Raw genomic sequence first — 225,366 nt, forward strand, 5'->3', positions numbered from 1 at the left:
AAGATCCTAATTTGAAGTTTCACTCCCCCCAGTTCCTATCCATGTACATATGTTAAAAACATCTTACTGGGCTTAGTTTCTTAAGTCAGTCTCAATTCAGCAGAACCTGATTGAAAACACAGTAAAATGTAAACTAAACCCACGATAATACAGATCCCTGATCTTCTGACAAGGCAGGGGAACAGCAACGGGGAGGAATTAGAAGTCAAGGCTCCTGCACCACATTTCCAAGCTCCCCTCTGCTTCAGCTCTTCCTCCCAACTGTTTGAACATAATAAGGCATTGGATAATGCACACACAAAGCAAGGACTCCTATGGCAGGCAAAATTTTGCACAATCTTACGTGCAAAATACACCACTCCAAAGGCTGAGATCTCCAGCTCCATTTCAGTATCTGTTATGAAAACCAAATCATATGGCAGCCACTTCCAAGTGTCTGCTCAGCTTATAAGATTTCGTTCAGGTTAAGGGGTCTCAGAGCAATTTAATAAGATGTATAACTTGCATAGTTTTAATAACTGGAAGAAAATACACAGGAGCAACTGCCTCTGTTAGTGTTCCAAAATGGGTTTGACTGAATTGCCATCTCACTGTGACACAACAGGGGACAAAAATGCCTGGGTACCCAAGAGATGCTTTGTTACAGAAAAAACCCAATCAAACTGTTCCACAGTTTCAACAGAAGGAATCCAAAGGCAGCAATGTGTCAGTAAGTGCCCAGCACTTTGCTGCTGCTGCTGTTTGTCCGAAGGAAATGCAGCACAAACACGGCAGAATTCAGTGCGAGAGCGAACGCTGGTGTTTGGGCACCTGTGAGACCCCAGAGGGACTGCACAGCCCTGGACAGATCGATTTCAGACACTCTCCAGAAGAACACTGCACCCTCCCTCTAGATCTTACAAATTAGAGCAAAAAAATATCATTTAGAGGACCTCCTAAGGCCTTCAAATACTTCGAGAAGCATCCTGAGGCAAAAAAGAATGAGCTTATTTTCAAGGTGTGCCGTGACTGTCACAGCCACTGGATGGGTTCAGCACATCCACAGAGAGAATCTAATTTGCTGTCTGATCAGCAAACAGCTGGAAAAATCGTGTAGCCGTTGAAACAGTTCCACATGGAAGAGATTTACAGAACTGTAACTTCCCAAATGATTTTGAGAGCAGCAATCTTGGATATTGAATGAGACACGAGAGAAAAAAAATTATCGTTCGGTCCTTTAAGGATTTGCTAAACCTGCACCACAAACACAGCTCCTGGACAGGTGCAGGGGTAAACAGCAGATTCAAGACAGACTTTATGGCAAATCCAATAATCTCCTAAATAACCAGTATTGCTCTAACATCTTGTCAAGTTTTTTGTTCTTGGAGGTTTCCTATCTAAGCACCAACCAGACTAATTCTCTTCAGCTTGCAAAATCGGACAAGATCACAGCCTGGAGGGGAAAGGCTGCCATGATAAATATTTCATGGGCTACATCAATAAAATTTATTTTGCCAAGGAGAATGGAAGGAGAGGAAAAGCAGAGAAATAATTCATTAAAAGAACTTCAGCTTAGCAATGCTGGGGGAAAAAAAAAAAAAAAAGCCATGCTAGGAAAAAAGGAATTAAACACAGAGGTTTTAAATAGGTCGGAAGCTTAAGTACTCTTAGCACATGGCAAAGTGACAAAGAGCTGAGCTTTTCAGAATGAGAGTACAGCAATGTGTGTACTTAAAATAATTCATCCCATTCCAAAGAAATATCCCCAGACATACCAGTAACAGTTTCAGTTTCTTGCATGTCATCCAACTTTTAAGACCTGATGAGTTCACTGAAGTGCCACTGCTCAAAACCCACTGTAGACTGCAACAAATACCTTGAGCTTTCCTTTATTTCTCAGAGCAAAACTCTTCCCCGTGTTCTACTGGATGGGGCAATGAGTTTTGTTTTCCAGAAGACAAAAAGGCAACAGCGAGAATTAAGGTACTTAAAACAAAGCTTAAACATTCTTGTACTGCAGTAACTCAGCAGATCTTAAAATTTGCATCTTACATCATAGAATTTGCAAAAAATAAATGTTTAATCTCTCCTTCCTTCCACTGTTGGAAGTAATTTGCAGTGATGAAAGAGTACATAGCACCTCAGTTTTATGACACCTTTTCCATTTACTCCCCTGCTCCATCCAATCTGGACCTCTCACAACCAGGATCAGCAGGATGGGCAAGGAAAAACAGCAAAATTGTGTTGAGGCAAACTAAACAAGACCAGGACCCAGTAATTCCCAAATTCTAATCCCAGATCTGCCAATGACTTGCTAAAGGGCTTTGAATCACTGGATTAGGGATTACTTTTTTTTTAAATGGGTAAATTAGAGAAAGACATACAAGGGACAAAGAGATGAAATGGCATTAAACCCCTTCACAGCTACTTCAGTGAGATCTGGTAACAGGTTACATATTCCAGAATTTACCTCTTCAGAAATCTTTAATTTAAAATGATTTAATAATTTTGTGGATGAAGTCACACTACTTAAACCTGGTAAAATAAAGAGATTATGAGAAAAGCTGAATTATGTTACCAACCAAAACCAAATCCTCTCTTATCAGCAGAGCTGCCATGTGACAAACTGTTTAATAACATCCAGAAGCCAAATTCTCCCAACAGCAATGTTGGGCTGCCCTCTAGTGAAGTCAGAAACCACTTCCAGCACCTGGATTTCTGAAACTCAACAGTCTCAGTCCCAGCTAGATTTTAGACAAATTTGTTTGTAACAGAAGAATCATATAGCAAGCAACTTAATAAAGTGTGCTTCTGATTTAATTTTACTCTTCCATCCTAGGGTTTTTTGTTTAGGTTTAGCACTGCAATAAGATTAAACACTGTATTCGACTTAACACCTCCACAGCATATTCTGCTTTTCTCAAGATTTGTGAATTCAAGTTCTCATCTTACAATGAATCACTTGCATATCAAAAATCCATTACATCAGAAAACACACTATTTTGCTTTTTAAAACAGCATGACAAGAATGTAACGATAGGCTCATGTATTTAAAATTTTTGACATGGTTCTAGAATTTAATTTTTCTCATGTTCAGAGTGCATTTTCTGTGATGCCACTTTCAGTGAAGGCTTAATGATTTCACTGCTGGTTACTGGGGCACCTTGGCTCTTGCTGTTATTGCCCCAAAAGTCACAGTTTATTCTCAAAGCAGGGTTTGCATTGTAGCACATTCCTAGTCAACTTTTTGTTCATGTATTTAGGAAGAAAGAAGCGGCCACTTCAGGAAGAGAGTGATCAGAGGTGCAGGATTTGGCAGCAGATGAAGAACCAGCAACACAGTCCCTGCTGAGTGACCCTGATGGCATCAGAATTTCACAAATGATTTTAAGAAAATCAAGTAATACTCGGGATTCTTTGCTTTCACAGAAAAAAATGATTGGGGTCTTCCTTAAGAATTAAAACCATGTTACATACAGTTGTTTTTGGGACAGGAAGCACAACATGGGGTGGGTTTTCTTCACCTCTTGGTTTAGGCCATCTTTAAGCTACAGCTGGCCCAGGAAGTTGGGCTGAACTTCAACACCTGCATCACCAGGGTTGAGGGTTAATGTGCTCCTCCAGGACAGCAAAAGGCTGTTTCCAACCCAGCCTCAAATGAACCAGGCTGATGGAAAAGCTCATGAGAAAAGCATGAGGAGCAAAGGCCAGTTTACACAAAACTAATGCTTTCTCCTTCAGCATTAGAGTATTTCACAAGCCCATAACAACTAAAGACACTGAAGCATTTCTGCAAATCACCAGCTTGGGTGCCAAGCAATAAAATCTTAGTTGTGAGCATAACAAAAAGCACTGGAAAAAGTTGAAACGAGGTTTCCTGGCAACTTAATAGGTATCTTTATTAAAAAACCCCAACATTCAAAAATACAGATGTTCTATTAGTATTTTGCAGCTTCCATATAAATAAGACTTGTTTGATTTTGTCAGCATACTCGTATCTGCAGGTTACAACACCTGGGGAAAGACCAGCACGGAGAATTTTGTTAATATTTTCCAAACACTGAGCCATCACAAAATTCTATGCAAGCTTAACATGCAGCAGTCAGACCTGCTTCCAGTCTGAACAAGTTCAGCTTCCCCTCATTAACACATTTCTTGTCAAACACAACTACTGTATTACTGCCAAGGCTACAGGTCTTTCCAGTTTCCCAAGAAGACGTTTAAGTGTTCAATAAAATCATATCTGCACACAAACTGTGTGCTTCAAACTTCTGTCATGTTTGTAATCTGAATTTGAAGTGATGCAGACTCCTGTGGGCTCACTTACACGACTCCATAACAGGATCAAGCCAAACATCTGTCAGTTCAACAACACTGCTGAGATTGATTAAAATATAATCAATTACACTATCAATTAACTTCTGCTCAGTCCTGTTGACAGCAGTTTTTAGTTGAACCATCAACTTGCTCTAAGAGTATTATTAGAAGAGCTGGGATTGACAAGGCAAGCCCTACTCCAGCCCATCCTTCTACATGAGTGATCCAGACCAGTTTCAGATCGGGCAGTGCTACGAATTTCTTCCTGCCATCTATAAAGAGGTGGAGGTAGCAAAATGAAAATAAGGTTCATCAAGTCAATGTTGTCAACAGTTCACCTCAGCTACTGGTCCATTTTCTCCTGTATCTTCTTTTAAAAAGATGAATAATGCTTCAGCCTAAAGAAAAAAAAAATTGAGACAGATTTAAAATTTCTCAGTAATCTGTTGAGTGAACAAGAAAAAGAAATAACTCTTCAGTAGTGTCACTAAGTATTCTTAGCCTGAAACACAGGTGTAGTTAAAGGTAGCAACCATTCACATGCTAGAGTTACTTGAAGTGCCTTTATAATATGCAGTTCAAGTAAAGGACAAATGGATTTATTTCCATTTTTGGACTTATTTAGGAGTCTTTCTGTGAGTTCTCCCTGTCAAAACCTCCTCCTAAAAAGTTTTTCAAGTATCACGAAGTTGTGAGTTTAAAAAAAGAAATATTCCTGCTTGGAGTTATCACTGCTCCTGACCACACCAGCAGGGGGGGAAAAAATGCCAATGACAGCTTTGACAGGGCCATCTGCAACAACGTGTATTTCACAATCAGACAATAAACAAGGCTCATTCTCCAGAAGGGAAAACCAGCTCCACACTCCATGAACTCATCGGGTGAAATTCCTATCACAAAGTCAAACCTTATCACTCACCAGTCATCTGCCCCACCTCACAGAACATAAACGTGTTACCTGGGATTAATGAGAGCAACTTAGCACCTACCTAAATAACAAGGCTTTGCCTTTGTTATTTGCCACAGAGAAATAGCCACTTCTGGGAGAGAAGTCCATAGACTGAGCAAGATAAATCTGTTTTCTTCTGAACACCGGGAAGTTTGAGAACACGGTATATGAAGGAATGTGCACCTATTGAGAAATAGGTCAGAAGCTACAATGAGGAAAAAGCCACCAAAAATAAAACTGAAGTACAAATTTGAAATTGAAGGTCAATGTTAAGCTCAAATGTTTAGTTCTACTCCTACCCTACATGAGTCTATACATAGAACTCTACTGGAGAAAAGAGGCAGGGAACACATTATGAAGCCAGTTATTGCAATTCTTTTCTTTCTAAGCAATTACATGTAAGCAATAAAAACAGGCCTCCAAACCCTCAGATTATTTCAATAGTTCCACTGCTGGCCAGAATTCTGACATGGCTGGTAAAATTTTGAATGAGCTAGGAAAAAAAAAACCCCACAGTGAGATGGTTACAGTTACCAGCTGCTGGAAATTCACATTTGTTGCTGAGTTGTATTTACAGAACTGAAACAGAATCACAGAACGGTTTGGGTTGGAAGGAACCTTAGAGTTCATCTGGTTCCAACTGAGCAGGGACACCTTCCACTTGACCAGGCTGCTCAGAGGCCCCATCCAGCCTGGCTTTGAACAGTTCCTGGCATTTTAAAGGGCATTTTAAAAATGGAAAAAGGAAAATTAGACCGTAAGATGTTATTTTCAGAACAACTACACTAAAGAAAATAAACTTATATCCTTATAAATCTCTATTATCTTGTACATGTCCTGACCTGGTTGGTCCAGCACATTTTACAGTACTTATATTTGCTTAATATGAGTTTTATTATGTCACCAGCAATATTTTATTAAGATTAAAAAAACGCTTGCAATAAATGAAGCTGAACATACCAATTTCACAGCCTCATCAGCATCACGGGAAGCCACTGCCAAAATTTCCGTGGTGGGGTTGAAGGTCACACAGGTGGCAGAAGTAACAAGGTTCATTACGGCTTTAACTGGCTTAGGACGGTGTTCCTTGAGGCAGACATCAGTGGTGTATAAATTTACAACCCCTGAAGATGAACTAAAGAAAGAAACAACAAAGATTACATGAAAAAGTAACGTTTCAGTGCATGTTACCTCGTTATCTCTAGCCACCATGCACCTCAAAATGCAATTTACAATTCTTTACTGAACTTTGTAATAGTATTTGGTTTGGAGCTTGATTTTCCTTTGGACTTTATAACAGTATTTAGTGGAGGGGTTTAGGATTTTGTTGGTTTGAGGACGTTTTTTTACTTGCATATGAAGAGACCCACTTAACTGTGGAGAGCCTTGATGAGGTCATCTCTTACCAGAATGAATTCAAAGCAATAACAGCTTGGTAACAAAACATTCTGAAATAATTTCAAGCTTTCAGTTGTGGGGTTTTTTTATACCTGTAGAATAAGTTCACTTACAAATCCTCTTCTAGAGTGGGCTAAGGAAATATGTACTGTTCTTCAGTATTTATGTGGTAGTTTCATTTAAAAGAATCAATAAACTGGCTGAAGTTGCAGCTCATTAAATATACTCAGAGAAACACTTTCAGCTTGTGGCTTTCAGCTGAGGCACCTTTTCAAAGTCTAATGTGCTATCCCTGCAGGAGCCAAATTCAGAGGAGAGGAAAGAAAACTAGAAAAGGGGGAAGACCCTGAATCAACATCCATATTGCAGAATTTGTGATTTCAAAATAAACTGAACCCATACGTGGCAACAGTAAAACAGGAGCAGTGATGCTGGTGTGAGGTGTACCATGGCATTTTATATTTATACAGAAAAAATTAAATTATCATCATAAAACAGGCAATATTCATCTACTCAGATCTACTCTAAGCTTATCAGAACCATGTTCCTACACTCACCAGCCACCAATAAGTTCACTGAAGAGCTTCAAAATGAGATCAGAAGAACCTGCCAAACACCAGTCAGTCACTTACCCACATGCCACATACTGGTTGTTTTTTGAAAGAGCAATGCACGTTCCTTCCAAAGAACCTTCATCTTCAAATTTGTGTAGACACTTCCTGCTTCTCACATCCCAAATGAAAACTTCACCTTCCTCTGGTTGCAGAAACAAGTAGATTATAGAAACCATATACACACAAGACTGCCTATTTTGTTAAGATACATTTCATTAGATGACAACTAATAGCTCATTTAAACTGTCAAATGTATCACCATTATCACATTTTTAAAAAACAAAACAACTAAAGGCATACTAGAATAGTTAACTCCATTCTTTCATTATTTATCTTTTGGTTGTATTTTCAGGTCAGATACTGACACAGTTTTTAAACAATCTTTGTAAAACACTAAGTGACTTCTAGAAACTTATGCAATTTGAAGGGAATTAGGATTAGTGCTGTTGGAATACTCACTTGAATAGCTGTATATTTTACTGCTGTCTGGAGTGAAAGCAGATGCAGTGCACCTTCCATTTACCTTCATAGTGCTGATCAGTTCCTTTGTCTGTAGGATGAAGAACAATGGTGACAGTGATCCTACCAAAAATCTGTAGGAAAGTGGTTTCCTGTCCCACAAAAATCTTTATTTAGCTACCTTGGCATTCAAAGAACAAGCTCCTGAGTCCAACAACAGCTGGTCCAACAAACACTCATTTGCTCCCTCACTGAAGGGTCTGAGTTATACAACAGAACTGAACTTTCTTCTTCAAACTCTTCCCTTGTAAGAGTTTAAAACAAACCCAGCTGCCATCATATGGCATTTTAAAATTCAACTGCAGAAATTCACTGTGCGTTATGAATCACAGTATCTGGCATGATTCATGAACACAGTGCAGCAGCAAGCACTAGCACGATTCCCAAAAAAGCAGTCCCATCTCTCTCCCACCCCCAGATGCCTGTCTCCATGCTGAGGCCATGCCTTTTGCCAGCACAAAGCTGAAGTTCAACACTGACACAAGACTTTTTCCCAACTCTGCCCTGAGCCCCAGCGGCCCCAAAGAGCTGCAGAGCAGAACGAATTCTCAGGCACCCCAAAATAATTCTCTAAAGCTGCAGTGAGTTGAGTCAGCAGCACATTTTTGAAGGCTGTCACAGTATGCGTCATGCCTTTGTTTCAACTGAAAGCTAGATTGCTTTGCAGATGGAATAGGGAAAGGGAAAAATACCAAGAAAGTGAAGCTACATGAACCATGAGGAGAAATTACCTTCATCGACAGCAAGTGAAGGTAACCCGAGGTTCCAATTAGCAGCATAAGTGATCCATCTGGAGAAAGCTCGAAGTTTCTGAGAAATCTTTCCTCCACACCTTTAAAAAGAGATTCAAAACTTGAAATAGGCATAATTTATTCTTTTGCCTCAACAGTCAGAGGTGTGATGAATATGAGTAGGGCCTGACTCCACTTCAGCTTTTCACTGCTGTAATTTGCTGTCACAGCAGAGCTAAACTCAACTTGGCTTGTGTGTGACAATTAATGTTTAATATCCCAGAAAAACTAAAACTAAAGGAACTTGTTCCCTGAAGACAAGTTAAAAACATGACCTCCAACAATTCACTGCACTTCCTTCTAAAGCAAATTCATGTGCCATCTCTATTTGGGAAGAGTTTCAACTACACCCAGGCACTTACAGTACTGTAAAACCTACCTCGTACTTTGGGTATGGGGATAATATTTCCAGCCATCATGTCATACACGAAGAACATGCTGTGGTGAGTACCAGTGGCTATAACTTGTTCTCCATCAACACTGAAACGAGCCTTGTAAATTGGAAAACTCTCCAAATAGATGCTCTGTATTTTTGGATTCCTTATACCATCCACCTTCAAAAAAGCAAATAATGAACCAGGTTATCATATTGAAGAACATGCCAAATATTTTTAAATAGAAAAAAACATATCAAGCAGCCAGTACAAGTAAGAGGTAAACCACCTTGAAGCATTAAACTCTTCCTCTCTTCCACAAATAACCTGTCCCTTGGCTCCTCACAACAGGCACTCCCAGCCTTCCTGGATGCACTTCACACCTCTTGCCCTTCCCTGTCTTGCCCATGTTCAAATCATCACTACTGTTGTGCTTTTTCTAAATGGAAACATTTGCTTTGAATTGTTCTTCTTTTCTTTTTCCTGCAGCCTTGTGGGACTATCAAATTCCACTTGTGCCTGACCATTTCACTGATACTTGGCCATGATGAAAGTTGCTAAAGAGAGTTATGATCTGAGATTTCAGAGGAGCAGGGCAGTGTCCCAGGATGAGCCCCCTTCCTGCTGCAGTCCAGCCTCTCCATTCCCAGCATGATTCCACAGCAATATTAAGAGTTTTAAATGCAAGTGGACTGCTCCCTACACTACAGGTTTAAGAACAGAAAACCTCATTAGTCCAAATCACTGCAAACCTTAAACCCAAATGTTTTTGAGAAACAAATCTTCAACTAAAAACTCTAATACAACTCAGTTTGCCTGTACTCTGTACATGTTTGATAAGCAGTCACAGAAGGAAATGTCTTCCAAGGTGCCTTTAACCAAAGGATTTCCATTTTAACCACAGACAAGAGGAAGAGGAAAAACAAAGTCTGTCAGTCCAGCCTATTTCAGATACACTCATTAAAAAAAAAAAGGGTTCTGTACTAGTGCCCATTTGCACAGAATAGGCTGGAATTCTTCACCTGGAAGAGTGACACAGACCGATCATGTCCTGCAGTCATGACCACTTGAGCTGAAGGATGGAACTGCACCGTCACCAGTTTTCCATTGGCAAAGCGTTCCTGGTTTGCAGGCAGGCAGGTGCTCATCTACAACACAGATCAAACAGGTTAAAAAATCCCCAAACACTTACGCTGATAAAAAGCTCCCAATTCAATTAAAATCCCAAATTAAAGTTTAAATCCTAAATTAAAATCCTGTTATGAGATGCTACTTCAGGGTACATAAAAGTAATACTTCAAAAAATACACCTCAATTTACTGCTTCATGCTTTCACGTGAAATATTCAATTTGTCCAACACCTACCACTAAGAGCTTCTAGTTACAGAAACAAGAAATTCACATTATCACTGATTTTACACAGCAACAACCATCAAAATGGGGATCAAAGTGGAAAGATAAGGCTTATCTTTACCTTCAAAATTCCTCTTGGCAGGGACTCTGAGCTCGATATGAAATTGCCTGTCCTGCGTAGCAGATCATCATCTTCATCACTCTCACCTCATGAAACCAAAGCACGTGAACAGTCAATTGCAAAAATATCCACAGCAAAACCTACAAATTCCTTACCAAAACAATTTCAATCAAAGCACACCAAAGGAAGGAATAAAAGGTGACTTATCCAGCATAGTATTACACTACTGAAACTGAGAAAACATCAGAAATAATCATTTTCTTAAGAAGCTGATCAAAGAATCACAGAAACACTTATCAAAATAGGAATGGAATTATTTACTATCGCTTGAAGTCCTTTTGGATTTCTTCCTGTTTTCTAGATTAGCCCAGGCAGGAACTCCTCCCATGGCTTGCTGAAACCTTGCAAGAGAAGGGGAAGAGAGAAAAAAATAACTCTTGTGAGAAAGTAATTTCCCTCTATGAGTTAAGTAATTAGAAGATACACCATCACAATTTCACAGGAACAGTTGTGTTTAGAACACTATGCAAGTTTTTTTAGATTTTTTTAAGATTTCACAGTTTCTGGCATAACTCCCCAGGAAAAACAAATTAATTTCTGCAGTTTGACTAAAACAGGTATTAAACAAATTAGTCCAGACAATGCTAATGCACATTTACATAAATGTCACACAAATGTACTTTATTTCACAGAATCCCAGAATAGTTTGGGTTTGAAGGGACCGCTGGAGATCATCCAGTCCAACCCCCTGTCAGGACAGGGTCACCTGGAGCAGGTGACACAGGAATGCATCCAGGTGGGTTTGGAATGTCTCCAGAGGGGGAGACTCCACACCCTCCCTGGGCAGCTGTTCCAGTGCTCTGCCACCTTCCATGGAAACAAGATCTTCCTCATGTTGAGATGGAACTTCTTCTGTTTTAGTTTATGGCCATTGCTTCTTGTCCTGTCACTGAGCACCACTGGAGAGTCTGGCACCATACTCTGACACCCACCTTGGAGATATTTATCTGCATTCATGAGATCAGTGATTTCACCTCAATAAAGTCAACCACAAAAACATTAAAGAAACTCACTGTTCCTCAAGTCTTCTTTTCAGTTTTTTCTTAGTAAGTGTCTTCTCAGCATCGCTTTTCATGAAATCCTTCCTGTATTTATGGGTCATGTCAACACTAGAAGGGGGGAAACACAGAGAACACGAAGATCATTCAAATCAAAGCCAGTTACAGTCAAGTTCCCAAGTTTGATACGCAGCTTCCACTGGCAAACCCGAACTCACTTTTCCTCGGCTTCATCATCCTCATCCACCCAGGCCGGCTGTTTGGGCAACAAGTCGCCTTTCGCTTCATTTTCTACCTCTGAGTCGCTGGAGTCTGCTTGGAGACTTTTCCCCTCCGTGGCAGCAACCTGAAAACAACCGAACGGGGCCGAGTGAGCCCGGGCAGGAGGGCAGGGAGGGGGCACTGACTCGCCCCGGGTCGGGGCAGGGCCGGGCCGTACCCTCGGGGGCCCGCCCAGGCGCCGCAGCAGCTCGTCCTCCTCCACTCTGAGGCTGTCGCCGAACACCAGCTCCTCCAGCTCCCGCTCGGCGCCCGCCGCGCCGCTCACAGCCCTCAGGTGCCGGGCGCGCCGCTCCGCCTCCGCCTCCTCCTCCGCCCGCTTCGGAGCCTTCGCTTTCGCCATTTTCGGCGCCTCGCCCGCTCGAGGCGGCTTCCTCGCTTTTTTCGCCGCCTTTATTTCGGGCGTTTTCTTCATTCTCGTGCCCCTCCGCTCCGTCCGCGCCGCCGGTCCCCGCATCGCTCCCCACACCCGGAACCGGAACACGTGTGCTCCCGTCACGTGCCTCCCGCGTGGCCCCGCCCCCCGCCCGCGATAGGCTGATCCGCTGCCCCGCCCATCTACGTATGCAAGCACCGCCCCTTCCCCCGCGAGCCGCGGTCACGTGACCTCCTTTCTTTGCCTTCCATTCCCCTCTCACCCCCCCGCCCACCCCGCGCTCCACGTGACGCGGCCGCGGCCGGGCCGCTCCATTGCGCGCCCGCGGGGGGGGGGGACGAAAATTCCCCAACGCACAACACCCCCCCAAGCACACGCTCTTCAGCGAGCTCTCGCTGACCTCGCCAAGCCATCCCCTCGCCCGCTTTCCTCCCCACCAGCGGGCGCTACCGCTCTTAACGCCCCACCTCGCCCCCTATGTTGCGAATGGTTCTGCCCGCAGGGAAGCCGGGGGAGGGGGGCACGGCCCTGGTCCCGCCCCTCGCTGCCCGAGCCCGTGGGGGGGGCGTGTCCGCGCCTGCGCAGCCGCGCGCTCGTGTTGTTGATGTCCCGGCGGCCGCCGCCGGTCCCGGTCGGTCCGCGGCGCTCGGAGCGGCCGAACCGCCCGGGCCGCCCCCGCCCCGCCCAGCCCCGCCGGGCACGGCCCCCGCCGCGGGCCGCCCCAGCCGCACCGCCCCCGCGGGGGGCAGCGGGCACGGCCAGCGGGCGGCTCCTGCCCGTGAGGGCCTGATGGAAAGCACAAAGGAGCTGCTGGTGAGTGCGGCGGGAGCGGCCCCCGCGGGACCCCCCGCGCCTGAGGGAGGCTGAGGGGGGAGCGGCCTGAGGGGGAGTGATCCCCGCTGTTCGCGCTGAGGGGGCGGCCCCGCGGGGCGGGGGAGGGAGCCGGGGGCTGCTCGGGGGCGGCCCCCGGGGCCGGGGGGATGTGCCCGCCCCGGAGCTCCCCGGGGCGCTGCTCGGGGCCGGCAGCCCCGGGCGGAGGGTCCCGGGGGGCAGCGGGAGGGCCTGGCCGGGGCACGTGGGGGCGGCTCGGCGAGACCCCTTTGTTGTGGCCGGGTTTTTGTCCTTTCCCCCTCCTCTCCCTCCTCCTGCCGCGGAGAAAAGTTCCAGCCCTCTCCTGCTCCGCAACTTCCTCGGGTGCTCCCAGCCTAATTGAGAGTTTAGTTTTCCAGGCTCGTTTTAAACGCTGTGCACTTTTCTTTAATATCAGCGCTTCAAAAGTTTTGGATTCTTTGTAGCCACTTCCTCGCTCCCTGCGATTTTTATGACCGCTGATGCTGTGACTTTGTTCCCTTTGTGAGCAGCAGTAAACCCGTGAAACCAGTTTCGCTTTCAGGCTGTTGCTGGAAATGTTTTAAATGTTTAAAATTTAGCAATTTCTCAGTTTCTGCCCAAGCGTGGCTTTAAAATTTAAAAGTCCTACTGCAAAAAGTGTGCTGATAGTGCTAAAAATTCCTGTGCGTGAAAAAGTAATTTGTTTTAAAATAGCTATTAAAATGTGAGGGGCAGCTGTTGTGATTTTTCACATCTAACCCCAGTTAAAACTAAAAGCTGCAGGGCAAGCTCCTGTGTTTTAAATTAAAATTATTTTACAAGTTGGAGAATCTGCATTTACTTTTTTTTTGTATTTAACAGTTTGATTTTGACTTGTAAGGAATGGAATAAAAGCGCTATGAGAGAGTCTAATCTGGAACATTAAATGGGGGAACTAAAGCAATATATTCCTTTTATGGCCTTTAGAAAGGCAATAAAATTTGATAGATTAATTGCCTTTATTCATTACCTCTGTTTAGGGATAGTTTTGAGGAAGAGTGGCGTGCAGGCTGTAGGGAACCATGCAGAGGTATATCCTCTCCTGTGTGGAAGTTACTCTTTATGCCACAGGAGCAGTTTAGGAGTTGTTCTTGAGAAGATGTGTGGGCTTGTGCACGTGCAGAAGGATTTCAGGCTGGAAGTCAGAATTCTCTTCATTGCTCCCCAAAGAGCGAGGTGCCTCTGGCGGATTGAAAAGCAGAACAGGAGCTCCCTCTCATTGGCTTTTCTTTCTCTTACCTTCTAAAATTTGATTTAATTCTGCAAGGCTTTTGGTACCTTCTGCAAAACCTCTACTGCGTTCCTGCACTTCCCAGGTAAGTGGGTACACCCTGGGCATGGGGGATCGTTTGCTCAGTCTGGCTCTGAGCACGTCCAATGAACTCAGGTGTTGAAGACTTTGTTTTTTGGGTTGGTGGTGGGGTTTTTTTGGGGGAGTTACATTTAAATTAGTTGTTTTGTTTGTTGTTCTGTTTTTTAATGGTAACACGGTGTTTAAAGTGAAGTATTTGCCTCTTCCAGATATTCCTGTAAGGGTTTTGTAGAAACATAATGGAGTTTGTAACAGATTTTCAGTTTTCTCAAAACTCAGATATTTCACATATTAATCATCACACCCCCCTCCAAAATCCCCTGCTAATTTGATATATTTTTTTATGAAAGAGTCTCCCCTCTTGTGTGAAACCCCCTGGGGAAGAGGCTATGGACAAAACCATTGGCAAACAGCAGAAACTGGCTTCAGACAAAATGCTGTCATACATAGCAAATGAAGAGACAGGAAAAAACATTTCTGTAATTTTCCAGCAGAGATTTTACTTATAATAAGAGTGGAAGGCACATTTCCAGATAGAGGTGAGTTGCTTATATAAAAAAAGTAAGTTTGGTTGGTTCTGATTTCCAGGAATCCCAAGATGTTTAGCTTTGGGGGTTTTGGTTTGTTTGTTTTTAATGAAAGCTGAAAGTGTGTTTTCTTTAAATTGGTACCATGTTTGAATTTTCTTTTTTTGTCATGTTCTGAGGCACAATTAGGCTTCAGTTCCACAGGGACAAGCTGGGATTCTACTGTTAATTATTTTGGCCAGCTTATTTCCAGAAGAGTTGTAATAAATTAGTTCCATCGTCTCGTTTCTTTAATGCCAACATCCAAAACTGAGCTTGTAGCATAAAACATCAATGGACTTTTGAAAACAAAAGCTGTGCATCAGTTTTAAGGCTAACTTGGAAATACATTTGGATCTGTTAAGGATATATGATTGAAGGGAATCTGTCTTATCACAGCCCCTTGGCTTGAAGGTTGTGGTGACCTCAGTGCTGACCTTGGCCTCAGATTGTCCATACTTCTGTCATGTTTTGGGGCTTTGGAGCTGAAATACAGGCAGTGATCCCTCTGTTTAGGTGCTGCTGGGCCTTTATTAACCTACAGCTCTTGTACTCGGAGCTCCAAATTGCTGCCATTCTGAATTGGTGCCCCAGATTGGTACAATAGTAACAACAACCACGTGGAGTGGTGTGAAACCTTCTGTGGCTGTTTGGGATCCTCCTCCCATGGCCAGGTACACTTACCTGGGGGCAAGAGGTTTGGTTACATAATAACTGGGTATTTTTGTTGCAAGTTTTCCCCCTCAAAATGCTTTCTCATAAATTTTGACGATAATTGGGCAAATAGTCTTCATCAAGTCATTAAAGCCATTTCCTGAGTAAGTGTTTGATGTCTAATTAACATTAAATAGTTGTATTTTGTGTTTTGGCCATGCATTGTTTACCCTTTGTGACCAGTTTTTTATGCTGTAAGAGTAGTTATTATACTCAAAGAACATATACTGTAATGTGCTGATCAGATTTAATGTGTGTGTGTATATATATGTGTAAAGAGTATGTGCTAAGAGTGAGAAACTAGTTATTTTCATTTTTGTTTAGAGTTGCCTTCCTGCTTTTAGGGAAACCGGTTTCCTTAACTATATTCTTTTATCATACCATTTGCCTTATGTAATGGTTAATTAAGAGTATTTCTTAAAAATACTCTGTTGCCAAGTATTCACAGGGAGGAGAGGAAGAACAGGAAAATGGGAAGTTGGGCAGAATAAGAAAGCAGTTCTTGAGAGCTCCTTTCTCCACCCCTCCCTTCAATAAAGAAAAGAATGCAAGAAACCCCCCGAGCAAATAGTGCTGCTCACCCTGGATTTGGTGTTGCTCTGACTGAAACCCTTCCCTGTTGAGGAGCCAGTAATCTTATTAGGAAAATCAGCCTTAGCCAGGGTGCTTCAAAGTTTGGCTTGTTCTTTTCTTTGTGCCTTGCTTCTGCTTAATGTACAGCTCGACTCTGCTAGTGGTGGAGTTTCTGCAGCTACTCCTCTTTTGGCATTAACCCGCCACAAGGCTCTGCTTTATAGCAAGCCAAGCTCCTGCTCCAAGCAGTTCCTGTGGATAGGCAGGAAAATGTTCCCTCATTTGTTCAAAGGTGAACAACACTGACCCGACTCTGTTTTGAGGAGAAGAAACCTCTCCAAATCCTGATTTTTAGTCCCAAGTCCAGTTTTGAAGAGTAGAAAACTGGCTTGTTGTTGATTTTTTGGGTGGTTTTTGTTTGCATACCTGTGTTTTGAAGCTGCAGCTGCCGTGGTGAGGTGCTGCTTCAGACAGAGAAGAACTCAGCCAGAGTTACTTGTCCTTCATGTGCCTAGAAATGACTTCCAGCATTGCCTGTTCCATCATCTTCCAAGCACTGAGATGAGGCCCCTTGGCCTGTCGTTTCCTGGGTCCTCCTTTTGCCCTTTTTGAAGATAGGAGGGATAACAGAGCAAAGGAACAGAGAGTGTCTACATGAGATAGATGGTTCTAAGTTCTTGATATCTGCTGAAGTTCACCACAGTATATTTAGAGACCACCAGCACTTGAGGAACTGTCATCAGGAATGGGCAAATTTTGTACTTAATATTCAAAAGAGAAAGATGGAACCAACCAACAAGAACTCAGCAGGAATCTTGGTTATAATTCTGCTTGAGGCATAAATTGTCTTTTTTTTTTTTTTTTTAATTTTTTTTTTTTTTAAGGATGTGGTTTTGACCTGTGGATTCAGAGCTATACCCCAACTCTTTTAAGTTTCAGGTGTCAGAGCTCCTATTCTTTTACGGGCTCCATGCCAGTTCTGCAGGAAGGGTTATAGAACCTTCCACATCTTGTTCACTTATTTCTACAAATGCTGTGTTTCAACATGGGTTAAAAAAGAATCTTGGTGGTGTTTATTATCAAAATAGAAATGTTTTGATCTTGTCTAGGAAAATTCCAGCATAGGTATTTGCATACCATCTTCCCTAACTTCCACCTAATTTTGGTGCACAAAATACTTGGTATTTTTTTTCCTGCAAACTTTATCTTTTCTGAGTCTCATGAAACGTATTTTGAGTGGTTTCTCCAGAACTGCAATCCAGACAATAACTATAAATTAACATTAAGAATGTCCTACATAAATCATCTGGCAAACACGGTCATCTTCTGGCAGAAGCTTAGATAGAAATGTTTTATAGTCAAGTACAGTATTATTTTAAAACCATAAGCAAAGCTGCTTTTTTGAGTTGTAAATCTGAGTTACAAAAATTTTGAATTGGAACTACTTGACCAAATATTAAGAAAATGGAAAGGTGATGTGAGACTTGTTTTGGCAGTCTAGTTAAACTGAAAAACTTGATGATTGCTACTTAGGAACTTGTATAATGCTAAAGAATGATTTTCTTAGTACAGGGCCCAACTTTCCATTTAGACAGAGAAAATGTTTTCCTTCTCATCTGTGGATTTTTTGGCAAAGAGGGCTTAGCAGTAACATTGAGGTTCTAAATGGATGTGATGCAAAAGAAGAACAAAAAGAGCCAAGTGCCATTGTGGTGTCTGTGATTGTCATGTTGGCCCTGCCTTCAGCCTGGTTCTGGTCCTTCACCTCACCCTCAGCTTCCCAGCCCTTCTTCCCCCTTCCCTTGCAGTGGGAGCAGAGCTGGCTGTAGAGGGTCTCTACTGTAACATTGGGAGTTGGAGGGACTGGGAATGGGCTGCACTTTAATTCCCTCTGAGCTGAGAGAGCATTTCAGACCTCTGCCAGCAAAGCAGCTGCCCTGTGGGCCCAGGGTTCTCCAGTCTGGAATGGGAAAAGGATGTCCCTGAGACTGCCTTGTACTGCAGCCTCCCATAAAGGGCTGAAGCCATAGAATTACCTTGATGTGGGATGAGGCCCTAATCTAGTGAAATGAGATCAGCTGACTTGGGGAGGATGAGGGAACGAAGGAGGAGATCCTTCACTGTGCTCTGAAACACCACTGGCATCGCTCCATAAAACCTTCTGGGCATCCTGGTGTTCTGGTAGTGCTGTTGGGAGTGGTTCATATGGAATGACATTTTATTAGCAGAGGCTGCGGTCAGGGGACCTTAAATATTGAGAGATATTCAGGAGTTCATGAAACCTCGAGGAAGATGACTAGTTTTCATCTTCTGATCTGAACATTCCTGGCAGCGTTCACAGGATCCTGTATCCATGGCAACGTTGTGCTCAACTCCTGCCTTGAGCTGCACACACGTGCACTCACAAACAAGTCACTGGTGGTGCATGTTGGTGGCTGGTGGCACAGGGGAGATGGCACAGGTGACACTGCTGCCAGGGCAGGTCAGGGCTGGGCTTTGCCAGCCATGGCTCAGTGTTTCCTCTAACAAAGCCCAGGGGTACCATGGCCACTGCCTCCAGGGAGCTGTCAGGTTATACCCTACCCTAAGCTTTGATTGCTTTTAATATTAATTTGAGGAATATGTGCATAACTAACATCACACTGACTTTTTTAGTTGTTTTGTTTCAGAGCTATTTAAGTGTGTTAAATGTGTTTGCCTTATTGCATAACTGGGTTGGGGGGGAATTTTTTTTTTTAATAATTGAGTGCTAGCATTGGGTCAGTGTGGAAATCAGTTTTCCCTTTTAACTATTAGGAAGTCCTTTCGTAATAGGATTTATTCAGATTGCAAAGGAGAATAGAGAGCATTATAATAAAGGGATAGCAGGGCAGAAAAAGGCTCGGATGAGATCCAACAATAAAGATGTTCAGCATATACTCTCTAGGAAAGGGATTTGGGGAATTACTGTGATGAGATCTTAAAGCTATGAACCCAAATGCAATTTAAGAAGGAAAAGCCCAATCACATTATTATTTTTCTGTCTACATTGACTCTTAAATAAAATTAGATCTTAGAAGAGAAAGTAGAGGCAAAGGCTTTCTTAATTTTTCTTGTTTTCTTGGCTGCACTTCATTCTCCTAACTTGTGCTTCTCTTGTAGAATTTTGCTTTGTTTTCTCTTTATGTGTTATTTCCTTTCAAACTTAGTAGATACTATTAAGGATTATGGAAATACATTGAAATTTTAAAAATATTTTTCTCAGCTTAAGGAGGGGAGTTTGTGTAGCAGTAGCCTTGTTTCAGTAGAGCTGTGTAAGATATTAATAAAGTGAAAATTGTCACTATTAAAATGCATGTGTTGGATGTGCCTCAGAAAAAATACACCAATTAATCTGTTTCTTCTTTAGTGTCTTTGGAAATTGCTTAACTGTCATGCTTTCATCAAGAATTTATGTTTTTATCTGACTTCAGATTTTTTTGTTATAGAAAAAACTATTATGTAACAAGTTTTTTGTATATGACAGTGGCAAATTAGTCACCTTTCTATCTTTCAGCATTTGTACAGACCCCATTGCCATAGTAACTGAGCTCTTCATAACCGTTAATGTATTAATCCCCAGAACATCCCTGTGAGGTGCAGAGGTGTTCCTGCTCCACACGGGAGACACAGTGATTTATGGATAACCCCCAAGCCAATGAGAGCAGAGATCCCCTCATTCCTGGTCCTGTGGTTTAAGTGCCCTCTTGGCTGAACTGCCTTTTCTCTGCCCAGCTTTCTCAAATGAATGAGTTGTAGTGGGATTGGCTGCAGCCATCTGGAATGTGCTCATTTGCATATAAGACCCGTGTGGCTGTCAGTATGCAGCACATCAGGTTTAATGAACTCTGAAGATACCAAGGAAAAGAAATGTATGGATGGCTACTGTGTGTTCTCAGTGGCTTGGGAGATAGATTTTCCTTCCTGTATATCACAGTAGCAGAACCTGGCCAGTTCAGATTATACCAGTGCTCATTTAATTGGCAATACGTGTCTGTGCTGATAGAGCCGTTCCTTGAACATCTGCTTTTAAAGACTGACCTTTGCAACACTTTAAGCTTGACTTTGAAACGTTTGCATTCAGAATGTCCTGCTATTCTGTGGTGGTTTTGTTGTGTGGTTGTTTTTAATTTCCAGACAGAACATACTTCGCGAGTGGAGAGGAAACGCCGAGACTCGTTCGGGATGTTTGACGGTTATGATAGTTGTAGTGAGGACACCAGCAGCAGCTCCAGTTCAGATGAGAGTGAGGAGGAGGTTGCTCCTTTGCCATCCAGTCTCCCAATTATCAAGAACAATGGGCAAGTTTATACTTATCCAGATGGCAAATCTGGCATGGGTGAGTAAGTGGTGCGTGAGTACGAAGAGTTACATAGTGATGTTTTGTAGACTGCAGTGTGAGTTGTGAGGGTCCAGTCAAAAATATGGGTCCCAACTGAAAAGAGACTGAAACAGCTGAAAGGGTTGGGCTTTATTAGTTTTGGTGGTGGGAATCATTTGGGTTTTGCTGAAATAAGATAGGTTTTGAATCCTGTTGACTGGAAAAAAAAAGTATGGGAACATCTGACCTCCCATCAAATGTGTGTTCTCATGTGTATTGTTTTTATTCTTTGAGCTTTGAGGAAAGTCAGTGTGTTTTCTCCTACCAGGGCATACCTTCTCTCTGCCCTTTATATTGTATATACACAAAATATTAAATATATTGTATATATTAATTGTATATACACTATATTAAATATATTTCTCTCTGTAGTAGGAAATTTCATTATTGCTACTGTATAAAGCCTGTTAGTTTATATGTATTCCCTCTAGCTGTGAGCTAGATTATCCTGTGAAAATAAATCTAAAAGGAGAGGTTTCTTTTATTATTGGGAAAAAATATTTTATCCAGAATCATCACTGATTAGTAGAACTCTCTAGATTAGTAGAGTTTTGGTGTTGTCTCACTAGCATGAGTTGGTCTCAGTTTTATTCATCATGGAACAACTGGGTGGGCCACAGCTGTCCACTTCTGAAGCATGTGTTTCCAGCCAGAAGAGAACATTGGTGGGCTGGGATACTTTGAATATACTAATTTGTGAATCAAAAAAAGAGATCTGGTTTTATTTCATGTTGGACATATTAAATATTTAGAGGAAATGAAGCTTGACAGGCCCAGATTCAAAGCAGATGTTTCCTTGAGAACCATGAAAACACAGAAAGCTGCTTTAGCTGATTTAGCTGGGCCATTCACTCTTACCAGGGTAAAATTAATAGGGAACAGAAGAGAGGCACCATTTCACCAGTCAACCTGAGGTTCTGGTTGTTTCACTGACACGAGTGGTGGTGGTTTAAATTATAAGCTCTTTTTCTGTGCAATTCCCTTCAGGGCCAAACCCTCAGAAACTGTTCAGTTGTGCCACCATCAGAACCTTCATTCTGTCGCCTTTGCTCTGAATTTTTGCTGAGGTTTTAATTCCCCTCTTAACACCAGTTTTTTTTCTCTCCTGATCAGCCACATGTGAGATGTGTGGGATGGTTGGTGTCCGTGACGCTTTTTACTCTAAAACAAAGCGCTTCTGCAGCGTGTCCTGCTCCAGAAGCTACTCCTCCAACTCCAAGAAGGCCAGCATTCTGGCCAGGCTTCAGGTAGCGGTACAGACCCCGTTTTCTTTACATCCTTACTGTAGTCTGTGCTTGTGAAATGGGTGTGTTTGTAGAGCTTGCTGCACGTTTGAAGATAAGTTTCCTAAACGATTCAAATTTTCATGTAAGTTAAAGCCACAGTTTTAGGCTACAGCTGTGTGAGTAACGAGCACATCGCTTTGCTCAGCAGTGTTGTTTCATGAAAATTGGCTTTATCAAAATGAATTAAAAAATTACAGAGAATAGTCACTCTTTAATTTCTCCTCAAGTAGTTCTTCTGCAAGAGAAAGTTCAGGAGGAACTTCAGTCTGCATATGTAGTGACTTGGAATTCCATGCATCTCATACCCAAAATGGAACAGGCTCCCCAGAGAAGTGGTCACAGCACCAAGCCTGACAGAGCTCAAGAGGTGTTTAGACAATACTCTGGGACACATGGTGTGACTCTTGGGGATGGTCCTGTGCAGGGCCAGGAGTTGGACTCGATGATCCTTATGGGTCCCTTCCAACTCAGCTTATTCTGTGATTCTATGAGAATATTTTCTTGCTTTAGAGAGCATAAAGTGGTTTTTTTAGCATTGTTTGTGTTTCTGTTTTAAGGGGTTTCTTAACTATATAGATCTGCAAAATTGGGTTTTGTCTGTTCACTTAAAATATTAATCATCAAGGCATATTTGTAACATTCAAGAAAAGATACAGAAATGTCAGGAAGTATCATTGTATCCTATCTCAAATTCATTGCAACAAATGGCAAGAAATTGCATCGGTATAAGTTAGATTAAAAGTTCTTCCTTTTGACCTGCTTTTAAAAGATATTTTTTTTTCAGGTAAACAACCATGAATCTATAAGGCTGTTCAAGTTGGAATGCTAGTACAAAAGTCATCTTTTGGACATTCTTTGCTACTGGTTTTTAAATTTATTTTATATTATGTGTAGTTTTTGTGTTACTTAGTCAACTTCTATTCTATGTTGTTCTGATTTTTAGTTAAATCTACCAGAGATATGCTACAGACCTGTGGAAATTTCCTGATGGGAGTTTAGAAAGACGATATTTACTTAGCTTTTTTTGTTGTTTTAGGGTAAACCTCCAACAAAGAAGGCTAAAGTTCTACAAAAACAGCCCTTGGTGGCTAAATTAGCAGCATATGCCCAGTACCAGGCAACTCTGCAAAACCAGGCAAAGACGAAAGCAGGTAACAGCAAATAAACAGAGCTGAGGCAAAAATAATAAAAGATTTGTGACTCATTGGCAGCTTCCTAAATAAAAGAACTTTCTCTCAGCAGCTGTCCCCGTGGAAGGTTTCAGCTGGGGTAACTACATCAATAGCAATAGCTTTACAGCAGCTCCTGTTACCTGCTTTAAACACGTGAGTATTTCTCAATATGTGCTTTCCTTGTGTGTGTGTTGCATGAGAGAGGGAGTCCAGGGGACTCCTTGGATTCATTTTTGCAAGATGTCCACATCCAAATATGTTTCGTGATCTTAGAAACCTGTATTGTAAACTGTGTTAGTGTTGACTGTTTTCTAGATAGATAAATATTTTTATCTGCCCTTTAAAACCATTCTGAACCCTATCAGTTATATATATATCATCATATATACTCTCATAAACAAAAAGGAGGGCTTTTAAACACTTGTGGAGTTATTTTTCTCACGTTCAAGGCACAAAGAGTACAACAACCCAACCAAGTCATGCTGTACTAGAAAAAGTTAACAAAAGGCTTTTTAGATTAAGTCAGGCCTGCTCCATTGTGTTGGACTGATCTTTTGGTGACATATTTAGATTTGGGATGGTTTTTTTTCTTAGTTTTTAATCAGATTCTCCCTCTCACTTGTGCTTCCAGATAGGGTAGAAATATAAGAAAATGAAGGCTTTTTAGAAATCTGAAATTAAAAAGGTTGTTTTTCTTTGTATTAGAGTTACAATGATTCCAAACAAAATTACATTCTGTAATGACTGAGGATATTAGGGGATGAGGAAGATATTTAGCACCATCTGTCTTTAATGTGTTTGTTAAATTCCAGTAATTAGACCTTGTTTAAAATATTGTCAGTACTTTCTGTCTCTGAAGTAAAAACTTTCTGACAGAAAGTGTTTTCTCAGCATATTTTTTTTTTTATTTGGGAAGTTGAAGTCTTCCAGCTTACAAAATTTTTGTTTTGCTCAAAATTATATGATGAAAGCTGCAATCAAAACAAACATTTTATTTCATGGAAGTTGTCCATGAGAGAGGAGAGAGACAGATTTTTCTGTCCAGCTCTGGAATTCATGCTGAGCCCTGTCAGCTCATAAATCAGTAGGAGTTGAGGGCTCCTGGCAGTTGGCACTTTGTGAATAGCACCCTTTATGCTCACAGGCCTTAACTATTACCCAGAACAGAGCCTTGCCTTAGTATAACTTTGGGAATTGGTATCAAATTCCAAGTGCTCCAGTCAGCATGTTTGCATTTTGCTTCCACAGTTATGTACATGTTGAAGTGATTTCATAAGTCTGTGTCCATTGATAACGTGAGCTCTGCTTTTGGCACCCTTCAGTAGCTACCACAATCAGGTCACTTGTGAATTATGCTACAACATTCTGTATTCAAAGGAGTTTTATCTCCATTTCTTCCTTCATGAAGCTTAATGATGAACCAATAGCATAAACCAATACCACACTAATGTTCAAATTTTACCTTCGAATTTTTCACAAACATGGTGGCAACAGTGCCACTAAACCTGAAGGTTGTTTCTTTTCTGTCCCCATTTTCCTTTTTTATACAAAATAAAATGCAAATCCTGCAATTTGCTTTGGAGATTTCCACTTCTTTGGTGGACATGAGTTAGTGTTACAAGGGTGTGATTTGCATTTAAATTTACTGTAATTATTTCTTTGAAATATAACAGTCAGAATCTGAAAATACATTTGTGTTCTCTTGGTAGATCCTTCTCTCTATCCCACTTTCCACTGATAGTTAAACAATGCTCTTTTTGTCTCTCTGGAAAGATTATTGCTGTTTTCTGTGTACTGTTGCTTTGATTTGTAAAAGTTTGCACTATTTGTTTGTTTACCATCCATACTATGGATTCCACACAGATGTTGTGTGTATGTGATGGAATATACAAAGCTTATTCTGTTCAAAACCAAAGATTTGAGTTGACAGTTAAATCATGACATATCTACCCTTACATTTGTTATTCAATAAAATATATTTAATTTACTAGGTTATAATAACATCGATACTTTGGTTTGTTTTTTTTCCCTGGGGGATTGTTTCCTCATCAAGTTAGAACATTTACATTTTATAATTCAAACATCTATATCTTGGAAGTTCTCTCTAACTCTTTTTCTTCATGAGAATAATTAATTTCTAAGTTTTGATGTGCATTTTATGCTTCCCTGTTACCTTTATTCCAGACATCAGTGTTGAGTAACACTGATGAAATTCAGAGTATGACCATGCCAACCTCATAGTTCAGTAAACTGAAGTAGAGAACTGCTTTGTTTTGTCATGTAGGAAACTTGTGACAAAGCCACAATTGCCACTTGTGCACCTTGCAGCTACTTTTTAGTCAAATTGCCTTAATCAGTCACTCAGCAGTAGCTGATGCAAGGAGAAAAACTCTTAATATTTTTAATCTTGTGTTATAGCTTAGTCACATGTTACAGGCTCATTGCTGACCTGCATTCCAGTTTCTTTCTCTAAACACTTTTTTTTTTTACCTTTTTCTATATTTGCTTTTATTAGCTCAAACCATTCCTAGAACTGAAAGCAAATACAGTGCTTTGAGTTCTTTTTCAGTACTACTTAATGTACAACTTAATGCACAATTAAGAGTAATTATTTTCTCCACTCTGTTGCTAGTGAGAGGCACCTTTCCTGGAGTTCTTTCTTCCAGGTGAATTTTATTCTGAGCCAAAAGATTTTCATTCTCTTGGTTTCTCGTGTTATTCTGATAAATCCAGTGTAAGGGAGCATTTCCAGGATGCTGCACTGGGTGGCAGTGCTTTGCTTTGAACTTTGTGTTTTAAGCCCTTTTGCACATTGTCTCCTCTGGCACTGCCTGTTGTTGGGGTACTGCTCACACACCAGGTTTCAGCATTCCTTTCACTTGTGGAATGGTAGCATCCCTTGAAATTAAATCAGGATTTTAATGGCCTAGTCTGCAATCACGGCAATGTTGGTGCCATCCATAATCTTTAGAAGCCACTTATTTAACCCGGGAGATCTTTGCTCAGCTGGGCATGTGGGGATATTTGGCCTTTAGGTGCTCCTGTCCAACAGGCCCTCCCTGACTGCACCTTACCTTGCAGAGAAGGCACCTGCTGCTCACAGAGAGGCCCTCCCAGGTCATCTCCCGGAGCAGGAGGCCATGAACAACATCTTCCTTGTCTGGGAGTGACATGAAGTGGATCTCTTCATCATGAGTCTGAAAGGTAAATTTGTTCTTACCTGTAAATGATGGTTCTGCTAGTTCACACTATGCCAATCCAGACTGCAGAGTCACCTTCCAGCCAGCAGAAAAATAAGAGTTAACACTTCTACAGTGCTTTTTGAGTTTGGAAAAGCACTGTGCAAACCTTGATTGATTAATGAGATGAGACAGAGGAGAGATGAAGGAAGATGGCTGTCACAGCCCTGGTTTATCCAGTCTTCCTCCTTTAAGAACATTCATAATGAGTGAAAAAAGCCAAGATGGTGCAGTGTGTAAACCATCCCTCAGGACAGTGAGGTTGTCTGGCATTTCAGTAGTGATGCTGCACAGGATGGCTTCCTTCTTTACAAGGCTGAGCCATATGGATTGGTGTAGGAGAACTAGCAGAACCAATATTTTCACAGACAAGGACAAATTTAACTTTCTGCTATTTCCCTCTATACCAATCCACGTTCTAGAAATAAAAATTTGTCACATTCCCATTTATGGGTTGATGTCAGGAGAAGTGCTGTGATATACTTCTCTCTCTGAATCAACTGAATAGATGAACAGGCAGTAAAATATATTTCAATTGAGTGCAGCTGGATTATTAAATTATTCAGCACTGCTATTTTTGATTGTTTGGCCTCATCTGTATGTCTATACAAGGCAACAAAATTTGCTAAAACATGCGGTTTGAAAAGTTTATTTCCCCAATTGAATTCAAAAACCTACACATGTTAGCTTAGAGATGATAGTGAATATGGGATTCATATTGATTAAGAAGATGTATCTGCATATTTTGTGAGTGAAAATAAACCACCTTTTGAGTTAGATTTTTCTCTGTCTGCCAATTGGCAGAAGAGCTGTGTGGTCCAGACTGGTGTAGATGGGACATAGCAGAACATGAAGAGACCAGGCAAGACTAAAAATTGACATACTTGTAACAACTTACATTTCCTTTAATAGTTAAAATTATTTTTAGTTTTGCATGCCTAGCCTCAATACTAATGATGGGTTTCCCTTGTTAAGATAACTTTGGCTTTTAGTGCTGCTAGTTGCTATTGCTGATTGCCAGCAAAATTCCAGAACTTGATTTCCAATCATTCAGGATTAAGCCAGACTTCTTCACCTGTGGCTCTCAACAAAAATTCTGTGCAGTTGGAGGCTGTTCCCACAGAGTGGTTGGTCAAGTTCTCTGGGTGTGCAGAGAGCTTTGTAAATGAGACACAGTGTAGAACACTGCTCACTGTCTGCAGAGCCAGAGCATCCCTTCAGCCGTCCCTGTAATCGCTGGATAATCTTTGAACTGATAACAATTTATGTTTCTCAGAACACCTTAGAATTTATAACTTGTTCTAAAGTACCCCAAATGTGAATCTTTCTATTGGTGGTCTCAAGTTTAATGCAGATGGAGTCACTTTCTAGCTTGTTACAAATATAACTTCAGTTGAGTAACTGTTCAGGTTTTAGATTTTTCAGCACTGTGCATTTCTGATATCTTTGCAATACCATCTTCAGCTGTCTTTTCATGATGCCCTGTTCAACAAAACATTCTTCTTGAGATAGCAACCTAAATGTAATTTCTATCACCGGTTTCTACAAATCCTTAGGAGTTGATCAAACTTACATGTCTTTTTGTTACTAATACATTCCTCACACAGGACTGTGAGGGGTCTTGCTGTTTCCTTCTGGTGTTCATTAAAAAGGTGTCACTCAGAGCCTTCTGTTCTTTTTGCTTGCTCGATGGAGTGCTCACTTGCAGGTGGTGTGAAAGCCTGTTCCTCTGAGAGGATGTGAACCAGTGGGTGATAAACCCCACCCTAATAAATCATCAGAATAGACCCAAGAAATAACTTCTAGACACATTTTTTCAGCAACATTGCTGATTTACAGAATTTAAAGATTTTTCATGTCTGTGCTATAGGTATGAATTTAAAGTACCATAATTTTGTTGCAAGCAGAACTGCAGAGGAATTTTACCATTCTCACTAAAATTGGTAGTTTGTACCTCGTTGAAACATAGTAGAATAAAGCTGACTTGTATGCAGATATTTAAACTTGGAATTGTACAGGGTGTTTTCAGTAAATACCCAGTAATAATTGGATACAATTATAATATTACTCATAAGCTTCAAGTCAAAACCAAAGTAGGTTCTCATAGAGTGTTTCCTAAACATATGTTTGTCATTTGTATATTGATTGTTTTGTCTTTTTAAGTCACTCATAAAACAGTGATACAACAAAAAATAATTATTTTCCTGTGGTGAACTGGTGACTTTTTAAACCCAACCTTAAATGACAGGCACCTATGGGGACGTGCTGGGGTGATATTGCAGAAGGAGTGCGAGTGGAGGTTCCAAACACTGACTGCAGCCTACCTACCAAAGTCTTCTGGATAGCTGGAATTGTGAAATTAGCAGGTAAATACATTTTAGTTGAAATTATTAAAATAATCAGAAGAACTGTGTGAAGGGAGCTAATAACTTAGTGATCACCTGTGTGACATTGACACTGGTCAGGTTGTCAGAGCTGTGTCAATAGGTTGTATTTTGCAGTGCTGTCACTGTTACAGTGGCTGCAGTGATGCTTGAGAATTTCTGTTCTTGGTTTGGGTTTGGGTTTTTTATAATATTGCCTCAGAGCACAGTAAGATCAGTGCAGAGAAGATAGGAGATTGTATAACAGCTGGCAAGTAGCCTCGTTATACAAGTCACTTGTCTTGGTAAAAAGTTTAAAATTCAAGGTCGCAGATCTAAGATACGAAAAAGCAGATATTGTGGGTAGTTAGTTTTGTCCCCCTACATATGACTTCTAAAGGTTTATAGTTCAAGAATTCTAATTAAAATTGACTTACATGATATCCCATGCACATTTATCAAAGTAATCCAATTTTGCTTTAATAACATGCAGAATGTGCCATAGAAAAATGGCCTATGAAAAGTTGTAATCTAGAAAACCAGTGTAATATTCATCATGATTTGTAGAGAAATATTAATGCATACTTTATGGTCTTGTTTAATTTTTGTATCTTCTTAAGTGGGATTGCTTTCTTTTCAGGCTACAATGCCCTGCTGAGATACGAAGGCTTTGAAAATGATTCAAGTCTTGACTTTTGGTGCAACGTTTGTGGGTCTGACATCCACCCAGTTGGTTGGTGTGCAACCAGTGGGAAGCCCCTAGTTCCTCCTCGAAGTATGTAAATTGTAGCCTTATTGATTGATACCAAAGTCTCTTTATTAAACTAAATTTGCTCATGGTCCAGATATCAAAGTATTCTTTTAACATAACTCCTTCGACAGTTATGAATAAATAATTTTAAGTTTTGGACTTGACTGATGTTGAAAGTGTTTCTTGGAGTAGCCCTTCTGATGCAACTTAGGTTTTAGGATCAGGGTGGAAGCAGTTCACTAATCAGTGATGGGAACATGCACTGATTTTATTGGTATTTTGTTAATAAATTCTTTTCCCTGACCCATACAATTAATCTTGGGTAGCATTCATTCTCTAAAGAGGTTTTTTGTCATTATTGTCATCCAGGCCTTTTAACAGTCATCTGGGATTTCTTCTTTACATATTCCAGACTCTAATACTGTCTCTAATGGACACAATTAAAAATCAGTGGCTTATTTTTTCCCCTTCATTTGCAACAGCCATCCAACACAAATACACAAACTGGAAAGCTTTTCTAGTGAAACGACTTACTGGTGCCAAAACACTTCCTCCTGACTTTTCTCAGAAGGTAAGGCTGATGCAATATCAATGATGTTCTATAAAAGAAATTGCAGCACAGTTGTGAAGAACTGAAATATTTTACAATGGCACATTAGCTCTTCTTATAATAAGGGTGATACAGTAGTTTCTTCCCTTAGATACGGTTTTCCTTGGAATCTCTTCTCCAGTTATGTCCACACGTGTCAGTATGTGTTTGGAAAACTGTTTTCTCTAGAAAATAATTATTTTTCTTTAAAAACTAGTTAGTCTACTTTAATTTTAAAATACCACATTAAAAAAAAGAAAAACAAAAACACAGAAAACCCAGAAGTGCTCAAGAGCTACCCTGTGATATGTAAGAAAAATGAAAATTTTTTTCTAATTCAGGAATTGCTTTTATCATAGACTATTTCAAGAAACTAAACAAAATGTGTTAACGTAGCATGGATCTAGATGCAATGAAGTACATACTTTTAAATGTTAATATTTTTCATCTGCTCTGGACTATTTTTTTTTCTGGTTTTAAGTCATCTTCAACTGTGGCAGCTGCTGTATAGTGTGCTGTATGTTTACTTACTAATCTTCTGAGATGATGGTGCATATAGTTCTTAGTAGGAATATGAGAGTTAATTTGTTGTTTTACACTGCATCTAATGTTTAAAAAATAACCACACAAAAAACCTTGCTGCAGTTGTTAATTTTTATTTAAAAATTGGCTCAGTTAGAAGCCAGATTAATTTGGCAAGATCTCAATACTTTGGGGAGTTCATAATGCAAATGGCAAGTGACAGATACTGATTTTTAACACAATCTATTGTCACAAAGCAGGTTAACATCTATTTCCATTCTCTTCATTTCTTCTGCTATGTTACAAAGAAATATGTGAGCAGCCAGTTTGAATTACGTTGAAGATTTGTTTTCCATGCCTTTTATAATGAAGTATTTGAATCCCGTTTTTAAAATGCTTTATTTAGAGTGGATGGCCAAGCAAGAAAAAAAAATCTTGAGTTGTTTATTGTTAAAATTGTGTCTCAAGGTAACTTTATCCATTGTTATCAACTGAACAAACTTTCATTATGTCAATGGAAACTTCCTGTAACCTATGTGAGAATTATATTAGGGGATGAACTTGATACAGTTAAAACATTGTAGGGTCTGTTTTCTGAGACATTTAATTGCTCCCCACGTACAATGAAATAGAGGAGAAATAATCTGTGTCATTTCTGCAGGTTGATTAACAAGTATTTGAATTAAATGACAAGTGCATCAATACTGTGCTTTAATAGGCAGACAAACATGGAAAACTTGAATATATTCTTACAGAATGGGGCTTTTTTCTGTCACTTTAAGGTGTCTGAGAGTATGCAGTACCCGTTCAAAACTTCCATGAGGGTAGAAGTTGTTGACAAAACGCACCTTTGCCGAACAAGGGTGGCAGTGGTTGAGAGCGTCATTGGGGGCCGGCTGAGGTTGGTGTATGAAGAAAGTGAAGACAAAACTGATGACTTCTGGTGCCATATGTACAGTCCACTCATCCATCACATTGGCTGGTCTCGAAGCATAGGACACAGATTCAAAAGATCTGGTAAGAACGTTGTGTTTTGAGGTGTTTTGCGGTGTTGGCTGCAAAAAGTCTGACTCAAGCAGTTCTGTCACTTCATACAGCTCATAAAACTAGCTTGAATAATGATATTTAAAAATGTGTGTACTGTGGCCCAGGGGTTTAACCAGTTATATTACATTCAGGAGCTTAAGTTAAAATTATAATTAGTGTATTGTACAACATTGGAAAAGGCAAAGTAACTTTTAGGTTGATTTATAATACATCAGTATCTAGAAGATTTAATGATAAATAGTGGTTGACAAACTGTTAGCATACATACTGTTTGCTCTGTTAGCAAAATTTCTGAATAATGTTATAATACTGATATTTCTTGTAGATATTACAAAGAAACAGGATGGACATTTTGATGCACCCCCACACTTATTTATGAAGGTGAGTTTGGTAGCAAGAACACTGTTTGCTCAGAGTTGATTGAGGACCTTTAGTTGCTGTTGTGTGTAAAAACACACCTGAAATTCTGCTATGCCCTGGAAATGTGCCCAGCATAAGTATTTCTGCTTTTATGACCCAATTTGACCTCCTTGCCATAAGCAGAGATGACAGAACAGGTATTTCAGTCTGTTGCTTTGGCAGTGTGGGGATTATGTTTTGTTCCAGACTCATTAAATTCTTTGCTTCTGGTGCTGCTCTGTGATTCTTCAGGTAAAAGAGGTTGATGCAGCTGGAGAATGGTTTAAAGAAGGAATGAAATTGGAAGCTATAGACCCCTTAAACCTTTCGGCAATATGTGTGGCAACCATTAGGAAGGTAAGAAAACAAGTGTGTTTTTTGGTAGGCAGATGACAATCTTTTTTCACTCACTCACCTTTATTCAGGCTTGAAACAAAAAGCTCAAAACTAAAATCAATGCAGTTTGTTCACACAGTGAATGTTTATGGGATGTGTCCATAAATTATATACAACTGCTGTGAAAAATGTACTCGTGTAAATTTGTTTTACATTAATCTCTGGAAATTCAGTCTTACCTTTAATTAGAATATGCTTGTGAGATTAATTTGCAGGGCAATCTTCTGCTAATTTACCAAGTGTTTTGCAACTGTTCAAAACCAAACCTCATCTTGCTGACTTGCAGCAGTCTGTGAGACATTCTGAGGATGTCCTTGATTGAAAGGGAGCCAATCCATGTGAGATCTGTTTCAAAAAAGAAAGAAAATATAAAAAGTAGTTTAGCAGAATTGTACAACCTTACCAGTGAGGAGTTATGATTTTGAGTCTTTTATCTTATTAATGGTGTTCTGAATATCCTTGCAAGCTCAAGAGTAGACTGAGTTATAAAGCTTTAGGAGTAGAGCTGGTGCTCCCAAGAAAAAGTAGAGATCAGAAAAAGGAAATGTTCGTCTCATAACTTTGCAGTTATCAAAGGTACGTGTGACAGTTGTACACAGTCCTCGAGACAGGTATGATTTGGGTTTTTTTTTTTTTTTGTTAAAATTGAATGTCCTTCTAAGTGTTCTTCCATTATTACCGAGTTACTTTCACTCTTTTGCAACATGGCATGCTTGCTTTCTAGCCTGGTCACGCCATTCAAGGTACTTAATGTCAAATTTTGTTTTTCTTTACAAAGGTGTTAGCAGATGGCTATCTTATGATTGGGATTGATGGCTCAGAAGCAGCAGATGGGTCTGATTGGTTTTGTTACCATGCCACTTCCCCTTCTATTTTCCCTGTTGGTTTCTGTGAAATTAACATGATTGAACTAACTCCACCCAGAGGTACATATAGCCTTCTGACCACGTTTATTTTGAATATTTCTCCGTGATATTGTATGTGCCATGTGCTTTGTTACTCAACTCAGTCTGCAGAATTTGTGTCGCTTTTTAGGGCTTTCTCAAGTCTGAAACAAATACAACAGTGTTGCATCAAAGTAGTCTAAAACAGATATAACTAACTTTTCATTTAGAAAAAGTCTAACTGAACATCTGACCGATTCTCTGGCTGAAATAATTTGCTTTAGCTTCAAGAAACTGAGGATTCTTTTAGTGAATAGGAATTACAGGAGTCACGAAAAGCCCTGTTCAAAATGTGCCTTTGCTTGGGAAGCCCTGGTCTTCAACAGGATTAATGAACATTGTAAAGAATCTCAGGCTTAGGCTGATGAACCAACAATACCAGTTAATTTTTTGGAAGAATATGCACAAACCTGAGCTTTGAGGAAGCAGCCATTAGGGCTGTGCACTCCCTTCTGTGAGGAAAGCCTGTCTGCCCACTGGCACAGGTGCCTGTGGAAGACTTTGCCTTCCTTTTCCCATTTTATTGTCTTGGTCTGACAATTGATAAAGAGGATTGTAACCAGCTGTGTAACAACAAGTGACAGTTGCTTTCCATGGATTCCTCTTGCAGGCTTCTACTTGTATTTATTGAATTATTTTTCCGGGTAATAACTACAGAGACGATGTAATGCAACATGAAGAAAGTAATTTCATATCAGTTTCGTTGTTGTACAGTAATGACTCTGTCACCTTTGAGTAAGTGGGAAGTGCACAGATTTGGACAGATTAATTTACTGCCTGGAAATAAATCAGCATCCCTCCAAAAAAATGTGGTGCAAGAGGACTTTTGCAGTAGAAGTATTTGTAGGAGGAAAATGCTTGTATATCAATACATATCAGTCAATTTAGAAATAAAGACATGGAACTGAAGACACAGAATAGCACAACAACTTCCCTTCTTTAATGAGACTTGACCTTTTCACTCTTCAAACATTACTTAACAATAGTATGTGGATTTTGTTGTTAGCACATTTATGATACTTGTGTGTTTCTTGTGTCCTGCAGCCTTATCTTTTATCCACATGTACATTTTCCCTGTTTCTGAAGTGTTTCATAACAGCCCTATGCCATCAGTGAGAGGAGATTATAAATCACACGTGCAATAATCTAAAAGTCATTTGAAAGAGGAATTAACAGCAGTAAAATACAGACCATAATGCGCATTAACATTTAAATAGGATCAAAGTGATCAAAGCTCCTTAGCTCTTTTGAGAGGGGTATTTTGCTGTCCAAATTATGGGCTGGAAAATGGACAGTTTCCTAATTCTGACTGCTCTGACAAAGCCCACGTGTACATGTCTCATGTGTGATGAACAGTTAAAGGACTTAAATACAAATATATTGGTCTAGCAGAGAAGTGTTGCATTGAGAAGAGCATTAACATGCAGAACTGATTCATTATTACCCTTATTAATTGTTAGCTCTCCAGCTGCATCTGTTCATGCAGATACTCCATACCCCATTTGAACACTTACCCAATTTGCATTTAGCATTGTGGATAACTGAAGTTGCTGTGAAATCATTGGACTTTATAAGCTCATTCCTTTCAAACATCTTCATCTTCTACTGAAATCAGTGAAAGATGAAGATGCTTATGCACTTTGAAGAGAGGGATTGAATTTTGGGCTGTGAATGCTGAGTCTGGCCCTTCAGTGCTGAGCTGGGATTCAGTGGGAGCTCTCTGCCTATACATAGGTGAGATGCAGCTCCCCCATCTCCCACACTATTCCCACTGCACTGCAATCTTTTCAGGATGTCCATCACTACGTATTACTAAAGAGAAACCTTCCAAGCTGCTATTGCTCCAGCTAGAATTGAGCAATGTTGAACTAAAGCAGTTGTAGAAGTTGCCCAAAGTAAAAAACGTTCCTGCATGTTTTATGCACATTCAGTAGAAGCGACATAGATTTGAGATATTGTTTTCTTTCCTTTATAATAGCTTTGTAAAAAATCCTCTGATCTTCCATATTACTGTTTTTACCCTTACTTAACTTTTAAAATGTCCATGTTTGTTCTTACCATTACGTTCCTAACAATTCAAGTGGTTCAGTAGTGGAGCTCTTTCCCCACAGGAAAGACACTGGATGTGCTTAATGCAATGATCTGCTCTGGGTCATTTATATGGGGCATTTGTACAGATCCAGAATCTACATGAGCAAAGACTTCCAATATAAATCATTAATCTTAACATTAAATGATACCTTCTGGATTGCCCAGAAATTCCTTCATCCTGTTTGTTGCAAATGGGCAATGTCCAGGTGCCTCTTTGTCCCTTAGACCAAAGCTCAGAGAATGAAAGTTTCTGATGTTAATGTTTTACTTCTTTGTTGTCATTTTAGCCATAACACAGTGCCAATGTGCTATTTTTGTTGTTATTCTTATGCACAAAGTTTGCAGTTGATGAATGATGATGATGTTTAAAATTCACAGGTTATGCAAAACTCCCTTTTAAATGGTTTGACTACCTCAGGGAAACTGACTCAATAGCAGCACCTGTAAAGCTCTTCAATAAGGTAATAAAATTATACATATTTACATGTATAAATAGTAATTAGCAACATGTAATTAGTATTTTCCTTAAATTTCTGCATTGTGCGTGGGACACACCCATTTCATTAAATACAATTTTGAAAAACTAAGACACAGAGACTTTTGGAAATAAGAACCATTTTGAGTGTATGAAGCTTGAATATCTCCAAACTGTTAAATTAGTGCAGGGTACTTGAGGCATCATCAATGATATTTGGGGTTTTTCTGTAACAGGTTGAGATATTTGTTTCAACACTGTGCTTGAACTACTAATTACCATGTTTATTTACTGATGTTTGCCTTGCTCATGTTTGCTTTTCCAGGAAGTTCCAAACCACGGGTTTCACGTTGGAATGAAACTGGAGGCTGTTGATCTGATGGAGCCTCGCCTGGTGTGTGTGGCCACAGTCACCCGCATCATCCATCGGCTCCTGAGGATACACTTTGATGGGTGGGAAGATGAGTATGATCAGTGGGTGGATTGTGAGTCCCCAGACCTGTATCCCGTGGGATGGTGTCAGCTCACTGGGTACCAGCTCCAGCCTCCAGCACCGCAGTGTAAGTTCCTGCTTTGTGGATAATGGAAATAAAGTTCATGGATGCTGATTTTTCTACCCTCATCCTTGCAATTTAGGTCTTCATGCATAAGAAAAATAGAGTAAATTCTTGCTAACACTTGAAAGTTGTAATTCACAGTTCTAATCCATCCCACCTTCTAACGTACTTCTGAGTGTTTCTGTGGCTACTTGAAATTTTTAAATGCCAGATGATGTTCATTTGATGCAGGAGAAAAACCCTGTTACTTCTCAGTTCTGGCTGATATCAGTGCGAATTTATATTGCTTTAAGACTGCCAATATATCTGCTTTACCTACTGAATTTGGTGGAAATCAGCATGTCCAGAGCTGTTCATGTGCAGAAGCATTTATATGGGGAGGCTGTATTTTATTTATTGCATCCAGACTTGTCCTGTCAAGTCAACTGATAATAATTGATAACTGTATTTCAAGAACTGTTAGTTGGTTTAGTTGTTTAATGAGAGGGTAATAATACTTAGCAGTTTTATGCAAATTATTTTTCAAAAAAAATAATAATAAAGGTATTCGGCCTTTGTTCAGTCACTAAGGAAAAAATTCTGTAACTGTGTAGCAGCTTTGACACGTTCTAAAATGTTTTTCCAAAATACTAAACATCAATTTCGAATTCTTAATTTTTTTGCAGCATCAAGAGATAGCCAGTCAAGTTCATCCAAACAGAAGAAAAAAGCTAAATCGCAACAGTACAAAGGACATAAGAAAAGTGGGTGACAAAGTAGTGTTTGCACTTTTCCTGTCCTTTTGAAGTTTGTGGTCTCTCCCTAAGTCCCTGTTCTATTTGGAAATGTTTGTGTCTAAACAGGTGTTATGCTTAAAGGTGCAGTATGCCATAAAAGGAACTTTTTCATTGAGAATAACCATTTTTATAACTTGTGGTGGGGTAGATGTTGCTAATGATAATAATAATAATAGTAATAATCTATGAATTGTAGGTGGACAACTGTTAGAATATGTAACTGTTTCAGTTCAGTAATAGACTGTGTAGTTGTACTGCTTGTACAAAATACTCAGATAACCACACAGTTTTACCTCTGCTCTTTGTAACTCAAGTGGAGGCATAAAAACCAAGTTGGGAGATGAGAAAGAATGAGGCGGAGAAAATTTAAATTATCATCCAACTGGTTCCTTTTTGAAACGAAAGAGTGACTTAACTCACCACATTTTTTATATGAAGCATCTATGTAAATAAAGCTTTTATATTATTACTTTCAGAAACAATAAACAGCATTGCTGGATGTGACTGTTCTTGTCACAGTAAAACATAATAAGGACATTTTTAAGAATTCGAAGTTTTCAAGTTCTTTCCACAGAGACTGAATCCCTTGGAATCAAATTATCTTGATTTATTTAGACTTGTTTCCAGAGTGGTTTTTTGTTGTGTAGAGCTAATGTGAGGAATTAAAGCCTCATCTTCCTGGTAAATTTGTGAATGGATCTGTTAAAGCCAATTGGAACCTTCTTCACTAGTCATTGGGAAAACAACCTTTGCTTTGTTGATCTTAGGACATGAAAGAAAGTTGAGCAGTGAGTGCCACAGATAAAGCAGGTGTCTGGGAAGTTCTTTCAACCTCTTGTTGGGTGCCTCAACCATTGCACTGTTTTTCCTTTCCACTGTTGGAGGAAATAACAGTAAAATCCAGATCAGATCCTTCTGAGAATCCTGCAGCAGTATTTTTTAAATAGAATTCAGGTACTGAAAAAAATCCTGGTTTGAGAATATCCAAGGAAAGCTGTGAGTGCTGTTGCCTTAAGGTAGGGAAACATGGCTCTATCATTAATTAGCTTTGTGTAGGATGTGTTTTGGAATAATTTTGGACTGTCTGAGCACATTTTGTTCAGCAAGGTATGCTAGACCATCCTGCTCCTTACCTCATCCCTCTCCTTCCACCTAATACCTCTGGGAGTTTCCTCCCATCTCTTAGAGTGTGACACAAGCACTAGAAAGTGAACTCCTCTTATCCAGTGCCACAGGAAGGAGACTTATTCTAGTGGAATTTGTTCTTCATTTCTCACTAACCTAAAGTAAATGTTGGCTATGGAAGCAAGGGAGAGCTTCTGGTAGTTTTTTGTACTGATTATTCAATACTAAGAAATCCTCTTAATCATCAGAAGATGAGAGAACAAGGTCATGAGCAGTTAGTTGGCTGCCTCCTGCGTGGGGATTTTCTAAGTAGGTTATGGCAACGAAAGTGCTGAGTCACAGGAAATAATACTAAAAAATTGTCTTCTGTGGCTTTTTCTTATTCAGCACTTGTAAAAAAAAAAAAATCATTATTTTTTAAAGGATTTCAGTTATAAAGCCGTATAACCTGCAGTGGTGCTTTTGTGGTAACATGTCGAGTAACCGCAGGTGATTAACGAGAAACTGTGCATGTCCTAAATCAGATTATTTTTAGCAAAGAGGGGTTATCTCCACACATTTCTCATGTACTCACAGAACAGCCCAGGATGTCACTGAGTCATTCTGCTGTGTATAATGTTGCAGATTTTTACTGCAGTGTGTCCCCTGCTTGCTGAGAGCAGGGGGAGAGAGTAGCATGTGTTCAGTGGGAAGGGGGACTGATTGCATTGTGAATGTTTTGTGGATGCTTTTGGGAATGCTTGGGAATGGCTCCCAATTCTGTTTCCAGTCAGTGTTTATTTCAGTGGGTAAGGTTTTGTACCCTATACCTGCTGCTCAGAAAAGAAAAATTCACTTGCTGCTGTGCAGGTGAATTCTTGAAGGGTAATTCTTGTGAGTTTGCTTAGACAATTAATTAATAATGAAGGGTGCAGTATCTCCTCGGATGGTCAGCTTTCTCATAGGTGTGTATATCAGAATAAGGTTACTGAAATGATAATTTGACCTTGATATTTCTGCCTAATCAAGCTCTGTAAAAGGCTCATCCTGAAGTTGTCTTGTAAGAAGAATATTTAGGCATGGTGGTATCTGTAGCATATATATAATCCATTTACTTTTTCAGGGCTAGGCTTTTGGTTGTTGTTGTCTGACAAGACTGAAGCATGAGCAGCCATAGTTTTGATACAGCTGAAAGCAGTGATGTTGTGTTACAGAGCTTGCATCCCTGATATCATAGAGAAATTGCCTCGGGCACAGAATGGGAATATCTTAGTGATAAAGGAGGAATGTGATAATAATTTGTATGGGAAATGCTTTTGCAACATTTTTTCATGAATGCAGTGTGTAATTATTCAAAGGCATTTTAGAAATTACTTTTTCTGTACAATTAAATGCTCATTTGTGTTTGTAAGGCACTGTAAAAATGGGAAACACCATTTTAAGGGAATTAAGAGCATGTCTTTTTACACTAGGATTTTGGAGGTGGTAAACTTTCTTTGGAGAGGATTATTTCCCCAGAATCATCCCTTTGTCTTTTAGTCAGAGACACTGAAACAACTGCAGTTTCAAACTGAGCCAGGATGTCTTTGAGTGCCCAGCCAGAGCACTGGGTGTGACCATGCAGTGTAGCTGCAGCAGAAGCAATTTTACAGCATTTATATGTCATTGATAGAGTTTGAAATAAGCGGGTCACGGTGTTAAACAATGCCCTTGAAGTCCTACCAGCCAGTCTCTAGGAATCAGGGACTAAACTGTGGCTGTTGAGAATAATATTCCCAATAATAACTGAACAGTGCCATGTACAGACCCTTGTTTTCCAGAAGGGGGGAACAGGAATCAGAGCCATTTCTTCGTGGGAGCTTCGCGTGGTCCGGCCTGTCATGTGCTGACTCATCAAATCTTTCTTTTTGCCTTATTTTTTTTCCTTTAAATTTTGTTTTATTTTCTGTTAGAGAGCTTCTCATTCTCACTGATGCACCATGTTACTGAGTTAATCATAGGAAAGGGTTTAGAACAGAGCTCCTCCTTTATAGGAAGGAGGCCGTGTTACTGTAGGTTGCTGAGAACCACAGAATCCCAGAGGAGCTCTGCAGGGTTTTAAAATGCAAAAAGTGCACTCTGTAAAACTGAATGGCAGCGTGGATTTGGGAAGATTTGTTGCAAGCAGGACATTAGTGTGGATTATCTTTTACTGAGATAAATAAGTAACTATAGACAGTGAATAAGGATTTTTGCCTTTGTATTAGAAAAGGCAGATACTGGGGAAAATATCTTCAGAATCTGTGTTACTTGAAATGTTGTGGGTTACCAAGATAGAAGATATATTTTAAAGTGTGTAATTGTGCATCTGTGTGAGGGAGCAGGGAAAAACTCTAAAATTCATTTCTCAGTAATAATGGGGAAGTAGCTTAAAATTTTGATCTCTTTTAAGGACACTTCATGCAATGTAAACAATCTTCAGTTATAGAAGTTCACTGCAAGGATTTGGCAGTTTTTTCTCTTCCCTTTTCTTAATGTCTATGGCAACATAATGTAGCTGGTAAACAAATTATTGTTACAATTATGTTGTAGCAATACAATCTGTCAGACAAACTGGATGATGCTCTCCCTGCACCACAGTTGCCAGGTTGATAGATTTAGCTTCAAATTTGCTTGATTACTCTCTTAAACTTACCTTAGACTGTGTAGGCTGCCGTATCAGCACTTTTCATTGCCAGTGGAATACATCCAGAAAGGTTTCTCTTGTCCATGTGTTATCCATTAACAGACTGGGACAGGGGAACCTACCTGCCACCTTTAGACCCTCAGGACAAATCTTTACTCTCTTCTGCAGATCTTTCAGCACTTCTCAAGGACTCCTTTAGTTTCACTTCAGCTTCCTCTTGGTCTGTATATGCCTTTTTGTTTAACAGTCTTTGATGCAAAGGAGGAGCCTTGTTTGGGAGTGTTCTAAGGTGTTTGCTTCTGCACAGCTGTTCTTCTCTTACTGCAGATCTACACCTGAATTGCATTTGTGTGGTGCAAAGACATGCCCAGTCTGAATTTCTGTGTCAGTAGATCTCAGAATTCCTATGGAGCTCCTGTGTTCTTTGGTTTCTGATACTCAGTGCTTTTCTGTGATCATCTGGGGGAATTTTCAGCATTCTGAGTTTTGGTGAGGTTGGACAAAGTCAGTTTTGTTGTGATGTAGCCTTGTCATTGCCCAAAGCTGTTTGTGTTTAAATTGAAACCAGCAAGACCACACACCTTTTCAGTCCAGGGAGGAGGAGAACATAACCCTGATACCGTCTAGTAAGTTCAGAACATGTTTGAGGTTGGCCAGAACAGATTAATTACATGCATATTCCTCAGCACCATCCACTGCCTCACGTTCCAGTAGCTGTAGGACGGATGTAGGCACAGCACAGGGGGTCTTTATATGGCTTGGAATGGAAGCAGTGTAAGATTAGTAACAAAACAGGCATCTGCTCTGAAACTGCTTGTCCATGGGAGATCTCAGTAAGGCTCAAAATCAATTCTTTCCCCTATTGTACTGTCATTAACACAGGAGACAGAAGGTTTCAGCACTTCATGTTGTTTGTGTGAAGTGGTTTTGCTCTCTGTCCAAGTCATGGTGCTGCTTCAGTGTCCACCAGTACGTGGCATTTTTCAGTCATTTGAAACGATCTTTCAATCACTGAAGTTCAACTGTTGGGCAGCTTCACTTTAAAAAAGAGCCTAAAGCCAACCTGGCAGAGGAGGAGACTGTTCCCAGGGACTCACCTGACCTCTGGACCATGTTGCTCCATTCTGCCTTGATATCTGGGGGCGTTGAATGTCGTGGCATCAGACACAGTCTGTTGTTTCTCCAGGGAAATCACTGAGACAATTTAAAAAGGGAGTACCTTGCCCATCTGCATCCCTTCTCCTTCAGTCAGGTGACTTCCATTAGTGCTCTCTATTCTTCTTTTCAATAACTTGGTGTGTAGCTTTCATAAGCTTTTCTTCTTTCTTTTAGTAGTTAAAAGCTGTATAACAGGGACAAATGAAGCACAGGATCGTTAAATACCTGAATGTCAGGGCTTAGGTTCAAGTTAGCCAGAGACAATCCAAGTCATGATGCAAGTCCTGTACCTGCAGGAGCTTCCTGCTGAGGGGAGGAGGAGGAGGATGTGCCTGGTGGCTTTCAGCTCTGTGTAGCCTTTGCTGAAGGTGTGAGCAGCACATCCAAGGAACCAGTTGTGTGTCTTATCACTTAGGCAGCACTTTGTTGTCCTCCACAGATCAGGAATCTTGATCAGAGCTGGGCATAATACAGGGAAAAGTATTTGAGGAGGAAAAAATGTAAGGAAGGGATCGTGAGCTGTGTAGGTGGGAGGAGGCATCAATTAAAGAAAGAAATGAGGAGATCTTGTTGGCATCTTTTACTACCTTACATTTTCAAATTTTATTTTTGTTTAGCAAAAGAGTTTGTTTCAACATAGAAGATGACATAGAACATTTATAAAGGAACAATCAAATGGCTTGTAAGTTATTGCAGCGCTACCAGTAGCAGCAGGTTTATGGGTTGGGTTTTTTTCTTTCTTTGCATATTTCTGCATTTCAGGGTACATTAACAATGTGTACAAGCTTTATATTCAGTAGTTATAAGCTTTAATACTCTTCGCATTCATTTGGTCATAGAGAATCATTTATTTTTGTATAATCAACCCTTTAACATGGGTACTGCACCTTTAATGAAAGTTTACACGTTTTGTTTTCAGTGTTCTTTTCATTGTGCTCATATTTTGGTAATTGTCACTATTCATTAATGAAACTGGAAAAGTAATTGTGGCATTATTGCTATTCATAACGTCTTTTTTTGTCTTAGATCTCATTTCAATTTTCTTTTGACAAAAGAAGAGAGAAGATGAAAACTGCAAAAAAAATGTTTTGCTTGAATGAAACACCTTCTGGGATGTTAAAATTTTAATGATGGATTGAGAAATCTTTGTTGATATTTTTTCTTGTCTTACATAGACTGTTTACAGTAACTGTGTTATTTAGTGTGAATTGTAGGTTGGAAATGGCCAACAGTTAATCTCATTTTTACTTTCATAAAAACTGAATAGGAAGTCAAGACTGAAGTAAGTGTTGTTCTGAGCAACAGTCAATACTGCTTTTAACCTGTTGTTACCTTCCTAAACCAGGGGTTTAAAATAATTAATTCTTGAGAAAACCCTGTAGAGAATCTAGTATTGTAAGTGATCTGTTGAAATTAGGGCACAACTTAAAGTTCAGTTTCTGATCAGAAAGGATCTGCTTTCTGTGGGATCCTGAGTGTTAAAGAATGGCTAAAAGGCAGAATATAAGAAAATGAGAAATCTGGGGTCTGTCCACAATTTCAGTAATACTAAGTAAATTTAAGGAAGAGTTGCACTTAATATTTTACACATCCTTAATGTTAATTTTTTATTTGTAGTGACTTCATTGCAGCTGAAGGAGGAGTTGCTGGATGGAGAAGAGTACAGCTTCCTTCAGGGAGCGTCCGACCAGGAAAGCAACGGATCTGCCAGTTACTACATCAAACAGGAACCATGAGGCAGCCTGGAAGAGTGAGAGGCAGAGGATTGGTGATAGGAAAAGAGCCTTTCTCCAAGTCTGACTGATGTTGTTCCCACTTGGATGGTGCAGTTCGGGTGACTGTGCCTGGGGCACTTTGCTGACTGTAGATGAGTTAGACTCAGTTCAGAATTTTTTGGAAGGGCGGGGAAACTATTTTAGTGAAAAAGATTTTTCAATTTATTAAAAACAAAAAAAAATGGACACTTTTGTGTTGTATTTGAAGCTTTTGAAAGAATTTTGTAATATTTTCAAGTTCAGATTTATTGTGCATTGTTAACAAGAACTGAAATTCTAATTTTTTGGTAAGATTAAAGTTTAATTAGCATGGTTGTGGGAAGTGGTTGGAGGAAGATATAGTTGCAAATACAAATGAACTGTCATAACAAATGAACCTTTTTGGTACAAGTTGGGAGACTTTTAAGACTCTTGTGAACTGCACTGGTCACGCCTCTGTTTTTCATTGTGAAAATAAGGCGTTTAAGCCCTAATTTAGAGGCATAAAATGTATGTGGAAGATAGTCCTGTAAAGCTCTACTCAGTGAGTAGCCCCAAGTGCAACGGAGCCATCACCTGAGGAGGATTTTAACTTTTCAAGATGTTTTTATTTAGTTTAAAATACCTTTTTTTTTTAATATAAGGTTCTGGTTTTTAATGTTCCTTAGGGTCCGATTCAGTGCCCATTAATATGAGTAGCCTTGTCGTCGACTGCAGTGGGCGCTGGATTGGATCTGCAAAGCTCTTGTCTGTACATGAATGTCTGTACTCTTGGAATGCTTCAGCACATGTTTACAGAGCCCTATGCCAAACTGGAACTTGAGAAAATTCCCTCATTTGGAAGATTAGTTTTAGCTCTGAATTTCGACTGAAGAAGCAGCTTAGATGGACAGTAACTAAGGACTCCCTTGGTGGAGGGAAGGAGCTTGTGAGTATTCTTCTGACTATCTTTTTCCATTCAGAAAGCCCTAGATGTTTCCTTACCATCTTAAATATTTATCTGTGGACATTCAGAACTGATGTTCCACGTGGTTTCAGGTGAGCTGAAAGGAGCCGTAATGTTATGGATTACAAAATTACTTCAGCCCTGCATAGCCTGCAATGTTCATGTCTTGCTGCAGTAGTGTAATGTGGGAGTTGAGACTTGAGAACAATATAAAATCATATATTTTCAGTATATAATTCACAAACTGGATTTGCTTATTGCCTGGAATTCTTGTCTCACATCAAGCGTTCCATAAGCCCCACGTGTTCAACTGTCCTGACTTTTACGAGGTCATATAAAAGGGTGAAAATGATGACCAGTAAAACACAAGGTGTTTTTGCAGGAGCTCTTAATAATTTGGATTTTCTTTCCATATTTTTAACCTTTCACCATCTTTGCAAATGATCTCATTGGTGGAGTTGACGAGTGAAGTGGTTAAACAGCCCTGCAGAGCTGTGACTAGAAAAATGTGCATCAAGAGCTTTAGCTTTTACCAGTAAGGTTCATTAACTTAACTCTCAGGAATTAACTGCATATGTTCTGTAAGTGCTTCTGGGTCTTCGCAGGTCCCCTTCAGAGCAGTACAATGATATCTGACTCTAGACCATAAATTAGGGCTTAAAAAAAAAAAAAAAAGAAATCCATCAAAGTTTTAAACATCTGTGTTCCTACAGCCTAAGAAATGCTTTAAGGATATCAACCCACAGAGCCCCAGGAGACCGTTTTTGTATATTGTTGTTTGAGCTTAAAAAAAAAAAAAAAAGTGCATAGAAAGTTGAAAACCAGCAATTTGATTATTTTCTAAAATATTGCTCTAACTTTGGGTACATAGTATTGGTGATATGCACAGGTTTACCTCATTCTATGCAAGAGGGGTTAATTATGTAAAGTTTTGTATTTACTACTGGAAGTAAAACGTCCTGTATAGTGTAGGAATGTCTGGAATTCTTTTCTCCCTTACTGGTAAAATTTCTTAAATAGCGACCCCTTTTTAACAGCAGCTTCTTCTACTGACAGAATCTGGTAATCAGATTAGAAGTATCTATAACTTCAGGTGGTAAAGACATTATAGCTCTCCAAAATAGCCATGAAAAGGACTTTGTTGGGCCTGGTAGACTTCAAATACCTTATTTCAGATTCTGACCTGCCTGTGATGTTTCCTTTGAACAGCCTGGATTGGAGAAGTAGGATTAGAGACCATAGTAATGACACTTTGAGCCTTGATTATGGTTTGTTCCCCCCACACCCCGTGTTCTCAAATTATTCCAGCTCTGCAAGCATTGATTTGGTTTGGTAAGTACAGCACTGTTGATTTATTCATTTTTGTTTTTTAAATGCAGCAACTTGCAGATTGTCCCAGTCAGCTGGAACAAGGTTCTCACAGTCTTGATTTCTTCTCTCACCAGCAGCTTCTGACTTCAGTAGAAAAACTTGCATCCATTTGTGTTTCATAATGGGGAAGGTCAGGCTGGAGTGAGGGAGGTGTATTGCCAGGTCACTACACCTTGGGTTCCTGAGTATTGCCCAGGCTCACCCCTGATTTCAGAGTTACAGTTGTCAAATGTCAAGAGGGAAAATTAGTCCTTAACACTTCCTGTGTTGAAGAAATGTGAGAATCTGTTTTGAAGTCTGTCAGTCTTTATAATATTCTTTTATTCATCAAACACTAAAGTCTGTGAGGTGACGTGTGTTCTTGGGTACCTGTGTGACTTCAGGAGTTGGTGAAATGTCTTTTGTGTTTCTGAATTCAAAATATGCCTGAACTGTGTAATTCTCAAGTACAGTGACACCTGCCCTAAGCAAACCGCGCAAGGAGCTGCCTGAAGTCCCTTGCTCAGAGAGGCTCAAGGAAGACCTGAGCGAAGTTGTGGAGGGGTCTCGGCAGTGCCCGTGGGCCGGGGGTGTCCGTGTGGCAGCTCCCTGGGTTTGCAAAGCACTCCCGTGGCTCTGGGCACTTTTACCTTGGCTTTAAGCTGTGGTGCTTGGCTAAGAGAGCAGCAAGTGCTGGACACCTGAAACCTTCAACGGGGTCGGACTGGTTTCTGCATTTGGCACAGCAGGTTTTTATGACCGTGAGGGTGGCACAAGTCCTGTCCCTTTACTTGGCTGCTGCCCCCTTTTCAATTGCTCCCAAATCTCTCTGCTGATCTTTGATTTTTATGTTATTTTACACACAACTCTAACCTGTTCCTTGCTGCGTCTGAGGAAAGCTACAGCAGTTTTTGATTCCTTGTTCTACGGATACTAACACGGGTTTCAGTGTTTGTTTGGTTTTTTTATTGTTGTTTTATGTGATGTGAATACCCTCCCGTCAATATTTGTACGATGGTGCTAATATATTTGGTAACAATCCTTTATTGGGAAGGGATTTTAAAAAAACTGTGATTTCAGCTGAATTTTTTTCTTCCTTTTGATTTTTGTTTTTCATATTTAAAACGAAAAGCCACAGCCATTTATACAAAAAAAAGGCATCAGCTTTGGCCCCTGGGAAAATGTTGGGGCGGGAATCAAGATTAAACAAATGGGGTTTTTACATCATTTCTGTATGTATTTGATATATAGATCAATATCTGTACAAATTTAATCTTTTATTTTCTTGGTAATTTGTGTGGTCAATGAGAGAGTATTTAAAGCTTTCTCATGCAATGTACATAACTCAGTGAAGAAAATGCTTTTGGAGAAATTAATGTTACTTTCATTTTTACGAGACTGCAGATTTTCAGCATGGATGTGAAAAGCATTAAAATTATAACTTTGTGTACAAGATGAAAATAATTCACTAAATTTGCCTTTTTTTACACAAAATAAAAATTATAAAAAGTCTTTTTCTGAATAGTGATTGTTTTGTTTAAAAGGCACTATTTGGCATATACATAAATGCACTCCAGCTTCTTTCTCTCAACAGAATGCAGATTAAAAAAATACTTAAAATATTTATCTTTTACAAATCGTAACTGGATATGTTGGTCTGACCACAAATGAACCATGTGAGATGCTGACCACAAGCTAAGGGTTTTAACATGAGATGGTGGCATTATATAAGCATTTAATAGATAGCAAGCTTTGCACTTGGCTCTCATTTTATTTGGTATTTATAGTTTAAGAAGGGAAACTGTGCAGTATCGATCTTTTTTTCCCTTAGCTCAGTTCAGCTGTGTTGGAAGCAGCTCCAGCCTCCTGTCAGCTCTCTGCAAACTGGCTTTGCCACTGCCGTGATTCCAGGAGCCTTCAAAGCAACTGCACAGGGCCACAACTCCCTGGATTTTTATTCTGATGTGTCTATACATGGCATTTCTGATTAAACTGCTCCTTCTAGGAGGGAAACACTGCATGTCTAAAATGACTTGTATGAATATCTGAGCGCGGGGTCTGTTGGAAGTGAATGCACCACAAGGAGTCAGTTCACACCCATTTATTGGACAGTCACTGTCAGCACTAAGATAACCGTGGTTGCTCCCAGGTCAGCAGCTGGAATGAGATGGTGCGTTAGAAGGCACAGATCCCTGCGGGAACTCGTCACTCGTAGATCCAGTCGTGGGCACAGGGCTTGAAGTCGATGAGCTCTGCGGGTTTGAACCACAGGTTGATCTCCTTCTGCGCGCTCTCCACGGAGTCGCTGCCGTGGATGATGTTTCTGTGGAAGGAGACAAACATTGCTCCCTGTAAAAACACACTTCGAGCAACGTCGTCATTCTCCACACGCAAAAACTGGGATGAAGCATCTAGAGAGCTGCGAGACTATTGCTTTTATTTCGGGGCCAGCGTTCCACCAGCCTCACTCTGAGAGCTAATTAGGCCTAGCAGGGTCATTAGGGCGACTGTTCTACACCAGCCCCTGCCTGAGCTTACGTGCTGCTCTGAGGAGGAGCTGGATTTCAAACAGAGTCACTTTTGTACCATTTTCTTAAGTAGCAGTTATGGATTGTGACCTGCAAATGAAATACCATCAGATGAGGGTATCTACCACTAATTCTGGCTTTCCAGATATAAAAGACTACCAACAGATTTCATGTTGGCAGTTAAACATTGAGTAGTAGTTGGTTTTGATCTCAATTAATGAACTGAGTACAAACCTTCCCACTTGAATGCAGAAGTCACCACGGATGGTACCAGGCTTTGAGTCTGCAGGGTTTGTTTCCCCCAGCATTACTCTCCCAGTTTTAACCACATTGAGTCCTTCCCATACCTTAAGGCAAAAAGACAAAACCAGTCCTGTTAATCCATGCTTATACAAAATATCAACGATTAATCTTTGCTAATAACATGCTCTCCAAAGAAACAGGGGCTCTACCACTAAAAAAAAAAATAAACCTTGCCTAGATCCTCTCTTAGGCCTGTAGGGGTGACTAGGGAAAAAAACAATATGAACTGGAAGTGTTTGTAAAAAGGATCATCAACATTGTTACTCCAGTCAAGATACTTTACCAAGCCTCAGACTTAAATAACGCACAAGGCCAACTCCAATGCCTTCTGTTTTGGTAGGATAAGGACATCCTGATGAGCTGTAGGTGCTCCTAGTTAGGTAGAGTCAAACCAGGAGCTGCTACTGGAGCAAGTACATTGTTTTCAGAGTACTGAAAGAAAGAATGACACAGAAGATGGGTTTCTGTGTCAGAGAGCCTCACCCTTTTTTGCCTAAACCAGAAGATTTTTGATGCAGAAGATCTGCTCTCAGGAATTTTGCTTAATACATGTTAAGCATTTTAATACACATTTTACATGTGCACTTTTCTTCTTGTTAATATATAGTAATTTCTTGACTGTCTTAATTTTTTGTTTCTTTTGCCACTCTCAGAACTGGGTGATTTGAAAAACTGTTTCTGTAACAGTATCTCTGAATAGTTTAAAAAATGTACAGAGCAAGACAAATTTATTCAAGCAAGTCATCTTTAACTAAAATCAAGCCACTTACCATGGCCACAATAGGTCCAGAGTTCATGTATTTAACCAAACCAGGGAAGAAGGGTCGGTCTTTCAGGTCAATGTAATGTTGTTTGAGGAGGTCTTCAGAGGCCTTTAAAAGGGCAGATGTAACATTAAATATCAGCATCTGAATATCGTATCCCAAGAGGTGTTACTGCTGTAAGACTATGGCACTGGTGACTGGGGAGTCATTAATGTTATCAACAGGGCTGCAGTGCTGTTGTGGGTATCCATGCGAGCTCCTAATGTAAAATTAAAGGAGTGCACGGCCCCTTTGTCCTTTGTGGCAGTGTCACCGTTGCGAGCTGTCAACATTATTTCTTTGCATTGCAGTGACCCTCAGCGATAAGCAGAGCACGGGCTGCCTGGGTGCTGTTACCCAACACAACCTTTCAGTCAAGGTCGGTCCAGCTCTCAATCGGGCTGCACCAAACCCTCTGGGCAAAACGTGCTTCCTTTGGACAGGGGGGAGATCCTGTGCTGGGCAGGAAGCTCGGCCTGAGGCACGTCCGCTATCGGATTGCCATTCTGATGCACAAAGAGCCGCAAAGGAAGATAATCTGTGAGTGCCCAAGGCAATCTGTGTGTACCCAAGACGATCTCTGTGTGCGCCCAAGCCCCTCTCCGGCAGGCAAGGGAAGGCGTTTGGGGGAATGCGGGGACTCACATGCACGAACTTCATGGCCACGAGCCGGAACCCTTTCTGCTCGAAGCGCTTGATGATCTCCCCGACCAGCCCGCGCTGGACGCCGTCGGGCTTGATGGCGATGAAGGTGCGCTCGGCGTTCCCAGCCATGGCCCTGCGGGCACAGTGGGGCGACCATCGGCCTCAAGGTCGCCCGCCATGGCCGCGCCGCCCCGCCCGCCGCGCCCACGTGGCACGGCGGCGATGGATGAGCCCCCCCGGCACCGCTGTGTGCCCCCGGCACCGCTGTGTGCCCCCGGCATCGCTGTGTGCCCCCCGCCCCGGCACCGACACCGGCACCGGCACCGGCACCGACACCGACCCGCCCGCCGCCCCCGCGGGCCCCCCGAGCGCGGGGCCCGGCCCGGCCTCACCGCTCCGGAGCTCCCGCAGCCGCTGCCGCCCAAGGAAGAGGAGGAGAAGAAGGAGGAGGAGGAGGAGGAGGGAGGGCGGCGGATCCCCCGCCCCGCGCAGAGGAGGAGCCGCCGGGCGAGCGGCGCTTCGGGGCGGGCCCGGCGGGGCGCGGGGAGCGCTTGGGAGCGCGCCCGGGAGCGCGCCCGGGATCCCGCCCGCCCGCGGCCGCCAGCGCGGACAGGGACGGGACGGGACGGGACGCGGTGGGGTGGGATGGGATGGGATGGGGTGGGATGGGACAGCGGGTCCTGGTGCCAATGGTGCCGTGCCCAGCGCTGCGCAACCTCGGCCGAGCCGGGGAGGGCTCTTGGCCGGGCTGTCCCCACCGCACCTGTCGCCTTCGCCTCCTCGAAAGCCGCCCGAGGGTTATTAATTTACAGCTGCAGCAGCGGGGGCTTTAAGCCTTCAAGGCACTGAAGCGATTGCGGATGTTTAACTAAATAATTTTTTTTTACTTATTGGTGCTGGCGCTGCCTTTTTCCTTTTTCAGGTGTTCCTGCGGTCTGGTGGCGGATGGTGCAGCCAGCCCAGCACGCCTGGAAAGCATATTTCTCACGGGAAAGTGGTGTGGGATCTGTTACCCAGGGAAGTTATCAGTGATTCTGCTGGGATTCAGGAAGATGAAGCTGAAAAACACAGATGTAAAACGACACGGTCCCTGTACGGTGTCTTAAGAAGAAGCGGGAAGGGTTGCTACTTTTTGTTATTAAACATTATGGTAATTTGCCCTTTACTAGTTTACAAAACACCTTTTCACTTCCTGAGCGAATTATAATCATACACAACCACTGCAGATGGGATATTAATGAAAAGCCCTTTGCAGTCCTTGTGCAGTCTCTAATTGATGGGACACTGACACTGCACCTGCTTGGGCACCTCAGCCATGCAGGAATGTTGCATTTCCCTGAGAGATGCTGACCTCCACCTCCTCCCAGCCTCATCACATAAAAAATACTAATCAGCAGCTTTCTGACAACCCCCACATCCCTCGATAACCTACATTTCTCTATTTTGTAGTAATCAAATCAAGAAAAAGAAATCTCAAGTAACCTTTCAAGCAAAAATGGAACTAGACACTATTCATCTCATGCCCAGGTTTGTCATGTACTCCCTTTCCTCCAACATTTAACTTCAGTATTTATCTTCTATAACAGTGAATATTTTCAGAAGAGAAGCTCACAGCCTCACCTACATACTTAGGGAATTTGTTTCATCTCCATATACTCATTGATAGAAGACAATGTAATTAAAATATCTTTTTATTTCACTTAAGAAACAGCAGATGTTTCGTTTTGTACCATCTCTTTTTTAGTCCAACATACATTGCACAGTTCATTATTTGAAACTCACCACAGGGAAAAAAATCATGGGATTCGAACAACTAATTCCATGAAACACTTGCTCTTAGTGAATATAATGTTGCAGGTAAATAAATACATAATATCAATTCCAACTCCTCCTCATCCAGTACAACCTCTGTTGTTAAAAGTTCTGCAAGAGGACGACGTTTTTCTCTGATAGAAGCAGACACCTCTACTGAAATACTTTCAGCATTATTATGACTGTGCTTCTTTACATCATTAAATTAATTCAAAACAATATTGCCAAAGTCACTTCTGAGACATTTCATCCAAGGACAGTTTGCTTTGTAGTTCCAACTACTACGGAAAGGACACGAATGAGAACAAACCTAAATTATCAGACCCTAAATTATCAGCTGTTCAGCCAGCAAAGCAAACATCACTTATTGCTCTGTGCAGTGCCAGGGGGCTGCTGCAGTGAAGGGGTTGAAGGTAGATCTCCCTCATCCATCCTCACATTAATCTTCTTTTTACATAAAAGGGCATTTCATAAACCCTGGCTGGTTAATCTTTCCTTAAAATGCTAAATAAATCCCATGTGGGGGGGGTGTGGGGTGGAAAAAGCAAGTTAAAACAGCGTTAGTGTGGAGGACAGTTGTTATGTTAATCAGAGCTGAGCTCTGTGTATGGGCACAGAGCGTTTTGGGGGGAGAAACAGGTTTTTTTTTCTGCAGCTGTTTTGGGTATGGGGCACACACGATATCAAATTCAGTCCTCAGCATCTGGACATGTTAGCAATATACTCACATACTACCAGCTGTCCTTTAACATTTAAATAAAGTTAACTGCTAACACCAAGCCATTTACATGTTGAATTATTGGATAATTTTTTAACAAAAAAAAATTTTTTTTTCTATTTACCAAAATACTCTCTATGGCTATAAAGTGTTCCAGGAAAATATATCTTTTTCATATGCTCTGTGTTTTAATCTCATATCTCTCAACCCCAGAAGCAGCTTCTTTTAAAAGTACAATTCCATCTATAACTTCACAGCTTTTAAATCAAAGCAGCAGTAAACACTGACTCTACTTAACGTTCACAACAACAGAGCAATCTCACAGATTTCTGAGGTTTCTACCAGGGCTTTGGAATAGCTAAAGGCTGGCAGCTGCTCAGGGGCTGTAGGGATATCAGAGGATGCAGGCTCAGTCATAGATCCACTCATGAGCGCAGCTTCGGTAATCAACCAGTTCTTCAGGAGTGAACCATAAATTGATCTCCGTCTCAGCACTTTCCACAGAATCACTTCCGTGAATGATGTTCCTGGGAAAATAAAAGGTGGATAAAAGAGTAAGAGAACCCTCAAACTCAAAACAGAGCAAGCCTCTTGTTTAGAAGTGGTTTGCATTAGGGAGAGGAGCTTTAAGCATCTGTACAGCTGGAGCAGGCACAGCACAGGCAGTCCCAGCTTTGCTCCTTATTTTTGTCAATGGGGACAACCACGACTCAATTTCCATCCTTGGAGCATAACATTACTTGGGCCCAGGGAATGGCAGCTCCATGGGTAAGACAGAGAAGGATGGAGCACAGTTCCTCCATATATCATAACAGAACACTTGACATTTATTGTCTTTGGATGATATCAAGAGTTTTAAAGCATACCTTCCAACTTGAACACAGAAGTCACCACGAATAGTGCCAGGCTTGGAATCGAATGGATTAGTTTCTCCCAGCATCACCCTTCCTGTCTTAATCACGTTAAGACCTTCCCACACCTTAGAAGGAAAAAAAAAAAAATCCATTGAGATTATTAAACCTTAGCAGCAGATGCTTTCCTCAAGAACACAGGGCTGCCCATCATGGCAAAAGTTACCATCTGAATATTTGTTTTAGTGAGACATATTTTATCTCCAATTTTTCTCTCAGATTCATGACATTCATGCTGATATTCTCCTCTAACAGCACATCTTCTTAATTATGGTATTTGAATCTAGGTTTTTAGGTCCTTTCAAAAGAAAGCCAGAATTCAATAGGTACCAGAACCTCACTGCAGGTAAGACAAGCAGTGTTTTTGTGAGCTGAGCTTCACTGTCAGGGACTCACCATGGCCACAACAGGTCCCGAGTGCATGTACTGCACCAGCCCATCATAGAAGGGCCGGTCCTTGAGGTCGATGTAGTGTTCTCTCAGAAGGTCTTCAGAGGCCTGCGTTAAAAACCAGCCAGACAAACAAAAAAAGCTCACTGTAAGAACTTAAGAGCATAGTGAAATCACAGAGATTAAGCACAGAGCGCTGGTAATCCGGAAACTTGCACGCACTTCAAATTTCCGAATTTCTAGCATCTTCCTTGGAGCAACTTCTGGCCTATATGAATTTGAACTGTTTGCTTTAACCACAGCTGAGCTTAGAAAAGTGTCTTCTGCCAGTACAGATGGTTTATGTGACCTGGGATTTGTGGAAGATATTCAGAGATATTTATTAGGCATGGGATGCACCTGAAATATTCTCTTCAGGCTAAGGACATCAGGTTACTAAAATTAGCATGCTTAGCATGCCTAAAGCATTTAGCCAGAGCTGGGAACTGGAACTTTTCCAGAAACACCCAAAACAAGGCTTCTCAAAATTTCAGGTTTAAATATTCTGCAGGCTACATTTGTTGGTCCAGCATGCTGCTGCTTTATTTGAAGGCTTCAGGTGATATGAAACAAAGGGGAGACATACCAGCTAAGGAGAGCTTACATGTATTAATTTCATGGCCACTAGTTTGAATCCTTTCTGCTCGAAGCGCTTGATGATCTCCCCGATCAGCCCCCTCTGGACGCCGTCGGGCTTGATGGCGATGAAGGTGCGCTCCTCGATGGAAGCCATCGTCCTGAGGAGGGAGAGAGGGAAGGGAAGTCGTTATCCCAGTCGTTATCCCAGGAAGGGCAATCCCTGCCCCGTGTCTCCCGTAACATCGGCTGCATCTTAGGGGCAGTAACCCACGGTCCCCGCCGGTCGCTGCACACAGGTTTTCACAAGTGCTGCGGCAGCGAGTTTAAAGCAATTTTCCCAGTACAGAAACAATTAGCCAACATTAGACTCAGTAAAGCTCTGAATGGAGTAGAAGCTGAAGACCGTCACGGATCCACCTCCCAGCGCCGTGCAATAAATAAATCCACACAGGCGGTGTTTTCAGCGGGAGGAACCCGCGCGGCCGGAGGGCTCCGCGCCCCTGCGCGGGTGAGGAGCGCGGACACACCGCGCGGGGGACTGCGGGGATGCTCCGCGGGGATGGGGGGTTGGGGACACCCTCCCGCTGCCCCCTCCCCATCTCACCCGCTGGCGGTCCCGGCGGCTCCCGCAGCCCGTGTCACCCGCTGGTGGCTTTGCCACCGCTTTGTCTGCGCGGGGACCAGCCCGGCTTAGCCCCGAGTTCCCCCCCCGCCCCCGCGGTTGCCATGGGGACAGCGCGGCCTCCCGCCTGCAGAGGACGCTGCTCCCCCCCCTCCATCGCCCCCACCCGCGTCGGGCCCGCCCCGCACCCGCCCAGGGCTTTTGGGGTCTCCTGTTCCCTGCCCGCCCCGGCCGGGTCACACCGGCACCCACCGAGTGTCTGATTTCCCCAAGCCGGGGATGTCAGGCTGAGCCCTTCCAGCTTTTCATCCCCTTTTTTGATCCCGTTTTTTATATAACGGAAGGCATATAATATTACCTCAATAAAAATCTCATTATCATACTGTTCTGCCCTAAGCTTCTGCTTTAAAGAAGGCCATTAGTTTTATTGTTGTTGTTGTTGTTTTGCTGGTTATACTACATCATTATACCGAATAGTATTATATTTGATACTGTATTAGCTCTCTGAGTCAAAAGACCTTTCATCAATTTGACAACTGAACTGTTTTGCCTTTAGCGTTTTGCTGCTTTTTGGAGAACTGAGGATAAAGCATCTGGACGGAAATCCGTGCTTGTCCTGCTTTTGTTTCCCAAACTGGGATGAACTTCCTTGGCTTCACTCCCTGGCTCTTCTTGAGAGCAAAATTTCCCTTCCCTCTGGGTAGGACTTTGCTGCTGTTTAACAGGGAGAAGTTCAGCTTTTTGATAGCATGGATTTCCTTATTCAGGATTCCCTTTCTTTGCCACATTCCATGACACATCCATGCGTTACTTTTAGTTCTGGTGGGAGACTCCAGATCTGACATAAGTACCTATTCAAACAACCTGTTTACTAAGATTCAGGGGTCTTTTTCCCAAGTATGATCATAGTATGATGGACTCATTTTTCCAAGATGTCTGATTTAATAAATGATGTTTTAAAAACATTGTTTATTTTAACAAGTCCCCCTTGAAGTTATTTTGGACTTAGAATTTCTGATTATTCTCCTGACAGTGTCAATCCACTATACACATAGTTTCAATACACGTTTATTTGAGATGTTTTATACTACTAAAACTAATGCTCTAATCCTCACTATGGCAAAATAATACTTAAACATAAAAAAAAGGTCTCTAGAAACAGGATGTTTGGAAAAATATGAACTTAAAAGCAGCAACAGGACATCTATTTACAGCCTTGTTAAATCTATGTCATTTAATGATTAAAGCTTAGGACTTGCCCTAAGGTGGGCAAGCACTATTTCCAGCTTTACCATAGGTCTGCTCTGTGATCTTCGCCAAGTCTTTTAACCTCATTAAATAAGGGTCATCTTTGTCACTTTTGAGATTAATCCATGATTAACAGAGCAAGATGTGCATCATGTGGTACATGAAACACCACAGAACTTAGGCTTCCTTGTTATTTTTACTGTATAAATGAGCAGATTTATTGCTGGCTGAAAGTTCTACCAGATCACAAAATTACATTGACATTTACATGTTTATATGAAATGTGAAGAAGCAGAGTCCACACAAAGAATTTCCTAAAAACAGGCTGATCATGGGAGAGAAGTAAACCCCTGTAAAGTCCTCAGTGAGTGAACAAAGTGTAATTGCTGAGCTCAAACCATTTACATGTTACTTAAAACTAGCAGAGTTTTTTTTTAAAACAGGTTCGAAGAAAAAGATTGACTGTGAATGTCTCCAGACTTCAGAAGAATTTAAACATAATTCCTAAACTTGGGTGGTTTTGTCCCAGCTGTGCAATGATCTCAGCTCACAGCCTCTGTCTGTACCACATTTGGGTGTTCTCATTTTGTGCTGTGCCCCTCCTGCTCCTTGTAACCAGACTCCTCAGTCTGACATGTTTTGTTGCTCAAGGCTTTACTACTCTTCTTTTAGCTGAAGCTTTTACCAAAATTTCTTCCTCTGTGTGAAGTGCCAGGTAACCTCTTCTCACCCCAGACTGATCCAAGGGCTTATTTTCTTCCCTGGTAAATTGCAAATCAATTTACTTTCAAATTAACTGTTATTTCTAGGGATAGGTAATGTGATTTTTTTTTCTATTATCCAGAAAACTTATTTATTTGTCAGTCAGTTCTTGCTACGAGAATGTGGTGGCATTTTACTCTGCTAGTTACAACATGCAACCACCACTTTCAAGCTACAAAGACAGTTCTACCAGATTTCTTTGTGCTATTTCATATGCTTGATTCATTTGCTAAATTGGCAGGTCATCAAGGTTCCTTAATCTCCTGGAAAGAAACTAGAATATCGTTCCATACCACCTTCAATTTTTAATTCATCCCTGAGTTTCTGATCTCACACTGACTGCAAGGTGCACATCATAAAACGTGATCACTGTGGTAAGACTGTCAATAAGATACATTTTTACACCACTTAAACTCCCAGGTGACTTTTCTGCTCTCCATCTTTTTAAATACTTCATTATCCCACACTAGAGAACCCCCATATGACTAGAAAAAAACCCCAAATGGCCCCTTTACCTGTGCTCGTCAGTCTGACTGCAACTGAAGTGGCAACAGCAGCCTGTTCAGTGATGCACCTGCTCTGTCTGGGAAAGAAAACCACATCCATACATTTTGCTGATAGAGACAGGATAAAAATAGCATATCCTCAGAGACCCCTTTGCTAAAGGCTGTCAGCAGACACCTTGACCCACTTCTGCCGTCTGTCAGAACACACGTCTTTGAGACAACGTATTTGTGCCTTTTGCCAAGCAGGATGTCAGTGGCTATAAACCCTGCACAGACAAAAGGATCTCTGCAAGATTCCAGGGGATTGGTGCTTTTATCCTCACAATAATCTGCAGTTGTTTAGAGCTGTCCTCACGTTGGGCAGAGTTACACAGGAACAACGTGGTGAGGTGCAGGTTAAGAGTTCACGGCACAATTAGCTGTGGCCTGCCCGGGGGGGGGCAGGATGGAGTTCCCTCTCCACCTGGGCTGTTTGCAGCCTTCCTGCAGGATTTATTCAGGCTCAGGAAAGAAAAAACACTAGTCAGTAACTGCTACCCCAAGGGCTCTCAGTGCCTCCTACAACACAAACCACCGAGGTGAACGAGAACTATGCATGACCCACAGGGAGGGAGAAATCCCGAGGGATGGCTTCCCACAGCACTCCTGCAGCTTTAATCTGTGGCAAACAGCAGGAAAACATGGAGGAGTTGCAGTTTTTCCTCAGTGGACAACTGCTAAAGAGAAATAGGGAAAGAGTAATATCTTCATAGGAATCTTTTCCAATAATTTAAATGAAAGTTTCACTCGAGGAGATGTATGAAAGCACACATTGTCTTTTTAGAATTATTTTTTAGCTAAAATTATGTAAATTTTTGGTCAGAATTGAAAGACAAACAGCTTTACTTTTGTTGTGATTATAAATAAATTTGTATTTTAACTGGCTGCAGCATGTGAAAATATTAGCTTAGGAGGATGATGTCTAAACAGAACTCAGAAGAAATCAAAAATATGGGGCTGAAGTATTTTCTTCTTTGTCATTCCTGCGCAGACTCACTAGCTGAGTACATAAAAGAGATCACAGCACATGATTTAAAGCACAGTTTCTGTCTTAAAACCATCCCAAATGATAGAAAACACAGTGCAAACCTCTGCTGCTCTCCAGTGGAACTGAATGCAATCACCACACTTGAGAGTTCCATCACTTCTCGAGCTTTGGCACTTTTTAAAACACTCATTTCTTTGTTCCAGGGCTGCTGCCTGGCCAGTGGATTCCTCAGCTCCCTGTACATGGAATATCACTTAATGAAAAACAAGGATTTCCCCACATTTGAATTGTATGATAGAAATTGTGCCAGAGGGGGGTTAGGTTGGATATTAGGAAATGTTTGTTCACTGAGAGTGTGGTCACTGGCACAGCTGCCCAGGGCAGTGGTGGAGTCACCACCCCTGGAGGGATCTGAAAGACGTGCAGATGTGGCACTTGGGGACATGGTTTAGTGGTGGCCTTGGCAGTGCTGGGTTAATGGTTGGAGCTGATGACCTTTGGGATCTTTTTCAACCTAAATTGGATGGTGCTGTGTAAAATGAGGGATGTGAAGCAACTCTGAAACTTTTCAGTCTCAGTACTTTGAAATTTAACCTGAATGTCTAGAACAGCTCACGCTGTTCCTCGACAGAACACATGATCCAGAATGGAATTCACTGTTCCAAATCCTAGGAAAATCAATCTCTCTTAGCAAGTGCAAGGTGTCTTCTAATCTCTGTTACTGCTAAGAAAACAGGATTTCTGATATTGATTTATCCGGAGACCTTATTAGAACTGAAAGTCCTTTTTGCAGTCAGGACCAGCCAATACAGAACTTCCAAGCATGGCTTGCGAGCTGCAGAGCCCCAAAATCCGGGGCCTAAAATCCTATCTCTGCCAGTCATCCCCCGGTGAATCACTTGATCTATTTATGCCTCCGTGGGCGCGATAAACAAATACCACCGCTGCCATGGGAGCCGCCAGACGGCACCGCCTGGCATCTCCCACCCCAGCTGGGAGCTCTGCCCACGGGCAGGGCTGCTCTCTCCGGTGACCTGGAGCATCCTGGCCTGCATCAGGAATATCAGGAACAGTGTAGCCAGCAGGAGCAGGGCAGTGATTGCCCCCCTGTACTCGGCACTGGTGCTGCGTTCAGTTGTGAGCTCCTCACTTCCCAAAGGACACTGAGGTGGTGGAGCGTGTCCAGAGAGGGACAACACGGCTTGTGAAGACAGCAGAAAACATGAGGAGCGGCTGAGGGAGCTGGGGTTGTTTGGTTTTCAGAAGAGGAAGCTCAGGGGAAACCTCATCGCGCTCCACAACCACCTGGAAGGTTGCAGTGATGTGGGACCTGGTTTCGTCTGCCGTGAGAGGACAAGGGGAAATGGCCTTAAGCTGAGACAGGGGAGGTTCAGATTAGATATCGGAAAAAAACGTTCCCACTGTCCGTCTGTTCTGACATCGGAACGGGCTGGTGGTGGAGCCACCATGGGAGGCGTTCAGGAGGTGATGGGTTTGGTGGTTTGGGGGTTACAGCGGCAGTGCTGGGTTGATGGCTGGACTGGACGACCTTAAAGACCTTTTCCAACCTTCATAGTCCCGTCACCCCGTGCCCCCCGATGTGCCCCGACAGGAGGGGATGGCCCAGCCCTGCTCGGCTCCAGGCGGGCCCCTCCCCCGTGACGTCACCGCACAGCACCGCCCGCTCGATGACATCACCGCTCATCCCCCGCCCCGCGTGACGTCACGCCCAGCACAGCCCCCGCCCCCTCGTGACGTCACGGCGCGGCCCCGCCCGGCGCGGCGGGTGAGGTCAGAGGCGCGCGCCGCTGCCGCCCCGGCCGAGGCTCCGCAGGAGGGGCCGGAGCGAGCCCGGAGCGATCCCGGAGCCGCCGCCGCCGGGCCCCGCCAGGGCCCCGCGCTTCCCCCGCCGCGGCCATGGAGCTGGCGGACGGCGTGGTGTACCAGGAGGACCCCGGCGGGCCCGGCCCCGCCATGATGTCGGAGCGGGTGTCGGGGCTGGCGGGCTCCATCTACCGCGAGTTCGAGCGGCTCATCGGGCGCTACGACGAGGAGGTGGTGGCCGAGCTGATGCCGCTGGTGGTGGCCGTGCTGGAGAACCTGGACTCGGTGTGCGCGCACAGCCAGGAGACCAGCGTGGAGCTGGAGCTGCTGCGGGACGACAACGAGCAGCTGCTCACGCAGTACGAGCGGGAGAAGGCGCTGCGCAAACAGGCCGAGGAGGTGAGCGCGGGGCGCGGGGGCGGCGGTGCTGCCCGATCGGAGGGCGAGGGAGAACCGGGGCCCGGCGAGGGAGAACCGGGGCCCGGGAAGCCCCATCCGGGGCTGGGCGAGGGGCCGGTGCCGCCGGTGACGAGTTGAGGTCGCGACGCCGCTCCGGGAGGAGGAGAAGGAGGAGGAGGAGGAGGGAGCGCCCCGTCCCTGCCCGGTCCGAGCGGCTCGGCCTCCAGCGGGACTCGGGCACGGCCCTGCCCGCTGTGCCCTCGGTGTTCGCACCGTGTGCTCCCGGAGGGGTCCCGGATAGCCCCTCCGGAGCGTTCCCCGGGCACAGCAAACAGGGACCCGTGCGCTCGCTGCGCTGTCGCGGCCCCTCCGGGTGCGCTCCGTGCCGGGAGCTGGATGTCGAGACCAATGGGTGTGAATACCGTTTAGAGGGTATTTACAAAAAAATAGTGGGGATGCACTCCAAAAACCGCAGAGGTACGCCGTGTCTAGGCTGAAGCTCTTCGGAGCCGGTGCATCAAACCGCAGGCAGCAACAGGTGGTGGTGGACTGTTCAATGACATGGGCTCTGGCTTGAGACAGAGTCGCTATTAGATGGGTTTATTTCAATTTTTGTACTAAGAATCACTTTGGCATAAATAAACTCACAAAGCGTTGTCTCCTGTGTGAGATTATAAGACAGTGCAATAGAAAGCAGCTGTGCAGGATTACTTCCTCCAGCTCTATTGTCTTGCCAAACTCCTGAAGGAAATTGGATTGACAGCATTATCTGTAATAGAACAAGCCATCTTACAAGTCTATTTCCAGACTTCTTGTCCCGTGCTTATCTCCCTTGTTGTGCTTACCTTCTAAATTTTCCAAAAATCAGAGGAATAGTGATATGGAGGGTGAAGACAACGTTGACAATGGAAGCTTAATTTGAAAAACATTAACCATGTACAAACATTCATTTATGTTTAGGTTATGAATGAGTGCAAAATGTTGTCTGCTTATTATTATTATTCTGGGTCTTAGTTATGAAGTGCTGTGGTATGGATGATGCCCCCCCAGCTCTTGGTCTGAGTGACCATTCATCCTCCTTGTGAAACATGTAGTTGTTTTATGTTGCCTTATGGACTTCAGTCAGGGGACTGTTGGCATAAAGACTTAATCACTAGTTTTGACACAAGCTGCATGTACAAGGCTTTTTAAGAAAACATGTTTCTGTTGGGAGGAATAGGAAGGGACTGATAAATACTTTCTGAACTAATTCACGTGAAAATCCATCAGGCTTGAAACACAAGCAGCATTTGCCAGATTGAAAAAAGCAGGCCTTGGGCAGTGGAACAAAAACTGTACCAACATGATGAAAGAGAATATGGGGTTAATTATGTTGCTGTGGTTCTTCAGGAGCTGTAGTGCCTGTGTTGGTAGTGCCATCTCCATTTCTGGGTGTCATGATAAATTAACTTAAGGGGACAAGCATTATCCAGTCTAACAACCAGCACTCATGCTGCAAGACAGCTTCCTGATGCTATCCAAAGTGCAGTTAGACCACAGATCATATTCTCATTTTAAGCACAAAGGTTGTTTTTGTGATGTGCTGAGGTCATTGGGCTGTACAGGTGTGAACGTGTCTGTCAGGTACAGCGTGGCATGTTCAGCAGAGGTACGTGCTGTAGTCAGGCATGATTGTTACAGCTATTTTTGTGATGCTGGAGTAGCCTGATGGGTGCAGCATGGTTGAAATACAAGGAGGGAACAGGAATACAACACTATTTTTCTCGGACAGGAAGTTGCTGGCTTAGTGTGTTTCTTTTCTTTCATTGTGGAGGTTGCTTATGCAGGGTGATGGCAAAATGGAGAATTTTGAGATACTAAGTTCAGTTTTTCATATCATCTATTCACAGAATGATTTGGCTTGGAAGGGACCTTAAAGCTCATCTCATTCCATGGGCAGGGACACCTTCCACTATCCCAGGTTGCTCCAAGCCCCGCCCAACCTGGCCTTGGACACTTCCAGGATGGGGCAGCCACAGCTTCTCTGGCAACCTGTGTCATCTGCTGTGACTGTCCTGAGGAATTAACATACCTTCTTTTACTTTCTACTTGGTGCTGTAGGAAATTTTATGTGTAGCACTGTCTTAATGAACATTAATAGTTTACTATTTGCATAGGAATCTCTTTACCCCATTGTCCTAATTCGCCTTCTTTATTTGCTGTGCTTAAAAAGTGTTACTACAGAAACATCGTGAAAGTTGTTACCTGTAGACTACTGGAATAATTTTTTTTTTTTAAAGTCACTTTAATGGAAATTCTGGGCCTGTTTCTCAGTCCTGTGGGTAACAGTCCCAATCTTTGTAGTTGCTGTGAAGTGCTTTGTTTGACTGTTAATGGGGTAGGTTTTGTGATAGCGCTGAAGGAATGGAGGAACCAGCTGTTCTGCTTCCAGTTCTGCATAACTTACCTTCCCACTTGGTGACTGGGAGGCACCACGTCCTGCCACAAAGATGTGGGAGAGGAACCAGCACTTGGGGTTCTTTTATACACCCTAAGTGTTCCTTCTGTAGCCGTGACCTGCTTCAGTCCTGGGGGTATGGCTGGCAGGTGTTCTGTGTAGACTTGGCAACGGGATAAAATCTACTTTTAGCCATGTCAAGTTAATGCATCTTTTAGCTTTTCTGCTGCTGGTGGGATTAAGCTGTTTTTGAAATATTTTGCAACCATGAAAAAGGATTTCCCACCACAAAAATTGGTTTAAGTGATAGCGTGAATTTGATGTCTGCCTTTTCTTACTGTTCCCAAAGTTAGCTTTCTTCTTTAGGATTGTATGTTAAGTAAACACTCTGCAGTAAGAGTTTAAGTATTTTTCATTTGAGAGAACAAAACTGAGATCCAGTTTACAGAAAGGTGCAAAATAATGTGGAAGTTACCAGGTTGTTTTCAGTTATATGTATTTTTCTCTGCCCCAAGTTCAGCTGAGCTGGCTGTATAGTTGATTTTTTTTCTCCCTGCTCCGGGAGGAACATACCAGTGGCTGGGAATCTGGCATCATCGCAGTGCAAGTTACTGAAGGACATGTCACAGGGTAATAAAGATTGCCAAGTGGGTGGGAACCTGACATCGGATACGCTCAGTATTGCACCTGGGTCGTGTGACAGGAAAACAAGTCTGAACATAAAGAGACAGAAGATGACACAAATATAGGAAAAAATGTTTCATTTGGCCAGTAACGTGCTGCTGAGTGATTCAGTGGTTGAGAGAGGGCTCCAAATGTGTGTGATGTGCCATTGTGGGGTCTGGGTTCGTATTTATTTGCAGTTATCGCTGTAAACTTTAAAGTAGTTTTGAAACTGATGACATAAAGGCTTCTGAGTCTGATTTGTGAAGGACTTTTCACACTTTTATTGGAGGTCTTTAAGAACAGGTTGGACAAAGGTCTGTCTGAAATGACATGGTTGATCCTGCCTGGAGAAAATGGGACGGATTAAGTGGGAGTTGCCAAACATAGTTGCTGGAGGTATCACAGGCTTGGGTTTCAGCAGCAGGCACATGCAAGGGGAGGTGTGCATCACATCCTGTGCTTCCACCTCATCATAACCTAATCAAAATTAACACTGAACATCAGAGCCTTGAAACAAGATGACCTTTTAAGGATCATTCTAGCTGTATCTTCTGTAATCTTGTGTAATTTGGTCTGATTGTTTTAAAGACGAGTTTGTGTCCTTCAGCTTGTTCTTGGGGAAAAAAACCCATCAAAAAAATCTCACTTCTCATTAGAGTTGTAAGATACATCATTGTGGCCCAGACAGGACGTCACTTAAAATGAGGAAAACCTAGATTTTTGTCTGTCTCAGTATTTTGTATAACCAGTGGCTGGGATTGAAATAAGAGGATGTCTAATATCTATATATAAAGTGCTTAATATGCTGCTGGATTTACATTAAACAATGCAGATGATGTGCAGTATTTGAGTATATTGTCAATGTAAATAAAAAAAAAAAGTCTCTTAATTTGGGTGCTCAGCCTGTCCTTGGCTGCTGTGGTGGTTTATCTGACTAGTCCTTCCATCATACTCATGCAGGCTTAGTCAGGGTGGGATGATCAATCTACTGGGGCTGTGATAATACTATCACTGAAAGGAGAAATGAAACCAAATAGAAACATTCAAAGTCTAAAGTCCTCAGTCCTTGATTTGATCAGATCAGGTCTGGTTTTCAGCAAGGGTAAAAAAAAAATACCCAGCTATAATTACAAAAATACTTTGAAGAATTAGTAACATAAATTCAAACTTTAAGCAAATGAAGGCAAACTAGTGGAAGGTAACAAAACTGTTGTAGACAAAACCAGTTTTCCTACTTGCAGTTGAAGAACTTGAGAGGAAATACAAAATGATACTTGTCTTTAGTTTCATGAGTAACAATGACATTGACGGCTCTGAATGGCTGTTTATTCATAAGTATAATTGTCACTGGCCTTTTGCAAGCTAGGAGACGTGTCTGACTTGGGAAATCATCAGAGAAACAACTAAACAAAGATGTTACAGTTTTATAATTCTTCTTTCATGTTTTCCCATGTTTAGGGTAACAAACTGTGTTGGTCTTTAGCCCCAGTGCCAAACTTGCGTCAAACTTTGAAGCCCTTTTTGAAAAGGGAGTCTGCTAAGAATAGGCCAGACATGACTGGAATCTTTAATGTAAAAGGAGCAAAAGTCTGGTACCAGTTACTACAAAGGAGGCGTGAAACAAACCTAAAGGTTGAGTTTTTCAACATTACATCAACAAATGAATATTCCCAAACTTTGTGTTGAGGAGGCAGGAGGACTTCTGCACAGCTGAGGATTTTCAGTGTGATTTAACCCCACAGCAGGGCTACCTGGGCTGCTGTCAGCTGTTCCCCAATTGTTTTGTGATGTAGCTTCAAGCACAGTCATATGAACACCATGCCTAGTCCTGTGATAGCTGCTGTGAGAGCTTGTCTGAAAGGAACTCTTGTTCCACTTCATAGATCTTTGCTGCATTTCTACATCTGAAGTACTTTTTAAGCAGGGCTTCCTCTGATGGCCCTGCTAAACTGAAGCTCTTTTCATAGGGTTAAGAGTTTCTGCTTTTGTAAAAGCTCTAAATCACATCGGCTAAAATGTAGTAGGAGCTCGTTAATAGTTGATGTGTGAGCATTTGAAGTATTTTCCTTACTCATTTTTCCTAGTAATAAATAGGAAAAAAATATTCAAATCACAATACTGTTTTGAAGTTGCTGCTTCCACCGTCTCTTTGCTTCCACTTAGTGCCCAACTGCAGCTTTCTTTCTGACCCTTGGATGTTTGGAGTTTTTCTCCAGAGGCTTCTGATCCAGTTTTCCTCCTTGTTCCACGAGCCTGATGCATAACTTGTGTTGGTGGCCTTGCCTTCTCCTTGCAGTGCAGAGCACAGAGTGCTGCATGACCTAAGACATCTCTGGCTGTTAGAAATATTCTTTGTGCTGCCAATACACACTGAACTTCTTAATTTGTTGGTTATGAGAAATAGAAAAATATGTTTTAAAAACTATGATGGTGATTTGGTAATTTCAATATTGGGGAGTGTAAACAGTGATATATTCATCATAGAACTCCAGAATATTGTGAGACACAAAGTTGGCAGATGAAGGTATCAGAAGGTGAAGGTGATCAGCACAGTTGCAGAGTGCCCATAAAGACACTTCTGTGCAGTGACAGATTGTAGGAGATGGTTATTAAGTATTTGATGAAGACTGTGAGCATTTGTAACCTATCTAAGGATAACAGAAGTTTGGTGGGAATGCAGAGATAGCATGTAATTTTGATTGGCGCTGCTACTGCTACCCTGTTGCACTGTCTGTACCTTCATGGCTTACAGGTGGAAATAACTTCACTGCTGCTCAGTCAAACTGAGGGCACCAACACTGCTTGTATTCACATGTTGGCAGTTGTTGTACATGAAGTTAGAAAATAATGAAATAATCCATATTTCTGTTAATCCCAAGCAGGTTCTCTGAAGCAGTTGGCACTTAGTACACAGAGCAACCTAGGTTGGGTGTTGGATGGGCCTGGTCTGAAATAGTCTTTTGAGTTTAAATGTGGCCTGTGGGTCTGTTCAGGTATTTTGGAAACCTGCTTGCACCTTCCTTGCTGTGAGGGGCTGCTGTGCTGCTGCCTACGTGCTGCTTGAAGTGAAAGTGCTTCTGAAAAAAACAGATCTAGGAATGACTGTATATTTCTCTTTGGAGAAAGAACCTTACTCAGGATTAAAAAAACCACCCAAACCTGTAATTAATTTATGGGTCTAACTTCACTCTTTGGTTCTTTTTTGTTTGTTTGTTTGTTTAGAAATTCATTGAGTTTGAAGATTCTCAAGAGCAAGAGAAAAAGGACTTACAGACCAGAGTGGAAGCCTTGGAGTCACAAACTCGACAACTTGAACTAAAAGCAAAAAACTATGCTGATCAAAGTAAGTAAAATATGCTGCACTCCCTGTGAGTGATATTAGTGCATTTTAAGTTTTGTTCTGTAAAGTGATAATACATTTGCTAAATATCTGTGCTATCTGACTCCTGTACTCTGACAGATAACTGGGTTTAACTCTTGTGCAAGTTTGTTTTCCTTAGAATTAAGGCGAACAAATTAAATATAATCTTGTGACTCGTAATCTGATTCTTCTGGTATCCTGCTTGTTTTGTTTGCCTTTTTGACTTTGCTATTTTCTTGTTTAGCAACTTTTTCAGGAGATACTTAGGACTTATTCCCTTGTTAGTGATGATAAAATAAACTATTTATTTCCCCATTAAAACAGTGTCTGTGCTAAACTAAAGGTAATCTCTTTGGGTTTAGAAGCACTGCTGGGATAAGAAGTGCATTGATTCTGATTCTCATTAGCTTTTATGTAATTTTTCCTGAATTATTTATGAAGCATTTAGTTTTTATAGCAGAAGAGTTTAGGAAGAACACTTCCCTTTTTAGGGATGTTCTGTGTAATTTATTAAAAAAAAAAAAAAACACCAAAAAGCAACTTGTGTAAGCTTTGGAAAAAGATGAGTGATCAGTTTTCCTGAAACACTGAAAATATATTGTAGTGTAGACATTCTGCTGGGCTGCTTTTTGTTCAGGGACACAGTCATTGGATGAAATTCCATCACCAGATTTTTCTGCCTTTCTGCTTCTCACTTCTAAGCTGCCTTCTGTTGATGTAAGACTGGTGTGTTCATGAGTTAATATATAGCTTTTATTGCTGGGCCATGCAGGAATGTAAAGTGAGACTGTGACAAGGCTGAGATAAGATCAGTTTCTAAAAGAAGGGTGCCAGTTGTCGAAATAGCCCCTTTTTATTATTCTTTCTTCCTTTATTTCTACCCAGCCACCTTTCCTGCCCACAGCACAGCAAGTTATAGCTCTTTTCCAGCTTAAGGTATTCCTGTAAAGTTGAATTTTCAGTGGCATGAGTGAGTTTATGGCAAGGTAGAAGTGCTAGTCCACTAGTGTTAAGTTCAACACAGGTGGCCTGTGGAGTTGAATCTTCCTGAAATTTGAGTGGTTTAGAATGGTGTTTGCAAATCTTGGAGACGTGTGCTACCTCAGTTCCACTGCACTTAAAATATTCCTGGATTCTGTACAGGCAGTGATGGAGGAACACTTAAGGCAGTCTTTGCTAGTGAAGCCCAGGATGATTCTTTCTTTGGGAGTGTGTCTTTATAAATCAAGTCAAGCTAAAATGTTGTAAAGCATATTGCAGAGACTTGTCTCAGAAACACTGTGATTCTTGTGAATGGAATTGTGTGTGTGTTTAAAAGCGGGAGAAGAGGGGAAAAGAAAACATTGTGACAAGGGTTGAGTGGTCTGTTTTGGTAACAAAGACACTGTTTCCAGAAGGCCCGTGCTCTAAACCCACAGCCCAAACAACTTGTCAATGGGAGACCCTGCACTCTGACAACAAGATTATGGCATCAAGATTGCATCGTGCTTTATAGGCCATTACTTTTTCTGTTAATACAATAAGAAGTACAAACCAGTTGAACAAAAAAGACAAATCATTCGGGTTTCTGGCAATGCACGTGGTAGCATACCCCTTGAGTTTCTCTTCTAGAAATTGCACTTACCATGTATTGATAAAACCATTTTATATTGCTCCATGAGTCTGTTTGTGTGAAATTCTCTGTTATATTTGAAGGCTTAATATTCAAGGCAATGTATGATTTTAAACTTTTAATTATATATTACGTGTATATATGGTAATAGTGAAAGCATTTGCACAAGAAACTCAGTTGTTCCAGTAGAACCACTGAGGGTTGGCTAGAACTACTTTTTTTGTAAGGAATAATGCTATTATAAACAGTTATCATAGCTACATAAAGCTCTGGTGTTAGAGCATTGACTTTTAAACAGTTCCAAAATCTATTTATTGTAGAAAAAACCACTTTTTCTTAGAGAAAAACCTCATGTGATGGCAAAATTGTATCTTTATAGAAACAATAGGGCTGGGGTGAACATTGAGTCTTGCTTATGCTTTGGGTTGATAAGCTGTCTGGGGCAACATGAAAGGCTGCTGGGAAGATTTGACATGCTGCTGATGCAGAGCAAGATCAAAGGGGACAGAAGCACATTTGTTGAGCACCTAACAAATATTATGCAAGTGAACTGGTTTTTTTAGTGCTCCAGATTTCTAAGGTATGAAAACTATACTAGTGTCTATATTCCTGAAGTAGCCTGACTCTGCTGCATTGCTTTGCTTTGTTTTATAGACATAAGGCCATGATACCAAGATACCAATGTGTCACTTTAATTCACTGGGTGCAGCTACAAATCTCTTATTTATATTTCTTTTTTCACTTCTACTTCCTATAGTACTGCCTGTGCATCTAAATTAGGCTCTGGTATTGCCAACTGTTACCACGTCAACATTCAAAACAGTGGTAGTGTTATCACTGGTAATGGGAGTGAGTTGCAAATGCTTGGCACAGAGCAAGTAAGCAAATAAAACCTGGCTTTGGAGTGCAGAGTCTGAGATGGCAAGAGCAGTTCATGGCATGATTAATGGATTAGAATAGAAAACAGGTAAAACGTGATCCCACCTTGTACTGTGACTACAAGGCTTTTTTGTGTCATGTAAACTCCTTGTGCTCTGTGTGGTTTTTTTCGTTAAATAAGCAAAGGCTGTGACAACAAGTTTTGTCTGTTAAAAAGTTCTGATTCGTTCTCTTGAACACCATCAATCGTGAACATTTGGTGAAGACTTGTCAGCCCTGGGATGGGGCAGCTCTGGAGTTTCGTGGTTGAGTTCAGTGTGATTATACAACTTTAAATGTGTGCCAGTTGAGATTGCTCAAGAAGCCATAGTTGTTATGTCCTGAACTGTTAGTACTGGTTTGTGCAGTCTAAGTGATTGTTATGCTAAAGAGAAAAGGACACGTTTCTTTGCACTTGAATTTATCCCGTGGGATTACATCCATAACCTCGTATTCAACCGTCCAGGTTGGAATAAATCTGCCCTTTGAAATTAAAGAAGTGAAATGGGAAGCTTATTTTGCGTCAACCAGTTGCTAAGTTGCTGTGGTTCACTGACTTCTTTTCCCTGCATCAGAAATTGGAACAGTTGCTGTCAAGTACCTCCTGAATGAGTGGAGTACCGTGGTTTGTGCTTTCCTAGGAGGAAATGGAAAGAGGGAGAGATGATGGCATGACCTGGTGGCACTGCCGGGCAGACTGTGAACCCCAGCAGGTGATGAAATCCTGGATGGTGGGAGCAGATGCACATGAAGTTACCAGTCTTGCATGATGTTCAGCACTTGGTCCTGATATTTGGTGGGCTGTGGCTGTTAAGTTTGCTGCCAAAAAATGGTTCAGTGTGTGGCATCCTGGGATAATTCATTAAACTTCGTTAAATTGCTTAAAGGAGAGCAGAGGTGTAAGGATTTGCAGTGTCTGAGTGCAGGAATGTGCTGCAGTGGTGAGGCTCTGTGGTCCAGCTCCTGCTCTCATTTTACAGTGCTGCTCTTCTCTGTAACTTCCCGTGGGTTGTCCCTGCCCTGGCATTGGTGTCTGTGCTGCCTGTGCAGGGAGGGCAGGGAAGGCTCCACCCGTGCTCTTGGGACTCTGTGACTTGTGGAAGGTAAAGCGAGTTAAATAGCACAAGGTGCCCGGGGACTTGTTTAGGGCTGGTGTTGGTACAGGCAGAGTTTTTAGGAGCTCTTGCTGGGGATTTTTAGTAAATTTTTACTGATTGTCAGTGTGTGTCTTCTGGCTTTATGACTTTAGAATTCATGTATTGTTTTCTGGTTTTGACAGCAGAGGACACCTGTGAATGTTGTGGAGGTGCACTGAGCATGGCAATGCCAGGTGTTCAATAAATACAAGTTTAACACTTAAAATTCTTTCCCTCTTCCCTTCCACTTCAACGTGGGTGAGGCAGTCACCAGTCTTTGATACAATCTTAAACATTTCTTACCAGAGCTCAAATGTATCTGACTTCCACATCATTTCAAGTCTTTGCTGTGGCGACACCCCCTAATTTTACTCATAATGGGTTTGCTGCATTAAAATGTTTGAAATTTCAACCTTGGATCTGCAAAACTAGGCACACAGAGCTGCTAAAAACTTGTAATAGCAATATGCAGCTCGTTTGGCCAGCAATACTCCATGAAGGCACATGATACTCCCTGGGATACTGCTCGGTCTCCAGTTACAGAAAGGGGTAAGAGCCTCTCAGAGCTCATGTGATGTGCCAGTGAGTTCTGGGGGGGGCTACAGAGGTTTGTTTTAGTTCCCTTCTTTGCCTCCTTTTTGAGATTATCATTTCTCTCCATATTACAGTCTGTAAGCTAATTAATTTTTTTTTTTTTTAAATAAAAGATGACCGTAGTGTACTTATAGTTACTATGGGAATGGAACAGCTTTGGAGTAAGCTTTCTGGAGAAATCATTCTCAAAGTAACTTATTTATGAGAGGATCTGAAAAACACCATGTCTGCATGGCTGAAGTGCTTTCTGATGGAGGTGGTAGGCTGTGGGAGTTGAAAGATTTGGTTCCTTTTCTGGATCTGCCTAATGCTAAAGTACAACCCAGAGAGCATCCTGCGTCTGAGAAGACAACAGATTTATTTCCATACCTCAGTTTATCAAACCTGAGCTTTGGAATTTGTACTCAAGTTAGATTATATTTGGGGAAAACTATATTTGTAAAAAAGCCCAAACACACCACTTCAAAACAAACAAACAAAACGAGACCCAAACAAACATAATCCCAAGAAACAGGTCTTGATCTTCAGCTGCAGATACTGTGGCACAACTGTTGAGGTGATTGTATTTCCCGTGTCAGGTGACGTCGTGCTGCTGTTGCTTGCCCAAGCTTTTATTTGGGATATGAGACAGACACTTTGGCAGCTGACCTAAAAACATTTATTTTCCTCGGATTCTAAACAGAAATGTCGCTTCAAGAGAAAATACAAGACCAGGTTTTGCTGTGAATGTTCTGCAGATGTTATTTGATACTTTATTTTCCTCTGAGCTCTCTGGATACCAGCAGTGCTGTAATGTACACCCAAGCAGCCTCTTGGTAGACAGTCTGAAGGCATCCAATATCTGAGATACACCTGCACAGAGGGGCAGCAGCAATTTATGTGGATCTGTAGTTAACAGGGAATCTGTGATGTGAAGTTTCAGCTGTGAAACTTAATGTTGTTTTGAGATTTGACTTGATCTGTGCACATGGTGATGTAAATAACCCAGCTGGCATCAAACACCCCTGTCAGTAAGTGCTGTTTCCAGGTATGGCTCAAATAGTGTTTATTCTAAAGAATACAGGGAAGCTGTTCAATAGATCCTGGAAAGTTGAAAAATTCAGGTTTGTTCAGTGGGGGTCTGGATTGTTACTACTTCATTTCCAAGGACTGAGAACAGCAGAACTAATTTGATTTCCAGCAAGGAAGGAACAGAACAGCTTGAGATATTGTATTACTTGATTAATAAATGTGGAGCTCTTTGCCCCTTATTCTCAGTCTGGCTGTTTCTCATCTCTGATGATGTTCATCATCATCACTGGTTTGTTTACCAGGCAGGTTCTCTCTGCCCTTCCCTACCCTGTGCCTCAGGTATTATTCCCTACACCTGAGGAATCTTTCTTCGAGGAGAAGTGTGAGTATCAGACTGCACCTGAAAGGAAGGTTTGCTTCTGACTACATTTCTCAATGACTTTTCCAGCTTATTCCCAAGTACCTGCTGTGTGGTTTTGGGAGCCAGCAGCCCACTAGATGGAGCAGGGGGTACAGCTGGCTCCAGAGCCTGCACCGAGCCAGGCTGTAAGACTCGAGGCTAAAATAAAATGGAGTAGGAAATTAGAGCAGTGGTTGGCCTGCTTTAAACTTGGCTATTAATATACCTGAACAAAAGTGATGAGAGGAGGTTGAAATCCACTGGCATATAATTAACTGCTCAGGTACGTTTTGGGAGTGTTGTGGTAGTGGTTTAGGTGCTGGAGTTCGGTTGTTATAATGATTCTGTGGCTGTAAATGTTACAGCAATTAAGAAAATGGCTTTAAATGTCTCTTAGACTCTTACACTGTTGAGTTGTCACGGGTTATGTGGCTTTAAAATCAAATCTAGTCTGCTGTGGCTTCTCTGTTCACACTGACTTCATGTGGATTTTCTCAGAAAAGGACTTGCTTCAGTAGCCAAATGTACAGAGCATTCCACTGTTTGCAAAACAGTCAACCTAAAGTTTTCTCAGTGAAACACTTCTTTGTACAGAGACTGGGCAAGAAGTTGGATTTCTGACTTGATATTTTTGTAGAAGTTGGCTTGTATATATCCTTGATCTCCTGGCATATGGTTGTGTTTATATTAAATGGTTGTATCAAAATGTTTAAGGGGATTTCCTTCAAGTTTTATGTCAGGTGTTTGGTAACAAGTCACAGGGATTTTGTGCACCTGAGACATAGCTCAGACTTGAACAGTCCAGAAGTGTCAGGGAGAAGACCATTGCAGCTGCATGTGTTGATATTTATTATCAACACAGCATTCTTGAGAGCTAAATCATCTTCATAATTGAAAGTGCCCTACTTATTAAACTGAGAGCTAGACCTGTAGTTCACAGTAAGAGCCACTTGAGGATGTCAGTCTTGCCAAGGGGTTGAATTTATCTCTTGTTTTACAAATCAGTTTTCTGTGCTGCTTTGATTTCCAGGTCTTAACCACTTCCAGGTTAAACACTTGTCTGACAGCTTCAGTCCATGGGTCATGTGTGTGCTCTTTAGCAACTACTTTGTAGGTCACAAGGTCCTGCTGGATCTGTATCTTAACTTTGGTGTGGGACCTGCATTTGAGAGTGGAGCTGGATGAAAGCTGTCCAAGGAGCCTTCAGATAGTCCTGGTGGTAGGAAAGGCTCGTTAATGAGCTGGATCTCTGTCCTGGCTTGTGTAGGAGGAACTTGTAATTCCTCCTGAAGGCATCACACTGGTTGGATTTGCCATTCTAGCAGGTCTGTTTCTCTTTCTCCCCCTCAGGCTTGTCAGGAGTTTGAGGCAGAGGACAACATACAGATGAAGGGTGTTCCAAACTTGGTAAAAGCCATCAGACTTGGGAGGTAAGCTCTGACTTTTGAACAGGCAGGGTGGGCAGCTTTGCTGCCTGATTGTTCATTATGCTGTCACGAGACAAAGTCCAGAGGTTTCTGTCTAGTTTACCAGAATATTTAATCTCCTATTTTTAGACTTGTTTGGTTTGATTTGAGAGAACTTTGGTCAGGATTGGTACCTCAGGTCATTGAAGGTGTTAGGACATTGACTTTGCTGGAGAAGGTTGCAAGTAGGCCTTGGGCTTGAGTCTGTGGTGGTGTTCCAGTGAGATGCTTTCTCATCAGCCTAAAAGCATTAGAATATTTGCTTTTTCTTGCTCAAACTTATGATGCTTGAAGACTTCAGATTCTTTTTTCCATATAAACTTGTAATTATGAGTAGTGCAACTTTTTTGATGTGTTACATTTTGCACATGTCATATCTTAAACAATCTTGCAATGTAATATCCTCCATGATGTAACAAGGATATGCTGTCTTTATAAAAAAGACATATTGCAACACAGACAATGCTCTTGCTTTTAGGATGTATATACTCAAACTGATTTTATCATCCTCCCATTAAGAATTTGACATCTTAGTGGAAAAAAGTCTGAGATTGAAATATCAGAGGAACTTTTTGTATTGTTACTTAAGTCAAACTGATGGGAACCATGTCTGGCTGCCACTTGGCAGAGCCAGCGTGTGGCAGGCAGTGCCAGCTCCCAACTCCATTCCTTGGGGTGTTATCAGGGCCAGACTTCCACTCTTTTGTGTGCTGGTGGATTAAAATGGAACTGGTGACAATTGGGTTGGAAATGGACTTCTGGGTTCCAAGGAAGGGCATTTTTTTTTCCTCTCCTTTTTGGTTTCCTGTTACTGCTGAAGGGGATGTATCTTTATTAATGACTTAAGTTTCTCCAAGGTTTTGGGGCAAGAACTTAGTGGTCTTCTTTAGAGTTCTTCTGACTTTTCTACATGAGGTTCAGGCATCTTCTGTGTTCAAGTCAGTGGTGGTCTCTGATCCTCAGGGAGTATCTGATCTCTTGCACAGTATTTAATTGGAAAAGAGAAGCATAGTCAGTTGGTTGTTTTATCAAGATCTTATCTTGATGGGAGGCATGTTTTGGGTAGAATAGATTTCCAGTGTTGTCTCATCTTGCTGGTATTGGAAAAACCAGTTCTGAGGATTGTTAGTGTGGTGTCTGTTGAGGGTGTTTAACTTTGTGTATGTCCTCTTAGGACTGAAACTCCCAGCTCTAGGACTGTAACGTGTTGCACAGCTGGAAGTGACTTCCAGAATGAAGTGCTGAATGTTCATTACATCATCCTCTGGGGCCTTCATCTTTTTACCCTTTGTACCTAAGGGGAATGGTCATCAGATCTATTGGCTCTATCCCCCACTATGCAGTGCCCTATCTATGTATATATTTGTCTTCTGTGACTGGATCCAAGGAGCTGTTTAAAATTGGGCCATATAAATGTTTTAAAATGTTTTAAAGTTTTATTCTTCATAGATGGAGAAAGTGGTGTACTCCCTTCTAGAACCTCAACCCTTGTGCAAGGGCGTGTTGTATCCATAATATGGGAAATGCTTTTGTGGATTTTCTGAAGGTTGGTTATGGACAACTGTGAAGAAGGGTGTTTGTAACATGTGACATGGTGTTAATCTTCATTAAATGCTCTGTCAAGTGTTTTTTCCAGAATCCACTGGAAAAATTAATCTCTGGGGTTGTCTGCACTGCCTAGACACGAGTGTACCAAGCAGTGTTGGGGTGCATCACCTTGGTCTGTGTGCAAGTTCCTGATGAGGCTGTACTGACCCTTGGGATAGCCCCTGGGACTGTGATGCACAGCCTGGGGATGGGGGGCTCATGTGGGAGCACAGTGTCACTGGAGGAGGTGTGGGCAGTGGAGCTGCCAAGTGGTTACTGCCAGGGTGTCTCTGCTGCTTAAAATCTAATTACTCATGACTATGATGCTGGCCAGTCTAACATAGTGGGTAAAATATGGTTTGTTATGTCATTAACTATAAATTCTAACTCTTATTTCTGTAAGCTCTTACCACATAACTTCTCTCTTAATGTATGTGGAGACTTAAAACAACTTGTACCTCAAAATAATAAACCAAAATCTTTCATTCAATAAATATTGTGTTCTGCATTGCGTCTCAAGAATACATATTTATGTATGTGTTGTGCTGTAAAATATATTTTTATATATGTTGTGTTATAAATACTTGTACCTCACTTGCTGCTGTTTGATCCAAAGAGCTCTTGTTCCGTTTGATAACGGCAGAAGTGGAAGTGTTCGATCTTGCATTGGTATAAATAACATTTGATGTGATACTTTTGGTCAGATATTTATAGGTGGAGTGCAAAAGGTTGTGTCAAGGAACTTAATGTTCTTATAAGAGCAAGATTAGATTAGGAGCTAAGAATGTTTACACAGGTTTCAGTGAGCAGACAGTTATGTATTTTCAGTTCCAGCGTTTGACTCTGGCAAAGACCTTTTTTTGATTGGAGCTTAATTAGGATAAAATACTGTGCCAGAATACAGATATGTGGAGCAAAAAGCAGTGGTATATGGAGAATTAGTTTTCAGAAGACCCAGTTGGCAACATGAAAATATGCAAATGGCAGAGAAGATCCTGGCATTTGTCTTCAGATAATGTGTGTCTGCCAATGAGCCTCTGGAGACATGTAACTATAAATTTGAATTTTCCCAGGAGTATTTAAACGTGGCAAGTGGAATAAGAGAAGCTAAGTTACAGAACTTGATGCGCATGCTTATGTCACATAAATACCGTGCTCAAAAATACATAAATAAAAAGGTGGAATTCACATCTAAGCAGCAAAAAATGTTTTATGTTTGAATGAGAGGGTAAGTTGTGTGAAGCAAGTTCTAAATTCTGTTAGTTTTTCAGCAGATTAATTGCACTGGGATATCACAGTTTATTTCAGCTCATCTCTTCCTAATATGAACTTATTTTTTAAAGTTCTCCTAAATCTGCTTCATGTATTTTTGATTTCTTGGAATATCTGCAGAAATATTCAAATGTTTTCTTTCCCTACATCTATTGCCTTAATACTCAGTGAAATATGAGTGAGTGTCAGGAGAAGCCTTAATGTCTGTACCACATAGGACTTAAAACTGTTTTAACAAATACCTGGTCTATGTTTGTCCTGGTCAAACATCCCTGGAGATGGTGTGGGTATGTTTTAGGAAACTAATGGAGAGCCTTAACTGGAACTCACAGCTTCATCCGGGGTCGAGTCTGATGTGGCTCTGCCTCTTCCCATGGTTTCCATGTGCACATCTGAAACAATCTGGATTGGTGTGGGCAGTAAGATGGTCTTGAACGTAAAAATCCCCTCTCACTGGACCAGCAATCAGCAGGGGAAAATATTATTTGTGCTCTTTAGGGGAACACAAATTGCAGGATCGTGCTGCTGTGGATGAGCTTAGGAAGCTCAAGTGATGAGAGCTCAAAACCACGGGCACCGACATCCTTTTTATCGTGCACTTGGCTATTCACCACTAAGAATACTCTGGTCTGGTTGCCTGGTCCCAGGCAAGTCAGCCTCATTTACTAGAACTCTGAATTTAATTTTATTCTTGTGGTTTCTCTTCTTCCAGTTAGCAGACTTGAGGAGCGGGAGGCAGAACTCAAGAAGGAATACAATGCACTTCATTCAAGGCATACAGAGGTAGGTCATTGCAGCAAGATAACTTCAGAGTATCTGTGAAAATGTGGAAAACTTTGTGTTGTGAGCAGTTGGGAGAACTATTGGATGTTTTGGGTTGTACACTGATGTTTGCATGTTTGTATTGATGTTATTTGTAACCAGGCTTCATTTGACAAAGTAGTTTTTCTCATTCACGTGTCTGTTCTTCCATGTTGGCTTGATTATGTGTTTGTCAGTTTTATGCTTTGTCAGATACTAAGTTTTAAAAATCAGGAATTTGCTTCTCCATGTTTCAAAGGCAGTTCTTCAAGGCACACTAATAAACTTCAAAGAAATAGAAATGAAATTGCACTCTCTTACTCTTTCCAGCAATTTTCTGTGTTGGTTTTATTTGTACCATTCAAGGAACAAATACCTTCAAAACCTGGCCTACTGAGATTAGTGATTGAAAGAATTCACTGCCATACCTTATTGATAGCAATTGAAAACAGGATTGATGAAGAGGGAATGAGTTTGAATTTGGTAATTTAAATAAATAAGAGCCACACTATTAAAGTTGGTTCCAAAGCATAAAAAAGGGACTTGCAGTGCTTTGATTTTCAGTCACAGGTTGTCTTGCAGCCTGACTTGTATACATATTTTAGTGGAGAAGTCACTGGGTCCTCTGAATTATTCTGGTTAATCTGGAGTCCCAATACTGAGCACAGTTCTTGTCCTTGCTCTGATTGCTTTGCCTTTGAAAGGGCAAGGAGCTGTTTTTAGATCACCCCCAAAGAGGGCAATGCCATTCTGACTGTTCCCAGCTCAAAAGACCTGTATGGGGAAAGGGGAGACAGATACAGATGTCAGATTTGGTTACCTTGAATACTTCCTCAGCAATCCTAAGTTGAGTGTGTTGTACTGACAGCAGCTGGAAGTGTCCTGGAACCACAGCCAGGATGTAGTGCTCAACTATTATGTGACAAGACTTCTGCAGCTCTTAAATAAAAATATCTGTATATTTACTGAAATCCTGATGTATTTAAGATAACATTTATTACTGAATAGTTACTTTAGAATGATGCCTCTGTTGAAAACTGGAAATTTAAGTAAAGTGAGAAGTAACAAATTGTAGTGTTGCCCACTTAAGTTTTACATTCTTTGGAGCTGGAAGTACTTCAGAGTACTGGGTGCTTGCAGACTTTTGGTTACTGTGGTTAGGACCTGTGGGTGTTGTCACAAGAGAACAGGTGGCACAGGTTTTTATTCCATCCTGTTTTGCAGAGTTCAAGATAACTAAATGTATTGGACACCATTAATTCAACAAAATGCTAATGACGTGTTCTGAATGTCTTTTTACATAGGTTTTGCTCCAAAATGGACAACAACCTCTGCTGGTTTGATTCAAATTTATTAAATGCTTTCACATCTTAAATTCACTCTTTGGTGTAGGGAGAGGTGTTTCCTTGGGCTTTCTTATTACTGAGGTGACTGTATCCTTTCTTCATAAAGAAATAAATTATAATGTAGCATGGTATATCCATACCTCTGTGCTCCTAAAATCAGGTCTTATGTTTTCTCTGCTCCTCCCTTTTAATATGTTTGCTTCCTTCTTTCTTTGTTTTCCCAGTCTCAGCATTTTTATTTCTTCCAGTTTTAATGTTTCACCTCTTTCCTTGTGTTTAGTCAATACTGACAACCCAAAATACGGAAAGAAAACAGGATGGTGAAGGAAAATTCATATTACATTGTTTTTAGAAGCTCACACCTTTAAATTAGGTTATCTTTGCCTTTTTGTTTCGTATCCATAGACTTTGATGTCTGTGTTTGGGTGAACAGTGTGCATACACACTACTAGAGGTACCCAAAATTCTCAGGCCACCAATTGGCAGCTGCTGCAGTAGGGCTGTGTATTAAAGGCAGGACATGGAGAGGGGATGGGTAATGGGTTGATGGGCTGTGGAAGCTGAAGGCTGCACTGGGAACTCAGGACAAAGAACAGCTACCAGCAGTGTGGTTGTTTATAGAGGGCTGGGAGCCTTTTTAGCAATTGTGTGACCAACCCCAGGAAGTAAATGGATGCTCTTTAGCTTCACTTGCAAAGACTTTTTTGAGAACAATTAGAGAGACCATTGTGAATCTTGCAAAATACGACCTTCCTTACGTGCCTTCTACAAGGATAGACCATCTCAGCATTTTAATGCTACATCAGGTGTGTGTTTAAGATTCAGGGACTAAAATCCCTGGGGACTGGAAAGGACTGGCTGATAATAGTGCCCATCTCCCTCTATTCCCTTTGTTATTTCCAGCTTCCCTTTCTCCCAACAAACTGTAGTGTTTTAGGTCTGTGTAGTAACTTTTTTTCTTTTATTGCAAGATATTTTGGCAAATATCCAACCCACTTTCAGCATTTAGTTATCAGGTTTATTGGCTCAAGTATTTCTATCAGAATACTTGTTTCTGAAACCTTTCTTTCTTCCATGCTTCTCTGGGAAGGGATACTTCCTTCATTCTGAATCAGCTTCACTGTTGTCTTTGCTAGTGATCCATCTTTGGTACTTGCTGAAATGGCAGTTGTTTTTCTTTCAATGGACCAAATAATGAACAGAGCATTAGAAAGATTTTTTTATTATTTAGCTCTAAGATGTTGGTAGTGCTTACTTTGACAGATGTCATGTTAAAGATGTGACTTGACTGCATTTCATGCAATCTTAATTTCTAGCAATTTTTCTCTGTTCTACCTTCAGTATTTGTTTCCCTCCATCCCCCCTTATTCCTTATTTCACAGCTGAGTATTTCAGAGTTGGATGTCTTTCTCTTCCAGCTCTTGACTTCACTGAGGCTCTAACCATATCCTTTCAGCCCTAATCCTTCCTTGTCTGTGGGGGCCTTTGCTGGAGTTCACTGCCCAGCAAAGGTGCTGGCTCAGCAGCTCAGGGGGATGTTGCCCAAACAGTTTCAGTTGCAGTGGACCAAAACCTGCAACTAAATCTCCACGGGAAGTTGCCCCAGTGATGTGAACCAGAGAGCTGAATCCATCCTCTCCTGCAGTGTGTGTGCCATGCTGAGAGCTGGGAGCTCTCCTTGGAGCTCAGCCTGCCAGAGCCAGGGCTCTGCATTGCAGCTCCAGCCCCAGCCTGCCCTAGCAACAACAAGGTGTCTGCAGCTGCAGAGACAGCAGGGCTGCCCTGGCTGGGCAGAGCTCTGGGGAGAGGCTTTAGCCTTCCTCACCCTTCTGTTCAATTAGCCTCTTGCTGCTCTCTCTGGAGTGGGAGGTGAGCTGGCTGGTGTGAGTGGAGTATATCCCCCTAAGCTTCCTTCCCCACTAAATCTGTACTTGAACTAACTGGCTTGATTTTAAATGGATTAGGGTATGAGAACCTGAGCAGTTGAGCTGGCAGATTGGAAGGTGGAGTGTAGCAGGTAGTGAAGAGAATCAAGTGTTCAGTCAGAACAGAATGGATGGATGCTGCCTGAACATGTTCCTACATCCATGCTCCAGTTCCTTGTCTTTCCTGTGTTGGAGTGTTTTGATCTTGTGCTGACCATCCCCTGTTCCAGTGCTCAGACCAGATGAGCAATAGAGCAGTGTGCTGGAGTTCCTGAGTTGGAACCTCTGGAATCTGACTGTGCAAAGTCTTGTTTCCATCCTTCTCTGACTATAAAGGACCAGATGCAGGAAGTAACCATACAGCCAAGGGCAGTGTGCTGGGAAGCAGAATGGACTGGTCTAATACAAAAATCTTCAGATCTTTCCTCTGGAGACTTAACAGCTGCAACTGAGTGACAAAGTTCCTTTCTGTCTCAAATACTAATTCTGTTTAATAGAAATCTGAGTGGTTATATTGCCTGTATAAAAGCAGACCTGTCTCTGTAAACATTTCCAAAATAAACTTTTTTTCTTTTCCCTGCCAGTTTAAGGAAGTTATGCTTTTTGTCCTTTGGAAACTCCAGGCTGAGATAGTTCAATATCTCTTTCCCTGACACACAGAATATGGGCTTAGTTTAATGAAGCATAATTGGGCCATGGAAGTTTCTCAGTGTTCTGCACTGATACAATGTGACAGAACAGTGAGCCTGTCTCTGGCATGGGCAATGGACTTTGTCAGGTTCATTTGGATAAACATATCCCCAGCAAGTCCCTGTGCAGGGAGACAGGAAGAGGAGGCTGGTGGAGGTGTCCAGTTACAATTATAGCCAAGCTTGGGTACCAGTCACAGAGTCTGTGAGACAAGACTTTAGATATCTGTTCAAGCAAATAGCTTTTCTGAAGCTTTATGCTAAGCATTAACAGCTTGATCTATAAAACCTGGATTTAACTTCTTCACATATTACTGTATCTTCCAGCTACATCATCATCTGTGTGGATAAGGATGCATCAAGCTCTCCAGAGGGAATGATGCTTTTACTTAAGTGGCAAGTTCACTACAAATCCTCAAAGGAAAAAGGGAGTTACGTGGAAGTATATTTAGGACTTCGGTTCTGAATCAAGGAGATTCTAGAAATATCTGTTACCTTAATAAATCTAGATTATTTGGGACACAGAAAGATCTATATATACACAGTTGGTTGAGCATTCCCAAAGGGAGGAGCTGCTGGTGCCAAGCCTGATTGGATCCACGGGATGAACAGTGAGGGCTGTAGCTCTGAGCCTGGTCTGACAGAGGGAGAGTTACTGAAACCTGTCCGGGGGGAGCTAAAGCAGTGACACAAAAAGGAAGGAGGAGCGAAAGAGCAAGGAAGGTATAAAGGAGATGCTCTCAACCTGGTTAAGGCAAAGGTGCAGGTAACAATATCCCCAACATGGCATATCCACATTTGTTTGTGACAAAGGAAGTGTCAGACTTGTGTACATTGGGAGTGGTTGTATTTGTAAGGGTAGGAACAGAAATGAGTGACAGGATGTTAAAATTGTCTTGGACTGAATGCTGAAGTTTAAGATGTAGAAAAACCTGTAACACTTCTGCAGTTGTAGAATTGTCACGTGCCATATGAGGAAACCAATCTGAGTATTTTCTTGAGGTGGAAAGGCTTTGCTTTTTGAAGGGAATGGATTTCATGTTCCTGCTGTAATGTGTTCAAAAGCTCGTTGTAGCCTGTACATGTGCCCTAAAATGACTAACACCTAAACTGTGAAATGTTGTTAACTAACTAGGGTAATTCTCCTAATTCTTCCAACTTCTGGGTTTGTCTTTAATCCCCTCAGCTGATGGTAATTGAGCAACATGTTTAATTACAGTGCTGAAGTGTTCAGTGTTTGTGGTGTCTTCCTTGGAACAATTGGTCGTATTCACAACACTTGTGGACTTCATGGGCAGCAGGATGAGCTGTCAGTAGTACAAGGTTATGGATGATTAAATATTGACTGTAGCTTTTACTGAAGAGGGGTGGACATAGTCATTTATTTATCATCTGTCCTTCAGCTCAACTTCAGTTAGAATTGTGCTGAGTGGAAAGCAATTAAATCCATTGAAGTCTATTTTTAAGTTGTCAGTATTATTAAAACTTTTCTTTGGATAGCTAAGTAATCTCAAAACAGCAAAACTTTTGTTCAGGTCTTGAGCACTGAGAATTCTAGTGCATTGATTCATTACATGGTTTTTTGGATACGGCACTTCAAGGATATGCTGAGACTCGAGGCCATTTAGGTTGAAAAGATCTTTGGCTGTAGTCTGGTTCAAGCCCCAGTGGTTTTGGAGTGAGTCTTCAAAGTTTTATTGTAGATGAACAGCTACAGTGAGCTTATTTCCCAAGAAGCTGTGGCTGGATCTGTGGAGAAACTGCCATGCAGCACTGCACCTGCACATACGTTTGGGTTTTCGTTTTATTTTTGTACTCCTATTGCTTATGTGCTTTGTGCTGAAGTATGTGACCTACAGATTGGCTTATTTTACCATCAGCATAATTTGCAGCTGCAGGACAATGCTAAACTGCACAATCCTTTAAATTGACCTGCCCTCCAGCCTCTGTCTGTGGGTAATAAATGTGATGAGACATTTCAGTAAACAAAAGAACAGACTGAGAGGAGGGGGAAAAAGTAGGTTAAACCATGTACTTTGCAAAACATGAAAGTTGTGTGGGTTTTACTGACCCTACTCTTTTTTCCCCCCCATGTGATAGTAGTCCCCTGGAGAGGTACTAGTTACTCAGCTCCTGTTCCCTGGCTGAAAAGCACAACAGTTGTTCTGTTTAAAATCTTATTTCAAGAAACCAGTTGACCTGCTGCAAATGGCAGTGTTTGCAGGGAGGTCAGCTTCTGCTCAGCAATATCTCTCTCCCATGATGAGGGAAGCCAGGAGCAGGATACAGAATGTCTAATGTGCATTTTGAAGTTATGCACTGTTGGGTTTTTTTTAATGTGCTGTTGGAGTTTTTTTTTCCCCTCTGGAATTCCTAAATTAATTTGCATTATAATAAACTTATGCAAAACTATGCAAAGGAACAATTGGAACACCTAGTTCTGGCTGCTTGGTGGAAATAGAAAAAACAGTAAATGTGGATAGTCGAAGGTGGAGCTTTCAATCCTTTTGTTTGCCTCTCTGGGTGTGAGCAAGCATTAAAAATCAGAAAATAAATGTGATGGCTTGGTGAAACTGCTGCGTTTTGTTGGAGGATAAATGTTGTAAGCTTTTGACAGCAGTTCAAGTATATTATATAATGTTTCTCTAAAAATAGCAAGATTTTTTTTTCTTGTCTGAATTATATTTATTAGTTCAGGTGAATGCTGGGAAAACCAGCGTCTGTATGTAACCACCACTTAACCTAAATTACTGATTTATAGAATATCCATTGGGCAGGAGATCTTAAGCCAGTTCACTTGATCAGAAAAATCTGAGACTAAGGAATATGTATTCACAGGTAGCTAGTGCTGGCAAACAGTGTTTGAGGAGAAGCTGATACTGAGGTTGGTGGCATCTGAAGGTCAAACTTGGGCACATCAACCCTCACTTGAAAGTAATACTTGGATTTAGGTTTCCAGGTCCTGCTGAGTTCAGTCCTAGTGTGTGCAGCTGCCCCCAGAATAAAAGGTTATGTAACACTGGTTGTACAAATGGCTGTTAATATCACTGTTCTAAGGTGTGTGTACACCCTTGGTAGAATAGCAGAAGAAATGACAGTTTTGAAGAATAGGTTGTTTTTTTTTTTCTAGAGGAAACCTTTAAGATGTGACCTGAATATGTCTCAGGAATAAAGTACATTGAATTCCTCTGCAGTACACCTGTGATTTCTTTCTTTCTTTCTTGTTCCTAGTCCCCTATTCAGTTGTGAATGTGAGTGCAGAAATGCTAAAAATACCAAATGCCGTGTAGGGTTCTCCTCAGGCTTTCCCTGTTTTAATTTGAGAGACATGTATCCAAGTGAACCTCTTGGAGTGATGCAGTGATACCTGTTACTTCTCCCTGTGCATGTCCTGGATCAGTTACCTGCTGAGAGCAGCATCCTCTGGCTGATGGGAGTCAGGGTTCATTAAATAAGTCATGACTGCAGCACTCAGCATGCTGGCCTGTGGCTGTCTCCTGTGAGAAAGAAAGCAAGCTCTTCTTGAGTGCTAAAAACCCACAGCCACTCAGTCCTTTTTATGAGGTGTCAGCCTAGATAATTTAAACCCAAACTCCATTTCTAGAAAATACAGAAAGCTTAAGTTTCTTTGAATTTTAGAAGGAAAAAGGAGAAGAGACGATGACTTCGTATTTCTGCCTACAGAAATAATCTGATTATTAGGTCATGGATTCAGTCTGTTTAATATCTGAGGTGCATATTGTCTGACCTTCACAGTACTCTGCAATTAGGCCATAGTGCCTGTTATGTGTCACATAATAAATGTTAATATCTACTGACCATAAAGGTCTTAGACTCCAAAATGGATTTGAACATGTACTTCTGTTCAAAACTCATGTTTGAAATATCACATGCACTTTGTATACCCTAAGGATGTTTCCTGTGCATCAATGCACAAGGAAGTTCTCCAATTTTTTTAGTTTATTATGGACTTCTCTTCTGGTTTGTGGTTTTACACACTGTATAATTTTGCTTCTTCCTTTATTTCTTTAATGTTTCTAAATGCCTTTACTATTTAGCATTACAGGGGGAGAATATATTGTATTGGTCAAGAATTATGCAGTTGTAGTAAATGTTATTAAATATTTCTTGCTGTTTCTGTCCTTTTGAACAGATGATTCACAATTATATGGAGCACTTGGAAAGAACCAAACTTCATCAGCTAACAGGGGGTGATCAGCTAGAATCCACAACACACAGTAGAATTAGGTAAGCTATTTATTACGCTCTCACCCTGAAATGAAAGAAAAAAAATCCTTTCATTTGTGTTTGCAAGACTTTGTTCTTTAATCCTACAACAACGGTTCGGCTGAATCGGAAAGATTTGTTGTATGATTGGAATGCGGTAGGAGAACAGCGTAGAAATCGGTGGAAAGAGGCTTTTGCTGTTGTGGTGCTAAACGTGGAGATACACTTTGGACATTAATTAACCTGAAACAATTTCAGCTTTTTTTTTTTTTTTTTTTTTTTGAGTGTTTGCATTGGGGTAGGCAGGGAAAATGTCAGCAGCTGTCCCGGCACAGCCGGAATCCTGCCGTGGCTTTTGTGCGCGGGGCGATGGAGGTGCGTACGTGGTACCCGCTCGTCCTGAGGGCTTGCTGTGAATATATTATGCAGATTTTGGAGCTTTGTAGCCTATGAACTCTGCGTGGAAGGCGGGAGAGCCGCTCCAGGGCTGGCTGTGTCCCTGCGCTGCTGCATAGATGCTCCGGCGAGGGGGAGGAGAGCGGTGATGTCATTGCTCCGGAGCTGCTGCAGAGAGTGGAGCGCCGCGGCTGATGGCATTGTTTTTGTGGCAGCGGCTGAATGACAGACTTTGCCGACAAAGATACACCCTCGGCCCCTCCGTAGCCTTCCCGGTCGCGGCGTTCCACCATGCCAGGGCAGCGCCATGAATCCTGGATGCATGCTGCTGTTTGTGTTTGGCTTCGTTGGCGGGGCGGTGGTCATTAATTCCGCGATCCTGGTGTCGCTCTCGGTTCTGCTGCTCGTGCACTTTTCTATTTCTACTGGTGTGCCAGCTCTGACGCAGAACCTCCCAAGGATACTCAGGTACTCTGACCTACTGAACCCTGGCTTCGTGTTCTTCCTCTTTCCCTTCTTTCTGTTTTCCTGCTGAACAGAAAGAGCGAGGATGAATTAGAGATGTAAATTATCTATAAGGATCGGTTTTTGCTGTAAACGTGTTTGTGGACAGTATATTTCTTATACACTCAAAATTCATTGTCTTTAAGCGAGTACAAGGTCAGTTCACGTATCTCTTTCTTTTCTGTAGAGAGCTCTTATGGTGGTTTATTGTAACCTGCAAAAAAAGCTGCAGTGTTAATGTCACCGATAAAGCTCACGTTCAGTGTATTGTCAGGTACTTGGCTGATCCTGTGTAGCATAAATGTATGCAGTCTGAGGCTTTGCACTCTTCAGTTGCACTTTTTGGAATCAAAAATAATTACATAAGATCAGTTAATTGATGCTAAAACCACAGTAATTAGCTGATCACATTATTTTAAAAGATCTGATTATTGGTTGGTGGTGAAAAAAATCTTTCGTTATTTGAGCATTAGAGCTCCTAAAGCCTATTCACTATTGTTCAGCCAAATGTTATCCCCTCCTCTGTTTCTCTACTTGTATGGCAAGTTGCCAGCTGTCTGTGTCCCCCCCCTCAAGTTGTGTTCTGTTTGTCCTACTTGCCTGGAGTAGCAGACAGAGAAGCATTAGAATATTGTGACCAAAAGTGATCCCAACGTATTTTAGTGCTATAATTCCAAACAGAAACCAGCTGGAAAAGTTTTGAAATGCAGCCTTCTGACCTGAAAACTTGACTTACTTTGACTGTGGTTGTAAATTTAATAGTAAACTTAATTTAAACAGGAAAAAATGCTGGAAAATAGTGTTCTCCCTAATACACACAGTGCATGTAGACTTTGTATGGTGTTATGCTTTTAACTCGGGTCTGTGAGCACAGAAGGATTGTTCCAAAGGTTTAAAGCCAATCAATACATAAAAGAAATACCAATTTATACCAATAGCTGATAATGAACTTGTAAGAGTATCTAAACACAAAGAAGTAAAATAAATTTAAAGTGTAGCTCTTTTTAGACTGATATAGTTAGTAAGGCTGTGTTTGTTTTAAAACCTAGAACAAATTACCCCCACTCTAAACAAACAAACAAAAAAACCCCAAACAAAATCATAAACCACAAAGCATAATATTGAACTTTGTGTTCAGTAACTTATATGAGATTTTTTTAGATTTAAGCAGTCAGGTGGTTTAAGGAACAGATTTATTTTTTTAATGTGCTTTTGCTTCCATGGAGGGTATTTAATGGATTTGAGGGGCTTGGGGAAATGCTTTTTCCTGCCTCTAGTAATTTATTTCAGGAATTGCAGGAATTAGAATTCAGTTCCTTAGTCTTTATTCCTTAAATAAAAAAAAAAAAAAAAAAAGATATAAATATGGGCTGAAGGAATCTAATTGTAGAAGAATTGTTTCTATTTTCTAACACTAGTCGGATTTTAGAACTGAGCATCTGGTTGCTTATCCTGAAGGTTCCTGTGAATACTTCAGTGCATCACTACAGACTATTAGTTTAAGCTTTTAAAATACGTGTTTCTGTTCTGCTCACTGTGATATTTTTGGATATTTCTTGGGCACTGGGGGAGCAGTTCTTTGCTTTCCCATCAACAGTCAGTGCAATAAAGTGAAATTGCTTCAGTCTAATCAGATAATTTCTTTCAATGCAGACACTCACCTTCATTTCCAGAATTAGCCTCTTTTGCAAACTCCATTTACTGTGTAGCCTTGCAGTGCACCTGAACTGTGGTTTAGCACGTCAAAATATGTTTATTATAAGATTTATTTAAAATTAATCTGTAAAAAAAAAAAAGAGAGATGCCAGGTGTGAACATTTTTGGTAGCCATTTAATATTCTCTGTTTTGAAGATTGGAGGGAAGATGAGCTTTGTGGCATGTCCTGCAAGGAAGGAAACGTGCTGGAGCCACAGCCCGGGAGGGGATGCCCAAGGCCAGCCCCTGGCAGTACGGGCTTTATCTGCCCACTGAAGGGCAGCTTTTCTTCCTCCTTTTTGCCTGCACTTCTTATCCAATGAAATGGTCTCAGCCCGTCTTTTGACATAATCTCAGCCTCCGTGGTGTGTCTTTTGTTCCCCTCACACATTGGAGCTGTGGGAAATCTAAAGAAAGGCAGAACCTGTTACAATAGTGGGAATCGTTGGAATCCAGCTCTGTTCAGCCCTGGGGGGGGGGGTTTCTCAGGAGGACTTTTCAGCACAGTCAGTTTGCAGATGCTGGAACATTATCTGATGGTTTTAATTTTGTAATCATGACTGAATTTGCCTTACTCACATTGCTGCCTGCTTTGCTCTGCTCAACTCCTTCCCAGTTAACGACCTAACTTAGAGTAATATTTATTTAAGAATTAATTACAAAGACTTTTGTGACAAGGAGCATCTTTGTACACCTGTACCAGAAAGGTTCATGCCACTTAAAATTGTTGGCTGTTTGAGCGTTGTGTTTTTGGCAATGTAATATTTACTAAAAGGAGATACCTGATTAATTGTTAAATACAATCCCTTCTTGACTAATTTTTCTTCAGAGTAAACAAACAAAACCAAAAAATGCTAAGTGTTTGCTTTTCAGCACTCATTGTCATATTTTTGCATGTATTTGTATGCAAATAATTTATATGCAGATACTAATTCTGCACAGGATTCTGCCTGGGTTTTGTTTAATTTGTGAAAAGCCTTGCCACAGAAAGTGTATGTGTTTGTGATTTGACCTTTCACAATGCCAAACTGCAAGAACTTTGCCATCTCTTGTGGACACTTTTATCTTCTGCCTCTAGTTTACTTAAAGCTGTGCTAGTTGATTACAGTCCTTTTTTTCTGCATTACATTGTTCTGCCTGAACAAACACTTTGCTTTATCTCAGTTCGAGGCCTGGCTGATATTTTTCCTTTTCAGGGCTGTCTGTAGCATCCTATGAATGGCACTGCACACAATGGTTTTGTCTCTTGCTGGCAGGAAGAATGAATCCTTTTGTTCACTCATCACACTACTGACCTGGAGGCTGGGGGTTTTTTTTGAGGGTCAACATACAAACCTTTGGAATTTCCAAATGTTGTTTGCCATAGGGAAGTGAAAAGAGTGAAGAGTTGGAATGAATTAACTTGCCTTGCTGGAAGAAGCTTTTGTGCAGCTTTAGGGTGAAAGAGTGTTGAACTGATCTTGGGTAAAACTGCCCAGCGTTTGGCTGGGCTGTTTTTAATGCCAGTAATTCCTTGACCCAGTTCTTTTCACTTAAACAAATCCATGTAATTCCTGTGATCTGCAGAAATAAAATACCCTGTGTTTTGAGAAGAGTTGGAGTTGAAGCTGATTATTTACAACTTTGGCCAATGCTTCAGTTGATGATTTAGCTGTTTGCCATTGTAGAAGTTACGTGGTACTGTGTTTTGGGGGAAAAAACATGCAGAATTGTATTTTTAAGAGTGTTTGCTTAAAACTAATTTAATCTGAAATAAGGAGACATTTTTGTGTTAGACTCTGGTTTGTATTCAATCTCTGTAAAACTTTTGTTTGCTATTGATTAGCTACACTGTAAATCAATAACTGCTATTTAAAGCCATGGAATTGACTGTTTGCAATCATGTGAAATGAGGAATTATTAGATACTGCGTGTGCTCCACTGTTTATTTATTAGAGCACAGAGTATGGATGTTTGAACCTATAATTTCACCACTTCCCTGCTGATTTTTTCAGAGGAAAATAATTTGTGTGGCACCTGAAATGGCTGATGACCCCTGTCTCCCTCTCAAACAGGAAGGAGCGTCCGATATCACTGGGCATCTTCCCGTTACCTCCAGGAGATGCCCTTCTCACGCCTGAGGCTCAGAGAGAAGCAGCAGAAACACCTGCATCAGAGCACTGGAAATTCCACGAGCTGAGCCAGCCACGGTCCCACACCAGCCTGAAGGTGAGCACAGCTTGGCTGCCCTCTTGTCAGGAGAAACTCTCACAACAGATCCTTGGCAGGGTGAAAAAAATAAAAAACTAACAAACTGAAAGGGAGGAGGGAACCCCTAAATCTTCTTTGTACAAACCAAGTATGTTGTTTACTCGAATGAGCTTTGAGGGAACTTCCTTACTGGAATAAACAGAATTTGGGTTGCATTTTCTGAATGAGTGGTTAATACAGGTTAGGTCTGATCTTACTCTCAGCAGGTCTTTTCCTTCTGACTGAGGACCCTTTCCAAAGGTTCCAACTTGTTTTTGCACACTAGGTATGTAACTAGGTAGTGTAAACAGGATTAACACTGCTTTAGAAGCAAAGCTTTGGTTTCTACATGGACTGTGCTCTGCCTGCTACCAGGTGTATGGTGGAGGGAGGCCACGGAGCTGGGAATGACCTAACTTTCCTAAACTAGCCTGTTATTATGAATTCCCTTATATGTAGCCTGGCTAGAATTCCTGCAATTGTTCTGTGTTCCAACAGTGAGAGGGTGGCACAGAACAAGCTGCAGGAATGGGGGAGTGGTGTTGGAGTGTGATGAGTCTGGCAGTCAGGACTCGGCTGCACTCACAGCACAGCAGGAGGGGCATCTGCAGGGTGAAGAACTCCAGAATGTGTAAATCCTGCCTGTGTGCTTCTTGATGAGTTTTTTTGGAATACTATGGGAGTACTGTTATTTCTGCAAAGGCATACAGCTGGGGGGAATTTCCTCCTAAATGAATTTAATAACTACCTAGCAAGGGAATATTTAACTGATAAGAGCTAAAAAAGCTATTCAGAAGTAATAGGAACCCCTTTTTTTTTTTCCCTCTAGAGGTCATGTCGACATAATGGGAATTGTAAATAATGGTTAATTATAAACATATCAAAGTAACAACATGAGTTTGATTCTAAAAATTTGTCACTTAAAAATACTCCTAGCCATGAGTTTGGGTCTTGAATCTGTGCTATTCCCTTCATGCCTGAACATTTCATTAATGGTCAGTGTTTCCTCTATAAATATCACCAAGAATGGGTGTCAGGGAGAAACCAGGAGAAAAAACCCTGAGTGTTCTGTAGCTTGTACAGTAGTTACAGTGCTGGGTATCACTGTAATATGACACACAATTATCTACTAGTCATTTTCTTCTGCTCATTTCTGCACAGCATTGCAGGTGAGTTACTCCTTCAGATTTAATTATTGAACTTTTAAGCTATTTTTTCTTTTCTTTTTTTTTTTTTTTTTTTAAGGAAAAGTTATTTGGAAACATGACCAAAAAAGGTCAGATACACTAAATCAACACAGCACTGCCTTTCCAATGTTTAGGCTTTGAGATATTTTGATTAATTCAGTGCCACTTAATGGCATTGTGTTTCATTTTCTTTAGTTCTAGATTAAACGTTCATGATAGTTTAATCCCTGTAGTTTCCAAGAGTAATCTGAAAAAATACCCTAGATAAATAAAGTCAGAAATATCAAATAGATGAGATTATTTGAAATTCCCTTAAGGAAAGGACCGTTCTCTTCATTGTTTTTATTCACTGATTTTTCTTGCGCTGTCAAGCTGTTTTTCTTGAGCTTTGTGTGTGAATGTCAGTTGATCAGTCTGTGCTGCATCAGTCAGTGGATGCTTTTGGAATACAAAGATGTAGAAATGTTTGAACAGAGCCAACAGCTCTGTTGAGGTTTTATTCCTCGTTTGTGTGAACTGTGGATCCCCTTGGTAAGGGGCACCACTTCCTCCCTTCTGTATCTGCTCGCTGAACTATGAATCATTACCCAGTGGCTGAACTTCACCAATTCAAAAGGCAATTGGGTAACTTGCGTAGCTTTCTTCCCCTTTTCTTTTATTCCTTTAGAGGCATCTGTTAGTTGACTGTATTTCTGGATACTTCTGTCAGAATATCAAATATTAATAGTTGGTTGCCCTGCAATTTACTAACAAAGGAGGAGAACTGTTGGTAATTGATAGGCAGGTCTTGAAAGTGCTGAATTGTGTTTCTAGGGCTGGTAAATTCCATGTGGGAGTGTAGCTATAGGATGCAAGCTTTACACATACAGAAATGGGTGTTTTCCTCCCAAATTAAAATCTTATCTTTCGAGGAAGCTCCAAAAGTAAAAATTTAGAAGTTACAATTCCTAGTAATCTTACACTAAGTGCAAATGAGGAATGTGTATCTATATACAGACCTCTTTTGTGTTGTTTTTTTTAAATAACCTTAAAATTTGGTTTCATTTCCTTCTCAGAAAGGGATCCTAGCAGTATGTGGATTTGTGCTTTACCAAATCTGAAGTTACTTCATTCTTGACAAGTTTGGGTATCCTGCAATAACACTTTAAATGTCACAGACTTCCAGGGCTTTGCTTTCACCTCTGATTCCCTCTGGTTTTAGAAAACCCTAAAATATCTTCTTATCAAAACTTACTATCCTGCCTTCATTTTGCACACACCAGCTTCAGGTTTCATCTTTATTTTCCCCAGCAAGACTTCTCTGACACTGTGTTCTAGAAAATATTGGCTTAAACAGACCAGTTTGTTTTCCTGTCTGCAGTGAGCTGTTGTTCACTGTCATGTGCTGTTTAAGTCACCCTTAAGACATCTGGATGCTGGTGTGGGTCTGGCCATGAATGAGGGGTAAAATGTGAATGAAGGAGGTGAGAGAAGGTCTAGAAAAGGGCTGTTGGTATATTCAGGTAGTGGCCTCTAATTGTATCAAACAGGGTCTAGCTTGTCCTCCCACCCAGTGCCTGTTGTAGCTCTGAGTAATGGTAATAATCCTGAGTCCAGCAGCTGGATTAATTCCTTAATAAATGCCACACTTCTGGGCCTTGATACAGTCTCACTCTAAAGGGGGTTGTTGCCAGGAATCAGCTTCTAAGAAGGAACTATTTACTGATGTTCCATAGTGGATCTGAAATCTAACTGGACAGGCAGTTCCATGTCTCACTCCCAGTGTCATCCAGGGCTTGCAGTTCAGACTTTAAAGCACATAAAAACAGTGTCAGTGAAGTGCTTGCAAATATCCCTGGAAGTGTCCAAGGCCAGGTTGGACGGGGCTTGGAGCAGCCTGGTCGAGTGGAAGGTGTCCCTGCCCATGGGAGGGGCTTGGAACTGGGTGGTCTTCAAGGTCCCTGTGATTATGATTCTGTGAAATCTTTTGTATCAGTTAAATCCATGTTCTGCATCAGTGCTTTGATCTCTACTTTTAAAGAAGATGTGTCGAGATCCCATGTGCACTTTGAACAGTTAATTTTATAACGGCTTTGGGAAGATTCAGCAGTTCATTGTGCAGCTATAGAAGGATTATTAATATGGGAATGTTGCTTGTTGTCTGGAAAGCTTAACAAAAAGCACCCTGAAACTGTGACTGTAATTATCACCTGAGATCAAACATTGCTATGAAAAATAAAGGTATTTTTTATGCAGCTGTGGCTGCCTTAAGAGAAGTGAAACAGCTGTAGTCTCAAGATGACTGTACTGGCTTGAAGTATTATTTATATTCCTGTTTCTTTTCATTTACATAGTTTTCAGTAAAATACAGTAATTTTGGTTTCTGATCTTTGGTTTATATGCCCAACTCTTCTAATAACACCTTAATTTGTGTTCATTTTTTAATGGTAACTGTACAATTTTAGGATGAGCTCTCTGATGTCAGCCAGGCAGGCTCCAAATGTACTACTCCAGCATCCACAGCTGCTTCAGATGTGCCTGTGCTGCCTGCTGAAACTCCTCAGAAGGAAAATGTTGAAGGGCTTGCAAAGGACACAGAGATGTCGAATGACAAGGTGGACATAAGCAAGAATATTGAAGTACAGGCAGCTCAAGAGACAAGAAATGTGTCCACTGGTGAGCTGCTTTAAATTCTTAGTGCATGGTTACTATGGACCTCATATTTAATCAGTTATTAAATATCTCATTGTGCCACAAAGGAGAAACGTTGGGGTTTTTTACTCTATATTTTAAGGAGCACAAAGTATTGATAAAAGTCTGTTGTTTATTGGTGGCTTCAGTCCCTTTTTCCTTAGAATCAGAATTATTTGTGACATTTCCTTGGAATGGCACTTAGCTAGACACAAAAAGTCGTGAGATGATAGACATCTTGGTTCCAGTTGCAGAAAAAGTGGGAAATAACTACTGTTGGATGCCTTATGTTAAATTCAGGAGAGACTTAGAAATTCCAGTGTCTGGAAGAGAGTATCAAAATCTGTAGGCTTTCTCATTTAATTACCTCGATAAGTTTTTGATCAGGAGTCTACTAAGTTGGTGATTGATTGATTAATAACTACATGTAATTAATGTCATGGTGGTGTTGTTATGGAGATGTACCACTTGCTTTGCCTTAGGGGGAACTGAAAATGAAGAAAAATCTGAAGTTCAGGCAATCATTGAGTCAACTCCAGAGTTGGATATGGATAAAGATCTCAGTGGATATAAGGGTTCCAGGTAAGTTGTGTGTTGTGATTTGAGTAAGAAGACAAATTTTAGAGTGTACTGTGTTTCAGTTTGGAACTTGGAACTTTTTGAGAAATTTTGCCAGACTAAGATCCTGCATTATGTAATGAATCTCCTACTTCTGTGACCTTATTTCCCCAAATTCCTCAGGAGGTTTTAAGTGCAACAAAAGTTCTTTATTCTGTTGTTAAACCTGATGAATGTTCAGGGATTTCATGCTATAGCAGACTTCAGGGTGCTTAAATGTTCTCTACGTATTTACAAGCAAAGGGTCTGTACCAAGAGGCCATTTTTTCCTAGATGAAGATTTCAAAGTACTAACAATTTCCAAACTGGACCCTTGTGTCTTCACCTGTATCTTTAAAATCTGGATTTATGACTGGCTTTGCTAATATTACAGAATTTATTTATCAGATTCTGGTGGTGGAATCCCAGTTTTGACAGAACTTGTGTCTAGTCTGCTCCCTTTCAGGGTTTTGCTTGTGAAGGGTAACATTTCTTTCCAAAGCTCTATAGCACCATAAAAATAAACAAGTGCTGTTTTAGTAGCTGGGGATGCCTGATCTTTGAGGCAAGCCCTAAACAATTCAGGGGGTAGTCACAAATCCTCCAAATACATTTTGTGTCTGTGTGTTTCATTCTTGTGATGAAATGGAAAAAATTACCTTGTGCAGTGAATGTTAATGGTGTAAGAGCTTTGTGTGAAAGGAGCCAATTCTCTGGGCAGAGGAATATTTTGATCTTTGACTCTTGTGTTCTCTTGCATTCTTGTTATGTTAAATGACTTCCAGTTTGGCTGAGCTGTCTGTTCTTTAGGCATTTGGGCTGACTAAGTCCTGATGGGGCTGAATTTCTACAGGCCAAAACTTGATATGCTTTAATTTATTAAAATCCTGACCAGCTCATTATGAGCACCTACGCCAAGTTTTGGATCTTGATGCCAGCGTAGTATTTGAAAATAGAATCTAGGACTTGTAAGGCAACTGAAAGCTGCTGAGAATTTTACTTCTGGGTTCTGGTGGGGGTAACAAATGAACTACTGGTAAAGATGCAGAGAAAACTCTCTCCCTTGTGGGAATGTTTTCTGTCTGCTTTTTCACGCCTTGTTTGCTTCCCCGAGCAGCACTCCTACCAAAGGCATCGAGAACAAAGCGTTTGACCGCAACACAGAGTCACTCTTTGAAGAGCTGTCATCTGCTGGTTCTGGCCTAATTGGAGATGTGGATGAAGGTGCAGATTTGCTGGGTAAGGAAGGTTATTTAAAGATGGTGTGTAGAGGAATTTTCCTTGTTAGTGGAGTGCTTAATTATTCTTGCTGGATTTATTGTTAGGCTTCATTTGCATTAAAATCGTTTGAGTAGCATCCTAAGGTAGTCGTTGGAATTCAAACAGGAGAAAGTGTTTGTTCTTTCTTTCAGTATAAGGATGTCAGCTTGAATCTTTTGGGGCATTTCTTACACTATTTCCTATTTCATTTCTCCCTACATGTTCTCTAACACAAGGATTTTATCTCAAGGATTTTTGCCTTGAACTAGTTTTAGGTAGTTTAATTCAGATTGTGCCTGATCTGTAATGGCCTGGCTTTATTACCTCTTTAGGGATTTTAATTTGAAAGGGAATTGCAGCAAAATGCAATGGTGGTAATTTGAGAATCAAAACATTAATTGAAAGGGGAGGGGAAACCCACATTTTTCTTCACTGTCCAAGCAGCTTTCTGTTACTTCTGTGCTGACTGAACAAAGTGTAAGTTTGGGGAACATGAGTTGATCAAGAGCAAAAAGGTCATCAGAAGAATGATCTTTCCACAAGCAACATAAGATATTTTTGGCCATATCATTGTTCAGGCCTCATTTCGAAATAATGCAAGCTGGTACTGTGGAATGTATAAAATGCAGATGCTGCTCTTGGGTGTTTTAGAAATGGGTTGTGCAGAGACAATCAGCAGCTTGTTTGCTTCTGTCCTCTGACCCAGCAAAAATACAGATTGTTAGCACTGGTTAGAACTCCTGTGTGCAATCTGGATTTCTGGTTGTTCAGTGTCTCACCAGAAATGTGTTTTACATCAGGCAGGTGACATTTCTGCCAAGTGTTACTCACTGGGAGTAAATGGGCCTGGCTCCAGTCTGAGATGGCTTTTCTTTGTTGACACTGCTGAGCAGTGAGGATCTCCACATCCTTACTGGAACATACTTCATCCAAAACTCTTGGATGTCACTGCATTGTCACAGGGACAACTAATCACACATTCTGCATGCAAAAATACAGATACTGGAGAAGTAATAACATAGAGCAACTTCCATACCTTAGATGATGTGATAAATGGATTAAACCAATCAAATTACTCTCAGGTTGTCCTGATCACAGTGCTTTGTTTTCTGTGGGCCAAAATTAATAACTTTGTATTATAATTTATCAAAGGTTTGCCACTGACTTTATTACCATTTTCTGTAAAACTACTGCAGGAAGCACCAGTGTGTGCAAACTAAGCACAGGATTATACCAGAGTTTGTTATGCAGAATGTGCTGGTCTCAAATTTTTACTCTAGAATTGTCATTTCACTTTGAGGACAGTCATAGTCCAAACAGTGGCTGAAAATCCACATCTGCATCCAGGATAGTTGGTGTTTTTCAAGCATTTGGATCTGTTCTGAGTGAGCATTGAACTTCAGTTTGGAGTTGTGTCAAAGTAGTTAATTGGGATTCTCTAATCTGTTTTCTCTTGGGCTGCATACCCAGGGGAATATTCTGGTGTGTATGCTTCTTTTTTAAAAAAATCTTTGAAATCTGTTGCTTCTCCAGTCAGGCGTTCTTGGCTGCTGCTCTCATAAAATACATTTCTCTGCATTTTTTTTCCCTGCTTGGTAACTTTTTTTTTTTTTGCCTTTGCACTCTGGCTTTCTAATTTTTGTTCTTGCATTATAAAGGATCCTGAAACCTGTTGGAAATGAGCCTACCTACTTTTATCTGTGAATACTGAAAATGTTTAAAAAGCAATAGCTATTTGAACAAAAGCTCACAATGGCTGCAGTGTAGGGGATTTCTCCAGATATTCATGAAGTTAACAATAGATGAATAGTTGCTTCACTATTAAATGTCACTTACTTTTAATCCAAAACCCAAAGAGGGAAATTTCAAGAGGCAACTTTGACTTGCATGTCTATTTATAGATACCTTTTTTTCTTTGTTATCCAAATATCTTTTAAGTCTTCTGTTACCAAAGTTTCTTAGAAGATTGTGTTCATAAAGTATTTTAAAAGGCCTCCACCATTAAGATACCTTTCTCATTCATTATGTTAGTCTTGAATTAACATAATTTCTACTGTTATCACTGTGGTAATTATTTTGCTGTGCAAGATGCAAAATAATTATTCTCTCCTGAAAGTTTCTCTTTAAAATCCTGCAAATTATATTAGGTGTGCCAAAAATAGGGTAAGAAATTGATTCTCAGAAATTTAAGTAATGTTGAAGTAGCTACATAAAAAGATAGGTTCACTTTTTTCCATAGCAGTATATTAATTGGAAATGTTTCCTGACTGGCTTAGCATTTCTTCCAAGTACTGAGCTTCTAAATTATTTCACAGAAAATGAGAGACTTTATTACTGATTTTTATAAGAGGTCTCACCAATAGAAATGGTTGTGACAGACCTAATTTTGTCAACATCTGTCCTTCATATAAATCCTGCTTCTAATCACATCACATTCCACTTCAGACTTTTGGTGGTGGCTTTGTTTTAATTCGCTCTTACTTCATAAGTCTAAATCTTTTATTGCTCTTCGCTCATACTACACCTTACATGAAATGTTTCTTGTTCTTGTTTTTGCTCTACATGGAATGCATGGGCATTAAAGACCATAATTTCTTTGGTAAGGTATCATTTGCTCTGGGGAAATCTGCAGGGCTTTCACAATCTGAGCTTTTATTCAGCATGTCTTGTGTCTGTAACTGATATACTTGTGTATCTAACGTGGTATAAAAGACAGCTGAGCATTTTAAACTTATTGTTTTGTGGACTAATACTTCTGCAATATGTGCTATGTTTGCTTTTTTACTTACTAGTACTGTAACATCTTCAAAATATAGAGGGTAGGTGGAGGCAGCACTGGTCACTAGCCAGGGATGCCTTTAATTGAAGTCAAATGGGGAGTAGGTGGAGGGGAAAGCTACTTATAGAAGGTAGGTTGGACCTGAAACCTCAGATAGCTCACAGTTCTCCTGACAAGTTTGTCATGCTTAAAATTGAGCTGGCTTTAGACAAATGGCAAAACATAAGTTGCATGAAAACATCTATTTTATTTGCTAATTTCATGTGTTTGTTTCCTTTGGAAAGGAATGGGACGAGAGGTTGAAAACCTTATTTTGGAAAACACTCAGCTGTTGGAGACAAAGTAAGTGAGACTGTTTATATAAAAATGCTGACTTTGTTATTTCATTATATCTTCATACACAGTCAAAATTATACAAATATCCTTCAGTTCTAAGTGCAGTGCTGGTATAAGTGTCTTGAATTTGAAGGTGTATTTGGCTAAATATATAGCTGAGTTGGTATTCCTCTAGAAATTAAGGACCTAAGAAGCAAAAGCTGCTTTTACCCTCGTAAGGCTACAAGAAATGCAGTGCTCTGTCCTAATGAGATCAGCTCCCTGTCAGAATAGCTGTAAGTGCAGAGGCAAATCCATTGGAGCACTGTTGAGGAGTTTATTCCAAGAAACTGATTTATCAATACTTTTTTCTAGTACAGGGGTGTGAATGTGTTTAAACATTTATAACTGGGGGGGGCAGGGTTTGAACTCTTAGAAAGCTGTATTTTTTTGCAGCAGCTTTTATGAAATGCATAGGTCTTCAGGAATAAAATCAGGCTTGAAGCTGAACTATGAGCCCATGATCATCCTTGTAATGGTGTATTTTCCATGTTTGTGTAGAAATGCACTGAATGTAGTGAAGAATGATTTGATAGCAAAGGTGGATGAATTGACCTGTGAGAAGGATGTACTACAAGGTGAATTGGAGGCTGTAAAACAAGCAAAACAAAAGCTTGAAGAGAAGAACAAGGAACTGGAAGAAGAGCTGAGAAAGTAAGCTTAATTCAATGGTTGTGAAAAAGAAAAGAGAACCCGACTGTGATATTTAATGCAGCTGTTTTTTATTTTGTGTTTAGAGCTCGTGCAGAAGCAGAGGAAGCAAGACAGAAAGCTAAAGAGGATGATGATGTAGGTGTATGTGTGTGTGTGTGTGCTTTTATGTGTGTAATTCACAGTGGGACATTAAAAATCCACATGTTTAGTGAGTGCTACTAAGCTTTACTGCTTAATAAGTAGTGGTAAAGTTCCTCCATGAATAGAAAAGACAGAAGGTCTAAAGAGCACAAGTAAACTTTAATTGACAGTGATCGGTTTTCCTTCTTTCCTCTCTGCCCATTATTGTGTCACACTCAGATTGTATCAGATACAAAGCATGGGAGGAGAGGAAGACAAAATTGAGTTAATTTTACAAAGCCCCAGATGGTTTGGAATCTGGAATTGTGGGAAGGCAGAGGATAACTCTGCAAGGCCCTGCTGTGCTCCTTTGTTCCTCCCATGTTTGCTTTGCTGTGTGCCCAGAGCGACGTCCCCACGGCGCAGCGGAAGCGTTTCACCCGCGTGGAAATGGCCCGTGTCCTGATGGAGAGGAACCAGTACAAGGAGAGGCTGATGGAGCTCCAGGAAGCTGTGCGATGGACTGAGATGATCAGGTGAAAGGCTCTTGTAAGATCTTGGGCAGAGCTCCTTGGATTTCACAACCTCCTCGTTTTCAGCTGCAGGGTGATTTGGTCAGGAGAGTTAATTGCCTTCTGCTTGTCTCCCTCATGCCCATGAGTAACTTTGTTTTTTAGATTGTGGGCATATGACCTGTCAAAATGGGTTCCTGGTGAGACCTCAGTGAAAACTTGTTGCTTCATATGATGCAAAATAAGCATCCCTTGAAGAAATGTGTGTATTTTGAAGAAGTTACAAAGGCTGATAATTTTAAATACCCCTGCCAAACCAGAGTCGAGTGGTGCTGCCTGCTGGCCACGTACAGCAATGGCACTTAATTGTTCCCATTGTCCTCCTATCTGTGAGCCTTTGGAAAAATGCATATTCCCAACAACCATGGCTTGTTTTTCTATAGCTATTTTCTGCTGTAAAATCCCTCTTCTATCTCTGTTAATGCATCTATGACTTCAGGAACACTCACTTTATCACTTACTTACTAATATGTTGAAGAATTAGAGGCTTTAAAACAAAAAGCAATGGTTAAAATATTAAAAAATGGGAGGCAGAAGAATTTAAATGGTTTACTGCTTTCTTTTAACTGTATTCATTGCCAAGTGTTACACAGGTTTGTCTTGTCTATCTGAAAAGCAGTCCCCAAACACAACTGGTGTTTGGGATGCAAAGAAATGTGGATGGAGTATATACTATGTAGTTTCTGTTCACCTAGTGGGAATTTCAGTATTGTGCTCTGGTCAGAAAAGAAGTGGCAATGTGAAGAAACAGGCTTTGTTACCTATTATCCTTTTCTTAAAAAATAAGAGTTACACAGTGTTCTGTTCCTTTCCCTTTTTTAATTGGTGCTGACTCAGTAAACTTGGAATTTGTTTCTTGTAGAGCATCGAGAGAAAATCCAGCCATGCAAGAGAAGAAGAGATCGAGCATTTGGCAGTTGTAAGTATCGAAACACAACTCACTGGGAGAAATAAATAAAAGACCCTAACCAATTAGCTGGCACATTTGTGAATGTTAGCTAATTACCCTTTAAGATGTCTTAACTGTTCTCCTCTTGTTACCCAGCGTGCCAGCTCGGTAAGACTGGTCTAGAAGACAACATGTATCGTAAGCTGCATCACGTAGTGAATGGTTGAGCACTTTGTGAAGTTAAATGCCAAAGTGCTTGATTTTTAATTTTTTTTCTAGTTGAATATGCACCAAGACTCTTGTCCTGAACATTTCTCTGGATTCTTTTTTTATGATGAATAGTAGAAACCTGAATAGCACGTGCCGATTGCATTTATTTCAGCTTCCTTTTCCTCTGTGAAGTACAGCTCAGTGATTGTTACATTGTCCTTGCTAACTTCAACTTCTTTAAATCTAAACCATTGTTTTTCACAACAAGATATTTGTAAAATAATCCTTTTAATGTTGTGGTTTGCTGATAACTGTTCTATCTTTTTGCCCAGAAAGTGGTGGGGTTTTTAAAGTGCTCTCTGCATGAACTAATGTGCTTCATAAACTTGCCTTCCAGGTGTGATGTTCACATCCTAATATCTGTTGGTTCCCTGTAGATGTTAATTCAAGATGAAACTCCCATTAAATTTGATGATAATAATTCTTTTAAGGACTTTTCTTGCTGACACGAATTTCTGTGCTTTGAGGGTGTTGCTGAGCGTGTGGTGGCTGCTGCTATGTTGGGCTCCAGTTTCTTAGTTTAACTGTCTTGAGCAGGCTGGCATATGCACTGTTTTGCCTGCATAGTCAAATCTGGATATATCTGACAAATCTTGTCTCCTTTTTTTCTTTCCTTTCTTCTAGTTTTAGCAGGCTCTTCAGTTCCTCCAGCAATACAGCAAAGAAACCAGAACCTCCTGTCAACGTTAAATACAATGCTCCAACCTCACATATTACTCCGTCAGTCAAGAAAAGAAGCAGCACCTTATCTCAATTACCCAGTGACAAATCTAAAGCCTTTGAATTCCTCAGTGAAGAGTAAGACATTTTAGTTTTATAATACTAGATATGCTCTATCAAGTGTTTACTCTTTTAATCCTCTGAGATTTAACACGCTGCTAAGTGTAGTGTTCTCCTGAAGTGAGTGTTGATACATAAGAACTCAAGATAGAGCAGGCTGAAATGTGCAGCAGTGGGTGAGTACTCAGGATACCTGACAGTAATATTCTACTTGGTAAATATCACTGTCTTTCTTAAAAGTGCATTTAGGCACAGGAGGCAGCACTAAGTACATTTCTATATGCAAGTTTTGTAGCTAAGCAATAACTGTACAGGTACTTCAGTGGAAAATAACATGAGTCAGCCTAACAAGTATCTGTAATTACTCTTTTTCTGCTGTGCTTCTCTTTGACACTATATTCCTTCGATGTACAACTTTTAAAGCTTCTAGTAGAGGTACATAACCCAATTTTCTGTAAGGATGCTGGCAACAGTCTTTCTGGTTGTGCCTTTCACCGATCCCTTAGAAACAGCCCACAGGAAACCTGGGGCTGTCTCTGGTAACCCAGTGCTTCCACAGAGATCTTGGTTATTGAATTTAACAGCAACTCCCATTGTACAAAGAGTTCTAAAGAGGTTTTTCAATAATGTTTCTTCTCCAGAACTGAAGCCAGTTTAGCCTCACGCAGGGAGCAGAAGAGGGAGCAGTATCGCCAGGTGAAAGCACATGTTCAGAAGGAGGATGGCAGGGTGCAAGCATTTGGCTGGAGTCTACCTCAGAAGTACAAACAGGTATCATGTTTTCATGTGTAGTGGTGACAACTTCATGTTTTGGGACATTTGAATGGAGTATGATTTCACAGCTTGTGTTTGAGTGATTCCAGCATTTTTTTGTTGAACTTCTGCAGTAAAGCATCTTTCTAAGGAGAACTATAATGCAAAACTCTTAATCTTGTTTAATGAAGTCTGAGCAACTGATTCCAAAGATTGTAAAAAAGCTTTTCCATTCTGTTTTGGTTTTGTTTTTTTTTTAACCTAGGTGGCAAATGGTGGACAGGGTGAAAATAAGATGAAGAACTTGCCTGTACCTGTTTACCTGAGACCTTTAGATGAGAAGGATACCTCTATGAAGGTAGGATATTTCCAGTGGTGATAGAGAAACTTGGACAACCTATAGCTTGAATATTTTTATCTTAGACTCAAGTATATTCTTTTTGAAATTAAGTAGTTTCTTTTTAAAGCATAGTGAAGAAGAATTTAAGCTTCAGTAGAAACATACATGACTTTAATTCCTTAAAATGGACTCCAGTTATACAATAACGTTGATATTACTCAGCATATTTAACAATGATTGTGTGTCTTTTTTTTTTTAGTTTAGAATTCAAGTGAAATATTTATTTTCCTTCCCAGCTGTGGTGTGCTGTAGGGGTGAACCTGTCAGGAGGGAAAACACGGGACGGTGGGTCTGTGGTTGGTGCCAGTGTGTTCTACAACGATGTGACTGGTGTGGATGCAGATGGCAACAAGCAGCAAATAGGATCTCAGAGTAGCTTAGATAAACTAGACCAGGAGCTCAAGGTAAGGTTCCTGTAAAGACATTATTAATGAATTTATAGAGTTAAACATCTTTACCATGTATCTGTAGAGTAATAAAGTATTTTGTAATCAGGCTGATTGGTAACAAATAGATTTTTCTTGGTAATTATCAACCCAAGATAACTAGGGTACTGAATCCAGCTACAAAAATACTGTGATTCTTCCCTGTGTGCCAGCTTATTGGCAAATACGAGGAGTAGATGAATTTTACATCAGATTGATGCATTGCTTATGCCAGTGCTGCCTCCTGTAAAAGACATTTATGACAAAACTGTTCATGTTCTGACTGCCATGGCTGGAATTCATGTTAAGGGTATGAAAACAGAGGCTTAATTTTTAAGTGCTTTGGGACATCACAATTATCTGGGGCTACACTGAGTATGGCAGCTGGTATGCCAGCAGTGTTCTTCTTTCTAACTGTAGAATTTGCAGTATAATTATTTTCTATGTGTTTTATGCAAATATGAAATATGAGGGAGGTTTATATTTCAAATGCATAGAGAACAAGTAGCTCCATGTAATTTTACAGTGGCACTGAAGATATTTAACTTAGCACATGTTTATGTATACTTCTGTAGTTGAAAATGTAAGAACATGAAAGATTGAAGGTAATGGTTTTATTGTCCCCCTTCTTGTTGTTCATTTCTGTTCTGCCTTTTTTCTCCTTCAGGATCAGCAGAAGGAACTGAAACATCAGGAAGAATTATCCAGTCTAGTTTGGATCTGTACTAGCACACATTCTGCCACAAAAGTTATCATTATTGATGCAAATCAACCAGGAAATATTCTGGACAGTTTCATTGTTTGCAATTCTCATGTGCTTTGTATTGCCAGCGTGCCAGGTAAAGACTTGGGGATGTTTAACTCCTGCTTCTTTTATTTCTTATTCAGATTTTTCTTATGCTGTGTGAAAACCCAGAGATTTGTTAATTGGTGTGATAAAAATGCTGCTGCAACACAGCAACAGGAAGTGTTTAGTTGTGCAGTCTTTAGTTGGCTCTTGGCCTAAACTAACTCAAAGGTAGAGAGATGTCAGCAGCCAAGAGTAACTGTTTTGTCTGATGTATTACAAATTGTGCAATAGTTCCAGTGCTTCATGGAACTGTGAACATCACAAAAAGAACAATGTAGTTTGCTTTTTTGATCTCTTCAGCCCCTTGAAGATAAGTAGCAAGTCTTGGAGCTTCCTGCAGAGGGAATCCTTGTTGCATTGAGAATATTATGAGTCTTTAAAGTATGAGGGGGGTTGTACAAGAGAAAAACAGCTTTTCATCCAGAACAAAGGATCTATTGCAGCTGAATTCTTTGTAAATGTGTAGACAGGTATCCCTGCATATATGCATTGTTATTAAATCTAATTTTAATGGAAAATGTAATTAAAGTTGAAATAAGCTGTTTGGAAAGCTGCAGATTGAAGTATGTTGTATGACAATTCAAATGTGCAGCATATGTAGGCATTGCCTTTGTTTTGTCAGCTTTGTGACAATATCTTTTATATTTGTTGATCATGTTGAAATAAGCTTATAGATAGGTGCCTGCATGTTTGATCTCAGGTGCTGGAGAGTTCATTCAGTTTGAAGTTTAGATAGAAAAGTGATTGGGCTTTATCCCTATGAAAAACACATGGGTTTAATCCCTTCCAGGGGCAAGGGAAACAGACTATCCTGCAGGAGAAGAAGGGTCTCAGGAAGCAGATCCCAGTCAAGTGGACAAGTCCTCTCTGTGTGGCAGCATGACCAGCAACAGCTCTGCTGAGACTGACAGCCTGCTGGGGGGCATCACCGTGGTGGGCTGCACTGCTGAGGGGCTCACGGGGGCACCTGCAGCTCAGGATGCCAACGGGGGCTCCCCAGTGGCAGAGAAACAGTCAGGTATGAAAACATCACAGCCCTGCCAGGGGTGGCCAAACACCTTCAGGTGTAACTGGAAATTAATGATGAAACTGGATAATATAATAGTGTGTCTCTGTGGCCTGTGAGTCTGACATACTTTTAGTGTATAAATGTAGCTGAAAACTCCGTGGAGGTGATAACTAACATTTGCTTCTTGCAAATGTTTTTGAGAGAACTCTCTTGTGCATGGTTTAAGGAGAGCTTTTAATTTATTCAGTACTTGAAGTGCAGATCTTGCCAACAAATGTCTGGAGAGAAGGTGAATAAATGCCTTGAATTTTGTGAAGTCTTAATAGAGATTTAAGTGAAGCTGCTTACTTTTTAGGCATTCTTACTGTTTTTTTGTCATATGCCCTTCAGAGCTGTATGGTGATGTGACTGGCAATGGATATGGGGTGGTTTGATTTGTTCACTGCTGTTCTAGTTAATCACTTAAAGGACAATCTGTGCCATCAGTCACATCACTTGTTTATACAGTTCAACCTAGGAAAGTTTGGGTGTTTCTGATGTGATTTTCTTGTTAAATGGAATATAAAATCTGGATTGTGACTGTCTGGTCACTTCAGTTTTAAGTATGAAGTTCTGGCTGTTTTAAATAATTGAGAATTCTGTCACGATTGTTGAACATTTTTTTTCAAATTTTTTTTTTGTTTACATAGATATTGCAACTGAAAATAATTTAGGAGATGAGAACATTCCAACAGCAGAGGAGGCAACAGAAGCAACAGAAGTCAATGCAGGGACAGGAGAAGACACAGCTGATATTGCACAAACTGGAGTCTACACAGAGCATGTCTTTACAGATCCTTTGGGAGTGCAGCATACAACAGAGGCATCTCCAGTGTACCAGCCTAAGTACATAGTCTCAATCCTAATACCTCTTAAAATGTATTTAAAATGAAAAATATAATGTTTGTGGGAACATAGCATGGAGACAAAATGACTATTTTTTTTTTCTTGTTAAGTGTGTTGAGGTTTATATAAGTAGTCTTGGTACAAGACACTCTATGCCTTGTGACTCTTCTGCCCCTCCTCAGAGATCAACAATATTGACAGGCTTGAATGGAACCTGATTTTCCTTGTGTAAGAAAATGTCCACTTGAAGAAATTCATTGTTATTGTCATTTCATCTGTATCGTATTTTCATGCACAATTATACCTTAAGTACTTCAAGACCCAGTGTAGGAATTAGCAGCAATGAAGTAAATGCCTAGGTTATAGGCTGAGTAATCTGTGCACTCCATTAAATGTATCTTAACTGGGTTTTTTTTCTAGTACTGAGTCAGAGTTATATAAAGATGTTGCAGTTTTGCCAAATGAGCAAGATCTAGTGAGAGAAGAAGCACAGAAAATGAGTAGCCTTTTACCGACCATGTGGCTTGGAGCACAGAATGGATGGTAAGGAAGTGCTAATCTTGTTAAACTTATTTGCAGTAATTGCTTTAAACTTGCTTCTTGTGCCTACAGGCCTGATAACTGTCTCGAGTCAAGATTAAGGGCAGGAAGATCTCAAGGGAGCTAAAACCTCATATGCTTTGCTGCATTTAGGCATTATAGAATTCAAAGAAAGTCTTGTAGGTGGTTAGGAAGCTCTTTTTGGTGGATAGCACTTTCATCTGCAGAAAAGTTTTGTGGATTTTTTTGTAGTAAAAGAAATAGTTATGGTCTGATAATTCCTTAACTTTCAATATTTTGTTGTGCTAGAAAAATGTATTGAACTTTTTACTACAGATGGATCTGCAAAGAGGTTTGTAATGCTTTAGGCCTTTGAAAAAACCACTCTGCTGCTCATGCAGTTCTTCCTTTCAGTCTGTACGTAGTTTCCAGTGGAAGATGAAAACTTGTTTTCCCTTTGATTGTGGATTTCAGTTATAGGGTTTTTGCTTGTGGTTGTTTTTGTCTGGTAGTGCTTTTAATCCCTCCTGATTTGTCTTTGCAGCCTGTATGTTCATTCGTCAGTGGCCCAGTGGAGGAAATGTGTTCATGCCATTAAACTTAAAGATTCTATTCTCAGTATTGTGTAAGTCCTGAAAGAATGTCATGTAAATCATAATGAATTTCTGTTAAAATACTGTCAAAGTAGTTTTATATTTCCTCCTCAGATATTGGGAATGTCAGTTGCCATAACTGCCTGCATGCTCTTTGAGGGACAGTGGAAAACATTCGGGGAGTAAGGAAAATAAAAAGGAGCATTGTATCTGTTGGAAATACATAGCCCAAATGATGAGCTGTAGCTGTTTACTCAAAACAGTTACAGGTTGCTATCCTTGATGTTTTCTTCAGGCATTGTAGCTAGCTATATTTCAAGATTTTTGGACTGGATTTTGACACCTTGCTACATCCCTTTTCTTGAGCTATATTGTAGAAATCAAAACAGTAGGGCTAACATGACTGTAAAAGTATGCTGTTTATACCTTTTAAACTTGCCCTTTGAGCAGTGCAGTCTTAACAGTTTCTATTGTTGTGCCTCTTTTTTTCCCCAGACATGTAAAAGGAATAGTGTTGGTTGCACTGGCTGATGGAACATTGGCAATCTTTCACCGAGGAGTTGGTAAGCATTCTGTTAGATCTGGAAACCAGTGAAGCTGTAACAGTATTCAGGAAAGAAATGTGCCATTTATGAGTAGTGTTTTGATAATGTATCCCCCAATGGGAATGTTTTTTACAGGTTGCCTTGAGAAATCTTTCTAGTTATTTCAGTTGCAGATTCAAGTACCATTTTTGCACTGTCCTAGTGCATTAATAGAATTTTTTCTTGCTCTGAAGCAGAGAATGGGATATATCTGAGATAAACAGTGAAAAGCCACTTGAAAGTTCACTTTGATTATTATCTCTCTTTTTCGTTATGCTCAATAATTGTGTCTTCTGTTTAATTAGCATTAATTGTCCCTGGCCAAGTCCTTCAATGAGAATTTTGTAAGCATCCCTTCAGAATTTCTGCCCAAACCATTCATGAACCAGCTCCAGAAATAGGACCTGGAGGGGAAAGTCTCATTATGAGTAACTGGAACTTATCTGTTGGCTTTTTTTCACAGCCTCTCTATTCATTTGCTCTTTACCTTGTGATGTTTAAATTCCTGTGCTCAGTATATAAAAGAAATAAAACGTTGCACAACACTAATGCAAATACTGGGAAAGATGCATCTGGGATGAAGTCACGTTTTCAATGGTTTTGTTTTGTTGATTTTTTTTTAAGAACTCACTGTAGTGGCTTACAGTCCTTAATGAATGTCAGTGATGATCCATCTTAGCTCTGTCTACAGAATAATTTTACTTGGTGTTGAATGAGCAAATTTAGTAGGCTTTTAGTAGATTTCAGGGGCCTTTTTCTATAATCCTGCAGCACATTTAAAAAAACCCCTTGCTGCACTGGCCAATATTTCCATGTTCAGCCAAGGCAGCAAGTGCCTCAGGCTGTGTGTTGTCATGTACACTGGTGCCTGGCCAAGCAGTCCATTTAGCACTGGGTGACTTGCTGTTTTAAAAAATGTTTTGCTGTGTTTTGAACATGAATCATTGTACCTCCTTATTTTAAAAAAGCAGCATTTGGGATACTGGTAGTTCCTATAACTAGCTGCTCTTAATGAGGAGCCAAGCCATGAATTCGTATTGACTTACTCAGATTATTACAGTGTTTTAAAAAAATTAGACCCTGTACTTTTAAATTGTTCTTGATCTCATAGGAACCAGTGTTTAGTTTTGCTTTTTCTTTTCCTTCTGCTTTCCAAGATGGTCAGTGGGATTTGACAAACTATCACCTCTTAGACCTGGGCCGGCCCCACCACTCGATACGGTGCATGACAGTGGTACATGACAAAGTCTGGTGTGGCTACAGGAACAAAATCTATGTTGTTCAACCAAAGGCCATGAAAATAGAGGTAAGCTAAAATGGTGATTAGAATAATTAAATGATGCTTTAAAGCCACGGCTCACACTGCAGAGTAACTCCAGAGAACACCTATTTTGTTCATCAGTACAGAAAGAAGCAACCAAACAAATTTGTTTTGGGAAATACTGTTACAGTTTCTAAAGATGTTTTCACTGTTTTGGAAGACTTTAGGCCATGATGAGACAGTTTTCACTTATTAAAACAAATTTTTGAGTGGTTTAGTTCTTCACCTCTAGCTGACCAGGAACTGGAAGTGTCCTTGCACAGAGCTTTTAAGTCAAGCTCCCAACTTATACTCTTTTTATACCTTTTTTATGCCTCTTTTTATTCTCCACCTACCTGTAAACTTCTCTATAATCTGTCTTTGCATACTTCAGGGGTTTGTAAGTGTTAATCTTGAATGTGCTCTCCCTGCAGTTAGAGTAATTTGTTTATGTAAGGTGTGTAATGTTCTACAGTTTTATCTGTCCCTGACATCTCGAGTGCAGAAGGTGGCCTGGGTTTCTGCAAGCCTTTAGCAATATTAATGTTTCAGCTTCTCCTAACTGGCCTGAGACAGGATCCAGATCTTTTGTGGTTGACTGCTCAGTAATTCTGAAAATAATAACCACCCAATTAATAAGCTGTTTTTGTGAAGGCTGTATTTATATGGAAAAAGTGAAATGAAGTTCATGCAACAGGGACATTCATTGACTGTTTTGCTGGTGGATAGTGTGTATTTTGCAAGGGTGGTTTTGTATGTAAAAGTCATGACAGAACTAGGAAGAGAAGCACTTTTTGGGCACATGCATCTTATGCTGTGACAGCAGAACCTCAGACCAAAAAGGCTTCAGGTTGAAGAGAGACAGAAACCAGAGCAGGCTGGGATGTGATGTGTAAATGAAGGCACAGTAGGAAACTACAGCTTTAAGATCAAACTCAGGGAGAGGAATCAGCAATTTTACTATTACTTTACCAGCACCATGTGGCAGTTGTAACTAAGCTAAACATTATCTTGCAGATCAGAGGGTTGTGGTTGACTTAAGAAAATTGCCGGTACAGACGGTCTGAGAGTAACAGAGAAATCTTTCTTACTCTTTCCCGTGTTTTCATCTTTTGAATTTTAAACTCCAATGTTTCATAGAAGTCATTTGATGCCCACCCAAGGAGGGAGAGCCAAGTGAGGCAGCTGGCCTGGGTGGGTGACGGGGTCTGGGTGTCCATTCGCCTGGACTCCACCCTGCGCCTCTACCACGCGCACACCTATCAGCACCTGCAGGACGTGGACATTGAGCCCTATGTAAGCAAAATGCTAGGTAAGTTCATGAGAAGAACTGGTGTGTTCTTACACCTCTTGCTGTCTGGAGCAGGCAGTTCTCACTGGGTGGGTGGAAGGGCCAGTCAGATCAGTTTGTGAAAACTTGAGTGTGGAAGCAGAAGCCTAAATCGGTGTGTAAAGCATGAATGAGGATGATGGGTCATCTGTTCCAGTCTCTTGATCTTACCTGATGTTTGAAGTGCCCTTAAAAACTCAGAACTAAGGAGAAAATTAGTGGTTGGGTTGTGCAGGCACCAATAAAGAAACTGAAAACTTTCTCTTTTTACTGACTGTACCAATACCTTTTTTTTTTTTTAACCTGAAAATGGGAAGAATCCACTACTTGCCTGGAAAAAATGCCTCTTTCTTCAAGAAAAGGCAAAATAGCAGATTTTTGTTGCTATTGAGCCTAATATGCTGTGTGATTTCTTTTTTTTTTCATTAATATCTATGTAAGAGTAGTTTGCCCACCTACATAACACAACAAATACAGGTAATTGGGTTCTGGAAAATCCTTCACAAGTCACTGCTGTGCCATTGCATTAACTGGTCAGCCTTGTGCTCCCCTCATCCTGCTAATGGATGAGAATTAATTTTAATGGATTAGAAACCATTATCTTTCATCTGGAAACTCACTTTTTTGTTTTGTTTTTGTTTTTTTGGTAAGGCCCAAAAGATTTTACTGTGCAGCATTATGGAGCTGTTGTACCTCTTTTACTTTCTTATAATTAAAGTTAGACTCTTGCAGTATAGGTTCATAACTTAATTACAGTGTTGTAGACTTTTAGGTTATCTTTGCAACTTAAATGTGCTCCTCTACTTTGCGTTTGAAGTGGGAGGGAATTATTTGTCTGCGTGGTTTGGGAGATGGAGTTATGATTCTCTATTATAGAACTAAACTTATTCTTGCTCATAATTTTTGATGAAAAGCATCTTTTGTTTTTAGGTACTGGTAAACTGGGATTCTCATTTGTGAGAATCACAGCTCTTATGGTGTCTTGTAATCGTTTATGGGTAGGAACAGGAAATGGTGTCATCATCTCCATTCCATTAACAGAAAGTAAGTAAAATATAAATCAATAGCTCTGTGCAATATGCTGTAGACACAAAAAAATAGTATTAAACACCATTCAGATGCTTGCTAATGGATAGAAAGCTTCACTGCCAGGTCTGAACCTTTCAGGTTTGTTACAGATTCGGGCCTGTGAGATGTTTAGCACCTACATCTGTGCATGTGGTTACAATTACTATGAGCAAAAAAAAGCACATTTCCAGAATCTCCTGTACTTCAGTTTGATCAGAGTTGCTGTGACTTGAATCAAAGGGACACTTTGAAGCCTTTGAGGTGTTCTGAACATTAGCAGCATTTACAGAAGTTTATTGCTTATAAGAGACATCTTTAGTTTTCTAATTAATGCTATTTTCGATTGCCATGTGATCACAAAGTAGATTTTTTGTTTGATTTGAGCCAGTTGCTGTTGTTGCTAACACAATTTGTTTGGCTTTAGTCCTTAAGAATTCATCACAAAGTGGGTGAAAAGGACTGGAACAGCAGTAGCACGACTGCTTTAAAGGACATGTTCAGAGTTATAGGAGCTGTAAACACATTCTTCAAACAGGTCACTAACTTCTAGGTCAAGTTGAGTCATGTAAATCCAGGTATCTGCATAACAACAGACCCCAAACTCTTGTCATAGGCTGAAACTACTTGGGGGTAGGAGGGGAAACGTTCAGTTGAACCTCAGGAGAAAGGGGCATTCCAGCTCAAGGGCAAAACAAATCCTAAATAGGTAAAGCTTGGGAAGAATCTCTGTGTAAATTGATTGCATTTAAACAACAAAAAAAGCCCTCAACACTTGTGCTGAGGTGATCTGTTCAAAGAGGTGAACAGAAGTTTCAGAAAATAGAACTTTGATAGTCCTAGTTGTGCTATGGTTACATAGAAAATAAGTGTAGGATGACAGGTGAAATTTTAGGGTCATTTAATAGTGAAAACTCTTCATGTTGTATCTGCTTTGTTGAACAGCACACACATGCATTGTTTCTCATACTGTTCCATTGCATTGTCCATCCATTCAGTAAATGTCTTTTTTTGCATTGCATGAATGTACTAAGGAAGGACAGACTTCCTGTCATGAGTTTGAAATAGTTTAAATCATGCTTTCAAAAATTATAGCTCTTGATTTGCGTGAAGCTTAATTTAATGTTTCCAGAGGAGCTTGCTTTAAAACAGGAGTGAACATGAAGAAATCCCTATTAAAGCTCTTCAGTTTCGTCTCAGTTTTGTTAATTGTCAGTGGATCAGAACAGCCGTTTGGGGGTGGCCTGAGAGTGGGGTTGAGAACCCTTGTTAAGAATATCAATGGTTTTCAGAAACAGTGATGGCATCTCTGAATTCCCTGGGTCTCAGTAGCTGGGCAGCTTTGACATCTGCAGATGATGTTTCAAAAGGGCACGTGAAAACATGAGTTGTTCTATATTATTTTGGAGCTTCCTACCAAGGAAAGAGAGAAAGGGGAAACGTTGTTAATCAATAATAAACTTTGAAGTGAAAAGCACATGACAGTGGCAGTGCTTTTGTGTCCATTTTGTACTGAAACTTTTATAACAAGATGCTGTTCGTTGTGACTTTTGATTGAATCATCTGTAATTAAATATCTACTGTTTTTTTAGGAGCTAAAATTTTAAGCTCTACCTTATCAAAAACCAAAATATGAGTGGTGGGTTCTCATTAATCCTTCTCCTCTACTGTCATACCTATCCATTTCCCCTTTCCTCCTTTCTCACTAGCTGTAATCCTCCACCAGGGACGTTTACTGGGGCTGCGGGGTAAGTGCAGATCCTGAACAAAAACCTATTTTCAGGCTTCTAATAGCCACTTCGAGGCTGTTTCCCACTCCTTTATAGATTTACCCTTTGTATGTTCCTAAATGTTTTTCCACTTGCAGTTACTGCATTGCAGCAGTTTTATGTTTGCTAAATGGCCACCAATCTGCTCAGCAGTTTAGCATATCATCCTGTGTTGCAGCTGAACTCTCATACAGACTTTGTTTTTCTTCCAGCCAATGTGATACCACATCTTATAACTTTGTCATTAATCCACATCATTTGCTGTCTTGTTACAAATCACCGTTTCTTTCACTACTTTGATAGTCTTTGGAATGGAGATGGCTTGTATGTCTAGCATGAGTACTCCTCTGTTTCGATGGATTTTAAAACTCGGTAAAAACTAGATGTAGAATTGTAATCTAGGGTAGCTCCTTCGTGCCCACAGGTGGCTATTTTTGGAGAATTTTTTGTTGGCAAGGGGATACCCTATGATTAGTTGGAATGCAAGTGTCTATTTAATTATATGTTTAAGTACACTGAATTTGCTCCCACTGAAACACATTAGAGGTATTTATTTTCTATGAAAGATATAGTCCTTTCACAAATCAATTTTTTCCCAAAAGTAGGATATTGAAATCTGGTGTTTATGCTAGACTAATAAGAATCCTGCTCCATTTTCTGATGTACTTAAAATAACGAAGCATGCAATCTTTTTCTTTCCAGCTCTGTCTTGAATTGGCATTGCTGCCCTCCTGTTTCATTTTTATCTAAGTTGGCTTTAGCTTTTAGATGGTACCATAAGGTTTCTTAACAAATAACTGCTGCCGTAATTTGTGGGGTTTTTTTTTTTTGAAGTAGAAAACAACTTCTCTTCTTTTCCAGCTAATAAAGCAGCAGCAGGCTCTGGAAACCGTCCTGGGAGTGTAATCCGTGTGTATGGAGATGAGAACAGCGACAAAGTGACCCCAGGGACGTTCATCCCCTACTGCTCCATGGCACACGCACAGCTTTGCTTCCACGGGCACCGCGATGCTGTGAAGTTCTTTGTCGCTGTACCAGGTGAGGTTTTGTTGCCATTCCTCAGATGAAGCTGCCCTTTTTTGTGGGTTTTTATTTTTTTTTCTTCTTCATTTTCTTAGTTAAACACAGTGTTTAGAAAGGGCGTCAAAGTCAGTGTATGAAGTCATGCGTTCAGGAACAATGTATTATATTTCATTTACAAGACTTGTCTGCTGAGTGCGGAGCTGTTTAATGGGAGGAAAAGGGTTTGGTCACGAGTAAGTGCTTTGCTTCCATCTGAAAAAGAAACACTGTGGTGAGTGCATGCCTGTTAATAAGGTAGTCAGCTGCTTTAGGCATTGTGTCATCCACTTGATTTTATTCTGTGAGATACGGCCTAAAACTGTTGTTGTTTTTTTTTTGATCCAGGTCAGGTTGTTTGCCCACAGAGCAGTGGTGGGACAGAGCTAACAGCTGATAAACAAGCCCAAGAGTCCTTCAACCAGAGTCCCTTAAAATCAATGTTGGTGATAAGTGGTGGAGAAGGATACATTGACTTCAGAATGGGTAAGAAACCTGAGCTTAAAATGAGTTGTAACCTCTTCATACACTGAAGGTCATTAACCACATAATAACTGCTGCTGTGATTGCAGAGTGCCTTTGTGGGGTCAGTATACACAGGTTTTATACTGCAAGGGTAGAAGTATTTTTATTCTGAGACACAACTTCAGCTTCTTCTCCTCAATAAACCATGACCTCTGGGATGACTGTGTGAAAAGTTTTATTTGAAACTCTGCTTTGGAGTCATGTACCACCTTACTGTTTATGCTTTCAGTCTTCCTGTGACAGATTAATCTTCTGTCTCAATCTGCTGGAAAACATGTCCTTAGTTATTTAAAATGCAGACTGACTATAAAAACAAGTCATGCATTCAGTGAAGAATGCCCAATCTAAAAGTTACTCATTTTTGAGTGAGAAGGGGAAAAAGGAGATCATGGTTATCTCGGCATGCCCATCTTATTTGATCACTGCTTTTCTTGGATAGCACTTTTGTATGATCTAGCCCATAAAAGAATTCTTGTTGTAAACATTATTTTATTTTAATTGAACTCTTTGTGGAAATAAACTGAGTGCAGTAGTGGTTCTGTGCTTAGAATCTGCAGCTGGAGACCTCGACCAAAAAAATACATAAAAAGGTGTTGCAACTCTTCAACCTGCTTTTGACCTTTTGCCTAAATCTGTCTATAGTCTTTCAAAACCAACCAAACAGCAGAACAACCCACAAATACCACTACAAAGGAAATTCCAGGAAGGCCAGCCCAAATTCTGTCATCCCAGTCGATGACAAACAGGTTCCTGCTGGTAACCCCGGCGGAGCTGTGCGGGAGGCAGGGCTTGGGGCAGTTCTGTGCCACACTGCAGTGGGGACTAAACCTCTGCACTTACTGCAAAGCAGCTGGAATAGCCACATTCCAAGTGTGCATTTTGCTGTCCCTGTGGCATGAGCAAAGCCATGGATTGAGCGTCAGTGCTGCACTTCCATCAGCTCAGCCACTGCCACGTGAGCCCAGCAAACTCACTCAGGAGCAACTTGGGGCTGTTCTGTGTTTGGATCCCAGAGCCCTGCAAAGGAGTCTAACCAGAAAACCAGCCAGACTGTGATCTGAGACCTTGCTGAAGGTGTAGATCAGTTCCTGTTTCATCTGATTAAACTGCACCACCAGACTGCCTCTGGACTGGTTGTTCTGGCTGTCTGTGTGCAGTTTTTGGTGTCTGGTCTGTTTGACCAGGTTTGATCCCAGTCAGCTCCTGTTGCCCAGAGTTCAGATGCACTTACAAAACTGCTCTTCTCTTTTGAAGAGCAGTAATGGAGAATATGCTTAAGGCTGTCTTTTCCAGTGTGTGTGGAGCTGTGACAAGCTGGGATAATGGGAACAAGAGGAAAGAAGGGGAAAGGTTCATCATAAACACAACTGTCTGCATTGTCTCACTTGTGCTCAATTACAGCTCTTGTTCCAGAGCATTTATATGTTTATCCCAGCACACTTTCTTTCAGCAAAACCATCTCAGTGTCTGCCTGGGAGGTGCTGCAAGTTTGCAAGTTCTGTGGTTGTTTCTCTACCTTAAAGAGTTCTAAGTAATGTAATGTTTAGAGTATGGATACTTACAAAACTGCCATTAATTTCTGAGGCTAGAACTGAAGAATATGCCCAGCAGAATTCTAAGCTCTGAGATAATTATGCAACACACTCTGGGATGTATACATTCTCAGACTTTACTATGCTTTTGTATGAGCATATGGTAACTACTGTCTTTTTAGTGTTTCTCGTGTAGACATAGATGTCACTTGTCTCCCTGCATGTGTTGATGCTGTTCTGGTTATTGGCTGCCTCAGTCAAAGCTGTTGTTTTCCAGGTGATGAAGGAGGAGAATCTGAACTCCTTGGAGAAGCTCTACCACTTGAACCTTCTGTAGCCAAAGCTGAGAGGAGTCACTTGATAGTGTGGCAAGTCATGTGTGGCAGTGAGTGAGCCTGTAGGATGCAGCTGGAGACCTTAAAAAAAAAACAACAAAAAACACACAAAAAAGAAAAAAGCAAAAAAAAAAAGGCAAAAAAAAAAGCTTCTGCATGTTTTTTTTATTTTGTGAACCTGTTTCACTACATGATGTTGAAGCATTTCTTTGCTGTTTAACTTTATATTGCAAATCTGTCATACCTTTAACTATACAGGAATTAGCTTGTGCTGTTTTACTGCACCCGTGTTACATGGAACAGTATAAGGAAATCAGATCTTTCTCCAACTGGTGTGCACACCATAGTGAGCAGCTGAGGCATTACTTTTACTGTACCACAGCAATCTAACGTGTTCACTTCTTTGGTAGCCTCACTTGAGTTTGGCTTTGTTACAGCTGAGCTTCATTTCACTGTATAATGCATTGAGTAAAACAGCAAAGTTATTCCCAGAGTATTTAAAAAAATGGACAAATTATAAGATGGATTATTAAGACTCATCCAAATATTCAGTGAGGGCTAAAGCAAACTGTGTATTTCAGCTTTTGTTTTCAAACCTGGAAAATCTCACTTACATAGTATAAACAGTTTAATTTCTTACATTCATCAGAGTTTTCAGGGCAAAGAGGGGACTGGATAGGAATTAAGAATACAATATTTAAATAAAATCACATTTTCATTATTGAATCTTAAAATTTGAGCACTGCTGCCCTCAGTAATAAGCAATTTCGAGCATAATGTTTTTCCATCTCCCTGACATGGAACAACTGTTTCCAAAGGGTATTCTTAGGATGACTTAAATTGGAAAATAACTGCAAAATTCTTGAACAGGGGATATGTTTTGTTCTTTTCTTGTCTTAACTCCATATGTCCTAAGCACTAGAATGATCTTCTCTGCCTAGCTGGTCAAACTCATGAGGCACTATGTGTGTGAAGGTTAAAGACCTCTATTAGAGCATGAGAAAAGACTGAGAGTGTACAGGAAAAATGCATTCTGCCCAAGTGAGATCGTAAAGGAACTTTAGTGCCAGATAATTAGGTACAAAATGTATTTTTTGTAGCTCCATGCCCCAATTTAGTAAAAAAAAAAATATAAAAAATAAAAATTTAGCAACAATATTATCAGGTAACACTAAGATTGAGAAAATTAATGAAAGTCAGGAGACTCTAATATTAGGCTGACATTCTGTCTACTCACCATCTATTTTTTTAACCATAAATGTGAGTTGAAGACTGTCTTCCTTTTGCATTGAAATTTCTACATTAGTATCAGACCTAAGTTAAACACTTCATGATTTCTGTACTTCAGGATATTTAGAAACCCAGACTTGCTCTTTCATTTGTCTCTGGAAAGTAAAAGTTTTGAGGGGTTTTAATGAACATCCAGCATGTACCCCCAAAAGGCTGGGACTGTTCAGATTGGCAGAGAAATTTAGTCACTTGATTATGGGAGAGAACTGAACAGTTTCAGAGGAGTAAATATAGAAACACTTTTTTAAAACTGCCTAAACATTTTTATGCAATAGGAGCAGTTCTGGTCTATCAGGCAAACATGTGTTTATATATTTTCTTAATTTTTTTAAATGAACACATTTAGCTGAGGTCTATTGTGTAAATATATATTTAGGCAGCTTTTTCAAATGCATATCATAGCTGATAAACCAGAAAATCTCCATTCAGGTCTATTGGTTAGATTTATATGTATAAATACTTTTTAAGCGACATATTTTGTACACAGCTGTTCCTCTCGTAAATATGTATTTAGGACATGAACTATGTAGTAAAAATCCTTATTAAAGATGTCTAATATCTTGGTAGTATTTTTCTCTTCAGAATGCCAAAAGTGATGAGAGCATGTTGTTCATAATTTGCTTTCTAAATTCATCTTTAACGTCACTCTTAAAGTACTTTGGCTTGAATATAAAGTCTGGAAGCTTATTAAAAACTATACAAATACAGAAAGTAAAATGAGTCAACACTCTTAGACCTATTTTAAACTTATAGGCATGTATGCTGAACATGAAGCACATCTGAATTAACTTCTGGGATTGGATGTCTAAGAAAAATGCTGTCTAAACTTTTACTGTTGTGCAGAATCTTCACTGTGAGTGGTGCAGTTTCATCGCTTTTCCTGCCATTTTTTTTTTTTTTTTTTCCCTCTTTGGGAAACACAATCTCCAAAGTTTTTACTCACTGGTTGATTGTCACATTCTCATGTTCTCAGAAAAGAAAGAAAAAAAAAAAAGCGCACAATTCTGTTCCTTGGTTCTCGTGTGGGGTTTTATTTGTTGTTAGAGACGAGCTGTTTCCTCTGCAAACTGGAGCGGCTCAACCTGGCAAGTGTGTACCTGGTCCTTTGCCAAATGTAGCTGGTCCACCGTGCCATTTTAGTCACCTCAGTGGGCCAACTCCTGCAAATATTTCAAGAGAATGATTGTTTCTGTCCAAAAGTGGAAGGGTTTTAAAGCAGGCGGTAGTTTAACTGTGTACCACTGTGGGTGTAGATAAAAGGCATGTGCACTTCTCTGTATTTCTCATTTAAAAACTCTATCCCCTGTCCTAAGGTACAGTAGATTAACTGGGTCCCTGTTGCCATCACAGTGCTCTGGGATGTGTAAGCTCTCCTTAAGGTGGCTTTGAAGGGTGAATAAAGCACGTAAAGCCCGGGCACTGAGGTGACAATACACCCCTCAAATCCGTCTCAAGAATGTGTTTATGCATACACTCGTGATTAAAGCATCATATAAATAGGAGCTAATCTCTTGATAGCTACAGCTTGTTAATAGTTTGGAAACATTTCGAGCACAAAATGTGCAGCACATGACTTGCCTGGGTAGGGGTTTTTTGCATGGTGAAGGTGAAGCTGCATCGTCCATTCCTTGGGAAGGCCTTCCTGCCTCGGATGGGATCGAGCTGACAGAGCGTAGACACTTTATCATAGGCTGCCTTAGTAACAAAACAAATGTTAAATCTGTTTTATTATACTAACTGTTCTAAAGAACGTGTGTCTTTTAAAAATGCTGTGTAACTGAATATTTATTTCCATGTGAGTATTATAAAAGTTACCAAAGGATTAAACCTGACTTAGCACTCTGTAAGTGGCCCTGTTGAGGTGGGGTCTTGTGAAGGCCCCGCCCTGTAAAACGAGACACGGTAAACTCAAATACAGTTCTTTAGGGAAATTAAATGGTTTTTTTTTCTAACAGGGTTATGCCATATTGTAACAACCTATGTTGCACCTCAAAGCATTTTTCTATACACTAAATGTCTCTCCCGCCCTCTAACAAGATTAAGTTTCCTTTATTAATTTTGTTGATGCACATTTCTCAATCTTTTAAACATATATTTTAAACATTTTATGGTCTGTAATTTTGGAAAGTTTTGTCTGTTGGACACTTTACGCTGAATTTTACTTGCCTCTGTAATCTGAGATGGATACTACAGCGTTAAACTTGCTGTCTGTTAAAACTTGAGGCTTCTTTTCTGTGAGCAGAGGAGCTCATATAGCAGTGTAGTTATTTCAGTATTTATTTCTATTATTGAATCCATGGGGTTCAGAATGTAACTTTGTACATGAAATATATATAAATATGTATATGAAACATGCACCGGATCTGTGTGTTCTTTGCAGTCTCACGTTAATTTCACTGGGTTTTTGTGCTAACAGAAGGCACAATAATTGGGGATTTTACACCAACAGCTGAATGTTGCCATCATCACTACAGGTAGTGATGTATTTGAGTCAGCCTCTGGCCAGTCTCGTCTGCTCTCTCATACTGGGCCCAAGCAAAATCTCTGAAGAAGAGCTTGGTTCACTGACTGGCTCCCAGATGATGCCATGATGTCTGTGCCTGCTGTGGGATATGGACCTGGGGGAGATCTGCTTAGTGCAGCTCGGATGAAATGGGTGCTGGCACTAAGATTTATTTCTGAGGTCTTTTTAGCAGAGGTTGATCAGACCTCAAATCCTTGCTGGTTGCTACTGCAGAGCAAAGGAAACGCTGTGGTTTCAGGGCAGAAGAACGAGGACTTGGTGACTGCAGAAACAGAACACTTGGCCAGAGCCAGGTTTTAACTTTTCCCTGGCTCACCTGCCCCTTTCTAACCATGTTTGCCCCAGCAGTGTGTGTTGATCAGTGTGTCCCAAGAGCCCCTGGGGACACCTGGGTACCCTCGTTCTAAGGGGTGGGGGTGGCACAGAGAGACCCTGCTGGGCTGTGGTGGGGACACGATGCCCTCAGCCCCTGCCTGCCCTGCACCAGGGTGTGTGTGTGCAGTGTCACTGCTGCTTCTCAGCAGCAGCAAAGGGCCCACATGAGGTTGTTCAGTTCCTCTAGGATGTAAATACCTCAGACTTTGATGTGCAAACACAGGAATCCTCCATGGCTTAGAACCGCCAACATGGTACCAACCGGCAGCTTTATCATCCTGGTGCTTAAAAAAAAGCACGGTAATTTTTGCTTACTTAGTGCTGAGTTTTTCTGCAAGATTTTCATCTCTCCAGAGCAGATGTACCGAAGAATTTCCCTCTCCTGGCAGTGTTTGTTCTGGGGCTGTGTCCATTCCCAGACAGGTCACACACTGCACTGTGCTAAAGCCAGTGTGTGTGTGTATTAAATGGGAAGAATCATCATAAATCTTCACTCTGGGAATGTTTCAGCTCTTCTGGCAGCTCTGAAGCCCCTCAGGTCTGTGCATAAGTAATTGAATTTTTCAGATCCTGTGTTGAGAGAGAAATGAGAATAGAGTTGTGAACTAGGCTAAGGTGTTACAAATGATATTTGGAGACCAGAGCCATTAGAAATACCAAACCCTTCTGCAATGGACATGTGGATAATGGGAAAAGCACTTAATCTTTCTGAGTCAGATTTTTAAAAAAGTTCTCTCAGTTGTATCAGTTTCCTACACAAAGAGATGTTCAGATCAGAATACTTACACTGTTAATGATACAGGAAGGGAGACTCTTTCAATGTGAATGCTTTAGTTGAAAAATACTTTTGGGCTGGGAATTAAACCCCAAACTTACTGAAGGATACAGATTATTACCCCCAAAATGTGGGATTCTTTTTGCCATCACCTTCCTTTCTCAGAATCCTGAGAGCTGTCTGAGCAACACAATCTGGAGGTGATATTGATTATCCTGATGATCTCTGGTGCACAAGGGCCCCTTAATTCTACGTAGAACAAGCTGTGAGGGTCTCTGGCCTCGGACCACGCTCCAGCTCATGGCAGGGCCTGCAGGACTCGCTGTGATTCTGCATCATGCATAACTCCTTGAAAAGCTGTTTTGAGGGGACAAACACGAGATTTCCAATTGCTTCCTGCTTTTTAAAACCCTCTGTAAAGTGACAGTGGGAAAGGAGCTGATGGGAAGATGTGGATTGGTGCTCCTTATCCTCTGCAGGAGCTTCTGGCCAGGATGGAGCTCCAGGGGCGGGCAGAGCCCGAGTTGTGACACAAGATGGTGCTCTTACAATTCAAACACAACGTGGAGACCAAGAGAAAACTCATTCTGCTGGAGTATTCCTTTCTCCTGGCCTTTATCTGAGCATCCAGGTCTCAGGTTCCCTCCAACAGCTCTCCAAGGTGCAGCTGTTGTGCCAGTGGTCCAAGGAAGGAAAGAGCCCGAGTGTTTGGTCAGCACAGAGTTCAGGAGATGCTCTCCCCTGCCTTTGCCTCTGTGGAAGGTTGAGTCGAGTTGTTGGGATTTGTCTGCCTCTGGCTGTTCCAGAGCTGGCATCTCCAGCCTCATTCACTTAATGCTTAGGAAAGGAAAAGGTTTTTCTTCATCAGACAAAGGTCCTGCTGGGCACTGGGAAGGAGCCAGTGGGTGGCAGATAAGGCTCCTTGGCACTACAAGGGCTGAGCAGCTGCTTCCCAACATCCCCCTGCCTGCTGCTTCTCCATCCTTCAGGGAAGTTCTGTTCCAGGTTGCAGGTGGGATGTTAAGGACCCCCTTCATTCATTCCCTGCCTGCAGAACAGCAGTTCCCAATCCATGAGTCAGCAGCAGGTCTGGCTGCAAGGCTGAGGGGGCTGATGCTCCTCACATTTTCCCCAGGCCTTCCCTGACCCTCTTTCAATGCCAAGGGATTTGGGACGTGCGAGGGGAGGGGTGGTGTTTCTGCAGTGAAAGGGAGTGGTGCTGCCATCTCCTGATCCTGAATGTCACTGTGCCCAGGGGTGGTTTAGGCTGTCTCAGGTCTAGAGTTTAAATGAGAAAAAAAAAGGGGGACCCCCCCCCCCCAAAACAAACAAACAAACAAAAAGATGTTGGAAACCTTCCCAGACTTCACATTTGCCTCTCACTTCCACCTTTTCAGTGCATGGAGCTGAGATGGGAGCCCAGTGTCCTGGTGACCCTGGGGCCCTGCCCTGGCTCAGCACTGGCAGGGATGGAGCTGCCACCAGCCAGGTCCTGGACCAGCAGGGTGGTGGTGGCAGCTCTTCATTCTGGTGTCATCATTAGGCTTTCCCAAAGCCTGGCCTGCAGACATGGGAGTCTCCATTTAAAACTAAATTAGGCTGATGCTTGCTTTGAGTTTAAGGACCAAAAGACAGCTGATGGGTGCTGCTCTGGGTCAGAGCACATGTCCTGGTGTCTGGTCTGACAGTGGCTGAAAGCAACACCTGGAGGAGGGAGCAGGAGCAGGGGGAGGTGACCCTGGATCCTGCTGCGTCTTCAGGCTGGAAGACTCAGTTTCTGCTTTGTGGAAACAACTGGACTGATGGAAAATGCTGCAGCTGTCTGCTTCCCAGCAGGAATAAAAAGCAGGAAATCTGAGAGCTCAAACTTCACACTTGTTCTACCACTGCACAGGTGCTCCTGGCAGATGCTGTTGCAGGGATGTGGGTGCCACGCACGGCGCTGTCCCTGCTCGCTTGGGGCATTTGGATTCTGCTCCTGGGATGGCAGAGAGATGTCTGCAGGCATGAAAAGCAGATGGGTCAGGTGTGAAAACTTTTAGTCTTTCAGGCCAGACCTGGCAGCGGTGTGGGGTGGGTAACTGCACAGGGAAATGGTGTTAAAGGCTGATGGAGGAGGCTGAATCCAGGAGAGAAAAGGTGCTGAGGACTTTTTCGGCTGCTAATTGATGTGTTCAATGAGACAACAGCAGGATGTGTGCGTGGGTGGGGAAAATTGAATTCTTGTCAAAATTGCCCAAAAGGTAATGAAAGTCCCTGAGATAAGAGAGAGGTGACTTGTGCAGCATCCACAAACCCATTAGAGTCCGGTTGACTCACTTGCAAATAAACACTGTGTGGGTGCTCAGTAGCAAAAAAAAGCTCTTCTGCCGTTTGCAGATGTTCCTGTGTCTCATTCCCCCTGGGGAGAGATGAAGGAAGGAAGGAAGGAAGGAAGGAAGGATGGATGGATGGATGGATGGATGGATGGATGGATGGATGGATGGATGGATGCTGCAGCCTGGGTTCCTGCCCAGCCAGAGCTCAGAGGTTTGGGGAGCACAGGACCAGACCCCCACAGTGGCGTTGCAAACTCAGCTCCAGACATGAGGTGCCTGTCCTTGCCTTGCTCAGGGCTCTGCAGACTTCCATGTGTGAGAAGAGAAAATGAGAAAGGACATTTCCAGAGGGAAGGATGGCACCAGGAAAATCCTTGTTACTGCCCAGCTGGCACTACCATCACTATAGGAGCAAAGGCTTCATGCAGTGGGGGTAAGGAAACAGTTTTGCTGCTGTTTTTCCTAACGACCTGCCATCAGCTGGACACAGCAAGTCAGATGACTGGTTTTTGGAAGCAGTTTTAAGAGTTCTCTGAACTTTTCAGGGGGCTCAGAATGTCATTTCACCATAGCAACCCTGCAACTGCAATAAAGCCCAAAATGTCAAGCCTGGGCCAAAGCTGTGGTTGAAGTGCTGTGAGTGAAGAGGTGGGAGGGCAGCTCCAGGCACATGGCTGGGGCACAGGGTGAGGTGGATCCTATTCTGTGATCCCTGTGGGGCTGCTCTTCCTGGGATGTTACAGCTCTTCAGGCCCTTCCAGCCCAGGCTCCACTGCCATCCTGGTTTGCAGAAAGCTCAGGATGGTCAAAAGCTATTTGGGCATTGGGACAGAAAGTGTTCTTCCTGTGTCAGGGCAAACACCAAAGGCCAAGATTGGTGTGGGGTTTTCCCACTGGGCACAGCCATGATCCTCCTGAGAAACTGAAGGCTGGCACTTCCTGGCTCTCCTGCATCCCAGGGCAGTGCCCACCCACCCTCCGAGCTCCCACCACTGACCATCTGACTGCCCAACTGTGCTTTAGCAGAGCCCAGATCAAGAAATGCTACAAAAAGAGCTTAGTGGGAGGCTGGAATAGGAGCCCTCTCTAAGGCCAGTGGTAAATTACATAAGTCGGTAGGTCATAGCTCCAGCTAAACCTTTTACAGGCCATAAATCCACATTTCCTGGATTTTTATAGCTTCTGGTTAAAAATATAAAAACACTTTGTGATTGGAATAAGCCAGTTGATCATCTCTTGACACAAATACTGTGCTGGGGGATGCACATCAGGGGAGGCTTCTAGAGGAAAGATGGGCACAAGCAAGAAACAAGGCATTGCCATGTATGTTTAATACTGTGATCAAGGGACTTGGCCAGTGCCACATCACCATGTGGACACAGGACACTGTGCCCTCCTTTTAAATAGTGTCAGCATCCAGCATTTTTGTTTCTGCAGGTTTTATGGCTGTGGAGGGATGAAAGATCCTATTGGCTTTTAATGGCTTGGAGTTGTTTAGAGAGTTTATTTGCACGACAGCACTGTGCTTTCTGGGATGCTTTGGGAAGTGTAGTAATTAAATGTTTTTATCAAACATGCCCACTTGGGGAATGTTAAACATTTTCTATTGGTAGCTGCAATTCAGGGGCTGTCCTGCTCCATTTAGGGTGGTGACAAGTGCTGGAGCAAAGTGCCAAGAGCTGAGCTGGTGGCCTGAGGACAAGCACCAGGCTGGGCTGTGCATTGATCCTCCTGGAGCAGGTTTGAAATTCAGTATATCTGTTGGCTGAGTGGGTGTGAGACCATGGTTTGGTACGTTTATTTTCTGTGGGGTACTTAGGGAATTTATGGCTTGGCTTGTCACAGCACGTGATTTCAATGGGGCCATTCATGTCCCCATGGGAAGCGTCTCTTTGGCTTCTTGTGGGATTAAGAAACTGCAAGTATTAAATCAAGGGAAAGAAAGGAGGAGAGAAATAAGATTTGCCCCCAAAATACCATGAAGTTCTTTATCACCACGGAGGAAGGACAAGGGTGGCAATGATGCCTTTAGACTTGAGGAGCTTTGTCAGAGCTGGGTGTCTCTACCACAATTCAGACAACTCTCTGCTGCAGTCAAATATGTCTCAGGGTCTTCTGGGTGTCACCCTCTCAAACAGAACCACATAATTTTTGATTTGGGTTGGGAGGGATTTTAAAGATCATCCATTTCCAACCCCCCTGCCATGGACAGGGAACTTTTTTCCACTAGACCAGGTTGCTCCAATACCTGTCCAACCTGGCCTTGAACATTTCCAGGGATGCTTCCTACATCTAAGGTGCTTCCATTCTTCTCCAAAGAAGTCAATGAATAACTGTGATTGTTAACATGGATCACCACAGCTGGGCTCAGCTGGGATCAGCTCTCCAGAGTATCAGAAGGTCTGTTAAATGCAGCAGTAACTTGTGGAAATAAACAGGAAGAGGGACCTGTGGAGGCTCTGGAGGGATCTGTGTTATGCCTGAGGCAGGTCAGCTTTTCTCACCACTGACTTGGAAGTAGATTTAAATGTCACAGATAAGGCATCCCTTCATCTGGGGCTTTTCAGGAGGTCACGCAAAGCAAGTCAGGACACTCTTACCCTTTTCACAGCCAATGTCTGTGGAAACCAATTTTATTCCCTTCTCATTTGCAGTAATCTCATGAGACTCTTACCACATCTCTCTTGGTCATCCATCTCCCACTAACCCTGGCTATCTCCCTCTACCTCCTTATGACCCACATTTTCTGATTATTCCCATCCCTCCCTGGATTTTGCCTCCCCAGTTCAGTCTGAGCAGTGCTGAGCAGAGCATGTCTGAGGTGTGACAGTCCCCATGAGATTTCCTAAACCATGTGGCAGAGGGGACCCCATGAGCCTGCAATCCTCCCTTGCTCCTTAGTCTTTTCCTGAGGATCCCCTGCCTACCTGACTGTTATTTTTTGCTGAGGGGTTTTTATTCTGCCTTTGTGATAACTTTCATCTGAAACTCCGCTTTGACTCATTTTAATATTGTTACTATCTCAAACCTACTCCTTGTCACATATTTGGGGAGTAGGCAGGAGACATCCAAGACTCTGAAGCCAAAAATAAGGAGAATGAGAGAAAATAATATGATTACTTTGAAGCTCTTCTGAGTCCAACCCAGTCTCGCTCTGCAGCCAGAGGTGCCTGGGTCTCAAGGCACACAGTGGGTGCACCCTTGGAGCGTGGAGAGCCACGGCCACACAGCCAACATCAGCCTCCTCTTCCCAGTCCCAGTGTGTGCTCCTGCTGGGCAGGACTGTGCTGGTTGTGCTGTGAAGTTGTCCTAAATCTCAGATGGCTGCGAGGCCCTTCAGCCTGCTGGTACACCCTGTGCAGGAGCAGCAGCAGGACCTGGGGGCAGGGAGGGGAGCTGTGAGAGCACAGTCTGTGCTTACTGACCAGAAGAGTGTTGGGCTGTTCACACTCAGGGTGAATCCATGGCACATCTGCCGGGCACAGCTCCCACTGCTGGAGCCCAGCTACCCCCACCCCTGCTCATCCTTGCGTCCAGCCCTCCTTGCAGACACTGGGCCGTGTCCAGGCTCTGCTGTGTCACGTTATCCCAAGGATATTCCAACCTTTGGAATACTGTGCTGTGCCAGGTGTGAGCCCCAGAGCAGCCACGGAGAGGCTGTAAATAGAGGATGTAAAGCAGGGGGGTGTGGGTGGGTGAAGGTGGGGAACTGGGATCTGACCAGGTACCCACATGAGCTGAAAAGTGCTTTTGCAAAGATGCCCGTGCTCACCTCAGTACCTTTGGCACACCTGGATCTCAGGCTGCTTCCATCCAGCTCAGCTCTGGCCTTGCCACACAGGAGATGTTCCCAGCACACAGGTTGCATGAAGCTTCTGCACAGGTCATAGGGAACACCAAACACACCGTGTTCTTTATGGTTTGTATCTGCTTTAACTTCTTTTAGCATCGTGTTTGATTAAGTCGTGTGTTTGTTTTTAAACACACACCCCACACACCTCATTTCATTTTGGTTTTAGCTACCACTTGTTCTTAGAGCTGAACTGGTTTTAAATATCCTTATCCCAGTCTGAGCTTTCCCAGACCCAGAAAAGAAAACAGATTAGCCAAGGGCTGTTGTGGTGTTGAATTTCTCCTCTATCGCGATGTCGTAATGCCTGAGTCAAAGGTTTCCAGGGAATAGCAGCTCGGTTAAATAATCCTGTTTCTGGAGGAGTTACAGAAGAAACTTTCCACTCAGACTCATGCACAATATCCTACATTTACAGGAAATAAATAGCAGAATAAATGGACTTGAGAGATGCATTTTGGCTGGCTGTGATATTTTGATCTGCTGGATACACTCCTGTGACCATTACGGGGTGTCACCAGGTCCTGCCCCTGCCCTGGACCCATGGGCTTTGGGGTGAGCACAGCAGAGGGGCTGGGAACCAAACCAGACGGGCCCCTTCTGCACATCCCTTGGTGAAGCTCATTGCTACAAAAACACCTTTCCCTGGTGAAATGGGGCACCCCAGGAATGGGCAGTCCCTCACAGCCAGGAGCAGCCAGTGCTGGTCCCAGCAAGGGGCTGGGAATTCCCTGTGGAAGGTGCAGCTGCCTGACAGGGGCAGCCAAGCAAGGAGGGATCATGGTGTGTCCAGACTGGAAGATGGCTCAGAGCTGTGTCTTCTCCTTTCCAAGGAAGGAAATGCTGATGTGCCTGAGCCTTCTGCTCCCTTCAAGCTGCTTCTGAAGCTTATCCATGCATCCATCTCCCAGCAGCTCCTGAGAGCTGCTGGGAATACAGCAGTGGGCTTGTACCCAAAGGGGTGGTGGTGGCCCTGGGCCAGTGCCTGCCTACTCCTCCCTGGCCTTTGCTCTCCACGAAGCAGGAGGTGGCTCATCCCCTACTGTGGGGAAAACCCCACAGCTCCAAGGTGGGAGATGAAAGGAGTGTGGTGGACCCCAATGCAGAGGAAGGGGAATGCCCCACCAGTGCCTGGCATCAGCCCATCACAGGACTGTCCATATATCTTCTATTTTCAGCAGTGTCCGACCAGGAGCCCAGGACAGCTGGAAGCCCAGGACACTCTGTCTGGGCTGTTAAACCCCTGTGAGTTTCCTGTTGCTGGAGAGGCACTTGCTTGATGCCCAAAGACACTCGAGCAGTTAATAATGACCTATAGCTCTGACAGATTGTATCACCACTATTTTTAGTGCTCTCGCTTCTGCTGTGAGCCCTGTATCTGTCTCTTTTCGGCCTTTTATTTTCAGTTTCTTATTGCTGTTTCCTAAACTCATCTCCAGCACCAGGTGGGCAGCAGCTGGGGAAGTATTTTTATCTCTGGGTGGCACAATGAGATGGGTCCAAGGGTGCAGGGGGATGGGCACCACTGGTGTGGGGGGACGGGCACTGCTGGTGTAGGGGCATGGACACTGCTCTGCTCAGCCAGCAGCTGACACCTGGACAGGGCTGCAGCCAGCGTGTGGCAGCTGATCCCAAAATCAGAGCCCCATCCCAGGGCAGCACCTGCACTCCAGGCACAGCCACTGCTGCTGGAAACTGAGTCTGTGGTGGGTCTGTCTCAGCTGTTTCTGACCACAGCTGAGGATACACAAACGGGGTGTTGTGTGGCTGTGGGGGTCTGGTTCGGGGGTTGCACTGCTGAGGTGTGTGCTCGGTGAGCTCTCGGCACGGGAAGATGCATCCCTGCCACACCCAGCATGGTCCTCCCTGCACGAGGGCAGTGGGATCATCCAGAGGTGAGGCAGTAACAGGTGACAAGGGCACAGGTTGGAGAAGAACTCTGAGTCCCTCCTCTAATCCTCCCAGCTCCTGGGAGGTGGGTGTTGTGTCATCCCTCCCTTGGCACCAGAGCCTCTGGCAGGGACCCAGTGAGCTGGACGGGACAGGAGAAGGAAATCTGGCCCTGGGGAGACAGCAGGGCTGGGAGAGGAATATCCCAAAGTTCCTGGCTGCTGACAGGGGTACAGAAATAGCCAGTGCCCAGTTCCCTAGAGAGTGGTACACAGCAGGGACATCCAGAGGAAAATCCCCTCCTGAAGCAGTGACCTGGGCAGGTTCTTCTCTTCAGTGCTGCTTCTCCCAGCTGCTCCCCATTGTCTCTGGGTTTCCCAGCATCACTCCATCCCCTCTGTGCAATTCCCTTCCCTCTCCACAAGCCAGGAGTTCACCTGAAGGCCATCAGAGGGATTTAAGCCTTTGGCAGAGGAGTGAAGGGGTTTTGGAAGAGAACTAAACCAGCCTTGCTGCTCCACTCGAACTTCTGGGTTGAGTCTGTGCCCTGGGGTGTCCTGCAACATTTTATGGAATAACAAGGCACTTCCTGTAAAACAGCAATCTGGAAATGCCATTGTCACGGGGTGTTGGGGATGTCTGTGCTGTAGGCACGCAGCTAAGCCTGGCTTGGCGTGTGCAGCTCCTGTGCCTGCATTGCCCCTGCACAGGTTGTTACTGTTGGTGTTACTGCCACCACCAAGTCCCCCCAGCCAGCACCCAGGAGTGACTGCACCGACTCCCAGCGTGGATTTGGTGTGGGAACAAGCAGCCACACTCACCTGTAACAAATCAAGCCTGCAGCCCTGAAGCAAGACAACAGGAAGTCACAGCTCGAGCCTGTCTGCAGGCAATCAGGATGTGCACAGGTGAAGTTGAGTCCTCTCCAAATCCACATCAGAGCTCTAAGAGCCTTTGCAGGATGTGTTCCTGGAGAAGATGCTTCCCTGGGTTGGAGTGAGAAGCCTGTCTGCTCTCTGGCAGCCCCTGCCATCAGCACTGCTCAGCCACAGGTAGCCACCTTCCCTCTGCTAATTAAGGTGTGGGAAATGCGTACAAGGTGGTGCAAGACATCTGGTTACCTCAAAATGAATTTTCCTGACTTAATTACATTTCTCCTCCTGCAACATATGCTGAGGTGGAGCTGGGGACGGGACTGGTGATGGATGAAACAGGCAGAGGCAACAACAACAGGGTGGGCAGGGGCAGGGGGAAGCAGCATCTCGGATCTTGCTGGCATTTGTGGAGTGTACAACTGACAGGAACATTTTGGGGCTATGGATACAAGCTGATGTATGCATGTGTGTGCAAGCAATAATCCTGCTGGGACAGGACATGTGACTGCCTTCAGGAGAGGGAATTTTAGGCAGCCTCTTCCAAACAAAACCCCTTCATGTCAGGATCTGGCATTTGTTGTTGTCATGCACTTTTCTTTTTCATTGTTGCAGCTTTTTATGGCTTTTTCGTACCAGCCCTGGTGCTGAGATTGGGTTTATTTAGTGCTCTTTTTGTGCTGTAGCTCCCCTGCTGCTGAGCCCAGGATGCTTCCACCGGTCTTTATGGACTCAGTTTTAGCAGCAAGCAGCGGATGGCTGCAGCCCTGGGATGAACATCAGAAAGGACCAGGGGATTCTCCTTGACTGACAGGCTGATCAAGTGGAATACCAGGGTATTTTTGCTAATTAGTTGCGACTCGTGGGCCGGTGATGTGTATCACTTACACACACACGTATCTGCCTGAGGAGAGCGAGTGGCAGTGGGGGCTCTGAGCACACGGAGTCCCTGGGTGAGAGATTCACATCAAACCAGACAGTGTGGGAGGCCCAGATGCACAGTGAAGTGATGGGCCCAAAACTTCAGCTTTTTGAAAGCTCTTTTTTCTCCGCTAGCCCTTACAATTAACCCTTTGGACTGCTAAGTGTTATTTAATGCAAGCATTGTGTCTTCCCACCCATTAATTTGGGTGGCAGTAGCAAGGTCTTTCTCTGTGTGTTCTGTTGGTATGAAGAGGTTCACCAATCCCCCTGGGCAAGGCATTCTGAGGATTGCCAGTAAAAATGACCCTGTGCCTCAGAAAATGCAACCTGGGTAAGAAAAGCAGGTTCAAACAGGCATGAAAAGCAACCTGGAGCTGTGCTGCAGAAAGCACTGGCTCAATGTGGCTCCTCTAGACTGGAAACACAGCTTCAACTTGTGCTTATGGGATGAAAAAAATTTAGGAGAAAAGTGTTGGGTAAGGGTTGTGTTCATAATGGGCCTCACCTGAGCTGTGGCTGGAAGCAGAAGCAAATTTCTCCTGCCTTGTGTGCTCCTTGGACAAAGATATTGCTTTTATTGCCTTTTTCATGTGTTACCTCATTCATTTAGTGAATGGCTAAACCGGGCCATGGAGTAAAATCCCCAAGCACTGAGGAAGAGGGATGAGAGCCTGGACTCCCCGATCCTCCAACCCAATAAGCCTAATGATCATCCTGGTCCTAAGAAAGACAGCAGCAAATCTGGAAACTGAAGCAGATGCTTTTGCAAGGGCTGGTAAAACCAAAACCAGCAGGAACTGGCTTGCTTATATATTGATTTTTAAGTGTTTTTGAAGGATCTATCCCATAAGGATCCTCAGCGCTGTCAGCTCCAGCAGCTACCAGGTATTTAGCTGAGAGGTACTTTGGGAGGCAGAGGTTCAGAAGAGCATTCAGGCATGTGCCCATTGGAATGGCATCCAAAAAAGTGGCTCAGAAACTTGCTTTCATTTGGGAAACACCCCAGCTCAGCAGGCATGCTTTATTGGAAAAGAGAATTTCAGTGCTGAAGGGTAGGATGGAGTTTTCTGCTCCGTAATTTTATCTGTGTGAGGGCTTGCAGTCGTTCTTCTGTATCCTCCTCCTGCCATCAGGGACTAAAAATCTGGGTTTTGCATTTTATTTTTTTCCTTTATAGTTTCTTACCATTTAAAGAAAACAGTCTTCAAACGTTAACATTAAAAGGTCAAGGCAGGGAACCAGTTGCACTTCAGTAGCCTTCAGGCTTCAAAAATACCAGGGATCTTGAAGTCACAACACCGGAACGGTCAGGATAGGGTTGATGGAGACAAGAAATCTGGTTGCCCTTTTCCTTCACCTGCAAAGGCCAGTTCGTGTTTGTACTGCTCAGTGAAACGAGGGATCAGGGGGAGAATTTGGTTTGCGACGGGGGTCGGCTGCGCTGTCACGGCAGGAGCATCCCGCCGATGCCCGGGGTGATCTCCCGGCCGAGCAGGAATCCTGTCGGGGCTTGCCGGTGCCTCAGCTGTGATTCCTCGGATCGAATGTCACGATACGCGCTGTCCGCAGCAATCCCGGCTCTCTGCAGCGCCCCGGGCAGCTGTGCTGGATGTCACCTTAGCCAGGGACAGAAGCCCTTTGGGCTGGATTACAACCTGGGAAACGCTTGCAGCTTCCCAAGGAGCCTGGGATGGTGCCGGCTCCCTCCTCGTGGGAGCAGCCCCCAGGCAGCCCCAGGGTGCAAATCCCGGGGTGCAGCTCAGTGCTCTGAACATCACCCCTCAGGGGCAGTTTTCTTTACCACGGCAGGATTTAACTTCATGTATTTATTTACTGTGAGTAAATAAAAGAGCAATGCACTTTTACCCAAACACTTCTGTTCTGCTGCTTCAGAATTGATTTTGCAGCTCAGGCCATGGGCTTCTGTGAAGATAAGCTGGAAGCAGCCCAGTCCCTGGCCTCTGACACTGGGAGGAGTTCGGATCTGGGTTTACTCAGCTTTGCTCATTTCTCTTTATCATCAGCCAAACCAAACCCTTGTTTCCAGCTCCCCATGAATGGTGGTAAACTTTGGATCCAAACTCCTGCAATAAGCAGTTGTTTGCCCTGGCTGGAGGCTTAAGACTCTGGAGGAAAAGATATTTCTAGGTATTATTCCTAAACAGAGAATGGCAGTTGAAAGAAGAACCTCATCCAGACAACTCATGTGTCCAACTCTTCGGCTTTCCAAAGGGAAATGAGTAACTGGAATGAGACAAGGAATGAGATAAATGATAATTAACCGATACTGTGATGAACCTCAGCAAAATCTGCCTCTGTGCACAACCTGCAAATTCATCTCCATTGCCATTCTGTGAGTTCTTAAAAGAGGCTGTGAGTTATTCCCCAAATCCCCTGAAACACAATTGGAATTGAGCAACCAATTCCCAGTGGTGTCATTCGAAAAATCCCAGCCCTATCCCTACAGGGAGGTAGAGCTCCAGGTTAAATATACCCTGAAAAGGCTTGGATTTCTCTGTGTGGGATAGCAGCAGGGAGAGGATGGTTGTGTCGTGCGTCATTAACAGCCCATTGAGCCCGTGGAGCCGCCAGGTTTGGTTACTGGTTCCTGGATAGCTGGGAGGTCAATTTGGCCACGAGAGCAGAGGTGGATTTTGAAATGAGCTCCGTGTTGCCTGACTGCTGCTATGAGTACTGACAAAAACAGGCTGGCATGGGTGGAAAAGAGAAGGTAATGGAAGACCTGGTAAAGGATCCTTGGAGACTGTAGGGCCCCAAGTGTGTGCCCAAGCCCCCAGATTTCTTTGAACCAGTGGATTCAGGCTTACACCCTGGTGAGGCTGGGGGTACCAGCCTCTCCCAGCACATGGACAGGGTTTGCAACCAGGTCTGAGCTTGGCCTCGCTGCCCCAGCGCTGGCCTCTCATCAGAGCCCTCTTGGCAACAGGGAGCTGCCTGCCTTGCAAGAGGCTCAGCCTGGTTCCTGGGGTTCAAACAGAAAGCACAGCAAAGAGCCAACAGCTCTTCCAAAATGGCTTTTGAATTCACTGTTGGGGGATTTGCCTGAGGTAAAGCTCATGAAGAAATTCCCTCGTCTTGGTCGCTGTGCAACCCTTCTGGCTGCTTGAAACTTTAGACGGAAAAGAAATGAGAGAAACATCTGGAGACACCCTGCTATCTTTACTGCCTTAATTTGGATATAAAATACCGGGGAATTCAATCTTCTGGCTGTATGTGTTCTCAAAGTGCAGCCAAGGGTGCAGTGAAGGAGTAAAGTGGGGATCACCCCTCTCTGGGCAGCAGCACATCTGCACACTCACTCTTGTGTCTGTCCAGCCTCCAGGGAGTAAAAAAAAGCAGAAGATGCTCAATCTCCCCCCTCCAGCTGTGCACACCCAGATGTGCACAGGAAACTGAAACAGAAACTGGGCCACGGCAAAGGATGCACAGAAGGCACATGACATTGCATGTGTGTTTGTTTTTAAGATCATCTCTTCATCCTTTCTTCATTAAGAAGCAAATGGCATTTTACATCTCACAAGCTCTCCCTTTGCAGTTCTCTAGCAACCCTTTGTGTGTTAATTAGATCAACTTCACGGTTTCTTTATGAAGTGGGGAGGCTCCACAATCCCCATTCTGTAGGCAGATAAACCCTGTCAAAGCAAACCAGCTCTCACTTGCTCACTCACAGGTGTGTCCCACACACGAGGGTGAGCCTGGCTGTTCCTCCCCCTTCTGCATGGCACAGGGACACGGCTCCAGTGGGATGGCTCACCTGGAAAGGCAGCACACACCTAAACCTCACACCTGCTCCTCCAATTTACACCTCAGTAGATGAGGTCGGGTGGGATCAGCGGGGATGCATTTTAATAATTTCCTTACAGGTGTTTTCAGAGGAAAGTCGGAAGGGAGGGGCTGATTGATGGCATCCCTCTGGCTGACATCCCAGTCCTGTCCCAGCCCTGATTCCCTGGGTGGGTGTGATGCTGAGAAGGACCAGTGGCCTTGCCGGCCAGTTTGGCCCTGCCACCAGGCACAGCCACCACCGATGCATTCGGCTGCCCTGGGGTGGGCTGGAAGGAGGAGGGGTGAGATGGTGAAGGTGTTGATGCAGAATGGAGGGGACATTTCCACAACTTGTAAATCCACCTGCAAGCTTGGGAAAGGCAGACTGAAATGTGTTTGCAAATATTTGGCATTTGTCAGCAAACTGTGATTGCTCACCCATTCAGAAGGCAAAAAAAAAAAAAAAAAGAGCCATAAAACTAAATAGACAGCCAAAACCTTAGTAGGTCTACAAACAGCATTCCCTAGATTTAAGCTCTGTCAGTGTGGCCACTTTCCCTGCATGAGGAATAACACAATTTCCACCTGGTACGTCACATTCAGACATTGCGCGTCCAGGGTTTTGTGAAGATTAATTATGTTTATGCCACACAGTAGAGTTTTACCACCTAGCCGTGGATTTCCAGGAAGAGAGGTTGTTTCCTAAGGCATCGTGTAGGGCTCAGCACAGTCCAGTAAATAAGCTGATGACTCCCTTGGCTCTGCTCCTTGGGCATTTCTTAAAGTGCAGCCTCAGAGCACACTGTTCTTAAATCAAAGCATAAAAATAACCAAACCAGTATCGAGTGAATTGTAGCAGCTGGAGGAATGGAGGCAATAAAGAAAGTTAAAACAGCCCGATAACAATATCCTGTTACCAGAGAAGAATAACCAATACTCTGTAATGGTGAAATACAAAACCCTTCTTGTGAGGAGGCATTGATTTTCCCAAAAAGGGAAGGGAGAACAAACCGGAGCCGTAATGCAGCATGTGTGGGCACTGAGAGGGTATAACGATGACAACACTGGACAAGTATCTCATCTCCAAAAGCTCAGGCTGCGTGACCTTTAGCAGCATTCAGGATTGTGTGTCTGTTTAGGATGTCATTAAACAAGACAGGCTTCCTCCAGCCCAACAGTGTGTAGAAGTAATTGGAGCGGGTTTGAGGAGCGAGATTCCAGACTAGCTAGTCAACAAACTGGGAAAAGCAACATGTCACAAATAAACCCAACACAAAAAACTAGTTTTGGATTATGGTTCTTTACCCCGTGTTCAAGTTAGTAGCCTGGTTTCCATGACATGCTTAGTACAGATCCCCAGTGCTTGGTGCGCTGTAGAACCGAGGGTGGGATATGAACATCTTTTAAGGCAAATTTAGATTAGCTGGAATAGTCCTCGGGATCTTGGTAGCTGGGCTCATGGAGAGTGGATGGCTGTGTGACTGCTGACAGCTTTGCAGTTGTGTATGAGAGGGAGGGAGGGACAGCAGGGAAGTAAATCCAAGGTTTAGTACTCCAAAGGTAAGGGTGGTGCCACGAGCGTGTCTCTCATGGCTGGGTAAGTTATGGGTGGTGTTTGAAAGCCATACTATAGAGTAGAATAATGAGGGTGAAGAATTGTAAGGTAGCTTGAAGACTGACATTAATTACCCACTAATTTTCTAGCTGTGATCCATGAAACACTTGTTGCTGATCCCCAGACAGATGGCTAGTCACATAGGACGGGCTTCTCCTCTTTATTTCCATCTGCTATATTTCATTAAGATAGCTAAAAATAAAAATATCCCTAACGTTATTTTTCCATGCAAGCTACTGCTACAGTGATTTGATGTGACTGTGAACAGAAGAGTTTCCAAGAGACAAGATTTTCTTAATTAATTTGTGATCTGTGGCATGAAAAGTGACTGCAAATCCCTACACGAGACTCATCCCGAGCACTACACTTACTTCTAAGTGGTATTTATCTAAAGGAATCAGTTCAAAACAATTTTTTTTTTCTGGTGTAAGGGGAGAAAAGAGGCTGCTGTCTCTTCTGAGCAGAAGAAGTTGCCATTTTTAGGTTCTAACCAGTTGTAGATGGCGCCTACGAAATGGAGATATAATCAAGGAGATCCTTCAGGCATGAAGCCTTCTCTCCCTCTGTGTAGTGGAAATATCTCCAGAAACAGCTTTTCTGCACAGCTCCAAGCCTCTTGTCAGCCAGCACGGTGCCCAAAAGCCCCCTTAGGGGGGAATGCATTTTTGGGAGGTTGTTTGGTTCTGTCTTTCACAGATTTTTTTGGCTCTAGCAAATGTGTCTTTGTGTGTGGGGAAGCTGGGTTCTTGCACACACAGCTCTACCAGTTTCAGAGTGTAGTTCCTGATGTATTGAAGTGTTTTTCTGGGAAGTTAAGGTCCCCTCTATCCAGCTTGCAGTTTACTTATTTTCCAAAAGGGACAAAAGCCTGAACCATTTATGTGTTGATAATCCTTTCTAGTCCTTCCATGTCTTTCCCACAACTTCTCTCAGAAGGGCAGAGGCTCTCCCTTATTTCTTGATGAAGAATATTCAGCCTGTTTTAGAACAAGGAACTGTGAGGTGGCCCAAAAGCCCCAAAGGAAGCACAAACACGGGGAGCAGACAGCCCAGCAGTACAGCTTTGAGTGATGAGGAGCTCCAGGGACTCAGCTAACACTTGGTCTCCAGAACTGAAGGTGAAATGTGGGACTGGTATCTTAGACCTGGGCTATTTTTATCCTCAACTACACAAGCCATTGCCACAGACCTCCTGAATGGTGGCCACAGATGCTGATGAGAGGTGAGCTCTACCACTTTACCCTTTCAGAGTTTTCAAGGGCCAAAGCAAGGGTGTTGTTTTGGACACCACAACCCAAAGCACCACTCATACTGTGTCTTAGTGACACTGCCACAGCACAGGCGAGAAACTTAGTTCTCACCCCTCCTTTATCAGTTGCTTCAGCTTAGAAAAGCGGGCAATTCCTCACCCTCCTGGCAATGTTCCCACGAGGAAATTCCTCCTCCCAAGGCGCAGCCACAGAGCCAGTCACACAATCCTTCCCTCTCTTGGGTCATGCCGTTTCCCCATTTGCTCGGGCTCACCCCAGCCCGTCACCCCAGGAGAACCTTTGGCTCCGTTCTCCTGCCTGTTCTTCCTCCTCCAAGAGCAGCTTATTTGAGTTCCACCCTAAGAGCACACTGACTTAGGCCCCAGTTTAGCAAAGAATTTTATCACATGCTTGAGTGCAGTTGACTTAGACCTTCAATCTGTTTTTAGCTTATCAGAGCAGGGGTGGGTAGAGCCCTCGTCCTCTTACGCATGCCCGGCTCTCGTGGAGCTCGGCCGTGGACGAGCAAAGAGCGATGTGCATAAAGTTGAGCAGGAACTCAGATAAGCAGGACTGCTGAACTGGCCTCCATCCAGCTTGGTGCCATGCCTTTTAAGACCTAATTATCTCCACACAGCACTGCAGAGGTGTCAGCCCCGTGGCTGTGACACAGCACAGGTTATTGGGTGATTCTACCCCAACTGGCCGCTGCTGCACAGTAATTAAACTCTGTGTAGTCTGTGCCTTGCTCAAGCTTTGCCCTGGATAATGGGAACCCTGAATAAGGACTTCAGGGTTAATACTTAATAACTTAGGAGAAGGGCATGTGGCTAAAGCAGGCAAAAAAACAATGATTGCCTCCAGTCCAGACAAAAAAATAATGCAGTAATACTAGAGTCAGTATTTTATTCTGCTTAAACCACAGTGAAGTTGGACACAGCAGCACCTCATTTTCCTGTAGGGCCTCATTAGAAGAGAACAAGGCTTAATGACAATAGCTAAAGAAACAGAAAGACACCATGGATTTCACTTAGCCACTTGGAACTTCTACCTTCAAAGTCTGGCATATTTAATTCAGCTCATATAAAAATTCCGGTGGTGAAGGGTGGAGAAAACTGAATGTTGAATGAAGACTTTTGTTTTCCTGAACAGAGCTGAAATGAAGAAGAAGCTGGGTGGTGACGATCAGATTTCTCCTATAGGTCAGAAGTTCAGTGTATCATCGGATTTCATGTCATGGGGCTGTTCTGTTCCTAATTGCATCCAGCCAGGACTCTGCACATCACTGAGCTTTTACTCTGGGCTCCCTCCATAAGATATATACTGTAGTCAAAGTAGTAACTAAATCATTTTAAATGTACTTTTAAGGGTGAATCATTACCTTTCAATTCAGAGCAGAAAATGAAATTAGTTGCTGGCTTGTGTTCAGATAAAATACAAACCCCAGTACTTAACTGGATTGTCTCTACAGCAAGTTTATTCTGCACAAATTTAAAACAAGTATTAAGCTACAAACCTCTGGTAGCTGTGATCTCAGATTCAAAGGCATCTGGAATCTCACAGGGACAGAACCCAAACCCTGAGAAATGTGGCCTGAGGGCTCATGGCCCGACCCCAGCCATCAGTTGTGGAGGGTGGATGAAAGAGTTCGAGCTGAGCTGAGCTCCTGTGGTAGGTGAGAGGGAGATCTGAGCAAGCAGCACTCTGCAGCACAGGTCCTGAGTGATCCCACTGCATAACTGCATGAATTATTTATACATCCTGGGGAGAGAAGCTATAGCCACATCTCAAGCTGAAATAAGAAAAAAAAACAAAAAAACAAAAAAACCAACAAACCCAACAGCTTAGCACTTAGCTGATGACTGACTTTTTGAATAATTTAAATTCGACAGAGACATCCATGGTGGACTAGCATGACCTCCTATGGACATCTGTTCCTCTGCAGAATTAAATGAGACCGAGTGAGCGTGTGAGCTGCTCGCCCAGCCAAATCACAATATTAAATTATGGCAGAGGAACACGAGCTGTTACGCAAGGGTGGTGAGGGGCCAGGGCTGAGAACCGAGCTGGGGTGTCTCACCTTCATCCAGCAGCTAATGAAAGTCAAGTTACCAATCCCAAACCAACTTTACATTGTGTATGTCTCCTCCAGAGCACCTCTCAGCACAACTCAGCTCTGAGAAGCCTGTCCCAGAGAGGTTTCACCCTTGCTACTTCCAAAACAGACCACCTTGCGACCTGCAGCACGTTCTCTCCTTAGTAAATCATCTTCCAGACATTTTCATCCTGAAAATAGGGATTTCACAGGTTTCAGCACGCTCTGGTTTCCCGTGCTAGGAAGAATGAGGTTTTGCTGGTGCTGCAGGACAGCTTTGGGATGCAGCCTGGGAGAGCAGTGCCAGCCAAGAGGAGCAGGACTGCACAGAAGACACGTCTGTGCTCCTCGGATGCTACGAATTTCTCCTAAAGCCAAGAAACCTGAAACTGCAGTGGCAAGTCAGACTTCCTCCCGCGGTGGAGTCGAGGCAGGCTAATTTTAGTCACCATGCACTATGCAAATCATCATTCTGTAGCTGAGTTTATTTTTTAAAGTGCTGACTGCCAAACTTGCTGCAGGGCACAGGCTCTTCATATGGATCTTAAAGAGGTTTGAAACCAGCCCTTCAGTCAGCGGGGCTACATTTCAGATACAGGGGTGGCAGCTCAAGGAGGGCCCTGCGAGAAAGCAAAATTTCAATAGGAAAAGTCTAGGTGACTAGCTGAGGTCATATATTGATTTTTTGACTGGACAGAATTAGCTGTTAGTGGGGGTTTTAAATATATTGTCGGTTCTACATATAATTCTTTGTTTTCCCTTGAAAGTTTCCCTCATGTGCTGCACGCTCTGGGCCCACAGGAGGTGCTGGGAGTGCTGGTATCTGGATCACACCCAGTATCTGCAGATAAAGGAAGCAGATCACTATTGGGTTTGAGATTTATTCCTCTAAATATTTGACACATTCACAGAGTTCACTCTTAAGTGGGATTGATCTGACTTCCCAGGAAAGAAGCAGTTCTTTAAAACATTCCTTTTAGACTGTGATTCATGGCACTCATTTGAAAGGCAGTGGCAGAAAGGGGGAACACGGAGCAGCAGCAAGGCAGGATGTGCTTCCAGGAAGCCCAGGCTTCACCACGGACAGTAAATTGTTACATTTCTCTTCAATATTCAAAAGATTTAGCATGCAGACTTTCATCTGATAACTTTCACGGAGTCTCTGTCACGAGTTATGCTATGACTGAATTGTTCTTTGTGTTTAAATGAAACAATTCTCCATTATTTCTTATCAACCTATCATAGAGACCGTCAGGAACTTTCCTTTCTCAGCTTTAAGAATAACCACTTCTAAGTTTGATGTCTTACTCACAACCTTCAAGGCATTTACCCATTCAAATGGGTCTGCCTGGACCCGAGTGCAGAAGGGCACTTTGAATCCTGAACTCAAAAATGAGGTGGGAGAGTAAAAGCAGGAGCTTGTTTCAACTGTGAAACTATTTTAAAAGGCACTTCTGTGTTCTTGGCTGATCTGGAATCTTCAACCTGAGTGCTTTGGATCTGAGGCTCGAGCCCTAGTGAGTGGTCAGAGCTTCTCCTTGGAATCCACTGCGGGTTTTAGGAAGGACTTGGAGAAAAAAATGGGCATGGCAAAATCTAATTTAGATATAGAGGCTGTGAAATACCTGGCTGCATTTAGGGCATGGAAAGCTGCTGTATTCCTCTGAATGCAGGAAGTTGCTGCATCGTGCATTTATTTCCATCCAGGTGAACAATCTGCTGATTTTGTAAGAGCCCAGCAATGCTCAAGGATTAAAAATAAGTATCTGCAGGGCTGTGTATACAACATGTGGCTGGCCGTGGAAGGGAGGATTGAGGAAAAACATCTTTTTCAGAATAAAAGTGTGGAACAATCCCAGTGGAACCCCATTCCCCTCCTTTGTGAGGGACTCCAGGAGCTGGGTGGGTGCTGGATGTCAGCAGCTCTGTGTGGAGCCTGGGCAGCCGTGGCAGGACTGGGGTGGGGGGTTCCCACAGGAGAGAGGGGTCAGGGAGAGGAAGAAGGCTGGGAATGATTCACCTGCCTAATTTGCATCTCCCAAAAAACATATCACCTGTGGAAGTGGAGCCATGTCCCAAATCCAAGAGAGGGGAGCAATAAGGAGCCTGTGTGGGGATGAATGGTGTGTCTGTGCTGCCGGGTGTTCCACCGGGACGAGCAGACCCGCTGCCCCTCCGGCGTGGCCACACTCTATTTCTGTTACATTTTCTGTGTCATTTCATCGCCCCTCAGCTTCATATTAAATCTGACCTTTCCACCGCACTTGGCTGGGGAGAGGTAATCACCTGCTTTGCTTTCTTCAGGGTTATACATCATTGTGTATGACAGGCAGATAAGTGTACCTGGAAAATATGGTTGCATGTGAGACCAGGCAGCGAAAAATATCTGCGAGTAGGTCAGGATCCACTTGAAGACCTGCCAGACCTGCCTGAGCACAAATACATTCTTCAAGCTGGGTATTTAACTCCCTCTGGCTCCCGTGGAAACTCAACAATTGCAGAAAATCTTCTCCTGCTTTGAACAGTGGAGAGAAAGTCCAGTCCCCCCGCTGCAGCGAGGCCCTGAGCGAGCACAGGGAGGGAGGCTTCTGTGATTGATGGTGTTGCAAGGAGTTGGGAAGTTAGGAAGGAAGAAAAGCAATCTTTTTAGGTTTCATACAGTGGCTAGAGATGGATCTAAATACACCATTGTGCAGCCCTTAGTCTGGAACCAGGACTGTGCATTGCACTAAACAAACATCAGCCAAAAGGAGTTTAATACCTAAGTGTATCCATAAACATCAGGGGAATGTTCCCAAGGGATAACAATAATCTCACACAAGCAGCTCTGTTAGAGCACCTTTATAAAAATTCAGAGACTTCTAATTAATGCAACTATAAAATACATGCCTCTAGTGCAGATTTGATCTGCTGGCTACTGATGATATTCATTGCTGGAACATGGTGTCGATTCCAAAATGATGGCAAAGCTGATCCACCAGGAAAGGTGAAGGGACACAGTGTGGCTGCTGTTTGGGTCAAGCAATACACAGCTCTCTTAAGCAATGTTTACATCCAGGAGAAGAGTAGAAGAGCCTGCACTGTGCTCAGCATTGCAACAACTGCTTATTGTGATTGCTTTTTATAGTATCTCGATACAGTGCCATCCAGAGTGCCTGGATATTCAGGATATAACCTCTAAGGAGGGACAGAGGGGACGGGGTCAGCTGCAGCAAAATCAAGGGCAGGGCTCCTACAGCCTGGGCTTTGAAACACCTTAATTAGGGTGAAGAAAATGCCTTGGTGTCACAGGTTGTTCTACTTGCTTTTCTCGTGTAGAAGCTCTTCTTAATGCTGAAGTGATTAAAGAATAATCCAAGTCGATACAGAAGCATCATCCAATGAAAACAAAGACAGTTTAGCTAAAATTGGTTTGAAAATGGTCATTAATTAAGCTAAGGTAAATTTGCATAGATGTGGGCCTGCTAACACTCTTTTCCCCCTCTTCCTACCTGGGACTAATTATTTCTCTAATTGTGATGTAATTGTGTGGCCTTGGGATCATTGATTACAGATGCACTCCTCCTCTCCACTGTTTTGCCTGAATCCAAGCAGAAGAGAGGGATGCTCCTCTGGGATGTGCTGCTACTCCTTTTGGCTGCAGCCTTGACCTTAAAAGAGAGGAAAAGAAAAAAGTGAGTAAGCCGAGCTATTTATAGTCGAGCTAATTATTTTGATGTGATATGACAGCAGCAGAGCCTGTTTTCTCTTCACACAATTAATGGCAGTGGAAGAGGCATTCAATACCCTTTAACAGTGTTTGTTGGCTACAATACAAACCTTTGTTTAATGTTCTAAAGATGCAGGATTTTGAAACACAGGACTGGGGGGCACAAGGTGTGTTGTGTTTCTGGCTGGTGTGAGTAGAACTGAGGAGCTGAAAGGGAGGTGCTGCTGTTAAAGAAAAAATCCACAGTTTGGAGGGAAGGTGGCAGCAAGTCTGCAAACCACCATGTAAAACCCTACAGGTCAAACCTCAGGTGGCTTCTAAGGTGCTTGGTGGACACCCAGGAGTTTGAAATACCAAAACTTTACTATTCCCAAGTAGGGGAACTGAGGCAGAGCAGTTAACGTGGCAATGCTTGCAAAGCAAGTAAAATGCCAGAGAGTAACAGTTTTGGTTCGTGGTCTCTGATCCTTCCAGAGAAAATGGATTTACACTGTGCTTTTCACTGCCCCTTACCTGTCTTTGTGCTGTTCCTGTGCACAAATCCCAGGAGGGATGACCTGCTGGGCTGCAAATAAGCTGGGGATGGTGGAGAGGACAGAGAGGGATGTCTTGGCTAAACTTTTTGCTGCCTGTTACTGAAGATTTCTGCAACAAAAAATCACCCCCTGAGCACTGTGATGTGTTTTCTAGGTCTCTGGGGAAGTTGTTAATAGGAGCTATTCCTGCTCTCTGTTTTGGAGCTGGACAAGATAGATTTTTTTCTTCTTTAAAGTTTTCAGATTAAAAAAAAAAAAATATGTGGAGTGGATCATTGCCTTTAACCTTAGAATCTGAAATCCTAAATCTTTGTGAGTTATTTCTGGTGCAAAAGCACTTCACTGTCGAAGCTCAGGACCTCCTTTTTCTGCCAGGTTTATAAAATAGCTTTTCTTCCTTGCTCCTCTCCACCCTCAGGGTGTCCCTTGGCTCATCCCTCTCTATGACCACAAAACCCCTGCCGGAGGATCTGCCCTGTGTTCCAGGTCTTGCCTCACTGTGGCAAGATTGGGGGGGGAAATATCCACTCTCCCCTCCTTTTGCAGCTTCCATTGGGTCCCTGAAATCTCTGCTCTTCTCGGGTTGCTTCTGGTGACCTTTCAGGCTCTCAGAAAGCAGGTGCTGTTTGTGCAGCCTTTACGTGACTGTCGCTTTGTTTCCCTTTGATTTATCCTTTTTAAACCCCCGGGTCAGGCAGTTGCAGGTACAGTGCAATATTCATGAGAGGCTGATTTATGCAGGCACAAGGCTGTGCAGTGGGATTACAGGGTACTGAATGTTATATGCAGCTTTAATTTCTTTTTATGACCAAAGGATACAGCCAGCGTTTCTCAAATATGGAATTTATGAGAGCCTCATTCATGCAGGGTTTAAAGGGCCCCTGTCTCTGTGCCCTGCCATGGGACGAGCAGCCTGTGCAGCCTCTGCCAGTGAACAAAACTATATATAAAAACACATCCAGGGCAGTTAGTTGGACACTGAAACAGCCTCTGCACACAGAGCCCAGGCAGTCCTGCAGGATTTATGCAGCCCCAGCCCTCCTGCAAGTTACAGGGGCATAGAAAAACAAACTCTGTGAAATAATTGAGTCAAAAATCTTCCAAGCAGGCATTTTCTGTGCAGTTCAGTGCCAGGGGTTAAGTTCAGGACTTCTAAATGGTACTACAGTGCAAACTAAGTAACAGAGGGTATTTGTGGCAAGTCCAGACAACATTTGGCCCTCCTAAGCTCCAGTCCCATGCTCCCACCAACACAGCTCGTTCCTCTTCTGCCTTAACTTTGCACTTTTTATGTGATCTGCAAGTCCTTTCTCCCAAGAAGGGGTCTCTCTGCTCACAGGATGAGCAGGGTTTGTGTGCTCGGTGGCTCCCCAGGCACTGCTGTCCACCTGGAATCTGCACTGGAGACCATCCAACAGCCTGGCATAAAATTCAAGGTATTAAACGCAATAATAGGGCCCTCCAACAGAACGTGCATGTCTGATGTGGTGAATTATCCAGCCCTCTCCTGCCTGGAGTGTTACACGTCAAATTACATGTACTTGCATCCCACACAGCTATTCTGGGGAGAGAGATGATTCTTTGGAAAGTCACTAAAGTTTTTGTAGTGGAACTGGAATCAGTGGTATATTCAGAAACCTCACAGTGGGCTCCTGATGGGAGCTGGGCCTGGCAGCCTGTGACTGTCTCCAGCTCCAGAGTCCCTGTGGGAGGGTGAAGGGGACCTGTTTCAGTCTCCATGAACACAGTGAAGAGCAATTTCCAAGTTTGGTGTCTCACATCCAAGGATCTTTCTGTTTGTGGTGCTCCAGGATGGTCAGTGCATGGTCCTGGCAGTGAGTTCTCATCTCATTCATGCTTTTTTTATTTTGCTGTTGCAAACACCTCTGAGTCCAGCCTGGACAAGAGGAAAAAGCCTTACCCGTCTTCAGCTTCTATTTCTGCAGAAGGGGAGCTTTTCTTTTCCATCTTCTCTCCCTGCCATGCCATCCAGGAAAACAAAAAGGCACTGCTAACATCTGCTCTTTTCTCCTCCTACGTGCAGGCTCTTTCTGGGCTCCCTATTAAAGCCCTTCCCACACGGCAGCGTAGGCAGCCTCGTGCGCGTACATCTCAGCGTACAATTTTTTTCCCCATCCCTTGGGAGCAACATTTGCAAGAAAGTGACTGCTGAGGGGTTTATTTTTGCTCCTTGCTAAGACTTTGGTTTTTAACGGGCCCCTCGTTCTCCAGCCGCGCCTCCTCCTCCGGCGCTCAGCCCGTACGCCGTGTGCGGCGGGGCTGACACGGATGCTCGTGGAGACGCTGGGAGTGGGTGGAAAGGGATGCAGCAACGTACGTAGAAAATTCCCATTGCTAAGCTACGCTCAGGTGCGTTTACTTCTACCAAGAGGGGTTACTAAGGAAACAAGGAGCTGATTTCTGGGGATGGCGGGGGGTGAGGGGGAAGCAGCCGTTCCCAACGAGCCACGAACGCTACACTTGTCCTTCAGCCTTGATGTCTGGGGTCTGTTCTTCGGTCCCTTGTAATTGAAAAGTGGCTGATTTTGAGGTTGCTTTCACTCTCCTTTCCCAGTCCTGTCCCTGGGGCCGTGGCAGGGTGCCGAGCCTTCACCACGGAACACACGAGCGCTCTGAGTCACTCCTCCTTCTGGCAGAGGGAACGGGAGAATCCATCTGGGCTCGTTCCATCCAGAAAAACTTGCCATGTTTTGCAATTTGCACTTCTTTTTTTTTTTTCCTCCTTCAATTTGGAGCGGGTTGGCTTTTCCCGAAGCTGGCATGGCTTTTTGTTGCAACAGGAAAAATCCCCATCAAAATAAATTTTTGCTGGGAAGTTTAATCCAAGAGGTTCAAAGCTGAACAAAGTTGCTCCTGCTGCTGCGGGGAGCTCCGAGGAAAGGTGCTCCACTGTTTCCCACAGTCCCAGTCAGACCCAGTTTGCAATTAACAGGTTGTGTGTGCATCTTGCTGAGGGTTTTATGGGGTAAAACATTCTGCAGGAGATGGCCTGAAGGGTAGAAAATAAAGGCAGGGGGTTGAAGGAATGGGAAGAGGTTGGACTCGCTGTTCTGGCCCAGGTGACGTGAGGCAGGTTTTGGGGTGCTGGGGCTTGGACCGTGCAGGCAGGAGTGGCCTCCAGCCCACCCAAGACTTGCCAGTCAATGGAAACAAGTGATGTACAGTATTAGAAATAGCAATTATCCTTGGAAATGCAAGAAAATGATTAATTGCACCACAAGGTGCAATGTCAAGAGCACCTACTTCATAATATCAAAACTGAAAGGGTTTTAAGATACAACCCTACTTTAGAAGGGGAAAACATACATTTTCCAAGTTAAGAAATCAGATCCAAATACTGAAAACAATTCAGAAAATGCCATAAAAGGAACATGAACAGGAGCAACATCATTAGAAAGGAACATTTCAAAAGGATTTTTAATCCCCAACTGAAGTTCTGCAGTACAGAAGCAAAGAAAAAGAATTATTCGGTTTTTATTTTTAATTGTGTTTCCTGAATACTGTGTTTAGTTTGGGGGGATGTGACATAATTGTGTATTTTCCCACCATTCAGTAAGTATAATTCAAGTTATCACAAGGAACACTTGCTCATTAAAAAAAATAATCTAAGCTTGCAAACCTGATGGGTTTTACAGTGTGATTAACTTGCTGGCTTCCAGAGTGTTTAACTCAAACAAAGGGAAAGTTCAAAGAGAATGGTTTGGTTTATCTTAGTATATAATTTTTTTTCCCCCTGTGAACACAGAAAAATACAAATGACAGTTCATGTTGTTTTTGATAGATTTACAATACCAGTAGATTTGTCCCAGGCCATCCTGAAGACGTACTTCTTTTAGTCTTTCCTATCAAGCAATTGAAACCCCCATTCATTGGAGATTAATTCCAGAAGAAAGGAAGGGAAAAGATTGTTGTTCTTCCATGTTAGCTATTCTTGCTAACCCTTGTGTGCAAATAGCAATGGGCATGAGGGGGTGGAAAAAAAAAGAGACGCTTGTAGCAACATATTTATTTTGCGGCAGGGAAGGGCAGTGTGGAATTTTTTTATCTGCATGGGAGGGTCTGTATCATAAGCAGTGACAAGTATTGCAGGTCGAGCTGTGATGGTTTCTAGTGATACAAAAGGTGTGTATGAAGCAGATCACGTTCTTTTGGAGGGATCAGTGCTTTTCCTGTGGGAAATAACAGATTTTACCCGAGCACTCAAGTGCTGCTCCATCCAACTCGACACACAGGAGTGATCCGGAGCTGAAACCCGTGAAAAGTCCCCGGGCAGCTGCAACTTCGCTTGCTCTTGCAGAGGAATAAACTGTCTTTACACAACTATATTTATCCAGGGGGTTGCACGACTTCAGGGCTCTGTTTCAAACAGAGCATTCCCAAGGCAGGTCCCTGGGGGGGATGTGATGTGGTTTACCCCTCCCTGGAAATGCAGAGATGCCTGAGGCACACTGGCAGCTAGGTTTGTCCTCACTGCGGTTTTGGGACAGGTTAAAAGTGCTGTTACCAAGGACAGAAGGGAAAACAAAGGAAGTTTTTTGATGGGAAGTTTCATAGCTTGCTTTAGTATCCTATATATTGCTTTTTGGAAGCATTTTAAAATTACCTGAAATGCAGTTGCATAGTATTTCCAGCAGTCACAGTCTGACTATTTTGCAGTTTTTAAAAATAATGAAAACCCCTAAAGTGAGAGTTATGCTGCACAATGGTTTGGATTCCATTCTTTTTGTTTGTTTGTCTGTTTTTATGGTAATATTATGGTGCTGTTTTAAAACTGAAACAATCAAACCCAGCGAGCATGGTCACAGCTTCCAGTTTAGTAGATCTCGCAGTATTTACCTGGGTGGGGGGGAAAGAAAGTGACAATATATTCCTAAATATCCCTGCCTGACACCCGATCCCTGGGCAGGTATCTCCGTGCTGAGCTCCCTCCACCTTGGCACCAGCACAAACCCCTCTGGACCTGCCAGATCTCCCCGGGGTCACGGGGTGGTCAGGACGAGTGAGCGATGGGAATATTTTTGGGATGAGCTGGGATTCCCTCTGAGATCCCAAACAGCACGAGCAGCCTCGCTATTTAGAATGACTTTGGCGTTGCTGGTCCATTCAGACCCTCCGGCTGCTCCTCACCCAGCAGCGGCTCGGTGGTACCAGGATTGAAGGTTTTGTGAATTATAAGGAAATTCAGAGCCCCATGAAGATGAGTTTCAGCTTAAAACCCCACTGGGATTTGCCCAGATCCAGCTGGTGTTTCTTGCACGGCGAAAATGCAGCTATCAGCCTTCTGAGGAATTGCAAAATACCTGCTTGTCCAAATAAACAGTGAGTAACCCAGACTTCACCCAAATGCTCTGGTTTCTCAAATAGGCCCAGCCCTAAAGCCCTGGCTGTGAACAAACAGCACCTGAAAAGTTTGGTGTGCTTAGAGTATTCAATTAAAAATAAAAATTAAAAAAAAATGAACATAAAATAAAAACAATTTTAAGAATAAGTGCATATTATTCCTTCAACAAGGGATTATTGCCTGAACGAGGAATTCAAACACGGGAAGAGAATTTCTGCCCTGAATTTTAAGAGACATAATGTAATTATTTATTTATTTTTAAAATTTAAAAAAAAAAAAAAGTCCCTGGGCATTGGCAGTGCTGAAAGAAGCTTTTTAAAACCAAAGCAAAGCTTTTAAGCTTTCAAGAAGTGCTGACAGGGAGAAAACACTGGCATCTGCCTTTCCACCTGTCTTGAGGTGAGGGTTTAACTTCAGCCCCACCAAAGGGTATATATCCTGACCCCAGTGTGCCTGCCAGCCTGGGGCTGAAGGCACAAACCCCAAACTCCGTGAACTTCTCAAGGCCATTTTTTTGGCTATTTCACTTTTCCATGTGCTCAGAAGATTGTCACCCAGCACATTTATTATTTATTTGGATGCTGAGGGGACGATGATCACCCGAGATCTGATGTTTGGGCCCTTGTCCTGTAGGGAAAGGGTCACTGAAGGATGTGTCTTGTAATCCCAAAATAAGCAGGGCTGTCTCCAGCCAGCACATTTCTCAAAAGCATTTCCAGTAGACATCACTGAGACTTCAAAACAGGGTTTTCCTGCAGTGGCAAATGTGAAAACACACTTGAGCATTTGCTCTGCTGCTCACAGAGGCGACCAGGGAGGGATCAGCAACACGGAGTGATTTGTAAAGTGGCACCTCAGGGCTCCCTTTCACTTGTCTTCTGCAAAAGCTTGTGCTGCTGGGAATTTTAAAGCCAGAGCTGGGAATGCTGGCATCAAGCAAATCTAAAATTTTGCATCTCCCCAAGCACCTGTGCAAAAAAAAAACAAAAAAACCAAAAAACACATAAAAAAAGAAAAATTACAGATTTATGCTATTCCAGCAATGGGGCAGCAGTGCACTGTGAGCTTCAGCAATGCCATTGGTGACTTTTTTTTTTTTTTTTAAAGCCTTTAAATATTCATTAAAAAATTACTCAGGGAGGAATTATTTTTCATTGCTTTTAATTGTTGACAAAATTTCAAGATCAAATTCTAAGGAAAACAACTGGTTATAGACACTTTATGGCTTTATGGCAAGGAAGAATCCCAGATCAGCTGTGCTGGCACTTTAACTGGGCTGTTACAGTCAACAGGGAAATGCAACTCTCCTAAAGAAATGAGATTTTATTTTTGAGCCATTCAGGAACGTTGCATGGACCATAAATGGTAACAAGGCTGTGTGTGTGATCAGGCAGGTGTGATAATAGGTGTTTGGCTAAGGGGTTGTTTCTTGGGATGCCCTGCTCCCCTGGGTGCGTTGGGGGCACATTCAGGGTGAGTTTGCTCTGAAGCTCCAGGTCAGCAACGTGGTTTAGGTTGGGACCAACACAGGAACAGCCACGGCTCCTTTTATTTGGGGTCACTGAGTTTATGCATCCAAATCAGCCCGAGATGACTTGAAATGCTGCCAGTCCGGCCTTAGATTTGCTAGACTCAGACTAACCAGGAAATCTCCTCTTGATGAAAGTCTGGGTCGGGGGAGAGGGAGCGATCTCTGTGTTAAATGAGCTTCAACAATTTTATCTGCAGACAGTTTAGCATTCAGGAGACATATTAAAAAAAAAAAAGAAAAAGAGAAGGTAAAGGTTTGCAAGGCACAGCTCCACTTAATGTAAACTCTACCTAAACTTTGCTATTTCACATTAAGACATCTGAGAATGTTCAAACACCATTTATCAAACCTTTCCCACTAGAACTGTCACTGTACACCCCATCTCCTGGCAAACACCCCGAGGGCACCAATGGGGAATCCAGATGAGCTGTGCTCATCTGGGGATGATTCCCTATGGGTGGGCATCACCATCCCCCCAAACTGGGACTGGAGCCCAAAACCCACAGGGAAGCCTGTCTGGGATGGAGGTGTGACTGTGCTAAGTTTGGATTTGCTGGTTTGGCAGGGCTGAGACATGAAGGTCACGGAGTAAGGGAGCCTGGGGTTATTTATACGTGGGGTGCTCACCACTGAGAGCAGCAACATTTGATCAGGGACCTCTCCCAGACGGAACCCCCTGCCCCAGGGGCACACACTGGACATATCTGTTACCAGCAGCTCTCCTCCCACCCTGCTCTGCCAAATAACCCTCTTTGGGGCTGGACTGAAGGTCAAACATACGAGGCTGAACATGCCTGACCTGGTGGCAGCACTGGTAGCATGAGCTGGGGGAAAAATCCATCACAAATCGGGTCCCTGCAGCTGAAGCATCTCTCATCTATGTGCAAATGCTGAACTAGCACAAGGCAAAGTTTCTTTTTTTAAAGCCTAGTGCTGGTTTGTGCAGTTTAATGATTTCCTCAGATATCTTTTTAGTTATTTATTTCCACTCTCCAAAGGCTCCTGGCTCTTTAACATTTTTTTAATGGTATTTTCTGAGCATGTTCTCAAATTAAATGTTGCTGAAAGCTGTGTTGCTTAAGAGGATGGGGGTTTGCAGAGCACTTGGGCCTGATTCAGCAAAAGCACTTGATTATCTTCAGTTTAATTTTACAAAGTAGTTAAGCACATGCCTAAAGCAAGGTATGTCCTTAAGTCCACCTCTGCTCAGCAAAGCATTTAAACACGTGCTTTGCTTTAACCAGAGACAAGGGAATTCTAGCATATGCTGAAATACTCCCCAAACCTGGAACCTGAGCAGCTCTGGCAGATGATTACCCTCCTGCCTTGCTAGAACCGGTGGTTCTGTCACACTGCTAAAAACATTAAAACAATTCCTTATAATATGCTGTTCCTTATAATATGCTATTTCTGGCAAAAGCAAGAGCAGCTCCTCCCCACTTTGGGGCTGGAGGGACTATTGCCAGGGCAGGGAAGGCAGTGATGCTTTCTGAGTGAAGCTTTGTGGTTGTGCTGTCGTCTTGCTCTATATTTGGATGTTGTTGCACAGGCAGAGTGCAGGTCCCTGCCTGAAGCCTGTGGGTGTTGCTGAAATACAGATAATAAATGGCTTGTGTGATTTGACTGAAGCCACTTTGCTGAGTACATGGAGCCCTGTTCCCTTTGCTGGACGTGCCAGCTCTCCTGGGGGTTTCTCCAACACCCCTTCTGCTCTAAGGGCTCAAGTGTGCTGGTGTGTTTAGGGCTGGAGCTTGCTGGAGGGAAGCTCAGGCTGGAGACGTTCAGGGTGGAGTTTGGCACTTTGTCAAAATAGCAGATATGGTCTGATGCTGAGTCCAGCAAAACCAGGCAGGTTGGGATCAGCAGGGCTTCCCCCAGGATCACCTGTTTGGTTCCTGGGCATCTCCTGGGCTGAGTTTCTCTGAAACCTGGGAGATTGACAGCACTTGGGCTCTCAAATCAAATTATCCTGGAAAGCAGAAAGGCTCCGAGCCTTGACTGAGCCAGAAATCAGTATTTTCTGGGATTCAGCAACTGCCTTAAATCACAGCTTCCCTAATCCAAATTTGGGAATAGTGCCATTCAGACTTTTGATCCAGACTTGCACTATGATTACAGCATTCCATAGCTGCCCTTCAGTGGTCAGAAGGGGTGACACCATCCTGTGTGTAGCTACCTGTTCCATCACCCGTGTGAGCTGGTGCCCATCAGCTGTGGGTACATATAAATTTTCCTTCCCTATTTAAAATAAAAACCCTACTTTAAGAGCAGTGCACCCAACACCAGTGGTCCCAAGCATCCTCTCCACTCCCTGCTCCTGTGTCCCAGCATCATGGTCACATGGGATCCAGGTGAGCGTGGTGCCAGCTCCCCTCCTGCACTTGGAAACCAAAGAGGTGATGAAACACAACACTTTGGGTTCATTTGCTGGTACTTTGAATAAAAGCTACACTTTCCAACTTAAGGAGCTTTCTGATTCCCTCAAACAAAACCATCTGATGATCACATAGTTCTAGCACCAGGGGAAGGACTGGGAAAGAAGAGTAAATGGATTAAAAAGAAATGGTGCCAATTTTCAGGTGGGGATAATCCAAGTACCGCAGGAAAGATCAGATCTATTCTCAGCTGTCCAGCTGAAGCTCATCCTTCGGATGGGACAAAGCAAAAGTTTAGATCCAAAGAGCTCTTGGGTTTTTTGGATTCAGGGATCTGCCCTGGTTGAAGGCTCCCTCCTTGCCTGTCTGCTCCTCCGTTGTTTGCCTTGGCTGCACAGCTCTATCAGTATAGACTCCTTGCTTGGTTTTGCCAAGGCATAGGGGACATTTAACAAATCCCATTTATTTTTCTTCAGACTATTTTCCTTCCTTGCAAAGCTCGTGGCTATTCCTATCTTTTTAAAAAGTCTTAAAAAAAAAAAAAAGAAAAAGTTGTTTGTGGTGCTAACAGTATGGAATGAGCTAAAGCTTTATGCCATTTTTAGCACTCTTGGAACACAGAGAATTGGAGGAACTGAAAATATATGCTTAATCGCCCCCAGGAAAGACTGCCATAATATTTTGGGTTGCATAAGCAAACTAAATTGGAAATCTGGAATCTATTCAAGACCTTTTGATCAGGGAGCTTTGCAAGTGCAGAAAAGTAAAAACACAGACAGATGGGGATTAGAGTTGAGCATCAGGAGAATAATTTCCTCTTTTAATTTCAGTTCCGCCAACATATAAAAAGCATTAACAATCCAGTTACGTAACGTGCGTCAGAGCCCGGCTGTACGGGCTGGAGTGCTCGCTGTAATTAAGCCATTACACAGCCCATGTTTGCTGCATGGAGGTGGGAGCTGGGAAAGAAGCCCCCCCCCCCAAAAAAAAAAAAAAAAACACAAAACCTCTCCAAAAATCTGGGCAAATGTCCTGGCCAAAATTAGAAGCAGTTATCGAGGCTAATGGGAGCTGCAGGGGGCTCGGGGAGAATTGGAGCCTGCTCCGAGACACCGCTGGGCTCGCAAAATCCAATTGACAATCACTTGCAAACCCCAATCCACCCTATTTTTCTCTATCTTTGTCTCTAAATCAGCTTCAGTGGGAGAAGGGAGATTAGGCTGAGGAGCAAGCGGAGATATTTCTGCTGATTGTTTGACGTTGGGAACAATAGTCCATAATATACTTTGTGTTGTTCTAATAGTGGGATCTTTGAGAGGAGGCACTGCAACATCCAAAGGCTGGCAAGAGTCCTGCAAATCTGAGGCTGCAAAGGCTGGCAGATCAGATTAGATTTCTGTTCTTGCCTGTTTTACTCTGCTCGGAGGATATTTTTGTGTGCAGTGGTTGGTGCAGAGCGATGCAAAAAAGCACTAAGAGGATGGTCTAAATAGGACCACTTACATTTCAGGATCAACTCACTGGACACGGATTTTGAACAGGTTTTGAAGAGTGTTTGATACCCCAGAACATCCATATTAAGAACTATTTGCCTACTGGGATCAGCTCCCCAGACTGCTGATGTCTGCAGTCTTTAGATAAAAGCCACTCCTTCCAGGTAGCTGATTTTTTTTTAGATGTTTTTTGGGGTATTTTTTGCATGCAGATTTACCTGCAGTTACTTTTGCTTGCCTTTTACTCTTATTATGTGAACTTGGATGGGAGTAGGAGTGAGATTTCACGGACTGGGTCTGCTTTTCTTCATTTCAACTAATGTGGCATAGAGGAAGGGATCTGTAATTTTGGCATTGCTTTATGATACTTTGCAGAGGCATAAGCTCAGAGGAGCCTTCAGGCAGTCTCTGCAGCAGGAGCAGGGATGTCCTGGGTGATTTCCTCCTGCCTTGAGAGGAGGAAAAGCCCAAACTGGCCAAGATAAACCCCAAGGCCAGGTTGGACGGGGTTTGGAGCAACCTGGGCTAGTGGAAGGTGTCCCTGCCCATGGCAGGGGGTTGGAACTAGATGGTATTCAAGGTCCCTTTCAATCCAAACCATTGTGTGATACTGTGAAGGCAGCAGGCTTAGGTGCTGCACTTCACTTTTCATTCTGAATTGTTGGGCAAATGTGGAGCCCGGCCATTCATCAGACCTGGGGACCGTGGTTATTTCTGGACCACAAGAAGGCCACAACAAGAAGAGTTAGCCATGTGTGAGCATTACTCTCCAGGCTGATTTTCCACAATAAATAAATAAAAATAAGCGAGAAGCATTAAAAAATTAGTTGTACACATGACTGGCACATCATTTCCATTCAAATGGGTTATACCGTAGGTGCGGATGAGATCATAGGCTGCTATTTAAGGAGGAAACCTCTACTTACATAAATGTCTGATTATGCAACTGTCATGGAAACCAGAGATGACAAAGATGTATTAGATTAGCTTGTCCATTCCCTCGGAGTGCAGGATTGTTCCTTGTGGTTTATTTTTTGCTCAAGATTTTAAGAACTGATCGGTGGCTGCTGGATGCTGAGCTTGAGAAGAAATGATTTATAGTATGAGCTGAGCTGTCATTTTTCTAAAGGTGATTCGCTTTGGAGACTCAAGAATAGAAGTGCTTGAAGTCACTGGTGGCACCCAACAATCCCCACACCAGTGTCTAGTTCATCCCTGTACTTATATGCTCAGAGTGTCATGGCTTTCACTGGTTAAGATGCATGCCAGAGTCTTAGAGGACATTTCTCTACCATTCTGCCTGACCTTTCTTTCATTTTCATCCCCTAACTGTGTTGTCTTTCCAAATAATACTCCCTTTTCTCTGGTTTTGCACCCTCCCAGCGTGTCCCTCACAGTTGTTGCTTAGCCAAGCTATACAAATTTAGCTGCTCCTAATCTTTTCTCATAGGTCAGTCTTTTTAGCCACACTCATTTTTGCTGCTGCACAGGGAAATCGGTGGAGATTAGTATTTTAATCTTCTTTCCCTGTTTAAAGAAACCCCAGGACACACACTGAATGGTTTTCCTGTGATTTTAAATTAAAATGTTTAAAAATAAATGTATTTATATCTCTTTTACTCTGCTTTCACCTCTAGTTCCTCTCAGTCATTGATTTGGCTGCTCTTCTGCCTTATTAGAAATGGCTTTTTTTTAAACAACTTAAACTTCAGTTTGGTTCCTTATCATGAACAGGGTGACATTGTTATGTCATGAGCTGTATGGTGTAGTCTCTCCTTAATCTGCAGAATTGACCTGAACTGGTTTTAAACCAAACCCTCTGGGCTGTCCAGTCTCACCAGACATGGGATTTGGGAGGCTGCATAGCAACATGAAGACAAAAGGATTAATGCTGCCAGTGGTATTTACTCTCCTTTTTGTGAACTGGTTCCTCTTTGATTGTGTTTTCTGCTCATAACGTGTTTGTTGCTGTTGTTTGCCTTGAAGGTGGTCTCCTTGCTCTCTCTTAATCCCAGTGGTCAATGAACTCAGCTCTTGCTCCCCTCATGTCCAATTCAGATAACTACATGCAATTACAATATGGAACTTTGATTCCTAATACCTATCGAGGACCACGTTCAAAGATTTTTAAACAAGAAATGCTTTTTATCTGTAGTTTGACTTTACCCTGGGTCACAGGGCAAATTAAATTCAGGCTCCATCAGACCCCAGGAAGGAAACAGACTGCAGAGCTGGGCCTTCTCCTCTGATGGGAGGTCCCAGACCCAACCTGTGCCCGACCATTAACCACCAATGCCAAGAGAAAGCTGCCACTGCTGCTGCAGAACGTGGGGAGAAGCCGATACCTGATGAGCAGGAACTCAGAATACAAAAGGGCTTCACTCCGAACTGTTGCATCAGGGTTACAAGCTAATTCTGGCCTCGCTGAAGTAATTTGAAAAACTCTCTTAGTGTGGGCATGACTCCTGCTGACAGTCCTGCCAAGCACCTCAGCACTGACCCACAACACCTCCCCTATCTCACCGTGCGGCTCCGGGGCTATTTTAGCCAGGGCTGTCAGTGGAACCCAATTGTTCCATTATGTGGTGGCTTTGCAATGTGGAAAAGTGTTCAGGAGGGACCACTCTCCAAATGAGAGGAGAGTGACTCAGTCTCCGGGGCCAATTCAGTCACTGACTTTTATTTATTTATTATTTTATTTTTGGTTTTTTCCCTGAGGCAGCTGATACAGGGAGCAATTACAGTGGTGATTTTTCCATGCTATGGATCCTGATTGACCATGCCATGGAGGGACATGTGCTTATCTCACATAAAACCCCCCTGCAGGGCAATGCTTTCCAGGCACTGCTGAACTGAGACAGATTTGACCCTAAAGATGAAAACTCGCATTGTCTCACCCTGTATATCCTTCCATCAGAGAGAAGACAATGAAACATAGTGTTGTGGGATGATTTATAAGACAAAAGCACTCCAGCTACTCATCCTAAATCACAGCAATTGCACTACGTGCAGCCAAGCTGACTGGTTTTGGAGCTGGTCAGATGAGTTCCAACCTCCTCTTCAAGTATTTAAGAGAAGTCCTTAACAACGGGAACCTGCTTTGTTGCACTTCTTAAAAGAACAGGTTACCCCAGGGAGAACTTGCTGGGTCCCCTCCCCATTCCTCTGCAGCAGATGCCCATGTTCCTGCTGTCCCCTCTTCCACGAACAGACACATTTCCGCAGGAATGATCCCTGAATTTCATCTAAGAGCCTTTGAGAGCCTCCTAAATAATTTCAGCATGAGCTATCCTTAGGAAGTTAAAATCAAAGGCAAAAGTACCAGCATATTTAATAAGATGGAAACAGCAAAATGAAAACCACATTGAAGGATTTGGGAGTTTCTCCCTGTATGGATTCCGAAAGGGGTCACGGGTTTGCAGTGCTCTGGCAAGCACAGAGATGCTGTGCATTGAGCACAGGCAGTAATTACATCTCCTCTTTCTAAATTATGTTATCAGGAAACATCTATATTGTTTGCATGGGTCTAGATTACGCTCTGAGAATAGAATGTTCCCTGCATAAAGAGCACGGCTGGAGTAAATCAATGAGGATGCACTCAGAAACATCAATTAAAGGTAATACAAGTCTTTAGTGTGGCATCAGGGAGCGAGCAGGGTTTGAAATTCTGATCTTCCCAACCCTGCCTTCCTCCCTAGGAAAGCAACAAAGCAGAACTACTCAGAAATTCATAAGGTTTAAAAATAAAATACTTGTCTCCTCTCATCCTCATCTTTACTCAGTGCTGGTTCCCAGCATAGTAGATGAACGTAATGTTTTTCTTCAGGAGATATCAAACTTCTGCTTGGTTTAAGGAGCTGCCTTTCTGCAAGTGTCACGAGTTGAGCACCTTGGTTTTGAGGTATCTTCTTTGGGGGACCTGCAGTCTGATTGCCCAAGATGCCCAGAGCCTGCCAGTGATTCACCAGCAGTCAAAGAAACCAGGCCCTCAGGTCCTGCAGAGCAGCACCTAGAAATTCAGATTTTCAAAGTGAACAGTTATGTATGAATACAAAATAAGAGCAAAAGAGGTGGAAACAAAACCTCGACCTTTTGCCTTTCTAGTATGTAGTACCTGGAGCTCATCTACAGAGGGATGAGTGATCTGGTCACCTTTGCACATCGTTAGTAAGGGACATGTACACAAACAGCATCAACACGTTCTCCCCTGGTCCCAGAGATTTCCTGTTATTGAGGCAAATGGAAAATTAATGTGACTCTTCCTTCAGCCTATTAATTCTGCGTCCCCTTTTGCAGACGTTGATTCAAATGCAAAACCTGAGCCTGGGCTTGAACCTCCCCTGTGCTCAACTCAGGGATCCTGCTCAGGCCCATTTGTTACCTATGTGACACTCATCCATCACTGTGATTGTAACAGTGAGAGGTGGAAAATTTTCTCCCAGCTACTCGGAAGAAAAAGGACCTTACGTAGAATTTATAAGCCTCTTCAGCTGAGCTAATTATTCAGGAAAGGGTATTTTTCACTGCAAGAAGCACAAGGCGAGCAGATTCCATTCATAGCTCAAATACCAAACAGCTTTAACACCTTTGGTTTTAGTGGCTTATTTTATTAATATTAAGGTGTGTGTTGGGGGGGGGTGGATTTTAGTGTTTTGAGTTTTGATTTTTTTTTTTTCTTTTTTTTTTTTTTTAATGCTTTTTCCCTTCGGGCAGAAAGCTGCTCCCTTTTCGTCACAGCCCCGATAATGAATTGCAGTGTACAAAGCCGGTCATACAATACGCAGCAGCGGCAGCGCGGAGCGAGAATCTTTGGGAAGAGTTTCCATAGAAACATTGACGTCCTCCTGGCGAACAGGACACCGAGTTCCTTCAATGGGAGGTATGGGGTTTTAAAGGAGCAGCGAGGTGGCGGGAAGCCAAGCCAGCAGAGCTATGACTCTGCATCTCCCAGCAGAATAAGGGGTTGGAGCTGGTGGGAGGGAAAGGGGGGGGGGAAAAAAAATAACCCAATTACCCTCGCATTATCAAAATGTCGGGTTGGATGGTTGCTGCTTGAGCGGTGCTGTGTAGAGCCTGGTAAATAATTAAACCGCTGACCGCGAAGTGCGCGAGAGCCGGCAGCCAAAAATCAGAAATACTCAAGGCTGTGAACTAGCGGCTTCTAAAAAATCTTGTCAGATTTTGTCACAGGCTTCATCCCCAGAAGCCCTAAATTCAGCACAAATCAGCATGACGCAGGCACAAACCTCCCGGGGACGGGCAAGGTTGCACCCGGCGATGCGCACCCTCCCCTTCCCTGCTTGTCTTGGAATGAGACAAGTGTTTTGCTAATGTTCCAGCTCTGTGTTTTAAATAGCCTCGTGTCTACCCAGCTAAATAGTGGCAGAGCAGCCCTGTCTGGAAGAGGCTGTTTCTAGAAGCAAAACAGTCAGAGGAAATGTTTTTGCCAGAAATGTTGGAAATCATACAAAACAAAAAGGGAGCATGCAAAAGAATTCGCCGCCGAGCGCTCCCCGGTGATTTTGTTCAGGCTCACAAAGCGCTTTGTTTCGGAGCAATCCCCAGATAAGATTAATGAAGGGGACAGACATCCCTTCTGGGAAAGCCTGTGACCCACCCCAAAGCCCTGTCCAACACCAGGGATGTCGAATGGAGTCTCCCCACTGGCTGTGGGGGCTTTGGCTCTGGATCCAGCAGCGAGAGTGCTCAGCCCTCAGCCCCAGAAAGTGAGCAGCCATCCAACCCAACATGGTCCTCTCAGCCTACATGGCTTCCTCTGGCTCTTTGACTCCAGCTGGGTGTCTCTGCAAAATTCAGACAAGTCTCTGGTGCAGTTGAATACATTTCAGGGTCTTATATGTATCACCCTCCCAAAGAGTCACAGAATGGTTTGGATGGGGTGGGACCTTAATGCTCATCTAGTCCAACCCCCTGACATGGGCAGGGACACATTCCACTATCCCAGGTTGCTCCAAATCCCATCCAACCTGATGTTGTGTCCCTTGGACACTTCCAGGGATGGGGCAGCCACAGCTTCTCCGGGCAACCCATGCCAGGGCCTCACCACCCTCACAGGGAAGAATTTCTTCCTGATATCTAATCTAAACCTGCTCTCTGTCAGCTTTCAAAATACCCAAGCATCTTTCCAGGAGGAGTTGCATGAGGTGAGGAGCGCCCATTGCAGCTCTTCCCCTATTGCTCCCCAGAGCTCATATTTCAGGGGTGACTTGTTGTTTACCCAGCAAACCCCTGTGGTATTTGGTTTGCTTTGTGCAGGTGAGATGGGTGGAGGGTGTGCTCCGCTGGGACACGACGCTCAGCAGGAACTTTGGTACAGGTAGGAGCAGGTGCTGTGGTCTTGAACCAGCCTTGTCCTCTCTGCAAGCCAGGTTCTATTATTCAGAAGTATCTTGCAGGTTTCTGTACATCTGTTCCTTGTTAAAATCCCTCCAGAGTGATTAGTGGAAAATACAAAGCATCCACAACCCCATCACAGTCGAGTGGGAGCCTGACATACCCTGTACCTTCCACAGTCTGCTCCAGATAGTCTTCAAAGGCAAACCACTGCAGTGTGGCTGCTGACCTTAATCCCTGTCCTTTACAGTGCTCAGAGTCTGTGGCTATTTATACTGCTGCTATTGCAATGCTGAAAACTCTGTGCTGAAAGCTAAATTATTTCAAATCTATATGGGTATGGTGCTACATGAAGTTCTGGTTTATAATTTTACAGCAAAGATATCCATTTATTCAGGGGGCTCCAGGTAGGACGTTTGGTACAGGATACGGAATTGATCTATTTGCAGAATGTTTGCATGGAGATCATTTTGGTTCAACCTGTTCAGCAAGATTCGCTGTAGACACAGAAAGACAGAAAAGTGGGTGAGTCAGAGGATCTCAAAGAAGTCTCTTGAGTTTTAGGGACTTATTCATATTGTTTCAAGGGATGATGGCAGGAATTACTTTGAAGAGAGTAGGAAGAGAGGGTAAAACAGATGTCCATCTTCCTGAGCAGTACCTTGCTCTTTTCATCCATTCATCTCAGAGTGTTTACTTTATCCTGTTTTGTGGATGCAGAAGACTTGGAAATAAGGACCCATTTAGAATGAGGGATGTTTTACTTGAGCACTGTGTCCTTACTTACAACCTAGGGGAATTTGAAGGCTCATTATTCTTTCCTGATTAACATCACTTTATAAAGTGTTCAGCTAGCATGGCAATGAACTTGATTTAAATACCCAGGTAGGCTGGATTTGCATATGCCAGGAAGGACAGAAGACAAACCAGACCCCCACACCCATCACGATAAGGCAGCTGGGTCAAGGTGGGGCTGGGGACAACGCCTGGTGTTGGATTTGGAGAGGCAGAGACCAGCCTCTGGCTGACCAAGCCAGAGCACAAGGGACTCACATGCTGGCAGGGACCTGTTTGTGCACACGCAGAAAGAGGATGCTCAATTATACTGCATTAGGAAGAAATGCAGGTAAAGCAGGGGGGATGTGCTGGTTTGACTGCAGCTGGACCTCCCAAGCACCTTGACATGGTATTTCTGGAAGAGCGAGCGATAAGTGAAATTATCTACTTGACCGATATTAAACCGGCACGCAACAGCAGTCCTGAATTTCTTCTGAACCAAATTTTATCATGGCACCTCCTTTGCCAGAGGTGCTCTCTCCTCTCTGCTCTTCCAGATGATCCACAGAGCTCGCTGTGGGGTGCACAGGGCTGAGGTGATTTTAACTGAGGCACAGGCACTGCCCCAATCCAGCTGCTCACAATCCAGCTGAACAAACCCTCTCTAGAGAGGCTTAACGGAGGAGCTGCACTTCAGCCTTATGAAACCTGATGGCCCCTGATCACCCCGTTGGAGCAGTGCTGAACTGAGGGGCAAACTCCTCATTGTGTAACAAATAATTCCCATTAAGGGCAGATTTATTTGCTGCTGGCAGAACCAGGCTCTGTGTGAGGGGCTGCAGCGACGCCTCAGTGAATCTGTACTGGCTCACTCTCAGCGGAGAGTTCCTACAAATGTCTCTGCATACTGCTTAAAACTTGTGTTTGACTTACAAAGGAAGACAGCCAGTTCCCTTTCCATACCTTGTAGTCAAGAGCTGTCAAGCACATGGAGATGTTTATATTCAGGCATTTCTGTTCAGAGGAACCGCCAGTGTCCTGCTCAGTGGCTGAATCAGGGAAGTCTTTCCCTGCACCTGAGCCTACACGGTCGTTCCCTTTGGGTGGAGCTTCTGGAAAACTGCAGCCACAGGGAACCACAGCCAGCAAACATTTTGCAAATCCACTACCCAGACCCACTCCTGTTCTTGGACTAGAGCCTGTGCAAACAGCAGGGAAATTGTATTCCCTGTGATATATCGTTTGAGTTTTCCTTCCAACAGATCCTGCTTCTTTTTCACATCAGCTCCTCAGCTGAATCTAGGATGCAGGAGATGCTCAATCCTGCCTTCTGGGCTCTCCTTCATCAGATTTACAACGTTTTTGTGCTACAACAGTAATCTCAAACCGCTTGCATTAAATGCCACGCTACTGGAGAGCCTTTTAGAAGGGCTCTGAGTCTTTGATCATTCCTTATATTAGCAGAACACAAAGTATTTCTTTCAGTAATGGAAGATGAATTCCCACTTTGTCCTTCAAAATGGTGGTGGCTCCCTGTGCCTCAGATGTGAGGTATTGCTGCAGCCATCTTGAACATCTAAATTTGGTAAAAACAGCTGCAATTTGCAAAGCGAGGAGCCCATAACTTCAAACACCGCACTGGAGAGCGAGAGCGTGTGCTGCAGAATAGCAAAAAGGAAGAATAGATTTTGTTGAGGGTGGGAATTCGGTACCAAAAATTAAGCATGGCCATAACAATTACAGCCATCTAGTGGGCAAAATATTTTTTTTAAAATAAAAGTACTATTGGTATTCAATTCCAGAAGTAAAATATTTGTGAAAGAAAGAGGTTTAGTAAATAACTTAGGGAGCAGCTTGCACTGGGTTTTTTTGTTGTTTTGTTTTTTTTTTCTTTTACTCTTCTTCTGGAAAACATAAAATCTTAAATATTTTCCTTCTTGCAGTGTTGTCTACAAATATTAGGAAAATTAGATCTCATGTGGTGCTCCTGTTTTAAGAAGGGACTTGCTGAGAGGATCCAACGAAGTGTGTTATTGCTCACACTGCAGCTGAAGGGACAGGACTGAATTTTTTAACAGAGATTTCCTTTCTCCAACTGGTTCATTAAATTTTAAAGTTAGATATATGACAACACAAGCTTTAAGTTAAGTACTTGGCAACAAATCAACAGGCTTCAGAGAGTGATTAAGGATCTCTTTCTGCAGACGCTTTGTGCACCTTCTTTTGGCTCTTGATGTCATCCATCATCTCAGGAGCTCCTTGGGCTTCACAGGGTATTTCATGTTGATATGATCTCTAGTGAATTTCTACTGAAAAAGCAAATTGGAAAGTAAGCATTTCATCTGAATCTTTGCATATCAAAAGGAAGAAAAAGTACATCCCTTTCTTTATCTTACTTTTATATGGAGCATATGGGCTGAAACGCTGAACTTCAGATCTGAATTCCAAAAACTCCAAAGCATTTTGATTTAGCCCATAATAAAATCTGCAGTGGGATTTCATAACAATGCTTTTTAATCCACCTCCAAGGAGGGATAAGATTCTCTGTGAGAGGGTTTGCTCTGTTAGAAGTTTTTGGGGTTGTTTTTTTCTTAAAAAAAAAACTTAGTCATCTGTATTCAAGATTTTAAGAACATATTTACAGAACAAACAAACCCTCTCAGAATAATCTCCGCAGGCTTTTGATCGCATGCCTCGGAGTGGAAGAACAGGCTATAGGATCTCTTAGCTCTGTGACAAGAAATAACTGGCTGTGAATTTTGGAAATCCTCTTTGGCGTGTGTTCAAGCCGGTATTAACGCAAACCGCCCCATGCCGATCTCCTGACTCATCCCAAACGGCAGCTTCTGACACTCATCCCATCCGTCGCCGGCCTTCCCTAGGAAGAAAACAAAGCAGCTCCTCCCTTCCTTCCTGAAAGCTCACGTGCCCAAACTGCTGCTGAGCAGGGGCATCTTCTGTGTTTCCAAGTGTTTAATTTGGGGTCTGACCCTGTGCTTGGTGTGTTTGCGATGGTGTAACTGGTCTCACCTCCCCAGTCCCTGGGCACAGAGTGTCCTTTAGATAAGCCCCAGTGGTTCCACGTTCGGGGCACTCTTTGCAGCAAGTATTTCGAATTCTCTTTGTGTCTCTGGTGTAAATCTCTTTGAAGATAGCTATGTCAATTATAGCATTATGTTGCTTCTAAATCCTATATGTATTTATAGGACTCGATGGTCCCTTCCAACTCTACGATTCTACGGTGTTTGTGTATTTATGTATTATTTACATAGGGTATAAATATCCAAGTAACCATTATCCAGAGGTAGACAATGTTTTCAAAGGAAAATGCTGTTTAAACTCTGCAGTCCTGCAGAATCTTGTGTACTGGAGGAAATCTAGTCCCACACTTGTTTGTGCCAGTTCCAGGAGGTGTTTTTCCTTGTCCCACAGGCGAGAGGTGAGGAGTGAAGGGCAGAGGCTCAGCTGCTCTAACTGTGAATTTCTTGACCTCTGACAGTTTTGGTTTTTCTAATCATAGCCTTTTCTAAGAACAGGCTGTGCAGTATAACTTGCCATATAAAATCCCGGGTAGATACAGAGCTGGATTTGTGATGCAGTTACTGGTATTTCATTAACCTTTATCTTGACAAGTGGAAATAACGCGCTGTGATTCAGGGGAAATTTTTCACTTGCAGAGAAAAATGGTGCCAAAAGAAAGCAAATGGGCTACAAATTAATAAATGCAAGTCTCGATAGCAGAAATCAACTTCCAGCTGGCCTTGGCCCCTCGTGCATGTTTTGGTAGCGTTGGGCTGTTGGGATGATGCTCTGAGGGGCACAACAGAGCCATGACTTGAACACAGCTCTGGAGCCCAGGGGTGACCACAACCAGAGCTGGGGACAGGGTGATCCCCCTCCAGGCTCTCTCCTCTGTTTTTTTCCACCCAGATAAACACATGGGCCTCAAGGATTGTCCAAACTCCCCATGGACTGTGGCTTCTCCATGCCGTGTTGTGTCTTCGGCCCTGTGGTTCCACTGGGCTCACCTGCAACAGGCTTTTGCTCTGCAAAAAGGCTGCTCATGGTCCTGATGACGTGGATATGCAATCACTGACCTCCAAAACCCCAGGGAGAACCATTTCTAGGAGGGCCTGAGCTAAATACAGCCTCTCTACGACTGCAGCCTCACCAGTGGCCAGCAGATTCCCCCAGAGGAGACGACAGAGCTGGTGAGTAATAAGGATAACTGATGTTTTTTCAAGTCAAAACCAGCCTGACTCACCACTATTTTGTTTCTTTTATTGTTATTTGTGTTGCTCTGATGCCAGACAGCAGATCTCAGTTATTGAGCCCAGGGTTTTATCACCATTTAACAGGAGAAAGTGCCCTCTGAAATGCTTCCAAACTAAATCAGTAGGAGGGAAAAAAGAAAAGGCAAAGCCACTTGCTCACTGCTGCCCTGTAATCTGGGGCTAAAAACCCTCCATGCTCCACTCCCCACTAAGCACCTTCACTCACCCATGGTGGCACATTTTCCAGCTGGCCTTGCCTTGCTCTAAGCTGAGGTTTATAAATAGCCAATACCGTCTAGTTTTCCAAATGAGAGATTTGCTTATAGCACATGTTCTGGAACCCCTCGTGCTCGAGGGAGGGCTCACTGCTGGCAGGGGCTGCTCAGATCCACAGCTTTCCACCAAGATACTGATCTGAGGCATCAGGAGAGAGAAATATGCCATCAGAAAATGAGCAGGAGGAGGCAGAACATCATGGATATGGCAGGGGTCACCTCCACCCATTCGTTGTGGCCGTGCCATCCTCCAGCGAGCAGCACAGCCCTGTACAGTCAGCTCCGGCCCCTCTCTTAGGTGAAGTCAGGATCTATTCCTGGGTAGGGATGCCATGGAAAATGTCTCTCTGGAGCTGGTATCTGCCAGGGATAGTGTCTCTCTCAAGCCAGTATCTAGCACAGGATAAGTTTCCTGCTGCTTCTGATACACATCAGCCTCTCAAGGCTTTCACAACACCCCTGGTGCAGGGAGCAGTCAAACCCACCACTGGACCCGCCAAGCAGAAGATATCCCAAGGAATTCAATAAAATATCAGGGCCTGGATCAGATACATCAATAGAAGCAGAATAATTCCCAGATCCAGAGAGAGAAGCACAAACAAAGAGAACCTAGACGTCAGAGAGACAAAAGCTGGCTGGGAGATCAATGTAGAAAAGCTCTGTGCGAGGTCTGGGGTTTAATGAGAGATGAGTAGGATGGGACTTGGCATAGATAGAAGCTATTAGGAACAGCAGAGAAGAACAGGAGATGCAGATAGAGAGAGAGAGAGAGAGAACAGGTGGAAGAGGAGGCTGGGAGGAAAGCAGGTAGAGGAGGGTAAATTTTGGTTTGTATGCACCAGTGAACCAGCTACAGCCCTGCAAGATGTGGACAAACATGGGAAAAGTGGATGGTTCCAGAGGATCCCTGCAGAAAGCAAAGCTGCTCTGCTGCTCTAAGGGGACAAAAGTAGTGTTGACCCTGAGGACTGGCATCCCTGCTGCTCCAAGGCTGTGTCCTGGCTCAAGTGTTGGAGGCAGCATCTCTGACTTGGGTTTTGTTTTTTTTTGTTTTGGTTGTTTTTTTAAAGCAGAACCCAGAGGGGGTCAGTAGTGGCTGCTCTAACTTCTGCCCAAAGCTCCCTGGGCACTCCGAGCACCCCAACATTAAGTAAGAATGACCCTGAAACTGAACTGAATGTGCACTGAGTGCCACCTCTGTGACAGCAGGTTGGACTCAGCAGGGCAGAGGTGTTGGTGAAGCTCTGCTGCTCTGCATCCACCATGGTCAGGGTGTCCCAGGCTGGCACCACACCCATCCAGGACTATCCTTCTGCCCACCCAACAGCAGCAGAGCAGGTGGGCAAAAGGATGAGGGTTTGTTCAAACCGATCTCAGCTCCCATCTTGGCTTGGAAAGACATGCCTGGAATTTTGGTCAGTGCTGACTGACTCTTTGAATAAATCATCAGCCATTCTGGAGGGCTGTGCCTGCATATTAGGACAATTATTGCTTTCTTCCAGCCTCAGCTGTGTAAAAATGCATTCCTTCTCTTTATGAGAAACTCTCATCTCCTTCTGTCAGTCATCTTGTCTCAATGGGGAAAAAAATCCCCAAGCCCTGTCATATCAGAAAATGAGAAAATTATCAATATCTAAAGTGTATGTGAAAAATATGAGCTCTTTCTCCATTTGGGAGAATGAATCTTGGTTGTAGTTGTCTTATAAATGTTAGCAGCTTCTCAGACATTCAAAAATGTTAATGATCCTAAGGTATTAAAATAGCTTGCCATGGAGTTTTCTCCATATTAAAAATACTGTCTCGCCCTCTGCAGCCATCTAGAAGACTATCACAGATGAATGGTCCTATATATCAATTTATGCATTCAGAAAGCAGAGGCAGGATTAGTATATTCATGCAAACACAACAGGCTCTGATGATTGCCTGCATATCTGGAGTTAGGATCCAGCTCTGGTGCCTGAGATCAGCTTAATAAATACTATCAGCTTCCGCTGAGCGTAGGAATAGAAAAAAATCTGTCAATAGCTGTAGCTCTGAATAGGAATCTTTGAGTAAAGTAAATCTCTCTACTTCAGATTTCCGCTGGCCTCGTTACGCTGCCCTGGGGGAGAGGAGGGACCGGGGAGGTGACAGCCCCAAACCCCACATTAGGGACATGAGGGGGTCCCATCGACCTTGGGAATGACCCCTCCTCCCCATCCCATGGCTGTCTGAGCCAATCTGGGGGGCCTCCTCCCCCTGAGAGCAGCAGCTGACTCTAGGGGAAGGTGGGTGTTTGGGTAAGTGGGCTCAGCCTCCCATCCTCCTCTCCCAGAGCCATGCACAGATCCCTGTGCTGGCCAGGGGTTTGCGCTGTTGCTGCCTTCAGAAGAGTTGATTTTGGAGTCAGCTCCCTGTGTGGAACCCGGGAGCAGGTCCTTCCCTCCCTCAGGCTGTCTCAGACTCCAGCAGAGCTCACAGCTCTGTCCCAGTGCTTTGGGCTGGGACTCAAAAACACGCACCTCCAGATGCTTCAGCACAGCCTGAAGCAGCCGAGGCTGCCACAAGACTGGAGGTCTGAATCACATCCCCAGGCATGCAGAAGAATGGTTTAATTCAGAACTAAACCTTACTAAGTCTACCTGGAACCACAGGTTTTGAGTCTTGGCTCCAGGGAAGTTGGCTGGGGGCACGAGTAGAAGGACGTGGCAGAACCTGCTGCTTCTACAGCACTCCTGTGGTAGGACTCACAGTTAAGATCTGAATCTGTTCTGCTATTTTCCTTTTCAAATATCTGTCCCTCTTGCTTTTATGAGTCATCAATTGTTTTATTTCCCTATCAGATTAGCTTGTTCCTCTCACTGTAGCTTTGGGCTTCTGCAGCTGAATGGGACCCAGGAGACCTGAGCATCGGGGCTGAAGACACAGTAGAACACAAAAAGGGCAGCTGGTGCTCAGCAGACACCACAAACCACTCAGAAAGCCTTTTGTTTATTAGCTATTGTTTGGTTATATATAGTACCTGCAGCTTGAACAATAGGCAGTGGCAGGGTATGTGCTTTGTGCTATCCCAGAGCCCGAGGTGAGGCTTCAATGCGGGAGGCCAGAGGCAAAAAGCAGCAAATTTGCCTAGAAAGCCCTGGTAATGCCTTTCCAGCTGGCCCATTAGCTGAGCTCTAAACGATGTTTATTGCATTTCTGTGAGCCCACAGTGGGGAAGTTTATTTAAACAATTTGGTGCAGGGAAAGGTGGATGTTGGCAGGGCTTTGGGCTCGGAGCTGCGGGTAGATGGAGCTGTGGGAGAGCTGCTCCAGGAGAGAGGCCCAGGGTACCCACATGGGCTCCTCTTCCTCCCACACCACTGGGCCCTGAGGAGAGGCTTCCAAACCTTCTTTGTGTCAGGCAGGTTGTTTCTGGGATGCTCAAGCTGGATGCAGATGTCCCACTGCCCAGCTCACAGGTGGATCCCCCAGCCTGCTGGGACCCCAGTCCCGTCCCAGCTGAGCACTGAATTGTGCCCTCTCTGCCCTTCAGAGAGCAGAGGACAAGAAACAGGGTGTTTTCAGATACTTTATCAACAGCTTTCTCAAAACTTGTGGTAGGACTCCAAAGGGAGTTAGTCTTTGCATGCATCAGGCTTTTTGGGCGTACCAAGTGAATGAAATGTGATTTTTTTTTTTTCTCCTCATCAATTTCTTCTGTTCTGAGGCTGAATTGAGTTTTCTGATCTAATTATCCCTCCCTTCCCAAAGAAATAGAATGGCTTTGAAAAACTACCTGTACTTCTATACACCCAACATCTGGTTTTGGTAAAAATATTGAAACTTTTTAAAGGCTACTTCCAGTCTTGAAGAAGGGAGGATGATATTTAGTAGACGATCTTTGCCCCTATTTTTCAAGAAAAAATACCCAACCATTAATTCTACTGCAGGCAATTGAGAAAGCAGTTGGACTGAACTTTTAAGTGAACAAACACTTACGGATCTATTTATACCTGCCCGGGAGCAGACTACCAGAGGTGGAAATGCTGTAATTATTTCCTTTCCCTGGTTTCCACTGTCCTGTAAGGATCTCCTGGAGCAACCTGTTAACAAGTTACTGCTCCACATGGTGAAATTAGAATCAAGACTTTATTAACAACCAAACCAATCTGACTAAAAATGACTAAAACTGGCTGTGGCAAAGGTGAGACGAGCTGCTATGAGACAGCTTCTGCTGCTTAGCCCCATCTATCTAAGAAGGCTGAGAATTACAAATGACAAACATGGCTGGCAGTGGAGGGGGGACAGGGACCTGAGCAGCAGTGATGGGGAGATGCAACATCATTTTTCCTGTGTTCCTTTTTCCACCAGTGCATGTTTTCAAGTTAATTCCTCTCCCTAAAGAATCCCTCTCCTTTGTTATCTTCCCACTCTTCTCCCTCCCCCTTCTCCCTGGGTTTCTTTCTCCGAGCAGATGATCTCCTCCGCTCGCCATCCAGGTTAACTCTGGTTTCAGTATCAAAGATCATTTAAGCTGAAAATAGCTTTTACTGAGTCCCTGTTACAACCCAGGAGTGTCTGGTCACCAGATAGAATCTCCAGCTGCCTCTCAGGCAGGGTGTTGGGGTTATCTGCGTGCCAGGACTCTCAGTTCTATGGCCACAGGCCATTACACTTCACCGCAATTCAGGAGGGTCGTGGACTCAATTACAGCTGATTATGGACCAGAGGGGAGGAGCTGAAGAAACAGGGATAAAAAAAATTATTAATATTTGTCCAGGCAGCCTGTTCTTTAAAGATATATTTAGTTTTCACAGAATAGATAAGGATTTTCTTTTTAAGTTGACATTAAATTTTCATCGCTTTATGGTTATTAGGAAATGGCCAGTGGTAATATTTGCTGTTGCCTTCTGGGGTACGGAGTCCAAATGACTCAGTTATGAAAAATAAGCCCTGTACTGTTTAGAAGTATGAAATGTTGCTCTTGAGCTCCAGGCACGAAGTAATGATGCTTCAGGAGCAAGAGGATGGATGTGCTATAAATCCCAGTGCTGCGAATTTCTGCCTCCCTTGCAGCACAAGGGAACAGCACCTCTGAGCTGTGTGTCTGCAGCAGCCCGAATGGAGTCAGGTCTGCTCAGCATCTTAGTGACCCCCTAAATGTCTAAGGGCATCTTTATTTTGGAAAGACTATCGTTTTAAAAAGCATCTTTACTTTGTGCAACCAGCTCTGGGTGAACCAGGGGGTTGGACTGGATGATCCTGAGAGGTCCCTTCCAACCCCAAGCATACTGTGACTTTGTGACGAGTCTTGCTAGGAGAGGTTTAGGTTGGATATTAGGAAAAAATTCTTCACCCAGAGGGCTGTCAAGCATTGGAACAGGCTGCCCAGGGCAGTGGTGGAGTCACAGTCTCTGGAGGTATCTAAAAGACACATAGATGTGGCACTTGGGGACATGGTTTAGTGGTGGGCTTGGCAGTGCTGGGTTAATGATTGGACTCAACGATCTTAGAGGTCTTTTCCAACCTGAACGATCCTGGGATAAGATTGCACGTGCATGGCACAGTGATGGCAGGAGGGAACAGTGAACTGGCTGTGGGGAGGGCTGCAATGAGTCCCTAGGGAGAGACTCTTAGTAGGGATCTCAAAATCCTCACCGCATTTTAAAAGTAAATAGACTGCCTTGATAGCAGGAGATGCAAACCAGGTACCAAATCGGTGCCATTTTACAGCAATATCCTTTGGAGGATTTGCCAGATGGCTGGCAGCAAGGCTTTTAAACTGACTTTTTTTCTGAGCCAGCCATATTATCATCCATCAGACAGTCACTTTGGACTGACATTGCAGAGCGTGGCTGTCTCCTTTACATTTGCCTTGCTCCTGTTTATTTCTAGCTGATTTATTTATATCTGGAACTGATACAAGTGGCACGATTTCTTTGTTTCATTAAAAGATTCCTTGATCTAAGCTTTAAAAGATTTGTCTTCAGAGAGATCAAAGTCAACCAAGTATATGTCTGGCACCCCTGAGTTTTTCTGATATCCCAGTCCTCAGGTAAATCTGGAAAAGATGTTTTGTTGCAGAGTAGTAAACTGTGGTGACTAGATTAGTGTAGAGCTGGCCATGAATTCTTGGGTACTAATACATACCTATCACCCAGGCTTCTTAATTATTATTTTCTAAGAGGTGAAACAGTGTTGACAGAGCTTGCACTGTAAAATACAAGTCAAGATAAAACTGAGTGCCAACTGCAAGCATGGAAAATTACATCCCACTGCCCAGCAACTCACAGTCAAGCAAGTAAAATACGATTTGCACAGCTGAGCAGAGGCATTGTCAGGGTGCTACCCTAGGAGCCAAGCACTCCTAAACCCCATCTGTCACGACCTGTTGCTTGCTCCTGGGAAAGCTGTGTACAGCCAGCTCCCTAAAAGAGGCCATAAATTCTGGGTACCTTATTTATTAATTTTGGGGTGTGAATCTCCATGTCCCCTAAATTCTAGACCAGTGGTGCCACGCTGTGAGCAGAACAGAGCCTCCTCATTCCTTGCTGTTGCTGAAGGGACCATGGAAGCCGTTTCTTCCCAGCTTAGCTCAGTTACTCCAAAAATGCACAGGTCTCAGCCCACATTTCAAACCCTGTTACCTGCCAGCGCCGTGGGAAGGATGGGGTTTGCAGGCACTTTTTGAAGGACCAAAGCTGAATAGAATTGCTGAGTGTTATTGTGGATGGTTGAAGTACGTCCTGGATATGAATCATCTTGCTCTTTCTGACCCACTGTCCTAATTGAGAGTCATTTATTCCTCAGACGCTTGTGGCTGCCTGGGTCAAACCTTTTCACAGCGCAGCAGCAGCAGCCTGGAGCTGCAGGTGTTTGCCCCGCTGCCTCACTACGTGACAAACCAGAGATCCAGTAAACAGACATGCTGAATCATGGATCCTCCCCAAACGTGACCCCAAATCCCTGCCCCTTTGTTTGGCTGTTTTCTGTGGCAGGGTCAGGCCAGGACACGGCTTTCCCGTTGGCTATATGAATTTTACCACTGTGCATGTTCCAGTAAAATCAAAGGCCTTAGAAAAGGGATTCTGTGGAAGCTTTTTTTTTGTCAGGGCCTTTACAGTCATTAGTTATAGTTTGGAGCAAAAGCCTCAGGGCAGGACCAGCATCGTTGCTCCTGTTTGATTGTGCAGGCGTTAGTGGTTCTTCAGGAACCTCCATTGCTTTGTGGATCAGGAAGGACTGATGTTTCAGCCTAATTTTTCCAACACATTTAAGAAGTGTACTCTTCCCTGACCATCTTGTATCTTCTTCTATTTATTAAAGGGAGGACTGATTGCCTGCTTCGAGACGCCCGTGGTGACAGCCTGCCTGGCCTCATCCCTTTGAAGGATTTCTATCCAAGGGCTTATCTCCACTGCAGAATTAGCTCGAGCTTTCAGCTGAGGGTGCTCTGCCTCCCTGCTCAGCCCATGCCCTCCCAGCAGCCCAACAAGAAATGGCAGCTGAGTGAGACCCACCAGTTGCTGTAGATGAAAGGGTTAAATGTTGGAGTCACTGGCAACATCCCATACATCTCCCCCTGCTGCAAATCCCCCAGTGCCTCCCCCCAGGCTTTCCAGTGATGTTCTTCCTTGCCATGTAGGCATTTCCCTGATCCAGCTGAATTAGGGACATCAATAATTAATTGTCCCCGTTTGGATGTCACTTGGACAGGCTGCTGTCAAACATTTAGCAAGAACAATCTGGATAGGAATAGTGGGCTTGAACATCTGTTTTTTCCCCTTTGAAAACACACTTTGGCAATGTAAGTGAGAGAGAGCTGTCAAGTGCAGCCTGGGCTGGGAGTAACAACTCTAACCTGTCTGGGGAAGCCATTGATGCTTTTATGTATTTCACTGCTATCTTTAAAGGGTTCAGACAATCATTTTTTCCTCTCAGAATGTGTTGCTTTCTTCACCACTGGAGATTGCTATTTTTTTCACTATGTCTTTTAAATGTGCCTTTATTTTGCAAAGCTACAGCCTTTGTGCAGATCAACCAGAACAGATCAGATCCTTAATTCCAGCTGGATTCTGAGCCAGCTCTAGATCAGCTCGAAATTTTAGATTTGCTTCCCCACACCATATTTATGGTGGGGTTTTTTTACAATCAGCTTTATTCTTAGGGTTTCATCTCTGGAAATGCTTTTCAACTGAGTTTCTCTTTATTTTGTGGAAGGAAGTAGTTGGAGAAAATGTGATCGAACTCAGAAGAAAACTTCCAGGTACTGATGCCTAATCTCCTGGTGTGAAGGAATAATTGCATTATTATCTCTCTGGAGTTGGAGAGAAATGAGACTTATCCTCTTCGGGGCAAGGAATTTACCAAACAACAAAAGTTAAAATTCCTGGTAAGGAACAGAGTTGGGCTGTGCAGTCATAAGTGCTTCTGGAGAATCTAAGCCCAAGGTGTGTGCTGAAGTTACTGTTAATTTTTGGATTATTACCTGGTATGACGGTAAGAAACAAATTTCAGCCTCTTGCATACTTGATTTTCAGCAGCTGCTCATGCAATAGTTCAGTCAGCCACAAAGGAGATGCTCATTGCTATCTGGAAACTAAACCAGGTTCTGTCACCTTTATGACTGGTTTCACTCCCAGATCCTCCAGCTCAGGGCTGACATCTTCTGCCAATCCTTCTAGGTGGGATTGCTGATTAATAATCACTGTTCTCCCAATTATTTAGGTCATGGCCCTTCTTCTGCTCCTTTTTTTCACTACCTGAGTGAGGGTTGAAACAGAGATCACCCAAGGCATGAATGCTAGTTTGACTTAATGCCCCAGTCAGCTAAATCTGAGCTCTCTGCCCTGTATCTATGGCTCAGTTCACCTCAGGTCTCTGGCATTGCTTCCTACAATTGCCCTTCTTCCACTTACATTTCAAAGCCCTGAAAATTGTTCTGAGTTTTAAGGATAGTTACACAGTTACACCTCCAAATGGAGATTTGTGATATGAGGCCATTTTTAAGAGGAAAAAAAAATTAAAACACTTGGGACCATGTTTTCTTGCTCATGTTTGCAGGTGCTTTTATTAAAAGTCTGCTCTGAGCAGAGTCGTGTGTGTATGCAGCCTCGGATTAGACTGTGAGAATTTATGGAAAAGCTTTTCGTGAGAAAACATTCGCAGCTATGTAGCCTTAGAAACTGGAGAGTTGGAGCTGGAGCTCGAAGAGTGGCTATGAATATGGAGAGCCAGGAGTTGGAATAATCACAAGGGAGGCAACTGCACCAGCCAGGAAGAAAGATGAGAGTTTCAGCAGAAAACTGATCAAGATAACGAAGCAGCGAGAAGATGCCTTGTGACAGCAGCTGGATTTGTAGCATCTAGCCTCAAATAGGAGCATGAAACACAAGTTTGCTTGGAGGGGAGAAAAATCCATCAGAAGATTTCACATAGGATTGTGAGGCTATGGAAAGCTCCAAGACGCCCTGGAACGCTGCACCATTTACCCTAATCTGGGGGTGAGTCAGCACTCAATTATGTTCAGGCAATTTTATATTCAGTTTTTAATGCGTTGGCGACAAAGCAATTTAGATAATATGGTCACATAGCAGAATCACCTTCTATACAAATCCGAGTTACATTAGCTACAATAAAAAGTATGTCACTGCGAGTGCTCATTTTCCAGCGTGTAAGATTATCATCCTGTGGCAACAAGGAGAAATCTCTTCTTCCCATTGCCAAACTCAATGCAGTTGTGCAACATGGCTGTTCTATCCCTTCTTCTGAAGTCCTCAGTTATGGCTACCCTTGAGACCAGACAGACCCACTGCTGTGTGCAGACACCATCCGAGGCCTTTGCATTAATAATAGCACATGAGATAATGGTTCCTACTGGGCTGTGTGTTCAAGAGAAAACACTCTGGTATAATGAAGTGGGTCATGCATTTGTAGGTACGTGAGGGTCGCTCAGTCTGTCCATCACAGGGTAAGGAGCTGTGACCTGTGAAACAGAAGAATCTGTGTGAAATTGTGTTATTGGCAAGTCCCATGAGTATTGTCCTGGGGGGTAGTGGGTTCAAGGTGTGGCTTCAGTTTTACCATTTTGCCATCAGTTCAGGGAAGATGTTATGCTAATCTGACCTTTTGCTTAATCTTTTAAGGCACTTATTGTATTATTTTTGGCAATTATACCTTTAGGAATCAGAAGTTGGAGAGGAAATGAGTGATTTACTATTTATGCTGAATGATCTTTTCAATGCCAGTGACAGATCGAGTCTTCCATGAACTACTCCTTACATGAACAGGATACATGGACTGTGTTGAAAACAGGATGCACAAACCGTGTAAAATCCACTTTGTATGTCTTGGGAGTAAACACACAGCTTGAATCCTCATTCCTCTCCATTATTCCCATCTCCATGACTCGATGAACTTGAGTAAGGGCCAGATCTGGAGCGCAGTAAGCTCGAAAAGAAATTTCCATTGGCTTCCCCTGCCCCCTAACCTCCCCCCCCCCACCTCCATGGATAATATCCTTAAATATTCAGGGTCAAACCTTCAGCTGTCATAAGCTGGCATCCTTCCACTCAACTAGTTCTTCGTGTCTGCACAAGTGCAGAGTCACCAAGTTTTTGTTCATCTGAAAAGAAACACCCTTGGCTTTTTATTAAAATGAATCATAGAATCATTAACAGAATGTAAAAGGGTTGGAAGGGACCTTAAAGATCACCTAGTCCCCACCCCCTGCCATGGGCAGGGACACCTTCCACTAGACCAAGTTGCTCAAGGCCTGAACCAACCTGGCCTTGACCACTGCCAGGGTTGGGGCATCCACAACCTCCCTGAGCAACCTGTGCCACTGTCTCAACACCCTCACAGTGAAGAATTTCTTCCCAATACCCAGCCTAAATTTGCCCTCCTTCAATTTGTACCCACTACTCCTTGTCCTGCCACTACAGTTCCTGACGTAGAGTCCCTCTCCAGCTTCCCTGCAGGCCCCCTTCAGATCCTGGAAGACAGTTTCCAGTGATGATCTTCTCATGAGAAGGATTTTCAGACTGTATTTATGAAGACATTGACATTTGAACTCATTTTATTTTGAAGGCACCATCACTCACACTGTCACAGTGTGACAGCACAGCAGGTTAATTCAGCCTTTCTCAAATCAGTGCTCTCAGACCTATATCAACACCTGGCTTTCCTAAAGGTGATATTCTGCATGTAATTAAACCCTCCAAGTCCTGAGCAAGTACTGGGCTCGGCATAAAACACAAATTCTAATAAGAATAACATTACAGAAAGGCTTAAGAAACCCAGTCAGAAGCCACAGGCTGAAACCTGAAAGCTTAAAATACGGATGGCTTTTTACTGAGATGTACTGCTCTTGGGTGCTTTAAATTCTTAGTCAAGAACAATGTGAGATCTTGCAGGGATGTTAAAATTATATTTTGTTCTGTGTTTTATTGCAGAAATTGAGGCATGTTCCCTAGCTGACGATAATCAGGATGTCAAAAAATTAGCAGAACTTCTGCATTTATCGGGAAGTTTTGGTTAACAGTCACTCCTCCTCTGCTCCTTCTTTCAGGTAAACAGACGGAATGGAACTTATTTTTTTATAATCGGTTTCCTCCCGTTTATCTCTTTTTTCACATTCAGTATCTCTCTTGAACAAGACTGAACAGTTTTCCTGGAATTCCTTCCTCAGGAAAAAAAAAGAAGATTTACTTGTCTTCCTGGAAAATGCTAAGTACACAAAATTCTTAAGTAAATTCTTTATGAGACTTCTTCAAGCTACCTTCATTTGTCAGAAACTGAAAGGGCAAAAGACCAGCCCTTCATCTTCAGTGTTTATTTTTGATTCCCATAAAAGTCCTTACAGTTTAAAAAGCAGCTTTCTGTCTCTTTAAAACTGTTTATGAATCATTGTTTGGAAGGAGCGTAGTAAAGCACTTGAATCCGATTAACTCAGAAGTTGCATGGCTATCAGCTAGGACAGTCCTCACCTCATAATTTTATCTATTAACAGATACTGCAGAACTAACTGACATTAAACTGGCAGAATCCCAGTGTAAAGGTGAACTCGAGGAAAAAATTATATTGGATTTTAATAAAACTTTTCTCAAAGGTCAACCTCTCTAAGGTATGAAATCAATCTTCCTTCCTCCTCCTTCAGCCCATTTATTCACAGCTATAGAAAATTCTGATACTCATAAAATGTTTCCCATTCCCTCCCCCTCTTATTACAGTATCTATCTACCTGTGGCCATTATTTTTCACAGTAATTTTAGATCCCTTCCTCCTCATTTCACTCTTTTTACCTGGCCTTCTTGGAATCTGCACCCCATTCTCAAAATGTCACTTACCAGGCTCCCTTTCAAGAACAGATCCTGCCTCATACCATTTTCAGTACAAAAAAAAACCCAACCCACCCCATTTTTACTTCATACTTGGCAGGGAAACTTTGGGAAGAGCAAGGATTTGGTGCAAAATCTTTATTCCTATTTTTATTTTTCCTCCTTCCCCAGCAGCTGCCTTCTGTGTCTTGCTCAGGACTCCAGCAACTTTTGCCAGGTAAGCTATAACATTAGTAGCAATCCACTTAGGAGAGAGTGATGTCCTTGTGAGCTCTAAGCTCCTTAGATCAGTCTAGGAGGATCAGTCCCTTTGAGTGATGTTGCCCCAGCAAAATAACATGAATATATTATAGATGTATTTTCAGGGTTTTGTGGGTTTTTTTAGAAGACTCACTAATATCTAAGAAAGTACTAGCTTAGGAGGGTTTTTTTCAGCTGCACAAAGCTGTAGATACTCAGATCTGGAAACTGCTTTTCAATCCATGGCATACAAGCTCCAGCTCTTGATGGCCAAGTTTCTAAAATCTTGGCATCACTGGAGCCACTAACATCACACACTATAACAGCAGAGTAATTTCTGTTGCTGGTGTTTGGATTTGCCTGCCCAGCTGATCTGTGGGGCAGGCCAGACCCAGAGCATCCCATGGGAATTGGTACCAGGGCTTTCAGGGCTCCCGGGATCGGACGAACAACGCAGGGCTGTTCTCACGGTCACAGCCCATCACTACTGTACCCTTTGTCTACCCTTCTCGCCCTTTTACTGTAATCCTTCCCTCCCTGCACTTCAAGGGCTATTCCTCCCTCTCTGCCAAGATTAACTGTCCCTCTGTCCAGACTGACAGACATTTACCCAACCACCAGGTCCTCCTTCCTCCGTCCCTTCCCTGCACATCTCCCAGGACACTAATCCTATTCCTCAGCCCCCTGAGCTACAGAGGCACAAGCCTGGGCACAGAGTCTCTGACTGTGGCTGTTTGCCCCGGGGGTAGGAATCTGCACACCGGAGTTATCCCACACATCCTGCCTTGTGCACTCACTTGGTGGCTCAAGCTGTGGCAGCAGCTGCTCTCCCTCGGAGGGAACTGTGTGCCCTTTCACAGGATCAGAGACGAGTTGGGGCTCCCCTAGAAAACGACCTGGCTGTTCTGGCTGAATTCTGTTCTTGGTTATTCTTTACTCCATCAAAACAACGTTACTCGCAAGGTAATTTCGTGGCTTCCCATCTCAAAAAACCTTTGTGGTCAGAGAGCTCCTGGTGCCGGGCAACACCTGATAGGTCCAGACAACCCCTATAATCTGTATTTAAGGAAAAACCACTGCTTAAGCTGCTAAAGTGAAATGTAAGAGAACCTACACTACATTTCAAACTCACTGCTAAGATATGTGCTGGAGAGCAGCCAGGCCTGGTTGCTCACACTGATAGATGGTGGGGAAAAGGAACACGCGTTAAAATCAGCGAATGGATAAAACTGGGCTGGAGAGGGATGAATACAATGGGAAAAGCTTTCCATTTTTCAGAATCAAAGCCCAGGCTCCCACGCTAAAGGGAGAATTGTGTTCCCAAATAGGAAAACGTTAAAAAAGAGACTGTACTATTTTCGGGAATGTATGATACAAAGCTTCATGTCCACCGTCAGGATAAATCTTATATATTCTGTACAGCAACATTCATTTAGCAGAGAAGAGGATTCTATGAAAAGGACAAAGATGGGTGGTGGAAATTCTGAGCCTTTCTTCCTACTGCTCTTAAATTCTTGTCCTCGTTGACATAATTAGCAAAAACGTTCTGAGATATTTTTAATTCCTTTTAACAACTTTTATGATTCACAAACTGTATTTTGGTTTCAGATGCTGTGTTGATCAATAAACAATGCTGATTTAGATTTTTAAAGAGCACTAGCAATTATTTGAGGAACCAAATTTAGATTTCTTTAGTAGAAAAGAAGATCCTTTTGTCAAGACTATGTAGTCTCTGCAAAGTCTTGTGTAAGTAGTTTTACAATGCAGAGATTTTGGCTCTGGAGATTATTCCGCAGGGACCCCGACCACGGAAATTGTAGTTCAGTTGCTGTCTGCTGGCCAGCATTGCAGGATCTGGCTATGAACAGGGCATGAGATCAAACCCTTCTCATTTAATATAGATTAAGAAAGTCTTCTTACTCCTAATCTCACTCCTGCCTCCTGCCCTGCTCTGAAATACTTGTGCTGATTTGCTCTGCTGGGGAGAAAACTTGTCAAGGTCTGTCAGGAAAGATGAGAATATATATTTTTCTTTTCTTTTAAGATTAATCTTGCAGTTGAATAGAATTGGCAACACGAGTAAAATTTTGCTGCTGGAGTTATTTTGTATTGATTGCATTTTTAAAGATTTTTCTAGCAGGGAGAGGCAGACATTTTGTTATTGCTGTGTATTAATCAAAAAGACTGAAAAATACTGCAGGCCCTACTCTGACCCTTGTGGATCAAAAAGGCAGTCGAGGTTTTAAGAATACAAATTATCCCGGATTAAACTCTGGGTTTAGGTGTTAATAATTTAACACTACTACAGTTTGGCCACCTACTTGTGATGTGCTATATGTGGATCACTGCAGTTTAAAAGCATTTTTTTTTTTCAAACAAGGATAAACTGAAACTATGAGTGGGCCACTAGAAGCAGGCTTGATTCTTGCAGACCTGAAGAGGTTATTCTTATGGTAATTACCTGTCTAACATTTAGAATTATAGAATGGCTTGGGGTGGAAGGGACCCTAAAGATGATCTAGTTCCATTTAATATCGGATTTCTTCGATAGCGTGGACTGCACGAGAAGCTTCCTTTCCTTAAGCCACAGAAAAGCCACTGTTTTTACAGCTTTAAAGGATCCCACGGCTGCCTTGATTACCAGTGCCTTGGCTCTGTACGTTTAATTCAGCTCCTAATGCTTCTCATGTAGTGCTAAAGCCATTTAAAAGAAAGTCTCTTGCTTTTACAACCCCGCTTTTTTTAGCAGCTCAGCAGCAGTTACCGGGTTTGTAAAGCTCCTTACGGAATCTCACCTGAAAACACTGATCTGCGGCGCTGTGCAGTTTTTCCCACTTCAAAGGGAAATCTGCTGCTGCCACCCCAGAACTGAGCACAGCGAGACACCCAACTGTCACTGGGGGCTGATGTCACCTCCCAAGGTGTGTTTGTTGTACCAGGGAGACTTCTGAGCGCTAATGTCAGAAAAAAACAAAACAAAACAACCACCTCTGTTTGTCTTTTTCGCCTTCTCTGTTTAGGGAGTTGTTTCACGTTGTTTCTTTTTGTTCTAAACAAGTACCCGGGGCTCTCACTCAGATTCCCAGGGATGCTGCAGCAGTTCCCAGTAGTCTCCCAGTTGTTAATGCTTGTAATTCTATAATGTTCATACTTTATTTTCCATTCAGGGTGCACAGTGACGACAGGTGACCCAGTTTTCACTGAAGGCATGTGCAACCCCTTATGGTTAAAAATGGGTGAGAAATGGGGAGGGGAATCGTAAATATTTTTAGCCTTAATCTAAGATTTTCAAGCTGTTTGCAGTACTGCAATCCCAGTAGCATCGACGTTGATATGTCTGAATAAAAACTATGTGTTTTACAATGAATTGAGCCTTCTAGCATAAATTTTGAGCTGTGGAAAATCCTAAATGTTATCCTTTTCTTTCCCTTGGTATTTCAGTTTTTGGGCTCCTGCCTCCCAGTCTCAGCTATATTCTCAGCTCCAAAGGGTTAAAAGTTCTGGCATTTCTTCCGACTGGCATTTCCAAATCTCTCCCGGGGCCCATGCAGCGTTTATGCCAAAATGGTTTATTATTATACAAACAGAGCAAGAGGCGGAGAGAAAAAAAAAAACCAAAAAAAAAAAAGCCCCAAAAACCTCCCTTCACAGTTTGTCCTCCAGAATCGGGTCCTGCTGGTGGCGTGAGAGAAACCGCCCCAGCCGCAACCCTGAACGCCCCGGGGGGTGTTTAAAGAGGAACCCCGAGGATGTTTTAAGTAACACAGGGGCGGGTTCGCACCCCAACTCTCTGTGGGGACCCCCGGCCTCCCTCCCCGGGCTCTGAGGGGCGGCCACGCCCCCCCTTGGCCCCCTCACACCCATGTCTGACTCCGCCCCCTCGACCCCACTGCCCAATCAGCGGCGGCTCCTCGGGCAGGCAGCCAATCGGCGGGCGTTGCTACCTGTGGGGAGTATTTTTAGCCGCCAGGAGGGGGGGGTGGTCTGTGAGGGGCCCCTCCCGAGGGGGCCCGCGCGGGTCACCCCGGAGCGTGGGGGCGGCTTGCGCTGCCTCCGCCGTGCGGGCACAGCTCGCTATCGCCGTCGCCCAGGCCCCCGCGGGCCGCGGCGGTCATGGGAGATGTAGTTCAGCGCTCCCCCATCCCTCCCCTTCCCATCCCATCGCTTCCCCGCGGGGCCGAGGGGCGCCAGGGCAGGGTTTGACGTGGGTAGTGACGCAACGGGGCCGCGAGGCGAGGAGCGCGCTGACGTCAGAGCGGCCCCGCGCGCGCCGCGCCGGGGAAAGGGGCGGCAGCGCAGGGCCCCGCGCGGGGGGCGGGGCCGGGGGCGGGCCATGGCGGGGGTGGGCGTGGCCGGAGCGGAGGCGAGTCAGTGGAGGGTGGGGGGTTGTGGGCGTGGCCGAGTTGGGCGCGGCGGTGGGCGGGGCAAGGAAGGGTATAAGTAGGGGCGCGGCGGGCGGCGGGGCAGAAGCAGAGGGAGCGCAGCTGCGGCGGCCGAGCGCGCCCGTCGTGGGGGTGTGAGCAGCGCTGCCCTCCCCCCCTTCCCTCCCCCCCCTTTTTTTTTCCGACCCTTCCCCCTCCCTTCTTTCTTTTTTTTTTTTTTTTGTTGTTTTTGGACATCTCTTTCCTCTCCCCTCCCATCCTCGCGCCGAGGGAGAGCCGGCGCTCGGAGATGGGGGTCGGGTGCTGAGCCGCACCTCCCCGCCGCCACACACACACACACGCCCTCACACCCCCGCCGGGACTGTTTGCACTACCGCCCGCACACCCCCGGGTGAGTACCGGCCGTGAGGCGCGGGGGGTGTGCGGGCAGCCTGGGGCGGCGGGGCTGGGGCAGCACCGGCCGCTGAGGGGGGGCCGCCGGGGCGGTCACGACCCCGCCGTGACGGGGCGGCCGTGAGGGACCCGGCGGGTGTGGGGGCTCCTCGTGGAGGGGGCTGGGGCTGAGGGCACGGCCGGGCTGCGAGGGGTCGCTCCCGTCTCGGGTAAAAGGGAGGGAGCGGTGCCGGCTGAGTAATCGCCGCTTGGGCCGCTCCGGGAGCGCCGGCAGCGCCCTGCGGGACCTGGCGCTGCCACAGGGGCCCCGCAGCCCCCACCCCTGCGCCGGCATCCCCCCGGCCTCTGCTCCATCCTCTTTATTACGGGCTCGGAAAATGCTCCTCTTCCTCCTCCTCCTCCTCCTCCTCCTCCTCCTGCCGCCGGAGCTCCGGGGCTGTGAGCAGAAATCTAATGAGACCCGACTGCCTGGTTATGTAACTCCCGCTGCTTAAGGCTCCTGCCAGGGCGCTGCTGCCGGGCCGCCGGCGGGGCTCGGACCCCCCCCGAAACGCCGTCCGCTCCCCATAAATACATTAAAAAAAAAAAAAAAAAAAGGTTAGAAACGATTAGGCTGATTTGTTTGATCAGCTGCTTTTTGCGCCGGCGGATCGGTTTTCGCTTAGGAAAAAAAAAAAAAAAATTCACAGCGTCAGCCCCGGTGCGCCTTGAAAGGATCGTTTCTTTCTTAAAGGACGTGGGGGGAAGGGAAACAAAACAGATGGATTAATAAATCATTTTTAAATGCCCCTTTTAACCGCCCAATCAGCTTTTCTGTACTGATTGTGTCCCTTTTGTAAATATCTTCTGTTTGCCCTTGATCTTTTCCTTATCCCCACCCGGTGCTGATCCAGCAAACGTTTAAAGGTCGCCTTATCGTGCAGGCTTTCAAACTATTCCCATACCATGTTGGGGAGAACACGAGTGGCTTGGAAATAGGGTTCCAGACTTTAAAAGGAGATTATTCGGAGCAGGAAATAAAAAAGCAGTATAGCCTCATTGTTAAAGGATTTTGATATCGACTTTGATTTCTCTAATCTTTAATGACAGCTACGCTAAATTTTGTTCCTGGTGATGCACTGCAGAAAAATCCACTGTTAATTGAAATTCTGTTTGGGGCTTTTAACTTGAGGAAAAAAAAAACCCCAACATATTTTGTTTCATTGAAACTTTTTCACAAAGGTGTGTGCTTTAGATGAGTACTTTTATACCAAGGTACTGCAGGATTTGTGTTAGCAGTATGTGTGTTAATACCTGATTCTTGTCCCTTCTCTAACTTTAGACAGCTAATTTCTCTTTTGTCCTCTGTGAAGGAGTGGCAACCATATCTTACATTAAATATAAAATGGAGTCATGGAGAAGGAGAAAGGCAATCGTGTTTGAGGCTGCCAAAAGCCCTGCTAGCTCTGCAACTTTTTGAAATCTGAACTATAGGCAGTGCAATATAATAATTGAGTATAGATCGTACCTCACATCTTAAAATACAGAATAATTTTTATTTACAAATTGTGAATTAATTTATCGTAATAATTCCGTGGTCATGGCCACCCTTATGACAGACCATACGTGCATCTGTTCTGTATGTGCTGACTGCATTTCAGTTTGAGCAGTTGGAGGAAGAACTGTTGGATGTGCACAGCGGACATTTTCTCCTCAGTTTGCATCATTTCACCCGTGCACAGTTTATGTGGAAGATTTGCTTGGACTTAAAATAAATGTCGCATAATTTTAGTTATTTGTGTGAAATCTTCTAAAGCAGTTGTTAGCATTTTTATAATTCTGCAGCCTACAGTGCAGTCAATATGTTTGCAAACTTTAAACTGATAAATGACCCTTGGACTAAGACCTCTCAGGCTAAACTAATAGTCTGGTGCTAAATTTTGCAGCTGAGTACTATAAATCATCCAAATAAGGGTCGGTAATTGAACCCTTGACAGGCTTGACAGTTCTGTGATGTCTTTTAAAAATTATCCTTGCTGCTTTGTGAATAACCAAACAACCAGCTCATGTGATTTGGAAGTGCCCCATGCTGTATTTGTAAACACAGGCCCATCTTCTGCAGTGTTGTTTGTCAGTCGGGCTGAATGGAGCTGACATCCTCACCTTCCGCAGGCAGGAACTGAAATAGTTTGATGCACATTTTTTGCCTTGAAAAGTAACCTATTTTATGCAGAAAGTGAAGCTGAAAGAGTAGGCCTCGGAGTTTTATCTTACTCTTTCCTTATTTGGATATGTTTGCTTTTGTTTTTTCTTAAAGGAACAAGAGCACTCAAGGTGAAGGATAATAATCAACTCGAATCAGCACTTTGAATGAAACTTTGTTTCCCTGTGGCGTCTTGAACACTTTCTTCTTCGGGTTTTGAAACAGACTTATAACTCTGTGGCATAGCAGCTATGCAGCTTGAAATCCAAGTAGCACTCAATTTTATTATTTCATATTTGTACAATAAGCTTCCCAGACGACGTGTCAACATTTTTGGTGAAGAGCTTGAAAGACTTCTTAAGAAGAAATATGAAGGGCACTGGTATCCAGAAAAGCCATACAAAGGATCAGGGTTTAGATGTATTCATATAGGGGAGAAAGTGGACCCAGTCATAGAACAAGCATCCAAAGAGAGTGGTTTGGACATTGATGATGTTCGTGGCAACTTGCCTCAGGATCTTAGTGTTTGGATTGACCCGTTTGAGGTTTCATACCAAATCGGTGAAAAGGGACCAGTGAAAGTGCTTTATGTGGATGATAATGAAAATGGATGTGAGTTGGATAAGGAAATCAAGAACAGCTTTAACCCAGAGGCCCAGGTGTTCATGCCAATTAGTGACCCAGCATCTTCAGTGTCTAGTTCTCCTTCTCCTCCCTTTGGTCACTCAGCTGCTGTGAGCCCAACTTTCATGCCCCGCTCCACTCAGCCTTTAACCTTCACCACTGCCACATTTGCTGCCACCAAGTTTGGCTCGACCAAAATGAAGAATAGCGGCCGTGGCAACAAGGTCGCCCGCACCTCTCCCACCAACCTTGGCTTGAATGTCAATGACCTGTTGAAGCAGAAAGCCCTCTCCTCCTCCATGCACTCTCTCTACGGGCTTGGCCTAGGCAGCCAGCAGCAGCAACAGCAACAGCAGAAGACTTCTGCCCTGTCTCCTAACGCAAAGGAGTTCATTTTCCCCAACATGCAGGGTCAAGGTAGTACCAGTAGCATCTTTCCTGGTGACAGCCCCCTTAACCTCAGTCCTCTCCAGTACAGTAATGCCTTTGATATGTTTGCAGCCTATGGAGGTCTAAATGAGAAGTCTTTTGTGGATGGCTTGAATTTTAGTTTAAACAACATGCAGTATTCTAACCAGCAATTCCAGCCAGTGATGGCTAACTAAAAATAAACCGAAAGTGAAATCCAAGTAAATACTATTGTACAAGTTAAAATGCACGTACCCAAGGGTGTATCTTTTTTTCCACCTCTTGAGATTTTTTTTAAGGCTTGTAGTATGAATACATTCAGGCTTGGTTAGATAAATACAACATGCATCATTTTTTTCATTTGCCAACCAAGCACAAAATTATTTTATACTGACTGTACATTACAAAAATATACTCTCAAAATATGGCCTCTTACAGTATTTAAGATATAGCAAGGACGTGGCTAATTTTTTTCATGTGTATATATATATATGTGCACAGACATATATGTATATATATTAAAAAAATTGGCACTAATAGGTGGGTTTATTGGTCTTTTTCTAATTGTATAATTTAATTTAGTACAAAGTTTGTAAAATATCAGAGTATATATATTGTTTCTACAACATGGTATTGCATTTATATCTTTTTACTACAGTGATCTGTGACAGCTGCAGCAGCTTCATGTTGTATTTTTTTTACTGAAATTGTAAGATATCCATCTTAAAGACATCAATTCTAAAAAAAAAAGTAAAAAAGTTGTGTACAGAATATTCCTTAGTGGTGGAATTAAAATGTACGAAATATTTGCTTTTTTCAAAAGAAACACAAATTGTATTTTCTGTTAAAAGTTTAAAGATTTTTGCTATATATTATGGAAGAAAATGTAATCGTAAATATTAATTTTGTACCTACATTGTGCAATACTTGAAAAAAGGTATAAAAGTATTTTGAGTCAGTGTCTTACATGTTAAGAGGGACTGAAATAGTTTATATTAAGTTTGTATTAAAATTCTTTAAAATTATTTGGCTGTGGTGGTGTGTGTTCTTCCTGTCCCGCTGAGCATCCGAGCGCTGCTGTTCCTTGTGCTGCCGGTGCTGAGGATGCACCAAGGTCTGACTCAGAGGAGCAGTGGAAGGGTGGCTGCATTGCTGCACCACACGGGGCTCTTTACCCAAAACACCACTGACAGGGCACAGAACCCAATTAAGGACTTGCCTTCAATTATTTGAGCAAAATTCCACTTGTTTTCCGTAACTGCTGCTCACTGAAGCCAGAAGGGAATTCTGTTCTTTTTCCTTGATAATTAAGACTATAAGCTCTGTGAACGTTGAGTTACGGGGTGAGGGCGTGCCGAGCAGGGACTCAGGTGATTCAATGAAATTCCCTTTCCATGTCACTGGGATTATTTGAACTATTATCTCGGGAGGTCCTAGACCAGCACATCAGCGTTCTGCCTCTGTATTAGGGATTAATAGCTCAGAAACAAAACTGAATAAAAGTGCTGATTTACAGCTTACTAAACTCATTGTAAACTCACATTTTATATGCTCTATTAAAAGGAGAAATGTAATGCAACTGCACTGTGACATTCTAAGGTTTTTATTTTAGTGGATTTTGCCAATTTTAATGCAATAGATTCTCAAAATCAAATGTGTGTGGGAGGAGAAAGAATTCAGAGGCTGACAGAACAACTCAGCTTTTCCAGGGCTATTTTGAAGTTGCCTCCCTTATTCTTTTCCGTCTGCTTGGCAAACAGTGTTCCTTGCTAATGGACATTGTCAAGGGGAAGAGAAACTGCTTTAATGTGTAAATCTGACAAAGGTCAGCTTATGTTCCATGGCAGCTCCAGTCGTACAGAGCTCCAGTGCTAAGTGGATAGTCCTTGGCTCTTGGCAGTGGATTGTGAGCCACAGACGGAGCACAGGATTAAAAATTATTTGAACTTTAGCATTCTCAGAACTGGAATTTGAGACTGAAGGTCAGTCTTTTCCTGTTGGGTGCCCTCGAGGTGACGAGAGGTGTGATTTCCACACATGCACCCCTGTTTGGTGGGAGCAGAGCAGTGCTGGGAGAGGGTGTTTTTCACACCAGCGTGAGCTCCACGCCTTGGACAGAGGCTGGGAAGAGCAGGCCGGGTGGAGGTGGGAGGCTGACAGTGGTATCCATTTCTAGTGCCATGACAACCAGTTCAAAAGCAATAATGGAGCAAAGGGGTTTTTTTAGGCGTTCATCTGTCTCTGTTTAACTGGCTCCTCTTTATTGAGTTTGCCATCTGGTTTATCTTTCCACTAACGGCACATCCACGGACAGAACGGTCCTTAAAAGCGCATCATTTGGTACCTAATTTTAAGTGGATAATTTTGCTTTTAAGAGGAATTAGAAAAATACTGGATCGATTAGTGGAAAACGGAGAACGTTAGCTCTGTGTATTATTTCTATTTGTATGTCTAGACTTCAGGACTTACAATTTCACTATTTACAACACAATACCGATACCTAAACTGCCGAGGAGGTTGAGCAACTCTGACAGGGGAGACTCTTCCATGTGTTCCGTAATATTTCTATTCCTGTGATTTAAACTGAGATCATTTGTCTTAAAGGTCATTGAGCTTATCCTCTTCCCAGGCTGATTTGTTCCGCTGTAACCAGCTCTGCGTCTGAAGGGCCGCTGTGCTTTGCAGCAAGGAAAAAAAAATCTCTGGAAACAAGGTTGGTTTTTTGCAGCACCTTTTCATATAAGGATTTAACAAACAGGGTTTGCTTCTGGTGCTTTGCAAGGAGATGAGTCTGTAGAAGAGCTTCCAGTTTTCTCAATGCAAATGTGAACATTTTAATGTTCTTAATTCCCTCCTTATAGAAATGAGAGGTGCCTCCTTTGTGTTCAGTCTCCTTCACCCAGTTATTTATCTTTTGCTAAAGTTTGGTGGTGAATTTCTAAGATCAAACGTTAACATTGCAGCGTTCTGTTCTCACCGAGTCAGTCGCTGGGGTCATTTGCACACCCCCAGCATTCAGCTGACAGGGAGGGGCACTTGCTTTGATAGGAAGGACTTAAAAAGGAGTGAAGGGTCAAAAAAGGAAGCATTTACTCAGTTGTGCAAGTTCTTTTGTATTTTCTCATGTGAACATGCAATTTACTTCCTTAAAATTGCCAGCGTAAGTTAAGCCTCGGAAATTTCTCTTTAATTTACAGCGAAGGAAAGGGTAGAGCCATAAGTATGTGACCCCCTCAGTGCTGCCTGGTGCATCCTGTCACTTCACCCCAAGTCCCCACCCGAGCACAGGTTCAAAGCACTTTGGTCTGCAGGGCTCACTCAATTCAGCACAAATCGATAACTTTTGAAAACTGCAGTCCAAGATCTGTGAACCTGCTCAGAGGCAGCGGCGTGGCAGGGCAGAGGTTCAGTGGACAGCTGCAGTCTGTGCTGGATTGGCTGTGTGGGTAGAGGACAGACCTCACTCTTGATCAGAAGTCTGGTAGCAGCCACTAAAATAAAAGTGATCTGGTTGTTTGTGCAAAGGGAAGCTGGCTCAGGGGTGGAGTTCTCAGTGCTCCAGTGCTGCACTGTGTTCTCAAGGGTCCCTGCCACAGGGGTGACTCAGAGGGCGCAGGCTGGCCTGGGTACCAGTTTTGCAGTTCCCAACTTCAGCTCAACTGTGGGAGTTTTTACAAACTGAGGACAAGGCTCTGAGCCACCCATTATAGTTGAAGATGTCTCTCCTCGTTGCAGAGGAGTTGGACTAGGTGAGTTATCAAGGTCCCTTCCAACCCAAACAATTCTGTGATTCTATAACCCACACAAGGATCATCCCTCCTTCATGATGCAAAATGGGAAAGCTACTAAACCTTGCTTACACTGCTTACAATCTCTTGCTACACAGTCTGCACCCTCTGCTCCCACCACATCGCAGCGTGCAAAAGCTTGGTGGCAGCAAACAGCCCAGTTGCATTCTGAACTATCAAGTAACCAAACAACTAGTTGTTAAATCAGCTCTTTGGACTGACATGGGATCAAAGCAGAGTTCATGTACTGATCTGATGCCCCAGACTGTTCTATTAACGTTTCAGGAATAAATACCTCAGGGTTTGTGTTGGTAGTTTTGGAGCAGATGAAGCAAACCGGTGGTTCAGCACTCTTTTTTATATCATCAGCAAGTTGATTTAAATTGAGTGTACAGAGTTGGCTGCATTCCTCTCATGAGTTGCATAAAAAGTTTGCTAAATCGAAGTGCCAAAGCTGTAAAATCCTGCTGAAGGGACTGTTTCCAAAGATCAGCGAGAGGAACAGTTAAACTGTGACCGTGGCAGTGCATGTGTGACTTTTGTCCTCTTGGCTTTATTTTAGTGACAGTAGTAAGGAGTTTTGCCTTACAGAAGGGAAAAAGCATTAAGACTCAGGAACATAAACCACATTCCCTTTGGCACTATGAGTTCTCTACCTCATAGACAAAATATGATCAGAGTGCAGAACAAATGGCAGGTGTAAAATATTTTTAGAAAAACCTTGGCGTGCAGTGCAGACATCCCTCAACCCCCATCCTTTATTCTGTCAACTTTTGTTTGTTAGGAACAATCTGTAGTATCGAGAGCTGCAATTTCTGGTGGAACTTGCTGTAGTTTTCATTTGTAATTTAGCACTTCAGAGGCCTGAAATCAGAGCTCCTCTCCTCTGGGCGCTGGGACACTGCTACATTTAAACAGTCTGTCAGCCACAGAGCTCATTGCACTGCTTTCCCCTGTCTCTTTGGCTTCAGGATTGCCCACAGCATAAAACAAAAGAGGACTCTGGGAATGTAGAGCCTTAATTACTTTTTAGTGCCCCTGTGAGCTTCTCTGAGAATTTTATATCAAATGGCTCATGAAGTCAAAACCAGCCCTGGAAACCCACCTTCTTTCCTTGGCAGAATGTAGTCATTCCCTGCTACACCCATAACCCTTTCCCATGTCTTTTCTGCCTCCCACAGCACCCTCAGAAGGACCGACTAATGTGTTGCTCCCTTTGTTCACCGCCTCTTTTTACTTGCTCAGCTGCACCAGGCTTTCATGCTGCTCTTCTTTTCACCCAGACTCCACTTCTGTCTGACCTCAGCTCTGAATTGCACAGTGCTGGGAACTGCTGTGCCATGGGAGGCTCAGCACACGAGGCTCCGGCCCCCAAGAGGTGCCCTCTCCCTCCGCCCCATGGGCTCAGCCTGGCTTGATTTCACTTTAAAGACACAGTGTTGAGAACTCCCGAATGTCAGAACTTGGGGAAGGGCTGCCTTAGGTGCTCACAGTGCCACAGACCCGGGTGAATTTGCTGCTTGGGCAGCCTTGGCCAGGAATGCAACCACCCAGGAGTTTCCAGTCATGCTGATGGAAACGAGAGGTGGCAGGTTAGGGAAGAACATGGTATCAAGGATGACAACTCAGGCACCCTAGATCTGACTCTGGGCAAGGCACTGCCCTTCTCTGTGTTGTTTCCTCCTCTGTCTCCACCGAAACCCACTGTTGGCAAGTGTCAGACATTAGCTGGCTATCACTGGCTGTTTGCTGTTAATAAGGAATTCATCCAGTTCCTTTGTGCCACAGGAACATCCTCAGAGGTTGACCTGCCGTTCCCTCCTTTTATTGCCTTTAGCCTCTGTGGCCTTGGAGCATCTTCTCCCCGGTACAGTTCACTTAACGTGGATTAGGTGACCTTTACATTTTGAAATACTGCATGCATAGAAAACTGAGGCACTGGATCCTCATTGTCCATGGTACTTGGAGTCTGATTCATCCACCAGCAGAGCAGAAGGCCTCTGGAGCAGTGAGATCTCACTGACTATTGTGATTCTCTAAAAGAATGTCTGTGGGTGTTTCTATAGATATGGAAGTATATATTCCTCCAGTACAAATCATGTGAAAATTTTCCACCAGCCCACTCACTGAAGTTGCTGCTGGTCAAAATTAGACTTGCAGACAGATTTTACAAACTAAAACAAATTCCCCTTGGATTTTTGTTAGACCCTAACGTTGAGCATCCCATGTGCCAGCACAGAGACAGGGCTGCTGGGCTCTGCCACGGCCACACTGTGAACTGTGGATCTTCCACAGATCGCTTCAGCCTGGCCAAGAGCAGTTTTGATGTTTTTAATCCCATACTTGAGCCTTTAACTCCCTGCTGAGTCCCAGATGTTGTAGATAACTGCAGTGTATTTTTGAAGCACAGGGGTTTTGGTCTGTCTATGTCTCTCGGGTTAGCTGGGTACATACAGCACTTCTGTTTGCAATTTAGTGGAAGAGTGCAAAATTCCCAGCTCCTGTGGAAAATATTAACACCTGGGGCAATTACCTCCTTTGCAGGTATTTGAATATTGCATACTGAATCTCATATTTATTAGCTGCTTTGAGACATAGCTCATCTTTTAGTTGAGAATAATTGCTATTTCATTTTTGAGTAACAAATATGGATGTTCTCCACTTGTGCCTTTAGACTGTTACAGTGCTGTCCTTAAAGACTCATTTCAGTATTGCCAAACCAAATCACTCGAGAAATTGTGATTCAGTCTTCCAGGAATATTTTAAAAATTATGAGGTAATCACAAATAATAATCTACCTCCCACCATATTAATTTATCTTCTGGGTGTAGAGTTAAACAGATTTTAGAATTTTCTAGCTTTTCTCCACAAGTCCACTAAGAAACTTAAATTTATGTGAAAAATTAGGTCCTTAGGAAATCACAGTTCCCCTGGAACTGTCACTTCACAGGAAACAATATCGAAGGGATAGTGATGAGCTCAGAAGTGCTGGCAATTAACCACAGCTGCTTAATGGAATCTGATTTCTAAGTGACACAGAAGGACCAAGACCTACCAGTGCCCTCCTGCACATGCACTTTGCATGACAGATTTGACAGGCTGGAAGCAACAGCTGCAGGCAACGTCTCAAATTAACTTGTGCAAACTGATAAGGGGCAGAAACACTCGGTAAGAAATCATCCACTGCAGCTCTGACCTCTCACTCCTGGCCTGCAAGGAAGGTCTCCAAAAGTGCTTCAAAAGGCAATCTGAGTACTAAAATTCCTGACTCCAGGACAGCAAATCACACAGATATTGATTGCATATTACATTATGATTTTTGCTACCACCAGACATCCCTAGGCAATAATTATTCCTGTCTCTCTCACCCTCTCTTTGTGCCATAAATGACATTATCAGCTGTCCTCTGGCGAGCATCCTCCCTTTGATCAACAGGAACCAATCACCCTTTCTCTCAAATTGCCTAATTCATTAATATAATGAAGTTTAACTCAGAACAATTATTCTCAACCTGTATTTAGCTCTAAGGTTATTGCTTCTATTTCAGACCCAAGGCAGCCCAAAGTGCCTGAAAGCATGTGTAGCTTTTCCAAGTGCTCCAGCTGACCTAATAAACGGTGTCCCCTCTCCCTGCCCTTGCCTCACTTACATCTTGCACCGTCCTCTCTCCAACGCCTCTGCTGCACCACTGTGCTTGTTCCTGCTCTGCTGAGCCCACAAATGAAGGCAGAGCCTCGAGGAGCTGCTGTGGGAGGTGCTCCACTGGCCCAGTTTGGAGGGGGGAAGCACAGGCATCGTGTGGTGGAGCTGCTCGGTCTGTGAACCACCCATCCCACCTCGCCTCTGCCGTGTGGCAGGGGCTGGTGGGAGGTAAGTGAAGCTGCTGGTGGCACTGGAGACCAAGGAGCAAGGCTGACCTGATGATCATCTCGTTAGATGGTACGCACTTGGGGGTGATGAGCTTTTGGAGGTCAGTAAAGTTGTCTTTCGTTTTTTTTGTTGGTGTCTCTGTGGTTTTAAGAATTCAGTATTTGAAGTCATTTACTGCCCAAATCAGATACCAGAAGACCTGGTTAAATTCAGCATTTGCTTCTCATCTCCACAGCAGACTGTACAGCCTCTCTTACCTTGTTTAGTCCTTGAAATTCCTAGGTTTCCTCCTCCTGATTTCTCTTCAAGGTCTTCCTTAAAACTCGCTGTTCTTAGTTTCCTTCCCAAACCAAGCTGTTCTCCCCCTCCTGCTTGTCTGAGGTCTGTGCCTCACCATGTATAATTTGCAGTGTATTATCTGATGGAGACTGTAATCTCTCCAGGGCAGGGCTGTGTCCTGCTCCAGGCTCACAGTTGCCTGTTTTACTCTACAAGGCTGAATAAGAAGGACAGGAATAGAAGAGTACACAGACACTCCCAAATAAACTGTGTTTTGTGATCTGTGTTCCAGAAACAAATGCAGGAACAATTGTTGTTAGTAACAAGGTTTATGCTGTACCACTGGAGGCTTGGGAAGCAGTAGATCCTTTAGGCAAAGAAACTTCTTTTACAAAGCATTTGTGGAAGGTATTTATCTAAAAATACATGTACATATGGTAGAGAATAATGTTTCTCTGCTGATCTATAGTTAATTATCAATGGCAACACAGGACTAAAATCTTGTAAGCAGTCGTGCTGTAGTAATAGCACAACTTTATCTCTTTTCACTTCTCTACAGCATCCCAAAGCCCTTCCCAGCCTGATTTCCTTGGCCTCTGCTGCTGCTGTTAGAAGAGTCCTGCTCACTCAGCTCTCCCACCATGCCCATCAAACCTCAGAAAAGGAGGATGGATGGGAAGGAGGATCACCCTGCTCACGTACAACAGAGGTAAACGTGGGGAGGAAAACCTTAACCAAGCAGGGGAGACTTCTGCCTTTAGCCACCACTGAAACTTCCATCTGTGCGTGTGCTGGGGGAAGTGCACAGCTAATGATGCATTTTGAAATACATTTTGGTCTGAGATGTCCAATGAGTTTGGCTTTTTGATGCCTGCACAAATGGACTCCATGTACTTAAACATCTCCCTGACGGGATCAGAAGGCGAGTGCTGTGTAAGCAGAGATGAGGATCTCCTGCGAGACGGACTTTGAGGTGCCTCTCTCCAAAAGCCAGAGTGGTGAGAGCTGGGATTTTGACTTTGCCTCTTTTCCAGAGAGATCTGGGGCCGTCCAGCCCAACCCTGCTGCCGGGGGCATTGCTGCAGGGTGGCAACTGGCCCATTCCCTCTCCCTGACATTTGCATTTGCTGGAACAAAAGGCTCATTCTGGCTGGAGCTGTGGCTGGGCTCTCTCCCTGTCCAGTTCCCAGTTGCTTTTTGGAAAGAGCTGTGCTGGAGTGCCTGGTTTGAGCACTCCTGTGGGGCACTGTCAGCTTGGATAGTTTGATCTTTTGTCATATGTAAAAAGATGTCTGTGTTATTTGCAAGCAGTTAGTCATCAGCTAGCCAGAATGGGGTTGCTTCCCTTAAGGATGTTTAGGATCACACAGCTCTTACAGGCAGAGGGGAAAATGTCTGAAGATGTTGGGATTAATCATATAACTGCTGCAGTTATCTCCATCCAGAGCCTTATCTTCCACTGCCCGTTAGAGCTCCTGAACTTGAGGGCTGTATCTGATCTCCAGCCTTTCCCATAACGACATTTATCCAGGCAGGCTGGAAGACAAAGGGGAGCCCAGGCAGTAGAACTTGCAGCCAGTTCTTTCTTTCTTTACTTATTTTTGTTGTTTTTTCTTTCAAAACCACTTGACCAATTGTCCTGTGGAGAGCTGGGAATGGAAGCATATGACCTGCTTGCCTGCTCCTGGCTTCCAGCAGTGGCTCTGGGTTCTCTGGGCCTTCGTTCCCTGTCAGCACGAGGTGTAACCCCATTTCTGTGCCTTGCAGAGGAGCTCTGAGGTTTCCTTCTTGCTTGAGAGCTCTGGGTGACCCCAGGGTACAACATCACTGCTGTTGTAAAGCATGTCCTAGTCATCCCCAGACTTCTATCCTTAGAAAATCTCCCTGTGGTATCGCTTTCCCCAGCAATGAGATGGGGATGGAGCAGAGGAGAGGTAGAGGAGCCACCAGCCAGGGATGAGGTGAGCTGTGGACTTTGGCACCACAAAGGCTGGCCTTATCCTCCTGTGAAATGCACCACCCCTTCCACAGCACAGGAGAAGAGAAAGTTTTATTTGCTTTCCGTCCCTTCAGTGTCCTGAGCTTGGTCAGAATGTGCTAAAACTCGGGACAGCTGCTTTAGGGGATGTTTTCAAAGGATCTGATGTCAAGTGGGACTTGATGTAGGCAGGGGCACAAATCCTTTCTGCTGGGGATGGCCTGGCCTGTGCAGTGCCCACAGTGAAGATGTTAACTGATGTGCAACACTCAACAGCATGCCAGCAGTGCAGTGACAAGCCAGTTGAGACAAAATGAAGGAAAACTGGAATTTGGTCACTATTATTTGTAATTCTTTGAGGTGCTCTTAGAAACAGACCCCAAAAGCCCACCAAAACCCACTGGAATTACCCTGATGGTCCCTTTGCAGTGCAGTCAGCCCAGGGTGAGAGTGGGCACTTTCCTGCTCTAAGTGTTGTTTGCACTAACATAGGTCAGGTGCTGGGAGGCCACTTGCAGAGCAGATGCCTTTGCTGTGCACCTTGTCCCCGTGAACTGGAAGAACCTGAAGGACTGGTGAAATGGGGACCTGCAGCCAGCTCCTGCCAGGATTCACTTGAGGGGGTTGTTCTTTCCTCTGTCCTTCCAGAAATGAAGTAACATTTGCTGGGAGCTGCCTTTCCCCGTGGCAACTGGCCCACGAGGCTGGGTCTAGGATGCACTAAAAATATATGTGACAAGTGTAGACACTGACTTTTGCCAGGCTGGGAGTGTGTCTGCCCAGCGGTGCCAGCGCAGGGCTGTCAGTGGCACCGGGTTCTCTGGTGGCAGAGCAGAGGGGGGCACACGGTGTCTTCCTCTGGGTGGTTGTTTTAATAGCAATTATTTAAAATTTTAACAGCTTCACACGTTAAAATTGCGGCTTTTCCCTCATTGCGGTAGCCACGTTTCAACAGGTGGAGGAAGGGGCTGGAAGGGGGGAGATAAGGAAATGAAGAAACAGGAAGGACCAATCGAGGGGGAAATGCCTCCACCTCCTCCCTGCTCTGCCGGGCTCCTTTCTCCGTCTCGTTTTCTTTTTAAGGCTTAAAAGCGAGGATAAAAACCAGGGAGGAGGTATCCTGAGCCCCTGCGTGCGGCGGAGGGCCCGGCACAGGGGACAGGACAAGGTGACACGGCGGGTGCCACGTCAGCAGCTCCTGCCCTGGGCTGCCAACAAAGGTGGCCATTGAGGGCGACCGTGCGCGACTGCTGGAGCGGGGATGGAGCACCAGCCCGCTTTGGCACAGGCGGCTGATGAGCCACGTGAGCATCCCCTCCTTCTCCTCCTCCTCCTCCTCCTCTCCGGCAGAAGGTCTCCGGGGTGTCTGGGGAGCTGCGAGAACTGGCCCGTGTCAGAAAAGGGCTCCCCCCAGGTGAACGAGCAACACTCACCCAAGCACCCACAAAGCAAACAAAGCGTGCTTTTCCCCCCAGCCCATTCACCTTTTTTTTTTTTTTTTTTTTTTGGTCAGCTGAGAACGCAGCAGCAGAAAAAGAGAAAACAGCTTTTTATTTCCTCTCCCTTGCTGACTCCAGCCAGCTCCAGGAGGAATGAATAAAATCGTTTTGTTTCAAGGCACTTTATGCTCCCAGAGCATAAAGTTAGTCAGCATTTACAGGACCAGGTCACTGGAGATATTTTTATTCTGTGTCTATTTTGCTCTGCCTCAGAGTGACGTATTGTGGATGCTCCCAGTTAACAGTTCCTGAATGTAAACAATGCTTTGCTCCTATTTACAAATCAAAAGAGATATATATATATATTTTTCAGTTATGTTTGCAAAACTGTAATCACGTTCTGATTTCCTTTATGCAGAAATGAAACATCTGAACTCCAGGGCAGGGAGGGTTTGGTGAGCACAGGGTGTCGGAGCCGGGCTGCACCACGTTATATAAACAAACTGGTGGTTTTGAAAGCAGACCTAGAGGAGTTTGAAATGCATTTATTTAAGCAAGGAACCCATCTGCTCCTACCAGTAATGGATTTGTGGAGCAATTGTGTGTTTGCTCAGCTCACAGGCCACTGGGTTTTACATATGTTATATGATTTGCACCAATCAACACGTAACATAGACACATCTGGAACACAGGAGCCAGGAAGACAGAGATTGAATAGTGACCTTGTTAACACCTGGCAGCATTGGATCTTCAAGGTAAAACTATATCTTTTTGGGGTGTGTGTCAGTGTAGCACAGCTGGATTGAGGATCTGCCCCTGCTCACAGCACTGCCAAGGACACGGTGGTGCATTTTAATTCTGGCTATGGAATTGGGGAAAGAAGGTTTCATCCAGCCCTTTGTATGGGAAACATACAATGGAAGCAACTCCACAAGGCTCTGCCTAGAAATACCTCTCTGATCCCTTCAGGATGTCCCTGGTCCCTGTTTCTGGTTACCTGTCCATCTTTCGCAGCTTCCCCCTGTGGTGGCACCTGAGGCTCCAGAAACGCCCCATCTTTCCAGAAACAGTTCTAGCAGCAGCACTTTTCCCACTTGCAGAACTCAGTCTTTGTCCCAGACTCTGACTTAAAGAGCTGTGCTCACCCAGCAAAACCCAGGGGCTGGTTTGGTGACACGCTCCCTTGAGCAGGCTGGTGAGAGAAGTGGAGGCCAGGAACTTCAATTATATGACCTTGTAATGCCCAGAGGCTCAAACCCATGACAAAAATCTTGCTGGTCAAGGCAATCACTGAAAAAAAAGGAGAAAGGAAAAAAAAAAAAAGAAACCCAGCCAAACCTGTCCTCTGTCCAGGCTGCCAACTAAACAACCTGTGAGCTGCAATAATTCTGCAAAGATGCTCTCAGGAGTGTTTTTTACTGTGAAAGTTGTCATAAATAATAATACAGAAATGCATCTGTGTGTACTTTACAAAGCAAGGAAAAAATTTCTTCCTCTTCAAGCCCGTGGTCTGTGAATAATTTGTGAACAAGAGGAGCAGCTCCATCTATCTTACACGGTGTTTGTTACAAATCATTTGCTCATGTGTAAATCTTCCTGCCAGGGTAGGAGCAGCAAATCCTCCTTCAATTTTTATCCGCTGAAAAACTTCCGTAGCTAAACATGAAAAATTGGATCGATAAGTAACAGGTGTAGAGGTGCATTTTGGGATGAATGTGTTCCTGGAGCCTGTGGTGGAGGGGCTGTGGCAGCCTTTATGGGGCAGCTGCTGGCAGGATTTCTGTCTGGCACACAGTGCTGGGCAACAAGGACCTAATAACTTCGCGGGGAGACAAAAGCCAAGATAAAAAGACCATCTCCAAACCCCTCTTCCCTCCCAGGACACCTACGGGGAGCAGGCAAACAGCCACAGCCCCAGGGAAACGCGTCAGAGCATCCCAGCTTGGAGAAAACTCTTTTAGAGCTCTCGGGAGTCCCTAGGTGGCAACACTGCTCCTCTGGACCCTCCCGGGAGCCTTGTCCTGGCTGAGAGATCGCTGAAAGCTCCTGCTTTGGAAGTCCTGTGGCTGAGACCTTAAACTTCCATTCACAAAGAACAGCGAAAGAAAGAGTATTTGTGCAATGCTGGTGGTGGCAAAGGGAAGTGTAGACCTGTGGTTGCTGCAGGGCTCTGCCATCTGAAGGCAAACCAAAAGGACAACCGAAACACCTGGGAATTTGTTTATTTAAAAGAAATAACATGATTTTGAAGCCAGTTTTGTCGGGAGATGTGACTCATGATCCCTAAATGCTTGGGGTTGCCGCACTTGGGTATTTCTGTAACCCAAAGAACAGCAAGTAACAACTGCAGAAAGGTGGGTAAATAATCCCAACCACAGATGTGGGCTGGACAGCTGAGGACAAAATGCCCACCCGCCCTGCTCCCGGTGTTTCAGGGGAAAAGCACCATCAGAGACCCAGCAGATGAGGAGATTTTGGTGTAAGTCCTGCTGATGAGGTGACCTTTGGAGCTGCCTGGCCCAGTAGAAATTGGGGATTGCAAATATTATAATCAAATCTACAATTTGAGTTTCATCCTGGGTTATGTACCTGAGTCGTACACATCTGTTAGCGACAATAAATTACAGCAGAAACAGAGAATTTGATTGCAATATTACTGCAATATTCACTTTTTTTGGATGATCTGCAGGTCAAGTATTATCCACTGAAGTAATTAATGAATAATTTTGACTAACTGGACTAAAATCTTTAGAAACTGTGCAATCTGCAAACAGGTAGAGAGAAAGCCTCAAATAAATTATACATTGTAGCTTTTCCCTGCAGCTCTGGAAATGGATTTGATTGCCTTATCACACTCCCTACTAGATCTTCTCTTTTCCCCCTGATAAACCTAAAATCTCTCCTCCTGTTTGACTAACAAGACAAGGTCGAAATCAGTGAAACAGCTTGGCGGGGTGTTGTTGCTTCCTACTTGGAAAAAAAAATAATTTTATTAACAATCAATATAAATTAGGCAGCCAGGTGTCTGCGAAACGGTTAAATTAACTGGGGCGAGGCCAATCCAGCCGCAGGTGGAGGATGCTTCTCCTTAAGACGCGGACGCCGTGGCTGCGTGCGGGTCCCCACGCCGGTGCCACCGCCGATGTCGCGATGCCAAACGCCATCTCGTGTCGGGCGCTGGGAGCGGCTGGAGCCTCCTGTCCCCATTTCCAGCCGTCTGACGTCACGTCAGTGCTGAGGGACAGGGTTCCTTTTTTTTTTTTTTTTTTTTTTTTTTAAATTCCTTTCGTACTCCAAATATTGCCAAAATAGGAAGCTGCGACCGTGTGAGGAAGACCTCGGGTCGTGACACTGTTGAGTGGCAGAGCTGGCTGTGGCTCGTGTGATTAAATTCTGTGTTGGGCGCTGGTGGGTGGAGAACCTGTTTGTACCGTGAGGGTGGTGAGGCACCGGCACAGCCTGCCCAGGGAGCTGGTGGCTGTTCCATCCCTGGAAACATTCAAGGCCAGGTTGGATGGGGCTTGGAGCAACCTGGGCTAGTGGAAGGTGTCCCTGCCCATGGCAGGGGATTGCAAAGTGATGGTTTTTAAAGGTTCCTTCCTAATAGCAAGTAGCACTGTCTTATCAAGGCAGTAACCAGTCCAGCCTGAGCACGTGTCAGTGCTGCTGGGATTTTAAGGTGTCCGTAGGATTTTGGGCTTGTTAATGGGACTGTTGCAAGTTGACTGTTGCTGGTGCTGTTTTGAGAGGTGAAATGTGGATGATCCTGCTCAGGGGGCTGCCTGCATTACCAGGGACAGGCTGGACCAGCCACCCTGCTCAGACCTGTGTGTGGATCATCCAGGCCTGGAATGGGAATGGCTTGTTTACATCCAGGACTCACTTTCTCCTCACCTATATTAATCCATATCACATTTCATCTGCTTTTTTATCATCCTTGGTCACTTGGTATTACTATGCCCTCCTGCAGCTCCTCACAGTCAGCTCATGTTTTTGCAGCCCTAAATAACTTGATCTCAAGAGCAATCTTCATAACCCACCTCTCCTATTCTTCTTCCAGACCATCTCCACCTTGCACAGCTCTCCTGGGACATTGCTGATGACTTCCCTTCATTCTGAACCTTTTGGTCTCACCCTTCTTTCCGATGTTTAAACCAGTTGTCAGCTCAGGAGACTCCTGCACCTCTCCCTGCAGGACAGCTAAATGACTTTAAAGGCCTTGGGTGAGGAAGTTAGAGCTCCAAGGCCTTGATCCAAGTCACCTCTATCAGGTGGGCCATCTCTGTCCTCGTGATTGCTTCAAAGCAAGTGTTACAGAGCATCACTTCCCTCTGTTGAAGTCCACAGACTCTCTCCTCCTCACATCCTATTTACCATTCAGCTGTGAGTTTTATCCTCTCCTACAGTTTCTGCCAGGCTCTCTGAATTTTCATACCCAGCCCCTGGGAACCCTCCTCTAAAATTAGCCCTGTGTTTGCCACCTTCCGTGCTCTGGTCTTGCCTCGGACTGAAGCAAAGGTTATCTACTGCAGTTAATGGTTAAGCAATGTTTTATGTAAGTACTTTTACCCTTGGGTGAAAACCTTCTGATCCTAGAGATTTATTACTGTTTTTCTGTTTATTCCAAGCAGTAGAGGAAGCCATGTCCTTTACACGTGTCACAACCCCCCCTTGGTTCAAGGGTGTGAGGAGCAGAGTGGAGGAGGAAGAGAAGGCACAAACAAACCCCTTTATGGTAGTTCCTTTTTATGCCAGTTAATCCAGTCCAACTACCATGTTGTACTATTCACTTTAAGGTGAAAAAATGCTCCCCCTCCCTCCTCTAGATGAATCTTTTCCTCTTTCTCTTTTCTCCAGCCTTCTCCTTCCCTCCTGCATGTCTAACCATGGCTGGGGCACATGAGAGGGGGTAGGAATTGCCAGGTGGGACAAGAGCTGGTCCTTGGTACAGGCAGGTCCTGAGGTTTGGAGAAGTCCCCCAACACATGCTGTCTGGGCTGGCATCAGGAAAAATTGGCTGGGAAGAAAGGTGGATAAAGGGATGGGCACAAAGAAAAACACCAGAGTTGGAGAGTTTCCTGTCTGGAACCTGACCCATCTACCAGCCTTTGGAAGACTTTCCATTTGCTTTCTAAACTCTCAGGCCCGAATGTCATATCGTTTGCCCAGCCATAAATAGCTGTGAATAAAACAAACTGTGCAGCTTTTTTGGCTAACAGATAATGTCCTCTAGTGCTGCAGCCTTATCTTCATATCCCACTGTGTTTGCATTGGAGATCAGGAGCTCAAGCTGACTTTCCCCCCCCAAGATTTAAGGAGCTGGCAGAACATTCATTCAGTTGTGCAACCTCCATTCAGAGAGGCTCTCAGATCCTGGGCATGGGGCTCATTTTTTGCCCTTTGACAGCTACTGTAAATCAATAGAGAGGTGGAGGTCACTTGGAGTCAATCAGTAACCAGCATGGGTGGAGGGCAAAACGCTACATATTTGGTATGAAAACAAGGTCTAAACTGGAAGTTCTTGCTCAGGTGACATTTTCACAGCCATGCCTTTGGAAACCTGGCTCCATCCAGCCTTGGGGGAGGTACCCAGCCTGGCCTTTATCCTTTCCTGGTAATTATCCACGGGGAGAATTTCCCAACACGTGCACATGAACAAATTACAGCGAACCAGGGCACGAGGTGCTGCAGGTGGAGGAAGTGGGTCTTGTGGTGCAAGGTGCTCATTTGGTGCCAGCTGGATTACTCCTCCTTTTTGCAGGAAATCATTAAGTGTTGGCTGAAGCCATGCATGACCTTCATCACAACCACCCCTCTCCAGGAACTGAGACCCGTGGCCAGGGGGTAATTCTTGCAGGGGTCCCTAACACCCTTTAAAACAACTGGGAACTAAGCTCTTAAATACCTTTGCCGTCTGAATCATATTGCACTGGCGTCATCACCTCTGTTTGCTCCTCGTTCTAGAGCCGGTTGCCCATTAAAACTCCTGCCTGACCTCATCTCGAGCTCCTGCAATGAGAACACGCTCAGTTTCCTCCTTCCTTTGACCTCGGCGGCGATGCAGGATGTGCCTCTGAGTAATCACCCAGCCGGGTCCCCGTGCGTGCAGCTCCCGTGCCCTCCTGTCCTGCCCCGTCAGCTCTCGGACAGCCCTGGTGCAACCTGGACGAGCTCCTGCAGGCCCCGTGCTGCAGCCACACGCCTGCACCTCTTTGCTGCTGCTTGTCTCCTGTCAGCAGAACGGGGCTGCCCCGCCGGTTTGCGCAACCACCGGGGCTCCTGATCAGATCCCTGTGCCAGGCGGTGCCCGCCGAGCCGTGGGGTTCGCAGTTTCACGGGTCACACTTTCCACCCTCGTCCCATCCAGACTGGGAGGTGGGCACGTTGAGCCGGGTGTCCCTCAGATCCGTCCCAACGCCCTTGGGAGCTCCAGCAGGTCTCAGACCCAGCTAATGTGGGTCTGCTGCCCTGATGCAGCGTTGCCTGTTGGGCTCGATGATCTTAGAGGTGTTTTCCAACCTTAGGTTCTATGGTGTCTGTGGGAAATGCTGCTTTTCTGGTGTCCACACGCAGAGGAAAGGTTTGACATCAGCCACTGGCCATGGCCGTGGGGCTTTGCAGGTGGCATCCTTCCTCCAGCTCTTCCCTGGAGCCTCGCACAGGCACTGGTGCTCCTCCCCAGCCTGCTGGCTTGCAGGGAAAGGAATCAAGCAGGCTTTTCCCTTTCTCTCTCTCTCTCTCCTGTCATACATTTTATACGAACTTTAAATACTGGCACTTCCTTCCAGCTTTCTGACAGCCTGAGAGAGGGACCCCAGAGAGCAGGATGGAACCTCAGCTTGTGAGCAACACAGAAGGGATTTTCTGACCAGGAGCCACGTGCACGTGCCCATTATCCCTGTGAAGGCCAGAGCAACATCCTCCAGTGCCAGTCCCGTGCACCAGCATCCCCGGGCTGCCAGACTGGTCAGGCTTGAATTTTAGGCTTCTTAAGGGTTTAATAAGAGGCTGAACTAAAATACTAGCTGTGAGTGGAGAGCTGAATTCTTCAAGGTCAGAAGGTGGAGAAGGTGGGGTTAAGGTCAGTCCCGTGCCACGGGGAGGTGCAGTGCTCCCAGCATGGCCAGGGATGGCTTTTTTCCCCAGTGAGCAAGCGAGGGATGCTCGTGGCACTGCTCCTTCTGCTCAGGAAGCTGTGGTGGAGCACAGCTCTGTGCCCCTGAGGGGCTCACAGGATGGCTCAGCTCTCCTGGCATGGCTGGGCGTGTCCATGGGTTTGGGTGGGAGCTACACGAGCGTGCTGTGCTGTGTCTGGGAGCTGGGCTGGGCTGTCCAGCGACCATCTCACTGCACCAGTGTTGGAAAGCTGACCCAGAATGTGCCCCCAGAGTGCCTCCTTGTGCAGGTAAGCCCTCACACTCTAGGCCTGCCTGCCCAAAGGGGGCTGGCAGACACGTAGTGCCTTGTTCAGCTCTGGGTCTCAGCGCCTCAGACCACTTGCACACTCACTATTTTAAGTGCCTGCTGCCTTCCCTGGGGGATTCACCAGGAGAGAAAGCCAAAAGGGCACTTTAGAGCCCAGGCTTCAGCACTGCACTGCGCTGACTGGAGCAGCAATGAACGCTCTGCTTTCAGCTCCCAGCTACATTTGCATCCCAGCTCTTCTGGAACAAACGGCTACGTGTCTCCCGAGTCATTTTAACACTCCCACACTTGCAAAGTCCTTTAACTTTTTAGGGGAAAAAAAAGAGCCATATAAACCCTGTGTCTATTAAACCTTCATCCTCTGAAGCCTCTGTGTTAACAGGAATGTGCCACTTCCTACAGCTCGCTGGGAAAATGACATGGGAGCAGCAGTGCCTGCCACAGCCCAGGATGACCCGGCAGAGGTGCTGGCTGCTCTGGAGCACCTCCCATCTGTAGAAAATGGTCTTCACAAGAACATACACAAACATTAAGGACCTTTAATTGGAGTGGGTTTTTTTGTTTCCTTTTTTTTTTTTTTCCCCACATACACTGAGGAAAGGTACAACAAAAAACCCAGCAGGTATTTTCTTGGTCAGCAAATGCGATCCAGGCTCCTCTCCCTCCCACTCTGCTTCTTCTGAAATTACAGAAAGAAGATTTAGATGCATTCCTGGTGTGGGAACATTTTGGACAAAACCCAAGCCCAGACCACTGGGATAGGATCCCAGTTCTCCCTCCTGCTGTGGTCTCTGTCCATGGCTCAGCTGCAGGTGCAGGGCATGGAAAGCCTTCATGGCAACCAGAGCTGGACTCCTGTTCGATGCCATTTCCCTCACTGTTAGTTTTCCTCCCACCAAACACCCAACATGCACAGGCTTTGGGTGCTCTAGAGCCTTGCACACCATACTAAAGCCCAGCATCTGCCTGTTTTATCTCCCTCCCCAGCCCTTACCATACCCAGCCCCAACACGCTCCTGCAAAAGCCACCATGTGCCCATTGCCAGGCACCAGCCTCGGCCACCCTGCAGCGATCCCGTAAGATGGCACCACGGGACAGCGTTTGCTACAACTTCTTTCCTTCCTTCCTCTCCCCCAGACGTGTCTTGACACTGCTCCAGCCCTGAACTGGCCCTTTGTGCAGGGCAGCAAGCTCTGAGCTCTGCCGTAGTCACTTGGCTGCGCCCGCAGAGCGAGAACAAGGCTGGCCACACTCGCCCCTCTTCCCTGCAATCACAGTCCTTAGCGAGGCAAGATGTTTCCAGGATCAGCCTTTTCTTTATTTAAGGATTTTTGCACAGGCAAATGTTACATTTTTTTGGGCACACAAAGGTTAAAATGATCGATCCTATGTGTATGCACTCGCTCCCACCCCACAGCCCGTGCTGCTCTCCCAGGGAATTTATCCACACGTGTATATACAGTGGTCTGGTAGAAAGTGTTTTCTGAGGTTTTGAAATGCTCTAAAAAGGCTCTAAAAGGGTAACACTGATAAAAGCCTTTAAAGAGTGTCCACTCTGCCTGCCCGTGTCTGTGCAGTTCGGATTCAGCAGCCTTGTGTCTGCCTAATGCAGTTTGCAGGCTGTGTATTGCACTTTCCTGGGCTGAATTTTGTTCTGACTCCTCTTGCTTTGCTCTCTCATCTATAAAAGCAGGATTTCTACTGAAAACAAGCAATAAATTGCTGCGTATGCTCAGGTGGAAAGCATTTTCAAAAGCAAGACAGCTGGCAGCCCACACTGCTGTCCTTCTGCCTTGGACTTTTTGTGATAGGCAATAAATTGATTGAAACTAAAATAGGGAATGAGAGTGTTTGCTGACCTTGTTCTGGTAACAGAAAAGTCATTTCAGGGTGAGACTGTGCCTTGAGCTTCTATAGGGACCTGTTGTCCTGGGCATAGGATCAAGGGAGTTTTTCCTCCAGAAAGGATTGCAAGATAGGTAGTAGTTGCCATTTTGAAACGAAGTTTTTAAAAAGAGAAAGGAAAATATCAATTAAAAGAAGCAAACTCATAATGCATAGGTTGGTTAAATGTTCACAATTGTAAATACAGACAATAATTTACAGGCTTTTCTCTTGAAATATTAGTGCTGCTATAAGGAGCCAAGCACGTGACTTACTTACAACGACATACCATCGCATTTCCAGACTGAAAATGAGGCAGATTAAATTGACATTATATATTACTTAGCTGTGTACCAACTAGCCAAACAAACACTATGAATTCCGTCATTTATGATGGAAGCTACATAAAAATTGCATAATTACTGCAGTGAGTCACCTATTTAAATGGCACTCCTATATGGACGAGTTGATTTCAATGCAAGATTAATAGCCTTTTGCTGCTGGTTTACGTGCTTGCCAAGGACCAAACTACGTTGTTGCTAAGCATCATTAATGGATTAAAATAGGGGTTCTGCATAATTCCTACGGTGTACCTTCGAACAGCGCGCTTCGTTTGTGCACTAGCCTAGCTCTCGTTAAGCCCTACGTAACACACGGAGCGGGGCGGCTGGCGCGTGCGAGGGGGGTTAATGCAATCCCAGGAACTCTTTCAAAAGCTCACAGGTTTTCTTGTGGATGACTTCGCGGAGCTTGCGCACACGCCGGACGCTGGAGGTCCCCACAAAGCTGTCTGGCTGCAGCACGGCCATGCCGTTGTGGACGTCGCCCATGATGATGAGCTGGCCATCCACCGTGGTCATGTTGGGGCACGGGCAGCTCCAGTCCATGTTCAGGAGCGTGATTTCCAGGGGTTCCTTCCCCAGGAATTTTAATCCCATTTTTTCGTCCTTGAGGATCTCCTCCACCGTCACCAGGGCGTGCCCCGAGTCTTGGTCTTCGGTGAGCTCCGTGATGCGGCCCAGGATGACGAAGTCGCTTTTGCAGAAGCTCGTCACCAGCTTCTGGCGGGGCTTGCAGGCCTTGCAGTGCGTGTTCTTCGGGAAGGGGCACATCTCCTCGCAGGCCTCCCGGCTCTCAAAGTTGTTCTCGTTGCCTCCACACCCGCCGTAGATGAAGGACTGGCACTGCTTTGTCAAGCTGTTGTAGGCCCACCTGGGCTCGTAGGCCTTGCAGTGGCCTTGGAGGGCTGGCAGGTTGCAGATGTTGATGGGGCCGTTCATGCACGTTAACATGCAGCTCTCGTAGGTCTCAAAGTGGTTGAGGTTGCTGTTACAGTTCCCGTAGATGAAAGTAAAGCAGTTGTTTTTCTTTGCATCATAGTACCACCTGGTCTGCTCTTCCCCGCAGTCTTCGCTGTCCGGTTGCTTCAGGCACTCATCGGTTGGGAAATGCGTTTTGTTTTGAGAAGCTTCCTTGGATGTGGGTTCTCCTTTGATGACTGACAAAGGGAAGTCGGCCCTGAGGAGGCCACCGCTGTTCTGGGCGGTGCAGGTGTAGATTCCCGCGTCCTGCAGCTGCGTGTTGTAAATGACCAGCTGGGCGATGTTGGTGACCACGACGTTCCCTCTGACGTGATTTGGCCTCATGATGACTTTGTCTTTCCCATCGACCTGCTTCTCCCACGTGATCTCCGGCTTGGGTCTCCCTGTAACGTCACAGAGGAAGCTGACGGTCTCTCCCACGTAGACGGACTGATGGACGGGGTTGTTCACGAGCGTGGGCGGCAGGATGTCGACCACCGTTGTCTCGGAGTAGGCAGTAGTTGGGCGAGCTGTTGTTTCTGGTGGGATAGGGCTGGTGTTTGGCCAGGTGAGATGGTACCTGCAGGTGACCACGTTCAGTGTGATGCCTTTGATGCAAGCTTCTGCATCCATGTAGCACTTGTTGTAGTAGGTGAGCCCGTCGGAGGCGCAGGTGAAGCTCGGCTCCTTCTCACACCTGTCCTTGCACTTGCAGACGGGCTGCCCGTCCCAGATGTCACACTCTGAGCCTTGCTGGATGCACATGAAACGGTCACAGGTCGCCTCCTTGGGCATTCCCACCGGCCCTTTCTTCCCCTTGACGTCCATGTACCGAGCGGCCACACAACTCTTTGTTCCACAGACATTGGGGCAGCACTTCTCAAAGGTTTCACACTCCTGTGGGGAGGAGAACAACCCCATCGTTACTGGGGACAAAGTAGAGGCCTTTTTGGAGACCCAGCAAGCAGACAGCCCAGAAACTCAGGGGACACGGTCTGCCACAGATACCTGTGGTCTGAAAACTCAGTGTCCCCACAGGCAACGAGTAAAAACATCTCCTCAGCATCTCCCAGGAGGTGTCTAAACACACTGGGGGTTCTGAAGTGCTTCAGGAGGAGACTCTCTGGAAGGAAAATGTAATTCTGTTTCTTAAACACAAACCTCATCCTAAGTCTTTACCCCAGAGTCACATGGACTGCTTGGCTACCGAACCAACCACCCCCCTTCCGTGCTCTCCCAAATGCCTGAGGACAAGTCCTGAGAAACAAGAGCGGATGGAAAGTCTTATCATATGGCTGTAGGCAGTAATCCTTCTTATTTTCCACAGAAGTATGTAAAGTATTATTTGAATTCCCTGAGACTAACAGCCTGCTCTTGGAGGTGAAACTGCCAAGGATTTGTAATTGTTCACATTGTAGAGGAAATAATAGAATATCTCAAAAGTAAGGTAATTCTTGCTCCAAAAATAATTTTTCTATGGTATTTAGAAAAACAAACCCCAAACAGCTCATTATGGCTTCTCTGTCCTATTTTAGTCCTATTTTCAAATGCAGCATCGCTCTTCTAGTGATTTATTACACCCCGCCTCGGCTACAGTCAGCTCTAAATTGTGGTTAATTTTAGCAGAATTTTCATCTTCTGTGCAGAAAAGGTATTTGATACGTGTGATCATGGCTGCTGGGTCGTTATGGATTACTTTAAGGGACCATGAGCATTGTTACCATGTGCCCAACAGGTCACACTCACACCGTGTTTTAAACCTCTATGAGCCCCCTGAAATCCATCAGCTGTCTCTGTAAGTGAGGACAACATGGTTTTCAAGCTACCAAACCAAAGAGCTTCCCCTGAGTCCAGTATCCTTTCCTTATTGGGAAAAAGATGACCTAATACCAGAACTCTTTCCCCATTTCCAGCTGCACATTACTAGGTTTCAGAAGCAAGGCTGGAAACCAGGATGGGTGAGGTTTTCAGCTGGGGTTAAGGAGTGTGGCTTGGCAGAGTCCGTGGCTGCCTGCAGACCACTCACTCCATCCAAGATGCCAGGACTCTGTGCTGCCACAAAGTGAATATTTGTAGCCAGTGGCTTCTGGATTTCAGTTTTTGACCAGTAAATTATTAAAACATTGTCATCTACTGCTGGGGTTTTGCAAGTGTTTTAGTATTCATTGCTGCACCTGGTAGTTGGAACAGAGGAGGCTTATTTGAGAATGGCAGAAGTAAAAAGAGCACCTTCATTCCCAACACATGGGATCCATCTGAGCAAATGTCTTTGTTTACTTATGACCAGCATTTTTGTCTGTTTTTTCACCCTTTTTAGCATTGCAGAAACAACCTGGCTACAGAGCACAAACCCAAACACTTTTTCTCAGCACAGTACATGTTCCTGTCAGCCAGGTTTGGGCTGCAGGAGCTTTGTTGTGGGACATGATGTAAGAGGCAGGACAAGCAGGTATTTTCAGATGCCAGCTTGAGCTGGCAGTGCTGACAGGTTGAAAAATGAATTTTGGGGTTGTAAGCTAAACACATTTTAAGCTGGGAGCATCCCACAGAACATCTGCCTGGTCATTTTAGCCATGCCCTGTTCTGCACCCCAAGCACCCTTTGTGCTTCAAGTGCAGCAAAGGCTGATGATTTACACGTTAAATCAAACAATTTCATACAGGATTCCTCCCAGGAACATAAAACATTGACGATGGCCACCAACAACAAAGAGCGCGGTGACACTGCTAAAATTCTACAGACTGGCCCCAGTGCATGCTGAGTGCTGGAGTATCAAATTCAGACGGTTCTTTCGACATGAAAGCGAGGAAAAGGATCAAACAGAGCGAGCCCTGTGCCCACATCAGCATAAGTGACAACTGCCACACACCTCCCTGCTTAACAGCAACTCATCAGACCTTTCCTATTTTATGTAGGTCACAGGTCAGTGAAACACATGCACTGTCTGCACCGAGTCCTGCACGGTGCCAGCGCCCTTCTGGTGGGACAGACACAAACGAGCCCCCAGCCAAGCCCCCTCACCGCCCGTGACGCAGAGACACGAAGATGCGCATCACTCACCAGGTCAGCGTCGCACTCTCGCTTGCAAGTGCTCTGCGCGTCGACCCACAGGTTGGGGTTCATGTCATTGGGGCATATCCCAGCGTGGGAATACCGGATTGGGGGCAGAGCTCTCCCTTTCAGAGAGACCTCCAGAAGCAAGAGGACACTGCTCTTCCCCAGCAAGATCCACATCCACCGAGTGAACAGCACCAACAACATCTCAGAACTTCTCCAGGGCAGTGGCAGTGTCCGAGCTGGAAGTAGTTCTTGCTTGCTTGGGGTTGCTTTTTTTTTTTTTTGGCAAGCCTTAAATTTTTGAGGAACCCAGATGCACCTGACCTCGGTGAAAGCTTCAGCGAGCTCCTCTGCTGCCTCTGTCGATAGTGCAGTTTGGTCTGGACCTCATTGGATTAAAGGTCCTAGGAAGTTATCCCCTTATTTTAAGAGAAACGCTACTAGTCTGAGCAGAGTTAGCTCTATTTATACCCTGCCTCTGTTAACAAGTCAGAAAAAGTAAACTTGATTTCTTTGACAGGCACACGCTTCCTATGTCCTGGTGGCAGTCAGACAGATTTGTTGCAAGAAAAAAAAGCTGGAAAGAGTTCAAAAGGCTGGAACTGGCATGGTGGGACCCCTGCATGTTTCTGAATGCAGGGAGGCCTTCTTAACCCCTTTAGACCTAAAGTACTTCCCTATGCTAAGAATGGCATTTACTTCTGAAAGGGGACTTGTCTAAATAACACGGACCCGCGGTCAGGGGATTTCCCCACGGCGAGGGGCTGCACAATCACTTGCTGAAAGGAACAAGTAATAGGATTGAAGCAATTAAAGCCAAAACATCATATTTTAACAGAGGAAGTAGGGGAAGAAATAACTTATTTAAACGTAGGATTGACAAAGCAGAATGTCTTCAAAACTTCTCCCGGGGCTCCTCCGGGCTTTTTTCTTCCTTGGTGGGGAGATTTCCAGGATGCCAGGTTTAATGCTGCCCTCCAGCCCCACCAGGAAGATGTTAAAAGTGTCCCTGAATTCCTCTACATTTCCTGACAGCCAGATCCCATTGTACAGTGCATTGCTGACCCCTTTAACAGCAACAACAAAAAAATAGTAGAAGTTCAACACTATGGAAACCTGCATAAAGGAATGTACAGCATTTTTGCATTGGGGGGTGGGAGGGAAACTCAGTCAAGCTGAGTTCCTCATTCCCTGATTATTACAGCAAGGGGCTGATCCTGCTCCTGCTGAACGTGTGCCAAAATCCAGAGATGAGTGGCAGAAGTCCGAGTTGCTCAGCGCCTTGCAGGATTAGAGCCTCTGGGCTGAGTTCTGGGCCAGCCTGGGTGGACCCTGCGTGTTGCTAAGAGCCTCCTGGGAGGATCAGGTAAGTTTGCATCCCACATGGGGGTTCTGCAGGGCTGGAGCAGCAGTGCTGTGCCTGGGGAGGAGGGAAGGGTGTGATTCCACCCTGTGCCCAGCACCTGGTGCTGCAAAGGCGACAGAGCAAGGCACAGTCAGTTCTTATTTTCCTCCCTTGGGTGTATTAAACCAGGGCTGGTTTTCATGGCTGAGTTTGCACCTAATTCTCCCCTGAGTGATGATCCTGCCAACCAGCATAACCAGCAGTGAACTGGGCCACCATGGGGCTCCTGCTCCTCCCTTGGGGCCAGGCAGCAGAGCGCAGTGCCCTGCTGGTGTTTCCCAGGATCGCCTCTGGAAAAAAGGGAGGGCAACCTGGAGCTGACCTGCCCTTGGCTGTGGCATTTCTGTGGCAACCCTGGGCTTATAAAAGGGGCTGTTGCTGCTCTGATTTGTGTGCCTGCATTAACGATATGCACAGTATTTGAATTTCATGGGACGTGCAGGGCGAAGTTGTCCAAATTAGCTATTTATAAGGAGCGAAGTCAACTGCCAGGCAGCAGTTTGCAGTTGATTTATTCTCCCTGAAACTTTAGAAACCTGCATGACACTTGTACAAAGTGCGGCTGTGTGCTAAATGTTTTATTCAGTACTTGTTTACAAAGACAAACGCAGCACCCTGTGATGCCTAAAAAAGCCAACCAAAAATGACACATTCCCAAGAGGTACTTAAAATTCTTACAGCTCTATTAACAACAAAATCACATGTATTAGTGGTTCTGTTGGCTAAACAAAGACACTTTATATTGTAAAACTCACTACAGATAAGCTTTGAAACAAGCTGTATGTGGGTCTTGGGGAGTGCAGGTATTCCTGGGTGCTGGGGAAGTTGCTGTGATGACCCCAAAAGCCACTGTAGGGCCAGGAAATTTTCCCTTGATCCTTGGCATTGCCATGGATGTGATTGTCCCCTGCTATCTTGAGCCTTGTGGGGCTGTTTTACCCCCTTATCTGATGGGTCTTGCAGCCTCCATCTCCTCTCCTGGTGCCAGAAAGCCACCTCCTTGGTAGCTTTGGCCATGTTGAGTGAGAGACCCATCAGTGTGGATCCACCATTCCAAGCAGGAAAAAAATAATGCTGTTTTATTTTTTTTCCCTTGCCAGACCAAGGATCCCTTGCCCAGGGGTACATTTCAGCTGTGGAGGAGCAGAGTGGGGCTCTGAAGAATCAGACACTGGTTTGCATCAGACAGACAGAGCTACGTCCTCCTCCCTCCAGAGGGATATTCTCCAGGGACAGGCAAGTCCCACTTGCAGCTTTCTGCTTTCAGCTCCTAGGTATCATGTTCCTGGATCACTCCCTTGGCCACTTGAATCCAGACAGGGGAGAGGAAAACACTGCCATAAATCTCCCTGTGAATGCAGGCAGCTCAGCTCCTGAGGGCAGAGGAGGCAGTGAGGGCTCTGAGCAACCCTTGACAGCTGCCCTGTCCCTGCCAGGACATCCCAGCCATGCCGTTACCCAACCTGAGGAGCACATCCAGGAGGGACACCACAGGCTACCCTGGGCTGGCTCAGGGACAGCAAGGACTCTGGTTGTCCCAGCATGGACAGCCAAGCTCTGCCTGATGAAACTGTCTCCTCAGTTTCACTGAGGGCTGTTTGCTTGCCTGGTTTAACTCAGTTGAACTCCACTGACCTCAGTGGATCTGACTGGGGACTCCAGAACACCACCAGCTAATGCCAGCTGTGAATCAGGGTCTCTGTCAAGGTCCCTGAGCACAGTTTTTCTTTTCCTCCTTGTTTATAAAGCACTGAGCACTTTTTCTTTAATAGAAGCAATAAAGTAACCCTCATACTCCATTTCTGTGAACAATCCTATTACAAAAACCAAATTTATGGCTTATCTTCTCTCATCCATGTCAGATAGTGATGTGATAAAGATCTTCCCAAATGAGATCCAGCCTCAGAAGGAACCCCACCACTACACCCAAATCTCCCTTTCTGATTAAGATGTTGAACTGAGTCTGCTGGATGAGGAGCTGGGATGAGCTTCTCTGGACCTCAGATGGGCAAACCTGAGCCCTGATGGCACAACGACAACATGCTGGGTCTGCTCCCAGCAGTGGGGACATGCAATCTCTGACCAGCCTGTGCTCCACAGATGTCCATCCACCACTACACACCAGTCTGAAAAGCCCTCCTAGGATGCCCAGGGTCCTAACTGTTGTTGAATTTATTTTGTAAATTGTAATTTCTTTGCCTTTTTTCTTATTCTTGCCAAGCTTCTGTGGGTTGTCCCTGCCCTCCTCTGCTGTGCCAAGTACTGACCCAGTGTTTGGTGTGACCCCTTTTAATTGAGGAGGGAAACAGGACTCTCTGCTGCACAGAAAACTATAATTGTATTCATTGCTTTTTTTTCCTTAAGCCACTGTTAAATGAGCAGCAAACTGTTGATCATATTTGCTAGCAATCCTCATCTGCAGTTACTCAGCGGACGGCGGATTGATTTGCTGGTTTTATTGTGGAAGGCTCTTGGCAGGAACCGTCACCCTGCGATGTTAAACCTCCCTTTCCCATTGATCTCTGCCTCGGCACAGGGGCCCTTCCAGCCTCAGCCTCTCGTGCTCCCTGGGCCCGCCGCCACTCGCCGCTGGTTTTGCCAACACAAACACGAGCCACCCCCTCTCCAGGCGGGCTCTGACTCATCGCTGCCGGTGGCACTTTGCTGCCTGTGGCATCCAGACCCTACACGAGGGCTCTGGGCTGGAGTGGGCACTTGTGCTGTGGTGTGAGGGGTGCCCCCAGCACACACCAGAGAGGTGAAGGTTGGATGCTGGACACCTTCTGCCTTTGAGCTTAGCTTAAAGCACACATTCTGCTCCTTGAGGCTGCCCTCCTTCTCCTCCTCCTCCTTACATGGGACAGCAGGGCTTGGTACTGACTCCCTGCACTGCCCACAGCAGCAATCAGCCCCTTCTTCCAAACAAGCCACCAAAACCTGCCCTGCCAGCAGGGACCCTGATTACACAGGGAGCCCCAGGGACACGCTCTTCTTCAGACCCATCATCATTCACCCTCCATAGATGGCTTCTTGTCCATGCACAGATGAAAATGTGATGCCTGAACAGAAAAGTACTTTAAAAAACCTCTGTCTCATTTAGACAGTAATGATGTTCCAGGCTGTATGTAAAGCTTATTGCTCTTAAAGCTGATAGCCAGACATTTGAGAGGGAATGTCACTGCCAGATCCCTTTCAGAGCACAGCTTGTCTCAAGCAGGAGCGCTGCTTCCAAATCCACAGAGAAATACAGATAACGCCTTGGGAACTCAGCTTCAGCTTGGTTTGGACTGCAAAGGGTCAAACCTTCCCCTCTGAGCGATGCCCCTTTCCACCAACCTCTGCAGGACCTGATCAAGGGATGGCCAGGAATCCCAGCTCGGGTGCCTCTGCACAGCCCTCAGAAAAGCACACAGCTCACACTGGCTGGGTGGTTGGCCAAGAGAGAAGGATTTTTGGCAGCATGAGATGCACCTCCAAACATCAAAGCACAGGCAAAAAGGCTGCTGTGCTGGCCACATGCTTTTGGAGCTCACGCATGGGCAGGGCAGATTTGGCTGAAGGTTTGCAATGGGAACAGCGTGCCTGGGTCCTATTTCAGGGCTCTTCATCTGCACAGTTAGCAGTGGAGGCATATTTCAGTTTTCCCCAAGTAAAGATAGAAATCTCGCTAGAAGTGCCCAGAGCTAACAAGTGCTGGTTTTGACTTCTGAAATAACCCATCTGAGCAGATCCCAGCGAGCAGGGACAGGCTCAGGGGGCACGTTCGGCGCGGTGATTGCTCACCCAAACGAGCTGCTGTTTATGTGCTCGCTGCCTCACGTGCAGCTGCTCAGTAAGCAGAAGTTAATGTGGTTAGACAAAAGGGCTCAGTCTCTGGGGGGGGGGGAAATCAATAATGTCAGGGAGTTTATTACAGGGTTATGGGCCACCTGCTAGAGCTCAGCATTAGGCCTGTGCCGCGTTGTGTTTCAGGCAGAGCTGATGGCCTTGCTCTCAGACAGGGCTAGCGCCAGAATTATTATTTTATGCCTCGGCAGATGGCTTCTGCTCGGGGGTTTTATCTTTGAGTGCAGACATACGACTAATCATCATTTGCTTTCTCTTTCTCTGCTAACGTAAGCTGGGCAGGAAGCAATTGCCAGTTTGATGATGGTTCATTATTGTTCGGTTTATTCTGTCTGAAACAGCACAGCAAGAGGCACCAAGGGTACAAAGGAAGATAATCAACCCGTTATCAGTGAGATATGGGGAAAAGCTGAGCTCAGAAGCTTGTCTTTCACCAGCCCATCTTTCTGTCTCTCTGTCAGAGGCAAATCTTAGGTATCCCATAGATAATTTGGGAAGGCCATGGCACCAGCATATTTGGATTGTCAAGACTGGAAAGGTGAAATGTTGGCAATGGGTTCATCCTGGCACAGAGCAGCAGAGTTTAAGTCACCTCCCAGAGTCCCTTCCAGCCCTGTTCTCTGTCACCTCCAATGCTGAGTGAGACCCTGCTCCATCACTTAAGCTTTGAGTTAGGGAAACCTGAGATCTGTAATGCAACCTGGAATGCCAATAAACAGAAATCACAGCCACGGTGGCACCAGTGCAGAGCCAGCACTGTCCATGTTAGGCCCTCTCAGCCACTGCTTCCAGGCTGGGCCAGGTACTGTCATGGGAAACACGGACACCATGCACACACGGCTGCAGCAGAGAGGCTTGCACCTTGTTGCAGGTTTTGGGAGCTAGTGATTAGTTTCGTGGTGAGCTTGAATAACAGCACTTTGGGAAACCAGCACTAAATCCGTGGTGTGCAACTGGAGGTGTTCCCGTGGCTTGCAGCACTGCTCGTGGCTGTATGAGCCGTAGCATGAAAATCTCAGGGCTGAGCTGATACATTTTCTGCTTGGTTCCAGCCCCAATTTGAATTAAAGCTCAGAATAAAAGTGAGGTGCAGGCCTGACACGTGCTCAGGCTCAGTGCTCAGCACATCTCTCACCAGAGCTGGTGGTGTTTCTCCAGGAACATGAGTTAATTTAGTTCCCCAAGCAGGAGGCTAATGAATATTATTGAGCCCATTGCACAGGTTCACTTCAGTCTGCAAATGACCCTAATTTAACCTCCTGTATGTACTTTTAGGAATTTAAAGCTGGGAGGAAATCACTTGATGAGTATCACTCAGCAACAGCCACGAAAGGTTGGAGTCCTGAGACCCTCCTTCCAACCCCACGGGCACCAGTTCCTTCTCAGAAAGCAGGTTCAGTGTAGAAAAGTCACCTTGCCTTTGTCTGTGAAGTGATTCAACTTATAAAAACAGTAAGGTTTTAACCTGCTGTGCTAATTTAATTTAACTCCCTCCAGTTCTTTTTTCCTTGAAAACCTAGAGTTTGTCGGGTTTTAATTCCCTGTGACTTCAACATGAAGTAACCATCTCACCATCACACGGGGCTAATCTTTTTAGAAAGGTTATGAACCTTTCAGTGGAGGAGAGTTTGTAAGCTGAGGTTAAACTGCTGCAGATTTGCTCAGTTTTGTGCTTTGTTGTGAGACTTTACCAAGCCACTGGATTCTGTTGAAGTTTGGAACCCTCATTGTGGCTGGGAGCGTCTCCAGGAGAGGCAGAGCAGCTCCCAGCAACTGGGCTTTTCATCAGGCAATGAGTGTTGGCTTCTTCAGACAACCTGGAAGTCCCAGAGCTCCTCCACGGGTTTGGTATCCAAAACTTCACTATAAACAAGTTAATTTTCACAAAGTGGAACTATTTCCATTTCTGCAAATACCGTGAAATCCTTTTAGCATCAATTCCGTCTTCTTGGAATTTAAATCTAAATTAGGGCAAAATTCTTTTTGACTGCAGAGCTGTTGCCCTCGTTTGGCTTTGCTGGCTGTTAGCAGTCCTGGCTGTCACACAGCACATCCTCTGCCCATGCTCAGGGGGTGACCTCTGCCAGGGCAGGCCTTCCCTGCTAAGTTGCACTCATTAAGAGCCTTTCCAAAAGGTGAACTATTTTGGTTTAGTTTGCCCTGTGTACTGTTTTACTCTTTTCTAGATGCAAGGCATCACAGTCTGCACTGCTCAGCCCCAGATGATGGCCAGCAGAAGGAGTTAGAACAGCTCTTCTGGGCCACTTACTTGACAACCTTACTTGAAATGCCCAGAGGAGCTGACATGCAAATCTGGTTCGTAAATATGCTCCTTTCCTGGCATTCATTCACCAGTAGATCTGAACACAGGCTGGAGGTGTGAGTGATGTCTGCAAACCAGTGATGATCCACTTCCATTGATCTTTAGAGGAGCAAGCCCGTCCTTCCTGCCCTGGCAACAGGATGCTCATCTGTATTTAACGGGTCTTTTTCACTGTCACTCTTTCTGATTCCAGCTAATTCCAGATCCCCTTTTATTTTGATCTTTTATTGTTTGCAGTGTGAAGAGGCCACCTGCAGCCTACACTGTAGCAGGGTTTGCTGAGACACAGCACTTTCCTTTCCATGGCAGCTCTGAAGGTAACTGGCCCATGCCCGCCTGACGCGAGGGTGGCCGGTGGCGTGATCGCAGGTAACGTTTAGGAGATTCAGGTGGTTTAATCATTATGATTTCCCTGTTCCCCCCAGGGCCAGCACATTGGGCTCATGGTGCTGTCTAACCAATTGCTGGGATGGTGTTTAATCACAGACACAGCAGACGGCCTTTGAGCTGGGAGGTACAAAGGAACCGGAGCATCGTTTCAAACGCTCTGCACTGGCCTCATTTTTCTCCAGTTGAAATCGATGTAAATATTCTGCTGACTTCAAAGGGGAGCAGGGTGAGGTTACAGCCAAGTACTCTTGGAAATCCCACCCAGTGCTTGATTTTTCTTGACCTGAAGGCCAGTTCAGTCAGCTCTGCTTCCACAAAGGAGCTTTCAGGAGTCCTGGAAAAGCCGCCGGAGTGCTTTCAGCCCTGGGTTCACATGGTAGCAGCATGTGAACTGCGGCGAATCTAGAGGACAAGTCAGCCCTCCCAGGTTCTGATTCCACTTCTGCAGATGTCTGGCTGGCAGTGGTCTTGCTCTCTCCTCACTGACTGTGGGAGAGTTTAGGGCAATGGGATTCCCACTGAGGTACTTCAGTCTGTGGGGTGAACTCCTGCAGCAGGACAGCAGGATTTGGGGTACCTTCACAAGACCTCTGACTTTGCTTTTCATCAGCCAGGAGAAAAAGCTGGTCTATGTGCCTGGAAAATATTTACATCATCTCTGCAGCTCATGGTATGAGCTGTGGCTTAGACTCTTCCCAGCACAGAGGAAATGGTCTTGCATCCCCCCCTTTTTGTGTGTGTGTGTGTGTGTGTGTGCTTCTTCTTTCATAATTTTACACATTTTCTCTTGTGTTTCTGTAACACCATGGTTACAAAGCTCTACAAGGGGTGGAAAATGATACTTTTCTATATGTTTCCAAACATTTCCATAAACTAATTTCCTTTTGAAGTCAATCAGATTTGTCACGTATGGAATTGTTATCTCCACAGGACCCGTTCCTGTCCCTGCCTCTGACTTACTGCATGAGCCCAGACCACTCACTGCCTCTGTGCCACAGCTTCCACCTTCCTAAAGGGGACTATAAAGCTCACAAGTGGGTCAAGTGACATCAGTTTATCTTCCAAATCCCAGCCTCTTGCCATTCCCGCAGAGCCATGTGTGAGTGTGAGGTGTGATTTGCTGCAACTGCAAAACTCTCAGGAAAAAATGAGGAACACAATAATTGTATCTCCAGCCATTTGTTCACATTTAGCTTAAGCTGCAGCTTAAGCACAGCCCTTTCTACCTCACACACACACACTTTTTTTTTTTTTGTTAAACTTTGCCATGGCCAGAAACCTAATACTGTAACTGTTTCAGAACATAAACTTTTTCAGCTCCTTTTTGATTAGTTTGAGGAATCTGGAGTACCCACAGCCATAGAAAACCAGGTTAGTGCACAGTAGAGGCTTTCATGGCCCCTAATCTTGATGACAAAATTATTTGAACAAACACTTCTTGTGTCACTGATATATATTATGTAAAACCTTGTGACTTTGATTATGTGTCTATAATACAGATTAGTCTGTTTGGGTGTTTGGTGCTGACCTCCAATAAGCTCCTAAAGTATTAGCAAGAATTTGCAAGTGACAGGCAGGCAGAGGTGCTGTTCTGCCTAATCCCATTCTCAAAACTCTGGCTATATATGTCTGAACAGTTTCTGCTGCTTTCCTTGAGGCACCAACCAGGTTATTTCTTTCTCAGCCCCCTCCCAACCGCCTTTGCCATTCTCTCCACTGCTCTGATGTGTCACAAATGTTGGAAGATTTCACTAACCTTATGGACTAGAGCCAGGGAGACAGTGAGAACAAATTTAGAATAGGAGGCAGAGAATGTACCAGCTGGGAGGTGATGCTGTTGATCTCCATGGAGACCTCTTTAGTTACAGTTTTGCTAATTACTCTGATGAATTGTATAGTGCTTGGTTGAAAGCCCAGCCAGGTCAGTGGAGTGTTCCAAATTGACTGGCTGTGCCTCAGGACCATGAGGGGTGCACAGGGCATAGCCCCTCAGTTATGATTTGCATTTGTGGCTTTCTCCCTGATGGCCAAAACACAGCCTAAGGAGAATCCAAACACCTTGATCTGGTCTCCTGCACAGGCTCAGCTTCTTCTGAAGCAGAAATCCCCGCAGAAATAAATACAGACCTTGTCTTGGCAAAACTTTTTTTTTTCTTAGACATGCAGGTGAACCATCCCCATCACCTTGTGAACTTTACACAGGAGTCCTGCTGGAGATGAACTGGGGCAAGATCCAAAGAAGCCTTTTGACTCCAAATGCCTAAATAGGACATGTCCCTGTGCAGGAGTCAGGCAACTACACATATCTGCCCCTCATCCCCAGGATGAGCCTGTTTCATGGATTAGGAGAGCAAAGGGAGGGACTACAGGCCTGGGCAGAGAGGAATGCAGCCAGGTGTCTGGAGAGAAAGCAAAGGCAGCCCCTTGTCTGCTCTGTTGTCTGGGTTAGGGTTTCTCTGAGCTCAGAGGGAAGCAGGGTCACACCTGGGGGCCCTACCCTACTGCAACCCCAACACAGGCAACAACCATCCTTAGGGGAGAAGTTTGGATCCACGGCACTGCAGCTCAGGCTTGTCATTACTTGAAGCCAAACTGGCTTTAGACACTAATCCACTGAACAATTTTCAGTTGTTATCAAAATCTATTGGACTTCTTAACCATGATTCCCTGAGCTGATGTACCACTCCCCTCAGGTTCCAGTTCCCTGACTTGTTTGTTCAGAAATTATTTATTTGTTCTACAAATAGGAACAATGTTAAATTAACAACTGAGAAGAAAAACAGCCACACACTATGCCTGATTTCTAAAGGGATTTGGCTGCCTGAGCAGATCTTTCCTCTCGAGATCACCATTCCCCCAAATATCAACGCCATTTTCCAATCCCTCCCCATCAAATTTCACTCCATGCTTCAGGCACGTGCATCTGTGTGAATGTGAGTGTGCTCACACCGGCTAAAAAG

The 225,366-nt window shown here is 43.7% G+C and overlaps 7 protein-coding genes and 2 long non-coding RNA genes across 24 annotated transcripts; 5 read left to right on the forward strand and 4 right to left on the reverse strand.

The window, feature by feature from the left end:
* Nucleotides 1-3,852: 3,852 nt before the first annotated feature.
* UTP18 (UTP18 small subunit processome component) lies at nucleotides 3,853-12,232 on the reverse strand. The gene is made up of 14 exons (XM_050319417.1): nucleotides 11,913-12,232; nucleotides 11,692-11,819; nucleotides 11,489-11,584; nucleotides 10,737-10,816; nucleotides 10,416-10,501; nucleotides 9,964-10,089; nucleotides 8,947-9,121; nucleotides 8,508-8,608; nucleotides 7,717-7,807; nucleotides 7,276-7,399; nucleotides 6,206-6,380; nucleotides 5,286-5,428; nucleotides 4,635-4,694; nucleotides 3,853-3,993 (listed from the first exon to the last, which is right to left on the reverse strand). Exons 1-13 carry the CDS (start codon nucleotides 12,207-12,209, stop codon nucleotides 4,670-4,672), a joined length of 1,647 nt encoding a protein of 548 aa, XP_050175374.1. The 5' UTR covers nucleotides 12,210-12,232; the 3' UTR covers nucleotides 3,853-3,993; nucleotides 4,635-4,669.
* Nucleotides 12,233-12,803: 571 nt separating this feature from the next.
* MBTD1 (mbt domain containing 1) lies at nucleotides 12,804-47,658 on the forward strand. Of its 9 annotated transcripts, XM_050318951.1 has the most exons (18): nucleotides 12,877-12,941; nucleotides 14,266-14,314; nucleotides 14,661-14,849; nucleotides 20,319-20,520; nucleotides 21,676-21,815; nucleotides 22,885-22,999; nucleotides 23,088-23,173; nucleotides 28,508-28,625; nucleotides 29,263-29,397; nucleotides 29,856-29,944; nucleotides 31,267-31,501; nucleotides 31,857-31,912; nucleotides 32,183-32,287; nucleotides 33,105-33,252; nucleotides 35,740-35,822; nucleotides 36,162-36,396; nucleotides 37,059-37,136; nucleotides 43,714-47,658. In XM_050318951.1, exons 4-18 carry the CDS (start codon nucleotides 20,367-20,369, stop codon nucleotides 43,830-43,832), a joined length of 1,896 nt encoding a protein of 631 aa, XP_050174908.1. In that variant the 5' UTR covers nucleotides 12,877-12,941; nucleotides 14,266-14,314; nucleotides 14,661-14,849; nucleotides 20,319-20,366; the 3' UTR covers nucleotides 43,833-47,658. The 9 variants fall into 9 exon arrangements, with proteins under 9 accessions (XP_050174909.1, XP_050174908.1, XP_050174911.1 ...); XM_050318952.1 differs by lacking the exon at nucleotides 14,266-14,314 and having other exon boundaries at nucleotides 12,804-12,941; XM_050318950.1 differs by lacking the exon at nucleotides 12,877-12,941 and having other exon boundaries at nucleotides 13,116-14,314.
* Nucleotides 47,659-48,232: 574 nt separating this feature from the next.
* On the reverse strand, nucleotides 48,233-50,945 carry LOC126641849 (nucleoside diphosphate kinase). The gene is made up of 5 exons (XM_050318959.1): nucleotides 50,818-50,945; nucleotides 50,426-50,558; nucleotides 49,748-49,849; nucleotides 48,909-49,021; nucleotides 48,233-48,469 (listed from the first exon to the last, which is right to left on the reverse strand). The coding sequence occupies exons 2-5, from the start codon at nucleotides 50,552-50,554 to the stop codon at nucleotides 48,352-48,354; spliced, it is 462 nt and encodes a 153-aa protein (XP_050174916.1). The 5' UTR covers nucleotides 50,555-50,558; nucleotides 50,818-50,945; the 3' UTR covers nucleotides 48,233-48,351.
* Nucleotides 50,946-52,100: 1,155 nt separating this feature from the next.
* LOC126641850 (nucleoside diphosphate kinase-like) lies at nucleotides 52,101-55,572 on the reverse strand. Its single transcript, XM_050318960.1, has 5 exons — nucleotides 55,479-55,572; nucleotides 54,900-55,032; nucleotides 54,263-54,364; nucleotides 53,822-53,934; nucleotides 52,101-53,482 (listed from the first exon to the last, which is right to left on the reverse strand). Exons 2-5 carry the CDS (start codon nucleotides 55,026-55,028, stop codon nucleotides 53,365-53,367), a joined length of 462 nt encoding a protein of 153 aa, XP_050174917.1. The 5' UTR covers nucleotides 55,029-55,032; nucleotides 55,479-55,572; the 3' UTR covers nucleotides 52,101-53,364.
* A 5,344-nt stretch (nucleotides 55,573-60,916) lies between these two features.
* SPAG9 (sperm associated antigen 9) lies at nucleotides 60,917-122,287 on the forward strand. 4 transcript variants are annotated; one of them, XM_050319011.1, is made up of 30 exons: nucleotides 60,917-61,262; nucleotides 67,588-67,708; nucleotides 78,435-78,505; nucleotides 86,637-86,731; nucleotides 91,361-91,514; nucleotides 95,167-95,377; nucleotides 95,875-95,974; nucleotides 97,107-97,228; nucleotides 100,313-100,370; nucleotides 100,905-101,057; nucleotides 101,141-101,192; nucleotides 101,583-101,713; nucleotides 102,612-102,668; nucleotides 103,533-103,706; nucleotides 104,330-104,459; nucleotides 104,707-104,799; nucleotides 105,078-105,245; nucleotides 105,934-106,105; nucleotides 106,907-107,134; nucleotides 107,815-108,010; nucleotides 108,431-108,553; nucleotides 109,095-109,175; nucleotides 109,639-109,706; nucleotides 110,885-111,033; nucleotides 112,168-112,339; nucleotides 113,288-113,401; nucleotides 115,132-115,170; nucleotides 116,053-116,229; nucleotides 116,599-116,736; nucleotides 118,585-122,287. In XM_050319011.1, the coding sequence occupies exons 1-30, from the start codon at nucleotides 60,957-60,959 to the stop codon at nucleotides 118,698-118,700; spliced, it is 3,969 nt and encodes a 1,322-aa protein (XP_050174968.1). In that variant the 5' UTR covers nucleotides 60,917-60,956; the 3' UTR covers nucleotides 118,701-122,287. The 4 variants fall into 4 exon arrangements, with proteins under 4 accessions (XP_050174968.1, XP_050174969.1, XP_050174970.1 ...); XM_050319012.1 differs by lacking the exon at nucleotides 115,132-115,170 and having other exon boundaries at nucleotides 60,919-61,262; XM_050319013.1 differs by lacking the exons at nucleotides 60,917-61,262; nucleotides 67,588-67,708; nucleotides 78,435-78,505; nucleotides 86,637-86,731 and adding an exon at nucleotides 87,275-87,574.
* Nucleotides 122,288-161,788: 39,501 nt separating this feature from the next.
* Nucleotides 161,789-184,798, forward strand: LOC126642095 (uncharacterized). Of its 5 annotated transcripts, none has more exons than XR_007629381.1 (8): nucleotides 161,789-161,832; nucleotides 161,926-162,091; nucleotides 168,274-168,554; nucleotides 177,074-177,245; nucleotides 177,917-178,356; nucleotides 180,307-180,422; nucleotides 180,864-180,977; nucleotides 181,363-184,798. It is a non-coding gene; the product is annotated as an uncharacterized LOC126642095 (long non-coding RNA). The 5 variants fall into 5 exon arrangements; XR_007629384.1 differs by lacking the exon at nucleotides 177,074-177,245 and having other exon boundaries at nucleotides 181,363-181,408; nucleotides 182,181-184,798; XR_007629380.1 differs by lacking the exon at nucleotides 177,074-177,245.
* Nucleotides 184,799-185,891: 1,093 nt separating this feature from the next.
* TOB1 (transducer of ERBB2, 1) lies at nucleotides 185,892-190,445 on the forward strand. Its single transcript, XM_050319109.1, has 2 exons — nucleotides 185,892-186,204; nucleotides 188,503-190,445. Exon 2 carries the CDS (start codon nucleotides 188,640-188,642, stop codon nucleotides 189,615-189,617), a length of 978 nt encoding a protein of 325 aa, XP_050175066.1. The 5' UTR covers nucleotides 185,892-186,204; nucleotides 188,503-188,639; the 3' UTR covers nucleotides 189,618-190,445.
* A 6,550-nt stretch (nucleotides 190,446-196,995) lies between these two features.
* Nucleotides 196,996-203,596, forward strand: LOC126641934 (uncharacterized). The gene is made up of 3 exons (XR_007629315.1): nucleotides 196,996-197,178; nucleotides 197,917-198,066; nucleotides 200,419-203,596. It is a non-coding gene; the product is annotated as an uncharacterized LOC126641934 (long non-coding RNA).
* A 6,502-nt stretch (nucleotides 203,597-210,098) lies between these two features.
* Nucleotides 210,099-214,988, reverse strand: WFIKKN2 (WAP, follistatin/kazal, immunoglobulin, kunitz and netrin domain containing 2). The gene is made up of 2 exons (XM_050319108.1): nucleotides 214,446-214,988; nucleotides 210,099-212,282 (listed from the first exon to the last, which is right to left on the reverse strand). The coding sequence occupies exons 1-2, from the start codon at nucleotides 214,644-214,646 to the stop codon at nucleotides 210,771-210,773; spliced, it is 1,713 nt and encodes a 570-aa protein (XP_050175065.1). The 5' UTR covers nucleotides 214,647-214,988; the 3' UTR covers nucleotides 210,099-210,770.
* Between the last annotated feature and the right edge of the window lie 10,378 nt (nucleotides 214,989-225,366).

Source organism: Myiozetetes cayanensis, unplaced genomic scaffold, assembly GCF_022539395.1.
Source record: "Myiozetetes cayanensis isolate MyiCay16 unplaced genomic scaffold, myiCay2020 scf22, whole genome shotgun sequence".
In the NCBI taxonomy this organism is placed as follows: Eukaryota; Metazoa; Chordata; class Aves; order Passeriformes; family Tyrannidae; genus Myiozetetes; species Myiozetetes cayanensis.

Excerpts from the sequence above, each read along its gene's own strand:
- UTP18 (XM_050319417.1), bottom strand. The coding sequence starts at position 12,209 with ATGCGGGGACCGGCGGCGCGGACGGAGCGGAGGGGCACGAGAATGAAG. Across the intron at positions 10,817-11,488 it reads AAAAGAAGACTTGAGGAACA|GTTTCAGCAAGCCATGGGAG; the intron begins GTGAGTTTCTTT and ends TTCTCTTGCAAG. Across the intron at positions 6,381-7,275 it reads AACCAGTATGTGGCATGTGG|TTCATCTTCAGGGGTTGTAA; the intron begins GTAAGTGACTGA and ends TTCTTTCTTTAG.
- MBTD1 (XM_050318952.1), top strand. The coding sequence starts at position 20,367 with ATGTTTGACGGTTATGATAGTTGTAGTGAGGACACCAGCAGCAGCTCC. Across the intron at positions 33,253-35,739 it reads TGAACTAACTCCACCCAGAG|GTTATGCAAAACTCCCTTTT; the intron begins GTACATATAGCC and ends TAAAATTCACAG. Across the intron at positions 37,137-43,713 it reads GTACAAAGGACATAAGAAAA|TGACTTCATTGCAGCTGAAG; the intron begins GTGGGTGACAAA and ends TTTTATTTGTAG.
- LOC126641849 (XM_050318959.1), bottom strand. The coding sequence starts at position 50,554 with ATGGCTGGGAACGCCGAGCGCACCTTCATCGCCATCAAGCCCGACGGC. Across the intron at positions 49,850-50,425 it reads TGGCCATGAAGTTCGTGCAT|GCCTCTGAAGACCTCCTCAA; the intron begins GTGAGTCCCCGC and ends GCCCTTTTAAAG. Across the intron at positions 48,470-48,908 it reads TTCTGCATTCAAGTGGGAAG|AAACATCATCCACGGCAGCG; the intron begins GTTTGTACTCAG and ends CTCCTTCCACAG.
- LOC126641850 (XM_050318960.1), bottom strand. The coding sequence starts at position 55,028 with ATGGCTTCCATCGAGGAGCGCACCTTCATCGCCATCAAGCCCGACGGC. Across the intron at positions 54,365-54,899 it reads TGGCCATGAAATTAATACAT|GCCTCTGAAGACCTTCTGAG; the intron begins GTAAGCTCTCCT and ends TTTTTAACGCAG. Across the intron at positions 53,483-53,821 it reads TTCTGTGTTCAAGTTGGAAG|GAACATCATTCACGGAAGTG; the intron begins GTATGCTTTAAA and ends TTATTTTCCCAG.
- SPAG9 (XM_050319011.1), top strand. The coding sequence starts at position 60,957 with ATGGAGCTGGCGGACGGCGTGGTGTACCAGGAGGACCCCGGCGGGCCC. Across the intron at positions 95,378-95,874 it reads GACAAGAAATGTGTCCACTG|GGGGAACTGAAAATGAAGAA; the intron begins GTGAGCTGCTTT and ends GCTTTGCCTTAG. Across the intron at positions 108,011-108,430 it reads TCTCCAGTGTACCAGCCTAA|TACTGAGTCAGAGTTATATA; the intron begins GTACATAGTCTC and ends TTTTTTTTCTAG.
- TOB1 (XM_050319109.1), top strand. The coding sequence starts at position 188,640 with ATGCAGCTTGAAATCCAAGTAGCACTCAATTTTATTATTTCATATTTG.
- WFIKKN2 (XM_050319108.1), bottom strand. The coding sequence starts at position 214,646 with ATGTTGTTGGTGCTGTTCACTCGGTGGATGTGGATCTTGCTGGGGAAG. Across the intron at positions 212,283-214,445 it reads GAGAGTGCGACGCTGACCTG|GAGTGTGAAACCTTTGAGAA; the intron begins GTGAGTGATGCG and ends TCCTCCCCACAG.